At 44.8% G+C, this 243793-nt stretch overlaps 1 protein-coding gene across 4 annotated transcripts; it reads left to right on the forward strand.

Moving 5' to 3' along the window:
• The first annotated feature begins 95070 nt into the window (after positions 1-95070).
• On the forward strand, positions 95071-243431 carry sv2ca (synaptic vesicle glycoprotein 2Ca). 4 transcript variants are annotated; one of them, XM_078215436.1, is made up of 12 exons: positions 95071-95641; positions 148327-148507; positions 153712-153863; positions 198782-198915; positions 200294-200383; positions 206475-206585; positions 209818-209906; positions 219074-219238; positions 225938-226071; positions 227340-227543; positions 233194-233353; positions 241447-243431. In XM_078215436.1, the coding sequence occupies exons 1-12, from the start codon at positions 95071-95073 to the stop codon at positions 241628-241630; spliced, it is 2175 nt and encodes a 724-aa protein (XP_078071562.1). In that variant the 3' UTR covers positions 241631-243431. The 4 variants fall into 4 exon arrangements, with proteins under 4 accessions (XP_078071562.1, XP_078071563.1, XP_078071564.1 ...); XM_078215437.1 differs by having other exon boundaries at positions 206475-206574; positions 209807-209906; XM_078215438.1 differs by having other exon boundaries at positions 206475-206571; positions 209804-209906.
• The last annotated feature ends 362 nt before the right edge of the window (positions 243432-243793 follow it).

Below are 243793 nucleotides of genomic sequence, written 5' to 3' on the forward strand. Positions count from 1 at the left end.
ACAGCTCAGAAACAGGCCCTTTGGCCCTTCTTGTCTGTGCCGAACCATTTTATGCCTAGTCCCACTGACCTGCACTTGGACCATATCCCTCCACACCCCTCTCATCCATGAACCCGTCCAAGTTTTTCTTAAATGTTAAAAGTGACCCCGCATTTACCACTTTATCCGGCAGCTCATTCCACACTCCCACCACTCTCTGCGTGAAGAAGCCCCCCCTAATATTCCCTTTAAACTTTTCTCCTTTCACCCTTAACCCATGCCCTCTGGTATTTTTCTCCCCTAGCCTCAGCGGAAAAAGCCTGCTTGCATTCATTCTATCTATACCCATCAAAATCTTATACACCTCTATCAAATCTCCCCTCAATCTTCTACGCTCCAGGGAATAAAGTCCCAACCTATTCAATCTCTCTCTGTAACTCAGCTTCTCAAGTCCCGGCAGTCTCCCGGTTGGGGCAGAGCCAGCGGGGGTTCCATGGCAGCAATCATTGCACTGAATGGCTTCAAACAAGTAGAGAAGTCCTCAACCTGTTTAAAAAAATGCGAAATATTTTTAAAAACAACAGCCCCTTGGACCTCGAGAATGCCGATGAAATCAACAAAAAAAAACTTGGTATTGTTAAAAAACACAAAAATGGATTCTCCAAATGACCAGAGGAAGAAGAAAACACAAGATGACCTTCCCTTAGAAAAAGGAGAAGTTTTAAAAGTTCAAAAAAAAAGTTCAAAAATATATTCCGGTGATAAAGAAGGACTGTAAGAAAAGGGATAGCCAGCCATGGATAACGAAGGAAATAAAGGAGAGTATTCAATTAAAAACCGATGCGTACAGAGTGGCCAAAAATAGTGGAGACTTAGAAGATTGGGAAAGCTTTAAAAAACAACAAAGAATGACTAAGAAAGCGATAAAGAAAGGAAAGATAGATTATGAAACTAAACTAGCTCTAAACATAAAAAATAATCGTAAAAGTTTTTACAAATATATAAAAAGGAATAGAGTGGCTAGAGTGAATGTTGGACCCTTGGAGGACGAGAGGGGGGATTTAATAGTGGAAAACGAGGAAATGGCTGAGACTTTAAATAGGTTTTTCATGTCGGTCTTCACGGTGGAAGACACAAATAGTTTACCAAATATTAACGATCGAGTGTTGGTAGGAGGAGAGGTACTCAATACAATTACTGTTACTAGAGAGGCAGTGCTTGGTAGACTAATGGGACTGAAGGTGGACAAGTCCCCGGGCCCGGATGGAATGCATCCCAGGGTACTGAAAGAAATGTCAGAGGCAATAGCGGATGCGTTAGTGGTTATTTATCAAAATTCACTGGACTCTGGTAGTGCCAGCTGATTGGAAAACGGCTACTGTTACGCCGCTGTTTAAAAAAGGAAGTAGACAAAAGGCGGGTAACTACAGGCTGGTTAGCTTAACGTCTGTAGTTGGGAAAATGCTGGAATCCATCATTAAAGAAGAAATAGCAGGCCATCTGGATAAGAATGGTTCGATCAAGCAGACGCAGCGTGGATTCATGAGAGGAAAGTCGTGTTTGACGAACTTACTGGATTTTTATGAAGGTGTGACTAGTGCGGTTGACGGAGGGGAACCAGTAGATGTGGTGTTTTTGGATTTCCAAAAGGCATTCGATAAGGTGCCTCACAAAAGGTTGCTGCAGAAGATTGGGGCACACGGAGTTGGGGGTAGGGTGTTAGCGTGGATTGGGGATTGGCTATCCAACAGGAAGCAGAGAGTTGGAATAAATGGGTGCTTTTCTGGTTGGCAGATGGTGACTAGTGTGTGCCGCAGGGATCGGTACTGGGGCATCAACTGTTTACTATTTACATAGATGATCTGGAGGAGGGGACTGAGTGTAGGGTAATAAAGTTTGCTGACGACACGAAGATAAGTGGGAAAGTGAATTGCGTGGAGGAAGCGGAAGGTCTGCAGAGAGATTTGAATAGGCTGAGTGAGTGGGCGAGTATCTGGCAGATGGAGTATAATGTTGGCAAATGTGTGGTTATTCACTTTGGAAGAAATAATAGCAAATTGGATTATTATTTAAATGGAAAAAAATTACAACATGCTACTGTGCAAAGGGACCTGGGGGTCCTTGTGCATGAGTCGCAAAAACTCAGTCTGCAAGTACAACAGGTGATCAAGAAGGCAAATGGGATGTTGGCATTTATCGCGAGGGGGATAGAATATAAAAGCAGAGAAGTCTTGCTGCATCTGTACAAAGCATTGGTGAGGCCGCAGCTGGAATACCATGTGCAGTTTTGGTCCCCTTACTTGCGAAAGGATATATTGGCCTTGGAGGGAGTGCAGAGAAGGTTCACCAGGTTGATACCGGAGATGAGGGGTGTAGGTTATGAGGAGAGATTGAGCAGATTAGGTCTGTACTCGTTGGAGTTTAGAAAGGTGATCTTATAGAGGCAAATAAGATAACGAAGGGGCTGGATAGGGTAGAAGTGGAGAGATTCTTTCCACTTAGAAAGGAAACCAGAACTAGAGGGCACAGCCTCAAAATAAAGGGGGGTCAGTTTAGGACAGAGTTGAGGAGGAACTTCTTCTCTCAGAGGGTGGTGAACTCTGGAATTCTCTGCCCACTGAAGTGTTGGAGGCTACCTCGTTGAATATGTTTAAATCACGGATAGATGGATTCCTGATCGGTAAGGGAATTAGGGGTTATAGGGATCAGGCGGGTAAGTGGAACTGATCCACTTCAGATCAGCCATGATCTTATTGAATGGCGGGACAGGCTCGAGGGGCTAGATGGCCTACTCCTGCTCCTATTTCTTATTATGTTCTTAAAAAAAGAGCAGCCAGGTTCACGCGAAAACTACAAAAACACGGGAAAGACATGAAAGAAAACCAGCAGCTGCTGAGTGTTCAGTGAAAAAAGGATGACTGTCTCAAAGCTGTAATGCATTTAAAGAATACTGCATTTAAAGCAGCAACCAAAAAAAGGAACAAATGGCTACGGACAGGCAAATTGACCCTAGATAGAGGGCAACTCTCAAAAAAGGTCCGTAAGCAATGAAGATATCAAGGACAAGGCAATGAAAGACCTGAAACAGGAGGCAATGACGACTTCAAAGAGGAGACAAAAGAAGACCACAGAAGGGCAACAAAAGACCCCAGAAAGAGGTCACTGAAAGACCCCAGAAGGAGGTGACTGAAAGACCCCAGAAAGAGCTCAATGAAAGACCCCAGGTGCTCACTGAAGGATCCCAGAAGGGCAATTAAAGTGTTGAAAGATCCCCGGAAAAGGGCAACAAAAGACACTAAAAGCCAAATGAAGAACGAGAGACCTGCAGCATTGAAACAAGTCAACACTTCATTGGAGACAGACCCATCCAACAGTGAAGCCAAAAGGGTTTGGCTGAAATTAAGAGATGAAGGTTCCATTTGTGAAATGTCTATGTTCAGTAAGAACATAATGAATTCCCCATGGAAGAAACACAGAAATTAAAATTTTAAAAATAAACTAGGAACTATTGAATATGAAGAGGAATCAGCAAAAATAATTAAAGCTCTAGAGAGGACATTAAAGTAGCAAGATGAAATGATTGACGGCAAACTTGAAAAAAAGTTGCAAAAATTGACAAAATAAAGTTAAGAAGGAGAAGTTAATGAGACAATAGGGAATAAGCTGAACTCCATAAAAAATAGTTAGAAAATAAGAGCAAGTCCAGTGAAGAACTGAATCAGGAGAATAAGAGCTTGAAGAAGGAAGCTTGACAATGAGGAATTAACCAAAGAGGTAAAAACATTGAAAGGTGCTGGGTCCACTGTTATTTGTCATTTATATTAATGATTTGGATGAGAATATAGGAGGCATGGTTAGTAAGTTTGCAGATGACACTAAGATTGGTGGTATAGTGGACAGTGAAGAAAGTTGTCTCAGATTGCAACGGGATCTTGATCAATTGGGTCAGTGGGCTGACAAATGGCAGATGGAGTTTAATTTAGATAAATACGAGGTGATACATTCTGGTAGATTGAACCAGGGCGGGACTTACTCAGTTAATGGTAGGGCGTTGGGGAGAGTTACAGAATAGAGTACAGGTTCATAGCTCCCTGAAAGTGGAGTCACAGGTGGACAGAGTGGTGAAGAAGGCATTCGGCATGCTTGGTTTCACTGGTCAGAACATTGAATACAGGAGCTGGGGGGACATCTTGTTGAAGTTGTACAAGACATTGGTAAGGCAACACTTGGAATATTGTGTACAGTTCTAGTCACCCTATTATAGAAAGAATATTATTAAACTAGAAAGAATGCAGAAGAGATTTACTAGGATACTATCGGGGCTTGATGGTTTGAGTTATAAGGAGAGGCTGGATAGACTAGGACTTTTTTCTCTGGAGCGTAGGAGGCTGAGGGGTGATCTTCCCGAGGTCTATAAAATAATAAGGGGCTAGATAGTCAATATCTTTTCCCAAAAGTAGGGGAGTCTAAAACTAGAGGGCATAGGTTTAAGGTGAGATGGAAGAGATACAAAAGGGTCCAGAGGGGCAATTTTTTCACACAGAGGGTGGTGAGTGTCTGGAACAAGCTGCCAGAGGTAGTAGTAGAGGCGGGCACAATTTTGTCTTTTAAAAAGCGTTTAGACAGTTACTTGGGTGAGATGGTGTAGAGGGATACAGGCCAAATGCGGGCAATTGGGACTAGCTTAGGGGTTTTTAAAAAAAGGGCTGCATGGACAAGTTGGGCCATAGGGACTGTTTCCATGCTGTAAACCTCTATGACTATGACAGCAGAATCAACAATTCATACGCATCAGAACAAGAATGCTGAAATGGTCACACTGATAGAAAAGCACAAGAACCAATACGATAAAACGGTCAATGATAACGATGCTAAAATGAAATGCTGGAAAGAGAACAAACTTTATCACACAACCCAAGTACCAGGAACAGAATGCAACCATTCCTCACATGTAACATCAAAATTGTGAAAGAACAGTCAAGGCATAGTACTTTGTTGTATCGTGATGGTATGTACCTGCATATAATAGAACGTAAGATGTTCGGCTGTGCAAGGGTCAACGTGGGACTGGAGAGTAGCCCCACCCACAGAGTAAGCATGTAATCACATGATCAGAGAACATGGCAGCATGGTGGCACAGTGGTTAGCACTGCTGCCTCACAGTGCCAGGGACCTGGGTTCGATTCCAGCCTTGGATGACTGCATGGAGTTTGCACATTCTCCCCGTGTCTGCGTATGTTTCCTCCGGGTGCTCCGGTTTCTTCCCACAGTCCAAAGGTGTGCGGGTTAGGTGGATTGGTGATGCTGAATTGCCCCTTCGTGTCTCAAGATGTGTAGGTTAGGGGGATTAGTGGGGTAAATATGTGGAATTCTGGGGATAGGGCAGGGATGGACCTGGGTAAGATGCTCTGTTGGAGAGTTGGTGCAGACTCAATGGGCCAAATGGTCTCCTACTGCACTGTAGGGGTACTATGATTCTATGAACAGTCTAGGTCAGAACTTGGAAAGCAGCAAGCCTGTATGGAAGAGCTCCATGCAATACTATATTTTGAACTGTACTAATTAAAGCCTACCAATACAAGTGTGTATGTTTAGACACACAAGCCATCAATGAGTCACCACCATTGCAACAATAAAAAAAACATATTAAGCACATGATATTACATGGTGTCATAATGTGGAACTTTGGCAGTGGATCAAGTTAGATCCCCGGAATTATTGTCGGAGACCAGACTCCTGTCGTACACATGGATGGATTGTTCAATAACATGTGGATCACTGGAGTAGAGAGACACTCTAGCAGTCAGTATTGCCATCAAGAAATGTTTTCAAACCTGTTGGCACTAAACTGCCCGTGCCAGGAGAGGTACCAGTTATTCCCATTCCTGTTATTGCCGATCCTATGAAAGCAACTCAGACTACAGAACTACACCACTCTATCAGGAACAGAAAAAACCCAAAAGTCTTGATTTATAATTGTTCAACACATGTACGTAATGCTTAGTTAAAATTTAGGACTGAGTAGCATATTTACTGTAGAGGAGTTGAAGGGAGAGGTTTGTGGTGATTGTCCCTTTAAAGGGCAGCACAACAGAGTAAGGGTCACCTGACTTGGGGGACCAATTTGGACTGAGAGTGGGTAATCACCCCAGGGAGTGGAGTCCTCTCACAGGCAGAAGATATGTAAGGGACGAAAGCAGATGTGCTGGCTGCTGTACTATTGCACAGTTTTTCATATTAATAAATACCTTTTGTGTTTCTAATGAAATCTGTAAGAGGGCATCAAAACAGAGAGATTTTCGATCGACAAGTGAGTCAAGAGTTAGGGGGGCAGGCAGGAAAGTGGGGTTGAGAACACAGTCAGATCAATCATGGTCTTATTGAATGGAGGAACAGGCTTGAGGGGCCTGGTCTTATTTCTTGTGTTCCTCAATCACTTGGAGAAGCTTTTATGGGTAAGTGGTGCTGGTGAAGGCGGACTTCAGACATGCAGACTGGTAGCGGCCATGTTTTCTCTGCTGTTGCTTTTCCCAGATTCTTCCCAAGTCCATCACTGTGGATACATTATCAGTTTTTACGCAGCCATGAACGTGTGGATACAGCAAATTGTTCAGAGTATCTAAGCAGACTGCTGTGATCCAGTCTCTAAAAATGATTGGCATTCTTTATTGGGTTACTTTCATACACTGTGCAGTGAGGAGAATGAAATGTTCACATTTTGAGTTATCTGCTGCATTAGATGTGCATGACCAATACCATTACAAGGGGGCCTGATTAACCGCTTTACATTTACAAATGCTAATAGATTTGGATTGAATGGAAACCGGCAAAATGGAGGACATCTGCTGTTTTGATTTGACATTTCAGAACAAAATCAGAACATTTTTTTCTTCAGTCACGACTGGAGCAAAAACTTTGGACTGAATCCAATATGAAACCATCCTTTTCGACTGTCTTAAGAAGCAAGGGTTTGTTTAATGCAGTGCTACTCCAGAAACACTTCAAAAGGTCATTCATTTTAAACATTACTGAAGACACAGTCTTCTGCCAACAGGCCGCCTATAAGTTACACTGTCCTCAAAAGGCCAGACAGATCACTGAATGGATCCTGTGCCCAACAGGATATCTATTTCACACAACACTATTTGAAAAACCAATCGCTCTGCAAATCAGCCACATTAATCACGGGATTAGAACATCGCTAACCACAGCACTAGGAGGTCTGGTTTCTATAATGCCTAAAAGTGTGGAAAATAACTAGAACAACAAGCGCGGCACGGTGGCACAGTGGTCAGCACTGCTGCCTCATAGCGCCAGAGACCTGGGTTCGATTGCCAGCTTGGGTCACTGTCTGTGCAGAGTCTGCACGTTCTCCCCCGTGTCTGCGTGGGTTTCCTCCGGGTGCTCCGGTTTCCTCCCACAGTCCAAAGATGTGTGGGTTAGGTGGATTGAAAATGCTAAATTTCCCCTCAGTGTCAGGGGGATTAGCTGGGGTAAATTCATGAGGTTATAGGGATAGGCCCTGGGTGGGATTGTGTTCGGTGCAGACTTGATGGGCTGAATGGCCTCTTTCCGCATTAAGGATTCTATGATTCTTTAACTTGCATCTCTATCGGGACTTTAAGAAGCAAAACAGCCCAATGGACTTTACTGGAGTGTTCTCGAATAAAATTCGGCACTGAGCCACACAAGGAACTATTAGGAGAGACGACTAATAGTTTGGTCAAAAAGAAAGATTTCAAGGGATATCATAAAGGGGAGGTGGGCACACAGAGGCTTAGAGAAAGAATGTTAAGAATTTAGGGCCATTAGGCAGAATAAAGGCAGTTTAAGAAGTAAACAATCGCGTAGTTAGAAAAAATATCTGATACCTCGTGAAATATAAACAGGAAAATCAGGAATAGCACAAGAGCTGAACAGTGTGGTTTTTAAATCCCATTTTCTATTTGAAATAGAAATTCATTCCCCTGTGGCATTCACTTTACTTTAACAAACAAATGAAAAGTAAACAGAATAGAAACATACTGACAGTAAGTTTAGATTCATATCCGCAAGTATGGCACGGTGGCACAGTGGTTAGCACTGCTGCCTCACAGGGACCCAGGTTCGATTCCCAGCTTGGGTCACTGTCTGTTCACGTTGTCTGCGTGGGTTTCCTCCGGGTGCTCCGATTTCTTCCCACCGTCCGAAAGACAGGCAGTTAGGTGCTTTGGCCATGCTAAATTCTTCCTCAGTGTACTCGAACAGGCGCCGGAGTGTGGTGACTAGGGGATTTTCACAGTAACTTCATTGCAATGTTAATGTAAGCCTACTTGTGACACTAATAAATAAACTGAAAACTTTATAATGCAGGGTACCTCTTTTCACAAAACCCTTAAACAGTGAATTCCAGTGGTGTGATTAACTATAGTTTTTAATGAGTTCTATCATTGCACACAGCATGGGGGGAGAGGAGAGAGTGAATGCTCACAAAGCCTGTCTCTCCTGGGCACCCTATAGCTTTCTTCTGCAAAGCGACTGAAGACATCAGCAAGGGCCAGCAATCATGAGTGGATGCCAAGCGGTACGGGACGTAGTGGTGATGTTAGGCTTGAGCATGCCAGTGATTGCAGTTAGGGTGATGAGTCAGTGTACTGTGCAATACCAAATTGGCATGTCTCTTAACCAGAGGGCACTGTGAAGTTGCATTGTTGAAGTATTTGCTTATGTCTAGGGTTCCCAAGGAAGAATAGTGAGCGTGGTCAATCAAGTGTCTGCACTCTTCATATCTCTGGGGTTGTTTTTAGTGCCTCTCTGCAGTTTAGGGGGGATGGAGAGACTCTCAGTGCCACTGCCATCTTCCTTCACATGTCTCAGGGACATTTCTTTTCGCAGGTTTCCTGACATTCATATTCACAAGCATTCATTTCATCCGGCAGGATTAACAGGTCAGTGGTAGTGAAATTCAAGAAAAGGCTGTGATCTAGCAATCCAGAGACCCAGGGTAATGCTCTGGGGACCTGGGTTCGAATCCCACCACAGCAGATAGTGAAATTTAAATCCAACAAACATCTGGAATTCAATTAAAATTGTCGTAGGTTCATTAATGTTCTTTGGGGATGGAAATCTGCCATCCTTACCTGGTCTGGCCTACATGTGACTCCAGAACCACAGCAATGTGGTTGTCTTTTAACTGCCCTCTGAAATGGCCTGGCAAGGCACTCAGTTCAAGGTCAACTAAGGATGGGTAATAAATGCTGGATCAGCCAGTGATGCCCACATCCCATAAACGAACAAAATAAAGCTGTGACGCCTCTCTCATTTCTTTATTTGCCCCTGCAAATCTCCCGCTTAGGCATTCTTATGAAGTGGCATAAAAAGCAGTCGTAAGACATTCTGTCAAGCCACAGTCAGTTCACTGAGCCAAGCATTTTCCTTTTAATCTGCTGCTCCCCCAGGCTGATGCTGTAATCTTCAGCCAGAACTGGCCTTCTAAAGGCTGCACAGCCCTGCAGGTTACTCCCATTTTATATGGACTCCACGCCAAACACCACTTGAGTAAGCATTTCTATTGGCATTAAAATGTGGAATTTCAGGGCCGGTGAACTCAAGTCAGGTTGGAAGCTGACTGGAGTTGTACGCTGTAACTCACACACACACACTGTAACCTCCACAGCAGGGTACAACTGAAACCGCTGTGTGCTGCCAAAGCAGAATGAGTTATTGCATTCCTGATGACTGGCGCAGTGTTGGCTGAGACTTCTAATAACTCATAGTATCAAGTATAAAACAATTTATCTAAAGTGCTAACAAATCCTGTGGGAAATGGAGGATGTGCTCTTTTACGAGGATAGGAAGGCTCAGTGTACTATTCCACTTTTCACGTGTTGCGTATAACATTAGCAGACTCCGCGAGTCCATAAGGTCTAACTGCTGCAAATAGGCACATCATGTGGTTAATTAGAGCGAAGCACAACATGAATTCAATTAGTGTGTAATTATTTCTCGATAGACTGACAACTGCCTGCTCTCTCAGATCGAGAGTATGAAATTAGCGGCTTTCTTCTTTTTTTAACCCCATATTTTTGGCGCTGACACATGGGCCTCGATTCTACCCTCCATCCCTAAGGGCAGGAGAGGGTCGGTGGGAAGATGGTTAAAATATCCTGAGTAAACATTCCAAACCCAAGCTGAACGAAGTCTCATCCTTCAAATTTTTAATCAATTCAACTCAAATCATCAACGTGACTCTTACAAAGAGAGGGCAGTGGAGGGCCTAATTAACAGTTGGAAGTCACAGTGGTTAGCACTGCTGCCTCGCAGCGCCAGGGACCCGGGTTCAATTCCAGCCTCGGGTCACTGTCTGTGCGGAGTCTGCTTGTTCTCCCCGTGTCTGCGTGGGTTTCCTCCAGGTGCTCTGGTTTCCTCCCACACTCCAAAGATGTGCGGGCCAGGTTGACTGGCCACGCTAAATTGTCCCTTAGTGTCAGGGGGATTAGCAGGGTAAATATGTGGGGTTACGGGGATAGGGCCTGGATGGGATTGTTGTCAGTACAGTCTCGATGGGCTAAATGGCCTCCTTCTGCATTGTAGGATTCTATGATCATTAGATGCCGTATCGGAATCTGCCCAAAATTATTCACATTAAAAGTCAGATGTCCCTATATTCAGTCTGCTGGAATTGATCCGATTGTTCCCTGGGAAGGTGACCAGTAGAGTTCCTTTCCTGCTCCGATCTGGAGCTCCTTACCCACTTTGATCAGCAAAGAAGATGGAAAAGGGGTTCCGTCCCCTGCCAAAATTCCTCGCACCTCCACCATATTTCCTCCCTGTCTCATATTCCTACAAACATTTGTGTCTGTGATTCCCAGACCCTGTCACAATTCCAGACCAGGGCACTTGGAACAGGCTGTCAACCTACCTGCTGTCTTGCAGGCAGGCTGCAGGTAGTCCATCCCTTCCTTCTTTTGGAGCAGGCCACTAAACCCTGGGAAATCCCTCCCCGATATTACAAGCCAAGGACAATTTGATACCATGCCAACCTTTACGTTCCGGGAACCCATCCTCACTTCTACCTGAACCCAGGTGGTAAATAGTAAAGTACATTCCAGTGGGCACAGTTCTGTTTTAACTATGTGATCTAAATCTGAAGACTTGAGGAAACCAGATCCCTATGTCGTGTATTTACAAAGCTAGTCACGTTTTTTGGGGCTATTCGAGATAACCTCCCATCAACTTCAGCCAGAGAGAGTCAGGTTCAAGGATAAGTAAATGAGTCTGAACAGCCTCTGTGCAAAGGAAAGGATGATGTGGATGGAGATGCCGGCATTGGACTGGGGCAAGCACAGTAAGAAGTCTCACAACACCAGGTTAAAGTCCAACAGGTTTATGCGCTACCAAATAAACCTGTTGGACTTTAACCTGGTGTTGTGAGACAAAGGAAAGGAACCAGTTGAGATCATTACCATCTTCCTGATAGCTTTATTTTCAATTACGTTTAAGTTAGATTGTAATTTTTCCCAGATGTTATAAAGGTCCAGAGTCCCACAGTCCAAAGGTGTGCAGGTTAGGTGGATTGGCCATGCTAAATTGCGCCTTAGTGTAGGTCAGGGGGATTAGTGTGGTAATGCGTGAGGTTATGGGGATAGGGTGGGGGGGTGGGGTGGACCTGGTTTGGATGCTCTGTTGGAGTAGGTGCAGACAGGGTGGACCAATTGGCCTCATTCTGCACTGTAAGGATGCTATGTTTCTATGAAGCCACCAGTAAATATTCCACTGCCAGAAGAGAAGAGGAGATGGGTTCACTGAGTGTTTGTTACGGAAGACTAAGTGAGACAAGTTAAAATAATACAGGGTGGTCAACTCCCCCTCCCAGGAACCAAAGGCTGCGTGCAGCTGACATGCTCCATGCTGACCTGCCCCATAACGTGCTGCGGGATGGCTGAACGACGGCCAAGTGGGACTTGGACCCCTTACCGAGTCTGCTGATCGATCCAATTTCCCAGGAGCTCCGTCAGTCCCGCAGGCACCAAGACCACTTCAGTGGCAGAGAAAAAGGAATAAATCCCATGGATCCCCGGGGCAGGTCAGCCCAGAGTCTTGGGCAGGGTGGGTTTGAATAGGTCAGTGAAGGGGACAACGGGTGGGTTTAAGGCTGCAGGCAAGTAGGAAGGAAATGAGTGCTTGATCTTAGGGGGGCTTGCCCCGCAATTGGCCCTGAAGATCAAACTTCCCCTTCTTTCCTCTCCACTGAAGAATTTTATTAAAAATCAGGCTGCCTGCTCCTGCCTAGGCCAAACATTGTCTGGCTTGCGTAGCGCTTTATCTGGAATAAATGGCTTGATAACAAGCCGACTTGGCTCTGATTACATATGGCGGACTGACTGCCAACTTTGGCACGTGGCCACGCACTGTATTATGGAGGTGAGCTTGGCGTTGGGCGAGAAGGTGGTGTGGTGGGCACCCTGCCCTATTTTACGTAGCTCCCTACCCAAAACATACCCGGTGGCAGCTCGTGAAGTACAGTCCTATGTGTTCCCACTCCAGTTGCAATTACCATTCAAGGGGACGCACCTATAGCAGCCTTATCCTTACTTGGGGATCACGACCTCCATTAGCATGTGGCTGGCTTACTGAATGCTGCTCAGTCACCCTGCTACAGCAGGTAACTGGAGGACAGAAATATGCTTCAAGGCAGCAATTCCACTTAATGGAATGAAGCTGCAGCAGTTTATGAAGATTATCCAAACCCTGAGATAAGGACATTAAAAACTCTTCAAGGCAGTTTTATAGAATCTAATCAAAATTGCAGCTACCTTGAGTGACTTCAGCTTTTTCATACAAGGTATAAATGTGTGAGGTTATAATGCAGGTGCAAACACAAAACCTTCAGATTCTCTCACTGCTGACAACTGTGGAAAATTATCAGAAGAATTTCAGAAGATTTATTTGTTACGTTTCATGGTCCCCATTAGTTAGACACGAGTCAAAAAGCTGCAGCTTCATCCAGTGTATTTCCTGTTGCTCTCCATTGGCTGACAGACTGAAACTGACAGACAGAGACTGACAGACTGAGATTGATAGAGACTGACGGACTGAGGCTGACGGACTGAGACTGACAGAATGAGACTGACAGACTGAGACTGACGGACTGAGACTGACAGACTGAGACTGACAGAATGAGACTGACAGACTGAGACTGATAGAGACTGACAGACTGAGACTGACGGACTGAGACTGACGGACTGAGACTGACAGGCTGAGATTGATAGAGACTGACGGACTGAGGCTGACGGACTGAGACTGACGGACTGAGACTGACAGAATGAGACTGACGGACTGAGACTGACGGACTGAGACTGACGGACTGAGACTGACAGAATGAGACTGACAGGCTGAGATTGAAAGAGACTGACGGACTGAGACTGACGGACTGAGACTGACAGAATGAGACTGACAGACTGAGACTGATAGAGACTGACAGACTGAGACTGACGGACTGAGACTGACAGGCTGAGATTGATAGAGACTGACGGACTGAGGCTGACGGACTGAGACTGACGGACTGAGACTGACAGAATGAGACTGACGGACTGAGACTGACGGACTGAGACTGACGGACTGAGACTGACAGAATGAGACTGACAGGCTGAGATTGAAAGAGACTGACGGACTGAGACTGACGGACTGAGACTGACAGAATGAGACTGACAGACTGAGACTGATAGAGACTGACAGACTGAGACTGACGGACTGAGACTGACAGACTGAGACTGACAGACTGAGATTGAAAGAGACTGACGGACTGAGACTGACGGACTGAGACTGACAGAATGAGACTGACAGACTGAGACTGATAGAGACTGACAGACTGAGACTGACAGATTGAGACTGACGGACTGAGACTGACAGAATGAGACTGACAGACTGAGACTGATAGAGACTGACAGACTGAGACTGACAGATTGAGACTGATGGACTGAGACTAATGGACTGAGCCTGTCAGAGTGAGAGGCAGCTTCCATTCTGGAGACAAAGTCCGATGGCAGGCGGCAAAGTTGGAGTGATTCCCATGAGGCCTCAGGATGGCTGAACATGTGCAATCTTGTGCTATTCAGCTAATTAATTATGCATCTGTGAGGAGCTTGGCGAATCTCATGGTGGGGAAGTTCTCCTTTCCTCCATTACCTCATAAGGCCATAGGCCTTGGTGCTATATTTAAACAGCATCAAGACATACTTTCGCTCTTCCTCAGGCAGTCTTTCACTCTGTCCCTCTGTTCCTTCCTCTTGCAATCCTGTCTCTGCCTCACCCTTGTCCCCTGGTAAGTATCTCCCACCCCCTGCCTCCCCTGCAGTCCCCAGTCTTGCCTCCCTGCTGCTCTTGCTCTCTATGCCCAGCCTCAACACGGTTTCTGCTACAGCCACCATCTATATGTAGCTGTGGCAGCAACTTAAAAGGAAGACAAAAACAGCGTTTCCTCATCTCCAAGTTCTGGATGATGTGAAGCTCACCAGGTGTGTGCCTCTTATATACAGTTGTTAAACAGACTGTTCTAATTAACCACTGGTGGGGAATTTAAATTGGAGGAGAAATCTGATTTGGCGAGTTTGCCTTTTAATGAGCATTCATGAGATACTAATGAATGCAAAATGGTGTTTCCGCCATTGCTCATCGGGAAACCTGACCCACCTTGAAAGTCGGGAGAACAAAATTAGAACCACAGAAAAGTTATGGTGCAGAAAGAGACCATTCAGCCCATCGTGTCTGCAACAGCCCCCCAAAAAAAGAAACTAGCCTCTCATTTTAATCCTATTTTCCAGCACCTAGTCCGTAGTCTTGCAGGTTACAGCATTTCAGATGCAGGTCCAGGTACGTTTTAAATGAGTTGAGCATTTCAGTCTCAACTACTAACTTTGGCCGTGCATTCCAAATGCCACCAGCCTCAGGGTGAAAATGTTTCTCCTCGTCCCCACTAATCATTCTACCAATCACCTTAAACCTGTGCCCCCAGTAATTGACCACTCAGCCAGGGGAAACAAGTCTTTCCCGTCTGCACTCTTTACGTCCCTCATAATTTTGTACACCTCAATTAGGTCACCCCTTAGCCTCCTCTGTCCTAAGGAAAACTATCCGAGCCTCCCTCCAATCTCTCGTCAAAGCTGCAATTTTCATGCCCAGGTAACATTCTTGTAAATTTCCTCTGCACTCTCTCTGGAGCTATTATACCCTTCTTCTATGCACCAGAACTATACACAAAATTCCAGCAGTTCCATTATTACATCCCTGTTTTTGTCTTTAATACCTTGCCCAATAAAGGAAAGCATTCCATATACTTCCATGACCACTCTGTCCACCTGTCCTACCATGTCCATTGTCATTGTCACATGTCATTGTCACATTGTCACACTGCCAGCGTACACTGTCATGCACTCAGTGTACATTGACATACTTCCTGTGTACATTGTCACACAGTCAGTGTACATCATCACACAGCCAGTCTACATTGCCAAAGACTCGCTGTACAATTGACTCATTCTTAGTGTATATTGACAAACAAAACCACCAGACATTGTTACACATTCCGCTGAACATTGTTACACAAACCGCTGAACATTGTTACACATTCCGCTGAACATTGACACACTGACATTTGAACATTGAAACATAGACATTTGAACATTGTCACATAGACATTAGAACATTGATACATAGACAGTAGAACATTGACACATAGGCATTAGAACATTGACACATAGACAGTAGAACATTGACACATAGACATTAGAACATTGACACATAGACATTTGAACATTGTCACATAGACATTAGAACATTGACACATAGACATTAGAACATTGGCACATAGACATTAGAACATTGACACATAGACATTTGAACATTGAAACATAGATATTTGAACATTGGCACATAGATATTTGAACATTGACACATAACATTTGAACATTGACATAGACATTTGAACATTGACACATTGACAGTAGAACATTGACAAATGGACATTAGAACATTGAAGTATTGACATTTCAACATTGACACATTGACATTTGAACATTGACAAATAGACATTTGAACATTGACATTAGAACATTGACACATAGCAAAGTAACTCTGTCTAACTGTTCAGTGCACAATTTCACACAGTTGAATGTACATTGCCATTGTCACACACCATCGAGGTCTACATTGTCTGCCTTTTCACGCAACCCGGTATACATTGTCACACAACCCGGTGTACATTGTCACAAAGCCTGCTGCCAACCCAGTATACATTATTACAACCCCCCCTCCCCCCACCACACCACTCCACCAGTGTACATTCTCACACAGTCCATTGAACATTCTCAGTGTGAACATCCCAGAGTGAGTGGAAATTGTTGGAATGATGATTGACGTGTGTCCACTGTGTGAATGAACATTGAGTGAACATTGTGTGAGTGAATGAACAACGTAAGTATGAACTTTGTAGTCAAAATCCTAGTGGGAAGAATAAATAGGAAGCCCCCCTCAGCAATGTAAGGTAGGGTCGGGGAGGGGGGGGGGGGAGGGGGGCCGCGGCAGAGGGATAGATATAAGAGGATCTGCAATTGCTTAAATGTAAACAAAGCATAGGAGAGAACATTAGTGAGCATCTATGTGGATGAATGTAGACATAGGGAATAATTTAGAGTTTAGGAAAGGGGCATATATTAAGTACATTGATAGCATTCCTAATTATGCATTCCTCTGCTATCTTAGATAAATAAAAGAAATGGGTTAGGTGGATTGGCCATGCTAAATTGCTCCTTAGTGTCAGGGGGATTAGTAGATTTAATATGTGGGGTTACAGGGATAGGGCCTAGGTGCGATTGTTGTTGGTGCAGACTTGATGGGCCAAATGGCCTCCTTCTGCACTGTAGGTATTCTATTCTATGTGGACATGAACTCCAGGATTTCTCACTCCTTCAATGCTTCTCAAACCCTTTCCGTTTATTGAGTATTCCATTGCTTTATTTGCCCTCCCCAAATTCATTACCTCACACTTTTCCAGATTGAATTCCATTTGCCACTTTCCGCCGACTCAACCAAACTATTGATATTATTTTGGAGTCAACAGCTTTCCTCTTCACTAAGGTAAAGATAAAGTCGCCATAGTCCCAGATGATCATAGGCTGTTGTCCCCTTCGTCGGGAGAGCTAACTGGCGATGATTTAACCTGAGGATCACCACACCTCAGGCAAGGGACAAGGTTGAGAAGGCAAGGCCTTCATGAATAATCTCAGCCAGTACAGGAATTGAACTCATGCTGTTGGCATTGCTCTGCATCACAAACCAGCCGTCCAGCCAACTGAACTAAACCAACTCTTCACTATCCTCTTCGCTATCAACTACAAGGCCAATTTTTGTGTCATCTGCAAATTTCCCAATTATACCTTCCACATTTAAGTCCGAATCATTAATATATCCATCAAACAGCAAGGTCCCAACACTGAGGTCTATGGAATACCACTGGATACCGTTTTCCATTTGTAAAAATGTCCATCAACCATTGCCCTTTGCTTCCTATCACTGAGTCAATTTTAATTCAACCTGCATCTTCCCCGGAATCCCATAAGATCTCACTTTTCTGACCAGTCTGCCATGGGCCTTGTCAAATCCATATCCATATAGACAATATCCAACGCACTATCCCTGATCAATCCACGCCTTTCTAAGTGGCAGTTTATCCTGTTTCTCAGAATGTTTTCCAATATTTGCCCACCACTGAAGTCAGACTGACTGGCTTACTCTTCGCACCCTTTTTAAAGAGTGGTCCCTCGAGTACTCCCTCTCTCACTATGCTTATTGTGTCCGATATTTCACAGTCCTCCTTCTTAACTAGAATGTCTGCATCATCCTCTCATTAGTGAAGGCAGAGACAAAGTACTCATTGAGAACCCTGCCCACATACTCTGCATCAACCCACAAATTACCATGTGCATTTCTACCTTTTCCTTCATTATTCTCTTGTTCTTCATGTAACATTTTAGGATTTTCTTTGAGTTAACCTGCCAATATATTTTTGTAGCCTCTCTTTGCTTTCCCAATTTCTATTTTTACTTCATCCCTGTACTTCCTATACTCCGCCAGGCTTTCTACAGTATTGAGTTTTTATGACTGTCGTAATCTTTCTTTTTCTGCTGAGAGACTATTGTGGCTTTCAAATCTTTCATCTTTTGGATAAAAGGAACTTTGATTAGTAGTCTGCAACTATGAGATACCAGGGGGGAATCTTACCAAAAAATGGTAGATTGATGGTTGTGGCGAGAAAAATGGCAGAAACAGGCCGATTTTCCGACCAGATCTTACCACACTGTCACAAACAAAAGGTCAGCGTGTTTCACACCGTCATGGTGGTGTGGGGCCTTAACATGCTGCAAAGCCTCGCTGCACTGAGATCATGGCACCCCTTTCAAAGCAACAAATGACCACCCCGCCACCCCACCATAGAGGTCTCAGGAGCTGCCATTCAACCCCTCCTCCGCACCGCTCCCCCCGCTGCCCCCCCCCCCCCCCCTCACCCCGGATCAGAACCAGCAGTCAGGCGCTCCCCTCTGATTGGAATCAGCATTCACACCTGATGATTGGAGCCGGCCCCCCCCCACCAAAGATTGGACCCTTTCACCCCCACAACATTCCTTGCCAGTATATCCCGCCTTCCCCCTCCCAAACATCAGACCCCTTCCCCACAACAGCCAGTTAGAGCACCCTTCCCCTTTTCCCCAAACATTGGACCCGTTCCCCCCACTCAAACAGCCATCACTGGCATCCCCAGTGCCCATTTCTGCTCCAATCACTACCACAGAAAGATGAATTCCACCACCGCGCCACCCCCCCTCCCCCCCCCCCCCCCTCCCCCCATGATGCTCTCACTAGGATCTGCACCTGGCATTTCCACCTGCACAGTTTGGCACTGTCAGGTCAGCATGGGCATGGTGCCAACCTGGCAGTGCTAATCTACCAGGAGCCAGGAGCGCTCCTCATCACAATGGATGTCTCGGCACTCTACACCAGCATCCCCCACGATGATGGCATTGCTGCAACGGCCTCAGTACTCAACACCGACAACTGCCAGTTTCCAGATGCAATTTTACAACTCATCCGCTTCATCCTGGACCACAATGTCTTCACCTTCAACAACCAGTTCTTCATCCAGATGGAACAGCCATGGGGACCAAATTTGCACCTCAATATGCCAACATCTTCATGCACAGGTTCGAACACGACTTCTTCACCGCACAGGACCTTCAACCGATGCTATACACTAGATACATCGATGATATTTTCTTCCTTTGGAGTCATGGTGAGCAATCACTGAAACAACTATATGATGACATCAACAAGTTCCATCCCACCATCAGACTCACCATGGACTACTCTCCAGAATCGGTTGCATTCTTGGACACACGCATCTCCATTAAGGACGGTCACCTCAGCACCTCACTGTACCGCAAGCCCACGGATAACCTCACGATGCTCCACTTCTCCAGGTTCCACCCTAAACTCGTTAAAGAAGCCATCCCCTATGGACAAGCCCTCCGTATACACAGGATCTGCTCGGATGAGGAGGATCGCAACAGACACCTCCAGACGCTGAAAGATGCCCTCATAAGAACAGGATATGGTGCTTGACTCATCGATCGACAGTTCCGACGCGCCACAGCGAAAAACCGCACCGATCTCCTCAAAAGACAAACACGGGACACGGTGGACAGAGTACCCTTCGTCGTCCAGTACTTCCCCGGAGCGGAGAAGCTACGGCATCTCCTCTGAGGCCTTCAACATGTCATTGATGAAGACGAACATCTCGCCAAGGCCATCCCCACACTCCCATTTCTTGCCTTCAAACAACCGTACAACCTCAAACAGACCATTGTCCGCAGGAAACTACCCAGCCTTCAGGAGAAAAGTGACCACGACACCACACAACCCTGCCACAGCAACCTCTGCAAGACATGCCAGGTCATCGACACGGATGCCATCATCTCACGTGAGAACACCATCCACCAGGTACATGGTACATACTCTTGCAACTCGGCCAACATTGTCTACCTGATACGCTGCAGGAAAGGATGTCCTGAGGCATGGTACATTGGGGAAACCATGCAGACGCTGCGACAACGGATGAATGAACACCGCTCGACAATCACCAGGCAAGACTGTTCTCTTCCTGTTGGGGAGCACTTCAGCGGTCACGGGCATTCGGCCTCTGATATTTGGGTAAGCGTTCTCCACTCCGGGGAAGTACTGGACAACGAAGGGTACTCTGTCCGCCGTGTTCCGTGTTTGTCTTCTGAGGAGGTTGGTGCAGAATCGCTGAGCAGAGACTGATAGCCAAGTTCCACACACATGAGGACAGCCTCAACTGGGATCTTGAGTTCATGTCACACTATCTGTAACCCCCACGACTTGCCTGGGCTTGCAAAATCTCACTAACTGTCCTGGCTGGAGACAATACACATCTCTTTAACCTGTGCTTAACCCTCTCTCCACTCACATTGTCTGTACCTTTAAGACTTGATTATCTGTAAAGACTCGCATTCCACCCATTATCTTGTAAATTGAGTTTGTGTCTTTATATGCCCTGTTTGTGAACACGAGTCCTCACTCACCGGAGCTCCGAAAGCTCGCCCTGCCAAATAAACCTGTTGGACTTTAACCTGGTGTTGTGAGACTTCTTACAAGGCTTGTGGCCTCCAGGTTTCACCGGATCTTGAGCCCGTACCGCTGATCCGGTGGATCACAAACACAGATTCAAGATCCTGCCACCATTTTTGATTGTGTGAATAAATTGGCTCCCACAGTATGTCATGATCTGGGTGGTACTTCAGTAGTTATCATCTCCTCTTTCTGCTATGTATTTCTGTACGTCTGCCATACATTGAAACCAGACACCATTCTTTCAACGTCTTTGTAAATGTCTACCGGTGCACAGCTGATCCGGCTCTGAGCTCACGCTTCTCCATTCCCATGTGGCCTTCATGTATCTTCAGGAGAAGCTCTTTCCTACATTGTTTTGGGTATGATTATTCTGGATCCTGCCAGCAAAACACCATCTTCTAATCACCTCTGATGGGTCAGTGCTGCTGCATTGCTGGCTGTGTCGTATCCAGCCATCCCCAGATCACTTGGTGAGAAAGCATCTGTAACTTCCTGTCTCTGCTGGTCTCATCTCTAATTGGACTCAGTTTTGGTGGTGTTACGTTCACTGGGTGATGGATCTTTATACCTAGATCTTTTGCTAAGATAAGCGTTGCAACTGCTCACCCCCAGAATAGCAGGACCACTTGTTTCAGTGATGTAGAACACACAGTTAACATCTTTTCCTTTGTGTGTCCCTCTGACTTGTCTTGTTGCTTAACTGTTGAATCTCACTTCCCCAGTATGTTGTTAGCATGTTGCTCGGTTTCAAAATGCCTTCCTTTGGGGACCCAGTAACATTCCGATTTTCAGGAAAGTTCTTCTGATGTAGTCTGAATGGGATGATGTTACTCTGTGCTCCAGAATCAATGATGTGGAGATGCCAGCTTTGGACTGGGGTGGGTACAGTAAGAAGTCTCAGAACGAACTTTCGGAGCAGTGCTCCTTCATCAGGTTGCTCGTGCCACCAAATAAACCTGTTGGGCTTTAACCTGGTGTTGTGAGACTTCTTACTGCCTCCAGAATCAAGCTGCAGCTTCAAATTTATTTCTGACCCTCTTCCTGATCTGAGTGTTGTGTGGGTTTCCTTTCTCTTTATTACTCTTCCCTGCAGGGGCAAGAGAGCGGGAGAGATGGCTGTGGCTGGTAGTGTACCAGTGATGGTGTATCCCTTTACAGGCCCAGCTTGGTCCTTCTCCAGTGTCTCCTCTTGGACTTGTACTGATCTTGTAGCCGGTTTTCATGCGGATCCACTGTGGAATCGGCCGGTTCTGCTTCATCTTCTTAGCGAGGAATCGCTTCATCCTGAAGGTTTTGTGGGATGGCATGGCCGCACGTCCACTCCGGGAGGAGGGATCGGCTGCAGACTGGCAGCGGAGCCCCCCCGACCAAAGGATGATACGTCACACCCCCTCTCCTCCCCCCCCCCCCCCCCCCCCCCCCCCGCCCCAGGGGATGATCGGTCAGACCCCCTCTCCTCCCCTCCCCGCCCAGGGGATGATCGGTCAGACCCCCTCTCCTCCGCACCCCCCCCCCCACCCCCCCCCACCCCAGGGGATGATATACCACATCCCCTCCCCTCCCCCCCCAGGGGATGATCGGTCACACCCCCTCCCCTCCCACCCCCCAACCAGAGGATGAGACACACAAGTGGTATTTGCCACTACAGGACGATAAGCCAAAAGATGTTTTGCCTATCACACAAACTAGTGATATGGTATATAAAAGTCAGTGCCAGTGTAATGCTAGGTGTGTTGGCGGTACATCCCAAAGACTGGTGGATTGTATCAAACAGCATGTCCTTTCTGCTATTCGCAATGGGCAAGATACAGAACATACACAACTAAGCCGTGCTTGCAAGATTTAAAACACAGTGCCCAACATTAGATGTGATTCTGAGATTGGACAACATTTGCTAATCAATCCTCAATGGACCAATTTAAACTTGTCAGTGGAGCTTGCAGTGTAGAGGAATAGAGGGATACAAACGGATGGTCCAGTTAGGAACACATGATCGGTGCAGGCTTGGAGGGCCGAAGGGCCTGTTCCTGTGCTGTATTGTTCTTTGTTCTATGTTCTTTGAGACGTCACCGCCCCCCCCCCCCCCCAAGGGGATGATACGTCACACCCCCTCTCCTCCCCGCCCCCAGGGGAAGATCAGTCACCCCCCCCTTCCCCTCCCACTCCCCCCCCCCCCCCCGCCCCCAACCAGAGGATGAACAAAGAACAATACAGCACAGGAACAGGACCTTCGGCCCTCCAAGCCTGCGCCGCTCATGTGCCCACTAGACCATTCTTTTGTATCCCTCTATTCCCAGTCTGTTCATGTGGCCATCTAGATAAGTCTTAAACGATCCCAGCGTGTCCGCCTCAATCACCTTGCTTGGCAGTGCATTCCAGGCCCCCACCACCCTCTGTGTAAAATCTGACATCTGTGTTTTGAACATTCCCTCCTCACCTTGAACCCGTGACCCCTTGTGTTCGTCACCTCCGACCTTGGAAACAGCTTCCCATTGTTCACCCTATCTATGCCCTTCATAATTTTATACACCTCTATTAGGTCGCCCCTCATCCTCCGTCTTTCCAGGGAGAACAACCCCAGTTTACCTAATCTCTCCTCATAGCTAAGACCCTCCATACTGGGCAACATCCTGGTAAACCTTCTCTGTACTCTCTCCAAAACCTCCACGTTCTTCTGGTAGTGTGGTGACCAGAACTGGACGCAGAATTCCAAATATGGCCTAACCAGCATTCTATACAGCTGCAACATCATATGCCAACTTTAATATTCTATGCCCTGTCCAATAAAGGCAAGCATGCCATATGCCTTCTTAACCACCCTCTCCACCTGTGCTGCCATCTTTAAGGATCTGTGGATTTGTACACCCAGGTCCCTCTGTGTGTCGATACTCCTGATGGTTCTGCCATTTATTGTATAGCTCCCCCTTACATTAGATCTACCGAAATGCATCACTTCGTATTTATCTGGATTAAATTCCATCTGCCATTTCTCCGCCCAATTTTCCAGCCTATCTATATCCTGCTGTATTCTCTGACAATGTTCATCACTATCTGCAACTCCAGAAATCTTTGTGTTGTCCGCAAACTTACTGATCACACCAGCTACATCTTCCTCCAAATCATTTATATATATCACAAACAGCAGAGGTCCCAGTACAGAGCCCTGTGGAACACCACTATTCACAGACCTCCAACCGGAAAAAGGCCCCTCCACTGCTACCCTCTGTCTTCTATGGCTAAGCCAGTTCTCCACCCATCTAGCTAGCTCACCTTTTATCCCGTGAGATTTAACCTTTTGCACCAGCCTGAGAGACCTTGTCAAACGCTTTACTAAAACCCATATAGATGACATTCACGGCCTTTCCCTCGTCAATCGTTTTTGTCACCTCCTCAAGAAACTCAACCAAATTTGTGAGGCATGACTTCCCTCGTACAAAACTATGCTGTCTATCGCTAATGAGATTATTCTCAGAGAGTCGCTCTCTCCGCTTTCTGCTTTTTGTTTCGCGCCTGGGCGCGCTCTGTCAGATTTTTTTCGAGCTGCGCATGCGCAGTTCGGAGCTCCGATCGGTCCACCAGCGCTAAGCCCCAGCCACAGCGCAGATCAGACCGGAGCCGGCACAACGCGTATGGGCGCGCTGGAAAGAGGGCTCACTGCTGGGAGTCTCAGCGTGAATCACGCTAAAAATCAGGGGGTGGGGCCTGTTCCCGCTGGAGAGGCTGGCAGCATGGTGCTGAGCGGGCCACTGCGCATGCGCCGAACTGTCTGTGCCGAGATTGGCACATGCGCAGTGGCCCCACACTGCCGGCCTCCCAATCGCTGGCCAGCCCCGTGACTCCTGCATCACTAGCCCTCTGACCCCGCATGGCCCAATCGCTGGCCTCCTGAACATGTCTGGTCAGCTCAACACTGCACCCCTCCGCAGCCCCAATATCCTGATTCCTGCCCCCCCCCATTCAGTCCCAACACCCCAACACCACCTCCCCTCAGCCCCAACCACTCCCTCCCAGCAGGCCGACTCCCACCCCGATGCCCAGCCCCGATTGCTGGCCTCCCTTCCTCTGCTCATGATCTGCACATAGAGTGGCAGTGGGACCCCCACCCCCCACTTCCACCAATCGCCCCCATTAGGCCCTGTCCACATTAGGCCCCATCCCCTGGCACTTCCTGAAACCTGGTCAGCAGTGCCAAGGTGCCCCCTTGGGCATTGCCACTTGGACATTGTCAGGGTGCCAGGCTGACTTTGTCAAGCTGGCAATGCCCAGGGGGTATCTTTCTTTACCTCTGGCCCTTTGGGGGGCCTCAATTGCCCTACTTCACTTTAGTGGGGTCGGGCCACCAGCCCCCGCAAGTGGGGAGCTATAGTAAACCTCACTGGAGTGAACCACTCCTGGGAGGGAGGGTGGCGGGGGGGAAGATGCTAGTGGGTCCAGAAATTTCAGTCCCATGCCGGCTAATGATATTTAAAACAGATTTAAATGAAGATTTACATAATTTATGCAACTCCGCGCCAGAAATCGGCATGGAGCTGACGGTGCCGGAAATCCGGCTGCTGGAGACTCCCGGAGGCCGTGGCACCCAGCGGAAAGTCCATTAAACAGCCTCCGCTTGAGTCTCCCAGTCCATTGCGCTGTCAAAACAGCACAGCGGGCATCGTCCCCAAAATGTTGGAACATCATCAATCCCTGGTCCGGATGGGATTTATCCAAGGATTCTCTGGGAGGCAAGAGAAGTGATTGCAGAGCCTCTGGCTCTGATCTTCAGGTCGTCGTTGGCCTCTGGTATAGTACCAGAAGATTGGAGGTTAGCGAATGTTGTCCCATTGTTTAAGAAGGGGAACAGAGACTTCCCCGGGAATTATAGACCGGTGAGTCTCACTTCTGTTGTCGGCAAGATGTTGGAAAAAATTATAAGGGATAGGATTTATAGTTATTTGGAGAGTAATGAATTGATAGGTGATAGTCAGCATGGTTTTGTGGCAGGTAGGTCGTGCCTTACTAACCTTATTGAGTTTTTTGAGAAAGTGACCAAGGAGGTGGATGGGGGCAAGGCAGTGGACGTGGTATATATGGATTTTAGTAAGGCGTTTGATAAGGTTCACCATGGTAGGCTTCTGCAGAAAATGCAGATGTATGGGATTGGGGGTGATCTAGGAAATTGGATCAGGAATTGGCTAGCGGATAGGAAACAGAGGGTGGTGGTTGATAGTAAATATTCATCATGGAGTGCGGTTACAAGTGGTGTACCTCAGGGATCTGTTTTGGGGCCACTGCTGTTTGTAATATTTATTAATGATCTGGATGAGGGTATAGTTGGGTGGATTAGCAAATTTGCTGATGACACCAAAGTCGGTGGTGTGGTAGACAGTGAGGAAGGGTGTCGTAGTTTGCAGGAAGACTTAGACAGGTTGCAAAGTTGGGCCGAGAGGTGGCGGATGGAGTTTAATGCGGAGAAGTGTGAGGTAATTCACTTTGGTAGGAATAACAGATGTGTTGAGTATAGGGCTAACGGGAGGACTTTGAATAGTGTGGAGGAGCAGAGGGATCTAGGTGTATGTGTGCATAGATCCCTGAAAGTTGGGAATCAAGTAGATAAGGTTGTTAAGAAGGCATATGGTGTCTTGGCGTTTATTGGTAGGGGGATTGAATTTAGGAGTCGTAGCGTTATGTTGCAACTGTACACAACTCTGGTGCGGCCGCACTTGGAGTACTGTGTGCAGTTCTGGTCCCCACATTACAGGAAGGATGTGGAGGCTTTGGAGAGGGTGCAGAGGAGGTTTACCAGGATGTTGCCTGGTATGGAGGGGAGATCCTATGAGGAGAGGCTGAGGGATTTGGGATTGTTTTCGCTGGAAAGGCGGCGGCTAAGAGGGGATCTTATTGAAACATATAAGATGATTAGAGGTTTAGATAGGGTGGATAGTGATAGCCTTTTTCCTCTGATGGAGAAATCCAGCACGAGGGGGCATGGCTTTAAATTGAGGGGGGGTAGTTATAGAACCGATGTCAGGGGTAGGTTCTTTACCCAGAGGGTGGTGAGGGATTGGAATGCCCTGCCAGCATCAGTAGTAAATGCGCCTAGTTTGGGGGCGTTTAAGAGATCCGTAGATAGGTTCATGGACGAAAAGAAATTGGTTTAGGTTGGAGGGTCACAGTTTTTTTTTTAAACTGGTCGGTGCAACATCGTGGGCCGAAGGGCCTGTTCTGCGCTGTAATGTTCTATGTTCTATGTTCTATATTTCTTGCTGCTCTCCATGTGGCTGGTAGACTGATAGATACATTATTACTCAGCACATGACAACCGTGCGACAGTGAATGTGGCACCCCAGGAAATACATTCAGAGCAATTAGTTCCTACTTCTCTATATGAACATACATATGAACATACAAATTAGGAGCAGGAGTAGGCCACTAGACTGCTTCCACCATTCAGTCAGAACCACCTCATATGAATGTTCAACATCCAGGGCACTTCCAAGATTCTTTTATTTAAAGCAGTCTACCTCAAGTATCTTATGCTCATTTGTCTTGAGTGCATCACCCTGTGCATTCACTTCCCTCAGATACTCAACAGTTAAGAAGATGAAGCATGAAGATCCTTTACCTGTGATTGTGCGCCACTTTCTCGTTTGGGAAGAAAGTAGTAAGTGTGAAGGCTCTTTGCTCGGCATCAAATGAAATGCATCTCCAGCAATTTTAGGACCAGTCGTCAAGAATCATTATTCCAGATCTTGGTGCTCCAGCTCCTGATAACCCACACAATTGTTGCAAGTCACAATGAACTATGACAACAAGGGGCCGGCACGGTAGCACAGTGGTTAGCACTGCTGCCTCACAGCTCCAGGGACCTAGGTTCGATTCCCAGCTTGGGTCACTGTCTGTGTAGAGTTTGCACATTCTCCTCGTGTCTGCGTGGGTTTCCTCCAGGTGCTCCGGTTTCCTCCCACAGTCCAAAGATGTGCAGGTGGGTGTATCGACCATGCTAAATTGCCCCTTAGTGTCCCGGGATGCGTAGGTTAGAGAGATTAGTGGGGTAAATATGTGGGGTTACGGGGATAGGGCCTAGGTGGGTGCTCCGGTTTCCTCCCACAATCCTAAAGATGTGCTGGTTAGGTGCATTGGCCATGCTAAATTCTCCCTCAGTGTACCCGAACAGGTGCCAGACTGTGGTGTCGAGGGTATTTTGAGGATATTGTAGTGTTAATGTAAACCTACTTGTGACAAATAAATAAACTTTACTTTGGCATTGTTGTCAGTGCAGACTTGATGGGCCGAATGCATCTTTCTGCACCGTAGGACTTCTATGATTTCTATGAACAGCGATTCAAGCTTATTTTCCATTTGAGTATTCTGCATAACTTCACTCCAGTTGCTATTTGTCCAGATTTGTCAGCAACAACGTTAGTTACACAGGCGTTTTGTACTGTATAATAACCAATGTAAGCCACAAAATGTTATCACCAAGTAAACCCAGTGGGCCCATTTGATGCAATACTGCTCTTCCAGCGTTCATTATGTTAACCAGAAGTTGTTTGCAGAATGAATAAATAATGTGGCAATTAGCAAGCATAATATTCTACTTGCAACGGTTACCACTTGACAGCAACTGGCTGCAAAGAAAACCAGCTGCACCTGACTCTTCCAGTAATCTTACTGTTCAATTTTAAAACAAATACTAACCGGTTGATTCACATTGACTGAAAGCTAGGCTCAGGCAGCAAAATATCATTCCTGAATATGGTCAGTTCGAATGCAAAGAAACTTTAACTCGCCCGTGAAAAATAATTTTAAATACAAAGAGGTAAAGTCTGGCGGGAGGTTGGGGGTAAAGCAAGGAGGGAAGCTGGATCATTCTCCCAATTAGTCAATTGGTTCAGGATGCTATCTATAAAAGATAACTAATCCAAAAGCTCCAACAGGCACCACAATGAACCAACCAGAAAGCTTAAATCTTGTTGTGGAGTTTGCACAGATGAATAGCCAGGCATGGTGGCACGGTGGTTAGCACTGCTATCTCACAGCGCCAGGGACCCTGGCTCAATTCCGGCCTTGGGTGTCTGTGTGGAGTCTGCACGTTCTCCTCATGTCTGCATGGGTTTCCTCTGGGTGCTCCGATATTATCCCACAGTCCAAAGATGTGCAGGTTAGGTTGATTGGCCATGCTAAATTGCCCCTTAATGTCAGGGGGATTAGTAGGGTAAATATGTGGGGTGATAGAGATAAGGCCTGGGTGGGATTGCTGTCGGTGCAGGCTTGATGGGCTGAATGGCCTCCTTCAGCACTGTAGGGTTTTCTATGATTTCTATGAACAGCAATTCAGGCTTATTTTGCATTTCAGTATTCTGCATAACTTCACTCAGACTCAATGGCCTCTTCCCACACTGAAGGGATTCTATGAAAAAAAAACTGTTATGATTGATTCTAGCCTCATATAAATTATTCCAACAATGGATTTCCTCACTTTTTATGCCTTTTGCAGTCTGTAGGATTTATTCCTCCTCGCTATCAAAATAGAAAGAAAGAAGTGAATTTGCGCGGAGCTTTGCACAACGGACTTCTGAATGCTCTTTACAGTTATTGAAGTGCTTTCCAGAGTGTAGTCAATGCTGCAATGTAAATCAACCAATATCTGCACACCGTACTCCCACAAACAGCAATCTGACAATAACCCGATCATCTGTTTGTGTTGTTGTGGATTGAATATTAGCCAGGGCAAGGGGATAGCTCCCCTGCACCCCGTTGAAATAGTACCAAAGGATCTTTTTCATCCACTTGAGCAGGCAGATGGGGCCTCGGTTTAAGGTCTAACCTGAAATTCGGCACGACTGACAGTACAGGCCTGCGCTGGAGTGTTAGCTTCGATTTTCGCACTCAAGCCCAGAAGCCACTGACCACAAGGTGAGAATGCAACTGTCTGAGCCGCGACTGATATCACTGAGCAACGTAGACTTGAATTCTCAGGAACTCCTGATACCTCATTTTTAAGTGTTTTGTGTAAGGAAGGAATACCAAAAGTGTGTGTCCCCTTTAATCATGCATACAAGCATAGATTGTTTAAACAGGGAGACGTGTAGGTAATGTAGATGTGTTTTAGACTAAGTCCCATGACGTAACGTATTACGATTGAAGGTAGGTTTTATTGAAATACAAAATAGTTATGTAAATATTGGATAGTGCGGGAGCCTGACTGGTGCGTTGGATAAAAATCACAATGTTATGTCACCCCTACACCCAAAATTGGGAATTGACCAAAATAGATGGGACAAATTCCTGGGTCTCTGGAGGCTGTTAAACACTAAATGCAAAATGAGTTTGGACAATCAGGAATTAGGCTTTATTGAATCTGCATATATATGTATTGAATAGATGTTGTATCACCCATGTGACAGATTGAAAAATAAAACAGTACAATACCATCACAGAGAAATGACCACAGATTTAACAAGAGTTAATGATCTGGTCATGCACTTGATCTGGACAGGTAAAATTCAGAACTGCAGTAGATTATTGATAGATCGATCAACGAAATCATTATTCCTGTAATGACGGAAGCTCCAGTGGGCACGAGAAAAACAAAATCTTGATCGACATGAGAAACCCTTTCCTCTGTTAAATGTGAAGCTGTATAATTAACCTTGTCTTGACCTTACTCCCTTTGAAAATGTTGAGCACTGGGTTTCTGCCGGTACAGCGCTGCAGTATTTTCAGCACACTTTGAGCATTTAGCAGGGGAATTTCTCTTCCCTAACGTTGCTGTTTTTCTTGGATTTTTTTTGGCACAAGGACGGGTGAGCATTGCCGAAAATAAATGAGCTTATTTTTTTAAACATGCTGGTTAATGTGATTTTCTTACGGGGCACATCAGTGTCAGGCTGGACGACGCTTATCTGTACAACATGAAATATCGGCTGCAAAATTTCAGATTAAAAGAAAATTGGACTAAACACAGAGAGTAGCATGTGCAGTGCGAAACTGTCACGATATACCGATTTTAACATTCCGACTGATTGTACAAAAGTAAGATGTCCGCGTTTGTTTACACAATGTTCTGGTGTGCGGTGATGGTTGGCCTGGAAGACACGTCTGTGAGTTACCTAACCGGAAAATGAGCAATGAGATGCACTGACGCATTGTGTTTTTCAACCTGGTCAGGACAATTTAAAATGACTGACCAGCTGAGCACTGGGCGCTCTTTTTATGCGCATCTAGCCTGGGATGTGTGCTGATCCGTCTGAGATCACATTACCGACGGATAAATTCGAATATCTTCCCGGAATCAGTGTGACACGGCAGCTTGATTCTAATGAAATGGCAGCACGATTGTAACAGTGATAGCGTGGCAGTGTAACAACAGGGAGGGTCATTAGCATGCTGGCAGTATGGTGTCGCACGTATCTGTGCAACTGCCTTTTGCCTTATTTGGATGTGGGAACAACTGCAGAAACTCTCCTTTTGACTTTCCTGAAACTTTCCGGAGACATGATGCGGAACTAACTGAAACCCGGTAATTTAAGAATTTGGGAATTTCTTTCTTCTCTGTAAAAACTGAGGAGCTGAATTTCTGTGAAGCTGCTCTGGGTATTAGCAGCACTGGAATGGTGCAGTGCATTTCAGTGAGGGAATTTGTGTGGAACTCGTTTGCGCTGTTGTCTGCTTTTAAAACTCTTCCCCGGACTTCTTTTTCATCATGGGATGTGGGCATCTCTGGCTGGGCCGGCATGTATTGCCCATCCTTAATTGCCCTAGAACTGAGTGGCTTGCTAGATCATTTCAGAGGACGTTTAAGAGTCAACCACAATGCTGTGCATCGAGAGTCACATATAGGCCAAACCAGGCAAGGACGGCAGATTTCCTCCCCTAACGGACATTGGAGACCAGATGGGTTTTTATGACAATCAACGATGGCATCATGGTCATGGTTTTTATTGAATTCAAATTTCACAATTTGCCATGGTGGGATTCAAACCTGGATCCCTTGATAATTACTGAGTCACAGTACCACTACGTCACTGCCTCCCCGATCATGCTTCCCACAATCCACCTGATGGACCCACTGGCCTCATTTACAAACCATTTCTTGTCAGCTAGCGAGTGGTATTTTCAACGCAAGTTTCCTGGTTTCACCCTGCTATTGGGATCTGGGGAAGTAAGACTGACCTATATGAGATGTAGTTGATACCAAAATCATCCAAATAAGGTGGAAGTGAGAAATCTGTCAGCTTTGAACATTGTGGAAGTGTACTACTGTATACTGAGAGAATGAGAACCAAGCTCCGCAGCAGTGGAATGCAGCTTATTGAATATTAGAGCCTGCAAAACAATTAATAGGGAGCACATCTGGAGAACTTTAGAACATTAATCAGGTAATATGGGCATGTATACACAAGGTTAGGTACTAAACGTTCTGAACAGTGGCGCCGTCCACTTCATCACCATTGTGTTTTTAAATGGGCTACACGGACCTACACAGTGGTTCCCGTGTTAATGCCTACATCACTAGATACTAGGACAGGTAAGTTCAGGGAACTTGTGTAACTCCGTCTGCAGGCTGCTGACAAGTGCTAAGATTCTACTAAAGGTGCAGTATGAGCAACTCAACATGGAAGAATTTCCCAGCTATCGTATTCAGTGGAGTCTTGTGGAAAAAATGTTTTTGCCACTAAGCTATATATTCCTTGTGTTCTCATAGTGCTCCATAAATATACTGTGCCTGTCACTTACTGTGAAAGGTCCATAAACTCCTGGGACCTACCTCATTGCTGGTTGGATCAGTCTTGATACTGTCCATGATCTACAGAGATACATTCGTGACAAGAATATGGTAATAACGTCCAGCACTCAAACAGGCCCAGCACGCTCTGGTTGGCAGCTAAAATCTACCCCATTATTTTTGCACCTGAGCATCAATATGCCATCTTTTTGCTGCTACAAAAGTACAAATTTCCTGTTGGATTCCATAGTTTAGATGAAGCTTCAAATGCCAAATACAGATGCAATGATTCTTGCGGTATCGTATCCATGGCTAGATTTACCGCAACACAATTGTTTTCCTAGGCTCTAATACCCTTTACTATAGCTGCCAGAGGAAACCATCTTTAAACCATCCTTGCTTCAAATGAAATACAGTTAATAAGATGTCTATATCATTTGCTCCAGGATGATCTACGGACAAATTTTGAGAGAATAATTGAGCTTCCTTACCTAGCTCCTTCTGTATTTGTCCTGGAAAGTGCTATTCACTTACAACAGCACCAACTGGCTAGCCTTTGGCCCTCCATTCACCACAACTTTACTACAGCCATGATTTGGTCAACCTCACCTTCACCTCCATTTACCTTTGATGCCCAAGTCACCAATAAATCCAATATTCTCTCTCACCCCGGCTGTTCCCATGTTGCATCCCTCATCCCCACTCCCATAAGTCCGAGCGATGCAGATTTGAAAGGTTATGGCAGACAACTGGTTTAACCATCCACTGCCAGATCCTGGAATTCAGGGATAATCCCTGGATTCTTTTCTCCGCTGCATATCATCTTCTCACACCTTTCTCCCCTGTCCCCTCCACCCTGTTCTCCATAAATAACTGGAAGAGTCCATGGACATCCTTGTCATCAAGCTCGAGACCATCTGATCAGCCGCCTTTACCACATCCCTCTAGCCCACTGTGCCAAATATCCTCTCAACTTACCCCATTTCCCAGTCCTGAAATTGCATCTTTCTCTGGTTTGTCTCTTGTGTCTCTTACGCTCTCTCTAAGTTCATCTTGTCCATGATACCCACTTCCTGTTTCCTCGATCCGATTCCCACTAAACTGCTGACCGCCCAACTTCCTCCCCTGGCCCCCATCTTAACTGATATTGTAAATGGTTCCCTCTCTTCAGGTCTTATCCCTCCTTCCTTTAAGTCTGCCACCATCGCTCTTCAACTCAAAGAATTAGCTCTGGCCTCACCATCCTTACAAACTACCATTCCATCTCCAACTTCTCTTTACCTCTACAAAGTCACTGAACATGTTGTAATCTCCCAACCCAGGCCCATCTTTCCTGGAGCTTACTGAATATTAGAGCCTGCAAAACAATTAACAGGGAGCACATCTGGAGAACTCTAGAACATTAATCAGGTAATATGGGCATGTATACACAAGGTTAGGTACTAAATGTTCTGTACAGCGGCGCAGTCCACTTCATCACCATTGTGTTTTTAAATGGGCTACACGGACCTACACAGTGGTCCGTGTAGCCCAGCACGCTTGAATCATTCGATTAATTTCTGTCCCTGCCACAACATTAAAACAGCTCTTATCAAAGTCACAAATGACAACCTAAGTGACTGTGATAAAGGTAAACTATCTCCATTTGCCCTTCCTATGTTCTCAACTTGTCTGCAGCTTTGACACAGTTGACCACACTATCCTCCTTATTGCCTCTCCATTACTGTCCAGCTGGGGGCGACAGCTCTCACATGGTTCCATTCACATCTATTTAATCATGGACAAAGAATTGTCAGAAATGGCTTCTATTTCCTACTTTATTGTTACCTCTGGTGCCCCAAGGGTCTATCCATAGTCCCGTCCTATTTCTCATGTACATGCCGTCTCTCACTGACATCATCCAAAAGTATGGTATTTATGGTATTTGTGGAATTTATGGTATTTGCTACCAAATAAACCTGTTGGACTTTAACCTGGTGTTGTGAGACTTCTTACTGTGATCATCCAAAAGCACAGTGTTTGGTTTCACATTTTCGCTGATGCCACACACCATTACCTCACCATCACCTCTCTCGACTCCTCCACCATTACTAAATTATCAGACTGCTTGTTCAACATCCAGTACTGGATGAGCAGAAACTTCCTCCATTTAAATGTTGGGAAGACTGAAGCCTTTGTCTTCAGTCCCCACTCCAAACTCCATCCCCTAGCTGTCAACTTCACCCCTCTCCCTGGCAACAGTCTGAGATTAAACCAGTTTGTTCACAACTTTGGTGTCAAATTTGAGTCTGGGATGAGTTTCAGACCTCATATCAGTGGCCTCACTAACATTTCCTATTTCCACCTCTGCACCATTGCCGGACTTCATCTTGTCTCAGCTCATGTGCTGCAGAAACACTCATTTCTACTTTTGTTACTTCCAGACTTGTACATTCTAATGGACTCCTGGCTAGTTTCCCATATTCCACCTTTAATAAATGTCAGACCATCCAAAAATCTGCTGTCTTAACTCGGACCAAGTCCTGTTCCTTTATCTCACTCCTGTTCGCTGCCCTACACTGGCTCCTGGTCAAGCAGTGTTATCCTGGTTTTTAAGTTCCTCCACGGCTCCCTATCTCTGTAATCTCCTCCAGGCCCACAACCCTTTCAGATATCTGCACTCTTCTAATTCTGTTCTCCTGGACATCCCCAATTTTAATTGTTCCGCCATTGGTACCTGTGTCTTCAATTGCCTAGGCCGTAAGCTCTGGAATACTCCACACCTCTCCACATTCTCATCTCACTTTGACATCTTTGGAAGTAGTTGATGCCAAAATATTGAATGTATTCAAGAGGGGGCTGGATATAGCACTTGGGACAAATGGGATCAAAAGTTATGGGGAAAAAGCAGGATTAGGCTATTGAATTGGACAATCAGCCATGATTGTGATGAGTGGCGGAGTAGGCTCGAAGGGCCAAATGGCCTCCTCCTGCTCCTCCTATCTTCTATGTTTCTATATTTCCTCCTTTAAAACCTTCCTCGTTGTCCAAGTTCTAGGCCAACTGTCCTAATATTCCTTATGGAGGTTGATGAATAGTTTTGATTGATAACACTCCTCCGAAGGACTCATAGACCACCATAAGACATAGGAGCAGAATTAGACCACTCGGTTCATCGAGTCTGCTCCGCCATTCAATCATGGCTGATATTTTTCTCATCCCCATTCTCCTGCCTTTTCCCCATAACCCCGACCCCCTTATTAATCAAGAACCTATCAATCGCTGTCTTAAAGACACTCAATGACCTGGCCTCCACAGCCTTTTGCAGCAAAGAGTTCCACCGATTCACCACTCTCTGGTTGAAGAAATTCCTCCTCAGCTCTGTTTTAAAGGATCATCCCTTTAGTCTGAGGTTGTGCCCTCTGGTTCTAGTTTTTCCTACTAGTGGAAACATCCTCTCCACGTCCACTCTATCCAGGCCACACAGTATCCTGTAAGTTTCAATAAGATCCCCCCTCATCCTTGTAAACTCCAACGAGTACAGACCCAGAGTCCTCAACCGTTCCTCATATGACAAGCTTGGGACATTTTATTATGCTAAAGGTACTGTGTAAATATAAACAGTGGTTGTTGTCATTCTTCTAGTTGAATTGTTCCAATCCACCACATAGACATCTGCCAGATCAACCAGAATGCATTGCATGAAGTTCTCAGAGAGAAGTGACAGATGTTTGCTGGGGATAAAATAGTTGATAGTTTCCTCGTGGAAATGAAGCAGCAGTTGAAACAGGGTTAGATCTTGGAGGATTATTTTGGCTAAAAGGGTGAACATCAGCATTGGATGGCCATAGTCAGACTAGTCTGTGTGCAATTCTGATTTTAGCTCCCAATGTTGGTCCTAATGGTGGCACAGTGGTTAGCACTGCTGCCTCATAGCACCAGGGACCTGGGTTCAATTCCCAGCTTGGGTCACTGTCCCTGTAGAGTTTGCACGTTCTCCCCGTGTCTGTGTGGGTTTCCTCCGGGTGCTCTGGTTTCTTCCCATGGTCCAAAGATGTGCAGGTTAGGCAGATTGGCCATGCTAAATTCTTCCTCCGTGTACCCAAACAGGCGCCGGAGTATGGTGACTAGGGAACTTCACAGTAACTTCATTACAGTGTTAATGTAAAACTACTTGTGACTAATAAATAAGTTTTAACTAATTGCTGATTACCATAATATGAATTTGCTCCAAGCGGGAAAACCAGAAATAAAGGTTAGAGGTCATTTTTATGAAGCAGCGTTTGTGGTCTCCTCATATCCAGTTCCAGCGAAGGTGTGGAGTGCACTGGCCTACGCTGAATGGCCTGTTTCAGGATGGCTCAGGAGCTGGAGAAAGGGGCTCACAGGATTTTGGATGCAGCACTAGATGTTCTGGTGGAGGAGGTGCAGAGGAGAAGTGATGTCCTGTACTCCCAGTTGGTGGGAGGAGGGAGGTTCCAGCAGCGATGGTGAGTCCCTTTAAGTAGTACTTCAAATACTCTGCTTACTCCCAAACAGCTGGCTTTGTTAGGAGATGGAGTTAAAACTAGCGTTAGCCAGCAACTACCATGCAGCTTCTTTAATGAGCACTAGCAGGCATTTTAATGGCAATCTGCTCCTTAATGAGTCTTTGGGCAGCCATTCGTAACACAGGCTTCAACTTAAAAGTTTATTTTTTTTAAAGTCACAAGTAGGCTTGCATTCACACTGCAATGAAGGTACTGTGAAAATCCCCTGGTTGCCACAGTCTGGCAACTGTTCGGGTACACTGAGGGGGAATTTAGCATGGCCAATTCACCTAACCTGCACATCTTTGAATTGTGGGAGGAAACCAGAGCACCCGGAAGAAACCCACACAGACACAGGGAGAATGTGCAAAGTCCACACAGACAGTGACCCAAGTCGGGAATTGAACCCAGGTCCCTGGCGCTGTGAGGCAGCAATGCTAACCATTGTGCCACCGTGCTCCCCTTTACAACTTTTTTATAAAGATGGAGCCTAATGTTACATGGAAGCTAAACCAGTTTTGCAGCTCACAACTCTGTTTTCAGAATTGTCAGCACGTGTCAAAAATCACCACAGAGTATAAGGTGTGGTAAGTGTTAGATGTCAGGTGACCCTAAGAAAGAATGGCCAGTTCAAGATAGTGTTCATGACCACATTGTGTTCATAGAATAGCACAACACTTCTTCCCATTTAAAAAAGAAATATTGCTGGTATGTGTTTTTTTCTCTTCTTGAACTATATTTACAAATCATGTTTTATAAATGGTTTCTAAAGCTTTTCTGATTTTCCTGCAGGTTTGCCATAGAGTCAGGTTTTGGATTGTTTGACTTGGGTTCAATGCTCACATAGGATCCTGTTTCATTCTCAGTACATCAGCCGCTGAATGTGTTCAGACTCTGGTATGAGCTCATGTTCACGGACTGTAGATTGTGCTTATGTTTTGGTTCATCCCTTGCCAGGACCGAGTAATCCAGATGGACATTCCTCACTTTTTCATCAATTTCATCCAAGTTTCTTCTTTCTTCTACACGTTTCCCACATCCCAGTACTCAAGTCACACAGCTTTGCGACAGGGCTCGTTTTGTCTGAATTCACGTTCTCTATTGATTTTGTCGTACTGATGTTTTTGACGGAACTGTCTGTGTTCGAATCAGAATAACGATTACAGCACAGAAGGAGGCCATTTGACCCGTCATGTCAATGGGGGCATTTAACAAGAGCAACTCACCTAGTCCCACTTCCCCGCCTTCTCCCCATAGCCATGCAAATTATTTCCCTTCAGGTAATCATCTCATTCTCTTTTGAAGGCCTTGATTGAATCTACCTCCACCACACTCTCAGACCGCACATTCTGGATCATAACTATTCGCTTCATAAAAATGTTTCCCCTCATTTCACCATTGTTTCTTTTGCCAATCACCTTAAATAGGTGCCCTCTGATTCCTGATCCTTCCACCAATAGGAGCAGTTTCTCCTTCTCTACTCTGCCTAGACTCCTCTGGATTGTCTCTGGGTTGTGATTTGTGTTGTAATGAATGAATAGTGCATTATTGGTCAAACTTATCTTATATGCATCATAAGCATCTTGTTGTGAGCTTTAAATCATTCTTAATTTACTTCAATAACTCATATAGTGTAGCTAATGCCCATTGTACACTGAGAGAGGATGCATTAATAGGATTGGACCATACCGAGGAACAGGTCAATTAGACATGAAAGAAGTCAAAACTGTATGTTAAATTTTTTTTGTTCTTTTAAAATGGACTTTTGCTGAATCAAAGGATGGCTGCTACGGGTCATATGATGTGGAGATGCCAGCATTGGACTGGGGTGGGCACAGTAAGAAGTCTCACAACACCAGGTTAAAGTCCAACAGTTTTATTTGGAATCACGATCTTTTGGAGCGCTGCTCCTTCATCAGGTGAGTGGCGAGGTGGGTTCACAAACACGGCATATATAGGCAAAGACACAATTGTAGATAATGGTTGGAATGGTTGAAAGATACAAAAGTCTGAGGTCGCGTACCAACCGACTCAAGAACAGCTTCTTCCCTGCTGCCGTTAGACTTTTGAATGGACTTACCTTGCATTAGGTGATCTTTCTCTGCACCCTAGCTATGACTGTACCGCTACATTCTGCACTCTCTCGTTTCCTTCTGGTATGAACGGTATGCTTTGTCTGTATAGTGTGTAAGAAACAATACTTTTCACTGTATACTAATACATGTGACAATAAAAAATCAAATCAAAATCAAAATGCTAGTCATTATTCCAGCAGAGGTGTTAACAGACACACCTGGGACTGTCCAGGTCAATTTTGAAAGGTGACCATGAGTGAGAAAATGGATGTCATTTGCATCTTTATAAGATTGCCCTTCTAGCAGAGCCACAGGGTTTGTCCAGACAATGGCTCCATGAAACAAGTTCCTCAGTATGGATGATGACTCTTTCAGAGACTCATGGCTGGGATATTATAAGCCATAAAACAAATTCCAAACCCAGACCTTTTTTGGAATCATTGTGGAGGAAAGAGGTCTCTGTGATCAGTTTTCACTCGTGCACCATTTCTCTCTCGCTTATTTAGCTCCTCCTCAAACTGGGAAGCGAGACCATAAAGAACTGGCCTAACCTCGCAAATTGTTCCTCCAGCTTGGTGATGATTGTTTAGACTGGCATATCTTTTGCCTTGTTGGAAACAAGAATCTTTATTAATGTGTCATACACTTCTGGGCCATTCTCCGTGAGCAAATTGCTTTCCTCCACTCATGAATTGCCTTATTTTGAAGCTTGAACTCTTCATTTTCACCTTTTGAGTTTCTTCTAAATTGTTATTAGCTTTGAAAAACATGCCCATTTTTTCAATACATGAACTGAATGGTTCTCGAGCCCTCTTATATATCCCTAGCCTCCCATAGGTGCAGCCATATTGTCCTGTTTCCAAATTAAACACTTTACTGTGGCTGTGGGTAACAGTGATACCTAAATCCAGTTTAGTCAGTGGTTGAAAATATTCTCTCACCCAACACTTTTAATCCAATACACACTAAACCCTACAGCATCCCATGCACCGAGGAAACAATATGAAGCTCACACTTCACACTATCCAGCAGGTAGGTCACTGGGAGCCAGCTGATCTTGTTCACAGCAGTCCCTGCCTATATTTATGGACTTTGATCTCACCTCAATGCCTAAAAGTTGCTAGCAATCGTGTGGCACGAAGAAGATTGAACAGCAAGCATGACATGAGCATAGTATACAGATACATTGTAATAAGTGACTCCCCCATAGATGTCAGGGCCTAGAAATTCAATGATGTTGCATTTTGTTTTGCAGGGATAAGAAGACACCAATGTTTCCAATAAGACTGGCAGTGTGCTGCAGATAATCCACGCTGGAAGTGAATGGCCACCATGCCTGATTCACACTGATAGCTTGCCTGAATTATGATGACAAGGATGAACGAGGATGAATTTGATCTGTTGCTTGGTCCTTTTCAACCAGGCCTGAAACCTGTCACCATCATGGCTGGTCTGGGGCACAAATGATTCCGGGCCCCATACCTACAGATAGCCAACTGTGTGACGAGCGCCCGTTCTTCCTTGGGTGACTACAACTGAATGGAGCAAACATCTAGCTTCCTCAAAGGTGATTCGAAGCAGACTGGTCATGTTTGTATGTGTCATACAATCATTGTCACTTGTGCTTCCAGCATAGTCCCAGGATTTATCTTCCATTTATTGGGAGCCTATCAGAGTAGCTGAGGCAGTCTTGCAATTATCAGCAAGTCTAGCTATCCCTACTGCCACACTGGTGCACCTCAGTTTTGGGTAAATATAGACATAATATTGCCAACCTGCAATTTCCTAGTCCATTACAGGGTGGTACCAGAGCCAGGTGGTTGTCAGATATTGGCTTTGAATGAGTTGCAGGGTCAATTTGCTAGAACGATACTGGGGCTAAAAAGGTTAAATTATGGGTGAAGTTTGCATAGACTAGGTGCGTATCCCCTTGAATATGGAAGATTAAGCGTTCATCTAATTGCGGTGCTTAAGATAAAGGGGTTAATAGGGCAGATGGACAGAAACTGTTTCTTCTGATACAGGAGTCCAGAACAAGACGTTATACCCTTAAAATTAGAGTGAGACCACTGAAGGGTGTTGTCACAAAGCACACCTTGACACAAGGGGCGGTGAAAACTCTTTCCCTCAACACATTGAGGCTGGGGGTCAATCGAAACTTTCAGAACTAATTGATAGATTTTTGTTAAGCGAAAGCATTAAGCATTATGGAACCGAGGTGGGTAGATGGAATTAAGAATCAGATCAGCGATGGTCTAATTGAATGGTGGACAGGCTGAATTACCAGTGTGAGATTACTGTGATTGTATCTGCATATATACATGGGATTAAAATTTGGTTTAATCCATATGATTAACCTTTTTGCTTTTGTTCTGAAATGCTCATTTTCATGGTCCTTTTAATGTTTAATTTGTCAGGGTGCAATTTAGCTGCCACTGTGGTTCAATTGTTTGCTGAAATGACAGGATGTGCAGGATTTGTGTCTCTTGACTTGTTCCCGTGGTCGTGTTGTGAAATAGATAGGGAAGACAGTGTGGAGGTAAGGAATGGAACAATGGAAGACAGGGTGAAAACTGCTGGCATCTGTTGTTTCGAGGGAAACCGGCCCTTTCTGAATGTCATGCTTGTCGTGCCATAATTATCACTGACAATGTTCGTGAGAAACAGAATATAAAGACCCTAAGTTTCTCTTTCACAAGTTGTAGAGATTCGTAGGAAAGCTGGGCATGGATTTGGTAGGCCAAAACATGTTCACAGATTTTGGAAACGATAGGGAAAATGGCAGTAAACCTTTGTTATCATTATTATTCCATATCGCTGCTGGGTTACCCTGCTGCTTTTGTTTCTAAGCTGAACTAGAGGGTTTATGTTGAAACTCTTATCCAGGTGTGTAGATGAGGGTAGTGCAGTCGATGAAGTTTATATGGATTTCAGCAAAGCTTTGACAAGGTCCCACATGGGAGACTTGTAAAGAAGGTAAATTCACATGGGATACAGGGTAATTTGATCAAGTGAATTCATAATTGGCTCAGTTGTAGGAGACAGAGGGTGATGACAGAAGGCTGCTTTAGTGACTGGAAGCCAGTGTCCAGTGACGAACCACAGGGATCTGCATTGGGTCCTCTATTATTCGTCATTTATATAAATGATATAAATAACTATGTGGGGTTAGGATTAGTAAGTTTGCAGATGACACAAAGATTGACTGGGTGGTTAACAGTGAGGTTGAGTGTCTTGAGCTACAAGAAGATATAGACGGAATGGTCAAATGGGCAGATAAGTGGCAGATGGAATTTAACCCTGAAAAGTGTGAGGTGATACACTTTGCAAGGAGTAATTTCATAAGAAAGCATTCAATGAATGGCATGACACTAGAAAGTTCAGTGGAATAAAGAGACCTTGGCGTGTTTATCCACAGACCTCTGAAGATGGAAAGGCATGTTAGTAGGATGGCGAAAAAGACATAAGGGACACTTGCCTTTATCAATCGAGGCATAGATTGCAAAAGCAGGGAAGTCATGTTGGAGTTGTACAGAACTTTGGTGAGGCCACAGCTAGAGTACTGTGCGCAGTTCTGGTCGCCACATTATAGGGAGGATGTGATTGCACTGGAGACGGTGCAGAGAAGATTCACCAGGGTGCTGCCTGGGATGTAACATTTGAATTCTGAAGAGAGATTGGATAGGTATGGATTGTTTTTGTTGGAGCAGAGACGACTGAGCGGGGCAACCTGATCAATGAGTACAAGATTATGAGGGACATGAACAGAGTGGATAAGGAGCAGCTGTTCCCTTTAGTTGAAGGGTCAGTCACGAGGGGACATAGGTCCAAGTTGAGGGGCAAGAGGTTTAGCGGGGATGTGAGGAAAATCTTTTTCACCCAGAGGGTGGTGACAGTCTGGAATGCACCACTTGAGAGGGTGGTGGAGGTGGGATGCCTCACATCCTTTAAAAAGTACCTGGATGAGTATTTAGCACATCATAACATTCAAGGCTATGGGCCAAGTGCTGGTAGGTGGGATCAGGTGGGAGTTCAGGTATTTCTTGGGTGCAGACTCGATGGACTGAAGGGCCTCTTCTGCATTGTATGATTCCATGCTTTTGTTAACTCCAGACTTGGCTACACTGATGCTGTTCTGGCCAAACTCCTGTTTTTCACCCTCCATTAACTTCAGCTCATTCAAAGTTTGTGCTCTCCATATCCTAACATGGCTCAAGTCCTATTCATCCATCACCTCTGTGCTTGCTGATCTATGTTGAATTTAAAGGAAATGTGATATGTGGCAGTGGAAAAGATAGGAGATGGATATATGCCTGTGGGGTGCAGGTGTCTTATTGATTCCTTCATTTGTACTATGTGGTCGTCAATAGTGTAGAGGCAGATGATCCATAGAGCCAAAGAATCATCAAATATTACAGTATAGAAGAAGCGCATTCAGTCTATTGAGTCTATTCCAGCTCTTCCAGAGAACAATCCAATTGGTTTCACTCTCCATTCTTTCTCCATAACCGTGCAATTATTTTTTACCCCTTCAAGTATTTAGCACTTCCATTTTGAAAGCTGCTATCCCACTGCTCTATCAGCCAGTGCCTAATCCTTTGTTGCATAGAAAAAGTTCTTCCTATGTTGCTCTGCTTGCCAAACATCGCAAGTCCATGCCCTTCGGTTATTGATTCATCATTCATTGGAAACAGTTTCTCTTGATTTACTCTTACTTAACATCATGTGATGCCAAATCCCTGTACCAATTCTCCTTTTAGCCTTCTCTGCTCAAAGGAGAATAAGCAATCTTCTCCATGTAACTGTCATTCCTCATCCCTGGACCCATCCAAGTAAATCACTCCTGTCTGCTTTTTAATATTATTTTCAACACCTAGACATCTGCACCTTCTCTAACATGGCCAATCTGAGGAAGTGATTAAGCATTTATAACATGTCATTGCTGAGGTTGATTCCTAGCATGATTCCCAAAAACTAAATGGGAACCTGCCACTGCCGAAGGCGGAATTCTCGGTATCCTGCAGTGAAACCGCCACCAGGAGGGGCAGAGGAAGACTGAAACGGAGTATTGTAAGCGGGGTGGCACGGTTGCACAGTGGTTAGCACTGCTGCCCCACAGCACCAGGGTTCGATTCCAGCCTTGAGTCACTGTCTGTGTGGAGTCTGTACATTCTCCCCATGTCTGTGCGGGTTTCCTCCGGGCAGGTTTTAACCTGCTCGGCTTAAACATGCTGGTAGTGTTTCTCAAATGGTAATAGGTCACTTTTACATGTTGGTAATCTGATTGCGGTCACCTTGGATCCTGAGATGGCTGGCCAGAACCCCTGGAGAGCCATTTCCAATGGGAACATTAGCCTAAAGCCATGAACTTGGAACTTTCAAGCAATAGCCAACCTCCGCAAACTTCCCTCAAGAATTAGCCTTTAGTTGACCTTTGGGTGCTTCTCTTTAGATCATTTGGCTAAGATTAAGCCCAAGATGGAGTGCAATGCCCTATTTTGTCAGCTTGGATCTTGTTTTTCTCTCTTGTGGGGACCATGAGTTGGATTCAATTGGATTTTTGAATTTGGTTTTTAGAGCAAGCAGGAATGGATTTGAGTTTGACCGATACATTCTGAGCATTGGCTTTGAAACTTTAAGAATGGAGTAAAAAATTAATTTAAAAAAGAGGAGCTGAGCCTTAAAGGGACAGATCAGATTAAAGACTGTTCCATTTTAGCATCTATACATCACCGTCATGCTCCAGGTCCTAAACAATGCAACGGTAAACCAGTTTGTTTCATGTATCTGCAAACATATATACATGATGTAACCATTTAAGAGGATTGCAAGTGGGGTGGGACGGTTGCACAGTGGTTAGCACTGCTGCCCCACAGCGCCAGGGACCCAGGTTCGATTCCAGCCTTGAGTCACTGTCTGTGTGGAGTCTGCACATTCTCCCCATGTCTGTGTGGGTTTCCTCCGGGCGCTCCTCCCACAGTCTAAAGATGTGTGGGTTAGGTTGATTGGTCATGCTGAATTGCCCCTTAGTGTCAAGGGGACTGGTAAGGTAAATGCATGGGGTTATGGGAATAGGACCTGGGTGGGATTGTTGTCGGTGTAGGCTCGATGGGCCAAATGGCCTCCTTCTTCACTGTGGGGATTCTATGATTGGAAGTCACTGAGAAAATAACCGAAACACGAAAACTATGCTGCATAAAGAATTCTTTTATGGATCACTAACTTCGTTAATTGTCATACCAATGTTTTGGAATTGTACAAAACCCATGATTTTACTGCCCTGTATCTATTTTAAGTAAAGGCTCTGATGAAGGGTCAGCCTGACTTGAAACGTTGGCTCTATTCTCTCTCTCCACAGATGCTGTCAGACCTGCTGAGATTTTCCAGCATTTTCTGTTTTTTTTGTGTGTGTGAGATATATTTTAAGTAATTCATTTGAATTCTATCACATCTACCACAGAGAATTAAATGAACATTCTTCCAGAATCAAATCTATTGAGGTAGATTTCCTCCTTCTACTTCATGTAACAAGAAACATAAAATGTACTTGTTTATAATTTCCCCACAGCTGGTGGAGAGAGGAAATCTTCCCACATTATTTACTTCAATACTTTGTTCCGACTATTCCACGTGCCTTGTTTATTAGCTTATACATCCAGTCCAGTGCCAATAAAAATGAATTGGAAATGTATTTTACATTCTTATAACCTGCAAGGTTTGACTATAACTAGAGGATGGGACCATTTTTTTTGTCACTTGGTGACTCTGGGTCAGACTTTGCAAACGGACTTAACATTGGTGTGCAGTCGCTGTGTTGGAAACAGGTTTCGGTTTACAAAAGGTAAATATGTTATTTGCAGTAATAAGTTGGCTTGCACAGGACATGAATTATTCAACTGAACTTCATTTTTCCTGTGTTTGGAAAGGCTGCCAGTAAACACGGGACAAAAAAAAATTATGAGCACTTTACACAATTGCTATTTTTTTTTACTGTCCATTTTATGCCGTCGAGCTCTTCTGATCATTTTTGCGTCATCCTGGGCAGCAGCTTTATTTTGATAACTAAATTTTAGCTCTTTATATATCTTAAGGTGTAAACATTCTCCCAACTTTTAAAGTTGCCACTTCCCAAATGCTGATTTCACACTTCAGCTGGGAGGACAGGGTGATGGGAACAAGGTTGTCTTTACCTTGTCTGCACTCCTCTGTGATTTGTGTAGAGCAGCAAAGGGTTCGTTCCTGCTTTAGAAAGGCACAGTCTAATTTAGTGGCTTTATGAGGACTGGTGAAATGTGTTTAAGATGAATGATATTGAAGCTGGCGGTCAGTCTCAGAACCTTCTGCGTTAGGCCTCACCCACAGCTGAAGCCAGTGTGGTTACAGTGGGGTGGCATGGCGGCACAGTGGTTAGCTCTGTGGGCCTCACAGTGCTAGGGACCCCCGGGTTCAATTCCGGCCTCGGGTCACCGTCTGTGTGGAGTTTACACATTCTTCTCGTGTCAGCGTGGGTTTCCTCCGGGTGCTCCGGTTTCCTCCCACAGTCAAAAGATGTGCGGGTTAGGTGGATTGGCCATGCTAAATTGCCCCTTAGTGTCAGGGGGACTAGCTCAGGTAAATATGTGGAGTTACGGGGATAGGGTCTGGGTGGGATTGTGGTTGTTGCTGACTCGATGGGCTGAATGGCCTTCTTCTGCACTGTAGGATTCTATGATTCTATACCCCACCCTTAGCATCTAGATTACAGATATTAAGCATTTGAGTGGGGAAAGCTTTAATGGGTCATTCTTGTATTGTGAAGGTAACTTAATCGGAATAGTAACTGAAGGAACCACTTGCTGAAGTTGAGCCTCCGCTCACGAGCAGCAGTCCGCCTACGCCTATGAGCAATGGAACTGTTATGTGCTATTAAGTGTCATTGTGTTTCAGAGAGGTACTGGTTAATTACTAAGTCAATAGATGAAATTAGCCAGAAGCAGATGAAAAGAGAATGAAAGAATAACAGCTGGTCTCCTTTGTGCTTAGTCTGAGGCTTCACCCCTGCCTCCCACCCACTGTGGTATCTGCAATGCCATTCTTTTGTAAGCTGTTCTTTTGAACAACAAAAAAAAAACCTGGGGGAAGAGGATTCAGATGTGCAACATCTATATATCATGTTTCAATCACAACTCATCTGATTCACAGTTGTTAGAACCCATTTGTTAACCAGCAAATTTTGCATGGTTAGCTGAACTAGCCATCAGCGATGTGATGTACAATTGACAGAAATGTGCCGCTTTGATTGTGCCTGTGACAATTCTGACAACTGGATCTTCAAATGCCTTATTGTAGATTATGAAATGGAACGGTTTGTATCAGGCCCGTGTGATCGGCCATGGTTGCCACTGGCAATAGTATTGAGATAATTGAGGCAATTGTGACCAATCAATGTCACAAACATTGGCTGGAGAGAGATTGAGTTGGAATTTCATTCTAAGTTAAGCCATTATTATCAGGAGCAGAATTCTCACACTCAGCGTGGGCAGCTTCTCTGTGCTTCCAGCATTGTTGTTGCCCGAATGTTTTCAATGCATTTCTGAATAATTGATTATGCTTTATCCCTGTCACCGAAAACACACAATTTACAGTGACGTGGGAGGCTGGACACACTTTTGGCAAAGTTCTGTGCAGCAGAAGGTAATGGTGGTTTCAATTAATGGAAATTAGTATCTTTATATGAATATTTTCTCCCCTGGGGCTGGCACCATTAGAAATGCTAATGCATTGCAAGAACGTAAGATTTGAACCAAACACTGATCCTTAAAGCATCATTTAGCCGCAATTAAATTGTAAATGAAAACACTTTTTGCAACATTTTCTTCTTCTTCCTAGTTTAACACACCCTTGAAACATTTGTGTAAGTTCCTGTCTGTGCTATTTCTGTGTAAACATTAATTTGTTTACCCAGCAGTGTAGGGTGTAACTTACTAAGATTTAACAGTAACCCATGGGCCCGATGTGCATTATGAAGAAATGAATTTGCAGATTGTCCTGTCCCCTCCTTAGGTGAATGTCAGAGTACTTCCCCAGTTCTCTCATTGGTTGTGAAATATTTTGGAGGCCTGGGATCATAAAATGTGCTAAATAAATGCAATTTGTTTCTTTTAATTTGTTTCTTTTTCTTTCTTAAAGAACTATTGTGCTAACTTAAGCATTTGCTCCTAAAATTATAATGATGAATAAAGTGATCTAATTCCCAGAATAACTCATAAACTGAGGATAATGTTTTCCACATTAAAATCATTCAGTCATACAGCACATTAGAAGGTGATTCAGCCCATCGTTTATGTGCTAACTCTTCTAAAACCTCCTGCAGATTCCTCCTTTTCAGGTATTGTCGCTAGACTATTAATCCAAAAACTCAGCTAACGTTCTGGGGACCTGGGTTCAAATCCTACTGCAGCAGATAGTAGAATTTGAAATCAATAAAAAATATCTGGAATTAAAAATCTATTGATGACCATAAAAACCATTGTCGATTGTTGGAAAAAACCATCTGGTTCACTGATGTCCTTTAGGGAAGGAAATCTGCCGTCCTTACCTGGTCTGGCCTACACGGCGGTACGGTAGCACAGTGGCTAGCACTGCTGCTTCACAGCTCCAGGGACCTGGGTTCGATTCCCGGCTCGGGTCACTGTCTGTGTGGAGTTTGCACATTCTCCTCGTGTCTGCATGGGTTTCGTCCGGGTGCTCCGGTTTCCTCCCACAGTCCAAAGATGTACGGGTTAGGTTGATTGGCCATGCTAAAATTGCCCCTTAGTGTCCTGAGATGTGTAGGTTAGAGGGATTAGCAGGTAAAATATGTAGGGATATAGGGGTAGGGCCTGGGTGGGATTGTGGTCGGTGCAGACTCGAATGGCCTCTTTCTGCACTGTAGGGTTCTATGATTCTATGATTATATACATGTGACTCCAGAGCCATAGCAATGTGGTTGATTCTCAACTGTTCTCTGGAATGGCCTAGCAAGTCACTCAGTTTCAAGGGCAACTAGGGGCGGGCAATAAATGCTGGTCAGCCAGCGACACCCATGATCCACGAATGAATAAAAAACATGAATTGTTGCTTCATTATCAACAATAGGAATTTTCGACAAACTGCCTGCTTTAACCCAGTAGAAGTTAAAGCAGCTGAGCAGGTAGGCAGTATGAATGGTCAGAAAAGTTGCATGCAGCTTTGTGAGATTGGCAACAGGAGACTTTAGCCGTGGATGCAGAGCTAAGTAATCTGCTATCCTTGCTGAAAGATCAGGAGCGTGAATGGCAGGAGACCTTGAGCAGAGTGGCTTGAAGGCAAGTGCAGCTAAAGAAGGGTATACAAATAGTGTTCTCTGGGAAAGCGACAGTTACAACTGCATGGAGCTTTAATGTAACAAAGTCAGTCACACACTAGTTGGGGACAGCAGTAGGATCATTCCATTTTCAACTTACTGCAGCATCAAAGAAGCGTCAGGTGGCCCAGTTTAGCGATGCCTTAATTCAGCAGCTGGACAAGCAGACACTTTATTTTTCAGACCTAGAAATAAATACATTGTTTGTACAGCTAGCTACGCACATTAGCGCAATACCGTGTGAATAGACAGGATTGGGGCTTGCACAGGTGGTTCGCATCTACAAGCATAACATTATGTCGTCATTTCCCTGGCACAGTCCACAAAGTATAAATCTTCATGGAATCAAGGATTCCACAACTGTTCAAAACTGAAAACAGATTGCAAGGCAGGTTCATGGAAGGTGTAGGCTAACCGCTCGAAACCTGACTGCTGACATTTGGAAGCTCCATATCCCCTCTGGGAGAGCTTTTAACAAGGTACATTGTTCTGGAGAGAAATACAATAGATTACACATCTGAACAATTGAAGCAATGTTTCAGATGTCTAGACAGCTCTGAGGATGCTTTGGATGAACAAGCAGAATAATATCTGGGACACTGGATGCTGCACAATAAAGTCTTAGAAAGAGTCATAATAGTAATGTGAGATTGGCCACTACCAGACAGGCTGCTGGAAAAGGATACAGTGAGAGTATCAATGACATTCTGAATAATTCTTTTTCAGGATAAGGGTTCCGCTGGCAATGTCGTTTAGCACCATTCCCCGTGTTTGATAAAACTAAAGTGACAGAAGATTGGGCTCGGTGACATTTGGCTTTGGGTGTCCTTAGAGCTCCAAAATGGTGCCCACGCTGGCATGAAAATGTGTGAACACAGTAAGAAGTTTAACAACACCAGGTTAAAGTCCAACAGGTATATTTGGTAGCAAAAGCCACACTTCTGCATGCATCTTGTGTGGCTTTTGCTACCAAATAAACCTGTTGGACTTTAACCTGGTGTTGTTAAACTTCTTACTGTGTTTACCCCAGTCCAACGCCGGTATCTCCACATCATGAAAATGTGTGACACAGGATATCATCTGGGTTCAGGAATTAGTGAGTCCAGCAGAAGTATACAGAACAGGTTGATCATGAGTCAATATGCTATGTTGACTTCTTGGCATGCTACCATTCTGGAGTTCAAAGCTCCAGTCAACAGTCTCATTTTAGGCATGCACATCTGAACATGTGTTAAGCAGCATGATGAATGGCGAAGTAGGCTCGAAGGGCCAAATAGCATCCTCTTGCTCCTATCTTCTTTGTAAGAACAACCTCCACACTCTACCCACCAAGCATTATTTAAAGGAATCATTAGCTAATCACAGGTTTGTCATTGGTTGACTTCTTCTGGCTGTTTCTACATATCTACAAATATTTGGGACTTTCTGTAGTTGTTTCAAACATCCACAGGAAATATTGTGACAGGTGCTAATGCTTTTTTTGACCACAGGACTTGAGCACAAGCTGGTTGCTGCCATACATGGAGGCATTAGTAAGCCTTCTTCAGCATGACTGGGAAAGTGGACCGAGGCCATGCAGAGCACAACAGGCTTCTAGAAGAAGGAGTGGGGTTGTGGTGAGGAAAAAGAGGGCACTGAAGGGTTCTCAGTAGGAGGTGTTCAGTGAACAATATTGCTACCTGAACCTCAATGAGGAAAATGTGCAAGACATTGACACTTCATTAAGGTGGTCCTCATTGAGACCTGCCACCTTCTTCATTCACAACTGCAATCTCAGAGCAGAGCAAGGACCACATTGCCAATGGCTCTGAAGGCAACCATGGCAATGAACAGTTGTGTGATTTGCTCCTTCCAGGCTGGAGCTGGAGAAACTAGCAACATCATGGAATGTGCAGTCCACACTTAATAAGCGAGGTCACTAAGGCTGCCCATGGAAAGAGAGCTGAATTAATTTCAATCTCTTTTGTTAGTGATAAACAGACAAGGCGAGCACAAAGGTTTACAAATTTCCCCATGGTACATGCACATCACTAGCCAGCCCCTCATGTCAACTCTCACGTACCAGGACCAAAATGGATTCCATTCTCTCACATCCAGCTGGTTTGTGACCAAATGCAGTGCATCATGCAGGTCAACACCCAGTATCCTGGCAGGAGTTCAAGGTGTCTCCATTCTGCGGTAGTCCACTGTGCCATCTGCATTTCAGCTACCACAGCTAACCAAAGTCTGGCTACCAGGCAATGAGGGCTATTCACTGATGACATTGTCATGGCTTTGTTTCATAACTCATATATACATTTGCAACATGCATAGAATGAAGGCCTTACTGTCACAAGAGCAGGCCATTGGCTTGTTAATGCAACAAATCAATGCTTGGGCCATTCTAGAGGAGATCTGCAGCACCCAGCTGAAGGGGTGTCAAGATTTATGTTGACTTGATGTAAACCAAACAATGTTACCATCACAACCAGAGAGCCCACCAGTTATTGGGTGAGAATCTGAGGAACCGGAGTGTGAGGAGGAGGAGAGAGAGGAAGGGAAGCAACAGTCCTTTTCCATCCTGGCTGTACATGAAGAACCAATTTGGGTGTGATAGCTGTAACTAGAACTCCAACTCTTACTGATCTCTAACATTTTGTTAGTTTCTTACCATTTAAAGATAAAACTTCTGTTTTGTCTAAGATGAATAACTTCACGGTTCCCTACATTAGGCTCAGTCTTCCACATTATTGTCCACTCACTGAACTTGTCTCCATCAATTTGCAAATTTCCTGTGCCCTGTGTCCTTTTTGCAGCGTACATTTCCATCTAGCTTTGGATCATCAGCAAACTTACGTATCTTATATTTGGACCTTGTAGATTTTATCTATGTCACTAATATAGGTTGTAAGTTGTTGAACCTTGAAGCACCTCACGAGTAACAGCCCATCAATCTGAAAATGACCTGTTTATTCCTACTCTGACCTTTGACCAATCCTCTACCCAAGCTAATATATCACCCCTAATCCCATGAATCCTTATCAAAGAACAAAGAACAAAGAAAATTACAGCACAGGAACAGGCCCTTTGGCCCTCCAAGCCTGCACTGACCATGGTACCCGACTTAACTAAAACCCCCTACCCTTCCGGGGACCATATCCCTCTATTCCCATCCTATTCATGTATTTGTCAAGAAGCCCCTTAAAAATCACTATTGTATCTGCTTCCACTACCTCCCCCGGGAGCGAGTTCCAGGCACCCACCACCCTCTGTGTAAAACATCTGCCTCGTACATTTCCTTTAAACCTTGCCCCTCACACCTTAAACCTATGCCCCCTAGTAATTGACTCTTCCACCCTGGGAAAAAGCTTCTGATTATCCACTTTATCAATGCCTCTCATAATCTTTTAGACTTCTATCAGGTCACCCCTCAACCTCCGTCGTCCCAGTGAGAACAAACCAAGTTTCCCCAACCTCTCCTCATAGCTGATGCCCTCCATACCAGGCAACATCCTGGTAAATCTTTTCTGTACCCTCTCCAAAGCCTCCACATCCTTCTGGTAGTGTGGAGACCAGAATTGAACAGTATATTCCAAGTGCGGCCTAACTAAGGTTCTATAAAGCGTCAACATGACTTGCCAATTTTTAAACTCAATGTCCCGGCCGATGAAGGCAAGCATGCCGTATGCCTTCTTGAGTACCTTCTCCGCCTGCATTGCCACTTTCAGTGACCTGTGTACCCGGACACTCAAGTCCCTTTGCCTATCAATACTCTTAAGGGTTCTGCCATTTACTGTATATTTCCTATTTGTATTAGACCTTCCAAAATTCTTTATCTCACATTTGTCTGGATTAAACTCCATCTACCACCTCTCCGCCCAAGTCTCCAACTGATCTATATCCTGCTGTATCCTCTGATGGTCCTCATCACTATCTGTAAATCCACCAACCTTTGTGCCGTCCGCAAGCTTACTAATCAATCCATTTTCCTCCAAATCATTTATATATATTACAAACAGCAAAGGTCCCAGCACTGATCCCTGAGGAACGCCACTTGTCACAGCCCTCCATTCAGAAATGCACCCTTCCACTGCTATCCTCTGTCTTCTTTGACCAAGTAAGAAGTTTAACAACACCAGGTTAAAGTCCAACAGGTTTATTTGGTAGCAAAAGCCACACAAGCTTTCGGAGCTGCAAGCCCCTTCTTCAGGTGAGTGGGAATTCTGTTCACAAACAGAGCATATAAAGACACAGACTCAATTTACATGAATAATGGTTGGAATGCGAATACTTACAACTAATCAAGTCTTTAAGAAACAAAACAATGTGAGTGGAGAGAGCATCAAGCACTTCTTTGACCAAGCCAGTTTTGTATCCACCTTGCCAGCTCACCTCTGATCCCATGCGACTTCACCTTCTGCACCAGTCTGCCATGTGGGACCTTGTTAAAGGCCTTACTGAAGTCCATGTAGACAACATCCACTGCCCTACCCTCATCAATCATCTTCACCACTTCCTCGAAAAACTCGATCAAGTTAGTGAGACACTACCTCCCCTTCACAAAACCACGTTGCCTCTCACTAATATGTCCACTTATTTCCAAGTGGGAATAAATCCTGTCTCAAAGAATCCTCTCCAATAATTTCCCTACCACTTGATGTAAGGCTCACTGGCCTGTAATTACCTGGATTATTCTTGCTACCCTTCTTAAACAAAGGAACAACATTGGCTATTCTCCAATCCTTTGGGACCTCCCCTGTAGCCAGTGAGGATACAAAGATTTCTCTCAAGGACCCAGCAATTTCCTCCCTTGCCTCTTTCAGTATTCTGGGGTATATCCCATCAGGCCCTGGGGACTTGCCTACCTTAGTGTTTCTCAAGAACCCCAATATCTGCTCCTTTTTGATCTCAACATGACTCAAACTATCTACACACCCTTTCCCAGACTCATCATCCACCAAGTCCTTCTCTTTAGTGAATACTGACGCAAAGTACTCATTTAATACCTCGCCCTGTTTGATAGCCAGGAATAATAGAGTCAATCACATTGATGTGAGACTGGAGTCACATATAGGACAGATAGGATTGCCTTCAAGAACCTTAGGGAACCAGTTGGACATTTCCAGTAATCTGACAAATAAACAGTCACTTTTAGTGACACCAGCTTCTTTTCTTTCAATACTGAGCGTTCAATTCCCTAATTACCATGGCAGAATTGACATCCACATTAGGTCAGGCTTCCGGACTGCTAATCCAATAACATAAACTGAGAAAGCTTTCCATAAAGCCTATACAGAGAAGGATCAAGAACGTGAAAAATTGGGACAAATTTTACAATGAGGTTTCACCAGGTTTCTTCCATATTTTGTCTCCAGGAATGCTGCTGTCTCTATACAATGTAACCCCAAAACTGAATGCAAAATTCATTTGTATAACTCACATCATAAAGTTTAAGTATTAGTGTCACAAATAGGCTTACACTGCGATGAAGTTATTGTGAAAATCCCCTCATCGCCACATTCTGGCGTCTGTTCAGGTATAATGAAGAGATTTTAGCATGGCCAATACACCTAACCAGCTCGTCTTTCAGACTGTGGGAGGAAACCGGAGCACACAGAGGAAACCCACGCAGACACGGGGAGAACGTGCAGATTCTGCACAGACAGTGACCCAAGTCGGGAATCACCGGGTCCCTGGCGCTGTGAGGCAGCAATGCTAACACTGTGCAACCGTGCTGCCCTTACACTGAAGCCATGAGCTTGGGGTAAGGCCCCTTGTCTTGAGGTTTTCCACCACTTCCTCCAAATTGCTTGTATGACACGTACCTTGAGAGATTCCTGCCTCCTGGAGGTGATAGGGTTCAGGGGGTGGGGGAGAGGTTTCCCTTCTCCTCTCCTGGATGGCTCAGTTGGTATCTCACTTGCCTCTGTACTGGTAGGTTGTGGGCTTCAGCCTCATTCCAGCAATCTAAATTGGCACTTCACTCCAGTATAAAAAGGGTGCCACATTATTGGAAGTGCCTTTTTTTGGGTGACAATTTGAACTCTGTTTACATAAAAGAGCTTATGGCGGGATTTGTCCTGGCCAACATTATTCCTCAACCAACATCACTAGGAATGATTATCTGCTCATTGTCACCTTGCTGTTTGTGGATTGCGTGCACATTAACTGCTTGCATTACAACAGTCACAACACTTCCAAATGACTGCATTGCGTCTAAAGCACAGTGGCATCTCCTGGATGTGGAGATGCCGAAAGCTTGTGTGGCTTTTGCTACCAAATAAACCTGTTGGACTTTAACCTGGTGTTGTTAAACTTCTTACTGCATCTCCTGGAGTCAGGAAAGGCTCATTAATAAATGCAAGATTACTTCCTTTCATTACCTGACTGTGGTTTCCAATGCAACATCTGGGAGTCTAGCACATTCTCCAATCATTGCAAATTCATGTTTCTCCTTTGACCTGCAACCAAATGCACTTTGCCTTAAAGATGTGAAGGGTGCTTTAAATGTTGTCTTAGATGACAACAAACACCCCAACAGGATGACAGCCAATGAATAACCCTGGCAGAACCTTGCTATTATTGTAAACAGCAGGCAGCGCAAATATTATGTCTGACTCGCATCCTCTCCAAGCAGCATGTGTCATTGCACCCCCTCTCCCCCCCCAACATGCACACTCACCCACACATATACATGAATGTGGGTACAACCTGGTTTTTAAGTTAAGGGTTACCTCCTGCACGGCTGGCTCCCGGCTACTCAATGAATCCATGCTCAACAATGGAACTCCATTACAATAAGCTCTATGATTCAACCAGAGCCATCATTGAGCAGGCCATCGAGTCTTTAAAATAATTAGTCAGATGTGGGGCAAGTACGGTGGCTCCTCACAAGGCAGCCCGCATAGAATGAATGAAAGAACATTACAGTGGGAGCAGTAGATCATTTGGCCCCTCAAACCTGCTCTGCTATTTATTAACATCGTGGTTGATCTGATTGTGACTTTCCTACCTGCGCACCCCAGTTCCCTGATAACCTTTGACTCCCTTGTCGATCAAAGATTTGTCTAACTCAACCTTGAATACAGTTGATGACCCAACATTTACTATTCTCAGTGTTAGAGAATTCCAAAGATAACAACCCTCTGATGGAAGAAATTCCTCCTCATCGCTTACTTAAATGCGACTCCTTATTTTGAAACTATGTGCCCTGGTTGAAGGGAAACATTCACTTAGCATCTACTCTGTCAAACCTCCACAGAATCCTTTAGCCGGAATCTTATCACCGTTCACGCCAGCGGGATTTTCCCATCCCACTGCAGTGGATGGAGATTTGGCTAACTGTCAAATTCTCTGACCTCGCTGCAGTGGGAGAATGGCATGAACAGTAGATAAGATCGCGCCCTATATAGTTCAATAAGATCACCTCTCATTCTTTTAAACATCAATGACCATCAGCCCAACCTGTGCAACCTTTCCTCATAAGACAACCCCTTCATTCTGGGAATTAGCTTCGTGAACCTTTTCTGAACTGCCTCCAGTGCAAGTATATCCTCCTTAAATAAGGAGACCAAAACATGTCCATCTGTTTCACAACATTCTGCAGTCTCTCTCCATTTAAATATTTTTTTAAATTCTTCCTGACCAACTGGACAACCTCACATTTTCCCACATTAAACTCCATCTGCTTTTTTTCCCCCACTCATTTAATCTATCTAAATCCCTTTGTGGAGTTTTTGTGTCTTCCTCACAACTTTCTTGCCTGCCTATCTTTGCATCATCAGCAAATTTGGCTACAATACTTGGCCCCTTCATCTAAATCATTCAAGTTGATTGTCAATAGTTGAAGCCCCAATACTGACTCCTGTGGTACTTCAATAGTTACAGTTTACCAAGCTCAAAATGACTCATTTACCCTAACTCTCTGTTTCTTGTTAGTAAACCATTACCCTTATTCATACTAATATATTACCCCCAGTGGCACTTTGCTGCATAACGTGGCTCTGCAATGCAAACAGCACATTGGAGGAGGGCCTTAAGCTTGATGAGAGTCAGTATGCTAATGATATTGAGGGTGGAGAGGACACAGAAGAGGTTCAATGATTATTGCCACCAGAGCTTCAGGAAGCAGCTAATTGATGAGAAAGTCAGCTGAACAAATCTCTGCTTCCTGTGTAAACAGTCACTGCAGTGAGAAGTCTCACAACACCAGGTTAAAGTCCAACAGGTTTATCTGCTCAGCGACTCTGCGTTGTCGTGTGTCGCGTGTCATGTGCAGAGACTGTGTGTCGAGTGCAGAGACTGATAGCCAAGTTCTGCACATATGAGGACGGCCTCAACCGGGATCTTGGGTTCATGTCACACTATCTGTAACCCCCATGACTTGCCTGGGCTTGCAAAATCTCACTAACTGTCCTGGCTGGAGACAATACCCATCTCTTTAACCTGTGCTTAACCCTCTCTCCACTCACATTGTCTGTACCTTTAAGACTTGATTACCTGTAAAGACTCACATTCCAACCATTATTTTGTAAATTGAGTTTGTGTCTTTATATGCCCTGTTTGTGAACTGAAATCCACTCACCTGATGAAGGAGCAGCGCTCCGAAAGCGAGTGGCTTGTGCTACCAAATAAACTTGTTGGACTTTAGCCTGGTGTTGTGGGACTTCTTACTGTGTTCACCCCAGTCCAACGTCGGCATCTCCACATCATAAACAGTCACCTCCAGCATCTGCCCTGCCCTACAATCAATAACATCTGCCCAAATGATAATACTGCTCTTTACACCACTTTACATTGCAGCCATATCAGGAACACTTTGCAGCACAAAGACCTCAAACACCACTTTAGGTTTCCCACTTTGCAGAAAGGCCTATCCATTATTGTCTTTAATCAAGGTTGAGTTCCTTTTACCTGGCAAAATCATCACTTACTGGGTCTGAGATCATGTACCAATCAACTCGAGAACAGCTTCTTTCCTCCTGCCATTCTGACTCGTAGATTCATAGAATGCCTACAATGCAGAAGGGGGCCATTCGGCTCCTCGAGCCTGCACCGACAACAATCCCACCCAGGCCTTATCTCTGTAACCCCATATATTTACCCGGCTAGTCCCCCTGACACTAAGGGACAATCTTAGCATGGCCGATCCACCTAACCCGCACATCTTTGGACTCTCCTTTCCTCCTCCCCTATGTACTCTATGAACGGTATGTTTTGTCTGTATAGCGTGTAAGAAACAACACTTTTCACTGTATCCCAACACATGTGACAATAATAAATCAAATCAAATCAAATGATTATTCAATGGGTTTAAAATCACATGGCATGGATTAACCTCTCTGCTTAGACTCCCCTACCCTCATATTACACAAAGATCCGTGTGGCATGGTCAATTCACAAGATTTAGTGGAACATGTAACAGTGCAATTTCATGTTCATTTTTAATACAAGGCTTCACATTATAACTGATTTGATTAAAGCCAAGATTGGCTCCCAAGCCTCTTCACTTGGAATCCACTCGAAAAAATGCTGGGATTTCAAATGAATGTCTTCTGATTACTTTAACTTTACTGAGAAGCAGATTGTGACCCTTAGCAAACGGAGAAATGACAAATGACAGGAATGCTATTTCCTTCTTTGGACTCAGTGTAACAGTTATTCCCTCATCAGTCATAAAAATGGCAACTTGTACTTTTATGGCACTCTATAACATTCATCAAAATGTCTCAAATACTGTAAATTACTTTGAAAAGCAACAACTGTTGTGTAGGTGAAACCAGGAACCATTTTACGCACCACAAGAGCCAACAGCTGAGAAATTTGGCTGCATAGTTCCTGAAGCATCTGATGTGGCAGGCAGGGGACACATGTTTATTCGGAGCTGCAAGTCAACACTCACCATATTGATAAAGAGCCATTGCTTAGCGCAGCATGTGAATGCTTTGGAGAGAGTACGGAAGGATGTTGACTGGTCTAGAGGGTATTAGCTATGAGGAGAGGTTGGGTAAACTTGGTTTGTTCTCACTGGAATGACGGAGGTTGAGGGGTGACCTGATAGCGGTCTATAAGATTATGAATGGTATGGACAGAGTGGATAGTCAGATGCTCTTTCCTAGGGTAGAAAAGTCAAGTACTAGGGGACATAGGTTAATGGTGCGTGGGGAAAAGTTTAGAGGAGATGTGTGAGGCAAGTTTTTTTTTACACAGAGGCTGGTGAATGTCTGGAACGCGCTGCCCGGGGAGGTGGTGGGAGCGGGTACGATAGCGGCATTTAAGGGGCAACTAGACGAATACATGAATAGGATGGGAATGGAAGGATACGGACTCCATAAGTGCATACGGTTTTGATTTAGGCAGGCATCATGGTCAGTGCAGGCTTGGAGGGCCGAAGGGCCTGTTCCTGTGCTGTACTTTTCTTTGTTCTTTGTCCAAACCAATGCAATGACCACCCAATGTGACCACCTGGCATAACCTGGCTACAGATGGCCCACCGAATGTTAGTCAGCCAACACATCCATCCTTTGAAGCACTGCTTTCCTTCATCAATTAAAAAGCAAAGACTCAATACCCAATTGGATGATGCTGGACTACCAGCCAAAAATCCTTTCTCCCTCTACTTTCAATATTTTTATATGTGTTAAAGGGCAATGATCAAAGAAAATGACAGAAAATACAATCTTTTTCTAATGTCCTTATGATTTTTCTCCAGGGCTGCACACAGCAAGTATCCTAGAGATGGCTCTTCAATTCCTGGAGACTCTAGGCCAACCCTGGAAAGTTGGTAACCCTATCGTACACCCAACAATCATGTCACCATGGCTAGCAACACTCCTCTCACTACCCCTCCACCCCTACCCATTAACCAGCAACACCTTCCCCCCTCCTCCCCAGCCATTGACCAGCAAAACACCCACCCCCTCGCCAACCCCCTTCCAGGCCACTGACCAACACCCACCCACCCCTTCCCCCAGCCTGACCTTTCCTCAGTTAGCTGGTGGACATTGCCAGTGTGACAATGGCCGGGAGTGATGCTCTCTGTTCTGTCTCTGAAAGCTTATCCGCCTGTTGGACATGAGACCCGTTGGGAATATCGGACTGAACTCCTTGTCCAGTGGATTTATTCCAAGTGGAAATACCTTTTCCATGTGACACCCCATCAAAAGCATTCAGACAGTTACATTGGTAAAATGGGTATGGAGGGATATGGGCCAAATGCGGGCAATTGGGACTAGCTTGGTGGTAAAACCTGGGAGGCATGGACACGTTGGGCCGAAGGGCCTGTTTCTATGCTGTAAACCTCAATGACTCAATGAGGTCTCATTCACAAGGCCACATTGATCAAAGCTAAAAAAGTCAGAGGCAGCAGCTGCCAATGAACATCCACATGTTTAGGGTGGCAGAGGGAGGGTAATTGTCGGTCTGAGCCCTCTGTGGCTGGTTATTCAATCTAAGCCCTGTTGGACAGCAAGGCAACTTTATCACCAAAATGCAGAGTGGGGAGGGGTTTGCAGAGACAAGCATCCCAGCCGGACTGGGGGGGAAGGGGGGGGGGGGAGGTGGTGTGGCAGGGGTAACATCTCTTTGAAGCTGATTGCCAAGGGCTAATGGCAGCTGTTTGGGCTGCAATCTAGTTTCTGAATCGCCAAAGTCAACAGGGCAAAGAGCAAGAGAGGGCAAAAATAAAAAAAATTACCCCTGAGAAAGGTTATGCCCTGAAAAGAATGACATCAAACTGTACCTGACCCCTCCTGAGCAGTGGAGCACTAAAATCATTTTTGCCTGGCGATAGTGATGTGAAAATGATAGATTATTGCCTGTTATTCTGCTGTGTGGCTCCAGCAATGTGACCGTCAGCACTAATGTAGATACAACAAGCAATCCCATGCAAAACCGCAGAAAATAATATGAGGTGGCACCGTGTTATCAAAAGTCACATTTGCTCGTGAATGAATCAGACCATTAACCTGTGTGCTACACACAGTGTGTCTGTGTGTACATACTGTGCGTATACAATATTTATAGCTATCTTAGGATGTTTTCTGAGGAGGGGAGGGGTGGGGGTTAATGCAGATTACAGCTTTTATGTGTTCTGCTATCCACCCCTATACACTCACACAGTTGCTGGAGGCTGGATTGTTCCATTAGCTGGGATTGCCCACTCCACTCCACTCCCAGGGCTACAATTATTGATCGCTCTCCCCCTCTCTCTCTCTTTCATCCAGCACTGCAGTGGCAAGGGCTGCAAAAAAAAAACCCACCCCACTGGCTGAAGCTGCCTCACTTGCAGCCATTTTAGTGTGGGGGCACCAAGCAGAAAATAACCCCACAGAAAAAGGGAGAGAGAGAGAGAGGCACAGTCTGAATGAGGGCAGCAGCCGGTCAGCGCTCTGACAAGTCCGGGGGGATTTCCCTGCAGTAGCCGCCTTTTTGAGTAAAGTAAGTGAACAAGCTCCTTCCTCTCTGCCCGGTGATCCCACAGTCAGCTCATCCTCTTCCAGTTAGTTAGCTTTACACCAGGCTGCACTCAGGCGGCTCTCTGCCTCGGTATGTGTTACAAATGTCGAGTTGCAATGTGTTAACTTTATGCAGTGCTGTGTTTGTCAGTGTGTGTGTGTGGAGGGGGGGGGGGGGGTGACTGGTGCTGAGGGACAAATGCAGGACCAAACCTTTTGAAAAGGTTTGAATGATCAGGAACAGGTTCAGGTAGTTGGACTAAGTTTGTTTCCTTGCACGGTGTGTGTGTGTGTGTTCCTTCTTATTTCCGAAATGCAAGGTTGAGGACTCGTTCTGTTTGGAACTGAGAGCAGTGCTGAACTTTCAACACGCGTGGCTGCAACTCTGCAGCTTGAGCAGTGCTGTGTGTGTGTGTCAACCTTCCTCGGGAAGTGGCTGAGCATCTTAGCTTTCCCTGTGCAGTCAGGGTTCCCAAACCCTTCCAAGAGGATTCCTCCTTATTGTCCATCTCTGTTTGGGACCATGCACGTTTCCCCCCCACTGTGCTGGATATTTGCACTTGATTCCCCCTCCCCACTGCAGTGACCCCCCCCCCTCCCCCAAATTCCAATCAAATGGGGGGCAGAATTCACAGGATTAAAGCAAATTACTGCGGATGCTGGAATCTGAAACCAAAAGAGAAAATGCTTGTCAAAGGGTCATCTGGACTCGAAACGCCAGCTCTTTTCTCTCCTTACAGGTGCTGCCAGACCTGCTGAGATTTTCCAGCATTTTCTCTTCTGGGGCAGAATTCACATCTGGGTAGTTGTAGCCGATTAGACTATGAGGAAATGTTTATTTTTTTAAAAATAAAAGTTAATTCAGCCATCAAAGGGTTAAGGAGCAAAATAGCAAGCCGCTGAGTAAATGTGCCATCCATATTCCAGGAGCTGTCACTTCAACGACATCAGATTAATGTGCTAATTGCAGCAGATCAGTAGTTGTCATAAAGGCATCTCGCTGATAAATTATCTCCAGCCAGTGGAAGGGGGGGATTATACGGTGTGAAATTAGCAGCGAAGGGCGCTTTCTGTTGTTGTTGTTGTGTTAAGCACACAGAGCACGTTGCCTGGACTGAGATTGGGTTTATTCTTGCGTTAAAAGGGATATTTGCTGCCGCAGAGACTGACTCATGCTGGAGCTGTCACTTTCAGCACCGAGTGGGCAGACGCACAATGTCAGAGCGACAACAAGCAAAAAAAAATCTAATTACTTAAAGCCTGGCTGCTTCCAGGGGCCACTTCTGTGATCGATCCGCAACTTCAGGGGACGTTAGAAAAGTTGACTCTTGTTTTTTTCGACTCATCCTTAGCAGCCCACGGAAGGCGAAGTTAGATTTTTAAATCCTGCTCTTTCTGTGTGTGTTGTTGATTTGGTAGTCACCGCAGCGGCGTTTCCCTCTGCACGAAGTAAGTAGACCGCAAATGCTTTCTGGAACACCACAATGACACCAAGTGCCTTAGCCGGCACTCGCTAGCTCCCAGCAAGTCTTTCAGCTCAATAATGTTTCGGCGCGGCTGTCTTGAAACGCGATAAAAAATTAGACATTACTAAAAGATTTGGCAGGCTCTGACTTGGAGGTAAGTTTCTGACAAGCGGCTTTGTTCGAAATGGAATCAATTGCTTGTGCTTATATGTATATTTTATATAAAATACACCCATTTCCTTCTTGAAAGTATTGGCATTGGATGTATTTTAATTTCTTAATTTAAGCGTATATTTCTTCAAATGTGAAATGTAGTGCTTTGTGCAGCAGTTTGACCTTGCGTCCTTCACCACTCTGTGTCCTGAGTGTACACTGGTTCCCCTGGGTATACTTTCACAACCCCCATAGTTTGTGACTATCACAGCAAAACATGTTCAAATAAACCCGCCCCGCATTGGAGTCCCCAGGACAGCGTAAATATGCGACTGTGTGCCACAGAAGAGTTATACTGCTAAACTTCCAATGCCCATTTACCGTCTCCATGTCTGAAAATATATTGACACCGCTAGGATCCCTCAGGATAAAACAAGCTGGGGCTATGTTAGAGGTTTTAAGAGTGCGTGTTCTTCTGGTTTTAGGGTGTGACGGACGCAAAATAAATGTAAAGAATTCATGCAACTAATGCCTCACTCTGTATTTTTCGATGAAGGTAGAATGCGAATGAGTATTTTATTGTAACTGTGACAGGCAGTGTGACCCGTTCTCTTATCTGCAGTAAGAGGAAACTGTTTTTTACATAGAATGCATCGTACATTCAAAAACAGTGTAATTCTTATAGAATAATGGACATACATGAAGTTTTATAACGGTAGTGGGTGCACTATAAAAACATAATACTTGGCAGTAGCAAATGCCATTTCATCACCACCAGTCCATCTAATTTTTCATGGTCTCAATTTACACACACACACATATATATATATATAAAACTGCTCATTTTCAGTGATTTAATTTCAATATTAAGAGCTGTTTCAGGCCTTTGTGAACGGATTTCAGGGAATGAATGTCCTAAGTGTTATAAAAAAGCAAATGCATGCTACCAGTTATTGAGTAGTAACTAGGTTTTTACAAGGTTTTTTTTTGCAGCAGTACAGTGAATGACGTGTAATTTCCATGAATGAAATGGACTGTGGAATTCATAACCCTGGAATTGTAGTGACTGCAGTCTATTTAGATCACTGCACACTTTAAAAGACAAATACACCTATAGGCCTGCATAAAGGCGCTGACAATTTTAGATAGGTAGGATTTGCATCAGTGGCAAGCGCACCATTAATCTAGTACTGACAGTGGGATTTTCCTTTCCTCTTCTGTGCTGCAGTCAGGGAGGAGTTAGCATAGTGACTGTACAGAGGGGACATGGAATTGACAGGCAGGGATAGGGTCAGAACAATTTCACCCTCCCTCAAAAACAATGATAGAATATGGATGAGCACCTTCAGGAGAGGGAGGATATCTGCAGGAGGAGACGGACACAGTAGAAATAGAGCATGGGGGGCCTAAAGTTTGGAAGAAAATAGTCAATCCTTATAGAATTTTTGGATTCCTGACCTAAGCATGGAAAGGACCCAGGGACTGAATAATGTAAACTTTTAACAAAAAAAAACTTTTTTTGGAGCTGGAGAGGAATAGATGCATTTGTCATTGCTTTGTAGCCTTTAGTTATCTGCCACAGATAAACTTCCCTGAATGAAGAATGGTGAGAAGAAAATGCTCCATGTTACTTATTAAAATGAGGGATTTGTACGGTGCTGTGTTATGTTTTACATGTATATTGAAAATCAGGAGGAACACATTCATTTAAGATTTAATTCTTCGGTGAAGTAGAAGTATGTAAGCAATCTCTCTCTAATTGTTCAATGTGCATTTCATTTCGACAATGGAATTTTGGTGGAAAATGTAATTCCTAGAATACCCCAGTGTTACCACAATGTAATTCCAACACTACCCCAGCATTACCACAATGTAATCCCTACAATACCCCAGTGTTACCACAATATAATTCCTACAAATACCCTAACGTTACCACAATGTAATCCCTACACTACCCCAGCATTACCACAATGTAATCCCTACAATACCCCAGTGTTACCACAATGTAATTCAAACAATACCCTAACGTTACCACAATGTAATCCCTACACTACCCCAGTGTTACCACAATGTAATTCCAACAATACCCTAACGTTACCACAATGTAATCCCTACACCACCCCAGCATTACCACAATGTAATCCCTACAATACCCTAACATTAGCACAATGTAATTCCTACAATACCCTAATGTTACCACAATGTAATTCCTACAATACCCTAATGTTACCACAATGTAATTTCTACAATACTCTAACATTACCACAATGTAATCCCTACAATACCCTAACATTACCACAATGCCATTCTAGTCCAGTATCAGGTTCTGCTCTTACAAAATGGAGTCTGGTTTTAGGAATACGCTACAGAGTGTGAGTCAGAGCTGAATGCAGTCTGCTCTGCAGCACGACTTTCTGAAGCACCTGATGTCAGGCACCCACCACTTAGGACCAGAACTTCTAGAATTATAGGAGCAGCAGATGAGAAAACAAAAAAAGGGAATTTATGTCATTAATGATTTGATGCTTCCATGCATCATTCTCTATTTGAGAGGGCTAGATGCGTCATCCATTCCCAATCCTCTGCCCCCCTGATCTATACAGTATAAGGTGGCTAGGGAAAGAACAGCACTGGATGATTCAGCCTCCAATGCATTTCTCCTTATCTATGGAAAGCATCTAGACACACGTTGACACCTTTCTAGAATGGCATAACCAAAATCATTGGCTTGTTGCATGAGTAAATTATAATCATAAATCCATGTCTTACATAACAATGAAAGTCTTAGAGAATGTTGTGTGTTAGCTCTACGGGGTTGTGATGCAGATTTGTGACTGAGTTGAGCTGTTATGAAGGAGAGATTGACCTGAGATTCCTACGCTCTTATTTAAAGCAACGAATGATATTTTTTTAACCATGGGAAGAGGCAAATATTTTTTCCAGACTTTTTGCAGGTGACTAAGATTTTCACCTGATTCCTTACTTGGCTCAATTAAGGTATCGGCTGGAGGATTCTACGTGATGGGGTTGGGCAAAAGTTAAATTGAGAAAATAAAGAATTTGCAAGAAATGCACTTGCAGATAATTTGTGAATTGTTTGATTTTCCCACAAGATAGCCTTTAAAAAATCCATTCTTGGAATATAGGCATTATTGGCAAGGCTAGCATTTACTATTCATCATATGTAGGCCAGACTGGGTAAAGATTGTAGGCTCCCTTCTGTGAAGGACATTAATGAACCAAATGGGTTTTTACAATAGTTCACCTCTGTTGGTCATTTTATCTGGTGCCTGCTGACAAATCATTTGATTTATGGACTCAATTCACCAAGTTCGTGTGGTGGGATTTGAATTCACAGTAGAGGGATGGTGGATGGGTAATTGGCATGGAAGTTTGCCAGCATGTCTCCATGCCACTTTCCTGGAAGTGGGATCGGAGCATAGAATAGAATCCCTACAGTGCAAAAGGAGGCCATTCGGCTCATTGAGCCTGCACTGACAACAATCCTACCCAGGCCCTATCCGGTAACCCCATGTATTTACCCTGCTAATCCCTTTGACACTAGGGGTCAATTTAGCATGACCAATCAACCTAATGCGCACGTCTTTTGGACTGTGGGACGAAACCGGAGCATCCAGAGAAAACCCGTGCAGACACGGGGAGAATGTGCAAACTCCACACAGTCACTCAAGACCGGAATTGAACCCAGGTCCCTGGCGCTGTGAGGCAGCAGTGCTAACCACTGTGCCGCCCCTTAGCAGGAGAGCAGCATGGTGGCAGAGTGGTTAGCACTACTGCCTCACAGCGCCAGAGACCTGGGTTCAATTCCCGGCTTGGGACACTGTCTGTATGGAGTTTGCACATTCTCCCCGTGTCTGTGTGGGTTTCCTCCGGGTGCTCCAGTTCCCTCCCACAGCCCGAAAGGTGTGCTGGTTACGTGCATTGGCCATGCTAAATTCTCCTTCAGTGTACCCAACAGGCACCAGAGTGTGGCGACTATGGGATTTTCACAGTAACTTCATTGCAGTGTTAATGTAAGCCTACTTGTGATGCTAATAAATAAACTTTAACCTTACTAGCCCACAAGTAGCACATACCCAATTAAGGTAGATTTATGAACAGTTAAGGCCAATTATCAGAGGCCAAATGGAATGTTCCAGTTGGCTAGTAGACTCCCCGCAGATGTGAGAACAGGTCAGACCTGGTAACTGTGACCAGTTCCTAAATTGTATTCATGTAAAGTTTCTACACCAGTATGCATCCAGTCCAACAAGAATGGATGCACTGCTGGACCTGGTTCTTGGAAATGAGGCGGACCAAGTAGATCAAGTGTCAGTGGGGAAAGAGTTAGGCGACGTGTCCATTTTATTGTAAGGTTTAGGATGATGATAGAAAAGGAAAATGGGCAATCCAAGTAAAAATAATTAACTGGGGAAGAGCCAATTTCAATGGGGCAAGAAAGGAACTGGGACGGTGAGATTGGAATGTAAGTTTGGCAGGAAAAGCTAAAGGTCCATAAGATTTGGGACCAAAAATAGACCATTCTGCCCATCATGCCTGCTTCACCATTCAATAAGATCATGGCTGATTTGATATAATCAACTCCACTTTCCCACCTTATCTCCATAACCATTGATTCCCTGACTGATTAAAAATCTGTCTATCTCAGCCTCGAACATACTGAACAACCCAACCTCCACAGCACTCTGCGATAAAGAATTCCACCGGTTCACTACCCTGTGAGAGAAGAAATTCCTCCTCATCTGTTTTTTTAAATGGATGACCCCTTAATATGCCCTCTGGTCCTAGACTGTCCCATAATGGGAAACAACCTCTCAGCATCCACCCTCTCAAGCTCCCTGAGAATCCTACATGTCTCAATAAGGTCACCTCTCATTCTTGTTGACCAATGGGCTATCTTCAAAATAGAAGTGGTTCGGACACAGTCAATGTAATTCCCTTAAAAGAGAAAGGTAGGACAAACAAATCCAGTGCTCCCTGAATGAAAAATGAGATAGAAATTATGTTAAGCATGTAAAAGTGTGCTTATGACAGGTGTCAGATAGAGAATACAATGGAGAACCAAGAGGTTCAGAGAGAAGGTGAAAGCGTACATTAGAGAAGCGAAGAGGGATTATGAAAAAAGACTGGCTGCCAAAATAAAGGGGAATCCCAAAGTCTTCTGAGGATGTGTAAATAGTAAAGGGGTGGTAAAAGGAGGAGTAGGACCGAGTAGGGGTCTATGAGGGAATGTACACATGGAAGCAGGGGGCAAGGCTGAGGTATTAAATTAATACAGTCATTTGTATCTCTCATTACCAAAGAAGTAGATGCTCCCCAGGACACGTTGACAGGTCAGGAAATTCTGTTCCTAGAAGGGCTCGAAATTGATAAGGGGGAAGTGTTGAATAGTCTGTCTGTACTGAATGTTACAAGGCACCAGGACCAGATGAGACGCGTCCAAAGATATTGAAGGAAGTGAGAATGGAAATTGCAGGGGCACTGACCATAATCTTCCAGTCTTTCTAGACTCAGAGGAGGTGCCAGAGGACTGAAGAATTGCAAATATTATGTCCTTATTCAATAAAGTTTGCAAGGATAGCCCCAGCAATTACGAGCCATTCAGCTGAACATCAGTGGTGGGCAAGTTCCTAGAAACAATTATTTGGGATAGAATTAGCAGTCACATAGAAAAATGTGTTGATTAGGAATAGTTGGCATGGATTTGTAAAAGAGAAATCGTGTTCAACTAACTTACTGGAGTGTTTTGAGGAGGTAACAGAGAGGGTTGATGAGGGTAATTCTGTTGATGTGGTGTACTTGGACGTTCAGAAGGCATTTGGTACACTGCCACACAATAGAATTGTGAGAAAAGTTATAGCTCATGGAATAAAATAGAACAGTAGCAACGTGAATACAAAATTGGAAGAATTATAGGAAGCAGAGACTGACGGTCGATGGGTATTTTTCAGACTGGAGGAAAGCCTGTAATGGTGTTTCCCAGAGGTCTGTATTGGGACCTTTGCTTTCCCTGATATATATTAATGATCTAGACCTTGATGTACAAGAGACAACAGTTTGCAGATGACACAAAACTTGAAGGTATTGTAAACTGTGAGGAGGACAGTATAGAACTTCAAAAGGCCATAGACAAGGTGGTGGCATGGGCAGATGGGTGGCAGATGAAGTTCAATGTGGATAAGTGTGAGGTGATGCATTTTGGTAGGAAGAACATGGAGAGACAATATAAAATAAGGGGTAACATTTTTAAAGGGGTGCAGGAGCAGAGGAACACGGGTGTATATGTGCATAGATTATTGAAGGTGGCAGGACAGTTGGAGAGAGCAATTCATAAAATATATACACCGGAATTCTACTGCCCTGCCTGCCACAGGAATCAGAGCGGATGAGGGGCGGACAATGGGAAGGACAGTTGACCTTGGGCAGGATTTTCCGGTCTCGGGTCAAGTGAGGCTGTAAAATCCCGCCCAGGTCAGGTCGGGTACTTCAAGGTGTTCTATGAAACTTGCCTGACCTGTAATGTTTTACATTGAATTTGGCTAGGATGAGCGTGAGAGGTTTCACTCCAGGTGTGATTCAACTGACCCATGAGGAGCTTCTTTCAAAAACAAAGTTTAATTAAGAATATTGTTGACATGTATAGTAAGACAATTAGCAAGAACGTTTAACAATTACAAACAAGAAACACAACAACATATATATAACTCTTAAGAAATATATCTCTAATGGGTTCCAACCAAAGCCAACATCCAATACACAAAATTCTCCAAATAAACACAATACAGCATAGGGCAATGCCCACTTATTACAGGTATCCAGCCTCCTGGGTTGAACGCTGAAAATCCCTTGTGAACAAACTCAGAAGAGGCTGTTGTTGAATCTGTTTCCCAAAACACAGCTTCTTAAAGAGAAGAATAGGGAGAGAGAGAGAGACTGCTTCTTAGCTTGCTGCTAAACTGCTTCCAACAGCACTCCCCAAAACCAAACTAAAAGCCCAAAGGAAAAAAACCCCTATCACCTGATTGTGACAGCTTAGCTCCACCCCAATGACATCGCTGAAGCTGTCAGCTGCATGATGTTTTTAAAAAGCTTTTTTAAAGGTAGACTCACATGACAATAGAATTCTGGGCTTTATTAATAGAGGCCGAGAGTACAACAGCAAGGAGGTTATGCTGAACTTATACAAGACACTCGTTAGACTTCAGCTGAAATATCGTGTACAGTTCTGGATGCCGCACTTTAGGAAGAATGTGAACAAATTGGAGAGGGCGCAGAAGAGGTTTACAAGAATGATTCCAGGGATGAGAAATTTCAGTTATGAGGATAGATTGGAGAGGTAGGGACTGTTCCCTTTGGAGAGGAGAAGGCTAAGAGGAGATTTGATAGAAATGCTCAAAATCATGAGGGAGCGGGACAGAGTAGTTAGGGAGAAAGTGTTCATGCTCATAAAGGGATCACAAACAAAAGGGCACAGATTTAAAGTGATTTGCAAAAGAAGCAAAAGTGATGTAAAAAAAAGCTTTTTCACACAACGAGTGGTTCGGGTCTGGAATGCACTGCCTGGAAGTGTGGTGGAGGCAGGTTCAATCGAGGCATACAAGAGGGCATTCAGATGATTACTTGAATATAAACCATGTGCAGGGGCATGGCAACAGGCAAGGGAATGGCAATAAGCCATGATATTTGTTTGGAAGCTGGTGCAGACATAATGGGCCAAATAGCCTCCTTCTGCACCTTAACAACTCTGTGAATTTTTATTTCAAATATTTTTAAAGTTGCTGAGAGGCTCTCTCCCTCTCTCTTGCCTGCAATTGCAAGCTGCAGCCCCTGCCTTGTGGAAGAGCCTCCTATTGTCCATCAGCCTCAAGAGCCCACCCACCATACTGAATTGAATGGTGAGTGTGCCCTTGGCTGTTGATTTGCCCATTCAAAGAAAATCACTTCAAGGTGACTTCCTCACACAGTGCAGGGTTAGCCCCCCCAGTTAATCTGATGTGGGGGTCCCAAACCAAAACTCAAACTCTTGCCCATCATCTGGATTGCTGTGTGAATCAGGTTATCAGAGAAGTAAGTTGATTCAGACTCAACTGAAAACTTTACAGGGGATTTGGAAGGATTCCGGTGGTGAAGGGCTAAAATTAAATGAAGATTGCTATTTGATTTGTTTTCCCAAGCAAGTAGGAGCATGAGATTAAGGGTCCATTGTGTGCTGCCCCAACAGAGTCTCAGTTGTTGAAAAGCACATATTCTTAGTGCAGGCCAACATTTTCCATCCATCTCAATTAATAATGGGAGCGCAGAATCAGAAACCCCACCCTGCATTGTAGCTCAGGGGTAGAACTCTGATCTCTGAGTCAGAGAACGGTGGCTGCAAGTCCAATTCCAGAGACTTGAGCACAAAATCTAGGTGGACACTCCAGTACAGTACTGAGGGAGTGCTGTGTCATTAGATGTGCCTTTTGGATGAGATGTTAAGTCGAGGTCCCATCTACTCTATCAAGTGGAAACAAAAGATCCCATGGCACTTTTACAGACCTAACTGCAGTAGAGTTCCCTGGTGTCATGGCATTATTCATTCCTTAACTGACATCACCAAACCGGATGATATGATTGTTATTATATTGCTGTTCGTTGAAGCTTGATGTGTGTAAATTGGCTGCTGCGTTTCCTACTCTACAACAGTGGCTGCTGTTTAAAAGTATTTCACTGGTTGTAAAGAGCTCTGCACATCCCGAGGTTGTGAAAGGCACTATAATAATTGATTGGGTTAAGGGAAATTTGTGGTGGAAGAATCATCTGTAGATGGAGTTAGCTTGAAGAATTATATCTAAATATTTCATTCCAGAATATTGTACGTTCTTATCAAAATTATTCATCAGTGAAATACATCGATTCTTTGGTCTCCATTTAAAGTTCTACGAAAAAAAAGTTGTTCCTTTCTTTTCTCCCCACTTCCTTTCGAGACGTCGGCTGGAATGTTACTGGCACGCCCGCCCTGATTCCGGGGGCGGGCGAGGCATTCTCTGTTGGCCTCAGGCGGGATCATATGAACGTCGGGCAGATGTGCCGGTAAAACGCCGCCCGTCGTATCTGTTGGCTAAACGTGCAATTGATAGCCTTGTTCTCTGAGTTGTTACAGAGGCACGGTCATCACGGTGGGAGCCACAAAGCATTGTTTTGCCCATTGATAACCTTTCTTCACTTTTGGAAAACATTTGTCTAGTTCTTGTCCTTTGTTACCTAACTGCAACCAGGAATTCACCGTGTGGCGAATGCAAGGGATAGATTCACATCCTACCATTTGTAGCGTAACGCACTGGAATGCAATTATTCTTTTGTGCATTTGTTATTTTTACTGAGGCGTTTGACAAGAGGCAGCTTGAATAAAAAGTGAATTGACGTTCAGTGATTTTTTAAAACCTCAGTTTTTCCTAGCAAACCATTTCTAATTGAATTTGTAAATATTAAACCTAGTCAGCACTCAAATAAATCAAATGCAATCATCTGCAATGATTACTCTAATTACTCCTTTCCAGCAAATTAAAATTAGTTGAAGAAAAACATTTTACTTTAAAATGAAAATAACTTGCAATAGCAAGTATTTCTAACTGAGAATAACGCAAGCCTGTTCTATCAGTGTATCAGGCCAGAACATACTGGAGTAGGACATTTCACAGTCCATACCAATAGCTCGAGTTTTACTGCAACCTTCAATGCAAAATATTTTTTGCGCTGTAACTTGCTAATAAAGATGTAATGAGGGCAACAAGGCCCCTGGGACCTCAGTGAATGGCAGGACCAGTAGTGTATCAAATACTGGTCAGAATTTTCCAGATATTCCTGCCGGTGGGATATTTTGGTCTGCCGATGGTGAACCCCTGGCATGGGTTTCCTGGTGGGAGGGGGGGGGGGGTGCATGGATTGGGAAACCCCATTGACAGCGGCGGGATGGATGCGTGGAAAATCTCGCTGTGTGCAGCTTTGGTCTCTTTATCTGAAGAATGATGTAAATGCATTAGAGGCAGTTCAGAAGAGGTTTACTGGATTGATACCTGGAATGAGCAGGTTGTTTTATGAGGAAAGGTTGGACAGACTGAGATTGTTTCTGCTGGTGCTTAAGAAGAGTGATGGGTGACTTGATTGTAGAATGTAAGATCCTGAATAGCCTTAAGGTGGATGTGGGTGAGTCCAGAACAAGGGGGCACTGGTTTAAAATTGGGCATCACACTTTTAGAACAGGGATGAAAATATATTTTTTTTTCTCTGAGGGTCGTTTACTTTCTAGGCCAGAATTGAGGCAAAGGGATGGATGAGGCTTTCAATAGCAGATGTGAGAAGGTAGAGGCAGGGATGGGCAGAGAGGCAGAAGCAGACATTCTTGGTGATGGAGAGGGTATGCAACTGAAAACCTAAGTTCGTGTCAATGAGGATGCCAAGATTACGAACAGTTTACACCAGCCTCAGGCATTTGCCATGTAGAGGGATTTTTTGTTGCTTAATTCTTTCATGGGAGGTTGGCATCAGTGGCAAGGTCAGCATTAATTACCCATCCCTAATTACCCTTGAACTAGTGTCTTGCTAGGCCATTTCTGAGGGCATTTAAGACTCAACCACATTGCCATGGGCCTGAAATTACATGTAGGCCAGATCAGGTAAGGATGGCAGATTTCCTTCCCTAAAAGACATTAGTGAACCAGGTGGGGTTTTTTACAATAATCAACAATGGGTTCAGAGTCATAATTAGACTTTTAACTCTGTCATAGTGGGATTTATATTGATAACTGGGGAATGGATCTTTAGGTGGGGGAGGAGGAATCAAAGACAATGGCCGCCTGCCACCAGGATTGTTCTGTCAAGTCAGTGGACGTTTGGTTGGTCCATCGCAACCGCGCAGCCGGGCCAGAACATCCTGGCCAGATGTTTCCATCTTCCTAATATTTAATTAGTGGAAATTTCTGCATATCCGTAATTAGATATTGAATAAACAGTGTGATAAATTATCGACAGTGGAAGGGGTCAAGGGAGGTGGTGGTGATGTAGAACTACATGTCGTCAGCGGAATCTGAAATCAGTGTTGTGTTTTCAACTGATGTCTCTGAGAGGCTGTATATAGATGAGAAGTGGGAGATGGCTGAAGCTGTATCGCTGGATGTCTCCAAAGGTAATGGTGCAGAAGTGGAAAGAGAAACCATTGCAGGAGGTTCTCTGGTTAGAACTGGCTAAATAACAACAGAACAAGGTAAAGCTGAAGATACCATTGCATAAATCTAGGCAAGGAGTCAGAGATAGAGGCTGGGTTGGTACCACCTCGCTCGGAGAATTCCGTTCTGCGAGCCTCCGATTCCAGGGCGGGCGTGGAGGTAAAATCCTGGCCAGAGAGTGAAAGCCTTCGCTTTAATGTGTAAAGTTTAAAGTGACTCATCTTAGAGATTTTCTAGTCAGAATAGGGTACTTGGGTTGTGAGGAATCTTGCTGGCTTTCTAATCTTTCTCGTTATGGGATTGAGAATCCTTAGAATTCAGTTGTTGAATGTGTTCAAGGCTGAGATCGATAGAGTTTTGAACTCGAGGGGAATCCAGGGATAAGGAGAAGGGGTTGGAGAGTGAAGTTGAGGTCAAAGATCAGCCATTTATTGAATGGAGGATCAGTCTCGAGGGATTGTATGACTTACTCCTGCTCCTATTTCTTAAATTGCTATGTTCTAGGAGTGTTCAAATTCACGTCAATCATTGTTGTTTGTACATGTTGTCTATGAAGTGGATCAGCCTGCGATATGAAAGTATTCATCAGCAATAAAAATATATAAAAGATAAAGCCGGTCAGCCCAATCAATCCATGTCGGTATTTATCCTCCATGCGAGCAAACAGTCTTAACCACATTTCCCTGCCTTCTTTATGTATCCTTTCATTTCTTTCTCCTTAATTCTCAACCTGCTTGGCAGAAAATGGATGTGATCAGATCTTCAATTGAAAGTAAAATTGGGTGGAGCGTAAAACGGACGCCCAGATCGATCCTGTTATTGTCTCGCTGGGTGGGTTAGTTTAAAATTATCAGTGTAATCAGTATCTCAGTCATTAACCCTGTAAGCAAATTCCAGTCTCAGAAACTTTCTGTGTAAAGAGTTTCCCTTCCTTTCTGATCTGGATTTTTTACATTTAATCCTTTATCCATGGTCCATTGTTTGAACCCTGAACTGCTGTGAGGTCTTGTTCAATCTAATATGCCACATTCTTTTAAAGATTGTCTCTAAGAACATAAGAAATAGGAGCAGGAGTAGGCCATCTAGCCCCTCAAGCCTGCTCCGTCATTCAATAAGATCTTGGCTGATCTCCTGGCGTTTTCATCGGAAAATTCACCATTATGGCTCTCACGCTTTTAAAAATTCTTTCATAGGGTGTGTGCATTACTGGCTAGGCCAGCATTTATTGCCCATCCTTAACTGTCCTCGGGAAGGAGAGGGCGAGCTACCTTCTTGAACTGCTGCAGTCCACGTGTTGTTTGGGAGGGAGTTCCCGGATGTTGATTCAGCAACAGTGCAGGAACAGTGATATATTTCCAAGTCAGGATGGTTTGTGGCTTGGAGGGGAACTTGCAGATGGTGGTGTTCCCATACGTCTGCTGTCCTTGTCCTTCTAGCAGGTTTAAAAGGTGCTGTCTAAGGAGCCTAAGTCTAAGGATATTGGGTAAACCATTTAGGACTGAGATGAGGAGAAATTTCTACATCCAGAGAGTGACGAGCCTGTGGGATCCGCTACCACACAAAGCAGTTGAGAGGCCAAAACATTTTGGCTGGAATTTTCCGGTCATTCATGCCAGTGGGATTCTCTGGCCCCACTGCAGTGAACGGAGATTTGGCTAAATGCCAAATTACCCGTCCTCGCTGGCAGTGGCAGCCCGGTGTGAATGGCCAGAAAATTCCAGCCATTATATTTTCAACAAGGAGTTAGATATTGCTCTTGGGGTGAAAAGGAGCAAAGGCAATGGGGAGTGGGGAGGGACAGGAACAGGTTACTGTGTTGGATGATTAGCTATGATCATAATGAATGGTGGAGCAGACACAAAGGGCTGAATGGCTACGCCCGCTCCTTTTTTCCATGTTTCTATGTAATGATGTCAGTAACTGAGTGGACCTGGTATAACCCAAACTGACCGTCAGTCTTTCAACATCATCTCTCTCAGACTTACAGTTCCAACAGCAAACAAATAGGGTGGCACGGTGGCGAGGGTGGCACGGTGGCACAGTGGTTAGCACTGCTGCTTCACAGCGCCAAGGACCCGGCTCAATTCCTAGCTTGGGTCACTGTCTGTGTGGAATCTGCACCATCTCCCCGTGTCTGCATGGGTTTCCTCCGGGTGCCCCAGTTTCCTCCCACAGTCTGAAAGATATGCTGGTTAGGTGCATTGGCCTTGCTAAATTCTCCCTCATTTTACCGAACAGGCGACTAGAGGATTTTCACGGTAACTTCATTGTAGTGTCAATATAAGCCTACTTGTGATAAATTAAAATTAATAAATTAAAACTAATCTGATTTGTGAGTTGTAGGCAGACAAGAAATATTGTGGAACTTATTTTCAGAGGACATATGTTTCCAAATTTTCAGGTTATCAGCGTGTCAATTGTTAGTGTCCATTTATAGCTTACTGCACAGGTATGCTGCATTGTGAGTCTACCAACAATGACATGTGTGAGCTGTCTTCAAGGGCAAATAATGCCGAATATTTGTTTATGCATTTGGTACAGCACAAAAGTTATACTCTGCTGACTGTGAAATAACACCAGAATTTGTCTGTTTTATAAGTCTTCAGCTCCTATTGCAGTCCATTGTCTTAACAACAATATAAAATCTTTGAGCCCAGAGTTCCCTGTAAATGAAGATAAATGCAATATTTCTTTTGCTGTTTACTTTTGGCCTTTAGCTTCCGTGTATTATTTAATCTGGTACGGTACATGTGTCAGTACAAGAAAATATCTACCATGGAATGACAAGATAACGACAAGAAAACCTTGACCAGTGAACGAAAGACAAAGGTAATGTTTAGCTGTGAATTCTCCGTAGCTTTGCTCAGGAATGAAATGGGATCAGGAGCATCAGTTTGAGTTGTCAGCTGGTCCAGTCCTTAGAGTCATAGGGCCCGATTTTAGCATTTTCATTCTAAATGCCGAATCTGGGCGTAATGCAGATCCGACTTAGAAATCCGCTTTCAGGCGCCCCCATACGTTCTCAGCCATCTCCAGTCCCATTCACGCTGTGGGCGGGGCTTAGCGCTGCTGGAACGATCGGAGCTCTGAACTGCGCAGGCGCAGTTAGAAAAAAATTGGGAAAAGCGCGCCTGTGTCAGATCGCTCCCGAGCCGCAGAAAACGGAGAAAGCGGCCCGGGAGCGAAAAGCAGGAGCGAGGGTGTATCTCGGGGGGGGGGGAGGGCAGATGGACCTCTGGTGGGGGGGGGGGGGGGCAGGGGGTCCGCTGCCACTCTGCGGGCGATCGGTGGGGGGGGGGACAGGGGTGGCGATCGGTCTGGGTAGTGGGGGTGGTGGATAAGGGACACACACACATCATTGTCCCCCTTACCCACCCCCCCCCCACTACCCAGACCGATTGCCACCCCTGCCCCCCCCCACCAGAGATCTATCTGCTCCCCCCACCAGAGATCCATCTGCCCCCCCCCGCACCAAGATACATCTTACCCGCCTCCCTCCCCCCACAGATGACGATCTGGCCTCACTCCCCCTCCCCTCCAGAGGAACATCTGACCCGCCTCCTCCTCCCCCCCCCCAGAGAATGGTCTGGCCTCACTCCCCCTCCCCTCCAGAGGAACATCTGACCCGCCTCCTCCTCCCTCCCCACCAGACAACGATCGACCCTCCCCCCCCCCCAGAGATACATCTGACCCACCTCCTCCTCCTCCCCCCCCAACCAGACAACGATCTGACCTCACTCCCCTCCTCCCCCCTCCAACCCGAGAATGTTCTGACCTGCCTCCCTCCTCCCCCCACCACTGATCTGAGTCAGAGAGCCGTTGGAAACACTGAACGCGCCCTTCAGAGGCTGGAGCGCCCGACTCAGACTTTTATCCAGCAGGTCCGTAACGGCGCGGTTCCGGATCGGCAAATGTGGTGGTAAAGGGGGAATTGCCGATAAAGTTGGGTGGGCAGTTCATTAATTCAATTTAAATGCATGCAAATGCATTTAAATTCCCAGGTTTCGGTAAAGTGGCGATCTGTGCGGACGCGGGTGCAGATCGTGATAAAGGCCTCACACCCGACTTTACCACGATTTCGCGCCCGAAAACAGGTGCAAATTGTTGGTAAAATCGGGCCCTTAGAGTCATAGATTTCACCCTCAAAATGCATATAATGGGTAGAAATGTGGCCCCAGTGTTGAAGTCCTTTCCAAACAGAAATGAGAAGGTAGTAGCTGAAAATTACGGAGAAACACTATGATGTATATAGGCCTGTGATACAGTTTTTGATGTACCAAAGAGTTTATCCAATGCATTATCGCGGCATTGAGGAGTCTAACCTGTGGCCCTGAGAGGAGTCGCCACGTTTGGTTAGAAAAAGGCAAGTTTTGTTCTGGATTTTTCTGTCTCACTGTCAGCTCATTTGTCCCCCTTCCACCATGGAAACATAGAAGATAGAAGGAGGAGTAGGCTATTTGGCCCATGATTGTATCCCACTCCTTCAGCTACCTATTTCTGGCTTGCCTGCACGGAAGAGCTGCCAGACATAGGAACCAATGCATTTTTAATGGGAAAATGTTGAGCCCTAAAAGGATTTGGGGTAGGCCATTTAGAACTGAGATGAGGGGAAATTTCTTCACTCAGATGATGGTGAACCTGTGGAATTCTCTCCCACATAAGGTCGTGGAGCCCAAATCACTGCATATATTTAGGAAGGATAGATTTCTGGACTCTAAAGATGCCAAGGGGTATGGGAGCGTGCTGGAGTATGATGTTGAGACAAAGGATCAGCCATTATCATGTTGAATGGTAGAGCAGGTACGAGGGGCCGAATGGTTTGCTGCTGCTCCTATTTACTAGGTTCCTAAAAGGTTAGTGTTGGAACTCAAATTTTCCTTCCATATTTTAAGTGAATATTATAACTCAGTGTTGAAAATGCAATATTTTGCTATAGATGCTCTGAAAATACTCAAGACTGGAAACATCATCCTGCTGTCCGGTATTGACTGATAGTGTGCAATGTAGTATTAAACAGTCAGTCCCCAGCAAATCTACTGTACTGTGTTGCTTCTGATCCCTGAGTGATTGCATGATTCATAGCAACCATATGAATGCTTGACTAAGCAAATACTTGTCACTTACATCAAACCTGTTCACAGCCAGCAGGGAGGCACAGCTGCTGTTGGAGAGCGTATTGTGTATTGTGGAGTTTTAAACCCCTAAGATAGCGTAACAGTTTTAAAATTTTTCACTTTTACATTTAAGCTTCTTTCCATCATCAAATTGCTTTTTGCGCCATCATTGACACATGTGCGGTCCACCTACCATGCACTAAACAAAATGGCTGCGAAAACAACATTCAATGTCAATTTTTGGAATTGACAGGACAATTCGAAATCTCAGAGTTGCACGGTGGCATAGTGGTTAGCACTGCTGCCTCACAGCGCCAGGGACCCGTGTTCGATTCCTGGTTTGGGTCCCTGTTCACTGATTACTGAATGGCAGCCCATCAAGTTGAAAAACCTATTTTTCAACTAACTGTGTCTTGGCATATACTGCAAATAATGTTGTGACATTATCTGCACGTTCTCCCCGTGTTTGCGTGGGTTTCCTCCGGGTGCTCCGGTTTCCTCCTGCAGTCCGAAAGACGTGCTAGTTAGGTGTGTTGGCCATGCTAAGTTCTCCGTCAGTGTACCCGAGTAGGCGTCGGGAGTTTGGCGACTAGGGGATTTTCATAGTAACTTCATTGCAGTGTTAATGTAAGCCTGCTTATGACACTAATAAATAAACTTTAAACAGTCATTAAAACAAGTCAGACAGAATTGCTGGGAACCTTATGAACCTTTTGATCATGATTTATGAAGCTGGAAATGATGATGAGTGTTCGTGCCGCGTGAATGCACACAGCGTTCCTATTAGATCCTCGTCCCAATATTGTAAAAGTGGTGTTAATCTGCTAACTTCAAATGGGTTAAATATGGAGAGGAGAATTTTACACAAACACATTAAGCATTCGTGGGGACTCACCTGATGAAGGAGCAGTGCTCTGAAAGCCCGTGATTCCAAATAAACCTGTTGGACTTTAACCTGGTGTTGTGAGACTTCTCACTTAAGCATTCATTGTCACAACATTATTTGCAGTATATGCCAGGACACAGTTAGTTGAAAAATAGGTTTTTCAACTTGATGGGCTGCCATCCAGTAATCAGTGAAATCTAAAACAGCAAACCGAATCACAACACCAGCCCCATACCTAGGCAGCGAGTTGAAAACCACAAGCCATCCTGGCCACCCGTGTCCCCAACCATATCTGTGAATTAAATTTCTCTTTTTTTCATTCATTTTCCTTTTTGTCTTCGTTGAGGTGATGGGTTCCAAGCTGGATATTTTCCTGATTTTGTTGACTTTACGCAATCCCAAATCTACGCTGCGAATTAGCACCAATAAGGATCATAGTTGAGATTCTACTAACTGAACTCGGGAACTTTCGTAATTGTTAAAAAAATAGCGGGGAGAATTTAATCCTACCATTGTTGGCTAGATTCAAAATTAAGTCACACAAGTGAAAGGTCAATCAAATGCAACAAAATCCCAAAATAAACGTGGACGAGGTCTCATCTTTGTGCATCCATTCAGAAAAACCCATGGTATCCCCATCTCAGCATTCTTGTGTTGTTCCTACGGTTTTAATGCTTTTGTTTTCACTGCTCTACCTGGAATACATTGCAGTGTTAGGAACAAAGGAGCAGGTGTAGAACATTCAGCCCATTGGGCCTGCTCTGCATTCAATACAATCATGGCTGATTACCCACTTCAATGCCTTTTTACCACATTATCCCTTTATGTCATTCATATTTAGAAATCTGTCAGTCTCTGCTCTAAACATGCTCAATGACTGAGTTAATAAGAACATAAGAACATAAGAAATAGGAGCAGGAGTAGGCCATCTAGCCCCTCGAGCCTGCCCCGCCATTCAATAAGATCATGGCTGATCTGACGTGGATCAGTACCACTTACCCGCCTGATCCCCATAACCCTTAATTCCCTTACCGCTCAGGAATCCGTCCATCCGCGCTTTAAACATATTCAGCGAGGTAGCCTCCACCACCTCAGTGGGCAGAGAATTCCAGAGATTCACCACCCTCTGGGAGAAGAAGTTCCTCCTCAACTCTGTCTTAAACCGACCCCCCTTTATTTTGAGGCTGTGTCCTCTAGTTTTAACTTCCTTACTAAGTGGAAAGAATCTCTCCGCCTCCACCCTATCCAGCCCCCGCATTATCTTATAAGTCTCCATAAGATCACCCCTCATCCTTCTAAACTCCAACGAGTACAAACCCAATCTCCTCAGCCTCTCCTCATAATCCAAACCCCTCATCTCCGGTATCAACCTGGTGAACCTTCTCTGCACTCCCTCCAATGCCAATATATCCTTCCTCATATAAGGGGACCAATACTGCACACAGTATTCCAGCTGCGGCCTCACCAATGCCCTGTACAGGTGCATCAAGACATCCCTGCTTTTATATTCTATCCCCTTCGCAATATAGGCCAACATCCCATTTGCCTTCTTGATCACCTGTTGTACCTGCAGACTGGGCTTTTGCGTCTCATGCACAAGGACCCCCAGGTCCCTTTGCACGGTAGCATGTTTTAATTTGTTTCCATTGAGATAGTAATCCCATTTGTTATTATTTCCTCCAAAGTGTATATAGTTTCCACAGCTCTCTGGAGTAGAGAGTTCCAAGGATTTACAATCCGCTGACCAAAGAAACATTGTCCTCATTTTGGTCATAATTGGCTTTCCCCTTATTCTGAAATTGTGTCTGCTGCTCCTAGACTCCAGGGGAAATATCTTCCCTGTCTATTCCTTGAAATATTTTGTAAGTTTCATTGAGATCACCTCTCATTCTTTGAAAATCTAGAGAATACAGATCTAGTTTCTTCAGTCTCTCTTCACAAGACAGTCCCACTATCCTGGGAGCAATGTGGTGAACCTTTGTTACACTCCTTCTCTGGCAACAGTATCCTTCCTAAGGTAAGGACCAAGACTGCACACAGTACTCCAGGTGCGGTCTAACCAAGGTTTTATACAATTGAAACAAAAACAGAAAATTCTGGAAAATCTCAGCAGGTCTGACAGCATCTGTGGAGAGAGAATACATAGAACATAGAACAGTACAGCACAGAACAGGCCCTTCGGCCCACGATGTTGTGCCGAGCTTTATCTGAAATGTGCCGAGCTTTATCTGAAATTTGGAGCTGATGTTTCGAGTCTGGAAGACTCATCGCCAGGAAATTTTCAGCCACTAAGTCTGTCCAAATTCCCTTGAAGCTGCTTTGTATCTTCCTCACAAAACACTTTCCCACCTAGCCTTTTGCCATCCGCGAACTTGGAAATATTTCATTTGGTCCCCACATCCAAATCTTTGATATATAGTGTGAATGGGTGGGGCCCTGAGTACTCATCCTTGCAGTACTCCACTGCCTATTCCGACTCTCTGTTAACCAATCCACAATCCATGCCATTCCTATCTCATATGCTTTAATTTTGCTAACCAACCTCCTGTGGGACACTTTATCAAAAGCCTTCTGAAAATCCAAGTACACCGACTCCCTTTATCCACTTACCCCCTTTAGTAACATTCTCAAAAATTCATCTATTTCATCAAACACAATTTCCCATTTGTAAATCGTGTTGACGATGCCCATTCAGATCATCATTATCAAAGTTTTCATTTATCGCTACTTTTTTAGAACAGATTCCAGAATTTTCTCTACTACTGATGGAAGACTAACAGGTCTGTAGTTCCCTGTTTTCTCTCTCCCTCCCTTTTTAAATAGTGGGGTAACATTTACTACCTTCCAATCCGTAGGGACCATTCCAGAATCTATAGAATTTTGGAAGATGATCACCAAAGCATCCATTATCTCTATAGCTGTCTCTTTCAACTGCTGCATTCAGAAAAACCATGTTTTGCAGGTCTTGGATGCTTTTTCCTACCTCTCCCAATATTGCAGATGCTACAATTCCAGTTTGGCGGTCTCAGCCACACTTGATGCTTGGCTGCTCATGTTACACCTGGAAAGCGGATGTGGCATCATACAATTTCTCGGTTCACCAATTTCTCCAGTTTTTCATCTTAACTCAATCCGTTACTCAGTGAACAGCCACCTGCCTCTTTCCTGGACTGCATCCAGAGCTTAAGTATCCTCCTTGTGTGTTCACTGACTGAAACTAGTGATGATAGTCAAGGTTCAGGCTGATCAGAGCATTTTGTTTTAGCAATAACATTGTCTGATAATCTGTTAATTTATTAATAGCTCTGAATATTTCAAACACCATTGAACACTTTGTTTGCTATCCTAATGACAGGGCATGTCCATTAACAGCTCTGAATCCCTTTCAACTTCACTGTTACTTGTTTCTACATCATTCAGGGTGTCCACGCGTCAATTTAACTAAAAAAAGAGAGAGTGCGTTTGCCAATTGGATGGGTGGTTAAAAGGGTTGGAATTGACGAAGGGTCATCCAGACCTGAAATGTTGGCTCTATTCTCTCTCCACAGATGCTGTCAGACCTGCTGAGATTTTCCAGAATTTTCTGTTTTTGTCTCAATTGTATAAAATCTTGGTTAGACCGCACTGGGAGTACTGTGTGCAGTGTTGGCCCTTACCTTAGGAAGGATACTATTGCCAGAGAAGGAGTGTAACAAAAGTTTACCAGGTTGCTCCCAGGACAGTGGGACTGTCTTATGAAGAGAGACTGAGGAAATTAGGCCTGTATTCTCTAAAGTTTCGAAGAATGAGAGGTGATCTCAATGAAACCTGCAAAATATTTAAAAGAATTGACTCTGAATTTGTGCTGCTTTCACTTTATGTAGTGGCTTCGCTGCCGGATGCCATCAAGGACTTTCTGGAAGCGTTTAACTTTATAATGCTTTCCACCACCAACTGAGATCGTGACTTTCTTAATTCTCCATACTTTTTAAGACATACATCTTTCATGGTTTGAACTGGCAAAATCAAATAGGCTATTAAGATGAAAAGGAAATTATTACATATATGTTATAAATGTTATTTATTTATTTATATGTTATAATGTTATTTATATATAATGTTATATATACTGAAAGGTAAAGTCGCCATAGTCCCAGATGACCATTGGCTGCTTTCCCCTTTAAGTGGGAGAACTGACTGATGGGACCATGGTGACTTTATGGCATCATAGAATCATTGAGATATACAGCATGGAAACAAGCCTTCTATGCAGACCTGGTTTTCAAAACTGAACTAGTCCCATTTGCCTGTGTTTGGCCCAATATCCCTCTAAACCTTTCCGATCCATATATCTGTCCAAATGTCTTTTAAATGTTGTAATTGTACCTGCCTCTACTACCTCTTCTGGCAACTCATTCCATTTACGCATCACCCTTTGTGTGAAAAAGCCACCCCTCAGGCCCCTTTTAAATCTTTCCCCTCTCACCTTAAACCTGTGTCCTCTAGTTTTCAGTTCCCCTAGCTCGAGGGAAAGACCGTGGCTATTCACCTTATCTATACCCCTCATGATTTTATAAACCTCTATGAGGTCACCCCTCATCCTCTTACGCTCCAGGGAAAAAGTCCCCAGCCTATCCGGCCTCTCTTTATATCTTTTAATAAGTCCAGCCAACTGAGCTTAACAGACCCCCAATATTATATACATTATTGTTATACACAAAGTAACTGGGATATGCAGATAGCATGAAATTGTTAACATCACGACATATACATCCACTTTCAGTTTGTTTCACAATTGCATGGCCAGCAAAACAGTTAACTGACACAGTGCCATGAAAACAAGCAGGATTTTCTTACAGTGGCAGGAATACTATTTATGGCAAAATGTGAAAAAAAGGGAAAAGAAAGCTTATTTTCTGTTGTGTGCACATGAATAATTAAAAGCCTAAAGAGAACGTAATGCTGGGCCTTATCTATAGCATGCAGGAGACATTAATGGGGAGGCTGGCCATCTTCCTGCTGTGTGGATAGTTAGCACTGAGCTGAAACTGTCTTCAGCTAAACAGAAACGACTCATTATAATCCCAAACAGTTATTGCAAAGAAGGAAAAAAATAATAGGAACCATGTGGTCAGTGCATGGCGTTGCAAGGATTCTATTTAGTGGAATATAGGGTGCAGTAGGATCTTTTATGAGTCTGCGAGTCTACCAAGCCTGTATCCTCAGTGCACCCTCTACAGCGGTGATAGCTGGATAACATATGTTAGACAGGAGAAAGAGCTGTAATTTCCACCTTTGCTGTCTCACACATATCCTCAGCATCGCGATTGGCAAGACAAGATCACCAATTCAGAGGTGCTGGAGTGTGCTAATTCCATCAGCATACACTCATTGCTAAGCCAGTGATGTCTGCGGTGACTCAGCCACATTCATCGGACGGCCGTACACCCAAAAATCTTCTGTGCGGTGAATTGGTCATTGAGTCACAACCAGGGTTCGAATCCCACCACGGCAACTGTTGGAATTTGAATTCAATGAAAAAAATCTAGAATTAAGAATCTACTGATGAGCATGAAACCATTGTCGATTGTCGGAAAAACCCATCTGGTTCACTAATGTCCTTTAGGGAAGGAAATCTGCCGTCCTTACCTGGTCTGGCCTACGAGTGACTACAGAGCCAACAGAAATGTGGTTGACTCTCAACTGCCCTTGGGCAACTAGGGATGGGCAATAAACGCTGGCCAGCTAGCAACACCCATGTCCCAAGAATGAATAAAAAAACCTCCTGGGCACTCGCACAACCGCTGGAAGGGCACTGAAAGTTCGATATAAAGATGGTGGATGTTAACACTGACAATGAGTGACAGATGTTGAGAGCTGGAACCTCTGGAGGCTGACTGTTTTGGAAAGTCATTGGAAGAGGCGGCACGGTAGCACAGTGGTTAGCACTGCTGCTTCACAGCTCCAGGGACCTGGGTTCGATTCCCGGCTCGAGTCACTGTCTGTGTGGAGTTTGCACATTCTCCTTGTGTCTGCGTGGGTTTCCTCTGGGTGCTCCGGTTTCCTCCCACAGTCCAAAGATGTGCGGGTTAGGTTGATTGGCCATGCTAAAATTGCCCCTTAGTGTCCTGAGATGCGTAGGTTAGAGGGATTAGCAGGTAAAATATGTAGGGATGTGGGGGTAGGGCCTGGGTGGGATTGTGATCGGTGCAGACTCGATGGGCCGAATGGCCTCTTTCTGCACTGTAGGGTTCTATGATTCTATGAAGAGGCAAGAGGAAACAAATAGCTGGCAGAGAAGAGGGCCCAGAGAAAATAGAGGCCCGTGAATCATGCAGCATCTTGGCCCACTCCCCTTGTCTGCAACCAATGCGCAGAGACCACCATGCCAGAGTGAGCCTTGTGAGCTATGACGATGCTTAATGCAGAGTTGACCACCAAGGCATAACTCATCATTGCCAATCCATTATTGTAATTCTTGTGACTGAATCTACAGTTTTTCAATGATCATTCCCCTTCATACCCCTCCGGCATTCTGCCAATGTGGGAATGTGGATGACTGCCCTCTTGCTCAGATTATGCCACATAAACTGGCCAAGTTAATGGCCTCTTTGCATTGCAGCTGGTTGCCTGGGGAAGCTATCTGGTGAAACCTAACAGCCTTCCTGTGGGCTTGGTGGGGTTTGTGGGGCAGGTGGGGGGTGACCTTTGTAATCAGGCAAGCTGTGGCCTATGGGGGGGGGGGGGGGGGGGGCGGGGCTGTCAGTGACAATAGCCTCCCCCACACAAACTTTCTTCTACCCCCACCAACCACCATCCTGACTGGCCCTGGCGATCTCTGATCTGCATTGGTGTGATTGATCTTGATCGTGGGCTCTCATCACTTACAGGGACAGGAGCCCTGACAGCAGCCCATTAGCTATAAGATAGGCATGAAGTCTGCCACAGGCTCCCCCAAATGGTCAAATTTGGGTTGCCCCTAGATCCCCTGTCCACTGTCAGGACCACTGCTGCCTCAACACCTTCCAGTTCTTTGTGCTTGTCAAAGAATTGATCAGTTTTCCAGCTATCTGCATTGCCTGAACTGAGCCATGTTTTATTTTGGGAACTGCAATAAAACCATGTGCAGGCCTCATTACACCCATTAACTTATTGCAAATGTGTTTAAATTGATCCTATGATGAATTTTAATGGTGGAATATTAATTGAACAGACCCACGTACAACGGGGAGCTCAGTTGCAGGTCAAGAACTAGTTGGTAATTGAAGTAAGTTTTGTCATGGCTCTTTATTTCAGCCATGGCATAAGTATCTCATTTCCAGCTTTCCTGACCAATCATAAAGACAACCCTGACTCTCTCAATGAGGGCTCTGTATTTAAAGGGAGTCTGGTTGGGGAACGCTAGCTGCTGAAGGATATTGAAGGGAAGAAGATGGAAGAAAGATCTGGGAAGGGTTACTTACTGGTTCTTTGACTCTATTCTGGAGGTCTTGCAGAATTGGTCAAGGCTCCGAAGAAAGGTCGCCTTTCCTGTGGACAGAAGGAAGAGATCAGTCATCCAAACTAAACAGACATGGCTATAGGTCATGATGAAGGAGTAGTGCTCTGAAAGCTTGTGATTCTAAATAAACATGTTGGACTTTAAGCTGGTGTTGTGAGACTTCTCACATGGGTATAAGTAGTGGAAGCTGTGAGTAGCAGGAGGTGGTGCCCAGGAGCTGGATTCAGTAGTTACGTCTAGAAGGTGAGTAAGATACCACTTTCAGCTGGCATTCATCGCTCATCAACCTCCTCAGCATTCCCCTGTACAGCATTCCTCTTATCATCACATCTTGTAGCTCCATGTATTCGTTTCCCCCCAGGCGCCCTCCACCACCGACGCTCAGTAGCAGCAGTGTGTACTATTTACAAGATGCACTGCAGCAATTCACCAAAGATCCTAAGACAACAACTTTCCAAACCCATGACCACTTCCATCTAGAAGGACAAGGGCAATAGACACATGGGAACACCACCCATGCGTAGGTTAGAGGGATTAGTGGGTAAATGTGTAGGAATATGGGGGTAGGGCCGGGGTGGGATTGTGGTCGGTGCAGACTCGATGGGCCGAATGGCCTCTTTCTGTGCTGTAGGGTTTCTACGATTCTATGATTTCTACCACCTGCAAGTTCCCCTCCAAGTCACTCACCACCCTGACTTGGAAATATATCACCGTTCCTTCACAATCGCTGGGTCAAAATCGCAGAATTCTCTCCCTAATAGCAATGTCGGTCAACCCACAGCACGTGGACTGCAGTGTTTCATGAATGCAGCTCACCACCACCAAGGGCAACAAGGGTTGGGCAATAAATGCTGGCCAGCCAGTGACACCCGTGTTCCATGACTGAATAAAAGAAAATCTCCTCAAATCTCCAGCTGACGACACTCACACTCGTTCTCATCCCATTGTCCTCTCACACCCGACCCTCTGATGGCCCTTTCCTCAATACCCATTCCAATTTTCACGTTCAGAATTCTCTGCTTTCCCTCATTGCAGAAGAGAGCGCTCAGCGCTAGGGAGATGCAAAGAACTGTGGGTGGGTCTGCAGGCATTGCCAATCTGAACATAATGGAGGGCACCATGGACACACATTGGGTGGTAATGAGAGAAAAAGATGGGTTCGCCCAGAGATCTGGTGACAGCCTTAGATGACACACTTTCATTTGGCACTTAGTGCCACGTATGTTGAATTGATGTGTTCTGTAACGAAAGGCACTATATAGAGTCTGTACCCTTTCTCAATATCAGCACCAACCCACTAACTAACTCTCCCACGCTCTTCATGCATAGTGATGGAGGAGCTGATGAGGGAGCAAATCGAGGAATCCTCACAGGAGGACAAACAATCTGAGGATACATCATCTCGTCTCATTTGCATTCTGCACCAGGCACAGATACACAAACACACACACACACACACATATATGTATTGGGGTAGAGATAGCTAGGTTGCCACATGATAGGACACACATTGCATATGAAGTGCTGGAGACAGGGACAGCAGTGAGAGTCTCTGTCAGAGAGGTCAGAACACTCCAAACTCTCAAGTGGAGATAGATGCTGAGTCTCGGGGCCACCCTTGCAAAGGAAACTTTTGGAGCAGCAACAAAGAATCTGTGTGCTTCTGTCAGCATATCCAGAGGCAGGGCAGACCCTTGGAGAGAGATTGGAGGAGCCCATCTCTAAGTATGAGTTCCATAATGTCTCAGGTATTTGCTCCAATGTCCAACTTCATGGAAAAAGTGGCCACCTGCATGGAGAATCAGCTGATACAGGGCACCGTGTGCGTGCTGACCTGGGCTAATAACTCTCATACTGACTGACTCACTCTGACTGCCAGTTTACACAGGATGAAGCACAGCTTCACCTTGGTAGTTCAATAGCTTATTACCTGATTGAAGTGCAGCTGGGTACTCTCCACCTCCCCTAATATTGCATTGTGTCTTTTGGTCTCTAATTTTTAGTATTGCATGCCTGTGGGACGTTATTTTAAAGGTACTATATAAATATAACTACTCATTGTGTCATTTGAATTTGTCAAAAAATGCAGCTGTTCTGAGAGCAATTGAAACCTTTGCCTTGGCCAGTCACCGGCCTGTTAAAGCACTACAGATATTGTAGTGTAGGTGTAAGGGTTTGAAGGACTTTGCCATTGTTTCCCACAATGTATTGCTTATACTACAGCTGGTTAGAGCGCAATGTTTAGCGCTTGAATACTCCGCACTTTCATTTAATTCTAGTTGCCAAATTATTGTCAATCTACGCACTCTTCCTGAGGCCAGAGAATTTCCTTCACACCTGCTCCTTTCGCCCACACATGTGAGGAGCTGCTTTTAGCCTGTGGGCTATTTCTCATGCTCATCGGTTCTCAGAGGAAGTGTGTATCTGCCTTGAAATCGGCAACTGCCTCTGTTACATTTCCTCCAATGATACAACAGCTCATCCAGTGTCTCCTCATCAAAGGAGGCAATTCGGGTACTTGGCTGTTGGAACACCTCATATTCTTCTCAGCTGACAGCAGAATTGGCACCATCAATTGAAAGGGAAATTTAAAAGAAACAAGTGAAGTAGCCCTTTAAGAGATGCTGCACCCCTTATTCGCTACTCATTTACAGCCACTGTATTCCATGCACATGTGTACCTGTAACAATTATGTACATTAGGCTGTGTGCAATGTTGCCATGAGGTTTATATTATGGCTCAGAAGCATTTGATAGTACATGTTGTCAACTGTCATGGGCTTGCTGCTTCAGTTTGATGTGTGGGTTGTGGTATTTTGACAGTTGGAAAGCAATCCTGGGAGGTTGAGCACAGTTGCAATTCCCTTTAGTAACCAGATCCTGGAGCTGTCCAGAGTGCTGAAATTCCAGAACTGTATAAACAAGGCAGCCAAATCCAAAGGGTGGAAAACACATCCTCAGTTAGAAATAAAACAAACTAGTGTTACATTTTAAATATTCCTAATCCTGCACACCTCATGTGGTGCTGTTTTATATGTAGTCTAATAGAGATATTCTCATTAGTAAGCCATAGATAACCGTAATTAGGAAGTACAAGATAGATTAAGGACATTTTGCCTATAAAGCTGTCGAACAGATTATCTCAAAAATATAGACATCCACTGCAAATAATTAGCCCTGTCACTCAATCTTCCCCACTGGACTGTTTAACTTTCGATTATGTTACTCCCAGATAGGCATTTAAAGTAGTTATTTTTTTGAAACCATTATTATTCGTACACTGGGACCTCCTTTCTCAAAGCTGTCCTTATGAGCCCAAGTAAAAGCGGGTGGCTTGTAAAGCCTGCTGCTTTAATGCAAGTATATGATTCATTTATAAGAAAATTTCAATGGATTTGGCTAGTGTTTTTTGAATGTTTCTGGAGTATTGATGCACTTAGCTACTCCAGTATGACTCATATAAATTAAAAAGCTAAATACATTTAACGAAATGAGAGGAGATGAGATAAACACCCATAAGATTTAATGAATATTTGAAAATCAGCTGCTGTTTTAGTGTAATGTGTGATGGATTACTCTGTGAATGCATCAGAAATATGCCATTCCATTTGTCAATGGCTGACCAAGATTTCTATTGGGAGGAATAATGTCATTTCTTCCATGACTGTGTTTGGTTGCAGTGGACAAGTATGTGCAAAGAGCATGCCAAGCAGAGCATGAATCAAAACCACACGTCTCCTCAGCTCCTGCGCCAAGTTTTAATATGCTATAATTTCACCAGTGGATGTGGCATGTATCTGAACCAGTAACACACAGCCCTTGTGTTAAACAAGACGACTAAACCACACTTTGCTTTTGGGTACGTTAGCAAATCAATACCCAAACGGACACAACATTTAACATTACTTTCACCATAGGCCAACAGCTAACTAAGGCACAGTCTGTCACTCGAGTTTCTCTTATTTCCTATATCCAGATTTTTTTCCTTTCCTAACATATAAAGTTTTGAGTTTATCAACTATGTACATAGTTTGCTTCTGAAATATAGAAATGCCTTCAAATCTGAAAGATCTTTGATTTTTTTGGATAGTTGCAGCAAGATGTGTGGAGTTTGCACGTTCTCCCTGTATCTGTGTGAGTTTCCTTTGGGGGCTCCGGTTTCCTCCCACAGTCCAAAGGTGTGCAGGTTAGGCTGATTGGCCATGCTAAATTGCCCCTTAGTGTCAGGGGATTAGCAGGGTAAATACGTGGGGTTACGGGATACGGCCTGGGTGGGATTGTTGTTGTTCCGGGCTCGATGGGCTGAATAGCCTACTTCTGCACTGTAGGGATTCTATGATTCTATAATTCTATGCTCTTTCAGAGAGTCTGTGCAGACTCGATGGGCTGGATGGTCTCTTTCTGCACTGTAGGGATTCTATGATTATTCAATCAGTTCCCATGTAGTGAATATATATACTTTTTCTTTTCTCTGCGATTATTTGTGTTGCATTTTTCAAGTAACACTGCGGCTTGCAGTGAACGTGCATCATTATCAAATTCCAACGAGTCCAAATCACAAACATAATCCAAGCTCCATGTTGCTGGTTGTTGGGCCCATTCATTTGTTCGAATACACGAGGAGACAGCACTGATACGATTTTTAAAATGGTTTACTTTTATTGATCGGAACTTAAAAATTAACATGACAGAAGTGAAAAGAAAGCGAAAAGCAAACTTGGAGACCTGCACTGAGCTTGAACGCACTAAATCTTGAAACCTGAATACAAAAACCTGACACATAGTTCCAAAATATATTTCATCCCTTATCTCGTTATTGGAAATGTTTTCTGCAGGCTGTCTCCGACTTAGAAAAACAATTCTTGCAGCTGCTGTTATGAAAAACCTGTTTGCCTGCATTGTTTACCCTTCAGGAATGCAGTCAATTTTTAGCTGACCTTTAGCCTTCTGATTCTACATGGAGTCAAGTTAGCAGAATTAGTCGCACAGGCAGAAATATCTTAAAATGAAGTCTTTACGTAGACTGAAGCAAACAGAGCTAAGCATACACAGGATCTCTCACTGGGAAATCCAATACTATCTGCGAAAATAAGAAATTCTTCCAAGCGCAATTCTGGTTAAAGCGGTCATTTTGTTGAAAACCTTAAGAAGAATTGATAGTTAAGGCGAGAAAATTCGACTTAAATTCACATTTCTTCAAAATGTAGAATCGTTCAGGAAAATTATTAAAAAATAATGCTCTGAATGTTTTTCTTTTATCCTCCCCCAGACAGCCAACTCTATCCAATCAATAGACTCCTGCTGCGGCTTCTCCTTTCACCTCTTGACTGGTCCTTCATGCTACCTACAGGTAAAACCATTCCAATCCATGGTTAAACATTGAAATTCCATCATGATTGGGCACTATAATTGCAAGAAAAATAATGTTAGGACAGGAAATTATCATGAATTTCAACTTCTTACTAACAGCTGTTCAATACTAACTAAAGTAAGATCGTTAAGTATATATTCTTAAGTATAAAGTGTGTCTATATTAAGTAACTTAATATTAATTAATCTCTAACAAGAAACAATCCAATTTTGGAGTTTAAATGATTCAGAAGTGATTGTATTGAAATATATAAGATCCTGAGGGACCTGGACAGGGTGGATTCTGAGAGGATGTTTCTACTTGTGGGAAAGATTCTCAAAGACATAATTTAAAAATAAGGGGTCTCCCATTTAAGATTGAGGGGGGGGGGGAGGTCATGGGTCTTTTATTTTTATTTATTAGTGTCACAAGTAGGCTTACATTAGCACTGCAATGAAGTTAGTATGAAAATCCCCTAGTCGCCACACTCCGGCGCCTCTTCAGGTACACTGAGGGAGAATTTAGCGTGGCCAATGTACCTAGCCAGCATATCTTTCAAACTGGGGGAGGAAACCGGAGCAACTGGAGGAAACCCACGCAGACATGGGGAGAATGTGCAGACTCCACACAGACAGTGACCTAAGCTGGGAATCGAACCTGGGTCCCTGGCACTGTGAGGCATCAGTGCTAATAACTGTGCCACTGTGCCGCCCAATCTCTTTTCCCTAGAGAGTGGTGGTGCAGGGCCAGTGAATTTTGTAAGGCGGAGGCCGATTGATTCTTGACTAACAGGGGAGTCGAAGGTTATCGGGGGTAGGCGGAGAGTTGAGACCACAATCTGATCAGCCATGATCTTAGCAAATGGCGGAGTGGGCTCAAGATCCTCATTTGTACGTTCATATGTACCTCCCCTCAACATTCAATAGCATTATCCTTCCCCACTATCCTGGGTGTTATCATTGAATAAAATCTTAATTGGACCAATTGTATAAATACTGTGGCTGCAAGAGCAGATCAGCAGTTCGGTCTGCTGTGGTGACTAGCTCACCTCTATCACCTAGAAGAACAAAGACAGCAAGAATATGGGAACACCACCATCTGCACCATCCCCTCCAAGCCACACACCATCCTGACTTGAAAATATATCACTGTTCATTCATTGCCACTAGGTTAAAATCCGGGAACTCCCTTCCTATCAGCATGATAGGTGTACCTACACCTCATGGACTGCATTGGGTTCAAAAAGGAGGCTCATCACCACCTTCTCAAGGGCAATTAGTGATGGGTACTAGCTGCTGGCCAGTGATCCCCACATTGAGTGAACAAATTAAAAAAATTATGCTTTCTGCTCAATGGTGAAGTCTCATTTTGAGTCAGTCAATTTACCTGCCATGGTGTTGTCTGACTGCTTATTTTTCCACTCATTCTTTTGTTGTGTAGGTGCCTGATGGTGGGAATATAAGAAAAACAGAATCATCAATAGCTACCTGATGACACTGAAGACTCAAGCACTAAACCCCCGAGCTCTTTGAGTGTGTCAGTTCAACACTGAATGCCAGAAGCCCAAACCCAAGGTTCCAGATTTGGACTGTGCTTCCCGCTCTCTGGTTCAATCCATCCACTGAAGGAAGGCATCTAAGATTGGGGAAAGGATGGATGATGCTTACAGGGACAGGACTACCCTGATGAGGGGTGCCAAAGACATTGCCAAAGAAGTGAAGAAGCAAACGGTTAAGAAAGCGAGCAGAGGTGGAGACTACACGCAGGATGAATACAACCAGACCTCTTATGCTAATTTTCAAGATGAGGAAGGCTACAACTACTCCGGAGGGAATTATGGAGAGGAACCTCATGAAGATGAAGGTTCGAGTGACGCTACTGAAGGCCACGATGAGGAGGACGAGATTTACGAAGGGGAGTATCAGGGAATCCCAGATGTGGGTCAAAGGAAGGAGAACCAGGTAGCTCTAGGACAACCCATCTCGGATGAGTACAAGGACCGCGAGGAGCTGGACGCTGAGAGGAGGGCTGATGAGGAGGAGCTGGCACAGCAATATGAGCTGATCATTCAGGAGTGTGGGCATGGCCGCTTCCAGTGGGCACTGTTCTTTGTGCTGGGATTGTCTCTCATGGCTGACGGAGTAGAAGTGTTTGTGGTGGGTTTCGTCCTGCCAAGTGCCGAGACAGATATGTGTGTAGAAAACTCCAGTTCAGGATGGCTGGGTGAGTAATTCAATTGATCTTTATTCCTTTCCATTTTTCTCAAGAGCAAAGCTGTATTCCACCGTATTTTATAACCTTTTACTCAATGTTATCAGTTTTTACCTTGGCTTTCCCATCATTTAACTGTTTTACAAAAATATAAATAGAAGTGTAAAACATGATGCTGCTTCTGAGTGTTAAAAATGATGGCCTGAGATGACCAGGAGAATATATTAAACTGCTGTAACTCCACAGGGGGCTTCCTGCAAAACCATCGGTTAAGCGATATGTCTTCATGTTTGGAAAAAAAAAGCAGCTCAATGAAAATATTGGTTAAACAAAACTTTCAATCCATTTTCTGTGATTGTTTTGTTGATTATGATAAAATATGCAAAAGTAAATGCTGACAATAACAGCAATTCAATGATGCACGGACAAGTGCAGTGTCGTCTTCCAATTCAAAATTTGACAGCGTCTTTGGGGTGTAAATTTTCAAAAAGAATTCCAACTTTTAAGAATGAATTGCTTCACATTGGTACAGTAATGTTTGGCTGCCAAATTGATACATATAGTGCCCGTAGTATTTGAAAAATATAAGATCTCCCTGATAATTAATGAAAAATTGAACACATAGATGGATGCACGCACTGGAAAAATCCAATGTTGGGGACATGGGGAACATTCTGCAAAAGCAAGACAGCACAACACTCAGAGATAAATCTTCACAGAAACCCCACTTACAATCTGCTCCAGGCTCTATCATTGGGCACTATTGTTGTATTATTGCATTGTCAGAGAAGTATTGTTTATTTAAGTTTTAGTATTAGTGTCACAAGTAGGCTTACATTAACATGACAATGAGGTTGCCTAGTTGCCACACTCCAGCACCTGTTCAGGTACACTGAGGGAGAATTTAGCATGGCCAATGCACCTAACCAGCACGTCTTTCGAACTGTGGGAGGAAACCGGAGCACCCGGAGAAAACCCACGCAGACATGGGAAGAACGTGCAAACTCCGCACAGACAGTGACCCAAGCTGGGAATCGAACCCAGGTCCCTGGCGCTGTGAGGCAGCAGTGCTAACCACTGTGCCACTGTCCTGCTATTATTACAAATGTTAAGTCTCCAGAGGAAATAAGTTGATAGGGCCAGCTTCACACAATGGTGGTGCCCTTGTCTCTGGATCAAAGGGCTGCGTGTTCTATTCCAATACTTGAGTATGCAATCTAGGCTGTCTCTCGAGTGCAGCATTGCAGAGGTACTGCATTGGTAGGGATGCCATTTTTTGGATGAAATCTTAATGGATGAAACTTTTTGGATGAAACATGTAGGGTTATGTGAAATAGAGTGCAAAGAGGTAAACATGGCATTGGCCAATCAGTCCGAACGACCTGTTTCTGTGCTGTAATTTTCAATGTAACGTGATGTAATTTGCGACTGATTTTGTCATCACATCCATGATACACAATTTGGGGTAATCTGGAATTTGTACTGCTTTTGCCTCTGTAGATCAATAATATACATTGAATAGAGAGTGATGCAGGACTGACTGAGGTAAACTATTTACCTCAGTCAGGTATGGAGGGTCTTAGCTATGGGGAGAGACTGGTATGGAGGGTCTTAGCTATGAGGAGAGATTGGGTAAACTGGGCTTGTTCTCCCTGGAAAGACGGAGAATGCGGGGAGACCTAATAGAGGTGTACAAAATTATGAAGGATATAGATAGGGTGAACAGTGGGAAGCTTTTTCCCAGGTCGGAGATGACGATCACGAGGGGTCACGGGCTCAAGGTGAGAGGGGTGAGGTATAACTCAGACATCAGAGGGACGTATTTTACACAGAGAGTGGTGGGGACCTGCCAAGTAGGGTGGTGGAGGCAGGCACGCTGGCATCGTTTAAGACTACCTGGATAGTCACATGAGCAGTCTGGGAATGGAGGGATACAAACGAATGGTCTAGTTGGACCAATGAGTGGCACAGGCTTGGAGGGCCGAAGGGCCTGTTTCCTGTGCTGTACTGTTCTTTGTTTTTTGTTCTTTGTTCTTATTTAGGACCGAAGCTTATGCTGTGGTCAGCAATGCTGAAAGTGGAGTTGTGACTGCCATTTGTCACAAGTCACCTGCGTTAGAGGGAGTTCAGTCAGGAGAGGACTCTCAAACTGGGGACTTTCCTTTCACCCAACCTGGCACTATAATAGCGACTATTGTGCCCATGAAATGAGGCACATTGGCAGATGGAGGCGCACGTAAGGGCCTAGGCCTAAGTCATGGGCTAGATTTCCAAAAGAAATGGGGCAAGCTCTTGGGTTGATTGGCCTCCTGTGAGCAGGGCCATCAGAGATTGGAAACTGTGGCTGGGTTGCTGCCTATTGCACAGTGGCAGTTCTCTGGTGTACTTGCAGCTTCCCCGTTAGAGCAGGTACATAAGTTCTATGCCTAGTGGCACAATACTCATACTCTGGCAAAGCTAGGAATAAAGGTCACTGCCGGGCACATCCTAGCACTTAGAGTGGAATGTCAGCCCTGCGGATTTTCGGTCCTATTCTTTAATACAACAATGAAATGACAGCATCCATTAATGATCTTCTTAAACAAAATGCAATGCTCAGTCCAGCGATAAAAATAACATGTTTCACAACAGATTGCGACATTTCCCAGGGCCAGAGGCCATGCATTATAAATGAAGGAATGAATTGAAGCTGAACCAAGTTTGTCCGTATCGGACCCTAGCTGCCAAAACCTTCAGAGTCCTGAAAATGTAAAGCACCGATGGGCTGGATTTGGACTCAATTTGTGCACGAGGGGTTAGCTAATCAAAGTGTATAAAATGGATATTTTTATTTTGCAGGTCAGGATAATATCAGAGTTCACAACGTGGTGAACAATGGTTCACAATATAGTGAGGAACTCGGAACAGATTCCGTGACATCAGAAGGACCCGTAAACTAAGCTCTCGACTTTCCTGAGGGCGAAAGACCCAGAATTCTGTCTGGTGGTGGGAGGGTGTGGTGGGAGAGTGGGTGGGGTGGTAGTGGGAGGGTGGGTGGGGTGGTGGTGAGAGGGTGGTGGTGAGAGTTAGGGCGGGGTGGTGATGAGAGAGTGGGTGGGTGGTGGTGAAAGGGTGGGTAAGATGGTACTTGGGACCAGGAAATTGTGATTGGGCATGGTTTTAGTGATTTTGATACATTTCCAATTGAATTCCAGCAGGGAACATTGTGGGCAGATCTTCCATCCCAGTCCTCTACACCAAGGTGCAGTTCCTAGGAAACTTAGGGAATTCCACATGTTAGGCTTTCCATGGCTGCTGCATAAAGTTTCACTGGCTGTCTTGTCTGGAGACAATACACATCTTTTTAGCCTGTCTTGATGCTCTCTCCACTCACATTGTTTTGTTTCTTAAAGACTTGATTAGTTGTAAGTATTCGCATTCCAACCATTATTCATGTAAATTAAGTCTGTGTCTTTATATGCTCTGTTTGTGAACAGAATTCCCACTCACCTGAAGAAGGGGCTTGCAGCTCCGAAAGCTTGTGTGGCTTTTGCTACCAAATAAACCTGTTGGACTTTAACCTGGTGTTGTTAAACTTCTTACTGCTGCATAAATCCCATTGAGTCTCATTAAAAACTGAAATCTTTACTAATGGATCTGTTAACCGTAGAAATATGGAATTGTTACACATGAGAAGACCACTCACCCCACTGAACCCGTGATGGTTCTTTCCAAGACCAATTTAGCTAATCCAATTTCCCTGACTTTGTCTTGTATCCCTGCAAATTTATTCTCTTTACGTTCTCATCCAATTCTCTTTCTCCACCACATTCTCAGGCAGTGCATTCCAGATCCTAACCACTCACTATGTAAAAAGGTTTTACCTCGTGTCATTATTGGTTCTTTTACCAATCACCTTATCTCGGTGATTTCTAGTTCTTGATCTTCGCACCAATGGGACAGTTTTACTCCTCTACTCTGTACGGAGCACTTTGAACATCTCTATCAAATCTCCTCTTAACCTTCTCTTTAACGAGAACCGCCACCAGCGTCTTCAGTCTATCTCTCATCCCTGAAATGATTCTCATAAGTGTTTCCTGCGCCCTTTCTAAAGTCTTCACATGATTCCTGAAGTGTGCAAGGTGCCCAGAATATTCCAGCTGAGGCAAAACCAGTTTTTTCTGAAGGTTCCTCGTAACCTCCTTGCCTTTGACTCCAGTCCTCTATTTAAAACTTTGTAACTTCCCAGATTAAATTTAATCTGCCACGTGTCCACTCATTCCTCCAGCCTGTCCATGCTTTCTTGAGGTCTGCGACTATCCTCTCCACACTCACAACACTTTCAAGTTTATGTCATCTGTAAATTTGGAAATGTTGTCCTGCACATTCCAATGGTCCCAGCACCGACCCCTGAGGAACCTCACCGTGCATCTTTCTGCTGTCTGAAAAACAATCATGTTTCCTGTTATTCAACCAACTTTGCATCAATACTATTACTGTTCATATTGCAACAAGCTGCACTGGGGGAAGAAGAGATTCCTTAGTGTCTCCCCAGTCTCCATTGTTGCTGTCAAAGTGGTATGGGATTGTTCGGACACTCTGGCTGATGGTTCAAAGATGAACCTCCACCATGCAAACCACCATAACCCTGGAATCTCGGACAGGGTCTCTGGATTAGTTTTAGACATGCCAGGATTCAGCAAAACAAACCTCCAGAAAGTACAAAAACAGAAAATGCTGAAAAGTCTCAGCAAGTCTCATGGCATCTGTGGAGAGAGCTTAAAACCAACGTTTCGAGTCTGCACAAAGAGTCATCCAGACTCGAAATATTGGTTCTATTCTGTCTCCACAGATGCTAGTCATGATGTGGAGATGCCGGCGTTGGACTGGGGTAAACACAGTAAGAAATTTAACAACACCAGGTTAAAGTCCAACAGGTTTATTTGGTAGCAAAAGCCACAAGCTTTCGGAGCCTTAAGCCGCTTCTTCAGGTGAGTGGGAATTCTGTTCCATCTGAATTCTGTATAGAACAGAATTCCCACTCACCTGAAGAAGGGGCTTAAGGCTCCGAAAGCTTGTGTGGCCTTTGCTACCAAATAAACCTGTTGGACTTTAACCTGGTGTTGTGAGACTTCTTACTGTGTCCACAGATGCTGTCAGACCTGTCGAGATTTTCCAGCATTTTCTGTTTTTGTTTCAGATTCCAGAATGCGCAGTAATCTGCTTCTATTTTACTCCAGAAAGAACTCTTTGTCTTGTCCCCCTGTGTAGTAACTCAAGACATTTTCCATTATTTAAGATTTTATCCTAAAGACAATGGGCAGGATCTTACGGCCTTGCTTGAGTGAGACCGGAGTTTCCCGCCTGAGGTCAGTGGACATTTCTGTTGTCCGCCCCTCGCCCGCTCCGATTCTATGACGGGTGGGGCAGTAGAATTCCTGCGAAGTTGCTAAATGTTGCAATCCATAGTTTGAAATGTGGATGGACAGGAGAGCAAGGAATGTGGATGGACATTGAGAGAGCACTGAATTGGAAGAAAAAAATCCATGATTGGAAAACCTAGAGGAAAACACGCGGAGGATTTCTCTGGACCAGCAGGTAAAGTAACCAAATGAATATGTACAAGGCAAGCAGCGAATAGCATCAGATGCATTGTCACACATTCCTGAAGAGTAGCTGGGACAGGGGGGCAAAAGTCAAGTTGTACAGTTCACTCATAATAAAATTCTTACCAGCACCCATACAGACACTGAACAAAATATGCCAAGCACAGAAATCAGGTGAAGGATGTGCTAAAATCAGAGAATACTGTGAAAATGGATGGCCAGAACATGTTCCTAACAATATTACCCTAAAACAGTACTTCAAACACGCAGGGATTTCAACATCTCAGTATTGTGGGTGACAATCTACAATGAAAGTTGGTTCAAGCAAAAGTCTCCAGACTCAAAATCTTCAAAGAAAGCCACGCAAAGTGTCGGGCTAGTGCACAGAATTCAGTTTGGTGGCCAGGAATTTCAGAATTACTAGAGGACATGACTTTAAGCTGCATCACCTGTGCAATCCATCGCCAAGAGCAGAGGGAACCTTTGATGGTATCATCATTCCCATCCAGATCCTGGGAATGTCCTGGAATTGGAACAACAAAGAACAAAGAACAGTACAGCACAGGAACAGGCCCTTCGGCCCTCCAAGCCTGCACCGATCATGTGTTCCTAACTAGACCATCCGTTTGTATCCCTCTATTCCCAGTCTGCTCATGTGGCTATCTAGATAAGTCTTAAATGATCCTAGCGTGTCTGCGTAAACCACCTTGCTTGGTAGTGCATTCCAGGCCCCCACCACCCTCTGCATAAAATACGTCCCCCGCATATCTGTATTGAACCTTGCCCCCCTTACCTTGAACTTGTGACTCCTTGTGTTTGTCATTTCCGACCTGGGAAAAAGCTTCCAACTGTTCACCCTATCTATACCCTTCATAATTTTATAAACTTCTATTAGGTTGCCCCTCAACCTCCGTCTTTCCAGGGAGAACAACCCTAGTTTACTCAATTTCACCTCACAGCTAATACCCTCCATACCAGGCAACATCCTGGTAAACCTTTTCTGCACTCTCTCCAAAGCCTCCACGTCCTTCTGGTAGTGTGGCGACCAGAACTGGACGCAGTATTCCAAATGCGGCCTAACCAACGTTCTATATAACTGCAACATCATATGCCAACTTTTATACTCTATGCCCCGTCCAATAAAGGCAAGGATCTGTGGACTTGCACACCCAGATCCCTCTGTGTGTCTATAACCTATTTGAACTCAATTGGAAGTCATTCCTCATAGTTGTTGACAATTACTCTAGATGGATTAAGGTTACATGTCTTCATGGTACAACCTCAGAAGCAGTCTTCAATTCACTTCAAGAATTTTTTTTGCCACACATGGCATTCCAGATCTTGTCACTTCTTGCCAGTGGTCCACAGTTTGTAAATGAAGTGTACTGGAAATTTACAGAAGGTGATGGGCGGGATTTTCCTCACTCTCGGTGGCATGTTTTGTGGTGGTGGGAAGTGGTACGCCACTCACTGGCTGCAGGATCTTATGGTTCTGCCATTGTCAACGGGGTTTCCCATTGAACGCACCCCTCACCACCGGGAAATCCATGGCGGGGGTGCACCGTCAACAGGACCATAAGATCTTGCCAGCGGAAACGGCAGCAAGATTTTGGTGTATAGATTTGTTCACACAACTAGTTTGCCCAGGGACCCAAAAGCAAATGGTGAGGCTGAGAAAGGAGAGAGAACAGGCAAACTTTTATTGAAAAAGAATGATGATCACTGCTTAGTACTGTTGAACTACTGTTCCACACCACTTCAGAATGGGTTAGGTTCATCAGAACTATTGATGAGAAGAAAATTGCACACACATCTTCCTGTTCTTCACATATACTCATACCATGTCAAAAAACCTCCGACGTTGAGAGAGTAAGGGAGAGGAAGGTTTCATATTGTGCAAATCAGTTCAAGGATTACAATCAACGCCATAGAGTCCATAAGTTACCAGAACTCCAACCAGGTAAATCAGTCTATGTTGAGACCAAAACAGAGAAAGCCAAGTACTGGAAAAGACAAAAGCATAAATCACACTTTATTTTTCAAGTGCAGATTGCAAAACACATTTAACGCTCTTAGAATTTCAATTTAAAACCACAATAGACAGATTGGCCCCCAGTTCACCATGATTCAGAAAGTAGTGTTTCCAATCCAAGAATTACACTCAATACATAAGTGGTCCAGAAAGCATTAGTGCTTTCCTTACTCTACAGTGGCACCAATTTTACACACAGTATACACTGGTCTTATCTGTTTGAAACAGAGAGTGGGTGGTGAAAGAAATAGAAGCACATTCATATCAACAGGTGACCATCAATTGAATGGACTGACTATCCTCATGATCAGGAGGACAACCTGAACAGAGAACCAATAGTATCTGAAGATTGACATACTATCCCACATAATTCAAGAGAGAACATGAAGAACTTGAATCTGAGGCAACCTCAGAGAGAGATACAAATAAGATCTGGGAGGACTGGTGAAACCACCACAGTGCTTATCTCTGTAAACCAAAGCTGAAGACAGAGACTTTGGGGGAGATGTAGGGTAATGTAAATAGCATGTATTGAGTCAGAGACTTGGGGAGAGATATATTATACAGGGTTAATATCGAATATGTAGGTATATAGTCTACATCGTCAGTGATATAAAATCACATGATAGCAGAGCATGGCAAGAGATTGTTCCATGTAGAGCATCATGTACAGACTAGTTGGTAGATCAGAAGCATAATGTTAAATGAAGGATAGTTTGTTAACGGTATCACCTCTGGCCTTATCAGTACAGACCAAAGGCCACAATAACAGACACAACTACCAGAGTATTGGAGTGCCAGATAAAACAAATCAAATCCACTTCATACACTTCATACACTTCATACACTTCAACAGCTACTTTCCATACATGAGCTAGGGCTAGGATCAGCTATGAGGGTCAGCTCTCCCATTTGCACATGTAGTCCAATTTGTACCCATCCTTTTGATCTTGCCCATCAGTTCCTTTCTCTTCTATTCCCCTTTGCAAAGGTTAAACCATCCTGTGAGCACTTTGAGTCTTGAAAAAGTTTGGAGAAACATTTTTCTTCTCTTATGATAACATCCATTTAATTATGAGCAACAGTTTTCAGGAGTTCCAAACTTCCTCCCTTCCATAGCACCTATGTCAGACTCCTATTTATTGATTACAGCTCAGCCTTCAACACGATTATTCCCACGAAACTCATCTCCAAACTCCATGGCCTGAGCCTCGGCATCTCCCTCTGCGACTGGATCCTGAACTTCCTAACTCACACACCACAATCAGTAAGGATAGGCAACAACACCTCCTCCACGATCATCCTCAACACCGGTGCCCCACAAGTCTGTGTGGCCCCCTACTATACCCCTTGTACACCAATGACTGTGCGGCCAAATTCCCCTCCAATTCGATTTTCTTTGCTGACGACACCACTGTAGTGGGCCGGATTTCAAACAATGACGAGACAGAGTACAGGAATGAGATAGAGAATCTGGTGAACTGGTGCAGCAACAATAATCTCATTCTCAATGTCAACAAAACGAAGGAGATTGTCATCGATTTCAGGAAGCATAAAGGAGAACATGCCCCTGTCTACATCAACAGGGACAAAGTAGAAAGGGTCGAGAGCTTCAAATTTTTAGTTGTCGGGATCACCAACAACCTGTCCTGGTCCCCCCATGCCGACACTATAGTTAAGAAAGCCCACCAACGCCTCTACTTTCTCAGAAGACTAAGGAAATTTGGCATGTCAGCTACGACTCTCGCCAACATTTACAGATGCACCATAGAAAGCATTCTTTCTGGTTGTATCACAGCTTGGGAGGGCTCTTGCTCTGCCCAAGACCACAAGAAACTACAAAAGGTTGTGAATGTAGCCCAATCCATCACGCCAACCAGCCTCCCATCCATTGACTCTGTCTACACTTCCCGCTGCCTCGGCAAAGCAGCCAGCATAATTAAGGACCCCATGCACCCCGGACATTCTCTCTTCCACCTTCTTTCTTTTGGAAAAAGATACCAAAGTCTGAGGGCACGTACCAACTGACTCTAGAACAGCTTTTTCCCTGCTGCTGTCAGACTTTTGAATGGACTTACCTTGCATTAAGTTGATCTTCCTCTACACCCTAGCTATGACTACATAAGAACATAAGAACATAAGAAATAGGAGCAGGAGTAGGCCATCTAGCCCCTCGAGCCTGCCCCGCCATTCAATAAGATCATGGCTGATCTGAAGTGGATCAGTTCCCCTTACCCGCCTGATCCCTATAACCCCTAATTCCCTTACTGATCAGGAATCCATCTATCCGTGATTTAAACATATTCAACGAGGTAGCCTCCACCACTTCAGTGGGCAGAGAATTCCAGAGAAGAAGTTCCTCCTCAACTCTGTCCTAAACTGACCCCCCTTTATTTTGAGGCTGTGCCCTCTAGTTCTAGTTTCCTTTCTAAATGGAAAGAATCTCTCCACCTCTACCCTATCCAGCCCCTTCATTATCTTATAGGTCTCTATAAGATCCCCCCTCAGCCTTCTAAATTCCAACGAATACAAACCCAATGTGCTCAGTCTCTCCTCATAATCAACACCCCTCATCTCTGGTATCAACCTGGTGAACCTTCTCTGCACTCCCTCCAAGGCCAATATATCCTTCCGCAAATAAGGGGACCAATACTGCACACAGTATTCCAGCTGCGGCCTCACCAATGCCCTGTACATATGCAGCAAGACACTTCTGCTTTTATATTCTATCCCCCTTGCGATATAGGCCAACATGCCTGTAACACTACATTCTGCACCCTCTCGTTTCCTTCTCTATGAATGGTATGTTTTGTCTGTATAGCACACAAGAAACAATTCTTTTCACTGTATGTTAATACATGTAACAATGATAAATCAAATCACCTTGTGCAAGGTTTAATCTGTGGTCATCACAGAGTACGCAGCTGCATAACCAGAGCAATAAGCGTGATAGCCTAGGAATTACGGCAATCAGATTAGGGCTGGATTTTACAGCTCCCTGCTGGGTGTATTTTCAGGGGCAGCACATAAAATATGACAAATTGGCAGCTCACCACCTTCCTGCCACTCTGAACTGTCCCCCAAAATGAAGTAAATTTAAAACATAATTAACTGACCATTGAGCTTGTTAGCACACCACATGGCCCATATATGTATCCATATATCCAAAGATGGGCAGGTTAGGGTGGATTGGCCATGCTACGTTGCCCCTTAGTGTCCAAGGATATGCAAGTTAAGCGGATTAGCAGTATGGGGTAAATGTATGGGGATAAGGCAGAGGTTGCGGGGGTGGAGAGGGGGGTTCTGGGTAAGATGCCCTTTTGGAGAGTGGATGCAAACTTAATGGGCTGAATAGCCTCCTTTTGCACTGCTGGGATTCTATGGTTCTCTGGATATTATGCTGCCCATGCAGCAGGCTGACAGGTGGGTGCCGGCAGGCTGTGTTTTTAACCCAATTGGTTGAAACACAGGAAGGAAAGGGGGAATATGTCCTTTGGGTGTGCCCTGTGCACACTGGGGGCATTCTACAAGGGGTTAGCCCCCACTATATTTCTTCTCACCTGCCCTCTGAAATTCACCCCTCCCACCACCCTCGCCCCATTTCCTACGTTGCCCTATCCCTTCCCATTCTAAAAGCTCAAGACCTACCTCATTCCTCACTGCTGAGCTCTGTCTCCACTGGCACTGCCAGTGCTGCCGGCCCATCAGATTGGCTGGCAGCTCTTGAGGGCATGACTCCATACCATCGAGGGGCATCAGTCTCACACTCAGCCGCTCAAGGCCGCTGGCAGCATGTTATTGCAGTGAGGTATAAGTCAGCACAGTGCCCACCTTCCTCCCCCCCCACCCCTGTAAAATTCAGCTAGAGTTCAAATCCCAGCCTGGCAAAGGGGGAAAATAAATTAATTAAACCGGTGATTTGTATCCTAGAAAATATCTAAAATCTGACAGGCTGTAAAAGCCAACTGCCTTGCTAATGTCCTTCAGGGAAAATGCGCACCCCAACCCTGTCTGACTTACAGGTGACTCCAGTTAACACACTACGTGATTGACTCAATGCCCTTGCAGTAACTCATGAAGGTCAATGGATTCACATGTTTACAGGACTTTTTTTTAGATACCTAATACAAAACTTGATTGGGGTGTAAATTAATGCTTTGAAATTTCCTGAAGTACCTTGCTACATATGAAGAGAATTGCACTTACTATACTATTCAGCAGTGGGAATAAAGAATGGAAAACTCTTGGTGATCTGTATATCGCTGTGCAATATGGTGCCACTGAAAATACAGCGAGAATCCAATAATGAGATCAACTGGTTTAAATCATTAGAGGTGACTTAAGGTCAACGCAGGGTCAACATTTTTACTTTATTGAAAGAAACATCCATTTAATGGAGTTTGTTTCGTGTTACTGGTGAGTTTGAGGAGTCAATTATACTATTGATCTCTGGTCCAATTTCACTATCCCTGGAGTAGGTTTAATACTCTCACTTGGTAATTTACTTCCCTAATGTGGGATATCTGGCATCCACCAGACTATTCAATGAAAGCATCAGGTCCAGAGGTATAAAACTGGTTGTGCAAAGAATACTTCCTTTCTTTAGTACTTGACATTGCAGAACTCAAAGGAAAAAGCGTTTTTATTAATTGTGTAAAAAATGTTTTCATTAATTGGGCAAAAAGCCAAATAATATACATGGTTGTGAGTGCTGATTTAATATAATGATTCATCTTCTGTTTTGCGCTTGAAGACTGGCCCTTGGTGATGATTCACTGAACCCCACTGCAAACTGCTGTGACTATTTACTATGGGTTGGGTGCTGAATGGACCATCGAACCCTGCGCTGTTAATCTGATCCACATTGTGGTTGTGTGGCCCCTTAAGGGGGGTGGGGGGGGTGTTTGTGGGTCACATGATCTTCCTTCAGCCTATCAGGGGGAAGTGCGTGAATTGGCACCTATCAAGTGCCATTGTGAAGGCACAGGTCCTGGGAGGAGAGAACCTTCAGTTTGAAACCGGGAGTCAGCGGAACTAGACCTGTGCCTGCATTGACCTCGTTTGTATCTGGTTTTATCTTTCCTTCCTTCAGTAAACTGTTATGATTCAAGGCTTCCTCGGCGCGATACTTCACACTACAACACACACGCTAGCAGACTAGTCAATTGAATTAACCACTGCCACCTCCCTTCCCCCCGTCAGATGATGACTGTTAACTAATTTAAAACTTTGTCAACTGTCCTCAGTATGACATTAATGTTGAGTTTTATCATCGGTAATCTGGTTAGAGATCATTAAGATTTACACTTAACTTCCATAATTTTGTATATTTTTTGTTGCCATCAGACTTTTGATCAACTAAGTTGATCTTTATACCCTAGCTATGACTACAACACTACATTCTGCACTCTTTCCTTCTCTATGAACGTTGTGCTTTGTCCGTATAGCGTGCAAGAAATAATACTTTTCACTGTATACTAATACATATGACAATAAATCAAATCAAATATTTTTGGTTAAACAAGAAGTACAGGTGAACCTATTGCGGGGGGGGAGGAGGAAGGGAAGATTCTGCCTGCACTGAGTAATTGAGCCTGACAGTGTGAGGGAACCTGATTAACACAGTTGAAAAACCATAATCCTCAAAGTAAACTGGGTTAATGGCCAAGTCCCCTGATGCTAATTCATGTCCCATACAGTCAATCCAAGTAAATCCTTCCAGTGAGTAATAATCAGCAGTCACCATTCAACCAACTTAGAAGACGAACAGAAACACTAACAACCAATTTAAGATACTTAGTCAAGCTGATAATGTGTCGTATTTATGTTGGCTAAAAGTGACTTACATTTATATGCAGGGACCCTGTCTCTGCAAGCACAAGGAATATCATCAAGCTTCGCTCTTTTTCCAATTAACTAGGAGTTTGGGGAGCCTATAGTTTCTCATTGCTTTCTCCATGGCGATGCCTCAGCCAGTCAGGGTTCACTTGTCAACCAATCAGCACCCTTTTCTCCTGTCACATAAATTATGATTGTTTGAAATTTGGCATTCTTGCATTTGTCCTGATGAGTGCAAGATGAAAAGCTTCAGCAAAATGTGTCTCTTTTCAGAAAGATGCTTGCAATTCAACTCTCTCCACCTCTTCACCCCCACTTTCAAACATTGGGTTGAGCAATCTTATTGATAAGTATTTTAGTGCCTGAATTTCACACTGCCCCGTGATGGGTTTTGAGGCGGGAGAGGGAGTGTGAAATAGTAAGGACAGGATTCCCTCTGGAATCCCGTCCACCCCGACCTGAGAGGTGCGGACAGGGCCTTGAATGGGAAGCTACTTAAGGGCCTTTTCCCACCCAGCCTCAATTTTCAGGCTGTTAAGAGCCAGATAGCTGCGGGTGGGAAATAGAAAAAAAAATCACTGCTTAATCTCAGGTGGGAAGTAGGAGGGCTCCATCAGAAGCCCCCTTTGATTGGGGGAACCCTTCCCTCACAGACTGGATACCTTGCTATCTCTGCCTATCCAAATATCCACTCTATTGCCTCCCCCTCCCCGGACCCCTGCCACATACCTCACACTGGCTCCCTGCACCTAGTCACAGGTACAGCAACGCAGTGCCTCTTCCGGCCACTGCAGCGCTGTGTCTAATGGGCTTTTGAGCTGTTGGCCAATCTGATGGGCTGACAGCTCTCCAAGGCGGGTCTTCCTTCCAAGTGAGGACGGAGTCCATCCTGCTGCCAATCATTGCTTATTTGAGCCTGAAATGGCAGCGGGCCACTTGTGTATTTTTTATTAATTCATAGGACATGGGCGTCGCTGGCTGGCCAGCATTTATTGCCCATCCCTAGTTGCCCTTGAGAAGGTGGTGGTGAGCTGCCTTCTTGAATCGCTGCGGTCCATGTTCTGTGGGTTGACCCACAATGCCGTTAGGGAGGGAATTTCAGGATTTTGACCCAGCAACTGCGAAGGAACGACGGTATATTTCCAAGTCAGGATGGTGAGTGGCTGGGAGAGGAACCTCCAGGTGGTGGTGTTCCCATGTATCTGCTGCCCTTGTCCTTCTAGATGGAAGTGGTCATGGATTTGGAAAGTGCTGTCTAAGGATCTTTGGTGAATTGCTCCATCATCACTAAATGTAACATTGTACATTTGTGCACAGTGTATACAAACATGATTTTAAAAAATTAATTTACTGAATGCCGGCATCGCTGGCTGGGCCAGCATTTATTGCCCATCCCTAATTGCCCTTGAGAAGGTGGTGGTAAGCTGCCTTCTTGAACTGCTGTAGTCTCTGAGGTGTAGGTACAGTGCTTATAGGGAGGGAATTCCAGGATTTTGACCCAGCTACAGTGAAGGAACGGCGATATATTTCCAAGTCTAGGTGGTGAGTGGCTTGGAAGGGAATTTCCAGTTGGTGGTGTTCCCAGGCATCTGGAGCCCTCGTCCTTCTAGATGGTAGTGGTCGTGGGTTTGAAAGCTGCTGCCTAAGAAGCCTTGATAAGTTCCTGCAGTGCATCTTGTGGAGGGTACACATGGCTGCCACTGTTCGGCGGGGGTGGAGAGGTTGAATGTTTATGGAAAGGGTAGCAGTCAAGTGGGCTGCTTTGTCCTGGTTGGCATCAAGCTTCTTGGGTATTGTTGGAGTTGCACTCATCCAGGCAAGTGGAGAGTATTCCATTACACTCCTGATTTGTGCCTTGTATGTGACAGACAGGCTTTGGGGAGTCAGGGGACGGAATTTTCCCGTCCCGCCCGCCACGGAAATTGTAGCCGGCGGGACACAGACCATGCACAGGTCTGTTGACCTCGGGTGGGATTTTTTGGTCTTGGGGCGAGCTTGGCCAGAAAATCCCACCCAGGAGGTGAGTTACTCATCACAAGATTCCTAGCTTTTGACCTGCTCTGGTAGCCACAGTATTTATATGGCAAGTCCAATTCAGTTCTGGTCAATTGTAACCCCCAGGATGTTGATAGTGAGGATTCAGTGATGGTAAAGCCATTTATTGTCATGGGGCAATGGTTAGATTCTCTCTTGTTGGTGATGGTCATTGCCTGGCAGTTGTGTGGCACGAATATTACTTGGCACTTGTCAGCCCAGGACTGGATATTGTCCGGGTCTCGCAATACAAAAGACAAGGCTGATGCATTTTCAATCATTCTCAGCTCCAAGTGCCAAGTGGATGATTCATCTTTGGCCTCCACCTGATTCTCTCCACATGAGACAAGAGACAGCAGAAGGCACTGGATACTGCAAAAGCTGTGTGAAAAATTGCCCAGGTATGTCCTGGACATGAAAAGCAGGACAAAAAACAGGAAATACTGGAAAATCTCACCAGGTCTGACAGCATCTGTAGAGTGAAAATAGATGCCAGTGTTGTAGCTGTGCTGGAACAGCTTGGCTTGGGACAAGTTCTGGAGCACAAGCCTTCAGTACTATTACTGGAATATTGTCAAGCAATCAATAAATGGATAAAAATAGATAAAAAATAAATAAATTCAACAACTTCAGAGCATGAACTCTCTCCTCCACCTCCAGTCCATTTATTTTATATCACTTCTTTTTATCTTATTAATTTATTTTTATTATTTTATATTATTATTATTTTTAATTTCCATTTTTCCATTGTTTCATTTATCTACCTCTTAAAAATCTCACTCTCCATCTTGTTTCCACCCTCCCCCCACCCACTAGGGCTATCTGCCACATGCCTCGCGTTGATCTCTGACACTCTGCACTTTTGTTGTACCATTTATACATTCTGATCTCTTAATGGCCGCTTGCCATGATCACCACCATTCACATTCTCTTTGTCTTTTTATCTGTGACATCTTTGTCAATTTCACGCCCCCCACACACCCTTACAGTATAAATCTCCTCCTGCTTTCTTTGATTTCAGCTTTGACAAAGGGTCATGAAGACTCGAAACGTTATCTCTATTCTCCCTCCACAGATGCTGTCAGACCTGCTGAGACTTTCCAGCATTTTCTGTTTCTATTTCAGATTCCAGCATTCCGCAGACATTTGCTTTGACCTTAGAGGAGACTGGTCCTGTATTCTCTAGAGTTTGGAAGAATGAGAGGCGATCTCATTGAAACCGAATTCTTAAGGGGCTAGACAGCATGTAGGCAGAAAGAATGTTTCTCCTGGATGGGGGTTCCAGAACCAGGGGACAGTCTCAGAATAAAGGACAAGAAATTTAGGACTGAGCTGAGGAAGAGTTTCTTCCTTCAGAAGGCAGAAATACACCTAAAGACTAACTTAATCTCTTAAGCCGAACAAGAGGGGTCAACTTGAACTTCAGCATTGATGCAGGCAGTAGTGAATCAACCATCCAATCTGGAGGGCTATTGGAAGTTCATTGAGTATGTTTAAGTCAGAGGTCAATAGATTTCTAGATACTAATGATATCAAAGAGTATGGGGATAGTGTGGAAAATGATGTTGAGCTAGACTATCAGGCATGATCTAGTTGAATGGCAACGCAGGCTCAAGGGGCTGAATGGCCTACTCCTGCCCCTATATTCCTATGTTTCTAAGTTCTGCCTGTAGTTCCCCATTGCTTTCAGAGTCTGCTTCACACTGATCCTGATCAGCTGCACTCTCGTCCCGGTCACTTCACACTGACCCCGACCTGTTGCACACTCCCTCCCAGTCTGCTTCACACTGATCCCAGTCTGCTTCACACTGATCCTGACCTGCTCCACACTGACCCCAACCTGTTGCACACTCCCTCCCGGTCTGCTTCACACTGATCCTGACCTGCTTCACACTGATCCCGGTCTGCTTCACACTGATCCTGGTCTGCTTCACACTGATCCTGATCCGCTTCACACTGATCCTGACCTGGTTCACACTGATCCCGGTCTGCTTCACACTGATCCCGGTCTGCTTCACACTGATCCTGACCTGCTTTGCATTCTTCCGGGTGTGTTTCTACATTTTCATAAACAGTAACAGTCCTGCCCTAGTATCTCTATTGAAGAGATGTCAGTTACTGTGTGCAGTCAGTCAGATAAAAGCGACGTAGGAATTTCACTGCACGATCTTTTGTATCTTATTTCAGTTGCATTCCAGTATCATATTTTGTTGACTATAATCAAAATTCCGTATAGAGACAGGCCTGATGGACCTGGATTTTAAACAAAAAAATAAATAAAATGTTCATTTATTTTTATTTATTAGTCACAAGTAGGCTTACATTCACATTGCAGTGAAGTTACTGTGAAAATCCCCTAGTCGCCACACTCCGGCGCCTGTTCGGGTACACTGAGGGAGAATTTAGCATGGACAATGCACCTAATCAGCACATCTTTGGACTGTGGGAGGAAACCGGAGCACCCGGAGGAAACCCACGCAGACACGGGGGGGGACATGCAAACTCCACACAGACAGTGACCCAAGCTGGGAATCGAACCTGGGTCCCTGGCGCTGAGAGGCAGCAGTGCTAACCACTGTGCCACTGTGCTGCCCTTAATCTGCAAGTAAATACACACCGGAATTTTCCAACTGTTCCCGTCAGTGGGATTTTCCCATCCCGCTGCAAGGAACAGAGATTTGGCTTGTCGCCAAATTGTGCATCTTCGCTGCAGCGGGAGTGTGGCGCGAGATCACACCCCAGAGAATCTGTTTGTTTAGTTAACCTACACTATTCATATTTGTAATATAAATGCCTGTAATGTTAAAAGCGACTACGAAGCTGTTGGATTGTTGTAAAAGCCCAGCTGGTTCACTGATATCCTTAACCCTTGCCTGGTCTGTCCCTTATGTCACTTCATTCCCTTACCGACATTTTCCCAACAGCAGAGGGATGGAATGACTGCAATATCCTTCACAGCCAGCTTTTCAGAAAGACATACTGTGCAGTATGTCTCACAGCTACTGCATGGAATATTTTTAGCCCATCCGCAGCATAAAGATAAGCTGCCTTCTCATTGATGTTGGTGACTGTTTCATTTGCGAGGGATTAAGTCCAAATCAAAGAAAGCAGTCGAAGGGTATGTCCGCTGGCAGCCTTTAACCTCCCTTCCCCATGGTAGGAACCTTCGTGAAGGAAACCGATACTTACGGTGGTACCCCTGAAGTTTTTTTTTTCTCCTATCAGTGCTTCAATTATTTATGAATTTTCCTCAGCTTCAGATGAATTGCACTGGGATTCGGCCTATTCCATTCCTCCTCTGTCACACCAGTGTACAATATTATTGAATAAAGAATGATTGTGCACACAGCCGGAATGCCTTTTGGAATGCAGTTTGTCCGAATCCAAGCACAATTCCCTGAGTTTGAAAGGGTCGGGGATACAAAGCCACTCAAATTCAGTGACATAATTCAATGATGTTCCCAGCGTTACCGCTGTTGATACCCCAGTGTTACCGCTCTTGACTTCTCCATTGACACCGTGCTGTCAGAATCCCTGCCCGACCTCCAGCCCCGGATGGATGAAGGAATGGTTGAAAGTGCAGATTTGACTGGCTTGGAACTGTTGAGATGTCCTCCACTGCCTTGTTGCCGTCCGTGTCAGCATGATCCTGATTGTAAATTTGAAGAAGTTAAAAGAATAATTATTTGCAATTATTAAAATAACTTTGAACTATGTGTCTGCTTTACTCACACCGGGTGGGATGGTTAAAATCACCATTTTCTTTTCTCATTATTCTGTTCTTTTTATCATATATATTTTCCAAAATTTGAACTTAGTCAAATTAAAATCAAATAAAAATTGAGCTCACTGAATAATGGTACATAGCTTCATCTGCAAAATTCTGAAGAGCATTCTCATATCCAAGGTGACTTAATGGATGAGATAAACTTAAAGCTTTAATTTATAGTGAGCATTTCGTAAGGTTTAAATGCAAAACATCTCTAATTATAAATTTAAAAGTGGATCTTACTCCTTATTGATTTGTATCAATAATAAATAGGTTCCAAATGAGAAAGTTTATGTTCTACAAATATGGGCTATTTGAACACTGAACCATAATGTGCAATGGGAATGGAAAGTATATTGTCACCCTCAAACCCGGGTCAACTAATACCGTGGACAGACACTCAAACTCTCAAATTATTGTACCACAAAACTCCCTTATTGTACTGTACCAAGATACCACAAAATTACACCAGGTTCCAAACTTCATTGTACACTAAGTATTTAACCTCAGACTTATTTCGTTACACACAAGGCAATGAACTTTTGACCTATTCTGTTAATCACACAAGTATTCAAAAAGTATCAAAGCTTCACAAAATATCCAAACTCACGACTTTAGACATAGAAATACCACCCATGCCGAGGTGACTTAACCAGATTCCCTGCTGATGGGTTTTGTTCCAGTGTCTCTGAGTCCCAGATTCAGGGGTCTTGCTTCTGCTGTGGTTAATCCTGGGTTACTGCTGCCGATGTCTTTTTGTCTCTCCTTCTTATACAGATCCTGCTGGCACTGACCATACTTCCAATCATGTACTCCAAGGACAGGCACTAATCAATCACTGTCATTTTGGTTACCAATACTGAGAGTTGTGCCTCTGTCATTGGGTCGTCATTCTCTCTGGGAGACAACACACAGGGATCTGTGTTCAATCACTGTCTGTTCAAGGCATAGCAACAGCCAATGTCCAGTGAACTCCCACGTTTGTTCCATAGCTGCACATCCTGTTCTTTGCTGCTTCCACAGTCCTCAGCCTGCTACAGAGTTAGCTCTTTCAGCCATCAGGCTTTGCTGGTGTCTTCACTTTGCTGGTATGAATACCCATCAGGCTACAATACATACGTATAAATGTGGAAAGTACATAAGCTATGTTAACAGTGTTAGAAACATAGAAACTAGGAGCAGGAGTCGACCATTCGGCCCTTCAAGCCTGATCCACCATTCAATATTTTCATGGCTTACTCTCTATCTCAGCTCTACACTCCCGTGCTCTCCCCATAGCCTTTAACACTTCTAGAGTCTAGATATTGATCCATTTCCTTCTTCAATATATTGAATGACTTGGCCTCCAAGTTTTCTGTGGTGGAGAATTCCATAATCTCATAACCCTCTGAGTGAAGAGGTTTCTCTTCATTTCAGTCCTAAATGGTCTACTCCATATCCTGAGACTGTGACCCTTGTTCTTGACCCTGAGCAAAAAGAAACAACATCTCTGCATCCAGTCTGTCCAGCCCTGTTAGAATTTTAAATGTTTCAATTAGATTCCCCCTCATTCTTTAAAATCCAGTGAATTCAGGCCCAATTGAACCAATCTCTCCTCATACGACAATCCTGCCATCCCAGGAATCAGTCTGGTGAACCTAGGCTGCATTCAGGTGTGAATAACGACTAAATGAATTTCAACCACAATAAGTGTGAGGCACCATATTTACCGTGAATAATATGGAGGTCACATATTACTTGGAAAATGAGAATCTAACTAGGATAGAGGAGGAAAAGAATCTGGGAGTACAAATACACTAATCTCGAAAGTAGTGACACAAATGAATAGGGCCAAAGCAGAAGCAAACCATGAACTAGCATTTATTTTTGGAGGGATGAAATTGCAAAATGAAGAAGCTATCTTAAACTTGCATTGAACCTTGGTTAGGCCACACTTGGAGAACTGTGAGTGATTCTAGTCACCATTTTATAAAATGTCTATAAAGTCACTGCAGAGGGTGAAGAGAAATTTACTGTACCAGGGTGAAACCAGAACACAAGGCTGTACCTCTGAGCAAAGGGTGAATGGCTGGGCCTCTTTTCTATTCAAAAGAAAAGGTTAAAGGGCGACATATCATGGCATATGAACGTACCAATCAGGAGCAGGAGAAGGCCACTCGGCCCTTCAAGCCTGCTCTGGCATTCAATAAGATCTTGGCGGATCAGCTTTACAATTATGAAAGGTCTTGATAGAATAGACACTGATAGAGACCATGGTTTGGCAGCTGTGCTAGATGTGAGCGCAAATCTGGTAATGGCCAGTAAATCTCACGAGAGGTCAAAACCAGAATTTGTGGCAGCGTGATTTCTGAATGCAGGGTGAGGGACTGCGAAGGAACGGTGATACATTTCTACGGAGGAACAGAGAGATCTTGGGGTCTATATCCACAGATCTCTAAAGGTTGCCACTCAAGTGGATAGAGCTGTGAAGAAGGCCTATAGTGTGTTAGCTTTTATTAACAGGGAGTTGGAGTTTAAGAGCCGTGGGGTTATGCTGCAACTGTACAGGACCTTGGTGAGACCACATTTGGAATATTGTGTGCAGTTCTGGTCACCTCACTATAGGAAGGATGTGGAAGCGCTGGAAGGAGTGTAGAGGAGATTTACCAGGATGCTGCCTGGTTTGGAGGGTAGGTCTTATGAGGAAAGGTTGAGGGAGCTAGGGCTGTTCTTTCTGGAGCGGAGGAGGTGAGGGGAGACTTAATAGAGGTTTATAATATGATGAAGGGGATAGATAGAGTGAACGTTCAAAGACTATTTCCTCGGGTGGATGGAGCTATTACAAGGGGGCATAACTATAGGGTTCATGGTGGGAGATATAGGAAGGATATCAGAGGTAGGTTCTTTACGCAGAGAGTGGTTGGGGTGTGGAATGGACTGCCTGCAGTGATAGTGGAGTCAGACATTTTAGGAACATTTAAGCGGTTATTGGATAGGCACATGGAGCACACCAGGATGATAGGGAGTGGGATAGCTTGATCTTGGTTTCAGATAAAGCTCGGCACAACATTGTGGGCCGAAGGGCCTGTTCTGTGCTGTACTGTTCTATGTTCTATTTCCAAATCAGGATGGTGAGTGGCTTGGAGGGGAACTTGCAGGTGGTGGTGTTCCCATTTATCTGCTGCCCTTGTCCTTTTAGATGGAAGTGGTCGTGTGTTTGGAAGGTGCTGTCTAAGGATTTTTGGTGAATTGCTGCAGTGCATCTTGTAGATAGTACACACTGAGTGTTGGTGGTGGAGGGAATGGATGTTTGTGGATGTGGTGCCAATCAAGCAGGCTGCTTTGTCCTGGATGGTGTCAAGCTTCTTAAGTGTTGTTAGAGCTGCACCCATCCAGGCAAGTGGGGAGTATTCCATCACACTCCTGACTTGTGCCTTGTAGATGGTGGATAGACTTTGGGGAGTCAGGAAGTGAGTTACTTGCCGCTGTATTCCTAACCTCTGACCTTCTCTTACAGCCACTGTGTTTATGTAGCGAGTCCAGTTGAGTTTCTGGTCAATGGTAATCCCAAGGATGTTGACGGTGGGAGATTCAGTGATGGTTACACCATTGAATGTGAAGGGGTGGTGATTAGAGTGTCTCTTATTGGTGATGGTCATTTCCTGGTGTTTGTGTGGTGCGAGTGTTACTTGCCACTTGTCAGCTCAAGCCTGGATATTGTCCAGATCTTGTTGCATTTGAACATGGGCTGCTTCAGTATTCAAACGATGACGTTATGTAATACTGATAATATGAAGTGCTGTGTGTAAAAAGTATTTTAATGACGTCTTTAAGGAAACGGACGTTGGTTTACAGGTATCATTAAGAAAAGTGCTTCTCGCTGCAGAGTCTGTCTATCCTTGTGCACTTCCCTTCTAACAGAAAAAAACAGCCCATTCTGTGCTGAAAATGTGGACAAGCCCCAGTTGGAGAACATTGCCCTGATTCATTGGGTGGCCCAGGTTGGATGAGCAGCAGAACATTTATCAGGACACTTTGTGTAACCAGTGAAACTCCAGCAGTAACTCCATGACCGGAATTTTCCCATTCCCGTGGTGGCGGGACACGGACCATACAAAGGTCCATTGACCTCAGGTGGGATTTTCTGGTTTTGGGGTGAGCACGCCTGGAAAATCCCACCCCATGGTTGGAACTTTATGTCTGCCAGCCAGGTGCACCCCTGACCTGGAAGTGCACTAAACAGCGTGTGATGATGTCAGGCGTGGATCCCAGCATCATTGTGCATTTGCGCGATATTTTGGTCAGCGGGCGCAGGCGCAGATCGGCAGCCACTGACAATTCATAGATTCATAGAGTTTCTACAGTGCAGAAGGAGGCCATTCTGCCCGTTGGGTCTGCACCAACTCAGCATTGTACCCAGGACTACATTCCCTGCTCGCTCTATCCCCAATGCCCACTCATTTCCCATGGTTAATCCACCTAACCTAAATATCGTGGGACACTAAGGGGCAATTTAGCATGGCCAATCCACCTAACCCACACATCTTTGGACTGTGGGAGGAAATCAGAGCACCAGATAAAACCCATGCAGACACAGGGAGAATGAAAAAGACAGGTGGCACCTGAATCCCAGGGGGACCAATATAAGAACATAAGAACATAAGAAATAGGAGCAGGAGTAGGCCATCTGGCCCTTCGAGCCTGCCCCGCCATTCAACAAGATCATGGCTGATCTGAAGCGAATCAGTTCCACTTACCCGCCTGCTCCCCATATCCCCTAATTCCCTTATCGATCAGAAAACTATCTACCCGTGATTTAAACGGCAGGAAGGTTGGCTAAGGCTACTGGGGAGACTTTAAACTAGAAAGGTTGGGGGGAGGGAATCGTGATGAGGTGACTGGGAGTGAGGAGGTTAGTCCGCAAATAGAGAAGGATTGTCGACAGTGTAAGAGTGAGAATAGACGGGTGATGGAGAAGGGGAGAGCTCAGACCAAAGGTTTGAGATGTGTCTATTTTAACGCCAGGAGTGTAGTGAATAAAGTGGATGAGCTTAGAGTGTGGATCGATGCTTGGAAGTGTGATGTGGTGGCCATTACGGAGACTTGGGGACAGGGACAGGACTGGATACTTCAGGTACCGGGTTTCAGATGTTTCAGAAAGGACAGAGAGGGAGGCAAAAGAAGGGGGGGGGGGGTGAGTGGCACTGCTGATCAGGGATAGTGTCACAGCTGTAGAGAAGGTGGAAGCCGTGGAGGGATTGTCTACGGAGTCTCTGTGGGTGGAAGTTCGGAGCGGGAAGGGGTCGATAACTTTGCTGGGTGTTTTCTACAGACTGCCCAATAGTAACAGGGATGTTGAGGAGCAGATAGGGAAACAGATTCTGGAGAGATGTAGTAATAACAGGGTTGTTGTGATGGGAGACTTTAATTTCCCAAACATCGATGGGAATATCCCTAGGGTAAGGGGTTTGGAGGGGGAGGAGTTTGTTAGGTGTGTTCAGGAGGGTTCCTGACACAGCATGTGGATAAGCCTACAAGAGGAGAGGCTGTACTCGATCTGGTACTGGCTAATGAGCCTGGACAGGTGTCGGATCTCTCAGTGGGGGAGCATCTTGGGGATAGTGATCATAACTCTATCTCCTTTACGCTAGCAATGGAAAGAGATAGGATCAGGCAAGCTAGGAAAGTGTTTATCTGGAGTAAGGGGAAATATGAAGCCATCAGGCAGGAGATTAGAGGCGTAAATTGGAAGGAGGTATTCTCGAGGAAAAGTACCGAAGTAAGGTGGCAGATTTTCAAGGAATGTTTGTCTGGAGTTTTGCATGACAACGTTCCGCTGAGACAGGGAGGTTTTGGTAGGCTACGGGAATTGTGGTGCACGAAAGCTGCGTTGAACCTAGTCAAAAAGAAAAGGAAAGCGTACAAAAGGTTCAGAGAGCGAGGCGATGATAGGGATCTAGATGAGTATACGGCTGACAGGAAGGGACTTAAGAAAAAAATTAGGAGAGCCAGAAGGGGTCACGAGAAGGCCTTGGCAGGTAAGATTAAGGAGAACCCTAAGGCGTTCTATAAATATGTGAAGAGTAAAAGGATGAGATGTGAAGGAATAGGACCTATAAAATGTGAAGGTGAGAAAGTCTGTACAGAACCGAAAGAAATAGCAGAGGTGCTTAATGAATATTTTACCTCGGTATTCACGGTGGAAAAAGACCTGGGTGGTTGTACTACAGGATTGAGGCAGACTGAAAAGATTGAGTATGTGGACATTAAGAAAGAGGATGTGTTGGAAATTTTGAATAGCATCAAGATAGATAAGTCGCCGGGACTGGGTGGGATGTAGCCCAGGTTAATGTGGGAGGCGAGGGAAGAGATTGCAGAGCCTCTGGCGATGATCTTTGCATCGTCGATTCCGGAGGATTGGAGGATTGCGGATGTGGTTCCTATATTCAAGAAAGGGAATAGGGATAGCCCAGGAAATTACCGACCGGTGAGTCTAACCTCAGTGGTTGGTAAGTTGATGGAGAAGATCCTGAGGGACATGATTTATGAACATTTAGAGAAGTTTAGTATGCTCAAAAGTAGTCAGCGTGGCTTTGTCAAAGGCAAATCGTGCCTTACGAGCCTGGTGGAGTTCTTTGAAAATGTGACTAAACACATTGACGAAGGCAAAGCGGTAGATGTGGTCGACATGGACTTCAGCAAGGTGTTCGATAAGGTCCCCCACGCAAGACTTCTCGAGAAAGTGAGAGGGCATGGAATCCAAGGGGCTGTTGCAAAGAACAACAAAGAACAAAGAACAATACAGCACAGGAACAGGCCCTTCGGCCCTCCAAGCCCGTGCCGCTCCCTGGTCCAAACTAGACCATTCTTTTGTATCCCTCCATTCCCACTCCGTTCATATGGCTATCTAGATAAGTCTTAAACGTTCCCAGTGTGTCCGCCTCCACCACCTTGCCCGGCAGCGCATTCCAGGCCCCCACCACCCTCTGTGTAAAATATGTCCTTCTGATATCTGTGTTAAACCTCCCCCCCTTCACCTTGAAGCTATGACCCCTCATGAACGTCACCACCGACCTGGGGAAAAGCTTCCCACCGTTCACCCTATCTATGCCTTTCATAATTTTATACACCTTGTGGATCCAGAATTGGCTTGCCTGCAGAAGGCAGAGAGTGGTTGTAGATGGGTCTTTTTCTGAATGGAGGTCGGTCACCAGTGGAGTGCCCCAGGGATCTGTTCTGGGACCCTTGCTGTTTGTCATTTTCATAAATGACCTGGATGAGGAAGTGGAGGGATGAGTTGGTAAGTTTGCCGATGACACGAAGGTTGGTGGTGTTGTGGATAGGTTGGAGGGATGTCAGAAGCTGCAGCGTCACATAGATAGGATGCAAGACTGGGCGGAGAAGTGGCAGATGGACTTCAACCCGGATAAATGTGTAGTGGTCCATTTTGGCAGATCAAATGGGATGAAGGAGTATAATATCAAGGGTAAGACTCTTAGCAATGTAGAGGATCAGAAGGACTTTGGGGTCCGGGTCCATAGGACTCTTAAATTGGCTTCGCAGGTAGAGGAGGTGGTTAAGAAGGCGTGTGGTGTGCTGGCCTTCATCAATCGAGGGATTGAGTTTAGGAGTCGGGAGATAATGATACAGCTTTATAAGACCCTCGTCAGACCCCACCTGGAGTACTGTGCTCAGTTCTGGTCGCCTCATTACAGGAGGGATGTGGAAATGATTGAAAGGTTGCAGAGAAGATTTACAAGGATGTTGCCTGGATTGGTTCGCATGCCTTATGAGGATAGGTTGAGGGAGCTCGGTCTTTTCTCCTTGGAGAGACGAAGGATGAGAGGTGACCTGATAGAGGTGTACAAGATGTTGAGAGGTATAGATCGGGTGGATTCGCGGAGGCTTTTTCCCAGGGCTGAAATGTCTGCTACGAGAGGACACAGGTTTAAGATGCTGGGTAGTAGGTACAGAGGCGATGTCAGGGGTAAGTTTTTCACTCAGAGGGTGGTGGGTGAGTGGAATCGGCTGCCGTCAGTGGTGGTGGAGGCAAACTCAATAGGGTCTTTTAAGAGACTTCTGGATGAGTATATGGGACTTAGTAGGATTGAGGGTAATAGGTAAGCCTATATATAAGCCTAGGTAGGTAGGGACATGACCGGCGCAACTTGTGGGCCGAAGGGCCTGTTTGTGCTGTATTTTTTCTATGTTCTATGTTCTAACGTGCAAACTCCACACAGACAGTGACCCAAGCTGGGAATCGAACCTGGATCCCTGGTGCTGTGAGTGCTAACCACTGTGTCACCATGCTGCTTGCTGAGGTGATTAAATCCCGAATTGACCAACATTTTACGAGCTTCATGTGCGATTTCAAGCTTGGTGCACAGGAAACAAGGGCAGCCAGAGAAACCGTTTCTTAATATTTTGGATTTGAAGGTGGGATAGGAGGACGGAGCAAACATTGGATGAGGAGTTGGGAGTTTCATTGAGTGAGTTGAGGTGGTGTTTTGAGGTTTTAAGAGAGTGTTTCCTCTGTTCGGCTCAGCATAGTGTGGAGTTCTCAAGACATTGTTTTCCTCTTGCTGGCCTCCGGAACTCCCCTCCCGCCTGCTGCATCTCCCAGTGCTGGCTATTCTACAGGCTGTGTGTCCCTGCGGCCTCTGCGTGTTGCCTTTAAACTTTGCAGCTGGCCGCCATTGGGCACAGCGCCCACCATATGCCCACCCCCACTGACCATGCTGGCCCAATGCAGCCAACGTTTATTCTGGCTGCCACCAAAGTGACCAGCCAGCATAATATTGCGATTCTGAATTGATCTCGGGTGGGACTGGGAATCATGGCTGCTTCCAGCTCCACCCACCGAGTGCGCACGTTACATGTGAAATTCTGCCCCATGTATACTTGAGGCTGCTAATCCCTGGCTCCTGCAAGAGTGTGTAAACTCTCTGGATTGAAGTAAAGGGGATTTATCTTTAAGAGAGACGACATTCATTCCTTATCAAGCAGAACCTCTACGTAGGTTGATTCAGAAATCCCACAGTACAGAAGGAGGTCATTCAGCCCATCGTGTCTGCATTAACTCCAAACAATATGCTACCCAGAGCCCATCCCAACAACCCCAAGCATCCACCCTGCTAACCCCCCCTAACCTATATGCCTTGGGACACTAAGGGGCAATTTATCATTATCAATCCACTTAACCTGTGCATCTTTGGACTGTGGGAGGAAACTGGAGCACCTGGAGGAAACTCACACAGACACAGGGAGAACATGCAAAGTCCACACAGACAGTGACCCCCAAGTCAGGAATCGAATCCGGGTCCATGTCGCTGTGAGGCTGTAGTGCTAACCACTGTGCCACCATGGTTTGGTGATGGGTGTCTAAGACCCAGATCACCAAAGGTTGGTAACTGAAGGCTTCATGATAAGGCTCAACTGCTGTGAGCCTAAAGCAGCCTCCCAAATTCTGGCTGTAGCTCACACATTCAGCATCTGGCTAACTGGAAAACGGATGCCATGTTTAATTTAATGCCCATCACATTGCAAATTGTAAAATACCGTGAAACATTATGGAACAAGTTTGAACCCAATGTCAGGTTCCAGTAAATTGTGTCCAAATGGATGGTCCTGCTCGAGATTACAGCAATGAGATTTTGTATTGTAGGAATCAGTTCACATCAAGATGATGCTAATTGAATCTGTACCCGCAATGTTAATGGGGTGTTGGAATCCTGTGTTAACATTGCAAATCTTTTCCCATTCTGTACTTTATCTGTGCTGGTGTAAATCTGGTGTTTGCATGTCATGTGCTACAACCATCAAATACTGTGACTATTGCTGACTTTTTATTCTTTCAGAAAATTGTTGCTGTATTTTGCACATAAATAAAATTATTTAAATGAATGTTAATCTTCGGACTAAATTTTACAGTCTCTCAATACCAGTGAAGTCAATTAACACATTTTGTTCCTCAAGGAATGTCTTGTTGAAGTTGTACAAGACATTGGTAAGGCCACACTTGGAATACTGTGTGCAGTTCTGATCACCCTATTATAGAAAGGATATTATTAAACTAGAAAGAGTGCAGAAAAGATTTACTAGGATGCTACCGGGACTTGATGGATTGAGTTATAAGGAGACGCTGGATAGACTGGGACTTTTTTCTCTGGAGCGTAAGAGGCTGAGGGGTGATCTTATAGAGGTCTATAAAATAATGAGGGGCACAGATCAACTAGATAGTCAATATCTTTTCCTAAAGGTAGGGGAGTCTAAAACTAGAGGGCATAGGTTTAAGGTGAGAGGGGAGAGATATAAAAGTGTCCAGAGGGGCAATTTTTTCACACAGAGGGTGGTGAGTGTCTGGAACAAGCTGCCAGAGGTAGTAGTAGAGGTGGGTACAATTTTGTCTTTTAAAAAGCATTTAGACAGTTACATGGGTAAGATGGGTATAGAGGGATATGGGCCAAATGTGGGCAATTAGGATTAGTTTAGGGGTTTAAAAAAAAAGGACGGCATGGACAAGTTGGGCCGAAGGGCCTGTTTCCATGCTGTAAACCTCTATGATTCTATGACTCTAAGCCTTCTTCTGCAATGGCTCTTCAACAATCCATACGATGCTTTCGAAGATTTATATGATGCTGTGGCTCATATTTGGCTCTTGTGACGTTAGCAGAAGAACAAATGAAATGAATCCAGGCAATGATATAAGTCAGGAAATGGTTTATGGCGCCACAAATTTCTGAAAATAAAAGCAAAATACTGCAGATGCTGGAATCTGAAACAAAAACAGAAAAATCCTGGAAAATCTCAGCAAGCCTGACAGCATCTGTGGAGAGAGAATAGAGCCAACATTTCGGGCAGAATTTTACCATCCCGTCCACTGTGGGAATTGTAGCGGGCGGGACACAGATTATGCAATGGTCCATTGACCTCTGGTGGGGTTTTCCGACCCTGGGGCGAGCGCGGTCGGAAAATCTTACCCTTCGAGTCTTCAGAATGATCTGACGAAGAGTCATCCTGTCTCAAAACGTTAGCTCTGTTCTCCCTCCATAGATGCCGTCAGACCTGCTGAGAGTTTCCAGCATTTCTTTTGTTTTTGTTTCTGAAAATGAATATTTTACTCCTTCATATCTATTCATGTTGTACAAGTGACTGTTGCCAGACTTTGCTGGGAGCTTACACCATCGTTACGACAGAGCTGGGGAACATTTACTGAGGGAATTCCAGATGTGTCCGGGCAGTTAGGCCGGTGAAGAGAAGGAAATTGAAAATGTGCAAGAGGTTGAATTGAGGGCAGAGATCTCAGAGGGTTATACGTTTGGAAGGATGTTATTCAGACAACAACAAAAGAAAAACAATCTTTTGTTCTTTCAGGGTTCTATCGTTGATTTCCTTGCAATCGCTATGTCACATGTTTCTCTTCTTGCTTTTCCTCACACTATGCAATACCTGTACCTATATAGCCTTGGCCCTATTGTGGAGTTAAAATTAAAGGAACGCATCAGGACTTGGCCAATTATTAAGCGGCCAACCTTATCAAGTTTCAAACTCTGAATCAAGGTGACCAGAATTTTTGGAGCAAGCCAGGTCTTTAGTGCTTCCATGAACATAATCACAAAACTTGGGATGAATGAGTCAGCTTGTTTAATGCATTATGTCTTTACATTCCACACTGAATGATTTTACAGTGCCGTACCTTTACATTTGTGTTCCAAATCTAATTATTTACTCTCCTGATTTTTTGTTTGAATTTAAAAAAGACAAGATAATCGATGTGTTCAAATAAGCCGGGGAGCTCAATGATGTGGAAGTAGTTACCTGTTTTACTCTGCGTGTTTGTGGAGGTCATGGTCACACTCATTTAAGAGGTGACTGAGCATTTTCAAAGATAAAGGGAGTTAAAACGCGAATATATCAGAAGCTGGTCCCTTGCTGACTAATATAATTTAGCTCTCTGAGAAAGCATCAGTGCGTGAAATCAGGAAAAAAACTGCACGTTGCGGCTGAATGGCCACATCTTTCCCAGGGGCCTCTTCACAGCCTCTCACTGACACGAGGAAATTGAGCTGCACACAAAAAAAGAATGAGACTTTTCCCCCTCTAAATCACCAAATATATAAGGGGGCCTTTAGGCAACAAAAAAATCAAAAGAAGACCAATCTGGAATTGAAAAAGACAAAGGGTGAAGTAATGTTGTGTTTAAATGTAATGTTTGGAATTTAAACATTGTGAGCCGGCTTGAATTTTTCCATGACAAATGGCTCTATTAATGCGAGACTTGAATATTGCGACGCACACCTGGTCGATCTCTCACATTATAACATCTGAGGTTAACTTGAGGTCATCTAAAACTCAGCTGCCCGTGTCCCAACTCATCCCAAATCCCATTCACCCACCGCCCTAGTACGCAATTACCTAAAATGGCTCATGGTTAAACAAAGCCTCGATTTTATAATTTGCACCCCTAGGCAGGATTTTTTGCACAACTCGCCACATGTTTCACAGCGGGTACGGTGGCACAGTGGTTAGCACTGCTGCCTGACAGCGCCAGGGACCTGGGTTCAATCCTGGTCTTGGGTGACTGTCTGTGTGGACTTCACACATTCCCCTTGTGCCTGTGTGGGTTTCCTCTGGTTGCCCCGGTTTCCTCCCACAGTCCAAAGATGTGCAGGTTAGGTGGATCGGCCGTCATAAATTTCCCCTTAATGTCTAAAGATGTGTGGGCTAGGGGAATAGTAAACGGATGGGGTTACGGGAATAAGGTGGGAGAGGGGACCTGGGCAAGATACTCTGTCAGAGAGTAAGAAAGACGTGGTACAGACTCGATGGGCCAAATGGCCTCTTCTGCACTGTGGGGGTTCTATGGTTCTACGGTGGAGGTGGCCTATCATTGGCCGGTGGCGGGATTTTCTGGTCCCACCATTGTCAACGGGGTTTCCTGTTGAATACACCCCAGCTGCCAGGAAATCCATGGTGGGGGTGTGCCGTTGGCAGGACTGGAAGATCCCACCGTTATGAACGGCTGGAAAGTTCCGGCCCTAGTTTTCAAATCCCTCACAGCTTTGTTCTTCTTTATCTCCCATATCCTCCATCCCTACAACTCTCTGAGATATCTGCACTCCTCTCATTCTGGTTCTTGAGCTTCCCAGATTTTAACTGTTATACCTTTGGCAGCCTTGCTTTCAGCTGCCAAGGCCCTAAGCTCTGGAACCTTCTCCCTAAAACTTTGTGCCTCTCTGACACTCGTTCCTCTTTTAAGATGCTCCTTAAATCTTTAACCAAACTTTAAGTATTGTGGTAATGTCACTGGACAAGGAATTCAGAAGCCCAGGCTAGTGCTGTGGAGGCACGGGTTCAAATCCCACCACAGCTGCTGGTGGAATTTAAAATCAATTAATAAAATCTGGAACTGAAAAGCCAGTAACAGTGACCATGAAACTGTCATCAATTTGTAAAAACCCATCTGGTTCACTAATGCCCTTTAGGGAAGGAAATCTACCACCTTCACCTGGTTTGGCCTACAGGTGACTCCAGACTCTCAACAGCCCTCTGAAATGGCCCAGTAAGGCACTCAGTTCAAGGGCAAATAGGGATGGGCAACAAATGCTGGCCTTGTCAGCGACGTCTATATTCCATAATAGAATGAAAAACAGATCTGCCCTAATGCACGCTGTGGCTTGGTGTCAAATTTTGTTTTATTATGCTTCTGTGAAATGTGTTGGAATGTTCTATTATGTTAAAGGCACTATGTAAATGCAAGTTGTTGTTGGTTTTCTTTGCCATACATCAAATTGCAGCTGGAGTTAAACATATGGGATATATATATGTATGTATAATATATATATTGTTTTGAAAAAGGGCACATTTTCCTCTATGTTGTCAATCACGGCTCCTTTCTGCCATTGTTATCTAAGGCCCATGTAGGTGATCATGGTATTCCAAGCTATCTGATCAGAGCGACAGTAAATGACCTCAATGTTGGAGTTCTGGTTAAGTCATTATTTAATGCTGTCTAGTTGTTTCCTTCATTGTCAGCCTCATAGATCTTCTTAATCCTTCCGGTGGTGATTAGGCACTCCAACCCTTCTACAGAGATAACAGGAAGAACTCCATGGGCGGAATTTACTCATCCCGCTCACCATGGGAATCGCAGCGGGCGGGACACGGACCATGCAAAGGCCCGTTGATCACGGACGGGATTTTCCGGCCTTGGGGCGAGTGAGGCTGGAAAATCCCGCCATGTGTCTTGTTTTGATATTATTTAAGAGTTCTCTTACTCTTTCAGCCTCATTCAGAACTTCATTAGTTCTTTTCTCCACCCAGCTTACGCTTAGGATTCTTCTGAAACACCACATTTCAAAGCTGTGGATTTTCTTCTCTTCCTCTTTCCAAATGTTCCAAGCTTCACATCCATAATTCGTTACTGACCAGACATAACACAGATTCTTGTTTCAAAGCTCAAGCTGATGTTTTGAGAGCGTTGCTTAATTTTCTGAAAACACTTTAGATTTTGGTACCAGATACAGTAAGAAGTTTCATAACACCAGATTATAGTCCACCAGGTTTATTTGGAATCACGAGCTTTCGGAGCAGTGCTCCTTCATCAGGCCAGTGAGGAAGGAGCAGCGCTCCGAAAGCTCGTAATTCCAAATAAACCTGTTGGACTTTAACCTTGTGTTGTGAGACTTCTTACTGTGCCCATCCCAGTCCAACGCCGGCATCTCCACATCATTGATACCAGATGTTACTGTGGTTCTGAGCTAGTTGAATTGATTGACATGTTCTAACTTGCATCCATTTACTGTGATATTGCAGACTGGAATGTCCTTTATCTTTGTCATTAGTGTACATTTGCTTGCAGTTGAGTGTAAGACCACATCCACTACTTTCCTTTATGAAGGTATCGATGAATTTTTGCAAGACTTCTTCATGGGTTGGTGCATATACAGTGTCGTCGGCACAGCAATTTGGTTGTTGACTTTCCCTCCTGCCGTTATACCATCCATTCCTTCAATTCCTCTGAGAATGCATTCACTGGGTATGGGGAAACAGTCGGGTGAAAGAATGCTGCCTTGTCTAAGACCTCAATTGGTCACTTTCCAATCATCGAGTTTATTCTCATATCTGATTGTCACTCCATGAGTCCAGTAAATATTCCTGATGAATCAGAGATCTTTCCCAATGTCGATGGGTGCCAACATGCTCACGAGATGATTGTGTTGGACTTCATCAAATATTTTAGTATAATCAAAGCAACAGAGGTAGAGATCATTTTAGAGGGTGGCATGGGTGGCACAGTGGTTAGCACTGCTGCCACACAGCGCCAGGGCAAGGATTTAATTCCCGGCTTGGATCACCGTCTATGCGGAGTTTATACATTCGCTCCATGTCTGTGTGGGTTTCCTCTGGGTGCTCCGGTTTCCTCCCACAGTCCGAAAGACATGCTGGTTAGGTACATTGGCCGTGCTAAATTCTCCCTCAGTGTACCCGAACAGGTGCTGGAGTGTGGCGACTAGGGAATTTTCACAGTAACTTCATTGTAGTGTTAATGTAAGCCTACTTGTGACACGAATAAATAAGCTTTCACATTTCAAATGGCTCCATCAAAGTTTTTAGAAGATAGATTGCATTTTGTGTTCCTTTATCTTTTATAAAACCACAAGTGTGTCTGAAATCTCTGATTTAGTGTTCTCTTGAGCTCTGGCCATCAGGATTCTGAAGATGATCATTGCTACATGATTCCATCGAGCGATTTTTCAATGTATCTTGCATTCTATTTTGCTAGGTTTCTTTAGCAAAGCGATAAAAACAGATTTACTGGGATCTTCAGGGATAATATCAGTCTTGTAGATCTTCCTGGTGACAGTAATCAATTTTCAGTTGCTGGCTCTCCTTTTTGCTTCAATAATCAATCGCCTTTTGTTTCTTCATCCGGTCGGGAGGCATTCCTACTCTTCATCCTCTTTACTGCAAGTTCTACTTCTCGCAAAGTTTTTTGGGCTTGTGTCTTCATTCTTGATTGGTGGTCTCTGTCATCTCTGTTCAGTTCTATGCATTCCCTCCATCTTTCCCGAATTTTGTCCTTTTCCATCCGGATCGAACCATCCTTTGCTTTCAAACATCCTCTGGAGCCACAAACTCTCTTTTTTTCCTGAAATGTCATTCTCAAGTTGGTGAGTTTCCTTAGGCTAGGAGTTTTTCATTGTCTCAATTAAAATGCATTTGCCACTCTGCTTTTTCTTCTATGCACTTCCTTTTTGTTTCTCAGTTCAATCCGTTTTATTCCGATTCTAATTCATTTTCCTCCTTCCATCAATTCCATGGTTCCTCCTGCCATCCATTTGTGTTTGATATGCTTCATTTTAGTGATATTTCCATGATGCTGAGCTAGTTTTTTTCTCAGCAGTTGATCAGCATTCATCAGTGCTGACGTTCATTAAAACACATGCAGGGAGAGCTGCTTACTGACCTCTTTTTCTGATTGTCAGGGGCAGCTCTTCACATTGGAAAGGCAACTGTAGTACAAGGGTCTGGCATATGTCGGGTTAATGTGGGACTGAGTGCAGCACCATCAGTGCATGCACTGACATGAGAGATTATATCCGGGTGATTTTCCGGCATCATTTGCTGCTAACTCTAGCGAGTGGCCAAAAACAGGATTGATGCCAGTAGGAGCTCCGACTGGGATCTTCCCGGGACTCTTCCGGTAATGTAAGCAGGTTCACGCCCAGAGAATCTGATTTGTTGTTCCAATCCAACTGAATTTTCCCACTCATCAGCGGGATGTCACGTGGGTGCCAATTACTACCACTACTCTTTAAAAATGTGAACCTGGTTCCATGGACTCCGAGAGGGGGAAAGGAGGTGAGTACTGTTCTCCACTTAGTGCCAGGGGACACAAGCGTTAAACTAACCGCTGGCCTGATGCTGATGGTGATCCTTCAAGGGAGCTGGGAGCTGGGGGTTGGGGGGGGTGGAGCATTGGGCTGGGGTTGAGGGGACCAGATCAGAGGTCTCCCCAGAATGGGGGTCACATTGGACTATGTAGCCTTGAAGCCTTCTCTCTTTCAGGTTTAAAACCCGAAACAGCCCAAAGCAAATCTGAAGCGTGTGTGTCTTAAAATCTTCTCACACGTCAGTAATATTTTGCAGCTTGGAAAAGCATTTCACGGTCATTGGAGATCATTGTATCTCATCCAGGGTCAGATGACAAATTTATTTTGGCTGTTATAATCTGATGCCCACGCGTGCCAACAAATAGACAGAGAAACTTGACACGAATAGAGGCGTATTGCAGTTTCAACCTTCATAGAACTCCTAATATGTAACGCACTTCTAGACAGTATCATCTCAAGAGGCTTCTTCCCCTTGTGTCACTGGCCAACTTACTTGGACCTACACAGATATCAATACACAGCAGTACTCAACTTTATGACATTCGAGTTACAATGAACAACAAACGTCATTTACAACATGTATAATGGACAGCACAGTGGCACAGTGGTGGGTGGCACGGTGGCACAGTGGTTAGCACTGCTGCCTCAGCGCTAGGGACTCAGGTTCGATTCCCGGCTTGGATTATTGTCTGTGTGAAGGTGAAGTTTGTACATTCTCCCCGTGTCTGCGTGGGTTTCCTCTGGGTGCTGTGCTTTCCTCCCGCAGTCTGAGAAACGTGCTGGTTAGGTGCATTGGCCATTCTAAATTCTCCCTCAGTGTAACTGAACAGGTGCCGGAGTGCGGCAATGAGGGGATTTTCACAGTAACTTTATTGCAGTGTTAATGTAAGCCTATGACACTAATAAATAAACTTTAAACTGACACCCTGTTTCGACTTTGCGACACCACGCCAGTGAACTGTTGGTTGTTACCAATTCTTATGTTCCTTTGTGTTCCACCTGTAGGTAAGGAAAATTACTTCTCAGATAAAATATAGAAGTGTTTTTGAAAGTATACGCACTATTATAACATGGGAAGTACACTAATGTAAGGCAAGGTATCAAAAACCTTTCATTATTCAGTGAAAACAGGGTATTGAGCCTCAGTTCAGGAGCCAATTCCCGTTTATAACATTGTTCCGATGGGAAAACTGGTTCCGACGTTTCGACTTACAACGTGGTTTTCGGGAACGAATTGTGCCATAAGTCTAAGGACTGCCCATGTGCCCATAGGCAAAAATTAAAAGTCACAATCACAATATTTAACAAGTGGACGTTGAGAGATTTGTTTTACTCTTAGTTTAGTGTTACGGCCAGCACACTGTTGCCCAGTCTGCTGTGGAAAGGGTGATAAGAGTTGATAATGTAAATGAACTAGAAATGTATTCCGGTGAAACCAGGGCATGATGACCAGCTGCTAATTAACTTGAATGGGTAGCACATTATAAAGTAGGAAGCACATGAAACACTCCTTGCTAGTCAAAGTTATTTACCCTAGACACCAGTGGGAGGTTAATTGGACAGAAAACCGTATTGTAGAACATGCGGATCAAGGCATAGAAAGCCCTGTGACAGATTGTCATTAAGATATACTGTGCCTGAGGTGTAGGCTCAGATTGTGACTTACTTGGCACCAGGGAAACTCGCAGTACAGAGAGGAGAGCGATGTTCGGGGTAGGAAGATATGAACGGAAGCAGAAGCACCTGCTGTGAAATGCTGTTAGGTAGATAAATAGGTCAGGACGGGCAGAGAGGTGGCACACAAAACACTGGGATTTGGTGAAAGGTACCCTGATACGTTTACAGGAATTGGCCTGTCAGACTTGAAATATATGGCTTTGAAAGCAAGTAGTGGAGCAGAGAAGTATGTTAATGTGAGGATTTCAGTACATATCTCGTGCTTGGTGTCATACTATGTTCTGGAAACTAATATGGTTAAATGGTGGGTCTTACAGGCAGTGTGTGATGCAGTGCACATCAATGCCTGTAGATAACACTGATCCAATTTTCTCCGTTCTGTAAAATGTAACAACTTTCAACCGAGCCCTTTACTGAGTATATAACCATTTTGACTGGATTACTACAATGAGGTGAGACATTAACAGCTGCCCTGCATCTCCTAAATAGACAAAAAGAATGTCAAATATCAACAACTATACATAATATCTCTTAGTAGAGACCTATTCCACTGTCAGTTTACCTCAATCCTGTGACGTGGCAACATTTTTCCTCCTTCTCAGTGAGTGAAGAGAAAATTCCAGCCTTCATGTTATAAGTCACTCCTGCTCTTTCTTGCAAAGTGGTAATTGTTCATGGCAGTGACAGAAAAATCTGATGGCATTAATGGAAGGAACAGTCTTGGACGATGAGATGTGAATGTCGGAGCTCTAAAATGGAAAGGAATGAAAATGATATACGGCACAGTGGCACCGTGGTTAGCACTGCTGCCTCACAGCGCCAGGGACCCAGGTTTGATTCCCAGCTTGGGTCACTGTTTGTGCAGAGTTTGCATGTTCTCCCCGTGTCTGCGTGGGTTTCCTCCGGGTGCTCCGGTTTCCTTCCACAGTCCAGAAGGCTTGCTGGTTCGGTGCATTGGCCATGCTAAATGATCCCTTTGTGTACCCGAACAGGAGTGTGGCGACTAGGGGATTTTCACAATAACTTCATTGCAGTGTTAATGTAAGCTTACTTGAGATACTAATAAATAAACTTTAAAATTTAAACTGTTATTGAAGCCTGCTAACACATCATGAGGGGAGTTTTATTGCAGACCTGCTGTCATAGTTCAGAGCAGGTCCAGAGTGTAACCCATTCCGAACCATTCTCAGCCGTCCTCAGTAAAATAGTTTAAGACACAAATTGGGTTCTTGTTGGGTTGATAATCGCAGAATCTGTACAATCATTCAGCCCATCGAGTTTGCACTTGTTCTCTGAAAGAACATTCTACTTGGTCTCACTTTCCTGCCATATCCCCATAGCTTTGCACATTCTCTCTCTTCAGATAACAATCCAATTTTGAATGCCACGATCAAGCCTACCTCCACCACCCTGCAGGAAGTTCATTCCAGACTTCAAACACCCACTGGGTCAAAACATTTTCCTTCACATTACTTTTACTCCTTTTGCCAATTATTTTGAATTTGTTTCCTCTAGTTCTTGATGCTGTCCTGAGTGGGAACAGCTTCGCACTATTTACCCTGTCCATATCCTTCAGGATCTTGAATTACTCCACCAAGTCTCCTCTCAGCCTTCGTTTCTCCAAAGAAAACAGTCCCGACCCCTCCAATCTGACCTCATAGCTACAATTCTTTATTCCTCAAATCATTCTTGTGAATCTCCTCTGCACTCTCTCCAATACCTTCACATCCTTCCTCAAGTATAGCACCAGAACTGGGTGCTGTTCTCCAGATGAGGCCTAACTAGTGTCTTCTACAAGTTCAACATGACCTCCTTACTCTTGTACTCAATGCTGGTATTAATAAAGCCTGTTTGGGGCTGTTACAATGGTTTTTAGTTGTATTTAAAACTATTGTTCCCCTCAAGTAGCCAAAGTAACAAAGTGATTTCAAGATGATTTACTTTTGCTATAAGACTCTGAATGAAATCATTCAGACCTTTCAGGAGTGAAAAATTCAGAAATACATAGGCAATTAAAACCTCCGCTTCAATTACAAGTTATTAGCATATACCAATAGACGTATAGGAGTTATCTCTATCCAATCATAGTTAAGGTTACATCATGCATACATAATTCCAATTAAAACTTGTGCATGTTATATCATCAAGAAATGAGAGCTATATCTCTGACCAATGGCGTCTCAACCTCCCTTTCCATTGTTCCTTGTTCTAATGGGTAGACATGAACTGCAGCTGCACGTCATTCAATTAGATTGGTCCTTGACTTTTATCTGGGCTTCCTTTAATCAAAACCTATCATTTGCACATAGCTTTCCCTGTGTGACAGGTTCGGCTTGCAGCTTATGTGATTTTTAAACTTGTGTGATTATTAACCCTTTCAAAGTCTAAGATACTGTATGCTTTATTAACTGCTCTCTCAACATACCCTGCCATCTTCAATGATTACATACATATACATTGAGGTTCCTTTGTTCCTGCACACCCATTAGAGTTTCTTTCTTTATCATAAACTCTCTGCACTTATTCTTCTTGCCAAAATTGATCACCTTACATTTTTCTGCATTGAACTTCTTCTGCCACTTGTCTGCCCAATCCACCGACATGTCCAGAATGTCTAGTAACACGGAGATCAACATCATTTTGTCAAGATAATTATTGGAAACAATTAATCTCTGGAATGAATGTGTTAGCCTGATAACTAAAAGTAATAACTTGACTCTTTAATATTATTATGAAGAGATCTTCAGGTCTAGTTGGATAAAGAGCTTGCTGTATGGCTTGATTTCACCTTTGAGATACAATATTTTCAAATTTAATGAACTTTTAATATGTGATAAAAATTCAGGCACTTAATGCTAAAGGTCCAGCCCTGAGGCTGGAAGCTGGAGTCAGGAAATGCCATTGTTCTGTTCAGTGCCGGCTGCTGGGGACTGCTGTTGGGTGAGTGATGGGGATGTGGCAGCCCAATAGGTTGTGATGCAGTTGGTAGATTTGTTCTTTGATGACGGTGTTCACTGACCTTGACCGCTGCTGTGAGGTCATTGGACTTCTTGTGGCACAGCTGCCATGCTCTTAGGACCAGATTCTGGGATTTGCCCTCCCTTTCCACCTGCTCCCATTTCTTTTGGAGGGTGCTCCTTGAGGGTGTCCTGGCCACCATGGACACATGGCCTCTCTCTTCCTATTAACCTCCATGAAACTCAGAGCCCTCATTCTTCCCCGGTACTTTATTTGTTCAGTTTCTATTTGCAACCTATTTGCAATTCTGGCAGTCAGCAGAAGCTCATGTTGAATCATAGAATCCCAACAGTGCAGAAGGAGGCCATTTGGCCCATCGAGTCTGCGCCGACTCTCTGACAGAGTATCTCACCCAGGCTAATTCATCTAACCTCTATATCTTGGGACACTAAGGGACAATTTAGCATGGGCAATCAACATAACCTGCACATTTTTGGACTGTGGGAAGAAACAGGAGCACCTGGAAGAAACCCACGCAGACGCAGCAAGAACATGCAAACTCCACACAGGCATTCACAGAGTTGAACCTGGGTCCTGATGCTGTGAGGCAGCAGTGCAAACCACTGTGCTACCGTGTTTAAGAGGGGATGACTCCCTATAAAAAGTGCAGGCTCACTGGAACACATGGACGGCATGGTGGCACAATAGTTAGCACCGCTGCCTCACAGCGCCAGGGACGCAGGTTCGATTCCTGGCTTGGGCCACTGTCTGTGTGGAGTTTGCATATTCTCCCCGTGTCTGCGTGGGTTTCTTCTGGGTGCTCCAGTTTCCTCCCATAGTCCAGAGTTATGTTGGTTAGGTTGATTGGCCATGATAACATTGCCCCTTAGTGTCAGGGGGATTAGCAGGGTAAATATGTGGGGTTACAGGGATAGGGCCTGAGTGCGATTGTTGTTGGTGCAGACACGATGGGCTGAATGGCCTTCTTCTACACTGTAAGGATTCTATAATACTATGATTCCAGTGAAGCATGCTGACCAGCCCCATGCAGCATGGGGGAAGCTCAGTTGAATATTATAATCAGGCGAATGAGGAGAGAGCACAAAGCGTGGATGCTGCCTGCCTCATATGATTGTGAATTGCAACCAAGTGCAAGATTGCAGAATGTAGTGTTACAGTCATAGCTAGGATATAGAGAAAGATCAACTTAATGCGAGGTAGGTCCATTCAAAAGTCTGATGGCAGCAGGGAAGAAGCTGTTCTTGAGTCGGTTGGTACATGACCTCAGACCTTTGTATCTTTTTCCCCGACGGAAGAAGGTGGAAGAGAGAATGTCTGGGATGTGTGGGGTCCTTAATTATGCTGGCTGCTTTGCCGAGGCAGCGGGAAGTATAGACAGAGTCAATGGATGGGAGGCTGGTTTGTGTGATGGATTGGGCTACATTCACAAAATTTATAGCTTCAAACCAACATTAGCCAGCATTAATTGTGTCACTTCAAGAAGGGTGGCAAGGTAGCGCAGTGGTTAGCACCGCTGCCTCACAGTGCCAGGGACCTGAGTTCGATTCCCGACTTGGGTCACTGTTCGTGTGGAGTTTGCACGTTTCCCCGTATCTGTGTGGATTCACTCTGGTTTCCTCCCAAAGTCCAAAGACGTGCTGGTTAGGTACATTGGCCATACTAAATTCTCCCTCAGTGTACCCGACCCGGTGCTAGAGTGTGGCGACTAGGGAATTTTCACAGTAACTTCATTGCAGCGTTAATGTAAGCCTACTTGTGACAAAGAATAAACTTTAAAAAAAAATTTACAATGATGAGTGGTGCAGGAAATTAGTATAATAGGAGCTAGCTCTCTGTGGTTGTTAGAAAACATTGTTGGGTTAAGTCAAAGTTGCTTTACACCACTTCGAGCCATGGTTTGTCAGACTTGGATGATAAGAAGTCTCACAACACCAGGTTAGGCATAATAAGACTTCTTACTGTGCTTACCCCAGTTCAACGCCAGCATCTCCACATCAGAGCATTAAAACATCAGTTTACCAGTCAGAGACACAAAGATTTTCTCTTCCTTCCTTCCTTCCTCTTGCCTTCATGGGAATAGGAATAAGGCAGCTAGAAAATGAATGGTATTATGTAGGCTTAAATGGTCACTTCTATTGAATGCTTTTCAATTAGGATGTTCCTCTAATGCTAGGGGGGACTTGGGGAACTTATAGAATTAACATTGGTTTACACTGGCTGATGGAAGGATGTGCGCAGCTGCCTCATATACCCCAGCATTATCCCAGACATTATACAGCTGTCTCACTGTCAGGTGGGGCTGTGTAATTCACATGACACCCTGCTGTAACCTGTCACAACAATTCAGGCAGCAGAATACCCTTCACCACAAGCCTTTCAATTACATCTGAAATCTATAATTGCCTTTTCTTGGCCTGTGTCGTGTGGATTGCAAACAAATCAAACTTCGATAACAACATCAGCTCCAACGGCGACTTGTCCAAACCATCTGTAGGTTTCAACAAAAAGAAATCTGAGCCGCTTCTCTTTCACTCAGGCTCCGCAGAACATTGCGTAAGCTTGCCAACAAATGAAGAACGACAAAGCACTAAAATAATACGTTTCCTGTGGAGTCAGAGTGGGGGCAAGTTTCGAACATCAGATCAAACATAAAATTCTGTGTCCTCAAAAGGCAGCAGCCTTCCAGCATATCCTGACTGTCATGAGGCAGACCAGATCCTGTCTTCTCCGGATAATTCTTTCGAGGGTTTCCTGAGAAACTTCCAGCTTTGGGAAAGGCAGCCAACTTAAACAGGCTGGGGCCTAGTTCCTAATTGACCAAGCTTGCGATCTGATCATGTGATCCAGACATATAGCACATTTGGACTGTGTTCCTTCTGGCCACCTATGGGTGTGTTTTAACATTCTAACCCTCCTCTCCTCTCTCACTTTTCCTAATCCCAATTGCCCCCGCCAACTTCACTCCCCTCCTGCTCCTAATTTGAATGCTCATATGTTCTCCTTCTATGGTTTTGCCCCACAGAGAGAGCCAGCAATAAATACTAACAGAGCCTAAAATCCCAATACACTCATTGTAACATTATGACATGCATTGAGACTAGAGGCATAGAACCATACTTTTTAAAAATTCATTCGTGGGACATGGGCATCGCTGGTTGGCCAGCATTTATTGCCCATCCCTAGTTGTCCTTGAACTGAGTGCCTTACTAGGCCATTTCAGAGAGGCAGTTGAGAGTCAACCACATTGCTGTGGCTCTGGAGTCACATGTAGGCCAGACCAGATAAGGATGGCAGATTTCCTTCCCAAAAGGACAGCTCAGAAGGAGGCCATTTGGCTCATTGTGCCCGTGCCAGCTCTTTGAAGGAGCTATCTCATTCTTCCCACTATATCGCTTTTCACCGCGACCCAGTAGATGTTTATTTTTCACGTGCATATTTATTAACAAATTTCTGAATGCAACTGTAATAGTACCTCATTGAATCCAGTGATTGTGAAAGGTGTGCACAGGCTCACTGTCCACACCCTCATCCCTCTCCCATATGACAGGAATGAAGGTGGAAATCCAGAAATTGGGTCCCACCCACCATTATTAAATCCCACCCACTTCCCTTCCAATATTGTTGGAGGCATTGCTAGCTGGATTGCTGGAATAGTTTGAGAAGTAGGGGGTAGGAAGGTAATTGGTTGACTCACACTTTGACTGCCTCGGAGACATGCTGTGATGTTCCCTCTGACTGTTAAATGAATTGTAATGACACATTGGCAAGATGATCAATCCGCCTCTCTGGTGACTCAGTCTTATTATTTACACCCTCTGTAGTCAGCTCATTGTCTCACACACTTGTGAAAAAGGCCCTTTTTGCTACTCATAAAATACACATGGCTGAAATGTCAAACAGCTAACTGACTCCCTGGCCCTCTTAAGTTGGTTGCTAGGAGTATGGGCAACCCAGTGGCCACTCTCCCTCAGATTAGCCCACCCTCATGGGAAGGCCATGAAGCATGAGGTGAGATTGCAACTCAAACCCCCATCACCAGCCCAGCCCTCTCTTCTGTGACTTTGCTGGCCTACCAGTTGGAAAATATAGGCTGTGAGTCTTAAGCTGTGCTTGTGCTGTTTATCAGCATGAGTGTAACAGCATGCAGACTGTTACTTTCCTCTGGAGTGCTCAGTATCAGGCTGGAGTCATATGATTCATCTGTTAGCAGTGGGGGGCCAATGAGAATATCTTGGGTGTCTGTCAGAGGATGAGGGGAGGAAATGTGGTGCCAAGTCGCCCTTTAGCGAGGCCCCCTGGTGGTGCGTGTCAAAGCAAGGTTTTGTATGATGTGGAATCAAACTCCAAAGTATACAGGGTGTCTCCTCACACCCCACCCCCACTCCTGCCTACTCAGCCACCTCTGTAGAAGACCTAAATTAAAATAATTTTAAGATAGTTTATTAAAAATAATAGTTTCGATATCATGCAACAACTAATTAGACAGAAAAAGCATACAACCTGGAGCAGCCGAAATCCCAGAGGGTAGACAAATGCTAAGTGCGTTCAGGGAAGAGTTCATAGAATCCCTACAGTGCAGAGGGAGGCCGTTCGGCCCATCGGGTCTGCACCGACTCTCTGACAGAGTCCCTTACCCAGGCCAGCTCCCCCACCCTATCCCTGTAACGCATAGAATCCCTGCAGTGCGGAAGGAGGCCATTCAGCCCATCGAGCCTACACCGACAACAGTCACACCCAACCCCTATCCCGTAACCTGAAGTATTTAGAAAGAAAGAAACCCTACAGTACAGAAAGAGGCCATTCGGCCCATTGAGTCTGCACCGACCACAATCCCACCCAGGCCCTATCCCCATGTCCCTACATATTTGTCCACTAATCCCTCTAACCTACGCATCCCAGGACACTAAGGGACAATTTTAGCATGGCCAATCAACCTAACCCGCACGTCTTTGGACTGTGCTTACCCTGCTAATCCCTCTAACCTACGCATCTTGGGACACTAAGGGGCAATTTACCTAACCTGCACATCTTTGGACTGTGGGAGGAAACCAAAGCACCGGGAGGAAACCCACGCAGACACGGGGAGAACTTACAAACTCCACACAGCCAGTGACCCGAGGCCGGATTTGAACCCGGGTCTCTGGTGCTGTGAGGCAGCTGTGCTAACCACTGTGCTACCGCGTCACCCATGTTGATGTCATCGTCGTCGTCTTCCTCCTCCTTTTCTTCCATTCTGGGCAAAACAGCTGTCCAAGGAGCATTGTCACCTCACCAGCAGTATCTAACCCTGTGCATTTCTTAATATGACCTTTTTATGGGGGCTGGTGGCTTACCCAGCATCAATCCCCCATTGAGACAATTCTGACCAATGGGCACAGGATAGGTACTCAGAATGTCAGGGTGGTCGCCATCCCCCACCTTGTGCCTCACCCTGCTCAAGCTCGGATTTTTAGTTCACATGATGCTGAGAGCCACACCCTTGGCCCTTTCTAATGCCCTTGTGTTGATAAAGGGGCTCACAAGAAACCATCAACAGCTTAGGAATGTCAACATGGCAGCGGGAACAAAGACTGTTGAGAGGTCAAAGTGTTTAGAAATCTTCTTTCCAGAGAGAGAATCAGTGCTGCTTAGGAAATCCTATAAAGGTTTTATATTAAGCAGAAAATAACCTATTTATTCAGGACCCCAATTTCTTACACCTGCCAAGATTTAGCCTTTTCTTCTTTTCAACATGAACAATATCATGCATTATGAGCATTGGCTTAGTTTCTTAATAATAAAGTATCACTATTCAAGGTTAAAATACTGTTTTCATTTACCATTGAATGCATTTGAAATGAATCGGGTTCAAGTTAAGCCCTTTTGAGGATTGAATACTCATGATGAATTATCAGTGCTTACAGAAAAATACTTACCTCTTCCGACATTTGCACATAGACATCTCTTCATTTTGTATTCCTATTCAGTACTTTCTGTTCCATTGTGCATTGCTGACGTAAACTGCGCCATTGCATGTTATTTTCTTACAGCATAAGGCTCATATTCTTGAGTACTGCAGCAGATTTTTGCTGCAAGGTATGAGGTTGTGTGCAATAGACCGGAATTTTGATTGTTACTCAGTGGCTGCGACTACTCTCTCTCTGCCTACCATCTTGGTCTGCATCCTATCGTACTTAAATCTTTGTCTCCCATTACCATGGGTCATTGTGTTAAATTATCTTTACTAAATAAATATCTTATACAAGGTGCAGTTTTCCAGTGGGTTCGCTGCAGACAATTCCTGTGTTAATGCCTCTAAAAGGCTTCTCGGAAAATTGTCCTCCTTCAAGCCACATTTTGCCCCGTCTCAATCAGCCGTGCTCCCACAAAACGTGCTTGTTAACAGTGGCTGGGTTGAGATTCCACCAGTGAAAGGGAAGGAAAGTCAGTAGCCACATGTCTTTTTCAAGGAATGAGACCTATATCATCACTGGCATTACCGGGGTCTGGGGGACCAGTGGGGACTTCCAGGTCAGGAGCCCCCTCCACCTATGTAGTCTGGCATTGAAACAGCAGCTGGTAACCTCAGGGAGAAGAAACATACCAGCCATTAATCTGATGGAAGTTGGATCCTGCGTAAGGGTCGAGGCCTCGGTCACTTGTCTGGTTAATATTATTACCCCCCCCTCCCCTTACGGAGAAGACTGTGAGGCATTTAAAATTGTGAAAGAGGAAATTATGACCTTCCAGTATGGCTGCAGGTGCTGCCTACTCCCTCAGTGGTGCAAATGCCAACATAGGTATTTAAATGATGGGATATTCTGGCGACCCCACAATCTCTGATGGTGACAATTTCCAAGGTTGCTTTTTTAAAAAAAATACTTTAACACAGGGTTGGCAGTACATCACAATATGTTAGTGGACACAGCAGTAGATTTGTCAAAGCATCCCTTTCTTGACCTTCTCCAGACACCATCATTGAGATGAAGGTGTTCAAATGTCTGTGTGCTGGTGCAGAGTGAAGAGGACACAGGGAAAGCAGGGTGATTTCTGTACCAAAATATCTCTCCAACTCACTTCCTCCTGACAGTCTTTCAATTAGAAATTCTAAGAAATGCGGCACAAATTTTGCCTTGAACACCCTAAATGAGTGTGGAGCTAAAAGTGGGACGCACCTAATGTTTAACCGTTACTTGAATAAAAGGGAAGGTTGTAAATTTCTTATTTAATTTGATCACTGCACAAAACGTGTTAGCAGTGCGATTCCAGGTTAACAGCCTTTCATTTCTGCCTCAATGATACTATGTCTTCCCACTGCTTTTTGGAGATATCCTCCAATCTCTTCCCTTATCGCTGCTTACAGCTGTGCTTAGTCTGCTCCTCATGCCCCTATGCAATCCGTTACTCATGACAGCGGCTGCAGCCACACTGCTGCTTGTCACGGATTCATTGTTGCCTGAAGGAACCTCCAACTAAAACGTTAGTTTAGGAGTGTACACCAGGGACGCGCTGTGATCGCAGATGAAGGTGGGAAGAATTGCCTCCTTTACTGACAGGGACCTTTATGTGTCTTCTCAGTAGAACAGTTGGTCTGTGTGCAACTCCACAACATTCAAAGCAAAGCAGACGCTCTTCCATCTCACTCCTTTTTCATGCTGTGTTGATGTTATTTTCAATTTATTCCCAGAGCAAAATATCGTTTATCTGTCTTTTCTCCCCCGATGGGGAAGCTGTGTATTCTCAAGCTGTGTGTTTTCCTATTTATCAAACTGGATCAATCGGAATTAAAATACAATTACTTACTACAAGGTGGGGGAAGTAATGTGGAACAGCAACCATTCCCTTTTGGTGCTTGGACGCAGATCCAGTCAATGCAGAGGGGATGGAAATGTTCCCCATGGTGGGGGAGTCCAGGACAAGGGGTCATAGTTTGAGGATAAGGGGTAAACCTTTTAGGACTGAGGTGAGGAGAAATTTCTTCACCCAGAGTGTGGTGAATCCATGGAATTCACTACCACAGAATGTAGATGAGGCCAAAACATTTTGTGATTTCAAAAAGGAATTAGAAATAGCTCTTGGGGCTAAAGGGACCAAGGGAAATGAGGGGAAGAGGGGGATCAGTATATTAATTTGATGATCAACCGTGACCATAATGAATGGCGGAGCAGGCTCGAAGGGCTGAATGGCCTATTCCTGCTTCTAGTTTCGATGCTTCTATGTAAATCCTCTAAAACCTAAAGAAAAATCTGTTAAATAGGCTTCAATTCGCATTTTGCAAGCATTTACACACACCACAGTAGCTCTGAAATGTAAATGGGGCACAGGCGTGTTGATCCGTGTCTGTGAGAGCCAGCAGGAGAAGCTGAGAAGACTTTGCTAATTGTACTAATCTGGCTTAATGACGCTGTAACAAATTACAAACTGTAAATAGCTGCGACATCCTTGGAATGCCCAGCTTCAGCAGAAATAGCTGATCCCTCCCACACCGCAGGGAGTGGACCTCAGAAACAATTGAACTACAGTGGGCCGAGTACAGAACAGCTACTACCATTAATACTGATTTGTGATCATCTGCATGGCTCCATGACTTTGCTGCTATCGGGAACAGACACCCCCGTCTTACCCACCCGGGCAGCAAGTAATGCAGAAGGGGGAAGCTGCAGGAGGACAAGGAGGGAAAAATCCAGAAGGAAAAAACAGTTCAGACCAGTATTCCTATTTCTCTGTTTTACTGGTGTTCCATTTTAAAATATACAAGACCGGTATTCTTATTTCCCCATTTTACAGTTTTCTTTCCTTCTGGGAAGGAGAAGTCTGTGCAGCGTTGACCACTGGTACCTCTTAGTCACCAGAACCTGGAAATCTTTACAACCCCATCATCCCATCGCCTTCCATCATAGAATCCCTACGGTGCAGCCCATTCAGCCCATCGAGTCTGCACCGACCACAAGTCCACTCAGGCCCTATTCCTATAACCCCACATATTTACCCTGCTAATCCCCTGACACTAGGGTCAGGTTAGCATGGCCAATCAACCTAACCTGCATATCTTTGGACTGTGGGAGGAAACTGGAGCACCCAGAGGAAACCCACGCAGACATGGGGAGAATGTGCAAACTCCACACAGACAATGACCCGAGGCCGGAATTGAACCCAGGTCCCTGGCGCTATGAGGCAGCAGTGCTAACCACTATGCTACCCAGCCATATGGGCCTAGCCCTCACCACTGTAAATGCATACATATCCATACAGAGCAGTACTGAATTAATCACACCTTTGTTGAATATTTTCCAGCAATAAAAAAGAATCACCCTTGTGAAAGGACTGGTACCTGTCTTTTATTCTCATTAACCTATCCTACTGCCCTTACTGCATTCCCAGTGTCTATAACTTGGTAAGTGGCGGGCAGCAGAGCTTTCCTGGAGGACCCTGCAGCTGGATGTGTGCGTGACCTCAATCAGCTCTGAGTCATGACCACCCAATTGACCTAACAAGAGCATTCATTGGCTTGGTGATGGCACAGGGATAGAAAATAAGTGAGCAAGCAGGGAGCTTGGGATAAAGAGGCCATTTTCATGTTAGCAAGTTATAACCAGTGAAGTGTCACAGGGAGCAGTGCTGGGGCCTCAACAACTTACAATTTGTATCAATGATTTGGATAAAGGGACTAAATGTATGGTAGCTACATTTGCTGATGTCAAAGATAGGCAGGAAGTTAAATTGTCAGGGGAACATAAAAGGGGTGATTTTCAGGCCCTGCATGCAAATACAGATCGCACTGGAGCCGCACGGGGTTAGAAAATCACTGTACCCTTATTGGAGTGATGCTCCAGCAATTTGTGGTGCAAATATTATGCAATGTCAATGATGGGTATCATATTTAGCACGACTGAGAACCCGCTTTGGGATTCTCCCAGCCCCCAGCCGGACGTAATCTGGTTCCCACCCAGTAAGGGTGGGAATATCCCTTTCAAACCAGACTCCCCAGACACCCGGGATCCTCTGACCCTCAGGCACGGCAGGGGCGCCAATCATGACTTGTCTCCAAAAATGGAGAGGAGGCATGATGGCCATGCTGGGGGATCAGAGGCCAATGAGGCTTCAGGGTGGTCGGGGAGATGCCAAAGGGGGCAGGGCCTGAAGTGGGACCAATTGGGAAGGCTCTAATGCCAGCGATCTATGTTGTGGGAGGGATGAGGCTGGCAATATATGTTGTGGGAGGTGGGGGGGAAACATGCCATCAATGAGGGACTAAATGGCAGAACCCTTAAGAGTATTGATAGCAGAGGGATCTGGGTGTACAGGTACACAGGTCACTGAAAGTGGCAACGCAGGTGGATAAGATAATCAAGAAGGCATACGGCATGCTTGCCTTCATCGGCCGGGGCACTGATAATAAAAATTGGCAAGTCATGTTGCAGCTTTATAGAACTTAGTTCAGCCGCACTTGGAATATTGTGTTCAATTCTGGTCGCCACACTACCAGAAAGATGTGGAGGCTTTGGAGAGGGTACAGAAAAGATTTACCAGGATGTTGCCTGGTATGGAGGGCATTAGCTATGAGGAGAGGTTGGAGAAACTTGGTTTGTTCTCACTGGAACGACAGAGGTTGAGGGGGCGACCTGATAGAAGTCTACGAGATTATGAGGGGCATGGGCAGATCGGATAGTCAGAAGCTTTTTCCTAGGGTGGAAGAGTCAATTACTAGGGGGCATAGGTTTAAGGTGTGAGGGGCAAGATTTAAAGGAGATGTACGAGGCAAGCTTTTTACACAGAAGGTGGTGGGTGCCTGGAACTCGCTCCCGGGGGAGGTAGTGGAAGCAGATACGGTAGTGACTTTTAAGGGGTGTCTGGACAAATACATGAATAGGATGGGAAAAGAGGGATATGGTCCCCGGAAGGATAGGGGGTTTTAGTTCAGTTGGGCAGCATGGTCGGTGCAGGCTTGGAGGGCCGAAGGGCCTGTTCCTGTGCTGTAATTTTCTTTGCTCTTTGTTCTTTGTGTTCCCAATGTCCAGAGGGGGAAGGAGGGGGATCTTCAATTTCACTTTGAGACTGGGGCACCCTTTAAATATGGCTCCCCAATCTCTGTGAAGCTGGGCTTACTGGCATTCACCGCCCCCACCTCCCTCCCGACCACTCCTCCATTCCCAGCTGCACCCATTCTGTGAGTCAAGAAGATTTAGGAAGATATTCCAGTCTTGTAAATGGGGAACTGGAAAGAATAATAGAATCCCTACGGGGCAGAAGAGACCATTCGGCCCATCGAGTTTGCACTGACTCTCTGACAGAGTATCTTACTGAGGCCCTCTCCCCCACCCTATCCTCGTGATTCCACACATTTACCTTGGCTAATTCATCTAACCTATGCATCTTGGGCTACTTAGGGGCAATTTAGCATGGCCAGTCCATCTAACCTGCACATCTTTGGACTGTGGGAGGAAACCGGAGCATCTGGAGGAAACCCACGCAGACACGGGAGAACGTGCAGATTCTACACAGACAGTGACCCAAGCCAGGAATCGAACCCGCGTCCCTGGCGCTGTGAGGCAGCAGTGCTAACCACTGTGCCACCTAGATGTAGAGACCCTTGTACTTCGAATAGTCCTTTAAGCCATCTGACTGGGATGAATGAATGAGGTGATAGTGAATTATGGAAGTTTGGAGCAGGTGAAATGTACAGGCTCCAGAAAACTTTTATCAATCAACTCACCTAAATAAAAGCTGCGATTAATTAAAAACTAAAATTACATTGCTAAACAAAAGTCCTGTTGCATCTGACTCACTGAACAGTTGCAAACGTGCTTCAAACTGTGTTGAGTTTTTTTCAAGCTGTTCAAAATACATGATATGATCTGTTCTAAAAACTCGTGGCTGAGATGATATTTGACGGCTGTGACTAAACAGTGACCATCTGTGTTTTATTGCAGGAAGCATCGTGTACCTTGGGATGATGTTGGGGGCCTTTTTCTGGGGTGGTCTAGCAGACAAGATTGGACGGCGGCAAGCCCTCATCATCTGCATGTCCGTCAATGGATTCTTTGCCTTTCTTTCATCCTTCGTCCAGGGTTACGGGTTGTTCCTCTTCTGCCGATTCTTTGCTGGATTTGGGTAAGATCCGTTCGCTGCCTTGTTAACACAACACCCTGCAAGACCCGTGAGGCTTTAATTACACAAAGCTCCCACTGAAAGAGCATCATCAGCATCTCATTATCACCTATTTTAGTTTGTTAATATCTAACACATTCTATTTGGTCTAATTTACTAATGAATTCAATGTTTATGTACCAATTCCAAATTACTTGCTGATCAGAGTTAACAAGAAAATTCTTACACACTTAGATCAGGTCACCCCTCAGTCTTGAAAAAGAAAAAGAAATAGAAAGTTGTGCCGATGTTGTTAGATGAAGTGGGGTAAGTGGAGGCTTGTATGGGGCATAAGCACAGCATGGACTAGTTGGGCAGAATGGCCTGTTCCTGTGCTGGGAATTCTATTTATTTCCAAGCAATTGCAACGACATTTGTGCACTAACATTCGGAAATTCTTACGAGTAAAGACCAGCATCAATAATTTGTTTGCATGCACATCTCAGGGATAATGTGTGATTAAAAAGAAACTTATTTAATAAAATACAAGAAATAGGAGCACAGAATCATACAGTGCAGAAGAGGCAGTTCGGCCCATTGAGTCAGCACCCACACATGAGAACCACCAAACCTACCTGCCTAATCCCAATTTACCAGCACTTGACCCACAGCCTTGAATGTTATAACATGTCAAGTGCTCATCCAGGCACTTTTAAAGGGTGTGAAGCAATCTTGATGCCAAAATCTGATAGTCTTTAAAACATTTTGATTATGGTTAAAGGTACTTTTGTTGAATTAATTTGTTGAATAAGATGTGTCAGATTGATTTAATTTAAATTACTGGTGGAATGTTCCTTTCTTCCCATCTCAAAATGGTAACCCTAACACCAAGGCGGCACAGTGGTTAGCACTGCTGCCTCTCAGTGCCAGGGACCCAGATTCATTTCCGGCCTTGGGTGCCTGTGTGGAGTTTGCATGTTCTCCTCGTCTCTGTGTGGGCTTCCTCCAGGTGCTCCGGTTTCCCCCCACAGTCCAAAGATGTGCAGGTTAGGTGGATTGGCCATGCTAAATTGCCTCTCAGTGTCCCAAGATATGCAGGTTAGATGGATTAGCCATGGGAAATGTGTAGGGTCTACAGGGATAGGGTGGGGAGAGAGCCTGTGTAAGATACTCTATCAGAAAGTCGGTGCAGACTTGATGGGCCGAATGGCCTCTTCTGCATTGTAGGGATTCTATGTTTCCATGATCCATGACCAAAATTGGCCATTTACATTTTCTAGTCCCTCCATAAGTTAACCCCATTTTTGGAAGGATTTTGAGGTTCCACTTTCGACGTTTAACACCACGATCTTTATAGGAAGGGGAAATCAGATGGGTTGTATAAAGGCTGGGGAAATCATTGCTGTATTTTTTTCCTATTCTGTTGAAGTTGAATTCCATCACCAAAATCAAAACTGTTACACTTTCCACCTGTAAAAATACACGAAGAAGAATAATTATGTATGTGCAATCTTTGAAGGGGGGGAGGGGAGGGGGCTTTCCCAGGTCCTCGGAGGTTGATTTATGGGGTCAGGGGGGCAATCTAATTTTGGAAAAAATGCATCAGGTCTGGTTGCCAGCGGGTTCCCACCTCTGGCAGCTTTTCCCAGGGCAGACTGGGTCCGAGGCCAGGTGTCTACGCCAGCCAGCCAATGATGTTACCTTAAGGATTGATTTACAATGACTTTCCAAGCTCAAGGCAATTTTTCCACCAGCACACGGGCCCCCTGGCTATGTCCGCATTCGGGGGAGGGGCTGCATGGCAGAAGCTTGGAGCTGTGTGGGATTTCAAGGCTTTATCATGTTTACCACCAAGAAATGGCGAGGCTGATGCATTCCAATGGCCGAGGTTTGCCATGTGGAGTCATAGAGTCACTCAGGTTTACAGCATGGAAACAGGCCCTTCGCCCAACTTGTCCATGCTGCCCAATTTTTGCCAATAAGCTAGTCCCAATTGCCCACGTTTGGCCCATATCCCTCTATGCCAATCTTACCCATGTAACCTGTCTAAATGCTTTTTAAAAGACAAAATAGTACCTGCTTCTACTACTGCCTCTGGCAACTCGTTCCAGACATTCACCACCCCCTGAGTGAAAACATTGCCCCTCTGGACCCTTTTGCATCTCTTCCCTCTCACCTTAAACAATGCCCTCTAGTTTTAGACTCCCTGGCCTTTGGGAAAAGATATTGACTACCTACCTTACCTATGGCCCTCATTATTTTATAGACCTCTATAAGATCACCCCTCAGCCTCCTACGCTCCAGGGAAAAAAGTCCCAGTCTATCCAGCCTCTCCTTATAACTCAAACCATCAAGTCCTGGTAGCATCCTGGTAAATCTTTTCTTCACTCTTTCTAGTTTAATAATATCTTTCCTGGGTGACCAGAACTGTACACAGTATTCCAAGTGTAGCCTTACCAATGTCCTGTACAACTTCAACAGGATGCCCCAACTCCTGTATTCAATGTTCTGACCAATGAAACCAAGCATGCCAAATGCCTTCTTCATCACCCTGTCCACCTGTGACTCCACTTTCAAGGAGCTATGAACCTGTGCCCCTAGATCTTTGTTCTATAACTCTCCTCAATGCCCTACCATTAACTGAGTAATTAACTGCGGAGAGGATTGTCTGGAGATTGATCATAGAATCCCTACAGTGCAGTAGGAGGCCATTCGGTGCATTGTGTCTGCACCAACTCTCCGAGAGAGCACCTTACCCAGGCCCTGACCCTGTAACTCCACGCATTTACCCCTAACCAACGTATCTTGGGACAATAAGGGGCAATTTAGCATGGCCAATTGACCTAACACACAGATCTTTGAACTGTAGGAGGAAACCGGAGCACCCGGTGGAAACCTACACAAACACTGGGAGAATGTGCAAACTCCACACGGAGAGTCACCCAGGCTGGAATGAAACCCGGGTCTCTGGCACTGTGAGGCAATAGTGCTAATCACTGTGCCACTGTGTCGCCCTGATGTCTGTGATAGTGCACCAATTCCAGCAATCTCCCATTCCCCCCTCCATCACACAATAACGATGGTGCCTCCATTGCATCCCTGCCATTCCTGCTGCTCTCCTAACCCCCAAGCAGTGCTCTCAATGGTGACACTGTGGAGGCTGTTGGCCACCTTGGCAATGATCTGCGGTCCTTCCGGCTCCCACCTGCCCAGCGTCCCTCATTGGACAGTGATCTCTGAGTCAGGCCCTTAATTTGCCAACTCCTGCCAAAAGGTCAGGAACCGAAAACGGCCCCCACACTTGAAAAAGTCCAGAAGCTTCACCCCCCTTGCACCCTTTCAATAGGGCTGAAAAGCAGCTAAAAGAACTATATAAGTCCTGACTCATGGAAAAGGCATGAAATTTTGGACAAATCTCAATAGAAATTGAAGAGAGCAAAATCTTCTCACATCATCTATCCAAAAAGCAATAAATTTTAAGAGTAAAATATGCAATGCTTGTATTATAAGCACAAGATTTGTGAAATGTTCAATTGGCTAATCAGCATCTGAGTCCAGAAATGATCATTTTAAGCTTCAGGCTAAGAGCTTTCATTGTTTCTGCTGAAATGTCTATTTCCAAAATGTTAATTTCTCTTTTTTCTCAAAATATGCTGGCAGTCTGTGTATGTATTTGCAACGACCGCAATAATTAGAATTGACAATGGAAACCACAGGGAATGCAGGAGTCTTGTGTTAACATTCGGCCCATTAACTGTCCCAAGGATTTTTGGGACTTTTGGGGAACATTAGCACCCATCCAGTTAACACCAATGCACAAAAGTTACTGCAAAATATGTAAATTATCTGTGATATTCCGAGTTAATGCACCTACTGATTGTCTCCTGAATCTGTTCATAAGGTGACTTCTGTGATTTTTCTGGGTATTGGTTCCAGAAATCTGTAATCCCTTAGGTGAAAAACTACTCCTGACTTTCCTTCCTGCTCCTAAGTTGAAATGTCTATTTAGACGGTGGTTAAGGTATTTGCTTCTGTTATATAAATGTCTTGTGTCAATTTTGCCAACTATCATTTATTGTTTGTTGTGATCGATGTTTTGAACCCATTTTAGCACTGAATTTCCTCGGGCTGAAAAGCACAAAATCACCTCAAAGCTGCAGGAATATGCAGTAAAATATTTAATAGTGCAATGTTTCTAGACAGGCAGCTGAGTTTTATCACTCATTAATATCACATTAAAAAATTATTGCACTCGGTAAAAGGTAAAGTCGCCACAGTTATAGAATCATGGAATCTATGGCACAGAGACAGGCCCTTCGGCCCAAACTGGTCCATGCCGACCAAAAAGCCCATCTAAGCTAACCCCATTTGCCTGCATTTGGCCCATATCCCTCTAAACCTTTTCTATCCATGTATCTGTCCAAATGCCTTTTAAATGTTGTAAATGTCCCTACCTCAACCACTTCTTCCAGCAGCTCATTCCATATACGTACCACTCTCTGTGCAAAAAAGTTGCTCCTCAGGTTCCCATGAATTCTTTCTCCTCTTAACTTAAACCTATGCTCTCTAGCTCTTGATTCCCCAACCCTGGGAAAAAGACTGAGTGCATTCAGCCTATCCATGCCTCTCATGATCTTATATACCTCTTTCAGATCACCCCTCAGTCTCCTACGCTCCAAAGAAAAAAGACCTAGCCTGTCCAATCTCTTCCTATAACTCAGTCCCTTGAGTCCTGGCAACACGCTTGTAAATCACTTCTGCACTCTCTCCAGTTTAATAACATCCAGATGACCAGTGGTGATTTAACCCGAGCATCACTATACCCCAGGCGAGGGACAAGATTGAGAAGGCAAGGCTTTCATGAATAGCCTCAACTGGTACGGGAATTGAACCTGTGCTGTTGGCATCATGAACAAGGCGTCCATCCAACTGATCTAACTGGCTCCCCATTACATTTTAGGAAATTACACTATATGCCTCACGTAAACGTTGTGTTGAGCTATTGTGGTTTTCATTGCTTATTGAAAGAGTTCTGCTCGGTCTGTGCCGTGTTGAATTTTATAACCCATTTCATCTGAGGATTCCTCAGTAGTGCTGTCACTTGTACTTTACAGATGCCGGGGACTTTATTGCCTCCCTGTAGGAGAAGGGACAACAAGGCTTAGAAATCACAGATAAGTGGCATCCACAATGACAACTAAGATATTATTTTGTCTCATTTAACCCAGGATTGGAGGAGCAGTTCCAGTTGTGTTTTCTTATTTTGCTGAAGTATTGGCCCGGGAGAAACGTGGTGAACACTTGAGCTGGCTCTGCATGTTCTGGATGATCGGAGGAATCTATGCGTCTGCCATGGCTTGGGCCATCATCCCACATTATGGTAAGATAACACAACAGAGAAAAGTTGACACTCACCAGCACACTATTAAATATTGGATGACTATCTGGCACCGGGAAGGTGATGACAGCCTTAGGAAAGTGTGTGCCAAACGCAAGGACCAGATCTATACTCTATTGAGATAAGAGCATTTGAGAAAGTTGGATTTGGCCGTTGTTTTTAGAGTTAGATACAGCTGTTCTGTGACTGAAACATGTATTGAGGTTAGGATGTACAAAGAGTCTGTAAAGGAATATAGATAGGTTAAGTGAGTGAGCAAAAGTTAGGCAGGTGGAGCATAGATTCACAAAGAATGTTCCTGATGGTGGGGGAGTCCAGAATTAGGAATCGTAGTTTGAGGATAAGGGCTAAACCTTTTAGAACTGAGGTGAGGAGAAATTTCTTCAACAAGAGTGTGGTGAATGTGTGGAAAGTAGTTGAGGCCAAAACGTTTTGTGATTTCAAGAAAAAATTAGATAAAGCTCTTGATGCTAAAGTGAGCAAGGGATATGGGGGAAGAGGGAGATCAGGATATTGAATTTGATGGTTAGCCATGATCAAGGTGAATGGTGGAACAGGCTTGAAGGGCCAATTGGCCTACTCTTGCTTCTAGTGTCTATGTTTCTATGTAGAGAAAATGTGAGCTTGTCATTCAGGATAAAGAAACTACATAAAGCCAGCCTGTACCTCATAAAGAATGAGTGCCTTTTGCCTAGAGCCGCCAATAGAACTGGTGAGGTGAACAAGGGGTGAATGTTGTTACAGGTCAGAGAGCATACCCCTAAGTTCTCTGGCGCAGCACTGGAGGCCTTGGGCAGGAGGTGGATGTAAGCATAAAGCTATAGGATATTACAGCGCTACCCTTGTGGCTGGGGTTACTGCAGGTGGTCTTACAGGATGCCCTTGAGCAGTTCTGGACCCTGAAGGCCTCGGCTTCAGACTGCACCACCTTAGCATGTATGGTTGCAGTTTAGACTGGCTGGCTAACAGACAAGAACAAGGGCACCGGCAGAGTGACAATGGTGGGAGGACAGTAAAGTTTATTTATTAGTCACAAGTAAGGCTTACATTAACACTGAAACAAAGTTACTGTGAAATTGTGAAATTCCCCTAGTCGCCACACTCCGGTGCCTGTTCAGGTCAATGCACCTAACCAGCACGTCTTTCAGACTGTGGGAAGAAACCGGAGCACCCGGAGGAAACTCACGCAGACACGGGGAGAACATGCAAACTCCACACAGACAGTGACACAAGCCGGGAATCGAACCCAGGTGCCGTGGGGCAGCAGTGCTAACCACTGTGCCACCGCGCTGCCCATAGATGCAGTCATCCTAAGAGAGGACAACAGGTGGTGTGCTTCACAGAATTACCACGGTCCCAGGATGACAGCTGGTTCAGTCTGTCGTATGTGTGGGGGGAGGCGGGGTAAGGGGGGAAATGGTTTTGGGGTGGGTGGCATATTATTGGGAAGAGAAGCAGAGACTGAGAGTCTGTCACCTTCACTATCCCCTCCAATTCATTTGGGGTGGGGAAAGAGGACTGCTACCTCACAGCGCCAGGGACCTGGGTTCAATTCCCATCTTGGCTCACTGTCTGTGCGAAGTCTGCATGTTCTCCCCATGTCCGCGTGGGCTTCCTTCGGGTGCTCCGGTTTCCTTCCACAGTCTGAAAGATGTGCTGGTTAGGTACATTGGCCATGCTAAATCCTCCCTCAGTGTACCCGAACAGGCACCGGAGGGTGGCGACTGGGGGATTCAAATAGGAGAAAACAAACACAAGCTTTGTTCGTAGACTCTGAGGATTATTTCGCTCAGGCCCTCCAGAGAACTAAGACTTGGGCCCGAAAGTTTGCTTCCGAGGTGATTGTGCAAAGTCAGGAAATGTCCTACCTTGGGAGAAACAGCCCCCAATGGCCGGAGTTTTGTTCTGGGGGGTGCAAGGGAGTGTTGGAGTCAGGCCCATTGCTCCCGGAAGCAGGTCAAAGGCAGCCACAGGGGCTGCCAGGAGACAAGGTGGGCTGCTTAAAAGGCCCGCCTTGATGCTCTGGGACTTCATCCCTGTGGTAATAAAGGCAGTTAGACACTCCAGGCCTCACTCCTCACCCTTCCACCCACTTCCAATGCCCCCCCCCCCCCACTTCCTCATAGCCCCTCATATCCTCCATGCCAACCCATAACTCTTTATATCACATTGACCCTATATAGCCCCTATGTTAACTTCATGCCAACTCATGCCAAACCATGCGCCCTACCTATCACCCTTTGACCTTACATCCTCCATGCCAACTCATCCAATATTCACAATGCGTAGACCTCAGGAGCCATGCTGAGATAAAACAAAGCTCTAAGTATTTTTGACTTCAATATATATTTTAAAATGCACTCATTAACAAAAGCTCATTCGATACATTTAATCTCTCCGAACGACATTCATTTGTTTTCATAGCTCCAAATCAAAGACAGCCAATCCCTTAATAATCTCCTGGAGCTGTCAGTTAAACTATGAAATTATAGCCTTCCACTATAGTGATGACAGGAAGCAGTCAATCAGTAATAATACCACAATGATAGCCCACGGGCTTACCTCAACAAACAGCCATTGAAATTGCAACTCCAGGTTTATTTCAACTCAGAGACACAACTTGCTATATTTTTCTCTTAATTTACAGAGAAGGGGATTTAAATAACTTGACAGCTTGACATCCACAGACCTGATCCACTTATTAAGCATATTCATGTCTAGTCTTAAACATGGTAGTAACACTCTACGGGAAACCGAGCTCCCTCCAGTGAAAAAGGGGTCAGTTTGAACTCAGCACTGTGTTGAAATGGCCCTCATGGCTTCAGGTTTCTCCCAATGCATGAACCAGATTTCCATTTATTAGAAACATAGAAACAGAGAAATTAGAAGCAGGTGTAGGCCATTCGGCACTTTGAGCCTGCTCCGCCATTCATTTTGATCATGGCTGATCATCAAATTCAATATCCTGATCTCCCCTTCCACCCAATATCTCTTGATCCTTTTAGCCCATAGAGCTATATATCTAATTTCTTCTTGAAATCAGACAACATTTTAGAAACATAGAGAAACATAGAAAACTACAGCACAAAACAGGCCCTTCGGCCCCACAAGTTGTGCCGAACATATCCCTACCTTTTAGGCCTACCTATAACCCTCTATCCTATTAAGTCCCATGTACTCATCCAGAAGTCTCTTAAAAGACCCTATTGAGTTTGCCTCCACCACCACTAACGGCAGCCGATTCCACTCGCCCACCACCCTCTGTGTGAAAAACTTCCCCCTAACATTTCCCCTGTACCTACACCCCAGCACCTTAAACCTGTGTCCTCTCGTAGCAGCCATTTCCACCCTGGGAAAAAGCCTCTGAGAGTCCACCCGATCTATGCCTCTCAACATTTTATATACCTCTATTAGGTCTCCTCTCATCCTACATCTCTCCAAGGAGAAAAGACCGAGCTCCCTCAGCCTATCCTCATAAGGCATGCCACTCAATCCAGGCAACATCCTTGTAAATTGCCTCTGCACCCTTTCAATCTTTTCCACATCCTTCCTGTAATGAGGCGACCAGAACTGAGCACAGTACTCCAAGTGGGGTCTGACGAGGGTCTTATATAGCTGCATCATTATCCCCGGACTCCTAAACTCAATCCCTCGATTGATTAAGGCCAGCAGACCATACGCCTTCTTAACCACCTCCTCCACCTGTGGGGCCGATTTTAGAGTCCTATGGACCCGGACCCCAAGGTCCTTCTGATCCTCAGTACTAAGAGTCTTTCCCTTTATATTGTACTCCTTCATCCCATTTGACCTGCCAAAATGGACCACAACGCATATATCTGGGTTGAAGTCCATCTGCCACTTGTCCACCCAGTCTTGCATCCTATCTATGTCTCTCTGTAACTTCTGAAATCCCTCCAGACTACCCACAACCCCACCAACCTTGGTGTCGTCGGCAAACTTACCAACCCATCCCTCCACTTCCTCATCCAGGTCATTTATGAAAATGACAAACAGCAAGGGTCCCAGAACAGATCCCTGGGGCACACCACTGGTGACCGACCTCCATTTAGAAAAAGACCCATCTATACACACTCTCTGCCTCAACTACTTTCTGTGGTAGTGAATTCCATACATTCACCGCCCTCTGGGTGGAGAAATTTCTCCTCACCTCAGTCCTAAAAGGTTTACCCCTTATCCTCAAACTATGCCCCCGAGTTCTGGATGCCCCCACCATTGGGAACATTCTTTCTGAATCTACCCTGTCTAACCCTGTTAGAATTTTATACCGTTTCTACGAGATCCCCTCTCGCTTTTCTAAACTCCAGTGAGTATAATCCTAACCGACTTAGTCTCTCCTCATATGACAGACCTGCCATCCCAGGAATCAGCCTGGTAAACCTTTGCTGTACTCCCTCTGTAGCGAGGACATCCTTCCTCAGGTAAGGACACCAAAACTGCACACAATCCTCCAGGTGTGGCCTCACCAATGCCCTTTACAATTGCAGCAAAATTGATCCATTTGCTTCTGTTCTTCTTGTTAAAGCCATTTAAGAAGTACTTCGTGCCAGTCCTGTGAGATTGTATGGAGGCTGAGGTGGGGGTGGGTATGGATTGGCATCGGTACAGAAAATGCAATATGGACAGAATGGTGTTAACAATGTTAATTTTCAGTCAGAGGTTGAGTGTACAGAGCTCCACCTGGAAGATCCCCTCTTCATGGGCTCAATTCATGCTAAATCCCATTTAGCCATAATATTTGTACTGATGGGAAGAGGAAAACCAGGCAAAGAGTAGGGCCCATTAGGGACCAAGGGGGCAATCTGTGGATGGAGCCAAAATACATTGGTAGAGTGTTGACTGAATGCCTCAAATCCATCTTCACTCAAAAGAATGAGGACGATGGTATGGAATTCAGGGAGAGTGACTATGAGGCTCTTGAGAAAATTGACAAGGAGAAGGACAAGGTATTGGAGGTGTTGGCAGCTTTAAAAGTGGATAAATTTCCAGGTCCCAATTAATTGTGTCCTCGGCTGCTGTGAGAGGCAAGGAAGGAGATTGCAGGGGCATTGATCCAAATTTTCAATTCCTCTCTGGCCACGGGGGAAGTGCCAGACAACTGGAGGACAGCTAATGTGGTTCCGCTATTTAAGAAGGGTTGTAGAGACAAGCCAGGGAACCACAGACCAGTAAGTCTCACGTCAGTGGTGGGGAAACTATTAGAGAAACTTCTGAAGGAGAGCATCTCTCTCCACTTGGAGAGGCAAAGCTTGATCAGGGATAGTCAGATGGCTTCGTCAGAGGGAGGTCATGCCGAACAAATCTGATTGAATTTTTTGAGGAGGTGACCAGGTGTGTAGATAAGGGTAGTGCAGTCGATGTAGTTTATATGGATTTCAGCAAAGCCTTTGACAAGGTCTCACATGGGAGACTTGCAAAGAAGGTAAATTCACATGGGATACAGGGTAATTTAATAAAGTGGATTCAAAATTGGCTCAATTGTAGAAGAACAGAGGGTGATGACAGAAGGCTGCTTTAGTGACTGGAAGGCAGTGTCCAGTGATGTATCACAGGGATCTGTATTAGGACCCCTATTATTCATCATTTATATAAATGACATTGATGACTATGTGGGGGTTAATTAGTAAGTTTGCGGATGGATTGGATGGGTGGTGAACAGTGAGGCGGAGTGTCTTGGGTTACAAGAAGATAGACGAGATGGTCAAATGGGCGGATAAGTGGCAGATGGAATTGAACCCTGAAAAGTGTGAGGTGCTACACTTTGGAAGGAGTAATTTGACAAGAAAGCACTCAATGAATGGCAGGACACTAGGAAGTTCTGTGGAACAAAGGGACCTTGGCGTGCTTGTCCACAGATCTCTGAAAGCGGAAGGGCATGTTAGTAGAGTGGTGAAAAAGGCATTTGGGACACTTGCCTTTATCAATCGAGGCATAGATTTACAAAAGCAGATAAATCATGTTGGAGTTGTATAGAACTTTGGTGAGGCCACAGCTAGAGTATTGTGTGCAGCTCTGGTCGCCACATTATCAGAAGGATGTGATTGCGCTGGAGGGGGTGCAGAGGAGATTCACCAGGATGCTGCCTGGGATGGGACATTTAAGTTGTGAAGAGAGGTTGGATAGGCTTGGGTTGTTTTCGTTGGAGCAGAGAAGACTGAGGGGGCGACCTGATTGAGGTGTACAAGATTATGAGAGACATGGACAGAGTGGATAAGGAGCATCTTTCCTCCTTAGTTGAAGGGTCAGTCACAAGGGGACATAGGTTCAAGGTGATGGGCAGGAGGTTTAGGTGGGTGTGAGGAAAAGCTTTTTTACCCAGAGGCTGGTGACAGTCTGGAATGTGCTGCCTGGGAGGGTGGTAGAGGCGGGTTGCCTCACATCCTTTAAAAAGTACCTGGATGGGCACTTGGCACATCATAACATTCAGGGCTATGGGCCAAGTGCAGATTGGATTAGGTGGGAGTTCAGAAGTTTCTAATGTGTTGGTGTAGACTTGATGGGCCGAAGGGCCTCTTCTGCACTGTATGATTCTATGGTCAGGCCTATGCTTTGTCACAGAAACAAAGTATTAGGCAATAATAGTCTGATCTATTTGAAGAGGCCCTCTGCATTGTAGATACTTGATAGAATAATACAGCCTTTAAAGGCAAAGTAATTTATTTTGCTAACTTTATGAACCTTGCAGGAAGCTTTGTTCTGGGTATGATAGGAACCAGATTGAAAGTGACTGATTGCACTTTACTTCAGATCCTTTAAAAGCCACTTTTCATCCCTGCCATCTGTGCTGTATTTGAAACCATGTCTGGAGGTGAAAGGATCATACTCTTAACATAGTGTATAATCCCATTTCTTTAAAGACATTCTTTCCATTTAGTAGGGGATGTGTCAGAATTGATTATTCATACACTGTTGCTTTTGTGTTGTTTTGTGTCTGAATTATAGTCTGTGCTGTTAAACTGAGGTACGCTGAAAAGAAAATATCAGCATGACATCATTTCCTTTGTGACCTTTTGCACAGCAATGTTTGCCCATTGGGTTTGTCTCATAATCTAATCATGCGCGTAGATCTTGGTGGCCCTATAGTGCCAGGAGCACACAGCCTTCCTCTCAGACAGACGGTGGAAGCTTTAAGCCATGGAGCGACTTGTCATTGGAGCTGATTATCTCCATTAGGAAAGAGACTTACTGGCTTCCAGCCAAGCCAGTACGTTGAAAGTGTTTGGATCTTTGTACTTATGTGCTACCTCGCATCCTACCTCCACTGGGAGGCCATGACGCAGTGGTATTGTCACTGGGATAATAATCCAGAGACCCAGGACAATTCTCTGGGGACCCGGGTTCAACTCTCACCAAGGCAGATGGTGAAATCTGAAGTCAACAAAAACCCATCTGGTTCATTAATGCCCTGTAGGGAAGAAGTCTAGCCTACATATGACTCCAGACCTACAGCAATGTGGTTGACTCTTAAGCGACCTTGGAAGCCACTTAGTTCAAATAGGAATGGACAATAAATGTTGGCCCAGCCAGAGAGACCCACACCCCATGAGCGAGGAGAAGAGATTATTATGTGCATTAGTTCTGTCAGACCCTTATCTTGTATACATATTATATCAGTAATAAATCGTTCCATTTTGAAGCCACGAGTTGCATTTGAATTTACTACAAATCAGTTAAAATCAACACACAAAGAGAGAACGTTGAATGACAGTACTGGAGACTATGTAGCGTATTTACTGTAGGGTATTTATTGATAGATAGGGATATTCAATTATTGAACGGAGGTGAGGAGATTATCAACGTTGGTGGTGGTGTGGATAGTGTAGAGAGATGTCAGCAGTTGCAACGAGACATAGATAAGATGCAAGACTGGGCGGAGAAGTGGCAGATGGACTTCAACCCAGATAAGTGTGTGGTGGTTCATTTTGGCAGGTCGAATAGGATGAAAGAATATAATATTAAGGGTAAGACGCTTGGCAGTGTGGAAGATCAGAAGGATCTTGGGGTCCGGGTTCATAGGACACTCAAAGCAGCGTCGCAGGTAGAGGCTGTGGTTAAGAAGGCGTAAGGAATACTGGCCTTCATCAATAGAGGAATTGAGTTTAGAAATCGGGAGATAATGCTGCAGCTGAATAGGACCCTGGTCAGACCCCACCTGGAGCACTGTGCCCAGTTCTGGTCGCCTCATTACAGAAAGGATGTGGAAGCCATAGAAAGGGTGCAGAGGAGATTTACAAGGATGTTGCCTGGATTAGGTGGCATGCCTTATGAGGATAGGTTGAGAGAGCTAGGTCTTTTCTCCTTGGAGAGGCAAAGGATGAGAGGTGACCTGTTAGAGGTGTATAAGATGTTGAGAGGTATTGATAGAGTGGATTCTCAGAGGCTTTTACCCAGGGCTGAAATGGTTGCCACGAGAGGTCACAGGTTTGGGGTGCTGGGGAGTAGGTACAGAGGAGATGTTAGGGGTAAGTTTTTCACTCAGAGGGTGGTGGGTGCATGGAATCGGCTGCCGGTAGTGGTGGTGGAGGCGGATTCGATAAGGTCTTTTAAGAGACTTTTAGATAAGTTCATGAAAGTTAGTAAGATAGAGGGTTGTAGCTAAGCCTAATAGGCAGGGACATGTTCGGCGCAACTTGTGGGCCGAAGGGCCTGTTTGTGCTGTAGCTTTTCTATGTTCTATGTTCTATGAACGAATAAAACTAGGAAGTTGTGGCTAAATAGGGGTCATGTGGGGCTCCAATCAGGAACAGAGAGATCAGTGATCAATCATGTGGTAACGTGGCATCTTTAAGGGGGCGATTCTTTGAGCACCACATGATTGGGCTGGACCCTATGGAGAGGCCACACAGGAAGCTGAGTCAATCAGGAGTGAGGGCATGCATCCTGAGATGGGGAGGAACCTCAGTTGGAGTCAGCGAAGAGAAAAGAGCAGACTTGTGCATTAGTTCTGTCAGACCCTTATCTTGTATACATATTATATCAGGAATAAACCATTTTGAAGCCACGAGTTGCCTTTGAATTTACTACAAATCAGTTAAAATTAACACACAAAGAGAGAACCTTCAATAACAGTACTGGAGACTATGTAGCGTATTTACTGTAGAGTATTTATTGATAGATAGGGATATTCAATTATTGAATGGAGGTGAGGAGATTATCAACGTTGATTTGCTCGCGGCTGTTTGCACCTTGGATGTCTTATTATGTTCCAAGATGAACCTCTGACCACGTATCCACACCATCACCAAGATCGCCCGCTTCCACCTCCATAACATTACCTGATTCTGCAGCCGCGTTAACTCATCTACTGCTGAAACCTTCACCAATATCTTTATTATCTTGTGAATTGACGATTCCAGTCATGCTCTTTTTTCTGGTCTCCCATCTTCCAACACCCCCATAAGCCTGAGCTCAAGGAAAACTCTGTTGCTCATGTCTGAACTCACAGCAAGCCACATTTGTCCATCAGCTCTGTGCCTGCTGACCTGGACACGCCTTGATTTTAATGGTTTTTGTTCTTGTTTTCAAATCCCTTCATGGTCTTGCCCCTCCCTGTGTGGAATTTTCCTGTCCCATCTGCCACGGGAATGGTATCGAGGGGGGGGCGGACCATGCAAAGGTCGGTTGAGCTCAGGTGGGATTTTCCAGTCTTGGAGCGAGCACAGCCGGAAAACCCTGCCCCTTATCTTTATGACCTTCTCACGCCGTATTACCCTTTGTCTGCAGTCTCTAATTCTGATCTTTTGTGCATCTTGATTTTATTTCTGCCACCATCAGTGGCCTCACCTTAGCTGACAAGGCCCAGAGCTCTGGAATTCCTTCTCTAAACCCATCCACCTCTCTCAACTCCTTTAAGATGCTCCTTAAAACCTATCTCTTTGACCAAGCTTTGGTCATCTCTCCAAATATTTTCTAATGCGATTCAGTGGCAAAGTTTCAGTGGTTCCTTTGAGGTATCTGGAGACATTTTGCTGCACTAAATACATTATATAATGTATGGGCAGCACAGTATCACATGGGTGGCACAGTAGCACAGTGGTTAGCACTGCTGCTTCACAGCACTAGGGACCTGGGTTCGATTCCCGGCTTGGGTCACTGTCTGTGTGGAGTTTGCACATTCTCCTCGTGTCTGCGTGGGTTTCCTCCGGGTGCACCGTTTCCTCCCACATTTTCAAAGACGTGCTGTTTAGATGCATTGACCCAAACAGGCGCTGGACTGTGGCAATGAGGGGAATTTCACAGTAACTTCATTGTAGTGTTAATATAAGCCTTACCTGTGACTAATAAATTAACTTTAAAAAACAAATATATGTAAATATACATTTTTGTTTTATTTTATCCTTAGTAATAATTAAAATTTTGTTGCTGTCTACTGTCTACCCCATTTAGGATCTAATTTAAGTTTTCTAAGAGTGAAGCTAAAGTCTGACAAAAGTTTGGAAAGAATTTAGGATCTAATTTAAATTAAATTAGATCCTAAATTCTTTCCAAACTTTTGTCAGACTTTAGCTTCACTCTTAGAAAACTTTTCATCAAAAGTTTTGTTTTTCCATATTTTTGTTTTATTCTTTTTCATGTTGTTTTTCATCAATATGAACGTTCTTTCATTTCCCACTTGTTTCACGATTCAAGCTGCAGGAAACATTTGAATGACAGCTTAGACTTCCTTTATTCGCTTCTTGCAGTTCCAACATCTGCCTCAAAACACCTGGATACCCACCAGTGCTGCTCAGGTTCTTGGAGTAATTTCAATTTTAGCTTTAGTCTCTTTTCATTACCTCAAATGGGGAGGCGTTGGCCCAGTGGTATTATCGCTAGACTATTAATCCAGGAACTCAGCTCAGGTTCTGGGGACCAAGGTTTGAATCCCACCATGGCAGATGGTGGAATTTGAATTCAATAAAAAAAAATCTGGAATTAAGAATCTACTGATGACCATGAAACCATTGTCGGAAAAACACATCTGGTTCATTAATGTCCTTTAGGGAAGGAAATCTGCCATCCTTACCTGGTCTGGCCTACACGTGACTCCAGAGCCACAGCAATGTGGTTGACTTTCAACTGCCCTTGGGCAACTAGGAATGGGCAATAAATGCTGATATGCCGGCGTTGGACTGGGGTAAACACAGTAAGAGTTTTAACAACACCAGGTTAAAGTCCAACAGATTTATTTGGTAGCAAATGCCATTAGCTTTTGGAGCCCTGTTCCTTCATCAGATATCCACTCCATCTGACGAAGGAGCAGCGCTCCGAAAGCTAATGTCATTTGCTACCAAATAAACCTCTTGGACTTTAACCTGGTGTTGTTAAAACTCTTACAATAAATGCTGGCCAGCCAGCGACGTCCATGTCCCACATGAATAAAAAAAATCTTATTATCGCTAGAAAGGATGATGTGTGCCTACAGGTTACTTACTCCTCAATATGTACATCAGATCCAACACAAATCATCTAATGTCCACCTACTGATGGACATTATCATCCCTCATATTTACTTACCGATGATTTTGCAGTTTGTGCTTGAAACATCCTGACCTTTTTAAAAACATACATACTCAAAGTTTGTTACCTTTTCCTGCTCGCTTTTCCCATGCTGCAAAAGAGTTTCACAGAGACTGGCACCTGCAACTCAAAGCCATTGTCAATGTGTGAGTGGAAACCATGAATAGCGATTGACTTAGAGTTATAGAGTCATAGAGCAATACAGCATGGAAACAGGCCCTTCAGCCCAACCGGTCCATGCCAACCATGGTGCCCTCCCAGCTAGTCCCAATTGCCCATGTTTTGGCCCGAATCCTTTCCCATCCACGTACTTATGCAAATGCTTTTTAAATGTTGCAATTGCATCTGCCTCAACCACTTCCTCTGGCAGCTCATGCCATATAGGCACCACCCTCTGCATGAAGAAGTTGCCCGTCAGGTCCCTTTTAAATCTTTCCTCTCTCACCTTAAACCTTTGCCCTCTAGTTTTCAACTCCCCTTCCCTGGGAAAACGACTATCGCTGGAATCTTACTGTCACACCCACCACAGAACTGAAGCGGGCGAGGGGTGGACAACGGAAATATCCATTGACCTCGGGCGGGAATTTCTGGTCTTGCTCGAGTGAGGCGTAAAGTCCCGCCCTACCTGTGTTCACCCTATCTATGTCCCTCATGATTTTATACACCTCAATAAGGTCACCCCTCATTCATCTGCGTTCCAAGGAATGAAGTCCTAGCCTGGCCAACCTCTCCCTATAACTCAGGCCCACTAGTCCTGGCAACATCCTGGGAAATCTTCTTTGCACTCTTTCCAGTTTATCGATATCTTTCCGATAACTGTAAAATTACCAAAACTGTACTTCTCACTCAGCAAAAGAATCTGCCCTCATTCACTGCCTACATTTTACCCGTTCCCAGTCGGGATCACTAGTCAGTGACTGGTAGTTAGAAGCTTGGCTGATTTTCTCCTTTCCCTAATGCAGCGACAAAAAGACCAACTAATGAAATACCACAGAGTGTACCTTGGGAATGTAGTGGTTATAGGACCTCACTAGAGGCTGCGATCCCACCCATCCATCACAAGTTGTGAAATTGATTCAATAAATTGGGTCATTTGGGGATGAACATTAGGAATAAAATTGTCCACAAAACCTGCCAGTTTGTCTTAAAACCCAAACAGCTTATTAATGTGGTTCACCAAAGGGAACCCATTATCTCTGCCTACACTGGCATACATTTGAATTTGCTTTTATCCAATATCATTGACTCTTGACACTTTATGAACTGTCCCATTATTACAGACGGGGAAAGAAGTTGGATAATTTCCCCCTTTTTCAACATCATTGGGTTGGCATGATCGCACAGTTGTCAGCATTGCTGCTTCACAGCGCCAGGGACCCGGGTTCGATTCCAGCCTTGGGTCACTGTCTGTGTGGTGTTTGCACATTCTCCCTATGTCTGCGCAGGTTTCCTCTGGGTGTTCCGGTTTCCTCTTACAATCCAAAGATGTACAGGTTAGATGGTTTGACCATGCTAAATTGCTCCTTAGTGTCACAGGATATCTAAGTTAGGGGGTTTAGCATGGGGTTAAGGGGATAGGATCGGGAGGTGGGCCTGGGTAAGATGCTCTTTCGGAGAATCGGATCAGACTCAATGGGCCAAATGACCTCATTCTGCACTGTAGGAGTTCTGTGATTCTATGATCTCGACTGACTGCAACAAGGTGTATTTTAGAGATGGAGGACAGGTCAGGCTTCCTTGTAAGTTTAAATAAAAATAAATGTTTAATTTCATATCAGCCAAAATGTAATCACAACAATTACCCACTGCACATTCACACAGGGCACACACACATGAAAAGGTGCTTTCAAAAGATGTCGCATGCATTTAGCTTTCTTAAAATTCCAAACGTCAGAATTATTCTCATTCTTCAAGAAGGTCGTCAGAAATGTTGCAAACCTTAAAGGTTCTCTTTTTGTTCATTGCTGGAAAAATGGAGATTCAAGGCCTCTGGTGATAGATTCACAATATTTTAATCCACGCAATATCACGTTTCTGGCTATTCTAACTGAAATTGTGGTTGAAGCTCCATAATAAATATTATAATTTGCAGGTGTAAGGAAAGCTCTTTATGGTCCGACTTCTCCCTTCTGAGGTCCTCGTCCTGGATTGCCTTCTCTGGGCTGTTCTTAGAAACACTGAAGATTTGCTATCTCAAGCCAGTTTCTGTCATCTGGCCACAGAATCAATATTCCCATTACCCACACAAATAATTTGAAGGCAAAAGCAAGAGGGCATGAATGACGGCCATCCACACCTTCTTGTGACAAAGTGGTTTCCTTCACAGCCATCTTTGTGGGATTTCAAGTTTGAATACATGAGGTTTGGGTGACTATTGTACCTCCATTTCTGTAAACATCTAGACAGTGGTAACTGTCTATTCCACAAGTGAACTGTTGCATCCTGAAATTTCTTCAGTGGAAGATCTGTCCGCCCCCCAATAGGTCATTTACACATCGGTGACTTTCCAGAGACATGTCTAGTCAGGAGTTAATCCCTGTCTGTGCAAACACCACAAAATGGTCACCTGAAGTCCATGTTATCCAGATAAATTGTCCATATTCTGAGCTCCTTTTAGAAAGTTAAAATGTCCATCACCGTCATATGTTCATGGGCATGTGACACTTGCGTAATGCCACTTAGCAAATAATTCCTATGTTCAAAAATGAGGCCCACCAACCACCTTCTGAGGGCACTGGTAATAAATGTGGCTGGGGCTGTTTTGCTTACGTCCAATTTTTAACAATCCTGCATTGTGATGCACAAATCTGATGAGTCATGAGGGAAGCTCTTTTTAAATTTTAAACCTCTAACTCAATCTACCCTACTGCAATCAAAATGTTCACAACTCAATTCCTGGATCATACATATGCCAAGGTATGAGGTGAATTAATCACAGAAACTGTTGCAGCGCGGTGGCACAGTGGTTAGCACTGCTGCCTCACAGCGCCATGGACCCAGGTTCAATCCCGGCTTGGGTCACTGTCTGTGTGGAGTCTGCACATTCTCCCCGTGTCTGCGTGGGTTTCCTCCGGGTGCTCCGGTTTCCTCCCGCAGTCCGAAGATTTGCGGGTTAGATGCATTGGCCATTCTAAATTGCCCCTTAGTGTCAGGGAGATTAGCTGGGTAAATACATGAGGTTATGGGGATAGGGCCCTGGGTGGGATTGTGGTTGGTGCAGACATGATGGGCCAAATGGCCTCCTTCTGCACTTGTAGGAATTCTATGATTGAAATAATCGCATCAAATAGTCATAGAATAACCCAAGAAAATGTCCTTTAATATGAGCCCAAACAAGTAAAGGCAATCAAAGCAACTACAAAACTATTTCTAAAAGGTAATCAAAGCAACTATAAAAGTCTTTGTCGTTGTAGCGAATTTTTGTTCTAGGTGTGCGTCTGACATCAAAGTTCAATCAAACATGTTATTCTGTGATTCAGCTGAGTGAATTTTTTTAATAGGTTTTGCATGACTTCGATTGATGTTCAAGATATCCTGGGGAAAACTTCTAATTTCATTGCTCATAATAATATTGGCTTCTGTCCAATTGTATTTTCCACCTGGTGCAGTGAACAGTTACAGAACTGTCGAGAGAGAAGTTTCCCGCTGAAACATTATGGGGCCACTCGCAGGCGGCATAAACAAATGTGAAGAAATTAAGAGACCTTAAAGACCTGGAAACAGACAAAAGGAGAAGACAAGGCAGTAGCTAAGATTGGAAAAGGAAACAGGAACATTGAAAATATGAAAACCTGAATGGGAGCTCTGAAAATTATTTGTGAATGAAATGTTTTTAGTATCCAGGTTACTAACATGGGCTATTCCGTTTTATTGTACTTGTGTTTTTTAAAAGAATTTGATTATTTTGCTACATTCTGATGTAGTAAATCACTTTTTGGAATGGTGACGCTAGTTTCACATGTTGGACAACAGTCAAGAATGTAAGATATAGGAGCAGGAATAACCATATTCCAGCATGGGGCAGCATGGTGGCACAGTGGTTAGCACTGCTGCTTCACAGCGTCTGGGACCCAGGTTCGGTTCCCGGCTTGGGCCACTGTCTATGTGGAGTTTGCTTGTTCTCCTCGTGTCTGCATTGGTTTCCTCCGGTTGTTCCGGTTTCCTCCCACACTCTGAAAGACATGCTGGTTAGGTGCATTGACCTGAACAGGCGCCGGAGTGTGGCGACTAGGAGAATTTCACAGCAACTTCATTGCAGTGTTAATGTAAGCCTTGCTTGTGACGAATAAATAGATAAATAAATAAACATAACACTGCTTGAACCTGCTGCACCATTCAATGCGATCAAGGCTGATCTTCAATTCCACTTTCCCGCCCGCTCACCATATCTCTCGATTCCCTAAGAGACCAAAACTCTGTCAATCTCAGTCTTAAATTATTCAACGATGGAGCATCCACAACCCTCTGGGGTAAAGGATTCCAAAAGATTCACAAGCCTTTGAGTGAAAAAATTTCTCCTCACCTCAATCCCAAGTGACTGGCCCCGTTTCCTGAAAGTGCCCGCGTTTTAGATTTCCCAGCCAGGGGAAACAACTTTTGCATCTACCCTGTCAAGCCCCATCAGAACTTTCCATGTTTCATTGAGATTATTCATTCTTCTAAACTTCAGAGAGCATGGGACCAATTTACCCAGCCAGTCATCATAGGAGAACCCTATCAATCCAAGAACCAACCTAGAGAACCTTTACTGCCCTCCCTCCAAGGCAAATATATCCTTCCATAAGTATATAGACCAGCATTGTGCACAGTATATGAGGTGTGGTCTCACCAAAGCCCTGTACACAGTTCTGTTAGTAGACTGAGGGCCTCTGAGAAGCAACTTTACTGATAGATAATAGAAATAATTTTAAGGGATTTTGACTGTGAAGGAAGCCACTTCTTTTAATTGATACTGGAGACTAGGAACTCAATTTCAACTCCAAATTCCCGATACCCATACTCACTCTGACTGTGTCTCACTCAGAATGTGCTCTCATCCTGGGAGAGATGGAGACTGGGGAATGAGGGAGTGAGATGGAGACGGAATGAGAGAGTGAGATAAAGACTGAGGGCTGGGGGTGTGAGATGGAGACTGAGGAATGGGGGGAGTGACACGGAGACGGGGGAATTAGGGAGTAAGATGGAGATGGGGAGAAGGAGACATGGGGCTGGGGGAGTGAGTTGGAGATGGGGGGGCTGGGAGTGTGAGAAGGAGACGTGGGGCTGGGGGAGTGAAATGGAGATGGGGGGGCTGGGAGTGTGAGAAGGAGACGGGGGCTGGGGGAGTGAAATGGAGATGGGGGGGCTGGGAGTGTGAGAAGGAGACGGGGGCTGGGGGAGTGAAATGGAGATGGGAATGAGGGAGTGAGATGGAGACAGGAGAATGGGGGAGTGAGATGGAGATGGGGGATGAGGCAGTGTGAGATTCTACGTTGCAGTCGATTTGTATTTGATTTATCACTCATTGTGTAGTTCCCTGTGTATTTCTTTCACCCCTCCCCCTTCCATTATGACCAGCAAGTCATGCATTTTTCTTTGTTTGGGGAGTGTTAGAGGAAGCTACCTTGCACTCCCTGTCTCTCAGTAAACTGTCAACACAATATCATTCCCTGCTTGGCCAACAGATGTTTTATGTGATAAAGGAATATCAATAAATGTCAGTGTTCACTCCAGATGGACCTGTTTCTCTTTGTAGGTCACCCCATGTAGCAGCAAGCTCTGACAAAATGTCATAACCTAATGACAACCTTTATTGTGTTCCTTCAAGCAGATGTGCGTGCAGCCTTTACATCTTTAATATATGTGCATTGAAAAATAAGATTCAACACCCCCCCCCTCCCCCACCCCCGGCCCCCCCAAGTTTGTTTCTCTGTCAGTTTTAGGCTCTAACTCTCTGTGAGGCATTTATTTACATCATAGCTCAGTGACACACTCCTGGCTTTCCCCCAGTACCTCACCCGAGCGCCAACGCCTCAGGAGGAATTTAATGAGGTGCTTTAAGCAGAAATCAGGGTGGGCCATGCAATCCATGCCGGCAGGAGCCAAAATCTCAGTTTCCCGACAGCGGGGGTTAAGTTGCAGGGCTATAGTCAGTGGCATTTCAGTGGCAGGAACCGCTTTTCCTTACATTTGCCTGCCATGAATATTTATCAAATCACAATTTCTCCAGATTAAAGTTTAAAGTTTATTTATTAGTGTCACAAGTAGGCTTACATTAACACTGCAATGAAGTTACTGTGAAAATCCCGTAGACGCCACACTCCGGCACCTGTTCGGGTACACTGATGACTAATGCACCTAACCAGCACATCTGTTGGCGTGTGGGAGGAAACCTGAGCAACCAGAGGAAACCCACGCAGACACGAGGAGAACGTGCAGACTCCGCACAGACAGTGACCCAAACGTGGGAATCGAACCCGGTCCCTGGCGCTGTGAGGCAGCAGTGTAACCACTGTGCCACCGTGCCGCCAGACCTTCAAGATTCAGACAGCGGCTACTGGAGATCTCATGCCTCTTGATTTACCACTGGTTGCTGGGGGGTGGGGTGCAGCAGGCGAGGTGGTCCTTTCAAATCATAGCTGAGCAGTTGAACACTGAGGGGAAAGTGAGGCGAGCAGCGAAATGTTTGCAGGCTTGGACTGTCAGTAGCAGCAAGGATGAAGTGGGAGTGGAAATGATGGGGGTTCCCAAGAGGCGACGTGGAATATTGAGGGGGTGAATGATGGAGATGGGTGGGGGCAGATTTCTGAGCTGCAAAGTGGGATGAAGATTTGCTTTTAAAATGCTATCCTTCCAATGTGCGGGATTGGTTCCCCCAGCAGACCTGCTCCCTGCCTGTTTGCTTGTCCTAGGGGCTCTTGTGTAGCCTTCCTGCAGAGCTGCAGAGCAAACACCCAACGCTGGGTTCGGTCACTTCCTGCCTGTGCCCACCGTGCGTGGTTGCTCGTGTCACATGTGCGCCCCTTAAGATCCACGTGTGCTGGCTGCCGACACACAAGTGGGGGTGGGGCAAAATTTCACCCCAGCCATCGGGACCTTCGCCTCAGATCTAATTCTGGCCTTCACCTCTGAGGCCTGCTGGTGATCATTGGTCAGCTATGAGGGGAAACCATTGCAGCCAGTCCCAGACATGGATACACTCCTACATTTCAGCAGGATAATGAGCAACGACTCAAGCACTGGTCAACCATTTCCCTCCCTAGAGTAAGGCTGCTGAGGCTGACTGCATCACCCCAACCACCATTCCAGCCAAAACTAGTTATCGTGCTGATTTGGGAGGCTCTGTTCCTATACATTTACTAAGCTGATAGGCATGAGGGCAGGGAAGGAATTAATTTTTATTTGTTCTGGACTTTCTTCCTTGCAGCAGATGGCGCCGCTGCATATTGTAAATCATATTGCAAATTCCAATACCCCCCACCCCCCCATCTTGTATTTTCAAGCCATTTGCGAAAGGTCTTATGGGGAAGAGGGGGTGAAATAACTCCTCACAGGCCGGTGTCCCTTCACCAGATTCCCTTTATTTACAAACTCAATTCCGCTCCTAAGAGGGCTTCAGGTACAAAGTCCGAATCCAGAGGGTCAGTAGCCCTGACACTCCTCAATATATATAGAGGTGAGAGTTCTGATTGGACAGGCAACCATTACCTCAATCAGGGAGCTCATACTCGAAGAGGCCAACCTCATGGACTTTGTTGAAGTCAGTACAATTTTAAGTTTATTTATTAATGTCACAAGTAGGCTTACATTGACACTGCAATCAAGTTACTGTGAAAATCCCCGAGATGCCACACTCTGATGCCTGTTTGAGTACACTGATCGAGAATTTAGCATGGCCAGTGCACCCATCAGCTCATCTTTTGGACTGTGGGAGGAAACCGGAGCACCTGGAGGAAACCCACGCAAATACAGGGAGAATGTGCAGACTCCACACAGACAGTGACCCAAACCGGGAATTGAACCTGGGTACCTGGCACTGTGAGGCAGCTGTGCTAACCACTGTGCTACCGTGCAAGAAGGAGAGTAAAAAAAAAGAGACTTGAAGTCTAACTAAATTCGGTATCTTTCAGAGCCATTGGTCCCAAAGTGATATGAGGACAGATCAAAGACTGTAGGGCAGAGGCGTTTATACTGCAGTCAATAGCTTGAGAACAGTAATGTGAAAAATTGTCATGCTGTGACCCAGTGCGGTAACAATCTCACCTCTCAGTCACGGCGTTTTGGGTTAAAGCCCCACTCCAGGACGTGAACACAATAATCAAGGCTGGTGTTCCTGTGCAGTACTGAAGGTGTGCTGTATTTGCCATCTTTCAGATGAGATGTCAAACTGAGGACCCATCTGCCTCCTCAGGTGCACGTAAAGGAACCCAAGGCATCATTGTGGAAAGAGCAGAGTTATCCCAAGTGTCCTGAGCAATATTTATTCCTCAACCCACCACACAAACAGCGGGTTATCTGGTCATTATCACCTTGCTGTATGTGGGGCTTTGCCAAGTGTAAATTGACTGCTACATATAGTGACTACACTTCAAAAAGTACTTCATTGCTTGTAAAGTACTTTGAGGTGTCCAATAGTCATGAAAAGCACCATCTAAATGCAGTTTTTAAAAAACATCTCACACAGAGGATTGATAAGATCCAGATCAGCCTGCATTTCCTAGGGCGCAAGTTTCAAACCTCGCCTGGTCACGAGGGAAACTTTGAGTAGAGCAAGCATGCTTAATCACACGGAAGGACAAACCAAAGAAGAACGTACAGGGTAAATGGTAGGACTCTGAAGAGTGCAGTTGAACAGAGGGATCTGGGAATACAGGTACAGAGTTCCCTAAAAGTGACGTCACAGGTGGATAGGGTCGTAAAGAGTGCCTTTGGTACATTGGCCTTTATAAATCGGAGTATCAAGTATAAAAGTTGGAGTGTTATGGTAAGGTTATATAAGGCATTGGTGAGGCCGAATTTGGAGTATTGTGTACAGTTTTGGTCACCTAGTTACAGGAAGGATGTAAATAAGATTGAAAGAGTGCAGAGAAGGTTCACAAGGATGTTGCCGGGACTTGAGAAGCTGAGTTACAGAGAGAGATTGAATAGGTTGGGACTTTATTCCCTGGAGCGTAGAAGATTGAGGGGAGATTTGATAGAGGTGTATAAGATTTTGATGGGTATAGATAGAGTGAATGCAAGCAGGCTTTTTCCGCTGAGGCTAGGGGAGAAAAAAACCAGAGGGCATGGGTTAAGGGTGAAAGGAGAAAAGTTTAAAGGAAATATTAGGGGGGGCTTCTTCATGCAGAGAGTGGTGGGAGTGTGGAATGAGCTGCCGGATAAAGTGGTAAATGCGGGGTCACTTTTAACATTTAAGGAAAACTTGGACGGGTTCATGGATGAGAGGGGTGTGGAGGAATATGGTCCAAGTGCAGGTCAGTGGGACTAGGCATAAAATGGTTCGGCACAGACAAGAAGGGCCAAAAGGCCTGTTTCTGAGCTGTAATTTTCTATGGTTCTATGGTTCTATGGAAGAATTTGATTTGATTTTTGATTTGATTTATTATTGTCACATGTATTAGTATACAGTGAAAAGTATTGTTTCTTGCATGCTTTGCAGACAAAGTATATCGTTCATAGAGAAGGAAATGAGAGAGTGCAGAGTGTAGTGTTACAGCCATAGCTCGGGTGTAGAGAAAGATCAACTTAATGCGAGGTAGGTCCAGGGAAGAAGCTGTTCTTGAGTCGGTTGGTACGTGACCTCAGACTTTTGTATCTTTTTCCCGACGGAAGAAGGTGGAAGAGAGAATGTCCGGGGTGCGATGGGGTCCTTAATTATACTGGCTGCTTTGCCAAGGCAGCGGGAAGTGAAGACAGAATCAATAGATGGGACGAAGAATCCAGAGCTAAATTAAAAAGATGCGGAGATGTTGGCATTGGACTGGGGTAGGCACAGTAAGAAGTCTCACAACACCAGGTTAAAGTCCAACAGGTTTATTTGGAATCAGGAGCTTTCGAAGCGCTGCTCCTTCCTCAGGCAAGGAAAAAAAGAGGATGCTCACATGCATTCACCCAGCATGCATACACTTCGTCCCTATCAGGTGGCTGAGACACCTGTCCCAGGAGCTACTGCAGTAGATTCATATCCACTATCATTTTCAGATAGGAACTGATGCAAGAATTAGGGCAAATAAGCAAAAATGAACTAAAACAAGTGGTAAAATTTAAAAAGAAAAATCCTCCTAATTACTGAAGAAAGAGGTGGGCGGTATAGTTTGTCTTCAATGTCCACATAACTTCAATAGAAACAAAGAAGAAGGAAGTGTGTTGCACTTTCAGGGGATGTGGACTTTAATGCAGGGTGTCACTCTCCGTCCCATCGTAAATCACCACTGGGCTTATTATTTTTCTAACTTTCTCTCGCGGTGAGAGGTATCTTTTCCTCCCCCCCAGTCTCACTGACATTTTGAAATATTCGGCAATGACATTATCAGGACCCAAGAGTAATTTTTACTTGTTAACCTCGGCACTGCAGCCATGGTGTTGATGTGTCTGGTTCAATGCAGCTTTTCTGTCGGGTTTAAAGTTTATTTTTTTATTAGTCACAAGTAGGTTTATATTAACACTACAATTAAGTTATTGTGAAATTCCCCTAGTCGTCACACTCCGGTGCCTATTCGGGTACACTGAGGGAGAATTTAGCATGGCCAATGCACTTAACCAGCACGTCTTTCGGACTGTGGGAAGAAACCGGAGCATCCGGAGGAAACCCACGCAGACACAGGGAAAACGTGCAGACTCCGCACAGACAGTGACCCAAACCGGGAATTGAACCTGGGTCCTTGGCGCTGTGATAACTACTGTGCCACCGTGCCACCCATGGTTGTGATCGTGAGAGATTAAGCAATTGTGATAATTTTGAAAGTCAGAGGGAGCTGGCTGAGATTTCTCTTGCTCACAATGGCCATTACGTGACATACAAGGGGGTCTAATATTAACTCCACCCTCTGCTGCACTCACACTTGTCAGTCCAGAGACAGAATACAATCTTACCCAGGTTCTACTGAACTGGGTTGTTTTCCACTGTGAGTAACTTGTGTTTTTCTGTTATTCTTGGTACTAATGGAACATGTTCCAATAGCCAAGAATTAACATTGTTCACCATTAAAAAAAACCCAAAACTGAATTTTACAGAGGTAGAAATTGAGATATTTTAACTTTAATAGATCTTCATAAGGGGAAAAGCATGTATCAACATTGAGGGCCGAAGGGCCTGTACTGCGCTGTAATGTTCTATGTTCTATATTGAAAAAGAATGATGTGGAAATCAGGAATTAAGAATCTACTGATGGCCACAAAACTATTGTCAATTGTCGGAAAAAAAACATCTGGTTCACTAATGTCCCTTAGGGAAAGAAATCTGCCATCCTTACCTGGTCTGGACTACATGTGACTCCAGAGTCACAGCAATGTGGTTGACTCTCAACTGCCCTCGGACAACTAGGGATGGGCAATAAATGCTGGCCAGCCAGCGATGCCCATGTCCCATGAATGAATAAAAAAAAAGCTCAATTCACAAGGAGGTAAACAAGCAAATACTCAAGCTATTCATCAAACCCTTCAATTTACATTAGCTGCCCATGCCTGATTGCAAACAGATGATAGTACCACAGCAAACAGCACTACTGTGGTGTTCCAGTGTATGTAGTCACCTATTACTAAATATCCTTATAACCAATAATCCCTTTTCCTAATCTATTTATCTAAAGTTGATTGACATCAAATTAATAGCTTCAAATAGTTTGTTGCAAAATACTGTTTAAAGATAGTTCAGTTCTAAATATTGGTGGCATTTGGGCTTTTCAATTTTATTCTGATCTCTAATTCTTAATTTCAATTCAATAACCTGTTTACATAATACTGTCCCTGCTTTTCATTATTTAACACCTCAATTGGGAACCTTCGCAATTGACTTTTGTCAAATTGGAAGAAACTCTATTCTGTTTCCTTTTATTGTAAAGTTTCACAATTGTTCCCAATGCATCCTTTCAAAGGTAGAGTGTGCAGAGTTGGATATCAGATTGAAAACACGGCCTTCCCAGTGAGTTTTTACAGGATTAAATCAACTGCTTCAATTTGTCATCAGCACTGCAAGTCGACACATCTGAAAGTTTGATTAGCTTTGTTGATATAACACCACTACATATTTTCGACAATCACACCATGATACCTTTCAATTTTGCTGGCAGGGACAAATACAGTTTTGTGTATAATTCATAGTTGCTACATCAATGTACGTTGTCATTCATTTATTTACAGACGATTCCATCTGTCACTCTTTATATAATTTGCTTGTATTCCTTTGACGTTACTGCATTAGTAAATTATCCAGCCTTTTTCTTGCGACATGCATTGCTTTAGTAAATTATCCAGCCTTTTCCTTGCGACATGCATTGCTTTAGTAAATTATCCAGCCTTTTCCTTGCGACATGCATTGCTTTAGTAAATTATCCAGCCTTTTCCTTGCCACATGCGTTGCATTAGTAAATGATCCAGCCTTTTCCTTGTGATATGTTCCTGCATTAGTAAATTATCCAGCCTTTTCCTTGCAACATGCACGGCATTAATAAATTATCCAGCCTTTTCCTTGCGACATGTTCCTGCATTAGTAGATTATCCAGCCTTTTCCTTGTGATATGTTCCTGCATTAGTAAATTATCCAGCCTTTTCCTTGCGACATGTGTTGCATTAGTAAATTATCCAGCCTTTTCCTTGCGACATGTTCCTGCATTAGTAAATTATCCAGCCTTTTCCTTGCAACATGCATTGCATTGGTAAATTATCCAGCCTTTTCCTTGCGACATGCATTGTATTAGTAAATTATCCAGCCTTTTCCTTGCGACATGTTCCTGCATTAGTAGATTATCCAGCCTTTTCCTTGTGATATGTTCCTGCATTAGTAAATTATCCAGCCTTTTCCTTGCGACATGTGTTGCATTAGTAAATTATCCAGCCTTTTCCTTGCGACATGTTCCTGCATTAGTAAATTATCCAGCCTTTTCCTTGCAACATGCATTGCATTGGTAAATTATCCAGCCTTTTCCTTGCGACATGCATTGTATTAGTAAATTATCCAGCCTTTTCCTTGCGACATGTGTTGCATTAGTAAATTATCCAGCCTTTTCCTTTCGACACATTACTGCATCCGTAAATTATCCAGCCTTTTCCTTGTGACACATTACTGCATCCGTAGTTTATTCTCCTTTTCCTTAAAACCTTAAACTCACCAATACTTGCAGAATTGCCACTGTGTATATTGTTGAAAAATTACTCTTGTGATAAACATCACATAGATATGTTCCATTTTACGTCTACACCTACATGATGCAAAGAGGACAAAGAGGTACATTTTCCCCTGATATTTGCAGCAATTCAAGTCATTTCTTCGACATTTCAATTGCTCCTAATGTGCCAAGACAAAGAGCAGAAAAACACATCACCCAGTATTGCTGTTCCTAACTGGCTGGTGTTTGTGTTCCTGATTGCTATACATTAACATGTGTTGTGTGTGGCCATGGGTTCAGTTGTAATATCCTTCATAGTTGAATAGCTTGCTGATACTCACTAGTTCAGTCTCACACATGAAGAATGGCCACTCGGTAGAGGAACTAAGCCACTGGTGCTAACCTTGAAACATTGGGCCTGATTTTACCATTTTGAGTCTAAGTGCCGAATCTGGGTGTCAAATAGATCCGAGCCCGGAATCCTCTTTCCAGCGCGCCCATATGCGTTTTGCCGGCTCCGGTCTGATCCACGCTGTGGGCGGGGCCTAGCGCTGCCGGACCGATCGGAGCTCTGAACTGCGCATGCGCAGTTCGAAAAAAATCTGACAGCGCACCCGGGCGCGAAAAAAAAAGCAGAAAGCGGAGAGAGCAGCTCACTGACGATCATCCTCTGGTCATGGGGGAGGAGGAGAAGGAGGGGGGGGGGGACCCAGATTATCCTCTGGTCATTGGGGGGGGCGGGGTGGGGGGGACGACAAGATCAGTACAAGTCCAAGAGGAGACACTGGAGAAGGACCAAGCTGGGGCTGTAAAGGGATACACCATCACTGGTACACTACCAGCCACAGCCATCTCTCCCGCTCTCTTGCCCGTGCAGGTAGTGTACCAGTGATGGTGTATCCCTTTACAGGCCCAGCTTGGTCCTTCTCCAGTGTCTCCTCTTGGACTTGTACTGATCTTGTAGCTGGTTTTCATGCGGATCCACTGTGGAATCGGCCGGTTCTGCTTCATCTTCTTAGCGAGGAATCGCTTCATCCTGAAGGTTTTGTGGGATGACATGGCCACACGTCCACTCCGGCAGGAGGGATTCGTTCCTCCGGTGGGGAGGGGGGATCGCCCGCAGAGTGGTGGCGGACCCCCCTGCCCCCTCCCTCCCCACCGATCGGCCGCAGATTGGCAGCAGACCCCGCCCCCCGACCAGAGGATGATCTGGGTCGTCGTCGTCCCCCCTCCCCGACCAGAGGATGATCTGGGTGTCCCTCCCTCCTCCTCCCCCCCCTCCCCTCCCCCCCCAAATGATGACCTGGGTCAGAGAGCCGTTGCAGGCTCTGACCCTGCTCTTCGGAAGCTGCAGCAACGACTTCAGACTTTTATTTTGCAGGTCGCCTACAGCGTGGATGCGGAACAGGCCAGAAGACGGTAAAGTGGGATTTGGCGGTAGGGTTGGGCGCGCGGTTCATTAAGTCGATTTAAATGCATGCAAATGCATTTAAATCATTGGGCCGCCCGATTCGGGCGCAGCTTCAGCCCGCGCCCGAATCGGGTGTCGGTAAAGCCGCCATCTGCTCGGAATCGGGTGCAGATCGCGGTATAGGCCCGACGCCCAACTTTACTGCAATTCCGCGCCCAGTTTTGGTAAAATTGGGCCCATTGAGTTTTCCCAGGCCTGTGGACGTGGTTCTGGACTGAAGGGAACTTGTAGGATTAGAAAACTGGTCGGACCAGTTCACCAGATTCTCTATCTCTTTCCTGTACTCCGTCTCATCATTGTTTGAGATCCGACTCACTACGGTGGTGTCATCAGCAAACTTGAAAATCGAGTTGGAAGGGAATTTGGCCGCACAGTCATAGGTGTATAAGGAATATAGTAAGGGGCTGAGGACACAGCCTTGTGGGGCACTGGTGTTGAGGATGATCGTGGAGGAGGTGTTGTGCCTATCCTTACTACCTATCCTTCAGAGAAAGTAGAAAAGAACTCAAACAGGGAGTTAGAAGGGCAAAAAGGGGTTACGAAATGTCCTTGGCAGACAGGATTAAGGAGAATCCTAAGGCATTTTATACATACGTTAGGAACAAGAGGGTTGTTAGGGAAAGAATCGGACCTCTCAGGGACAAAGGAGGGGAATTATGCTTAGAACCAAAGGAAGTAGGTGAGATCCTAAACGAATACTTTGCATCAGTATTCACAAAGGAGAGGGACATGTTGACTGGTAGTGTCTCAGAGAGATGTGTTGACCCGTTAGAAAAAATCTCAATTACAAGGGAGGAAGTGTTAGGTTTTTTAGGAAACATTAAGATAGACAAATCCCCAGGGCCGGATGGCATCTATCCTAGACTCCTCAGGGAGGCAAGAGATGAAATTGCTGGGCCTCTAACAGAAATCTTTGTCTCTTCACTGGACACAGGTGAGGTTCCAGAGGATTGGAGGATAGCAAATGTCGCCCGTTATTTAAGAAGGGTAGCAAGGATAACCCGGGTAATTATAGGTTGGTGACCTTGACGTCCGTGGTAGGGAAATTGTTGGAGAAGATTCTTAGAGATAGGATATATGCGCATTTAGAACTCAATAATCTCATTAGCGATAGACAGCATGGTTTTGCATGAGGGAGGTCATGCCTCACAAATTTGGTTGAGTTTGTTGAGGAGGTGACCAAAACGATTGACGAGGGAAGGGCCATGGATGTTGTCTATATGGATTTTAGTAAAGCATTTGACAAGGTCCCTCATGGCAGGCTGGTGCAAAAGGTTAAATCTAATGGGATAAAAGGTGAGCTAGCTAGATGGGTGGAGAACTGGCTTAGCCATAGAAGACAGAGGGTAGCAGTGGAGGGGTCTTTTTCTGGTTGGAGGTCTGTGACTAGTGGAGTTCCGCATGGCTCTGCACTGGGACCTCTGCTGTTTGTGATATATATATAAATGATTTGGAGGAAGATGTAGCTGGTGTGATCAGTAAGTTTGCGGACGACACGAAGATTGCTGGAGTTGCGGATAGTGATGAACATTGTCAGAGAATACAGCAGGATATAGATAGGCTGGAACATTGGGCGGAGAAATGGCAGATGGAATTTAATCCAGATAAATACGAAGTGATGCATTTCGGTAGATCTAATGTAAGGGGGAGCTATACAATAAATGGCAGAACCATCAGGAGTATCGACACACAGAGGGACCTGGGTGTACAAGTCCACAGATCCTTAAAGGTGGCAGCACAGGTGGAGAGGGTGGTCAAGAAGGCATATGACATGCTTGCCTTTATTGGACAGGGCATAGAATATAAAAGTTGGCATATGATGTTGCAGCTGTATAGAACGTTGGTTAAGCCACATTTGGAATACTGCGTCCAGTTCTGGTCGCCACACTACCAGAAGGACATGGAGGCTTTGGAGAGAGGACAGAGAAGGTTTACCAGGATGTTGCCTGGTATGGGGAGAGAGCTATGAGGAGAGATTGGGTAAACTGGGGTTGTTCTCCCTGGAAAGATGGAGGATGAGGAGCGATCTAATAGAGGTGTATAAAATTATGATGGGCATAGATAGGGTGAACAGTGGGAGGGTTTTTCCCAGGTCGGAGATGACGAACACAAGGGGTCACAGGTTCAAGGTGAGGGGGACAAGGTTTAACACAGATGTCAGGGGGACGTATTTTACACAGAGGGTGGTGGGGGCCTGGAATGCACTGCCAAGCAAGGTGATTGAGGCGGACACGCTGGGATCGTTTAAGACTTATCTAGATAGCCACATGAACAGACTGGGAATAGAGGGATACAAACGAATGGTCTAGTTGGGCACATGAGCGGCGCAGGCTTGGAGGGCCGAATGGCCTGTTCCTGTGCTGTATTGTTCTTTGTTCTTTGATTGCGGTCTGTGTGTTCGGAAGTTCAGGATCCAGTCACTGAAGGAGGAGCCGAACCCCAGACCACGGAGTTTGGAGATGAATTTCATAATAATGGTGTTGAAGGCTGAGCTGTAGTCGATACTTGGTGTCTTTGTTATCTAGGTGTTCCAGGGTTGAGTGCAGGGCCAGGGAGATGGCGTCTGCTGTGGACCTGTTGCAGCGGTAGGTGAACTGTAATGGATCCAGGCAATCTGGGAGACCGGAATTGATTCATGCCATGACTAACTTTTTGAAGCACTTGATAATGATGGATACCAGAGCCACCGGATGATAGTCATTAAGGCACGCTGCCTGGCTTTTCTTTGGGGATGATGGTCATCTTAATGAAGAAGGAAGGGACTTAGATTGGTGTAAAGAGAGGTTAAAGATGTCTGTGAATTCTCCCACCAATGGTCCACGCAGGATCTAAGTGCTTGTACGGTGTTCTGGACTGAAGGGAACTTGTAGGGTTAGAAAACTGGTCAGACCAGTTCACCCGATTCTCTATCTCTTTCCTGTACTCCGTCTCATCATTGTTTGAGATCCGACCCACTATGGTGGTGTCATCAGCAAACTTGAAAATCGAGTTGGAAGGGAATTTGGCCGCACAGTCACTTTCCATGGGTTGGCTTTTGAGAAGACTGCTCTGACATCTGCAATGCTGACCTCGGGTACAGGTTCGTCTGAGGCTTCTGGGGTGGAGGGTATACTCTTGCTGACCTCTTGCTCAAAATGGGCATAGAATGTGTTGAGCTCATCGGGGACGGGTACATTGGTGCCGGCGATTTTACATGTCTTCATCTTGTAGCCTGTTACGTCTTGCAGAGAGCCATGAAGCTCATAATGCAGTGGTCACTTTGATCGGGAGACTGTTTTTCAAGTTAACTTGAGCAAGGCGCTACAAAGCTCCTATAGGTCCTGCACTGAGATAGTGAGCAGAATGACCTCACCAGCATACCCAAGATTCGAATCAAGGCAAAGGTGTTGGAGGTGGGTGGAAAGACCCACATGATTCTGATCAAAGGAGTTCAGGTTGAACAGGTCAGTACCTTCCTCTACCTTGAGTCACTCATCACAGCAGATGCAGAATCTACCAAAAGAATTCAGGCTAGACTGAACAAGGGTCATGGCGTAAACTCACACAGAAGAGTATAGAGTAGTCGCAGCATCTCGATTACAAAGAAAATTCATCTTCCAAAAGCCCTTGTGTGGCCGGTGACGATATACAGCTGAGAAAGCTGGATGGTCAAGAAGAGGAATGAGCCTTGAATAAGAGGATTTGAAATGAAGGGACTTTGACGGATATTTGTGTCATAGATGTCAAATGGAGAAATGAGTGTGTGTTCAGGAATGCTGGTGTTAAAAGGAACTTGTTTGAGACAGTGAAACCAGGAAGCTGACATATTTTGTACATGTGATGTGAACAGGAGGAGAATGTTTGGGAAAGGAGGTAACACAAGGCAAAACACCTGGAAAACATCCACTAGGAAGACCCAAGATGCCAGGGGTGGATAATATCAGAATGTGGATTGGCCTGTCTATGGGACAGCCAGTGTGGGAAGTGGATTGAAATCAGTGGAGAAAACTTGTTCACAGGGCGGCCAATCCTCAAAACAAGGACAGGTGAAAGACAGGACAAGTCAAAGGTCACTATGAAGGACAAAACTGGCACTCAGGATATCCACAGTAAGAAGTTTAACAACACCAGGTTAAAGTCCAACAGGTTTATTTGGTAGCAAAAGCCACACAAGCTTTCGGAGTGTGTGGCTTTTGCTACCAAATAAACCTGTTGGACTTTAACCTGGTGTTGTTAAACTTCTTACTGTGTTTACCCCAGTCCAACGCCGGCATCTCCACATCATGACTCAGGATATCCGCAGGCAAACGGTTGCAATTGTTTGCTTGTCACCTGATTAATAACAAGTTGAGTAAGGTGATATTGTAAATCATGAATGCATATCCATAGGATCCCTACAGGAGGCCATTCAGTCCATCGAGTCTGCACTGATCCTCCTAACGAGTACTCTACCTATGCCCACTCCCCTGGCCAATCCCTGTAACCCATGGCCAATCTACCTAACTTGCACATCTTTGGACTGTGGGAGGAAACCGGAGCACCCGGACACAAGGAGAACATGTAAACTCCACACAGACAGTGACCCAAGCTAGGAATCGAACACGGGTCCCTGGAGCTGTGAGGCAGCAGTGCCAACCACTGTGCCACCGTGCCACCCACCTGCAGATAGATCCATCAGATGGTGCTGACCTTGAGGAATTAGCTGCCGGTCTCATTAGCAGAATGGTGCTCCATCTTGTGCTGCCCTCTCTGCATTCACTGCAGCAGCATATTTGCAGTGTGCTTGCCTTGCCCCCCCTTCACTCTGGGCACTCTGGCTCTCCTGTGTCCTCAGGCCGCTGGCTATCCCTTATAGAACGTGCCTCTGGACACAGCTTCCTAATTGGCCTCCTGTCGGAAGCTCATGCCCAATGTCCTGCTGTACGCAGTCCAGCCTCGGGATCGCTACATGACTCAGGAAGTCAAGGCCCATGCCTCAGAAAGTCAAGGAAAAGAGGAAGGAACAAGGGGACAACTGGGGGGTGTGGGGAGGTAGAAAATAAATTACTCCATGACCTGCAAGTTCTTGAGCAAAACAACATTATGTAACTGAACGTTATTGATGAAAGTTGTAAAATTAGATCATTAACTCATCTGCTGCCGAAACTTTCTTTCATAGCTTTATTACTTCGAGACTTGAATATTCCAATGCACTCCCAGCTTGTCTCCCACTTATTACCCTCCATAAACTTGAGGTCATCCAAACCTCTTCTGTCCATCTGTTAACTGGCACCATAGATCCTATTAAACGATCACTCCTGCGTTCGCTGACTGACCTTAGCTCCAGACCAACCAACGTCAGAATTTCAAAATTCAAATCCCTCTCTGATATCACCAATCCATGGGGGGATTGACCAAGCAACCAGAGGCAAAGATGCAGCCCAACATTTTGGTAGCGCCATTGTCAATTTCCCATTGAACGTACTCCCACCACCATGAAACTTGCGGTGGCGGTTCACATTTCTGGCAAGAACGGCTGGAACATCTCGCCCTTACCTCTAAAATCTCTTCCAGCCCTATAACCCTCTCAGATTTCTGTGCTCATCTAGTTCTGGTCTCTTGGATATCGCCAATTCTGATTATTCCACAATTGGCAGCCAATCATCCAGTTGTCAAGGTTCCAATGTCTGGCATTTTCTCCCTAAATCTCTAAATCTCTTTTCCTCTCTTTCCTCTTCCAACAGAGAAAATAGGGGCAGGAGGAGGCCATTCGGCCTTTTTGAGCCTGCTCTGCCATTCAATATGACCTTGGTTGATCCTCTATCTCAACACCATATTCTCACTCTCTATACCTCTTGAGGCCTTGAGTCTAGAAATCTATCTATTTTCTTCTTAAATGTATTCGGTGACTTGGTCTCCACAGCTTTCTGTGGTAGAGAATTTCACAGGTTCACCACTCTCTGAGTGAAAAAGTTTCTCCTCATTTCAGTCTTAAATGCTCTACCCTGTATCCTGAGACTGTGACTCCTTGTTCTGGATCTCACAGCCAGGCGAAACATCATCCCTGCATCCAGTCTGTCCAGCCCTGTCAGAATTGTATACGTTTCAATGAGATCCCCTCTCTTTCTTCTAAACTCCAGTGGATGCAGGCCCACTCAACCAAATCTCTCCTCGTATGACAATCCTGCCATCCCAGGAGACAATCTGGTGAACTTTCACTGCATTTCCTCTATGGCAAGATTCAAATTCTTAAGTAAGAAGACAAAACTACACACAATACTCCACCAAGGCCCTGTACAGCTGCAGTAAAACATTCTTGCTCCTGTACTCAAATCCCCTTGAAATGAAGGCCAACATACCATTTGCCTTCTTAACGGCTTGGCGTACCTCAATGTGTGCATTCATTGACTGGTATACAAGGACTCACAGGTCCCTTTGCACATCAACATTTCCCAATCTATCACTATTTAAATAATACTCTGTCATTCTATATCTCCTTCCAAAGTGGAACTTCACACTTATCCACGTTATACTGCATCTGGCATGGATTTGTCCACTCACTCAACTTATCTAAATCACCTTGAAGCCTCTTTACACCCTCCTCACCACTCATATTCCCATCAAATTTTGTGTCATCAGCAAACTTGGAAATATTGCATTTGGTTCCCTCATTCAAATCATTGTCATATTTTGTGAATAGCTGGGGCCCAAGCACTAATGGCTGTGCCGATTAGCTGGGCCAAAGGGCCTGTTTCCATGCTGTAAACCTCTCTGACTCTGTGACTCTATGACCCCACTAGTCAATGGCTGCCACTTCGAAAAGACCCATTCATTCATGCTCTCTGATTCCTGTCTGCTAACCAATTCTGTCTGCGAAGCTAGTCCTTTAAATCCACCTCTTTGACCAAGCTTTTTGATTATCTGCCCTAATATCTCCTTCTGTGGCTCAGTGTCACACTTTCTTTGATAGCCCATTTGTAAAGACCGAGAGTATTTTACTTCTTTAAAAGTGCTATACAAATGCAGATAGTAGTTGTTGCTGATATTTTGCCTCCCCATGGAGTTCAGAGAGTTTTCAGAGGCTAAAATAAGAGTCTGCAATGGTTTATGGAAGGAATAAATTTAATAGACCGAATGAGCTTTACTTATTTTTATGCTTTCTTGAGTCGTTTTTATTCTCTCTTGTGCTTGAATGTTGAAAGCCAACGTTGCCTGTCCTGACAGAGAGAAAAACAGGCCTAGCATGCAAGCTATTCTGATGCCTTCTGCCAACCCTCTTGTGTATTTGTCTGTGCTGAATAAGTACTAAAGAATGGCTGGGAAGCACACAGAACAATCTGGATTAGCAACATTACACTAGGCCAAGACAAATGTGTCACTGAAGCCCCATGGGGGTTTAAAATGGTGGCAGCAAATCAAAGGACAAAGAGACGCCTTTGAAAAATAACAGGCCCAATGTTTTCATCAAGTTGCAGCCATGATTCCTTGTATTTACCCAGTTCATTTTCTGTAAATATTGATAAATATTGCAAGCTTCAGGTCTCAAACATCTAGTTGAAACATTTTGGCTCGGTGCAGTGCAGTTTCTGTACTCTCAGCTAAACCAAACCAGAATGTTTTTGCAACTGTTGTTTGTGGTTAATCTGAGTATACAGAACAATTGAATTCTGCACTTACTCTCCTGCAGGAGTTCAACATGTAAACACCACACCACAAACACTCACACCACACACACATACACACACTTACACACACACGCATACACACACTTACACACACACACACTTACACACACACACTTACACACACTTACACGCACACACATACACACACTTACACATACACACACTTACACATACACACACTTACACACACACACATACACACACTTACATGCACACACATACTTACACACACAGACACATACACACACACAGGCAGACACAAACACGCACACACATACACACACACAGGCGGACACATACATACACACAGGCAGACACACACACACACACACGTACACACACACACAGGCAGACACATACACACACATGTACATGCACACACACAGGCAGACACATACACACACGCACACACATACACACACACAGGCTGACACACACACAGACATACATACAAATACACACACAGACACATACACACACAGACATACATCCACACAGACATACATACAAACACATGCACAGACACACATACAAACACATACTCACACAGACATACATACACAGACACACAGCCACACATACACACACATACACACACAGACACACACACACAGACATGTACACACACTCATACAGACATACATACACAAACACAGACACAGACACACACACATGCAGGCACACACACATAGACATACATACAAACACATACACACACACATGCAGACACACACACAGACATACATACAGACAGACACACAGACATACAGACATACACACACAAACACACACTCAAGACATGCATACGCACACACATGCAATCATACATACACGCAGACATACATACACACATGCACACGGACATATGTACACACATAGACATACACACACACATGCACACAGACACACATGTACACACACACACACAGACACACATACACATACATGTAGGCATGCATGCACACACCAAATCAAAACAAAAGTCTCTGTAAAAGATTTCATCATTAAAGATGTACAGGTTTGTATCTACCACTGATTGAAATGAACACCAGTGGAGTTTTAATAGACTGAGTACAACAATTATACGGATGATTATTGCTGGAATTAGGTAAAAAGAAAGTTGGTCTCTCCATAACCTTTGTTTCAGGAAAGGTATCTAACCTGATTGAGTTCTATTGATCGATACCCTGTATCACTCTGTAAAGAATAAATCTTGAAGACTTGCCATTGATCCTTTGCTTTCAGCCTGGAACCTTTATCAGTATGATTGTTGCTGCGTGCTGTGGGACTGTGTCATGTCCACACTATTTCTATAGCAAATTCAGTGGGGATGTGCAAAGATAATTCAAATAGCTGTGTGCAGGCCAGGGTGCGGGGTTGTTAAGGCATAGAATTCCGCCTCTGATCAAGGACTCTTGCAGCTATGTGTCAGCATAAATCTCAAGGGCTGCTGACTCAGTCAGCCTTGCAGTGAAGTCAATTATGTACCATAATCCACATAATGAGATTTTCTGGGGATCAGCTGAAATGTTAACCCTTAGTGCCCTAAGACTGTTTCTGTTCTCTAATGCGACATTTCATAGGTTGCCATTTGTGCACAATTTGGTAAGCATCATAGTGAGTTTTGTATCTTTACTGCCTTGCTGATTACAACCTTTTAACATATAATTCAGCATTACTTTAACGTTGGGTTTTGGGATACTTGTCTCTTTAATTTATCTTCAGGTGATCCTGATACATCATTGAAGGAGATCGTGTGCTTCAGCTGGATGGTACTTGTCGGTCACCACAAAAGCAAAGGGCTGAATAGCCTCTCTCTGTGCTGTACATACATATGCCGCTTTCTGGGAGGCATGGTGCACAATGTTTAGCGCTGCTGCCTCACAGTGCCAGGGACCCGGGTTCGATTCCTGGCTTGGGTCACTGTGTGTGCAGAGTCTGCACTTTCTCCCCATGTCTGCGTGGGTTTCCTCCGGGTACTCTGGTTTCCTCCCACAGTCCGAAAGACACGCTGGTTAGATACACTGCTCATGCTAACTTCCCCCTCAGTGTACCTGAATAGGTGCCAAATTTTCACAGTAACTTCGTTGCAGTGTTAATGTAAGCCTACTTGTGAAATTAATAAATAATCTTTAACTTAATGAATCTTTCTCACAAATTTGCAATTAACAGTTGCTTCATCCTGTCGCCAGAGAGGGTGAAGAAGTCCAAAGTGCTCACATCTCCCGCCATGAAAGAAAAAGGGCTTTCATTTATATAACGCTGTATAAAGTCCTCTGGATGTCTAGTTATTCATCACCCATTCCCTAGCCCATGTTGAGTTGCATAGCATAATGCTTCAACCTCTAGACCGAGCCAGTCCTCTTTCTCAGTCACTTCAAACTTCACAGAAGCTGCCTTGGTGTCTACTTTTATTTTAAAATTTCTGTTTTATTAAGTTTGATCAACAATCATAATGAATAACAGCACCACGGTAGCACAGTGGTTAGCACTGCTGCCTCACAGTGCCAGGGACCCGGGTTCGATTCTCGGCTTGGGTGACTGTGTGGAGTTTGCACTTTCTCCCCGTGTCTGCGTGGGTTTCCTCCGGGTGCTCCGGTTTCCTTCCACAGTCCAAAGATGTAAGGTTAGCTTGATTGGCCATGCTAAATTGCCCCTCAGTGTCAGGGGGACTAGGATTGTAAATATGTGGGGTTATGGAGATGAGACCTGGGTGGGATTGTTGTCGGTGCAGACCTGATGGGCCGTATGGCCTACTTCTGTACTGTAGATTCTATGGTTCTATGTTTGATTCCTGCCGCCCCCTCTCCAGTATGTACTGAGTTTGTTGACCACAGTGGTAAGGATGTCATTGTACCCACAATGCCCCTTGTTTAGGGAAAAGAAAATGAGTTGGATTTCCCAATCCTGATCACCGTGGCCGTGTGCGATGAAGTCAGGGTTGTGTTTGGCCGCGATGCTTTCACAGTTGGATAGCCGGCTGGAACACATTTTCAAAACTCACAAGTGAATAATAGCCTCGAGGGCCCTGGAGATGTATATTTCGGAAGGGGAATGAACGCATTTGGAAAATGAAGAAAGAAGAGATAATTTGGAGAAAAAGAAATTGAGAGAAAAGGCTGAGATACATTACAATTCGTCTGGTTTGCCTCTAATGAAGTATTTGGTCAGACCCGCGCCTCACGTACTGCAGGCCTCCCTGTCGCAGTGATTCATTTGGTCATTTTGGGTAATCAGTAGAGTGAGAAGGTGATATTGAGCGAAAGGAATGCTCAGGCTGTCTCTGGGGCGACTCGAGTTCTGTTCTGTGCACTGGTCCATGGAAATTGCTCCCTGGATACAGACTAACCAATGGCTTTAACAATCTGTGACACTGCAGGAACTCGGGGCTAGACTGAAGATTAATGACTAGCCAAGTATATACATGCTGCAGCACTTGCAAGAAGCTACAGTGATATTTAACCCTGTGCTGCAGTCCTCATTTCATTTGGGAATAAAGTTACCTTGACAAGACCAGTAAATCTTTGGGTCCTGGCTTTTGTTACTATCATGAGGGAGACAGATGTGGTTCCTCCACCTTACATCAACAAGCATGTCCATTAACAATCACTGTAATGGGAATGAACGAAACCACAATGCACCCCTCACTGCAGGCTTATTGACGTCGTTTATTGATTAATGCAACATAGCAATTACAGCCTGAATACTGTTTGACTTATAGTCATGTCTTACTCAGTTAATTCAAAAAAGCTTTTAAAGGTTTATTTGTTTAATAGCATCAGAGAGGGTTAATCAGAGCATGGACCTGCTCCCCAAATATACATTTACCCACTTGAAGGGTTTAGATAACATCATGGGGTGACATTACACTTCTACAGTAGCACAACACAGGTGATGATGGGGCGAATTTTCCCATTCCACCCGCCACGGGAATTGTAGCGGGCGAGGGGCGGACCATGGAAAGGTCCTTTGATTTCGGGCGGGATTTTCTGGTTTCGGGTCGAGCATGACCGGAAAATCCCACCCAATGAATCGGCAGTCCATTTTACACCCCACACAGTTTTCTGTTCCAGTGAATTCAATGAAAGAAACATTCAAGCCTGCTCCGCCATTCATTTTGATCAAGGCTGATTGTCAAATTCAATATCCTGATCCCGCCTTTCCCCCCGATCTCCCTTGATCCCTTTAGTTCCAAGAGCCCCATTAAAACAGAAATGTAAATATGATTTGGGACTGAGAACAAATGTAAATCAATGAAGACAGAAGTTACTGGCGAACAGGACTTGGTGCAAGATCGGACAGTAAAGGTTTGGACTAACTGCAGTTGGTAGAGGATGGGAGGTTAGCAAAGAGAGCTAAAACTTGATGGAGGATTCCAGCAGCAAATGGTGTGAGGAGATCAACATCAAAACTATGATGGGTTTGATCATGCTCCCACCTTTTTTTTATTTAATCGTGAGACATGGGAGTTGCTGGCTGGCCAGCATTTATTGCCCATCCCAACTTGCCCTTGATAATCATACATTTGCACTTCTGCTAGGCATGATTGGATTGTGACCAAAAAAGGAATTAGAGACAAAGAGAACTCATGACTTTTAATCTGAAGCAATCACTGTTCAGACCATACTATATTATCAGTTCAAAGGCATTGCATCATTTCAATACATTACTCAACATATTTGGACCTATATAAAGGAACAAATGAACTCTGGAGTCAGTCTGTTGACCAGCAGTGAGGAACTGATTTCTTAGTCATTCTGCTGACTGCGCCACTGCGGAACCAGCCATCCTCCTCTGTGCGACTGTAGTCAAAGCTTCACAGAGTTGGCTGACAGACAATCAGATGAGAGAACACCTTTAAGCGCCCTTGCAGTTAATGTGTCACCTCTCTCTGCAGATCAATGTACAGGACGTTCTTTCACAGACCAAATTAACATTTTTCTTACTTTTCGACTGTGCAGATCCTATTTTAAAAAGGATCGCTCCTCTGGCGATGCAGTTGGTAAGAAGGTTCCAGATTCAGTTCCTGGTTTGAGCTGAGTTAACTGATATTAGCTAGGTGGCAGGAGAGCTGTTGGAATTGTTCTTAGTGTCCTTGGCTAGATGAGGGGTTGGGGAGGTTGTACTGGAATTATCAAGTTCTAAGGGTGAAGAATGCACTTATCTTTCTCTTGCGGATAGTATGTATTGCCTCTTTCTTTCTCTCTCTCTCTCTCTCGCTTTGAATTGATTTATTATTGTCACATGTATTGGAATACAGTGAAAAGTACTGTTTCTTGTGCACCATACAGATAAATAATATCATTCATAGAGTACATAGGGGAGAAGGAAAGGAGAGGGTGCAGAATATAGTGTTATAGTCACAGATAGCGGATAGAGAAAGATCAGCTTAATAAATGGTAGGTCCATTCAAACGTCTGATGGCAACAGGGAAGAAACCATTCTTGAATTGGTTGGTACATGTTCTCAGGCTTTTGTATAATTTTCCCAATGGAAGAAAATGGAAGAGAGTATGTCCAGGGTGTTGGGTGTCCTTGAATATGCTGGCTGCTTTTCCGAAGCAGCGGGAAGTGTAGACGGAGGATTGACATAACAGTGGTACACACTTAAATGACTATTATCATCCGGCTATACATATAATTTCATTGAGACAGGCTGATACTATTACCAAGCAGTTTAGCGTATGGATTTTTAGAATGAGAACCAGAAATTCTAAAGCTTAAAAAAAATTCAACTAATTTACAGGTATTTCTCCCACAGTATTTAGTGTTACTTAAAAAAATGTTCCGCCTAAATAACATGACACCATATTCCCTAGAGACCTGGGGTGGAGTTTCAGGGAAAAGAAGCAGGAAAGAACTCAAGGTGGGTGGAAATTGGGAAGGAATCCACAAAATGCCATATCTTCACAGTGAAAGATGATGCACAGGAGCCTCTGCTGTTGGAGGGGCTGGCAGGAGTTAGCAAATAGTGAGGTGACCCGTAAGGTTAGGAGAAAAAATAAATAAAAAGGGGAAAACGGAAGACGAAGACAACCAATGGAAGAATGTCAAGAAAACACATGCATGAAGTCACCACCCTTGATCCCACCGCATAATCTGATTCCCAAACAAAAGACAATTCAATGAGATCGCTATACAAAATTGCCAGCAGTCATTTGGGTGCCTGGTCAGGATTTTATAGGGTAAGAATTAGCAGAGCTAGACTGCCTTCGGTGCCACAGTCTTGTTTTTCACATATCTGATGACTCAATTATTAGATGTCCCATTCTCTTTAGCACACTCATTCCACTAGTGATCAATATTGCTGCTCCTGTGTATTATAGTTAGGAACTTTCATGGAACAGCGACAATCCTGGCCATTAGTGCAGGGATGGAGTGGATGTATCCATTCTATTAGCCACTCATCTCGGCTGTGGGTGAAGCAATGCAATATAAGGTGGGGAGGGAACTCCTGCCGCTGTTTGTAACTATACTCCTACCAGGACATCTGTTATGATGGTATGTCAAACCTCATCTGTCTTCTGATATCCTCACACATCCACTGAAGGGTGGATCATGCTGTAGGGGATGACATATTAACATGGATGGAGGATTGGGTAGCTGACAGGAAACAGAGTTAGGCATAAATGGGTCATTGTCAGATTAGCAAGGTGCCATATGAAGTGTCACAGGAGTCAGAGCTGGGGCCTCAACTATTTGTAGTCCATATTGGTGAATCTTTGCTGCACTTGCTCAATGGCAAATATATCTTTCCTTTGGTAAAAAGATCAAAATTGCACACAATACTCCAGGTGCACTATCACCAAGGCTTTTGCAGTAAGATGTCTTTACTCCTCTACTCAAATCCTCTTGTAATAGGCCAACATGCCATTTGCCTTCTTAATTGTTTTCTGTACCTACGATGTTAGCCTTCTGTGACTCAAGACTCATGCAAAAATGTACAAGGGGAAAATTGGCTATGATGGATTATGTTGAAAGGTATGATGGTAGATAGGCAATGGCAAACATTTAAAGAACTAATACATAGTTTACAGCAAAAATCCATTCCTTTAATATACAAACACCCAGCAAGGAAAGTGCTCCAATTGCGGCTAAAGAAATTAATCAAGGATTGTATTAGATCAAAGGAAAAGCATGTTAAGTTGCAAAAAAAAGGTAAGCCAGAGGATTGGAAGCATTTTAGAATACCGCAAAGGAGGACGAAGAAAAAGATTAAGAAAGAGAAAATGGAATATGAGAGTAAGCTATAAAAACAGACTGTAAAATCTTCTGTAGGTGTATAAAAAGGGAATGATTAGCAAAGACAATTGTGGGACTATTACAAGAGGAATCAGCAGAACTTATAATGGGGAATAAGTAATGAATTTATAATGGGCAGAGTAACTAAACCAATACTTTGCATCTGTCTTCAGGGGAAAAATACTAAAAATGTGACAGAAATAATGGAGAATGGAGGGACTGGTGTAAATGAGGAACTGCAAGATATTAATATTAGTTAAAAAAATAGAAAATTTAATGGAACCTAAAGTAGATAAATCATCTAGAACTGATGATTGACACCCCCGAGTGTTGAAAGTGGGGCTGTAGAGATAATGGATGCATTGGTGGTGATCTTTCAAAATCCTATAGACTCTGGAATGGTTCCTGCACATTGCAAGATACTAGATATAATCCCACTAAAAAAGGATGGAGGGAGAAAACATAAGAACATAAGAACTAGGAGCAGGAGTAGACCACCTGGCCCCTCGAGCCTGCTCCGTCATTCAGTAAGATCATGGCTGATCTTTTTGTGACTCAGTTCCACTTACCCGCCCGCTCACCATAACCCTTAATTCCTTTTCTGTTCAAAAATCTATTTATCTTTGCCTTAAAAACATTGAAAGAGGTAGCCTCAACTGCTTCACTGGGCAGGGAGTTCCACAGAGTCACAACCCTTTCGGTGAAGAAGTTCTTCCTCAACTCAGTCCTAAACCTGCTTCTCCTTATTCTGAGGCTATGCCCCCCATTTCTAGTTTCACCTGCCAGTGGAAACAACTTCCCCGCTTCTATCTTATCAATTCCCTTCATAATTTTATATGTTTCGAAAAGATCCTCCCTCATTCTTCTAAATTCCAATGAGTATAGTCCCAGTCTACTCAGTCTCTCCTCATAAGCCAATAATGGAGCGACAGACCTGTTAACCTGACATCAGTAGTAGGGAAAATGCTGGAATCTATAATAAAAGATGTGATAACAGGACACTTAGAAAATCATGGCAGGATGAGCAAAGACAACATGGCTTTATAAAGGGGAAATCGTGTTTAACAAACTGAGGATGTAACAAGCAGAATAGATCGGGGGAAACTGGTAGATGTGTAGTATTTGGATTTTCAGAAAGCTTTTGATAAGGTCCCACACAAGGGGGGAATTCTCCTGTCCCACCCGCCATGGGAATCATAGCGGGCAGGGGGGGACGGACCATGTAAAGGTCTGTTGATCTCGGACAGGATTTTCCAGTTTTGGGGCCAACGCGGCCAGAAAATCCTGCCCAAGAGGTTAGTGAACAAAGTTAGAGCAGATGGGATGGATTGGGCGAAATATACTGGCATGGATTGAAAACTGGTTAATGGACAGAGCAGAGAATAGGAATAAATGGGTTAGTTTCAGGTTGACAGGCTGTGTGATTAGTGGGGTACTGCAGGAATTAGTGCTTGGGTCCCAGCTATTCACAATATACATTAATGTGGATGTGGGGATTCAGTGTAATATTTCCAAGTTTGCAGATGACACAAAACTAGGTGAAATTGTGAGTTGTAAGGAGAATACAAAGATGCTTCAAGGGGATTTGGAGAGTGAGTGGGCAAATGCAATGTGGAGAAATGTGAGATGATCCACTTTGGTAGAAAAAACACAAATACGGGCCGGAATTTTCCAGCCCTGTTCTCCAGCAGCGTCTCCTGGTTCAGCCAAAGTCAATGGACTTCTGGGCTGGCTCTATACATCTTCCATAGGGGGACCCGCTGAAACAGGGCTGGAAAACCCCACCCACAGAGTACTTCTTAATTGGTGAAAGGATTTGAGTATAGTAATAAAGACATCTTCCTGCAAGAGCCATGGTGAGACTGTGCCTGGAGTATTGTGTGCAGTTTTGTCTCGTTCCCCTTGTGGGAGAGAATAAAACAAGAGGGATTCAGTTTTAAAATAGTGGGCCTCCCATTTAAGATCGAGATGAGGAGATTTTTTTTTCTCTCAAGAGGGTTGTGAGTCTGTAGACCTCTCTTCTCCAGAGAGTGTTGGAGTGGGGTCATTGAGTATTTTTAAGGCAGAGGTAGATAGAATCTTGAGTAAAGACATCTTACTGCAAGAGCCATGGTGAGGCTGCACCTGGAGTATTATGTAGAGTTTTGGTCTCCTTCCCTAAGGAAAGATATACTTGCCATAGAGGGAGTTCAACAAAGGTTGACTAGACTAATTCCTGGAATGGAGGGACTGTCCTATGAGAAAAGATTAGATAGACTGGGCCTTTATTTCCTGGAGTTTAGAAGAATGAGAGGTGATCTCACTCAAAATACAAAATCCTTATAGGACCAACACAACGAATGCAGGAAGAAGTTTCCCTTGGCTGGGGGCGTGGATCTAGAACTGGGGACACCATCTCGGAATAGGGGGCAAGCCACTGAGGACTGAGACGAGGAGGAATTTCTTCACTCGGCACGGTAGCACAGTGGTTAGCACTGCTGCTTCACAGCTCCAGGGACCTGGGTTCGATTCCCGGAATGGGTGTGTGTGGAGTTTGCACATTTTCCTTGTGTCTGCGTGGGTTTCTTCTGGGTGCTCTGGTTTCCTCCCACAATCCAAAGATGTGCGGGTTAGGTCTATTGGCCGTGCTAAAAATTGCCCCTTAGTGTCCTGAGATGCGTAGGTTAGAGGGATTAGCGGGTAAATATGTAGGGATATGGGGGTAGGGCCTGGGTGGGATTGTGGTCGGTGCAGACTCGATGGGCCGAATGGCCTCTTTCTGCACTGTAGGGTTTCTATGATTCACTCAGTAGGTGGTGAATCTTTTTAATTCTCTTCCCAGAGGGCTGTGGAGGCTCACTCACTGAGTACATTCAAGACTGAGATTGAGAGATTTCTACACAGTAAAACATTAAGCGGTATAGGAATACTGCAGGAAAATGGTGTTGAAGTAGAAGGCCAGACAAGACCGCGCCACTGCATGGGCGGCACGGTCACACAGTGGTTAGCTCCGCTGCCTCACAACACCCAGGGTTAAATCGCCGGCTTGGATCACTATCCGTGGGTGTCACTGGCTAGGCTAGCATTTATTGCCAGTAATGGTACACATGGTAGCATTCAGCTGGGTGTGTGTGTGTGCGTGTGTCTGTGTGTGTGATGATGTTGACAAACAGGGGTGCAGTATTCTGCTACGGAGTATTAGAATCAGTAAGGGACTCAAAGGTTACAGGGACAAGGTGGGAAAATGGAGTTGAGGATTATCACATCAACTTCAATGAGATTAGGCATGATCTCATTGAATGATGGAGCAGACTCGATGGGCCGAAAGGCCTACTTCTGCTTCTATGTCTTATGGTCTAATGGGAGAATTCCACCCTGTGTCAGTTACCTTTTAATAAACTGATGCCAATTAATCAAAGCTGTTTAAATACAACGAATAGTAACTTCCTTTGCCAGCAGAAATATAACACTGTACTTGGTGGCAAATGTATCGTAACATCACATTAAACGTCCAGCAGGCTCCTGTACAAAGAAGATGCTTCATACACTTTCACCAATCCCTGGATGGCCCTCCATATTGTGAACAACCCCGTTTATTTATGACACGCAAGTGATAAAAGATGTCCAAAAGAGTTGTGAACCTTTTGGATTTGTGGATACAGCAGTAGCTGGTTAATGGAGTGAGAACTGCTGAAAGATATGGATTGATAAAACTGAAGTTCTAAGAATATGTACTTTTCCTGTCCAGGTTGGAGTTTCAGTATGGGCTCTGCATACCAGTTCCACAGCTGGCGAGTGTTTGTCGTTGTCTGCGCTCTTCCCTGCGTCTCCTCTGTTGTGGCACTCACGTTTATGCCAGAGAGTCCCAGGTTCCTGCTGGAGGTAAGGTACTTGAAAGAGGGCAAAAGCCCATATTTCCCGGGGTTTTCTTTAAACTCACTGACAACCTGTGATACGTTTTCCTCAGGAACGGTTATGGATAGAAAAGTAACTGGGCGAGATTCTCAGGCCTCCCCGTGGGATCCTCTAGTCCCGTTGCTGTCAATGGGATTTCCTGTTGAATCCACCCCACATCGGCGTGAAACCCACAGTGGGGGTGTGCCGTCAGCGGGATCGGAAGATGCCGCCTGCGTGAACTGCCAGAAGATCACTATTTTCAATTTCTTTCTAATTTTCTTTCTCCCCCCTCTCCTCTTCCGAAAGTGCTGGCACATCCATTTAATGGCTATATTTATGCATGAACTCAGAAGCGTCAGAAAGCTACTTTACCATGTGGGGAACAACAGTTAGGCCCAAACCTACCATCATTCATCTTTCCAGCAAAGCAATTGCTTAATTTTTAAAAATATTAATTTACAGGATGTGGGCATCGCTGGTTGGAACTACATTCATTGCCCGTTCCTAGTTGCCCCTGAGACGGTGGTGCTGAGCTGCCTTATAGAATCATAGCGGTTTACAGCATGGAAACAGGCCCTTCGGCCCAACTTGAACATGCCGCCCTTTTTTACCACTAAGCTAGTCCCAATTTCCCGCATTTGGTCCATATCCCTCTATACCCATCTTACCCATGGAACTGTCTAAATGCTTTTTAAAAGACAAAATTGTACCCACTTCTACTACTACCTCTGGCAGCTCATTCCAGACACCACCCTCTGTGTGAAAAAATTGCCCCTCTGGACCCTTTTGTATCTCTTCCCTCTCACCTTAAACCTATGCCCTCAAGTTTTAGACTCCCCTACCTTTGGGAAAAGATGTTGACTATCTCGCTGATCTATGCCCCTCATTATTTTATAGACCTCTATAAGAACATTCACTTCTTTCACATTGTGGCAGCAGTTTGTACCATCTATAAGATGCATTGCAGCAATTTGCCAAAGATCCTTCTATAGCACCTTCCAAACCTACAATCTCTAGAAAAACAAAGGCAGCAGATACATGGGAACCTATGAGTTCCGCTTTAAGCCATGCACCATCCTGACTTGGAACTATATCACTGTACCTTCACTGTTGTTGGGTCCAAATCCTGGAACTCCCTCACAGTTCTGTTGATGTGTCAACTCCACGTGCAATGGTTAAAGAAAGTGGATCACTATCACCTTCTCAAGGGCGATTAGGGATGGGCAGTAATTGTAGGCCTTGCCAGTTATGCCCACATTCTATGAGTGAATCAATACCGTGGATTGACAAAGATCTCCTGAATTTAGTCAGTACAATTAGAAGGTTGGTACTTCTGAAAATGTCTTTGATTTTGTTGTTTTAGGTGGGGAAACATGATGAAGCCTGGATGATTCTGAAGCAAATCCACGACACCAACATGAGAGCACGGGGACAGCCGGAGAAAGTGTTCACTGTAAGTGTCAGTGATGAAGAGTTCAAGGATAAAAGATGAGCTTGGCTTAGTGAATGTAGGACAGCATGAACAGTTTGAGCAATACAGCAAGCTGGGAGACATCAGTGGGGGGCCTGGAATGAGACCAGGCTGATTGCAAGTCTCCCAGGCAATGTTTTCAGCCTTGTGCCAGAAATCAGTGTGAGGCTGATTATCATATTGAAATTCCACTTTCAATATGATTAGCGAGTCCGGGACCGTAGTCTCCAGGCTCATTAGTGTCTCTGCCCTGCCACAGGGAGAGGTCCCCACCAGCGGGGATTCCAACTGGTCCCTATCAACAGGAACTAAGAGGTCATAGTTGTAGAGTAAGAGGGGGGAGGTTCAGGGCAGAGATAAGGAGGAGCTATTTCTCACAGAGGGTTGTGAATCTATGGAACTCACTGCCCCACAGTGCAGTGGATGCAGAATCAATCAATGGATTCACGAAAGAGATAGATAAATATTTGATCAAAAGCAGGATAAAGGACTATGGGGAAAAGGCAGGGAAGTGGAGTTAGGATGAGATGGAGATCAGCCATGATCATATGGAATGGCGGAGCAGGCTTGTGGGGCTGAATTGCCTACTCTTGCTCCTAATTCCTATGTTCCTATGTTCCTGCGTTGTATATATGGATTTTTGGAAGGCATTCATCAAAGTGGCAGACAGGAAATTACAAAGGTGGAGGGTCATGGAGTTAAGGGGAAAGTTAAGGTATGGATATGGAATTGGTTCAGTGACTGGAAGCAGATCGTGCTGGTGGGTGCATGGTTTTCAGACTGGGCGGTGCTTCCCCCAAGAGTTAGTTTTGGGTCCATTGCTCTTTTAAATTTTATAAACAACCTAGACCTGGGTGTCAGGAGCAACATTATAAAGTTACCAAATTATACAAAGCTTGGCAATGAGGATGGTTGATAGAAAACATGGACAGGATGGTTGAATGGTTAGGAGGATGGTAGATGGAGTTAAATTCAGAGAAGGGCGAAGTCATGCACTTTTGAATAACTTAATATGGAAGGACAGTGTTACTATAAATGGCACGATTTGGACAACTACAAATGAGCAGAGAGATACACAAATCTTTAAAAAGTAACAGAGCAGCAGAGCAGGTTGATAAGGTTAGATAAAAAGCATATAAGTTACTTGGGTTCACAATAAAGACATAGAATATAAAATCAGAGATAATTTTAGAACCCTATAAATCACTGGTTAGGTCTCATCTGGAATATTGTGGATAATAGTGGAGGCGATGGCCTAGTGGTATTATCACTGGACTATTAATCCATGAAACTCAGCTAATGTTGTGGGGACCTGGGTTCGAGTCCATCCACAGCAGATGGTGGAATTTGAATTCAATAAAAAATATCTGGAATTAAGAATCTAATGATGAGCATGAAACCATTGTCGATTGTCAGAAAAACCCATCTGGTTCGCTAATGTCCTTTAGGGAAGGAAATCTGTTGCCTGGTCTGGCCTACATGTGACTCCAGAGCTACAGCAATGTGATTGACTCTCAACTGGCCTCCAGGAGCAACTAGGGATGGGCAATAAATGCTGGCCAGCCAGTGATGCCCATGTCCCACGAATGAATAAAAAATATTCAAGAAAATGAAAGGGACAGAAGGTGTTTACAGGATACCATCAGGGATGGAGGGACTATGAAGGCAAATGGAATGTTTTGTCTTTTATTGCAAGGGGAACAGAATATAAAAGTAATGATGTTTTGCCACAATTGGTGAGATCACATCTGGAATACTGTGTATTGTACACCAGTATTAAAGAAAGGATATGAATGCAGTTGAAGCAGTTCAAAGAAGGTTCATTTGACTGATGCCTGGGATTGGGGGAGGGGGTATGGCAGGGGGTAATGGGTGGTTATATCAGAGGAAAGGTTGGCCTGTATCCATTGGAGTTTAGAAGAATGAGAGGTGATCTTATTGAAACATGTAGGATGTACTGAAAGGATGTTTACCCCTCTGGGAGAGAGGATGTGGGATAAAGAACCAGCACAGGAACAATGGGCTGAGTGGCCTCTCTCTGTGCTGTAAGTGATTCCGAATTCTATTAACATTCTTTCACTCGTTTGGAGGAAAAATAATGTAAGCACATAAAAACCCAAAGAAAGAAATTCAAAATGTTGAAGGGCAGTGAGGATGTGCTTTCAACTCATCAGAATGGCTTCACATTTGGTGATGGAACACTTATATCATCAACTGTTAGTGATGCTGGTGCAGTGTGTCGTAATGGAATCCATTTCGCCAATGAACTGCCGGGGGACACCAGGTGAATACAGATTGTCAGCTTCATGTAAACAAGGCCCAAGGTCCAATATCTGAGGCCGATCCATTCTGGCACAGGGTCAGTTTTCTGCATCCAGTTTCTCTGCACCATGTTTGGGAAGAGAGGAGGCCAAAGCTTCCGTTACCATGGGTACTAATGGAAATCTTTCTATTTGCTCGAGCGGTGAAAGGGTATGACTTTGCTCTGGAGCTGGCTGCACTTTCCAGGAAGGACTAATTCAAAATCGTTAAACTGAGGAGTAAAGGACAGTGAATCTTGGAAAGGAGCTGCGAGTAGCTTGCTTTCAGTTGTGCTGCAGTATTTCTGGACGTTCTTTCCCATGTTTATTAGAATGGTAATGTGATTTACTTACAATTCTCTTGGGATGCCTGAGGTGTAGGTGAAAGTCTACCAGTCCCCTGTGTCAGCCTTTACAACTGCCATTTAACAACCAAGAGAGGAAATTAGAGATGCTTTCGTCTGATATTCTTGGGAATAGTATCTGAGGAAAGGGAGAAGGTAACTGTGATTTAATACCATGGAGCAAAAACAAATATAGGCCGGAAATTTAAAATCTCACTAAGTATTGTCCATCCTCTTCAGATATGCAATTATCAGTTGGCCCCTAAGCATTGTCAACCCTCCTGGGTTGCCCTGCAATCTCCCAGAATTAAAGATTAATCTCTAGGGCACTGCTGTGAGCAACCCAGGAGAAAAATTATAAGTGCTTTAAAAACAATTGTTTTTCGAAAAAAAATCAATTGAACTTTGACTGGATGGTTCTTGACAGTCAGTCAAGCAATCGGTTTAATAAAAAGCCTCTTCTGCTTTCCAGTTTACGGTGGGAAGGCCGTGTACCATGTGCAGGTCAAGTGACCAATGGAGAGAGTGTGGGGGTGGGGCATTTGGAAGCCGACGGTCATGTGATAATTCCTCCTGGATTATGTCTCACCAACCACAGACTCCTGAGGCCTGTAGAAGCCATGTTCCAGATCCTTGAGGCAGGTTCCCTGACATAGGTGGAAATACAGTAAGAGTTTTAACAACACCAGGTTAAAGTCCAACAGGTTTATTTGGTAGCAAATGCCATTAGCTTTTGGAGCGCTGCTCCTTCGTCAGATGGAGTGGAAATCTGCTCTCAAACAGGGCACAGAGACACAAAATCAAGTTACAGAATACTGATTAGAATGCGAATCTCTACAGCCAACCAGGTCTTAAAGATACAGACAATGTGAGTGGAGGGAGCATTAAGCACAGGTTAAAGAGATGTGTATTGTTGTCGTAGCGTCTAAGTGTAAATATAGGTGTAAATCACAGTGAGGGACAATCAAAAAATGGGCTGGAATTTACTTTATGTTTACATATCTGCACAATGTCATTGGTGTTTGATTTGATTTGATTTGATTTATTATTGTCACATGTACTAGTATACAGTGAAAAGTATTGTTTCTTGCACGCTATACTGACAAAGCATACTGTAAATAGGGAAGGAAAGGAGAGATTGCAGAATGTAGTGTTACAGTCATAGCTAGGGTGTAGAGAAAGATCAACTTAATGCAAGGTAAGTTCATTCAAAAGTCTGATGGCAGCAGGGAAGAAGCTGTTCTTGAGTCAGTTGGCACGTGACCTCAGACTTTTGTATCTTTTTCCCGACGGAAGAAGGTGGAAGAGAGTATGTCCAGGGTGCGTGGGGTCCTTGATTATGCTGGCTGCTTTCCCGAGGCAGTGGGAAGTGTAGACAGAGTCAATGGATGGGAGGCTGGTTTGAGTGATGGACTGGGCTGGATGGAGTGGCCTGATGATAGCAGGAGGTCACCATCGATCTCCCAGGGAGATTCAAGAAATGCTGCACTTGCATTGTTAAAACAAATTAAATTCCACAGTCAGGACCAATACTTAATCGTATAAGGAGCCTTTCAGTTAGGGTCTTGTAATACCTTTCAGACTTTTAATTAAATTGCTCTCTGACTTTCCCATTCTCATTTTTTCTCCCTTTATCAAATCTTTCTTTCCCTTGGTTTGTGGGCATGACTCTCTCTCCCCTGGAGCCTGTACTTACCTCTGTGCCCGTGGCAGATTTATTCACCAGTTCCCCATTTTTAAAAAAAACCTGTTGTAAACCCTACTGACCTGACGTCGTGCCAGCCGGGGGGAGTGGAGTGCATTTCCTCTGTGGGGAGTGATACAATGCAGAGACCTGTCAATGGATGATGAAAACCCCATTACATCACTGGCGGAGGGGGGCAAGGACCATTGAGCAGGGAAATCCCACCGGCATGAAAGCACGTTTTGGGACTTCCCCTCAATTCTCTGCCCCCGCCGTCATTCCCCCTGCTGAAAACTAGGGTGATGGCAGATTCCCCCCATGTCATCTGATTTTGTTCACTCTTTCTGTATCCTTAAGACTCATAGGGCAGCATGGTGGCACAGAGGGCGGCACAGTGGCACCGTGGTTAGCACTGCTGCCTCACAGCACCAGAGACCCGGGTTCAATTCCAGCCTTGGGTCACTGTCTGTGTGGAGTTTGCACATTCTCCCCGTGTCTGCATGAGTTTCCTCTGGGTGCTCCGGTTTCCTCCCACAGTCCAAAGATATGCGGGTTGGGTGGATTGGCCATGCTAAATTGACTCTAGTGTCAGGGGGATTAGCAGGGCAAATATGTGGGGTTACGGGAATAGGGCCTGGATGGGATTGTGGTCAGGGCAGACTCGATGGGCTGAATGGCCACCTTCCGCACTGTAGGGATTCTATTCTATGATTGTTTAAGGAGGCAAGATAGCCAGTGCTATCATTCAACATGGTCTAAGATGTTTCATTGGCCTCTGTTTAATGATCATTATGTGGCACATAAAGGGTTGAGTTTTCGATGAGGCAGGACCAGAGGAGCGGGGGTTTACAGCTACTCGTCGCCAGTGCTGAGTAGACAATTAGTCCAATGAACTCGTTCACTGAGGGCACCTGTTAGAAGCCTTCGAGTATTTTCCAGTTGGGAGGCAGCTCCATTCGGCCTTCCAGCTCGAGGAGACCACCCGCCACCCTTCAATGGATGAGGCAACTTGGGATGTCACCTGATTTACTGCCTCCACCAAAATCGCTTTCTGCTTCCTGGCACCGGCACCTCAGGTTTCCAACCTGGAATTCAACCCGGCATCAGGATTGGGAATCTGGAACAAAAATCCAGCCCAATAAATTCAATTTGAGCAGTGAAGAGAAATTTCTAATGCGAGAGGCATGATATGAGATGCCCCACCCCAGGAAATTCTGGGCCATTATTTCATAGGACCCCTAGAGTGCAGAGGAGGTCATTCAGCCTATCGAGTCTGCACTGACTCTCCGACAGAATATCTTACCCAGGCCCTCTCCCTGCAGCCCCATGTATTTCCCAGGGCTAATCCATCTAACTGACACACCTTTGGATTGGGGGAGGAAGCTGGAGCACCCGGAGGAAACCCATGCACGGGGAGAATGTGCAAATTCCGCACAGACGGTCACCCAAGGCCGGAATTGAACCCGGGTCTCTGGAGTTGTGAGGCAGCAGTGCTAACCACTGTGCCACCTAAAATTACTCGGGATCATTGGTGGAACAAATTAGGTGGGTGAAAAGTTTAGTATGCCGATCAGGTTGAAGAGCTGGAATTACTGATCTGAATGGAGCTACTCAAAGTAAGTTTGATTATCAGCGACACATTTACCTTCTGATAAACAAGGGAAGGTAGCTTGAAAATGTATTTAACAGAAACGACATAATAGTCGAGCGAATCGTGTTTTATTTACCAACTCTTATCTTCACAGGTCAATAGAATCAAGACTCCCAAACTGATCGATGAACTGATAGAGATACAGACAGACACGGGCACTTGGTATATGAGGTGGCTTGTTCGAATCAAGACTGAACTGCATGGTGTAAGTAAACAACTCTGATTCAATTTGGAAATATATCTTTCTCCTCAGTGATACATGATACCAAAATACCAGAAAAGAATATTTCACCACTGATTTGTGGAACTCATATTTAATGTAGACTAATCTCATAATGAAATGTCAAAGCCAGCGGTTCTGTTCAGACAGTAAGTTGAAATGATGAATTCCTGAGCTTTTGCTGAAAAAAGACACATGTTGTTGAAGCTTTTCATGTTGTAATCATCAGGACTGGTGCAAGAATACCAAATTTTAAAGGGAACAATAAATTATACTGATTGGTTGGCAGTCAGCTCTGGTTCATCAAGACATCGCCATGGTGAATGCACCAGGGAACTATTGCCTCCCGTGCTTTAGTTTATTCAAAAGGGGTGCAATGCCTGTAACCTACATATCAACAGCAGTGCCATGTCTATGCGCCTATTCAACAGTGTCAGCCTTTTCATTAATTTGTCACTCAAGAAAACTATATACAAGTTTGCCACGTCACTATATCATGGTGATCTAGACCCACCACCATGTTATAAATCTGTATTCATTGAACTTCTAAACTTGGCAACTCACACAGCTGAACTCAGCTTTAATGATGCCCAAATAGAGGGTGTTACCATGGGTTCCTGCTAGGACCACCATTTTCTAACCAACCCTTACACATTTCTGATACAAAGATGACACATTTGCTATATTTAAATCTGCAGCTGTAAGAATTTACTTACACGCTTTAATGAGTTCCATTCCCTGCTCAATTTCTCCTTTGAAAGGGTGCAGTTTAATGAACTCCCGTTCCTCAACATGCTGGTTGAGAAATCCGCTCCTGGGTTGTCTACTGCTGTCCACCACAAGCCTACCTTCACTGGTCAATATATGTTTTACAATTCCTCGAGCTCCACATGCTGCAAGATTGACCTTATTGGCCCAAGCCATCTGCTCACCATGCAAGCTTGATTACGAAATAAGGTGCATCAAAGCTACCCTGTGGACTAATGGATGTCTCTATCAGATCACTGCTTGCCGTGTACCGCGCATATTCATGAATGGGTATAAGGCTGCCAGTCTCAAACCTGAAAACTGCCCCCTTGTGGGTTGTACAATGTCTCACTTTGTGAATAAATGTTAAACTCAACAAAGATTGACTTTTGGTCTTCACCAGTGGGATATAAGAAGCTTAACATCAGAGGGAGAGAGACCAAATAAGACAAACTAAGACAGATGGAATCTGAAAGACAAGCAGAGACAAGCAGAGACACCTAGTTACAAGGAGAGGGAAACACATGTTCCTAATTTTGACTTGAGACCAATGCCACAGGGGATTCGCTTTAATGATATATTCAAAGTTTCATTGTCAGATACTCCACTCACTTGTCACTAACAGAAAATCCACTGGTGATATTTCATTTATTTATCTTATGTAAACTACTTAATTTCTTATTTTAATTATAGATTTGGCAATCAGAGCTTATTATCTTCGGCATAACAGTGTCCTTATATTTTTATTTTCCTATTGTGTGGTCAGATGTGGCTAATTTTAGTGAAATCTCACTGTGGTAATAATGACCTGTGTTTATCACAGGAAGTGGGCTTGGGGTGGGGAGGAACAAACCATGACATTATCCATCGGGGATTGAGTGTCTCTGCTGGTAACTTGAGGCCTGGTTTTAAAAATATTTGTTATATTTTGGCATTTTTAACTAATTTTGTAAGGAATGCCACCGGCAGAGGGAGAGTGCCAGGGCTTGGGGAAAATGTGGCCCAGCCAATCAATGGGATGTATAGTTTGGCCCCAGCTCCTCATGGGCCATGCTAAAAAAACACATGCTAGGATTCTTGTCATAGGGTATAATATTCGTTGATTCTGAAAGAAAACTGCTATTTTTAATATATATATTTTGTTCTGCCATTTTGTGTTGTGGAAATTTAGGTTTTAGTCAGAGACTTTAATCCGCCACTAATCAAGATTTTGGGACTTCAGGTTTTGCCTGAACTGGTTAAAACACAAGAATAGATGCTCAACCTCAGTTTGCCCACTTTATGGTTGTAAAATGCCCCATGTCCAACCACACCTGAAAGAGGTCAGGTGGTTTTTCAGGCATTTCTGGCAGCTGCTTAAAAGAGGCATTTGACTTCTTACGCACGTAGCCATTTTTAATACCTGCTTTGGGCTCCTTCTGCTAAATTTAACATTGCAGAGTGGAATAGGAGCTTACACTGCTCTGGTAAGGATTCTGGCAACTTCCACCAACAGACAGGTTTAAAAGAAATTAAAGGAGTTGCCTTGTGGCCAGGAGGAGGACCAGAAATATTTACCTGACTCCCAAATATCCCATCTCCTCAATGCCCAGTTCCCACTCTGAGGTCTTTCCTCCGGGCTTGCAGCATAGCAAGCAGCCTGATGTTCATATTTGTTCAAATTGGTGACTTTTCGATGGAGGCATGATGGATAATGGTGGCCCACTCAATTAATATCAATGGGCCCCAAACCCAATTCCAATCAAGTCTCATCTCCCCCTATTCAGACAAACATTACGGCCACATCTTTTCAGGTGCTCCCTCGGAGTTGAGGGCGACTTGCTTCCACACTAAAAATGAGTTAGAATCATAGAATCCGACAGTACAGAAGAAGACAGTTCAGCCCATCGAGTCTGCACCAACCACAATCCCATCCAGGTCCTATCCCCAGGTTCCCAGGTGACTGAGGAATCCAATGTGCGACTGACAGTCTCTGTCACAGGTGGGGCAGACGGTGGTTGGAGGAATGGGTTGCCATGGCGCTCATTCTTCTGTCGATGCTTTCCTTCAGCTTGCTCTCAGCGTGTTCAGCTCCTTCTCGGATGTTTATCCTCCAGTTCAGGTGGTTTTGGGTCAGGGATTTCCAGGTGTCAGTGGGGATGTGGCACTTTTTCAAGGACATTTTGTGGGTGACCTTGAAGAGTTTCCTTTACCTTCCTGGGGCTCGCTTGCCATGTCAAAGCTCTGAGTAGAGGATTTGTTTCAGGAGTCTTCTGTCAGGCATGAGGATGAGAGCGTTGTTGATCTGCGACATATCCCCATATACTTGCCACCTAACTCCATGCTGCCTTGGCACTGGATCAGGTTTCCTGTGGATGAACTGGTGGATTCATCCCCTTTTCTATCAGTTCCTCTTGCACCTTCTGCCTCTAATGTTAGGAGCCTAGAGTATAATTAGGTAGATTATGGTATGCATTGTCTGTTTTCTCAGATTTGGATGACATTCATGCGATGCTTTGACTATCCCGTCAAGAAAAACACCATTATGCTGATTACAGTTTGGGCAACCTTGTCGTTTGGGTAAGTCTTCCTATAGATTTAAACCATTAAACACAGCTTCACTGTGACAAACTTCTTTATCATTGTATGATTCTCAATTGCTTGTATCAAATGGTAAATAAAGTCCTGGCCAACAGTGTGATTATTATGAATATCCACACAGGTGAAGCAGGATGTATAGTTTAATAGCAACATTTCAAAATGCTTTCTCATGAGTCAAAGAACAGAGAAAATTACAGCACAGGAACAGGCCCTTCGGCCCTCCAAGCCTGCACTGACCATGCTGCCCGACTGAACTAAAACCCCCTACCCTTCCGGGGACCATATCCCTCTATTCCCATCCTATTCATGTATTTGTCCAGATGCTCCTTAAAACTCACTCTCGTATCCGCTTCCACTACCTCCCCCCGGCAGCGAGTTCCAGGCACCCACCACTCTCTGTGTAAAAAACTTGCCTCGTACATCTCCTTTAAAACTTGTCCCTAGCATCTTAAACCTATGCCCCCTAGTAATTGCCTCTTCCACCCTGAGAAAAGCTTCTGACTTTCCACTCTGTCCATGCCTCTCATAATCTTGTAGACTTCTATCAGGTCGCCCCTCAACCTCCGTCGTTCCAGTGAGAACAAACCAAGTTTCTCCAACCTCTCCTCATAGCTAATGCCCTCCATACCAGGCAACATCCTGGTAAATCTTTTCTGTACCCTCTCCAAGGCCTCCACATCCTTCTGGTAGTGTGGCGACCAGAATTGAACACTATATTCCAAGTGCGGCCGAACTAAGGTTCTATAAAGCTGCAACATGACTTGCCAATTTTTAAACTCAATGCCCCGGCCGATGAAGGCAAACATTCCGTATGCCTTCTTGACTACAAACCTCAAAGAATATTTTTTCTGACTCAGGAGAATCAAGTGAAATCTATAACTGTAATGCAGTCACTTTTTTTGTATCCTCCCAGTTGGGAGAGTGGGCAAATGCAATCTCCTTGTACTGCTGCTCCAGGCTGACAAGGAATAATCCAGGTTCTCTCCCCAGCCTGTGGTGACTGACAGTCAGGTTACTACAATCAATGTTCCCTCCTGGGGATATGTGGCCATGCAGCAATCAGGAATGTACCATGCAGTGCATCAAACAGGCTTCAACGTTCCATTTGAGATGCATGCGGCCACACAATAATGTTAAAAGGGCTAAGCAGTGCACCAAACAGGCTACGTACAGCAAAGCAAAGTTAGAGGGAACATGAACTACAATTGATAACAGTTTTCCTGGTCTGGGGTGAGGAAGATCAGTAAGAAGTCTCACAACACCAGGTTAAAGTCCAACAGGTTTATTTGGTAGCAAATACCATAAGCTTTCGGAGCAGAGCTCCTTCGTCAGATGGAGTGGATATCTGTTCTCAAACAGGGCACAGACACAGAAATCAAATTACAGAATACTGATTAGAATGCAAATCTCTACAGCCAGCCAGGTCTTAAATGCACAGACAATGTGGGTGGAGGGAGCATTCAACACAGGTTAAAGAGATGTGTATTGTCGCCAGACAGAACAGCTTGTGAAATTCTGCAAGTCCAGGAGGTAAGCTTTGGGGGTTACTGATAATGTGGCATAAATCCAACATCCCGGTTTAGGCCGTCCTCATGTGTGCGGAACTTGGCTATCAGTTTCTGCTCAGCGACTCTGCGCTGTCATGTGTCGTGAAGGCCGCCTTGGAGAACGCTTACCTGAAGATCCAAGGCTGAATGCCCGTGACTGCTGAAGTGCTCCCCCACAGGAAGAGAACAGTCTTGCCTGGTGATTGTCGAGCGGTGTTCATTCATCCGTTGTCGTAGCGTCTGCATGGTTTCCCCAATGTACCATGCCTCGGGACATCCTTTCTTGCAGCGTATCAGGTAGACAACGTTGGCCGAGTTGCAAGAGTAGGTACTGTGTACCTGGTAGATGGTGTTCTCACGTGAGATGATGGCATCCGTGTCGATGATCCGGCACGTCTTGCAGAGGTTGCTGTGGCAGGGTTGTGTGGTGTCGTGGTCACTGTTCTCCTGAAGGCTGGGTAGTTTGCTGCGGACAATGGTCTGTTTGAGGTTGCGTGGTTGTTTGAAGGCAAGAAGTGGGGGTGTGGGGATGGCCTTGGCGAGATGTTCGTCTTCATCAATGACATGTTGAAGGCTCCGGAGGAGATGCCGTAGCTTCTCCGCTCCTGGGAAGTACTGGACGACGAAGGGTACTCTGTCCACCGTGTCCCGTGTTTGTCTTCTGAGGAGGTCGGTGCGGTTTTTCGCTGTGGCGTGTCGGAACTGTTGATCAATGAGTCGAGTGCCATATCCTGTTCTTATGAGGGCATCTTTCAGCGTCTGGAGGTGTCTGTTGTGATCCTCCTCATCCGAGCAGATCCTGTGTATTCGGAGGGCTTGTCCGTAGGGGATAGCTTCTTTTACGTGTTTCGGGTGGAAGCTGGAGAAGTGGAGCATCATGAGGTTATCCGTGGGCTTGCGGTACAGTGAGGTGCTGAGGTGACCGTCCTTAATGGAGATGCGTGTGTCCAAGAATGCAACCGATTCCGGAGAGTAGTCCATGGTGAGTCTGATGGTGGGATGGAACTTGTTGATGTCATCATATAGTTGTTTCAGTGATTGCTCACCATGAGTCCAAAGGAAGAAAATGTCATCGATGTATCTAGTGTATAGCATCGGTTGAAGGTCCTGTGCGGTGAAGAAGTCTTGTTCGAACTGTGAACACAACTGTGAGGAAGATCAAGCAGGGCTCCTGCAAGGAAGAACTGTCCAGTGAACCGTGCTGGAGCCCATATGAGGCTAGGCGATCTGGTGCCCCACAGTGGGGACTCTTTATCACTCACTCTCTAATCTAGGCGTGTTTATCTGGAGTAAGGGGAAATATGAAGCCATCAGGCAGGAGATTAGAGGCGTAAATTGGAAGGAGGCATTCTCGAGGAAAAGTACTGAAGTAAGGTGGCAGATTTTTAAGGAATGTTTGTCTGGAGTTCTGCATGACAACGTTCCGATGAGACAGGGAGGTGTTGGTAGGTTACGGGAACGATGGTGCACAAAAGCTGCGCTGAACCTAGTGAGAAAGAAAAGGAAAGCGTACAAAAGGTTCAGAGAGCTAGGCGATGATAGGGATCTCGATGAGTATACGGCTGACAGGAAGGGACTTAAGAAAGAAATTAGGAGAGCCAGAAGGGGTCACGAGAAGGCCTTGGCAGGTAAGATTAAGGAGAACCCTAAGGCGTTCTATAAATATGTGAAGAGTAAAAGGATGAGATGTGAAGGAATAGGGCCTATAAAATGTGAAGGTGAGAAAGTATGTACAGAACCGAAAGAAATAGCCAGAGGTGCTTAATGAATATTTTACCTCGGTATTCACGGTGGAAAAAGACCTGGGTGGTTGTACTACAGGATTGAGGCGAACTGAAAAGATTGAGAATGTAAGAAAGAGGATGTGTTGGAAATTTTGAATGGCATCAAGATAGATAAGTCGCCGGGACCGGATGGGATGTACCCCAGGTTACTGTGGGAGGCGAGGGAAGAGATTGCAGAGCCTCTGGCGATGATCTTTGCATCGTCGATGGAAACGGGAGAGGTTCCGGAGGATTGGAGGATTGCGGAGGTGGTTCCTATATTCATGTAAGGGAATAGGGATAGCCCAGGAAATTACCGACCGGTGAGTCTTACCTCAGTGGTTGGTAAGTTGATGGAGAAGATCCTGAGGGACATGATTTATGAACATTTAGAGAAGTTTGGTATGCTCAAAAGTAGTCAGCGTGGCTTTGTCAAAGGCAAATCGTGCCTTACGAGCCTGGTGGAGTTCTTTGAAAATGTGACTAAACACATTGACGAAGGAAAAGCGGTAGATGCGGTTTACATGGACTTCAGCAAGGCATTCGATAAGGTACCCCATGCAAGACTTCTCGAGAAAGTGAGAGAGCATGGGATCCAAGGGGCTGTTGCCTTGTGGATTCAGGACTGGCTTGTCTGCAGAATGTGCAGAGAGTGGTTGTAGATGGGTCTTTTTCGGAATGGAGGTCGGTCACCAGTGGAGTGCCTCAGGGATCTGTTCTGGGACCCTTGCTGTTTGTCATTTTCATAAATGACCTGGATGAGGAAGTGGAGGGATGGGTTGGTAAGTTTGCCGATGACACGAAGATTGGTGGTGTTGTGGATAGGTTGGAGGGATGTCAGAAGCTGCAGCGTGGCATAGATAGGATGCAAGACTGGGCGGAGAAGTGGCAGATGGACTTCAACCCAGATAAATGTGTAGTGGTCCATTTTGGCAGGTCAAGTGGTATGAAGGAGTATAATATCAAGGGTAAGACCATAAGACCATAAGACCATAAGACATAGGAGCGGAAGTAAGGCCATTCGGCCCATCGAGTCCACTCCACCATTCAATCATGGTTGATTTCAACTCCATTTACCCGCTCTCTCCCCATAGCCCTTAATTCCTCGAGAAATCAAGAATTTATCAATTTCTCTTAGCAGTGTAGAGGATCAGAAGGACCTTGGGATCCGGGTCCATAGGACTCTTAAATCGGTCTCAAAGAACAAAGAACAAAGAACAACACAGCACAGGAACAGGCCCTTCGGCCCTCCAAGCCCGCGCCGCTCCCCGGTCCAGGATTGAATCCTGAATGCAGGATCCCCGCCCAATTTTCCAGCCTATCTACATACCAATAACATATCCACCGAGCTGTCCCTCACAGCTACGATGCTTTGTTCATTACAACCTATTAACTCACCCCCACCCCCCCATTCCAGACCATGTGATCTCCAGGGAGAGGCGAAAACCCAGAGTGAAAAACCCCAGGGCCAATATGGGGAAAGAAAATCTGGGAAATTCCTCTCCGACCCCCTGAGGCGATCGAAACGAGTCCAGGAGATCACAATGGCCCCGATCGGAAAATGCTTCCCAACCCTAGTCATTTCCACTTCCACGAACACCATATGAATTCCCTGCCCCCGAGACAGGTTCCCAACTATCCGCAGTCTCGCTCTGTACTGGCACCAGCAAGATGATCATAGAATGAAGCCTTGAAACGAGAAACAAGGAACAATTAGCCCGCGCCGCTCCCTGGTCCAAACTAGACCACTCTTTTGTATCCCTCCATTCCCACTCCGTTCATATAGCTGTCTAGATAAGTCTTAAACGTTCCCAGTGTGTCCGCCTCCACCACCTTGCCCGGCAACACATTCCAGGCCCCCACGACCCTCTGTGTGAAATATGTCCTTCTGATATCTGTGTTAAACCTCCCCCCCTTCACCTTGAACCTATGACCCCTCGTGAACGTCACCACCGACCCGGGGAAAAGCTTCCCACCGTTCACCCTATCTATGCCTTTCATAATTTTATACACCTCTATTAAGTCTCCCCTCATCCTCCGTCTTTCCAAGGAGAACAACCCCAGTTTCCCCAATCTCTCCTCATAACCAAGTCCCTCCATACCAGGCAACATCCTGGTAAACCTCCTCTGTACTCTCTCCAAAGCCTCCACGTCCTTCTGGTAGTGTGGCGACCAGAACTGGACGCAGTATTCCAAATGCGGCCGAACCAATGTTCTATACATCTACAACATCAGACCCCAACTCTTATACTCTATGCCCCGTCCTATAAAGGCAAGCATGCCATATGCCTTCTTCACCACCTTCTCCACCTGTGACGTCACCTTCAAGGATCTGTGGACTTGCACACCCAGGTCCCTCTGCGTCTCTACACCCTTTATGGTTCTTCCATTTATCGTGTAGCTCCTCCCTACATTATTCCCACCAAAATGCATCACTTCGCATTTATCAGGATTGAACTCCATCTGCCATTTCCTTGCCCAAATTTCCAGCCTATCTATATCCTTCTGTAGCCTCTGACAATGTTCCTCACTATCTGCAAGTCCTGCCAGTTTTGTGTCGTCCGCAAACTTACTGATCACCCCAGTTACTCCTTCTTCCAGATCATTTATATAAATCACAAACAGCAGAGGTCCCAATACAGAGCCCTGCGGTACACCACTAGTCACAGGCCTCCAGCCGGAAAAAGACCCTTCCACTACCACCCTCTGTCTTCTATGACCAAGTCAGTTCTCCACCCATCTAGCCACCTCCCCCTTTATCCCATGGGATCCAACCTTTTTCACTAGCCTACCATGAGGGACTTTGTCAAACGCTTTACTAAAGTCCATATAGACAACATCCACGGCCCTTCCTTCGTCAACCATTTTGGTCACTTCTTCAAAAAACACCACCAGGTTAGTGAGGCATGACCTCCCTCTCACAAAACCATGTTGACTATCGTTAATGAGTTTATTCCTTTCTAAATGCGCATACATCCTATCTCTAAGAATCCTCTCCAACAACTTCCCCACCACAGACGTCAAGCTCACCGGCCTATAATTACCCGGGTTATCCTTCCTACCCTTCTTAAATAACGGGACCACATTGGCTATCCTCCAATCCTCTGGGACCTCACCTGTGTCCAGTGACGAGACAAAGATTTGCGTCAGAGGCCCAACGATTTCACCTCTCGTCTCCCTGAGCAGCCTTGGATAGATTCCATCAGGCCCTGGGGATTTGTCAGTCTTTATATTCTCTAACAAACCTAACACTTCCTCCTTTGTAATGGAGATTTTCTCCAACGGTTCAACACTCCTCTCCGAGACACTCCCAGTCAACACATCCCTCTCCTTTGTGAATACCGACGCAAAGCATTCATTTAGGATCTCCCCTACTTCTTTGGGCTCCAAGCATAAGTCCCCACTTTTGTCCCTGAGAGGTCCGATTTTTTCCCTAACAACCCTTTTGTTCCTAACGTATGAATAAAATGCCTTGGGATTCTCCTTAATCCTGTCTGCCAAGAACATTTCGTGACCCCTTTTTGCTCTTCTAATTCCCCGTTTGAGTATTTTCCTACTTTCATTGTACTCCTCCAGAGCTCCCTCCGTTTTTAGCTGCTTGGACCTAACATACGCCTCTCTTTTCCTTTTGACCAGTCCCTCAATTTCCCTGGTTATCCACGGTTCTCTAATCCTACCCTTCCTATCCTTCTTTTTTACAGGCACATGCTTGTCCTGTAGCCCTAACAACCGTTCCTTAAAAGACTGCCACATACCAGATGTGGATTTACCCTCAAACAGCCTCTCCCAATCAAGAGCTGCCAATTTCTGCCTGATCCCACTAAAGTTAGCCTTCCCCCAATCCAACACCTTACCCTTGGGCCACCACTCATCCTTTTCCATCACTATCCTAAAGCTAACAGAATTGTGGTCACTATTTGCCACATGTTCCCCAACCAAAACTTTGAAGACCTGACCGGGCTCATTCCCCAGTCCCAGGTCCAGTATCGCCCCCTCTCTAGTTGGGCTGTCCACATATTGTTCCAACGAACCCTCCTGTACACATTTTACAAATTCCTCCCCATCCAGAGTCCCTGCCCTCAGCGATTTCCAGTCTATACCAGGGAAATTGAAGTCTCCCACTACAACAACCCTATATTTCCTGCACCTATCCAGTATCTCCTGACATATCCATTCTTCCACTTCCCTTGGGCTGTTGGGGGGCCTGTAGTACACCCCCAACATAGTGACTGCGCCTTTCCTGTTTCTAAGCTCCACCCAGAGTGACTCGCTACACGACTCCTCCGAATTGTCCTCCCTCTGCACCGCTGTAATATGCTCTCCAACCAATACCGCTACTCCCCCACCTCTTTTGGCCCCTCCTCTGTCTCGCCTAAAACACTTGTACCCTGGAATATTCAGCTGCCAGTCCTGTCCCTCTTTCAACCAAGTCTCTGTCACCGCAACCACATCCAAATTCCTCATGCGCATTAAGGCCCCAAGTTCGTCTGTTTTACCTGCTACGCTCCTTGCATTGAAGTATAAGCACTCCAGACCCCCAGGCTCAGTGAGGTCGTCCTCCCCCAGAGTGCTCTTCTTCTTTGCCAGCCTTGTCCCAGCCCCAAGCTCGTCCCCAGCCACCACACTTATAGACCTAATATTTTGATCCCCACCCCCCTGCCATACTAGTTTAAACCCCCCCGAACTGCACTAGCAAAGCTCCCAGACAGGATATTTGTGCCCTTCCAACTTAGTTGTGACCCCTCCCTCTTGTACAGGTGAGGTCTCGCAGGTAGAGGAGGTGGTTAAGAAGGCGTATGGTGTGCTGGCCTTCATCAATCGAGGGATTGAATTTAGGAGTCAGGAGATAATGATGCAGCTTTATAAGACCCTCGTCAGACCCCCACTTGGAGTACTGTGCTCAGTTCTGGTCGCCTCATTACAGGAGGGATGTGGAAATGATTGAAAGGGTGCAGAGAAGATTTACAAGGATATTGCCTGGATTGGTTGGCATGCCTTATGAGGATAGGTTGAGGGAGCTCGGTCTTTTCTCCTTGGAGAGACGAAGGATGAGAGGTGACCTGATAGAGGTGTACAAGATGTTGAGAGATATCGATCGGGTGGATTCTCGGAGGCTTTTTCCCAGGGCTGAAATGGCCGCTACGAGAGGACACAGGTTTAAGGTGCTGGGGAGTAGGTACAGAGGAGTTGTCAGAGGTAAGTTTTTCACTCAGAGGGTGGTTGATGAGTGGAATCGGCTGCCGTCAGTGGTGGTGGAGGCAAACTCGATAGGGTCTTTTAAGAGACTTCTGGATGAGTACATGGGACTTAATAGGATTGAGGGTTATAGGTAAGCCTATATATAAGCCTAGGTAGGTAGGGGCATGACCGGCGCAACTTGTGGGCTGAAGGGCCTGTTTGTGTTGTATTTTTTCTATGTTCTTGGCGTATATTGCCTCTTTAAGCAAATTGTAGTACTGCCAACAACTGTTTTGCCGCACTGCGGAAAATGGGTGAGCGTTTAGGATATATTTTTCACACACAAAAAGTATTTGAGTTTTTCTTTAAATTTCCAACAGTTTTTGAAAAACTAGTTCTGGTACATTTCAAACCCATCTTGTACATGCACATTGTTTGCAGTAGTCAGTTAATTAATCAGTTCTAAAACCATCCATTGTTGTATCATCCCATTGAGCATTCCATTATTCTCCCAAGCATTGTTAAACAGTTTTAATTGCATAAACAGCATAAAAATTGTAGTAAATTTCTTCCTATCCTTCAGTCAATGTGCCATTCTTATTTCTACATCTTCTGGTAGATGTATAACTTTCAGCCCGTTCTGTTATTTTTTTCTCAGTTACTATGGTCTCTCTGTCTGGTTCCCCGATGTCATCAAACACCTTCAAGCTGATGAATATGCATCCCGGGTGAAAAGGTTTTATGGCGAAAAAGTTGAGGATTTTGTGTTCAACTTCACTCTGGAAAACCAGATCCACACAAATGGAGAATACATCAGGGACAGGTTAGGAACGCTGAAGTCATTCATCTTAATGCAATCAAAAAGTAAAAAGCATTCCAGGGAAATGGTTGCGAATGTAAGCTCTTTGTGTCAACATTCAGGTTCAGGGGGGTTAGTTAGCTTCTACGCACTAACCAAGATTTTTCCAAACTGAGGAGAGGTAGCATTTTTTTAAATGATAAAGGTTTTTTTTAAGTTTATTTATTAGTGTCACAAGTAAGGCTTACATCAACACTGCAATAAAGTTACTGTGAAAATCCCCTAGTCGCCACACTCCGGCGCCTGTTCAGGTACACTGAGGGAGAATTTAACCATGACCAATGCACCTAACCAGCACGCCTTTCAGACTGTGGGAGGAAACCAGAGCACCCGGAGGAAACCCACGCAGACATAGGGAGAACGTGCAAACTTCACACACAGACAGTGACCCAATCTGGGAATTGTTCCTCTGGGAGCGGACCTGCGGGGTGGAGACTGTGAGCGGTGAGAGAGAGAGCGCGGACTGTGAGTAAATTCTGGGGTTTTTTTTGTCTAATTTTCGGGAGGTTTTTTGTAATTAACGGAAACCGGAAGGCCGCATCGCGAAGCCTGCCGGTAGCTGTAGTTTTTTTTTTTCTCTCACTTACCTTCTAAGTACTCGCCTCGGGGTATCGGCCTCAGTGTTCCTCTGGGAGCGGACCTGCGGGGTGGAGACTGTGAGCGGTGAGAGAGAGAGCGCGGACTGTGAGTAAATTCTGGGTTTTTTTTTTGTCTAATTTTCGGGAGGTTTTTTGTAATTAACGGAAACCGGAAGGCCGCATCGCGAAGCCTGCCGGTAGCTGTAGTTTTTTTTTTTCTCTCGGGCCCCTAGCCCTATAAATTGGTGCAGAGGAGATACCCGATCCTCTACACTGGTAGAGGATCCCACCCTTCCATCCTCCTCTAACCTAATTATAAGTGTGGGGAAGTTTTTTGTTTTCTTTTTTTCTTGCTGGTAATGGCTTCAGGGATGGCAGTTCAGGCAGTATGCTGCATCTCCTGTGGGATGTATGTGGTGAGGAAATCCAGTAGTGTTTCAGGAGATTTTAGTTGTAAGAAGTGCATTAGATTGCAGCTTCTGGAGGAGCGTGTAAAGGAGATGGAGGGGGAGTTAGAGGAACTCCGCATAATTCGGGAGGCGGAGGTGGAAGTTGATAGGAGTTATAGAGAAATAGTAACTCCTAGAAATGAGGCTTGGGTCAATGCCAGGAGGAGGGGTAAGAAGCAATCGGGAAGACAATCCCCTGGGGCGGTTCCCCTCCATAATAGGTTTTCGGTGCTGGAGGCTACAGTTGAGGAGGAATCAACTGAGCATAGAGAGCAGATCTCTGGGGGTGAGCCGAGTGAGAAAGCTCAGGTGGTTAGGGGCTGTAAAAGACTGGGCCTTGTGATTGGGGACTCCACAATTAAGGGGACAGATAGGAGGGTCGGAACTAAAGGTAGGGACTCAGGGTTGGTGTGTTGCCTACCAGGGGCTGGGGTCCGGGATGTGTCTGACAGGGTATTCAGGACTCTTAGGGGGGAGGGAGATAAACCACAAGTTATTGTACATGTGGGGACACACGACATAGGGAGGATAGGGGAAGGGGATATTAGGCAGGGATTTATGGAGTTGGGGTGGAAACTAAAGGCCAAGACTGACAGAGTGGTTATCTCTGGACTCTTGCCTGTACCACGGGATAGTTTAGAGAGGAATAGGGAGAGGGAAGGTTTGAATTCATGGCTGAGGGGATGGTGCAGGAGGGAGGGGTTCAGGTACTTAAGCAATTGGGGCTCGTACTGGGGAAGGTGTGACCTCTATGAGAAGGATGGTCTACACCTTAATCAGAAGGGGACCAATATCCTGGGGGGTAAATTTGCTAAGGCCATGCAGGGAGGTTTAAACTGATTCGGGGGGGGGGAGGGATCCTGAGTAGTGGGGCTGAAAGTGAGGGATGCATGGATGGGGACTGCAATGCACGGCATTGCAGAGGTGGGGTGGAGCAGGGTTTGAAATGTGTATACTTCAATGCCAGGAGTATTCGCAATAAAGTGGGTGAACTTGCAGCGTGGATCAGTACCTGGGACTTCGATGTTGTGGCTATTTCAGAGACATGGATAGAGCAGGGGCAGGAATGGATGCTGCAGGTCCCGGGGTTCAAATGTTTTAGTCGAAGTAGGGAAGGAGGTAGAAGAGGGGGAGGGGTAGCATTATTGGTCAGAGATTGTATCACAGTGTCAGAGAGGAGGTTTGATGAGGACTTATCTGTTGAGGTAGTATGGGCGGAGATTAGAAATAGGAGAGGAGAGGTCACCCTGTTGGGAGTCTTTTATAGACCTCCTAAAAGTTCTAGAGAGGTTGAGGAAAGGATTGCGGAGTCAATCCTGCTTAGGAGTGAAAGTAATAGGGCAATTGTTATGGGGGATTTTAACTTGACTAATATTGACTGGAATTGTTATAGCTCTAGCTCGTTAGAGGGGTCAGTTTTTGTTCAAAGCGTGCAGGAAGGTTTTTTGACTCAGTATGTAGACAGGCCAACTAGAGGTGAGGCTATATTGGATCTGGTGCTGGGAAATGAGCCAGACCAGGTGCTAGACTTGGAAGTTGGTGTGCATTTTGGTGATAGTGACCACAATTCGGTTACGTTCACCTTAGTGATGGAAAGGGATAGGCATGAACCTCGGGCCAGTGGTTTTAGCTGGGGGAAGGGTAATTATGAGGCTATTAGGAGAGAATTAGGAAACATAGGTTGGACTAGGAGATTACAGGGACTGGGAACGTCCGACATGTGGAGTTTTTTCAAGGAGCAGCTACTGCGAGTCTGTGATAGGTATGTCCCTGTCAGGCAAGGAGGAATTGGTAGGGCTAGGGAACCGTGGTGCACCAAAAAAGTTTCTTTGTTGGTTAAAAAGAAAAAGGAGGCTTATGTTCGGATGAGACGTGAGCACTCGGGTAGTGCACTAGAAAGCTTTAGATTGGCTAAGAGGGAGTTGAAGAGCGAGCTTAGAAGGGCTAAAAGGGGACATGAGAAGACTTTGGCGGATAGGGTTAAAGAGAATCCTAAGGCGTTCTATAGGTATGTCAAGAACAGAAGGTTGGTTAGGGCAAGTTTAGGGCCAGTTATAGATGGCAGAGGGAAGTTATGTGTGGAACCGGAGGAGATTGGTGAAGCATTGAACCAATATTTCTCTTCGGTGTTCACGCAAGGGGACATGAATATAGCTGAGGAGGACACTGGGTTGCAGGGGAGTAGAATAGACAGTATTACAGTTGATAAGGAGGATGTGCAGGATATTCTGGAGGGTCTGAAAATAGATAAATCCCCTGGTCCGGATGGGATTTATCCAAGGATTCTCTGGGAGGCAAGAGAAGTGATTGCAGAGCCTCTGGCTCTGATCTTCAGGTCGTCGTTGGCCTCTGGTATAGTACCAGAAGATTGGAGGTTAGCGAATGTTGTCCCATTGTTTAAGAAGGGGAACAGAGACTTCCCCGGGAATTATAGACCGGTGAGTCTCACTTCTGTTGTCGGCAAGATGTTGGAAAAAATTATAAGGGATAGGATTTATAGTTATTTGGAGAGTAATGAATTGATAGGTGATAGTCAGCATGGTTTTGTGGCAGGTAGGTCGTGCCTTACTAACCTTATTGAGTTTTTTGAGAAAGTGACCAAGGAGGTGGATGGGGGCAAGGCAGTGGACGTGGTATATATGGATTTTAGTAAGGCGTTTGATAAGGTTCACCATGGTAGGCTTCTACAGAAAATGCAGATGTATGGGATTGGGGGTGATCTAGGAAATTGGATCAGGAATTGGCTAGCGGATAGGAAACAGAGGGTGGTGGTTGATAGTAAATATTCATCATGGAGTGCGGTTACAAGTGGTGTACCTCAGGGATCTGTTTTGGGGCCACTGCTGTTTGTAATATTTATTAATGATCTGGATGAGGGTATAGTTGGGTGGATTAGCAAATTTGCTGATGACACCAAAGTCGGTGGTGTGGTAGACAGTGAGGAAGGGTGTCGTAGTTTGCAGGAAGACTTAGACAGGTTGCAAAGTTGGGCCGAGAGGTGGCGGATGGAGTTTAATGCGGAGAAGTGTGAGGTAATTCACTTTGGTAGGAATAACAGATGTGTTGAGTATAGGGCTAACGGGAGGACTTTGAATAGTGTGGAGGAGCAGAGGGATCTAGGTGTATGTGTGCATAGATCCCTGAAAGTTGGGAATCAAGTAGATAAGGTTGTTAAGAAGGCATATGGTGTCTTGGCGTTTATTGGTAGGGGGATTGAATTTAGGAGTCGTAGCGTTATGTTGCAACTGTACACAACTCTGGTGCGGCCGCACTTGGAGTACTGTGTGCAGTTCTGGTCCCCACATTACAGGAAGGATGTGGAGGCTTTGGAGAGGGTGCAGAGGAGGTTTACCAGGATGTTGCCTGGTATGGAGGGGAAATCCTATGAGGAGAGGCTGAGGGATTTGGGATTGTTTTCGCTGGAAAGGCGGCGGCTAAGAGGGGATCTTATTGAAACATATAAGATGATTAGAGGTTTAGATAGGGTGGATAGTGATAGCCTTTTTCCTCTGATGGAGAAATCCAGCACGAGGGGGCATGGCTTTAAATTGAGGGGGGGTAGTTATAGAACCGATGTCAGGGGTAGGTTCTTTACCCAGAGGGTGGTGAGGGATTGGAATGCCCTGCCAGCATCAGTTGTAAATGCGCCTAGTTTGGGGGCGTTTAAGAGATCCGTAGATAGGTTCATGGACGAAAAGAAATTGGTTTAGGTTGGAGGGTCACAGTTTTTTTTTAACTGGTCGGTGCAACATCGTGGGCCGAAGGGCCTGTTCTGCGCTGTAATGTTCTATGTTCTATGTTCTATGAACCGGGGTTCCTGGCGCTGTGAGACAGCAGTGCTAGCCACTGTGCCGCCCCTGCCACCATGCAGCCCCTTTCACGTAATGTGGGCATCGCTGGCTAGGCCAACATTTACTGCCCAATCCTAATTGCCATCGAGAAGATGGGGGTGGACTGCCTTCTTCAACCGCTGTGGTCCATGTGTTGTAGGAACACAGGACTGTTGGGAAGGGAGTTCCAGAATTGTGACCCAGTGACAGTGAAGGAATGGCAATATAGTTCCAAGTCAGGATGGTGTGTGTCTTGGAGGGGAACTTGCAGGTGGTACTATTCACATGCATCTTGTCTTTCTAGATGGTAGAGATCGTGGATTTGGAAGGTGGTGTCAAAAGAGTATTTGTGGTTTGCTGCAGTGCACTGTGGGTTGATGGTGGAGGGATTGAATGTTGAAGGTGGTGAATGTGCTGCCAGTCAAGTAGGCTACTTTGTCCTGGATGGTGCTGCTGAGTCTCTTGAGTATTGTTGGAGCTGCACCCATCCTGGCAGGAGGAGAGTATTCCATTACACTCCTGATTCGTGCTTCGTAGATGGTGGACAGGCTTTAGGGAGTCAGGAGGTGAGTTACTCTCTGCAGAATTTCCAGCTACTGATCTGCTCTTGTAGCCACAGTATTTATATGGTTAGTCCAGTTCAGTTTCTGGTCATTGGTAACCCCCCCCAGGTTGTTGATAGTGGGGGATTCAACAATGGTAATGGCTTTGAATGTCAAGGAGAGATGGTTAGATTCTTTCTGAATGGAGGTGGTTATTACCAAACACTTCTGAATCACAAATGTTACTTGCGATTTATTAGCCTAATCCTGAATATTGTCCAGGTCTTGCTTCATATGGACACGGACTGTTTCAGTAGCTGATGAATTACGAATGGTACTAAACATTGTGCAATCATTCACAAACATCCCCACTTCTGACCTAATGATGGAGGGAAGGTCATTGATAATGAAACATTTTTGCTTATATTTATTACATATATTTAATACATAGAGTCATAGAGGTTTACAGCATGGAAACAGGCCCTTCGGCCCAACTTGTCCATGCCACCCTTTTTTTTAAACCCCTAAGCTAATCCCAATTGCTCGCATTTGGCCCATATCCCTCTGTACGCATCTCCCCCATGTAAATGTCTCAACGCTTTTTAAAAGACAAAATTGTACCCACCTCTACTACTACCTCTAGCAACTTGTTCCAGACACTCACCACCCCCTGCGTGAAAAAATGGCCCCTCTGGACACTTTTGTATCTCTCCCCTCTCACCTTAAACCTATGCCCTCTAGTTTTAGACTCCCCTACCTCTGGGAAAAGATATTGACTATCTAGCTGATCTATGCCTCTCATTATTTTATAGACCTCTATAAGGTCACCCCTCAGCCTTCCACGCTCCAGAGAAAAAAGTCCCAGTCTATCCAGCCTCTCCTTATAATTCAAACCATCAAGTGCCGGTAGCATCATAATAAATCTTTTCTACACTCTTTCTAGTTTAATAATATCCTTTCTATAATAGGGTGACCAGAACTGTACACAGTATTCCAAGTGTGGCCTTACCAATGTCTTGTACAACTTCAACAAGATGTCCCAACATATTTAAAATCTTTTCTTAATTATAGACTGGTAATTACTGTTAGTGCAAGCTTAAAAAAGGCCTATTTCTTAGAAAGAGGGGGGCACACATAGGACATAGGTATCTGAAGGGAGATTCACATTGTCTGGTGTATGGAGAAAAGAGATCCTTAGAAGATGAGGGGTAAAAATTAATCAGCAAAAATAATAAATACGAAAATGTATTTTCTTTTTTAATAGGTTTACAATCATGAAGTTTAAAGCAGTAACCTTTGAAGACTCCCTCTTTAAGAATTGCTATTTTGAAGACGTTACATCATTGACTACTTATTTTAGGAACTGTACATTTAATGAAACTATTTTCTATAATACAGGTAAGTGTATAAATCAGGACTTTCATGATGAACTGTTAGTTCCAGATGTCTAACTTCCTAACAGTAAATTCATTTCTTGTTCAGATAAGCTTTTGAAACATTTTTCAATCGTTGGTCCCAAGTTTCCTCAGGTTGTGATCGCACTAGTTGCACTCACATCATGCCCACCAGCACTGAACCCACCAGAGTTTACAATGGGGAGCATACTACACTGGGTGTAAGCATCACTTAAGTGAAATCGTCGGTGCCCAACACCAACTGTGACCCTATGAACTCCCTCAGCAAAGGTGCTGATATGTGAAAGGTTCTCTCCTTTTTTGGGGTCTGACTTCAGTGCCCAATGCCAAGGTTCACACAGCCCTTGTTGAGACTGGAATGCCTCCACTCACTTAGCTCAACAGCCGCCACTACAACATTGGGCTCTTGGAGATTCACACTTGCCCATGGCCTCCCGTTCTCCTGTAAGGGGTGGTCAGACGTTCAATCCCTTGCAAAGCAACCTGAAATTTCCACAAACCTTTGAAACCAGACGTACAGCAAGATAATGCAGAAACTCTGAGGAATTTTGGAACAGTTATGTTTTACTGCTAGTTAACTGAGATTGAGTCTGACCAGGTCCAGTCTTCTACATATTGGTAGATTCAGCCGCACCTGAGCAAAAGAAAATCACAAATTCATGCCTATTTTTTATTCTTTCATGGGATGTAGGCGTCGCTGTCTAGGCCAGCACTTACTGTCCATCCTGAATTCTGAGAGCATGACATGAACGTACATGGGAGTCAAATGTGTAGGTATGAGGTGAGGGGAGGTTTCTCTCTTCTAAGCTTAAAACTAACCCCTTAGTATAATATTAGTAAGGAAATTATTTTCCAAGCTATTTTAACAAAGACGCTAACTGCTTATTTTAACCATCTTCCTTCAAATAGCTGACAGGGGACTGCCATATGATTGCATTCATCCCAATGATAACTCCAACCAAGGAGACCGGAGCCATGCTATTCATCGAAAGTGAACAGAATGTCTCATAAAACATAAGTTTGTAGGTTGCCTGCAGAGGTTGGAGAGGAAGTCTTTTGCATAATTAGCTGCATAGTTTTCCAATCTCACTTGCCATGCCTGCACTCTTCAGTTTATCTTGGCAGTGGTTTAAACATAATCGTAAAGAGGAATAATAAGGAGGAAATACCAACCATTCAGCTATTTAATTAACCATTTTACTTTTGAATCAGTTCCAGCTATAAATATATGTTTCTTGATTTTTCCCTCAGATCTTGCAGAGTCTAAATTCATTGATTGCCAGTTCTTCAATACGACATTCCTTCACAATAAGAAAGGCTGCCAGATTAACTTTGATGAGGACTACAGTGCCTACTGGATCTATTTTGTCAACTTCCTAGGAACACTAGCAGTGTTGCCAGGCAACATTGTATCTGCACTCCTCATGGACAGGATTGGGCGCTTGACAATGTTAGGTACAATTTACCACTTATTTTTAAAATATTTCCATAAATATCTGACTAGTGCGTCAGATCCATTGTACCTTATGTAACAGTAACATTTAACTAGGAGAGGAGGTAACCCTGATTTGATTCAAACCATTTCATGTTTCATGCTAAATCTTTGGTGTATGGCCACAGGCTACCATTGTTAACCTGGCCTTGGGCAGGTTAGGTAGATAATAGGTTTGATCTCTGTTTCATCCATTACAAATGGATGAGGCCATTACAAATTATGTTGGCATCGTGGATCTGTGGAAGGTGCAAAAATAGCCAGGATTCCTGTTACTATTCCTTTCCAGTGACATCCTTGGAAGCCCTGTGGGATATCCGGTTCAGACAGAATTAGGCTTGTTTATGATGCTCCCTATCCTTCAGCACTTATTCTCTGGATATTCCATTTCCAGCTACCTGCTCTATTGGTATATGCCAGGAAGAGAAAATTGGTGAGAGTTGCTACTTGGTTGGAATTCTGACCACTTTGCTGTTCATCTTGGTTCCCAAGGGCAGTGTCAGATGAGCCAGACTCAAGCAGGCCAAAGTCCTCATTTAGTTATTAATTATGAGGCCCATTGTATTCGATTTTTCCCAGGACCTGGGGAAAATCTTCTCACCTTGGTCCGAGTTGGAATGGTGGGATCATGGTAGGGCTGGAACCTGACTCACTGCATTGCACACTCGACTATCACCCATTACGAGAGCAAACCAATTGTCATCCTGTCTCCCGATTCCCTGATCAATTAGGGTTGATGCACTCATTCTGTCAAAGGATGGTTTTCTAACTGAAGGGACCACAGCATGGGTTACAAGGGCTCATGCGTGCTTAGAACCTTGAGGCTGCAGCAACTGCAGGAATGGAGAGGAGACCTCAGTTTTATTCATTCTGCTTTCAAGCAAATGTTCTGAGTCATCGGCAAGTTCTTCTCCTGTTCCTGCCATTTGCTAGGGACTTCTGATGCTTGAAGTTCATCAAATTTTATTTGAAGATCCACTTCTCTTGACGTTGCTTCCACAAGCTCATCATTTAAGCATTTCAAGTCTTCTTTCAATGTTCTGCTTCCTGTGAATGAAATTTCAATGTTCTCATTAGTTCTCATTCTATTTCTTATCAAATGCATTTTTTATATGTGAAAGCTGATTCTCTCCACTGATCAGTTTTTCCTTGGCAGAGTATAATTCCTCTGTACTATTGATCAAGCTTGCAATCTGTAGTGTACGTCTGCTAATTGTTTTTGAGATCCCTCATACTCTTTTGTGAGAACTTACACTTTCTCTTGCCATTCTAGGTCCTTAATTTTCATCTCTCCATATATCGCCTTGGAAATGTAATATATATTTCAAGTTAATCTCATTTACTCCATGTATTTGCACCTATTACACCTTTGCCACCACTCTGTAGGGTGTTGGATACCATTTTGTAGGTCTTACTGAAGTTTACATAGTCTTAAGTAGGTTAACTGTATGTATTTATTAACTTCTAGAACCATGTACACATATACAGCAAAGGGTTCAAGCTAGGAGCTGTCTCCAGGCTTGCTTTGTCCAACACTGTGTGGGTGGTGCTGTACTCAGTCCCGCATTAACCCTGTATGTGCCAGATCCTTGCTCTATATTCCCTTGCATTGCTGGGGATTTACCTGTGGTGGCAATTATGTATAGGACAGAAAATACAATGGCCTTTTGTCAGTCACTTCTTGACCATTGCCATTGTTTTTGCAATGCAAAATGAATGGACAGAACTGTATGGGGAGCAGGCTGAACTCCATGGTCTTATATTCCAATACCATTCTTTTCTGATGGGCAACATATTAAACCCACAATGGAGATCTGACCTATGGGGGCAGGGGTGTAGACGTGGGAACCTTTGCTTGTCCAGCGCCATTTCAAACTTATTCATCATAGCAATGGAGAAACCCATGTGCAGGTAGTAACCCATGATACTGGGGAATCCACATAGTCTATGGAGCACCACTTTGAATAAAATTTACCCCCTTGAACTGTTTGCAGTTAAACAAAAGTGGCACAGTAGCACAGTGGGTTAGCACTGCTGCCTCCCAGTGCCAGGGGCCCACATTCGATTCCCGGCTTGGGTGACTGTCTTGTGCGGAGTGTGCACGTTCTCCCCATGTCTGCGTGGGTTTCCTCGGGTGCTCCGGTTTCCTCCCACAGTCCAAAAGATGTGCTGGTTAGGTGCATTGGCCGTGCTAAATTCTCCCTCAGTGTACCCTAACAGGCGCCGGAGTGTGACGACTAGGGGATTTTCACAGTAACTTCATTGCAGTGTTAATGTAAGCCTACTTGGTGACTAATGAATAAAATTTTTAAAGTGTGAAAGTAATGAATCCAGCCAATTTGAAGCATAGTGATCAAAGTTAATGCTGACTTAATTACTCCATGAAATAACACCCTTGAAGTGTTTTCTATTTTCTGGAGAAAAAGAAAATATAACTTTCACGGTACTGCATTGAAAACAATAATTTCGCTTTTTTATTTATGTCCATCACCGCTTTCTTTCTCACTAGTACATTATATAAACTCACACGTGGAAGTGTAGAAATCCTTAATAATACTCAACAACCCTCTCGATTAATGGTGGAAATGGAGCGTTTTGAACACAGGTCCAAATCCCCATATGATCTTCCAACTGGAAGCTACTGTCTCAACTTTTAATTAAAAATGGAACAAGTGCATTCATATAATTAGAACAGAAATCCACTTGGTATCAGAGATTATCCTCATCCATTTACTGTTGGTTCTTTCTGTTTGGTTAGGAACATAGGAACAGGAGGAGGCCACTCGGCCCCCTTGAGCCTGCTCAGCCAGTCAGTTATCATGGTTGATCTGTATCTTAACTCGATTTAAATTGGATTCTTGATATTTTTGTCTTATTTGGAATCCCAAAAGACACCAGTTAATAGAATCTTATTTATGCTTAAAAAAAAATCTTTACAGTCATAATGAGTGTGATTAACAGATTTATTTTGAGAACACATCCAAGCCATTTTCGAGCTGTTCCTTCCGAGAACTGTCTCCATCATTAAGCTCATGATTATATCCTTCCGCAACATCTGTGTGGTCTTTTCATATTTGATCTCCTCACAATGTCCCACACCTGCTTCTTCTGCTCTTCTCATTTTCTCCGATCACTTTATTATTGATCCTTGAAATAATTCACTTAAGCAGCTTCTCCAACTGCCCTACTGTTCTCACTTTTGCCTGTAACTGAAACCAATAGCCATCTTGCATTCAAGGGAGAAATCCAATGGAGCATCAGACCACAGTAAATATTTCACACTTATTATCTTTGCCTAAGGGTTGGGTAGTGTTTCTGCCTGGAAATAATATGCCTCTCTGCTTTGGGGATGCACTATTGGATTTTCCTGTTGGGTAGAAGTGTCAATGAGCACTCCCTCCACTTCCGACTCTGTGCTGACTGCAAAACCCTTCATTGAGGAAGGGGCCATGAAGGATGGAGGACAGACTCCTGTCAGGATTCCACACTGCCAAGATGGTGTTCCCCACTGGAAGGCCAGAAAATCCTGATGACAACTGCAGTGCAAACAGAAGTGGCAAGGGATTTTTAAAAATATATATTTGTTCACGGGATATGGGCGTCACTGGCTGGGCCAGTATTTATTACCCATCCCTGGGGGCATTTAGGAGTCAACCACGTTGATGTGGATCTGGAGTCAGTTGTAGGCCAGGTCGGGTAAGGATGGCAGATTTCCTTCCCTAAAGGACATTAGTGAACCATCTGGATTTTTACAACAATTGACAATGGTTTCATGGTGATCATTAGCCTATTAATTTCACCATCAGCCACGGTGGTATTCGAAGCCGGATCCCCAGAGCATTATCCTGGGTCTCAGGGTTACTAGTCCAGCAACAATATGCCGCTGCCTCCCCTCATATTCATGAAGCACAGGAACGGCCAGAATGAAGGAAGGTAGTGTTTTTGTCGCCTTTGGCAAAGACCGAGGCAGACAAAGGTTACGTTCTGGGGACTGCATTGAAGGGAGAGGAGGTCACTTCTGGATCCTTTCTCTCAGTAGAAAATTGTGCCATCTGTCGATATTGCCATCTTTTGCCAAGTGGATGGGAGGAAATGTCACTGAGAACACAGATCCTGTCCCCTACTCAAAGTCCCACCTGCCACCCTTGTTGCCCCGCACTCCTCCACCTGCACATTTGTGTCAATCGCTTGTACCTGCTGCACATTTCTGAAGCTGTTTCCACACACGGGATGATAGTAACCGCGCTGCGGTGGGCGATATGCCTCGCAATTATCTTCATTCGGTGAACCTACTCAGAACACAGATTCTCACGGATCTCTCCTGTTAATTAGAGCCTTAAATCCAAGATTCAGGAAGCATAGCTGGAGAGCTTCACCTGGGAGTAGGAACATCAGAAAAAGGTGCCTCACATTGCTCACGTGTATCCTTACCGGACAGTAAGAGAGATTCTCATTGGTAGCATTCACTACTGCTTTATCAGGTAAAGTAGATGCATGCTCCAATGGGCAAGTGAAATATTATTAAGCTGTAAGATATTGAGGGGGAATCACAGTTTCTCTTTACTCTCATTCGTAGGTAGCATTTCCTCCTCTGAGTCAGAGGTTGTGGGTTCAAATCCCATTCCAGAGACATGAGCACAAAATCCAGTCTAACATTGCAAAGCTGTACTGAGGGAGGTACTATCAAAGGTACCATCTTTCAGATGAGATGTGAAACCGATGTCCCATATTCCCTCTCAGGTGTACATAAAAGATCCCAAGGGGCTATTTTGAAGATGAGCAGTGGAGTTATTCCCAGTATCCCATCCAACATTTAACCCTCAGCCAACATCAGTAAAAACAACCCAGGAGGTGGGGTTTTGCGGCCGTGCTCACCCCAAGGCTGGAAAATCCCTCCCAAGGTCAACGGAGCTTTGTATGATCCTGTCCTGCCCACTATGATTCATGGGGAGGACAGGATGGGAAAATTCCGCCCAGGGACTGAAGCGGCTCAAGAAGGCAGCACACTATGGGCAATTAAGGATGGGCAATAAATGTTGGCCCAGCCAGTGATGCCCATGTCCCATGAACAAATATAAATAAAAACTTTTTAAAAAGCAGATCATCTGGTCAAGTGTCACATTGCTGTTTGTGGGAGTTTGCTGTGCACAGGTTGCCCACCAAGTTTGCAACAGTACAAAAGTGACCACAGTTCAGAAAGTATTTTGCTGGTTGTAAAGTGCTCTGTGGTCCGGCCTCTGTGCTGCTCCTCATGGGGCTGCCAATTGCAGTTCCAGTAATGGTCACCATTCCCAGCAGCCCACAGAGATGGGACATCCTCCCAGATAGGGGCGGAGGTTATGACCTGAGCCACTTAACAACTTGGCAGCCATAAAATCATGTCATGGTGTTCCTGCCCTCTGACAAGGTTAAGGTTGTGAAAGGCTCCATATAAATGCAGGTCTTTTAGCTTAGTCACTTGGGCAGATCACCTTGTGATTACTGTAAAGATGAACCCATCCAAGAGTTTAACTGGTCTTTTTCTTCCTTAAGATACTGATGATAGTGTGTGTTTCCAGGATTTTTTTATTGCCTATTTGACATAATTATCTGTTGGCTTGTGAACCTCTGCAGGTGGATCCATGGTTCTGTCTGGGATCAGCTGCTTTTTCCTATGGTTTGGGACCAGTGAAGCCATGATGATCGGAATGCTCTGCTTGTACAATGGTCTGACTATTTCAGCCTGGAACTCCCTTGATGTGATCACTGTGGAACTTCTGCCCACCGACAGGAGGTTAAGTATACAGTTTGCCATCTATTTCCTTCTTTATGTATGTGTCATTCCCCAAGATGAAGCCTCTTTGTAAAGCACCTATGGGTTTGTAAATGATGAGCCTGCTGTCTTCAATGAAGTAAGCCTGCTGAAAAACACTTGCACTTTAACACATTTTTCGCAACATCACACTGTCATATGTGACCCAACAGCTATAATAGCTAAAGAAATTTTATATTCAATCATTATGTATCTGAGGCAAGTGCACTGCTACTAATCAGGAAATGTATTCTTCAATGCTAATTGTGACCCTCCACACATCAATATAAATCTATTTACAATATTTATAATAATTAGATAAACCATTGAACATCCGTGGGTTATAAACATTAATTGCTTTACAGCTATTTCGGTTAGATTTCCACTTAAATCTGCTTTTGTGGGCGGCAAGCTGGCGCAGTGGTTAGCACCGCTACCTCACAGCATCAGGGACACGGGTTTGATTCCCGGCCTGGGTCACTGTCTGTGCGGAGTCAGCACGTTCCCCCCTGTGTCTGCGTGGGTTTCCTCCGGGTGCTCCGGTTTCCTCCCACAGTCCGAAAGACGTGCTGGTTAGGTGCATTGGCCTAATTCTCCCTCTGTGTACCCGAACAGGTGCTGGAGTGTGGCAACTAGGGGATTTTCACGGTAACTTCATTGCAGTGTTAATGTAAGCCTACTTGTGACAATAATGAATAAACTTTAAAAAAAGGATACAAGAGAAAGGGCAGCTTAGGAAGGTGCACACAGCACCATTGAGTGGTTACTGGTGGTATTTTGGGACAAGTTCAGGTCTACAGGGTAAAAGAAAGGTGAAAGGGCAGCCAGGACAGCATTAGAATACAGTTGTTGAATCCAGCGGTAACAAAGGCACGGACGCATTCTTTAGCAATGGCGTTGGAGGTTCAGTCAGCTCGTAATTAGTTTTACATTTCGAATGACATCTCTGCAACAATTTGTAATAATCTTTGTGTTTAATAATAAGTTACCCTGCTGGATATGAATAACGAGGAGGGAATGCTTTGGTCATCGGCAAGAAGCTTCCGTAATTAACCTCGCTACAATCCAATTAGCTGCATTCATGCGAAAGGCCATTCAGACATCATTGAGGCAGACAATGCAGCAGCAGGATTTTAAAATAATTACAGATACACAACAATAATTCTTATAACATGGTTAAGAGAATGAACATCAAGTAATTAGATTATGACCCAGTGTTGTAGTTGAATTATCTTTAGATTGCGTTTCAGCTGCTTTTGCAGGAGCCTTGCTGTCCTCCCCAAACAGTTTACATATATTGTCGCCTGTATGAGCAGCTGCATAAACTCAAGAAGCAGATGTACAGACTCTAACACTGTACAGGGTTAGGGTCAAGTACATGTTTAAGTTAATTTCTCAGTGTCACAAGTCGTCTTACATTAACATTGCAATGCGATAGAGGATTTTCACAGTAACTTCAGTGCAAAGAACAAAGAACAGTACAGCACAGGAAACAGGCCCTTCGGCCCTCCAAGCCTGTGCCGCTCCTTGGTCCAACTAGACCAATCGTTTGTATCCCTCCATTCCCAGGCTGCTCATGTGACTATCCAGGTAAGTCTTAAACGATGTCAGCGTGCCTGCCTCCACCACCCTACTTGGCAGCGCATTCCAGGCCCCCACCACCCTCTGTGTAAAAAACGTCCCTCTGATGTCTGAGTTATACTTCGCCCCTCTCAGCTTGAGCCCGTGATCCCTCGTGATCGTCACCTCCGACCTGGGAAAAAGCTTCCCACTGTTCACCCTATCTATACCCTTCATAATCTTGTATACCTCTATTAGATCTCCCCTCATTCTCCGTCTTTCCAAGGAGAACAACCCCAGTCTACCCAATCTCTCCTCATAGCTAAGACCCTCCATACCAGGCAACATCCTGGTAAACCTTCTCTGCACTCTCTCCAATGCCTCCACGTCCTTCTGGTAGTGCGGCGACCAGAACTGGACGCAGTACTCCAAATGTGGCCTAACCAGCGTTCTATACAGCTGCATCATCAGACTCCAGCTTTTATACTCTATACCCCGTCCTATAAAGGCAAGCATACCATATGCCTTCTTCACCACCTTCTCCACCTGTGTTGCCACCTTCAAGGATTTGTGGACTTGCACACCTAGGTCCCTCTGTGTTTCTATACTCCTGATGACTCTGCCATTTATTGTATAACTCCTCCCTACATTATTTCTTCCAAAATGCATCACTTCGCATTTATCCGGATTAAACTCCATCTGCCTCCTCTCCGCCCAATTTTCCAGCCTATCTATATCCTGCTGTATTGCCCGACAATGCTCTTCGCTATCCGCAATTCCAGCCACCTTCGTGTCATCCGCAAACTTGCTGATTACACCAGTTACACCTTCTTCTAAATCATTTATATATATCACAAATAGCAGAGGTCCCAGTACAGAGCCCTGCGGAACACCACTGGTCACAGACCTCCAGCCGGAAAAAGACCCTTCGACCACTACCCTCTGTCTCCTATGGCCAAGCCAGTTCTCCACCCATCTAGCCACTTCTCCTTGTATCCCATGAGCCTTAACCTTCTTAACCAACCTGCCATGTGGGACTTTGTCAAATGCCTTACTGAAATCCATATAGACGACATCCACGGCCCTTCCTTCATCAACCGTTTTTGTCACTTCCTCAAAAAACTCCACCAAATTTGTAAGGCACGACCTCCCTCTTACAAAACCATGCTGTCTGTCACTAATGAGATTGTTCCGTTCTAAATGCACATACATCCTGTCTCTAAGAATCCTCTCCAACAACTTCCCTACCACGGACGTCAAGCTCACCGGCCTATAATTTCCTGGGTTATCCCTGCTACCCTTCTTAAACAACGGGACCACATTCGCTATCCTCCAATCCTCAGGGACCTCACCCGTGTCCAAAGAAGCGACAAAGATTTCCGTCAGAGGCCCAGCAATTTCATCTCTCGTCTCCCTGAGCAGTCGAGGATAGATGCCATCAGGCCCTGGGGCTTTGTCAGTTTTAATGTTCCCTAAAAAACCTAACACTTCCTCTCTTGTAATGGAGATTTTCTCTAACGGGTCAACACCTCCCTCCGAGACACTCCCGGTTAACACGCCCCTCTCCTTCGTGAATACCGATGCAAAGTATTCATTTAGGATCTCCCCTATTCCCTTGGGTTCTAAGCATAATTCCCCTCCTTTGTCCCTGAGAGGTCCGATTTTCTCCCTGACAACTCTTTTGTTCCTAACGTATGAATAGAATGCCTTAGGATTCTCCTTAATCCTGCCTGCCAAGAACATCTCGTGACCTCTTTTTGCCCTTCTAACTCCCCGTTTGAGTTCTTTCCTACTCTCTCTGTATTCCTCCAGAGCTCCATCTGTTTTCAGTTGCCTGGACTTAATGTACGCCTCCCTTTTCATTTTAATCAGATCCTCAATTTCCCTGGTTATCCACGGCTCTCGAATCCTACCTTTCCTATCTTTCCTTTTTACAGGCACATGCCTATCCTGCAGCCTTATCAATAGTTCCTTAAAAGACTCCCACATGCCAGACGCGGACTTACCCTCGAACATCCTCTCCCAATCAACATCCACCAATTCCTGCCTAATCCGGCTATAGTCAGCCTTCCCCCAATTTAGCACCCTGCCCGTAGGACAGCACTCATCCTTGTCCATTACTATCCTAAAGTTAACAGAGTTGTGGTCACTATTTGCCACATGTTCCCCTACCGAAACTTTGACGACCTGACCGGGCTCATTTCCCAGAACTAGGTCCAGTATAGCCCCCTCTCTAGTCGGGCTATCTACATACTGTTCCAAATAACCTTCCAGTACGCATTTTACAAATTCCTCCCCGTCCGGACCCCCAGCTCTAAGCACTTTGCAGTCTGTGCCAGGGAAATTAAAGTCCCCCACTACAACAACCCTATGTTTTCTGCACCTATCCAGAATCTCCTGACATATCCTTTCCTCCACTTCCCGTGGGCTGTTGGGTGGTCTGTAGTACACCCCTAGCATAGTGACTGCACCCTTCCTGTTTCTGAGTTCCACCCACAGCGACTCAGTACATGACCCCTCTAAGTTGTCTACCCTCTGCACCGCGGTAATATGCTCCTTAACTAATATCGCTACACCCCAACCTTTTTTAGCCCCTCCTCTGTCTCGCCTAAAACACTTATACCCCGGAATATTCAGCTGCCAGTCCTGTCCTTCTTTTAACCAAGTTTCCGTCACCGCAACCACATCCAAATTCCGCATAAGCATTAAGGCCATAAGTTCGTCTGTTTTACCCGTTACGCTCCTTGCATTGAAGCAGATGCACTCCAGACCTCCAGGCCCAGTCAGGTCAGGTCCTCCTCCAGTGTTAATGTAAACCTACTTGTGACACGAATAAATTAACTTAAACTTAAACAATGAAGTTACTGTGAAAATCCCCTAGTCGCCACACTCCGGTGCCTGTTTGGGTACACTGAGGGACAATTTAGCATGGCCGCACCTAACCAGTACGTCTTTCGGACTGTGGGAGGAAACCGGAGCACCCAGAGGAAACCCACGCAGACACGGGGAGAACGTGCAGACTCCGCACAGACAGTGACCCAAGCCTGGAATCGAACCTGTGTCTTTAGCGCTGTTAGGCAGCAGTGCCGACCACTGTGCCACCATGCCACCCATGTGGTGCCTTTCGCTACTAGGATTGTACTGTAGCTTGGACCTAGAACAGGCTGATAGAAAGCAAGATTCCTGGTCCTCAGTTTGCCTTTATTTATGGTGTCAGTCAGAAAAGTAGCAGCAGGACTGGAGTGAAAGTTGTAAAATATCAGCCACGTGGAGTAGGGGTTGACATTCGGCAGGGGTCATTCCGATCTTCTATTTCAGTGTTGTCAAAGGAAGTGACTCTTCAATTCACTCCTACACGGTGGGTTTAGACAAGCGGGGCAAGTATGCAGGCAATTGCTGGGGCACAGTGGTTTAAAGACAGGACCAATGAAGGCTACATTTCTGCATCCTCATCAGAGGCCATCAGCTAGCCACTTTCTGGACCACCCATACCCACTCACTAGTGTTGTGTGCACCTTTCTAAGCTGCCCTTCCTCTTGTACCCAGCTTCTAGCTTGTGCTTGGGAAGGATGGAGCTAGAGCATCTTTGTAATGGTGGCTCTCTCCATCTGTTTCACAGTGGAGTCACAGTCATAGGAATCACCCAATAAGGGAAGAGAAGGATAAGAATGAACTGATTGTACATTGGACAACGCAGTACGGCCACACTCCCTGTATGTGTGTTTGCTTGTGGAAAGAGAGAAGATGTGAGAAAGAGGCAGACACTCTGGTGTATTTGGCCTCCAGCCACATCAGCTCTGGTGTTTCTCTTGCTGCTTGCCTCAGGCTGCCTCTTTCATCTGAGTGAGAGTTACGACAGCACCCAGCCCTCCCCAGTCTGCCCTGCTCTCTTTCCTCATGTGTCAGTTCACTCTGTAGTGAGGGAAATAATGTATATTTCTTGCAAAGAGCTGCACTGACCTGTGCATACTGAGGAAGGAAAGCAGCAGGTCATGGGTAAGGTAGGTATGGACACTGAGGAGGTTGTGACGAGAGGGTCATCATCCATCTGATAAAGCTGTCCAAGGAAATTCCAATATCAATGCCTTGGCAATGAATTTACGTTGCTAGAATTAGCATGCTCCCAAACCTCTGAGTTGGTGACATCGCCCTGCCAAGAGATACCAAGGATATGTCTGAGACAGCAAAGGTGGAAACTGTTCAGCTTTTTCTCCTGCCTGGACCACTCTTTGCAGGCATGAGAGAGTCTGTCCTTTTGTCACTGAAGGTTCTTTTGAAATGCTAGCATGACATCGTCAGCGTAGAGTAACTCTCTAACGGGAACTTGGCACACTTTGGCCTTGGATCTCAGGGGAGCAAGGCTGAACAGCTTTCTATCAGTTCTGGTAGGTAAGTAGACATACTCTATAAATGGCCTGAAGGCATATGGCAGCAGCAAAGAGAAGAAAATGCCAACGCGTGTGGGTGTCTGTTTGACCCCACTGCGGATCTCAAAGGTTGTTGCGCCTTCAGATCTTGTTGTCATGGAAAGAGGAAATCACATTGAGCAGTTTCGATGGGCAGCCATTGTTCTCCAACAGCTTAAATAAACTATCTCTGCTCACACGGTTAAATGCCGGTGAGATGGATGAAGGTAGTATATAACGGTCTCCTTTGTTCATGGCATTACTCTTGCAGCTGCCAGACTGAGATGATGATATGAGTTGTAGATCTTCCCGCTCTGAAATCACATTGGGATTTGGGATAGATTCATTCAGCCAGGAACTGCAGTCTGACAAGGACAATATGGGCAAAGACCTTTCCCATGATGCTCAACAAGGATATACCTCAATAGTTATTGCAATCACTGCGGTCACCCCCACCCCCGTTCTTGTGCAGGGTCACAATCTTTGCCTCGTGCAAATGCTGGGACACTGCCCCGCCCTCCAGCAGAGACAGGGAGGTTTGTGTAGATTCTGCAGCAGTGCTGGAATTCCTGTGCTCGATGAGTTCAGGCGGTTTAGTATCAGCGCCTGGAGCTTTGCCCCTGGCAAGTGAATCAATATCTTTGCTAAGCTTCTCCACTGTGGGTTCAGTATCCAGCTCTGCTGTGACAGACAGGATCTCTGTGGTGCCCAGAGCTTCCTCAGTGATGGTGTTAACCTGAGAATACAACTAGCAGCAGTGTTCCATCCATCTCTCCAACTGTTTATTACATCGAGGTTAACCGGCCCGCCTTTGTTTTCAGTTGAACTGGTTTCTTTGCTGATGGGCTTGTTGCCCTTATTACTCCTTCATTGATGCCCCCAGCATTCCCTGTGTTGAAGGATATCCAGATATTCTGGCAAAGTTGTAAGCAGTAATCATTGGTGCACCGCCCAGCAGTCTGTTGTATTTTACTTTGAGCGACTCTTTGTGCATTCAGAGTTTTCTCACTCGGATCTCTCTTGTAATTAATGCGAACAGGCCGCTTGGCTTCAGAGACAGGTTCCATCACGGTGATGTTAGCCTTGAACCAGTCAGCATTTGTCCACTCCTGTTTCCCATGGGGGGGAGAGTGTGGTTTTGTAGATGATGTCCTGGAGTCGGTCCGACTTTGTTTCTGCACTCTGTGTGGGAATGCCGGAAAACTTCAGTTCAATCGAGTCAAGGAACTGACAATGATATGAGGATAAGAGTAAAATACCGTGGATGCAGGAAATCTGAAATAAAACAGAAAATGCTGGCTAAAGGTAAGATAGCAGAATGTGCTAATAGCAGAACAAAGGTCAGCACTCTGTGAAAGTAAAACTGAGGAACAAGTGACAGATGGTTCTGTGGGGGAGGAGGTTGGTGAACGTTGGGACAAAAAAACAAATATAGCCCAACCTTTAATAGACCCATGCCCCAGTCACCCTGCCCATCACCTGCCTGCTTTGACCATTCATGAAAATCAATCCAGAGTCTTGGCAATTGGCAGTGAGGTGGTACAGCTGACATCTTCTGAACAAAGGCCTCCTAATATTTCCCCATTTGACCTAAAGCCTGCTTTACATTGGCTAAACCATCCATTTTTTAAACCTACTTTTTCTTCAAAAAATTCTAAATGTGACTCAAACCGAAGATGTGTAGGTTAGATGAATTGGCCAATCTAAATTGTCCCTTAGTGTCCAAAGATGTGCATGTTAGGTGGATTGGCCATGCTAAATTGCGTCTTAGTGTCCAAAGATGTGCAGGTCAGATGGATTAGCCATGCTAAATTGACCCTTAGTGTCCAAAGATGTGTAGGTTAGAGGGATTGGCCAAGCTAAATGTGTGGGGTTATGAGGATAGGGTGGGAAGAGGGCCTGCATAAGATACTCTGTCAGAGATTCGGGGCAGACTCGATGGGCCGAATGACCTCTTTTGCATTGTAGGGATTCTATAATTCTATATAATTAGTAAAGTGACCAGAATAATCACTTGATATTTACGGTGTGCATTATGTATCTGTTTCACTTCTCAGGAAAAATGAATGCCTTTCATCAAAATTAATAAACATTTTTTATTTTGAACAGAGCGACGGGATTCGGATTCTTGAACGCCCTGTGTAAAGCAGCGACCGTACTGGGAAATCTCATCTTTGGTTCTTTGGTTGGAATAACCAAAGCAATCCCAATCCTGCTGGCATCCACTGTCCTTGTCTGTGGAGGCCTCATGGGACTCCGGCTTCCTGACACAAGGAACCAGGTGCTGATGTAAAGCCATCCGATGGATTTTTAGTTGGCCAGTGGCAGCGATCAAATGAGAGGTTTGAATAAAAGAAGCCTGTAGTGTAAGAGAAACAACTATTGTCACACACAAGTATGTCTGCTGGTTCTTTGCTTTTCCCTGAAGGTTCCCTCCTTTATCTTTGCGCTTTCTGAACTGTACTCGCATCCATTTCATTTTAAAGTCACGTGATCCACCAGGCTGCAGTCCACACGCACACAATCGTTTGTATGGCTGAGGGTATAAAGAAGGAATCGTAAATCTCTTCTGGCAGCGGGTTTTTATCTGGTGACCATTATTCAGGTTTATCCTCCCTTCTATAAATTTAAACCAATGTCAAACTTCCAGTCACAATAAATCAGCAAATGCACCCAATCAGTAAAATTCTGAAACAAGGTTAGGAGCAAACGGTGACATGTCATTATTCCTATGAGGTGTTTGCATCAGCCATCCTGTGAGATTTTTCCATTCCTTTTACATTGACTAGATCAGTTTGTCCTGTTTTCTCGTATTAACTTCAGTGGACAATGCTTTGTTGGAGTGGGAACAGAGAAGATTATAACTGTGATGCAGAGATCAATTTCCATCTGTAGTTCTTTCTTTTTTGTTGCTGTTTTTCAATATTACTTTAAAACTGCATACAGACTTACCTCAGAGGCTCTTTCCCAGGGTGGAAGTGTCAATTACAAGGGGGCACAAGTTCAAGGTGAGAGGGGGAAAGTTTAAGGGAGACGTGCGGGGAAAGCTTTTCACGCAGAGGGTGGTGGGTGCCTGGAACACGCTGCCAGAGGAGGTGTTGGAAACAGGCTCATTAGCAACATTTAAGGGGCAACTGGATGGGTACATGAATAGGGAGGGAATAGAGGGATACGGACCGAGTAAGGGCAGAGGGTTTTTTTTAGGTTAGTTAGGGCATCGGTACAGGTTTGGAGGGCCGAAGGGTCCGTTCCTCTGCTGTACTTTTCTTTGTTCTCTTTGATCTTTGTTCACCTTACAATGATAACAATGAATTAGAATAGTTAGCCGTGTCCCACAGGAAAGAAAACTAGTCTCTCGCGTTTCCACTTCTGTCCTTTATCATTATTATTTCCATTTCCAAATACATTCAGTAACAATGCTACGGAACAACTGATACTTCAAGAAAGTAATTTATTGTACAGAGATTTGAGACATTACAAAAGGAGAGATGCTGTACAATAGTCAGTAATGTTATTATACTGGTTAAAAAGTTTAAACTCTAAATGCACTATAAGTGTCATTTTAAACAAGAATGTACAGATTCATCCAAGTAGTTATGTTATTTTTGCATACTTTTATACCATTTCATGTGAAAAGAGTATCTTTTATTTACTAAAATCAAGGATTTTTAAAAAAATCACTGGTTAAACAACCGAAACCCTATAGAGTATCCATTTGTTCATTGAAACCTGAATGGCCTTTGACCTCATGTTTGCCTGTAAAATATGCATTGTGCCTATTGTAGCTTGCATTAGAAATAAAATATTGTTTCCACTGCAATTGTAAATGCCAGAGCTGAATATTAATGTGAATACAATTTAAAGATGATCTGAATAATTCTTTCGATAGGAACTGTTTCCTGTCTTGTTTTAACTCCTTGCAGTTAACTATCTTTGCATAGTTTTGTGATGAATTGTCAAACATTAGCTCGGAATTTCCTTGGAGCTGCTCCTGCTCGGGCGCTATAACTTATTCATGCAGCTGTGGGGAGATTCCCAGCTATTGTTCTGCATTTCCAAAGCCAATCCTTACATTAAAGTAAACACAGCTGGTGATCAGGTTTGGACTTCCTCCTTTTATAACACATTGTAGTATATTTTTCTCTGCCCAATAGTTTTATTAAAAAATAGATGCAAAAATAAAGCTGTGTTACCTTTCTACTATAATTAGCAAGCGGAGGAAAATCTAACCCCTTTAGAGCATAACATTGATATTGTCTTAATAGAGCTTTTTTAATTGCCTGAGGAGTACCAAGTCCTTCTTGACGTTAATTGATTTTCCATGTAATACAACGACAAGCAACTTGCATTTACTTAACACCATTAGTGTAGTAAAAAAATGTCCCAAGGCTGTACATCAATAGGTTACCAAACAAAAATATTGACAATAAAAATGAATGCATTTTAAAACTCATTT

The sequence above is a fragment of the Mustelus asterias genome, chromosome 6 (genome assembly GCF_964213995.1).
Source record: "Mustelus asterias chromosome 6, sMusAst1.hap1.1, whole genome shotgun sequence".
Lineage (NCBI taxonomy): Eukaryota > Metazoa > Chordata > Chondrichthyes > Carcharhiniformes > Triakidae > Mustelus > Mustelus asterias.

Bases quoted from the DNA above. Each gene is read 5' to 3' on its own strand.
- sv2ca (XM_078215436.1), top strand. From the start codon at position 95,071: ATGGATGATGCTTACAGGGACAGGACTACCCTGATGAGGGGTGCCAAA. The intron at 148,508-153,711 runs GTAAGATCCGTT...CATTTAACCCAG, and splicing joins CGATTCTTTGCTGGATTTGG to GATTGGAGGAGCAGTTCCAG. The intron at 209,907-219,073 runs GTAAGTCTTCCT...TTTTTTTCTCAG, and splicing joins TGGGCAACCTTGTCGTTTGG to TTACTATGGTCTCTCTGTCT.